We start from the raw sequence: 288358 nt of genomic DNA, 5'->3' as shown, positions 1-288358 counted from the left end.
AGGACCAGTGAGAGAGAGAGAAAGAGAGAGACAGAGACAGAGACAGACAGACAGAGACAGAGAAAAGAAGGGAGGGAAGAGGGAGAGAGGAAGAGAGGGGGAGAGAGATGGAGAGAGAGTATAATCAAGTGTATCTTTCAGATCACAGACATATTATTAAGAAGGCAAAAGCATGTCAGAAGGGAAGTCAGCCTTACTGAGCAGGTGTTACATGCCAGTTATTATGTTAGATGCTTTGTCTGATTGGGGCTTTTAATTAAAGAGTACTTGCATAACCGTGTCCATTGCAGTACTAGTCATAATAATCAAGTTACAGAATCAGCTTAGGTGGTCATCAACAGATGAATGGATGAAGAAAATGTGATATATAGACACCATGGAGTATTATTCAGCCATAAGGAATGGAATTGTGTCTTTTGCAGGAAAAGAATGGATTAGAGTTATCCTGTTAAGTGAAATAGACCAGACTCAGAAAGCCCAACACCATATGATTTCTCTCATCTGCAGAATCTAGAACTAACGAAAAGATAGAGGCCATGACCATAAAAGGGGAGTTATTTGCGGAAGGAGGGAGGAAATCAGCCAGAGTGAAGGGGGAGAGGAGAGGGGCATAGGATCAAGGTATGTGTATATGAAAAGGTCATAATGAAACCCATATAAAATTCACAAGAAAGTCAGAAGGTTAAAGAGGGGGTAAGAAAATGTGGAGGGGGGAATATGATCAGAGTACATGTATGGAAATACCACAATGTATATATTACAATTAACATATGCTTTAAAAAAAAAGAGCCTGATGTGACCCATTTACTTGTTCTCTTGCTTTGTCCCCATGGACTTGGCTAAATCCCAGCATAGCAGGGCCAAGAGCATCTGTAACTGTAACTGTCAACATCTACTGAGGGCCAAGATCAGTCCCTGGGACAGCATCACACATGGACCCGTTTGTTTAGTTCTAACAACATCCCTGTCCCTGAAGAACATCCCCCCTTATAGCTGGGAAAATGGAGGCTGGATAACTGGCCACTGGCCATATAGCTAGAGAAAAGAATATCTGGGATTCAAATCTCAAGTGTATCTGACTTTAGAACTTCTGCTTCAAGTCATTACAGCTGGCTGCCTTTTATTAAATAGTCAGGAGTAATTGGGAGTTGGTGTCTCATGCCTGGTAATTCTAGCTACTCATGAGGCTGAGATCTGAGGATCACAGTTCAAAGCCCAGGCAGGAAAGTTGTGAGACTCATATACAATTAATCACCAGAAACTTGGAAGTAGAGCTATGGCTCAAAGTGGAAAAGCACTAGTCTTGAGCAAAAAAGCTCCAGGCCCCGAGTTCAAGCCCCCTGACTGACCAAATTTTAAAAAAAAAAAGGTATAAAGATGAAATTGTTTTACTAAATGTCCATGGAATGTGGAGACAGGTACAAGCAGTCTCAGGAGCCATAAGGTAGGGGATATAGCCTTAATTGTGGAATCTGGGTGGCTGAAGTTGACCAAGCAGGCCCCACAGCCTGATGGCAAACAAGGTGCTGGGAACCCTTATAGCCAGCACCAGTGTCAGGAAAACAGAAAAACAAACAGCCATGCACGTGAATTAGTCAACGCGAACATTTCATGACTCCCATATTAAAGACAACCTATTTTTAAAAACTCAATCTCTTCAAATAGTTACATAAAGAGGTTTCAACTTAACATGGCCATCTATGTGTATAATACATATATTAGTCACTGTTACCTGTTACCCTCACCCGCCCCGTGCCCGCCCCCCCCCCAGCCCCCCCCCAGCCTCGCTCACATCATTCTACTCTCTAAGGATGATGGAGTAGAAAAACTTCCAGGTACTATTGAATTTGGTTGATTGCCAGAAGGAAACAGGTATTTTAGTTTAGTCAGTGTTATTAGGGAATTTGGTGAATGATTGAACTCATATGCTAGTATATATACATGTGCTAGGTACTTACTGACCAGGACCAAAAACTTAAAAGTGAACTAATTGTTGAAAACATGATAGGGCTGGGCATGATGATGGCTCATGCTTGTAGTCCTAGCTACTCAGGTGACTGAGAATTACAGTTTGAAGCCAGCCCAGGCAGGAAAGTCTATGACTCCTTTATTCCCAATTAAGCACCAAAATAAATAAATAAATAAATAAAGCAAGCCGGAAGTGAAGCTGTGGCTCAAGTGGCAGAATTCCAGCCTTGCGCAATAATGCTCAGGGACAGTACCTAGGCCCCAAGTTTAAGTCCCAGGACTAGCATTGAAAAAACACCACCACAAAAACATGATAGGAGGTAGTCTCTACAGGACATGTCTAAAAATGATTTTCAAGCTGATTTGTGGCATTCTTTAAAAAAAAAAAAGAAGGGTAGAAGGAACGGAAGAAAGGAAGAAGCAATAACTTAGGTAGCTTTGTGATTGCTTTCTAGTCAGTCATCTATTCATTATTCGAAGTATGTCATTGTATTTTATCTTGCTACATTCTCCCCAAATCTCAAGGGAATAATTTCTTAAAAGAGAACATACACAGAGAGGTTAAATGATCTAGAGGCCTAGGATCATACAGCAAACAGGTCAGGGAATGAGCACCACAGTCTATATGGCTGCAAAGTGGGAAATTAACCCTTATGATTCTTGCCCTGTCTTTGTGTTGCTATTCAAGTCACCATATGGAATGATTTAGAGAAAGTTTCTCAACACAGAGGATGGACTTAATGATGCCCAGAGATTCTCTGCCACATGATGGTTTTCTTGTGTTGCTAAAAAAACGCATCGTGGGCCTCTAGGGAAACAGAGTCCCACGTGCAGGAAGTGGGGCTTGGACCCTGTTCCTTGTCATTGATCAGTTGCACATGTTGGAAAAAGGCATAAAAGGGAAGAAACAGATGTTCACTCATGGTCTGTCTTCCTGATAAGAGGAACTTGTTGCTTGGATAAGAGAGAGAGAGAGAGAGAGACAGAGAGAGAGAGAGAGACAGAGACAGACACAGACACAGACACAGAGAGAGAGAGATCCCTGAATTTATGTGGGTGACTAATCTCCTCAATCCTTTATCCTTAGAACTGGCAATGCAGGAAGCTGAGATCTGAGGATTTAGGTTCAAAGCCACCCCAAGCAGCAAAGTTCATGAGACTGTTATCTCCAATTAACCAACTGCGAAAAGAGACAGAAGTAGAGCTGTAGCTTAAGTGGTAGACTGCTAGCCTTGGGTGAAAAAGCTAAAGCACAGTGCCAAGGCCTGAGTTCAGGCCCTATGCACCAGTACCAGCACAAGCAAAACAAACCAAACCAAACCTAACAACCTCTGGAGGAGACTATACCTCGATTCCACAGCAGCAGGGTAAAAGCTCTTTCAGGGGTCTTTGTGTGAATTTCTTCTCTCAGAGATGCAGATCAACTCCTCTATAATACAACAACAACAAACAAAACTAAACAACAACAAAAAACCCTACTACCATTTTGACTCAACAACCATTGAATGTAGTTTGAGTTGCCGTGGCAACGTGATTCTGCATCAAATTGACAGAAATTGATTCTTGCCTGGCTTGAAAAGAAAATTGGACATTCAGTCTCCATCAGAGAATTTACACAATGTAGCAGATAACAGCTATGCATTCTGACTTTATTATTATTGTTATTATCATTATTATTATCTCTTAAACCTTTCTGCATGAGTTGGAACATATAAAAAGTAGAAGTATACCAAGAAGCTTCCCGTTTTCAACAATGACCAGTCTATGGTCTGTCTCCTTTTGTTTGTATACTTCTTTCTTCTCCAGCCTTCACTGACATCATTGTTGTTGTTATGATTATTGTGTCATTGTTGTTGTTGTTATGATTATTTTGGTACTGGGGATTGAACCCAAGGTATGTTTTGTTTTTCTAAATTATTATTTCTTTTAATTTTTTTATTTATGTGGTATTGAGTAATTGAACCCAGGGTCTCGTATATGCTAGGTAAGCACTCTACCCCACTAAGCAGATTCCCAGCCCTAAGTCCAAGGTTTTGCATATACTAAGTACATACTTTCCCACTCATTCATGTTACATTATTCTAAACAAATCTAGTATAGTATATTTCCCCCACAAATGCTTTAGTAGGAATGTTTAAAAGAAAAGGAAGATTTCAGAACACAAATTCTTTCTTTCCAGACAGATTATTTAAACTGCATCTACTCATTGTTTGGTAATACATCTCAGTGTTTATATTTTGGCTTAAAGAGTACAGTAAGTAAGGCAAGCTCTAAATTTACCTGGATTATCTCACAAATCCTGACAACAACTCTATTATTATCTCATATTCTAGATAAGGAAAATTAGGCAACAAGGAAGTTAGTAACGTCTAACATCAAATACTCAGAGTATGTACATGGGAACAGAGCTAACCTCGTATGCACAAATCCCTGGGTTCAAACCCCAGTATCACAAACACAAAAGCAAATAGGCAAACACCTTGTTTAGATCCCTAATTAAATCTAACCTCACCATCAAAGGGGCTGAATATTTAGCTTCCAAGGGACAGCTTGTCAAGCCCTACTACCTGCTTTCCTGTCCTTTGTCTTCTAGTGTCTGTTCTTTAGACTTGTGACTGTATTGCACTGGGCAAAAACATACCTGTATGAGAAACATTAAAGCTGATGTAAGCCTTATACTCAACACATCCCCCAGTGCTCCTTTGCTACTTTTATACATATCCTATTAAGCCATAGAAGTATCCTTCAATGGAAATTTCTGGAAGGTCTGATCCTGAGAGTGAGGTGGATGTCAGGTTGGATCATGTTGCTTAAAACATTTCATTTAATCACCCTCCATGAATTGGCTGCATGACAAGGGTGAACAGCTGGCTGTAGCCATCCAAAACTTGCTGTGTTGTATTGCAATTATCTGTTTCCTTCCAAGCCCTGGGAGACCAGGAGATAATTCCTCATTTTCTGGTTTGTCTTTCCTTTCATTTTTTTATTTTCTGAGTCTGAGCACAGAAACTAGAGCACAGTAAATGTTCAGTAAATAGGTTTCCCTACTTTGACTCACCAACTTCCTTTTTGTTTTCCTTTCAGATCAAACAAATAAGGGTGTATGAAACAGTGACAGAATGGAAAAAGCTACATAATGCAGGGAAAAATAGAGATTTTTAAATCAAGGGGAAATGGGCCTGCTCACACTGGTATTCTGAAATATGCAATTTTTCAATGAACTTACAGACCTAGTTTGATGTTAAAGCTTATCTTGGAAAAGTTAGAGCCTTATTAGTTTAAATTTAATGTTTAATATTTTAATACTTCTCAGGTTGAATTGTCAATATTTGTAGTAACTTTAAGTTGGTAAGAGACAGATACAAAGGATAAGATTTTGAAAGGTAAGCTGGAAACTGGTGGCTTCTGTCTGTAATGGTAGCTATTCAGGAGACTGAGAGCTTAGGATAGTGGGTCAAAGCCAGCCCAGGCAGGAAGGTCCTTGATATTCTTATCACCAATTAACCACCAGAATGCTGAAAGTAGAGCTGTAGCTCAAATGGTAGAAGATCAATCTTGAGCAAAAAAGCTAAAGGATAGTCCCCAGGCCTTGAGTTCAAGCACAGTACCACCACCATGCACGCACGCACGCGCACACACACACACACACACACACACACACACACACACGCACACACACACACGCACACACATACACAACTTAAAAGGCATAATTAAAATCAATATAAATGGAGTGTTTAAATATTGTCAAGCCCTGCTACCTGCTTTCTTGTCCTTTGCCTTCTAGTGTCTGTTCTTTAGACTTGTGACTGTATAGCACTGGGCAAAAACAAACCTGTATGAGAAACATTAAAGCTGATGTAGCTCATTTGTTACTTTTATACATATCCTATTAAGCCATAGAAGTATCCTTCAATGGAAATTTCTGGAAGGTCTGATCCCTCATGCTTGATATAACAATGAATTCATCCAAATTTTTATTTTTGCTTTCTCAATCAAAAATAAAACAAAAATTGTCCTATTTTCCCAAATGTATTTACCATATCTTATGCCAGATTTTGTTTTTAAAAAATATAATTACAGCTGGGACCAGTGGCTCACACCTATAATCCTAGCTACTCAGGATGCTGGGATCTGAGGATCACAATTCAAAGCCAGCCTGGGCAGAGTAGTCTCTGAGACTCTTATCTCCAATTAACCACCAGAAAATCGGAACTGGCGCTGTGGCTCAAGCAGTAGAGCACTAGCCTTGAGCTGAAGAGCTGAGGGACAGCTCCCAGGCCCAGAGTTCAAGCCCTACAACAGAAAAAAAAATAATCACTATATGTAATAAATTAACAACAAAACTAAGTTTGCAGCTAAGCCTTGGTGGCTCATACCTATAACCCTAGCTACTCAGGAGGCTGAGATCTGAGGGTAACAGATCAAAGCCAGCCAGGGCAGGAAAGTTCATAAGTCTCTTATCTCTGCTTAACCACTAGAAAACCAGAAGTGGAGCTGTTGCTCAAAGTGATAGAGCCTTAGCCTTGAGCGAAAAAGCTCAAGGACAGGACCCAGGGCCTGAGTTCAAGCCCATAACAGACAAACTAAAACCAAAGCTGTATCTTCACTTAGCAATTGTTGGTTTTTATTTTATTTTTTTGTTTGTTGGTTATGGGGCTTGAACTCAGGGTCTGGATGCTGTCCCTGAGCTCCTTTGAACTCAAGGCCACTTGAGCCACAGCACCACTTCCAATTAATTGGAGATGAGTCTTATGGGGTCTTGGCTTCCTCAGATCTCAGCCTCCTGAGTAGCTAGGATTACAGATGTGTGCCACTGGTATCAGGGTCAGTTGGTGGTTTTTAAACAAGCATGTCCATCTTTGTATATTTTACACAATAAATACCAAAAGTACCTCATATTATGCATGGCTAGATTATTTTGCACATGTAACCATGTAGCCTGTATAGTTCAAAATATATTTCCTGAGAAGTAAAAAGAATTTAAGGCAAGAAATGTAAAAAAATCAGATCTCTGGTTATTTACTCTATATATCTATGGGCTGTTACCTTCTATTAATCAGCCAATAGAAGATAATTAATCAGTTACCTTCTATTAATTCAGTTAATACTGAATATATTTCAGTTATTCATTATCTACTTTAGGCCATTATAACATGGAAGATTCCACAATGAGGGTTTTGGATCCTGAAAGATATATGCATTGAGTAGCATTCATAATAAAGTATTTGCGTTTCCCATTTTGCTGCCTTCCTTACCACTATTTAGAAACTATTTCATGTGACTTGTCTGAAAGTGTCTTTCCCACATTTGTTAAAGATACAGTGTTACTACGTCCAATGCTTTTGTAATACAGACACAGATCTATGCATTAGTTGAATATTTATTCAACAATTTATTTGATATTTACTCTTTTGCTAAAAAAAATTAGTCATAGGTGTTATTCCATTTTCACAAGCCCTTCACTTCCTAAAATCCACAACCCTAGTGTATCAGATGAATGACATTCATCCTGCCATTCTGTGTTCCCTCAAGGGAACACAGTTTTAAAACTGCTTTTTACAGTAGTTACACACTATAAGCTCAATGAAGGAACCAAATGTACTGAGAAGTACATACATCATTTTAGGATTGAAATTAATGTTAAATTTAGCTCTAAAGTATCTTTCTGCTGAGTAAATATTTTTCCTTGGGTCTTCATGACTGAAGTTATGAGCTTGTTTTCACAAGAAATTATCCAGACCTAAAAGGATTAAATGATCATAGAGGATACCCCAGAAAAACCTTGTGGCAGGCTTTGATCATGCTTTTAAGTCAGATATTTCCCGTCTAACCCCATTTTCTTTGTATAGATTTTCCTTGACTATAGAGATCTATCTTGAGATAGGTTTGTTTCACACAAAATCCTTGGTCCTATTCTTTGGATGGAGTGTATATTGATTGTAACTTTTCAAGCTTGTAATCACATACAACTAGTCTCTTCCAGCTTTTTTGTTGTTTTTGTTGGTACAGGGCTTGAACTCAGGGCCTAGTCGCTGTCCCTGAGCTCTTTCACTCAAGGCTTAGTACTCTACCACTTTGCACTACAGCATCACTTCCAATTTTCTAGTGGCTAATAGGAGATAAGAGTCTCAAGGACTTTCCTCACCAGGCTAGTTTCAAATGGATATTCTCAGATCTCAACCTCCTGAGTAGCTTGGATTATAGGCATGTGCCACTGTTGCCTGGCTATTCCAGCTTCACTTTGGGTACATTTCCCTACTTTCCTAAGGTACAGGGATGGTTTCCTAGTAGTCTTACACATAAATGTTCAGGTCCCTCTCATTTGTGTTCCCACTGTTAGATCCTTATATTCACCCATCTGCCAAATTGAATGCTTAAACATTTACCACACAAAGTTTCTCAGCACCTATTTCTGCATTTCTTGGCTAACATATTCTAAAATAGACATGTTTGAAACAGAGCACGGGATCATCTGCAAGTTTTCTTCTCTTCCCTCCCTAGATATCAACAAGTACTTGACTGTGTGTCAGACACAGGTTGGGGCTGGCAATATACAGATGCATTAAACTTCTTCCTTCCCAACCTTGCTTTTTCTTCAGGATTTCCCCCCTGAGCCATTCATCCAGTTCTTCAACCAGAAACACAAGCAGTCTTTCACCCTTTCCTCTCTCTTCTCTCTCTCCTTCAGTTGATGACTGCGATCTGCTCTTCTACCTCTAGAACCGAATTCCTTCCATAACACACTCATTCCTACTCACCTGTACCAGTGCCATGCTTCTTCCTCAACACCTGTATTAGGGCATCTTCTCCAGGAGGCCTTCCCCTTTTCCTACTGCTTCTCTCTGTGTGGGGAAGATGCCCTTTGTGATGCAGGCATCTTGTCCATATACTTCTTGAATGTTATCGTCCCCAGTGCACTGCAAGCTTCATAAGGCCGGGGTGGAGGGGTGGTGGTGGTGGTGGTGAAGGGGCTGTGTTGTGTCTCTGAATGGCTAGCTTTGAACAGTGTCTGATATGTGATCATTACTCGTTAATGTCTACTGAGGAATTCTAGAGGATAGTTCAGCTTATTCTGTGCTGTGTGTTTTGGGGACAGTCCTGGCCAAGGCCTCAATGATATTCTCATTTCTCCACCTGAGGCCTTGAGTAGCTTGCTTGCAGTCACATTCCCTTTCCATTTGTAACTCTTTTGCAATGATAAATGAGAACACAGACCACATTTAGTATAATACTATAGAATACTGCAGTCCAGAAATCAGAACTTGTTCAATGGACAGGTGAAATAGGCTCAAATGTAGAGATTCAGTTTTTAGGTTCTCTGCCACTTTTCTAAGTTCCTGGAAAAAGCTAGCATAAAATAAACCATCTGCTATAATAAGTATTTAAAGCAATTAGTAAGACAATAAGTTATTACCTGAGTACTTCTTATGCATTAGGTGCTTCCAAAATCAGAGTGTTAGATGACTATCTTATTTAATCCTCACAACTGCATTAAAATTTGTAAAGTTTGTATTAGCATCTCTCTTTCCAAGTGAAAGCACCAAAGCCCAGTGGATACATGTTTAAGGTCACACACAAGTCAGTGTTGGCAGCAAAGGTAGAACTGGCTGTCTTTACTTCAGGGCCTACATTTATCCTCACTGTGGAATAAAAATCTGTGCTATGACTATGACAAAAACCTGTGTCATGTTGAACTCAACCAGTGAGTGATGGTTACTGAAATATGAAATATGACACCTTTGCCTGAAGAGAAAACCCTGAATCTTGTTTCTGACATCTTTTCTGATAGAACTAGCTATCCAAATTCAGGCCAATGAGTTAAATTATCACATGCACTAGGGCGTTTGTCTTTTTACAGCTATAATTAAAGGTAGGCATCATAAAAATATTACTCCAACTTTTTTTTACTTCACCCAAATTCTGGAAGATATTTAGTCATGTTGACTGTGCAAGAACTGTTTTTTTTTTAATGGATGGAAAATGTATTTACTGACAAGCTGCACAGATTTTTGAGCTTTTGTCATACCAAAAGAATGAAAACTGTTTGCTACCTTTGTCTTCTGAACAGTCTCTCTGGTTAGTTTGTGTGTGTGTGTGTGTGTGTGTGTGTGTGTGTGTGTGTGTGTGTGTGTGTGTGTGATGGAAAAGGTTAGTGTAATATGGGTCAAAATTGTGCTGGCATAAACATAACGCCAAAGAGATGATGGGCAAAATCTTACAAAGGGTGGCTCTTAGAATCACTGCAGGAACATATTCAGATTTGACCAGCTTCAACTCAATGTGGCAGTCTCTACGCCACTGAGCAAGTTTACCAGTTTCTTAAAAACAGTTCTGCATGAACAGTGAAAAAGAAATCCAACTTTAATTTTACATTTTCTTTTTTATGGTCACTCTCCATATGTTCCAAACAGAAAAGTGAAATCCACTGAGCTTGCTAGTATAAAATTTCACAGAAAGGAGGAAATTAGATTCAATTAATGTAGTACGTTATTGACCTGTTTAAAGTTCTGGGTTACTGTGTCGATGTTCCCAATGATGCTAAGACCTTTGTTTCCTTTTTTCCTTATAATTAAGCATCTAAGTTCATTAACATCGCATAACATCTTTGGAGGTTATAACGTGTCAATTTCTCAAGGATTTAAGGAACTATACAAGTTTGTACAATTAGGAAAACCAATGACAAATTACCAATGTGGTACTTAAAAATTATTCCCCCGGGAGCTGTGCACAAATGGATATATTAATTATTACTAATACTTTTATTATTAATACTTAATGGTTATTTAAAGATTTAATTAAAAACTATAGAAGCTTTTGTTTCAATTTCCCAGTCATCCTAATAAGCTTTCTAGGCCAACTCATCCTCTGACTTTCAGGAGCAGGTCTGGATTGTGCTCCCTACAAAGGAGAAAATGTTCTAGAATAGGAGAGAACATAGATAGCTTACCTTCTTTTGAAGGTCATTCAAAAGTAAATTATCAACTGATTAAGCTAACATCAGGACTAAGCTGACTGATTAAGCTAACCTTTGGAACTGAGCAATTTTAAATATTAGAATGGAAAGGTTGTATGGAAATATGTGTCTGTGTGGGAGAAACTATACAAACACACCTTCAAAATCTGTGACATCAGGTTAATATCAGAGTTGGTACTGCTATACAAAAATGGATTCTAGCAAATGTATAAAACTCCTACAACAATAATGAACATTTGTATTTCATAATATATTATAATTCAACTAAAATAATCCTGGCTCTCAAGATCATTTTAGAAGAAAGAAAAAGAGAAGTCAGAAACGGTCATAGCCTGTCTATTAACTGTAATATGCTATCCTGGATGGGATCTGAGAATAGCAAATGGAAAGTCAAGGTGAATATAATCCAAATGAAATATGGAGTATAGTGAATATTAACGTGTTAATTAGCTCATTATTTGTAACAAATGTACCACGCAATTATAAGGTACCTACTTATAACTAATAAGGTACCTACTTATAACTATTAATGACAGCCATAGGTAAGACTGGAGGTAGGATAATAGGGACCTTTGCAACTTGTCTGTAACTCTGAAACTATTCTAAAACTTTAAAAAGCTATATTTTAAATTAGAAATGTGTAATGCGAAGCACTGTGAACTGGCCATACGGGTTGGCTTAAAAAAAACCAAAATCTACAGGGCATTAGTACAGAACAGATCATCCTACCACCGTAGATTGTCATTACTGTCTTATTTTTTAAAAAAATGAGCTAATGTCTAAAAGAGTTGAACAGGTGCAAGTGACACTGATCTGAATATAAAAAAAGAGTGTTCGTTTTCTGTGCAAGCATCATCTTCGTTGTAAATAATCTGCCTCCATTCCCTCCTGCTTATTAACTCCACCACCCACGAACCCACACCTTTCACCTGCCCAAGCATTTCCTTCCCAGGCGCGTGTAAAGACGCTTACAATGCCATCCGCATCTCTCTGTTAAATATGCTTTTATGTGAAATAACATCGTCGTCGTTAAACCGTGTGGATCTCCCTTTTGATACACGGAGAGTCTTCCTCATTGGCTGGAGTCGGTGCTAATCAGCTCTAGGAGCGGCTTGGAGGAGCTGGGCAAACCGGTGAAGCGATGCGTGGCCACCTCGGGCCCGGCCGGGGCGCGCGATGCGTGGCCACCTCGGGCCGGGCCGGGCCGGGCGCGCGATGCGTGGCCACCTCGGGCCGGGCCGGGGCGCGCGAGGCGGGGCGGCGGCGGTGCCCCCCACGGGCGGTGGCAGCGTCCTTCCTTTGTGGCGCGCGACTCCATCTGGCACGCTTCCCGGGGACCACGACGAATTCTTCACGACGACGATTAGTATTTAAAAAAACAACAAATCCCCCTCCCCCGCGGCCCCCAGTTAACAGTTCTGGGACAGAGGTTGATGGAGAGGTTTGGAACCAACATAGACGGAGATGAAGAAAAGGAAAACCAACAGTAGGAAGAGGCTGGCGGCCGCGGCGGCCACCGCGAAGAGCTCCATGCGCAGCGCGGCCTCGGGCAAACCCGCACGCGAGCCGGGGCTGGCTACGGCCAAGCGCCGCGTTGCCACGGGAACGGCGCCCGCGGGGCCCCTCCCCCCGCTCCCGCCCCTGCGGAGGAACCCCGCGATTATTACCGGAGAATCGATCGGCACGGGGCGAAGTGTGCGCCTCGGGCCGCGGGTAGCCAGAGAGCAGAGAGGGGTGCGGGACTCCCGCCCCACCCCCACCCGCTCTCCCCACCCCCACCGCCCACCCGCAGCGCCGCCCGCGAGGAGAACTGCGGGAAGCTCAGACTGTAAACCTTTCCTTCTCCGTCCCCGGTGGCCGATCGCGGGCTGCCCTCCCTCCCCACCCCACGACACTCCGCTTTCGGGGGACGCACGGATCATCGGCCCCGCCGATCGTCTGCACGCAGACGCTCCTCATTCCGCGCCCTTCCCGCCCCGAGTCAAGCCTTCTCCCCAGTCTCTGCGAAGCCCCTGGCCTGAGATCCCCAGGCCCCCAGCCTGGGCCTGAAATTCCGCCTCTAGCGAGCGAATGCCCTGCCCCTCCGAGCTATAAATATTAATAACTCGCTCAGCTCCGGGCTTAATGATCTCCCCTTAATTGTAGCTCAAGAAATAAATAAATCCAGCCTCCGGCCACTCGGGCCTCCCTACATCGGGATCGCCGAGTTTCGATGTCAGAGTCCCTCGTCTCAAAATGGTGCTTTGTACTCCGCTGCCCAACTCTGGAGCCAGAAGCTGCTTGCTTGCTTCTCCGGCCCGGTCTGGTCCCCCCTTCGTCTCCCTCATCCTCGCTCCCACTCGCCAGGGCACCCCGCCTCTGCCACCCCATCCCACGCCCCTATCTTACCACAAGCAGTAGTCTAAGGGGTTTGACCAAATAGACAGGGCCCCGGGAGAGGGTGGAATTCCCCTGTGGTGAGACCCAAAGTCACCCGCAGGGCCCCAAGGCAGCCGTGGAGGAGGGGAGAGGGGTCCCAAAAGGACCTGGCCTGTTCTGTGTAAGACATCGGGGAGCCTCAGACTCACCACCCCCAGCGGCCTTTCCCTCCTGCGTCCCCCCTTTCCCTCCTCCCTGCGTCCTCTATGTCCTTCTACAAGGGGCGTCCAGCTGAGAGGGGGGCACAGCAGCGCACTGCGCAGACTTGGGAGGCTGGGGTGGAGGCCTGGCCCTGCTGGGGTCCCCTTCCCGACACTGTCAGTGAATGTAACGCCAAGGCTGAAAGTGGGGTCTCCCTGCGATGTGGGGGTGGGGGGTGGGGGAGGGAGGAAGGTCCAGTGCAGGGGGTTTCCCTGTGGAATGGCCCAGAGGGGGGGGTGTGGGGGCTCCAGCAAAGGCGCTCCCCTGCAGGCTTAGTGTCGCCTTGGGGGGCCGGGGGCGGGGGGAGCTGTAAGAAGAGGTCTTCGGGGACCTAGGACCCCCGCGATGCTGGAGCAAGGAGGGTCCAGGATGGCTCTTCTAGTGAAAGCTGCGCTGGCCAGTGTCTCAGTCCCAGAAAGCCGGCCTTCCACCCCCACAGACCTGGACCTTCAGGTTTCTAGGGGACCAGCAGAGATGATAAGAAGCCCATTAATTATTCTTTGCCTCCTTACTTCGGTTCTAGGCCTCTTGTACCAGGTGCTCAAGGCACAGAGACACTGGCCATTTAAAAAGGATGGTTATTATTAGTTTAAAAAAATAGTAAATAAAAAAAGCTACAAAAAAAAGTTGTTTCATGAGCTGCATCTTTTTGCAGAGGTCTAAATGGATTACAATATCAATAAAATACAATATATTACTACACATCAATAAAATATTGTATCCCTCTAAAACGAAAGCAAATCAATCTGGTGATAGCCTCTAATTTTCAACTGAGGCAGTGAGCTCAAGGCCAGCTTGGGCTAAACAACCACACAAATAAAAAATTTAAAACTGCCCATTTACTTGTTACACGCCCATTACATCTCATCAAGGGAAGTTCAAAACTATATAAAATAAAGATTTAGGTAAAATAACCACAGTAGTTAACACCCTTTTTATTTCAGTTTAAAATGCAGACCTATCATAGAGGCTCAGTTAAAAGAAATTATGTTCCAGTACTAAAAATTAAGAGATTCTTACTTGTGAGCAGACTTCCCAACTTGAAAACCGGGCTCTACTATTGGGTAATTTAGGTTTTAATCAATCCAAAAGATTTCTCCTCCCCTTCACCCCCTCCATGCTATGTAAAGGCTTTTGGGTAAGAGCTCACTTTTGAAATTGAAGTATAATTTTTGAAATGTCTTCATCATTTGAGCTGCCTACTCTTTATTGTTGTTGCTTTTGGCTTGAGTTTGTTGTTATTGTTTTGGTGGTCCTGGGAATAGATCTCATGGCCTCAATCTGTTTATGATACTACACTTCGCCAGCCTAAGCTCCTTACTCTTCAAATTGTTTTTCTCCATCTCCTTTTACTAAAGTTTTAGACCACCGTTTGCCTTGTTCTCAGAAAAGGTTTCTAAGAAGGAAGGCAGGAAGGGAGAAAGGGAGGAAAGGAGGAAGGGAGGGAGGGAAAGAAGAAGGGAGGGAGAGAAGGAGGGGTGGAGGACATGTATGGGAAATGTATGCCCATCCAGTGAAATAACAAAAAGAAATTGACCTCAGAAACTTGAAGACTGTATTGAAACTAGTTTCTTCAGAAGCAAGATCAGCAAATCAAAGTTGTCTATATAATGAACACAGGTTGGACTTGGATCTCCCACAGCAAATAGTGAACCCAGGCTGGGGGTACCATTTCGTAGTCAGGAGTAGGGTCACTACAACTGTCATAGAACAGCTCTGGTGTCACATCTTAAACACTATGATAGTAGGATCTAGCCCTTAGGTCACCATGGTGGGAAGTAGAGCACCAGATAAACTGTAGTCAGGTGTCTAGAAGAGGTCAAAGATGCTAGCCAGCATGAGCTGTAAGACAGAGTGGCAGCAATGGGCATAACCCTGCACCCAGCAGGTTAAAGGGTCCAGAGCTGCAACAAGATAATGGCCCTTCTGTAAAGGAACACTTAGCTTCAGCTGCCTGGTTTCTTATCAGGCCTAAAGATTGCATAGAGTAATTCCTGTTCTGTCCTGCTTTTCTACTATGCTGGGTGGAGGCAAACAGCAGTAGAAACTGGGCAGCCACAAAGAATTTGTCCCTTAAATCTCCTGGTGAGACTGTTCTAAGATCGCCTTAGAAACTATCTCAGCCAAGAAGATGGTATTTGGCAGAGAGAGGTGTTTAGAAATGGCTCTTTGCTAATAGGCTTGGGATCTCTCTCTTTCCCTTTCTCTCCCCCCACCCCTTCTTTTTTTCTTATACTCAGGCATACATACTTACAAATCTGCCCATTTTAAGTTATGTATTAGTATTTATTTGTATGCTTGATAAAGATCAAAGTCACGTACCAACTTGTCTCTCCAAAAGCCAATATACAACTCCTCATCTTCTCTGAAAGCTGTTTATGAATTCTGCCAGCTTGGCCTCAGCCCCGCCCTCCCAGAATGATGCAATTCCAGAGCAGAGACCAGAATGCTGCTGTGCTGTCCCTGATTGGCTGAGTCTGGCCTGGAGATGCCAAGGAAAACCGGACCAGACAAGAGCTCTGTTGAGTGATTGCCCCTCAGCCACTGGCTCTGCCACAGGAATCACAACATTGTGCCTCCATTGTTGTAGGACCAGTTCATACCAACTCTTGCACTTAGAATATGAAGAAGCTGAGGCCCAGAGAGATGCAGGTGATGGGGTTTGGGCCTCATGCAGAGAAATGAGGTTTTAAGACATGATGAACTATAGACAGGATGTGGAGGGATGATTTTGCCTTGAAAATGGCATTGCATCTCTGGAGTTGTATGCAACAGAGCCCTTGACAACCGAAAGACCCCTGGGTCCCTACAGCAAGACCCTGTGCAGTTGAGGCAGCAGTTCAGACAGAGGAGCAGGGTCTTCAATAGGGCCAAGGAATCTGGCTGAAGGATGTTGTATGAGCAAGCATGAAGCTTCTGACCGGATTTTGTTTGTATGCTTGTTTATGGTGTTGGAGATTAAAGCCAGGGCCTTGCATAGGATAAATACGTCGTCTGCTACCAAACTACACTGCAGCCCTAAGCCTCTTAATAGAGAGTCGCAAGATAGTAGTTCTTGCAATGATAAAACCATTCTCGCCTCCCCCATGTTAGCCTTGGATGGCGATATTACTTCAAAAATGACACAACAGGCAAATGTAACATTGTGTCATGGGGTTCTGAATGCCTACTTTTTTTTTCTTAAACAACAAATGGTCTTTTTTCTTTTTAGATGTCTACTAATGTTTGCAAATTATGGTTAATATTGTTAATTGCTCATTGGTCTATTGGTGTCAATTTTTTTTCTTGTGGATTTGAATGATTTCTTTGTAGCATATAGATAATAATACTCATCTTTGTTACCTGATTAAACATAGCATTCTGGTCTGTGGTTGGCCTGGTAATAATTTTGTAGATTAAAAAAATAGTTGCAGGATTTAAATGATGGATTTTGTAGCACTCAGTGGTAATTTGAATATACAACACTATTACCAAATAGTCATTAAGGAGTAAACAATCTGTTCTAAGAAGTCAAATTTAAGCATGATTAGAGCAAGACACTTTATTTTGTATGTGTGCACCATTTTCTAACATGGAAGAGTATTTCAATAGAACCATTAAACTAAAGCAAAGCTTATATAACCTTTCTACTGAAACAGTAACTTCATTTTAATGAGCCAGCATAGACCTCTCTATTTTATTATATTTTTAGATGTAAAAACATTGCGAAGCATAGATCTAATACACCATACAGGTCAACATAGTAACTATAAGGCCACATTTGTTATCATCTCAGATGTAATCTTCACTCCTGTACATCCCCAAATGGAAAATAAAAAAAGAATTTGTAATCTTTTACTGAGTTTTTTTAAAATTGAGACAAGGTCTCATTTATATAGACCAGGCTGGCTTCAAACTCACTTCAGCTCCCCAGCTGCTGGGATTATAGGTATACACTGTCATACCTAGGTTTATTAAATATGTGTGTGTGAGTGTGTGTGCATGTGTGTGCATGCGTGCACGTGTATGTGTGTATATGGATTGGATTTAAGACCTTGTACTTGCTAGGCAAGCACTGTACTCCTTGAGCCAGGTCGGTCCTTTTTGCTTTGTTCTTCAGATAGTTTCCCTTTTTTGTCTAACTTCTACCTGCTGCTTGGCTTATAGGCATGTACCTCCATGTCTGGGCCTTTTTTGTTTGTTTGTTTTGTCACTCGTGGGACTTGAACTCAGGGCCTGGGCACTGTCCTTGTCTCCGAGTTTGTTTTTGTTTCTGTTTTTCCCTAGGGCTAGCATTCTACCACTTTGAGACTCAACTCCACTTCTGGTTTTCTGTTGGTTAATTGGAGATAAGAGTCTTACAGACATTCCAGCCCAAGCTGGCTTTGACCCATGATCTTCAGATCTGAGCCTCCTGAGTAGCTAGGATTACAGGCGTGAGTCACCAGCACTCAGCTGCTTGGGTCCCTTTTGAATCTTGATCACAAATGGGGCTTCAATTTTGTTTGTTTTTGTTTGAAATAGAGAGTTGCTATATAGCCTAGAGTGGCCTTAAACTCATTTCAACTTCCACTTGCTTCAACTTCCTTAATGCCAAGATTACACTGAGATTACAGGAGTGTTCCTTCGTGCCTGGCAATTATGTTTTTGTATCAATCTACCTGTGGGTAACTAGTCACAGGCCTAGGAACACACTCATTAGTTAGGAAAAGTAGAGTGATTGCAAGAGTTTTTCTCATTTATGTAGTTCAACCCTTCCCTCCTACACACCCACACTTTGCTTTGTAAACAGTTAAGCCCAAATTCTTCTCATTTTTCTAGGACTTCTAATAGCAATGTCAGCAGCTGGGCTTTGGCTGGAGGTGACACTTCAAAGCTTTGCCTTGTGCAGAGCTGGACAAGCCCTACCTTTTCCTTTCTAAGTCAGGAAAACGTGTCTTTGGCCATCTGGAAAGTTCAGTCACAAATGTGCTTGAGGTAAATCTAAGTTGGAAGCTGGGCATCAGTGGCTCATGCTTGTTACCTTAGCTACTCACGAGGATCATAATTTGAAGCCAGCCTGGGCAAGAAACTTCGTGAGACTCTTATCTCTATGAAAACTACAACAAAAAAATGGCTGGAAGTAGAACTGTGGCTCAACTTCATAGAACACTAGCCTTGAGCAAAAAAAAGCTCAAGGATTGCACCCAGGCTCTGAGCTTAAGCCCAAGACACACACACACACTCTCTCTCTCTTTCTCTCTCTCTCTCTTCTCTCCTCTCCTCTCCTCTCCCCACCCCTCTCCTCTCCTTCTCTCCCCTCCCCTTCCCTCTTCTCTCTCTCTCTCACACACACACACACACACACACACACATTGGGAAATTAAACATTTACAGAGCAGCTAATATGGGCAAGAAACTTAGCAATGATGGCCTCCTTGTCTTATTGGCCAGTTTGCTTCTGTCATCCCACTCTTCCTGCCCAGGAAGGAGACAGCAAACAGAGGCCCCTCCATTCTTTCAGAGATGATCAACTTCCCCAAAGCTCTGCCACCCCAAATGGATTACATCTGCCGGAACATCTGAGGAACTTCCTGAGTTCCTGAGGACTTTGGAGGCAAAGTGCCAAAGCCGTAATGAATTGGAGCAGGTTATATTTTATTTCCAGTGGAACCACAAAGTTGTTCAAAGTACAGTAGCCTTAGAAAACAGGATATCCTTGTACCGTGGAGTTAATTTAATCCACGTGGTTCTGAGAATCTTGAGAATCATTTCTGAGGCAGGTTCACTGCCAATCTCTCTCTCTCTCTCTCTCCCTCTCCCTCTCTCTCTCTCTCTCTCTCTCTCTCTCTCTCTCTCTCTCTCTCTCTCTCTCAGAGATTCTAATGTGCTATGCTGCACTGTTTATCCTCTGGCCCTTTTTCTGCAATGCTGACATCTTTCCAGTTCCTTCCTGAAATGTGCCAACAAGCTGACCTTATGTCCTGGGCTTAAAATGTCTCTTTTAAACCTCAACATTCATATATTAACCTAGCTCACAAAGCCCTTTTTGGGGAAAGAGAAGTTAGGAAACTGTGTTTTCTACTGGGTGGTAGAGCGCCCTTTCTAAGAAAGCAGATTTATTTTAAACGAAAGTATTGTTTCTATTATTGGAAGGGGTGAGGTGGGAGGGCATCCCTGATCTCAAAGGCCTAGAAAAATCCTTATTTGGAGGTGGGAGGGGAAAGAGGGGCAATTCATAGCTTTTCGAATTCAAATCCAGCAGCCATTGTTTGCTGTATTAAAAATAGTTCTTGTGCTTTCTTGATTCTATTTGAGCCTCACACATTGATGGAAGTGCTGTCAGAAATACTTTGCTTTTTTTTTTTGTCAAATGGTAGAGCTATTTGCTCATCTTCTCTGAGGGCAAGTAGATAAGAGCTCTTTTTCTGTCACAGATTTCCCTCAAAATAATAAAGCTCAAGTGTCACTGGACTATAAAATGAATGCCATATTGATTTCATAGATGGCAGCTTTTAAATGAAGTGAAAAGACCTTGTTTAATTAATTCAGTCATTCATTCAGTAAACATTTATTACGTGCCTGTCTCATGCCCCCACTGGAAGGAACATCTGCCTGTCACTCTGTGCTCACTAAAGCAGAGGAATCAAACCATACGATAATCACCACCATTTATGTGAGCGCATCCCACATGCCAGGCGGTACGCAAAGAACTCTACACACATCATCTTACTTCGTTGCTCAAAGAGTCTGCCTCGGTGAGATTGTCATCTCCAGGTTAGGAAGGCACAGCCTTCCATGGCCAATCTCCCCAGTAACTGGTGTTTACTGGTCCCAGTAACCTAACTGGGAGGGCTGGTCCCAGTTGGCCTAACTCCACATTAGGACCTGGAATCCTATATATAGGTCCTTGACAATTTCTGCTTTGATATACAAGAATAAAAAATAATATTATTAAGAATGCAATAAAGGTAAGAGAATTGGATCTTGGGAAATCATAAAAGGTGCAAGCTAAAGTCACTATACGGCCTTTATTATTGACAGTTTCATTGTGACTGCAGATTTATTGTAAACGTTGATTCTGGCTACCTTGCTGTCACCTCTTCATTTACAAACCATTACTCTTTGTGCTGAAATTACACTAATTTAGTTTCTGTCCCAGGTCTCCAATTGCCAGTCCTTATGGGTCAATATTACCTCGTGGTTACCCAGGGCACACTTACGTGGACTCCTCCACCTCCAGGAAGGCCTCCATGATCACATACGTTATGCTGTCCCCTTCGATTGTGGCTTGTCAGCATAGCCGCTCCCTTCTGCTGTCTGTTCCTCCTCACTGTGTTTCCCTAGATGATAAGGACACAGCCTCTTTGGCACACTTCTTTTGCATTGTGTCTGGTGCCAACCATGGGGTATATTTCTCATAAATCCTTTGCTAACTATAGGAACACAACTTTGCTAACTATTGGAATAGTTGAAGAGGTGAAAATGGCCCCATGCTTTAGAGATGTGTTTAGTTCTCTTGGAAGGGGCAAGATCCCCTCAGGTAGAAAGGCTCTACCAAAAAATCACTGTGAGTTTGTGGGTTCCCTAGTGGGACCAGCCTGAAGGAAACGAAGGCCACAGTTTTTAAGAACCAGATACATGTTTTATATGGGAAATAAATGAGCAAATTCACTGTCAAGTGCCAAATGCCAAGGAAACATGACAAGTCACAGTTTAACTTCCTTAACAAACCTGTCGCTGACACTGCATGGCAGAGCCTGTCAGAGGAACTATGAGTCATTTTGTAAACACTGCGCTCACACAGAATCCAGGCCTAGGCCCAGCTTGCCACACCATAAGAGAAATTGCACAGCGTGAAATCTCAAAGTACCATCAGTCATTTGACTGTACAAAAGTTTATTTTCAGCCAACTGCTGGTGACTCACACCTATAATCTTTGCTACCCAGGAGGCTGAGATCTGAGGATTGCAGTTCAAAACCAGCCCTGGCAAGGAAGTTGATGAGGCTCTCATCTCCAATTAACCACCCGAAAACTGGAAGTGGAGCTGTGGCTCAAAGTGGCAGAGCGCTAGCCTTGAGCAGAAAAGCTCAAGGACAACTCCCAGGCCTTGAGTTCAAGCCCCACAACTGACAGAAAAAAAAAGTTTATCCATTTTGAGGAGGCATTGAAGCTGTGCAGATTTCCACCTGTGAAAAAGGGCTTCTGAGGAAATCTTTCATGGGTAGTAAATTGCACTTAAAGTTGATTCTAATTACATCACTTCATGTAATGTGGGTTTTGCTCATGGTAGATACTTATGAGTCAGGACAGATCCAACTTCTTTCTTTGCCATAAAGACTTCCTAAACTGGGCGTGGTAGCACATGCTTATAATTCCAGTGCTGAAAAGCCTAAGACAGGATGATGAGTTCCAGGCCAGACTGGGCTACACACTGAGACTCTACCTCAAAAACCAAACCAAACCAACGAACCAAAGCAAAAGCCAAAATCCACCTACCAACCAACCGACCCAAAACAAAAAGCTAACTTTCTAAATCTGGACCTGGCAACTAGGCATGCTGCTTTTTGATTAAGGCAATGAGGAAATAAGAATTAGGTGCTAAGTATTTAGGAAAATATGCTTGGAGACTCAGAGAATGATCAGGAGGGAGGAAAGCAGTATGCTTGTGGAAAAAAGATGAATGGAATAAATGGACTCACCGGCAAGATGGAACAAGTATACAGGTGGATTCTCTCTTCTTCTTCTTCTTCTTCTTCTTCTTCTTCTTCTTCTTCTTCTTCTTCTTCTTCTTCTTCTTCTTCTTCTTCTTCTCTTCTTCTTCTTCTTCTTCTTCTTCTTCTTCTTCTTCTTCTTCTTCTTCTTCTTCTTCTTCTTCTTCTTCTTCTTCTTCCTCTTCCTCTTCCTCTTCCTCTTCCTCTTCCTCTTCCTCTTCTTCTTCTTCTTCTTCTTCTTCTTCTTCTTCTTCTTCTTCTTCTTCTTCTTCTTCTTCTTCTTCTTCTTCTTCTTTCTTCTTCTTCTTCTTTTTATTGTGAAAATACTGTACAGAAGGGTTACAATTACATGGGCAAGATAATGAGTACATTTCTTATCAAGCATTGTTGCCTCCTCCTTTGTTTCCCCTTCCCATCCCATCCTCCCCCCCACCCCCTCTCTCTTCTTCTTATAAAGACATGAATGCCATGCTGGAGGCCCTGCCCTCACCACCCTTATGATTTCATGTAGTGTGAATGACCATGCGAAGGCTCCACTTTTAAATACCATGAAGACATGCCTGCAATCCTAAACTACACGGGAGGCTGAGATCTGAGGATCACAGAAGCCAGCTCAGGCAAGAAAGTCCAATTAACCACCAAAATGCCAGAAGTAGAGGTGTGGTTCAAGTTGTAGAACCCTACGATTGAGCAGAGAAAGCTAAGGCACAGCATCCAGGTCCTTAGTTCAAGTCCTAAGACTGGCATAACTGACTAACTAAAGAAATGAGAAAAGATACAGAAAAAGCCATGAGTTTAGGAATTAAAGTTCCAGCACATAAACACTCAGGAGAAACATTCAAACTGGTGAAGAAATTTAATGCAAATTAGTTCCCCGGGGAAACAAATAGAAATATCTTCACCCTCAAATAGTATTGGGAATGCCAGGGTTGGGCAAGGAATGTAGCTTGGTTGGTGGTATAGCAAAGCTTTGGGTTTGAGCCCTAGCACAAGAAAGAAAGATAGAAAGAAAGAAAGAAAGAGAGAGGGGGGAGGGAGGGAGGGAAGAAAGGAAAGAAAGAAAGAAGGAAGAAAAAGAGAAAAGAATGCTTGAGTTAATAAGATCTACAAAAGTCATTGACAGAACAAATAGGCATTTATGAGTCCAGAAGACAAGAAGAACCTGCCAGTGTTATAGGAAGCTCAAGCCTCTCACATAAAAACAATAAAAAACAAAAACAAAAACAAAACCCACAACATTCTAAATAAGGAAGATTACATGAAGTACTATTTGTTAGTAAAATACCCCAGAGCAAGGTCTCTGTAATTAAGTTGTAGTTATAAATTCTGCACAGTTTAGTAGCTTTGGTTACAACATTCTACAATGCCCACTAGGCTTGGTTGCCATTCTGGAAAACCCATTTATTTACAAGACACTGACAATTCATGCATGTGGAAATCACAGTGCATTCTTGCTGGCATTTACAAGCGCAAATCAGCAATGCTTCCCAGGTACCCTCTGTATTGTGGGAAAGTAGGGACTTGAAGATTTATTCAACCAGCAGCAAAAAAAAAAAAGTCTTGTGCAATTGCTCTACCCCAAAACCAACTCACATAAGAACAGTGGCACATGCCTGTGCCTGTGAGCCTAGCTACTTAGGAGGCTGAGACCTGAGGATCCCAGTTCGAAGTCAACCTGGGCAGGAAAGTCCGTGAGATGATTACCTCCAATTAACTAGCAAAAGGATGAAAATCGAGCTGCGGCTAAAGGGGTAGAGTGCAAGTCTTGAGCTAAAAAGCCAAGGAACAGTGTCCAAACTCTGAGTTCAAGGCTCAAAACCAGCACACAACAAAAACAAAAACAAAAACAAAAAAAGTCCACTTGTGGCTCATTGGTGCCATGTTTGCCAGTGTATCTGTAATATGTGCCTGTCAGTTCTCTGCTAAGATTCTCACCAGCAGACAGACCTGTGTTCACTGTCATCACTGCAAATGCCCCAAACTTTTCATCCAATAACAATCATTATCCTGAAAATAAATTTGCCTGAGATATACATATATATTTAGCTGATATATATATCACCTATATATGTGTATACATATATACAGCTATATATGCATATATATCAGCTATAAATGTATATATATGTACATATATAGCTGTAATAGATATGTAGTATACATATATACACATAAACATTTATATATACATATGCATGAATGCATATATACATACATACATGTGTATAAATACAAAAGTCTATGCATAAATACATATATATGTATATACATGTATATATATGTATTTGTATATGTAGTTGATATCTATCTCTCTCTCTATCTGGTGCTGAGGATCAATTCATGTAATTAAGTATTCTACCACTGAGCTACATCTCCAGATGCCTTACTGATGGTGATATTTAGTTGAAATTACCCAGGAAAACACAGGCAGGGGCAGTATTACCTGGTCCCCAAGTAAGGGGAGGCCTGTGTTTCAGTTGTATCCTGGTACAAAGCTTGGACAGAGTTTCTGAAGTCTTGTAACCCACACCATGAGCGAGCGTCTGTGTGCAGCCGGGTGCGCTGGACTTTACCAGAGTCCAAGGAGATGATGGAACAGGGACAGGCCTTGCTTGCATGTTCACCACCCCTGGCTTTCAGAGCTGCTATCTAAACAGACCAGGCCTCAGGCTTAGTCTTGTAGGCCTTTCTGTGGCATTGAGTGAGGAGCTGGAATCTACAGGAGTGTGTGTCCCTGTGTGTCAGGGTTGGATGCCCCAGGCTGGGAGATATCTTGGGCAGGGAGTAGAAGAATGTTAAATAAGCAGCCTCAATTTAGGGAGGAGCTGCATGCAAATCTTCCCTCTGCCCCCTGGAGGTCAGGTTGTCCCAGTCAGAGGCAGGGGCAGATCTATTGAAACTGTCTCTGTTGTTGCCCCTTCCCCCCTTTCCCCTGCCTCTGCTATCACTCCCTCCCCTCTATCCCCCTCTTTGTCCCTCCTAGTGCTGGAGATAAGCCCAGGGCCTTTGCATATGCTAGGCATGCACTCTACCATTGAGCCACTGAGCTACATCCCTATGTCTTCTTCCCCCTCTACAGTTCAGGGGCTTTCTATGAAGCTCAGATTGGACTTTCTCAATCCTCTTGCCTTCCTCCTGCATGCTGGGATTGCAGGCATGCACTACTATGCCTGCTTTGACAGTTTATCTTTTACTCTCACGGCCTCCTACTTACCTCCATGTGCCTCTGGGGTCAAGGGCATCCTTTTTGTAGGCACACAAACCTTCCTTTTCATAATCAGCATTATTGGAGTCGAGTTCATAGGCAAAAATGCACTGAAGTGTTGTATGTAGTTGAATGAATACATTTTGACAAATGTATCCATCCATGTAATATCTACCCTTAGAAACAAGGTATAGAATCATTTGCTCATGTCCCCTTTATATTTATTTTATTGTAAAGGTACTGTACAGAGGGTTACAGTTACATGAGGAAGGTAATGAGTACATTTCCTATGGAGCATTGTTGCCCCCTCCTTTATTTTTCCCCTACCATCCCTTCCCTCCCACCTCCCCAACTCCTCCCCACCCCCAAGTTGTAAAGTTCTTTTTCAACATAGTGTCTTGTACATCTCATTGTTACAATGGGTCAACCTGTATCCTTGTTTCAGCGTTTTGTTATTTCCCTTCCCTTCCCCAAATTAGAAAAAAATGTATATACAAGATGCAGAGCATGGGAATCCAAATCAGTGAAAACAGGGGTTATACCATGGGGGAAGAACATACAAAAGAAACAAAAAAAAATCACGTAGTACATTAAAAACAACTATAAGAAAGATAAAACCTCTTGTGTCCCTATCTTGGGTCTCATTTTGTTTAGCATCATCTTATATGGTCATATGCACATAGCTTTTGACCTTTTTCTGCTTGTCTGGTAAGATTATCCTACATGTATACTAGTTATTGCAAATAAGGGAAATCATGGGACCTATGTTTCTTTGGGCCTGGCTTACTTCACTTAATATAATTTTTTCCAAGTCTTTCCATTTCCTAGCAAATGGGGCAGTGTCATTCTTTCTGATGGAGGCATAGAATTCCATTGTATATAGATACCACATTTTCTTGATCCACTCATCTACTAAGGGGCATCTGGGTTGGTTCCGTAGCTTAGCTATGGTGAATAATGCTGTGATAAACATAGTTGTGCTGGTAGCTTTAGTGTGGTCTTGTTTGTGATCGTTTGGGTAAATGCCAGAAGTGGGATCGCTGGGTCATAGGGATGCTCATGTCCCTTTGATTTCTCCTCCTTTTTGTCTCCAGAACTGGCAGTTCCTGCTCTACTTCCTCTTTTCCTTCTGCTCCTCCTCCTGTTCCTCTTCTTCTTCCTCTTTTTCTTAGGGAATGCCATATAAATGAAAGCATAGAGTGTGTAGTCATGGCCATGTTTCTTTTCACTTATTACAGATTGAAAATATTTATCCATGATATGGCTATCAGAAGTGTCTTCTCCTTTTTGACTGCATAGTATTATATTGTAGGAACATATCTCAATGAATCTTAGCCATTCTCCAGATGGTGGATATTGGTTTATGTCTTCTGAATTTGTTAACCTAAAAAATACATTCTTCTATTTTTTTTACTTCTCTCTATTTTCCATGGTAATTGAATGCCTGAGGCCAGGTAATGTACAAGGAAAAGAAATTTTTTTCTTACGGTTTTGGAGGCTGGGGAATCCAAGAGCATGACACTGCCACCTGGGGTGGACTTTCATGCTGTCAGACATGGCAGAGGGCATCTCATGGAATGAAGGGCAGGGCAAGGGGACCAGAGAGGGTCTCATTACAACAAAGCCCCTCTTGTGGTAATATGCCCAGTGTGTGAGAGGGACATTAATCCCATCCATGAGGCCAGAGCTCTCATTAATGCACAAATCTGTGTGGAGGGCTGAAGAATTAAGTTCTCAACCCATGAGCTTTCTGAGGAACATACTTAAACCAGAGTAGCAGTAGCAGAAGGAACCACGTTTTGCCTCCTTAAAGCTCAGGAACTAGAGGAAAGGAGGAGATTTCATTATGTTTAACGAAGTAGTAAAAGTGATGAGGTCATTATTTTAGGGGAAGAGTTTGATAAGCAGAAGGAGGAAAGGGTAGGGAGCTGAATCACCTCAGAAGCCACTGGAGATGCTTTCCTTTTTGCCCAGAGTTCCAGAGAGTTCCCAGACTTTTAGCCGTGGACTGAGATCTACCCTCCCCCTAGAATGTTTCCTTTGGATGTTCAGAGATAGCATAAATGTATTTCTCCTTCTCTCTCCCTTCCTTCCTCCCTCCCTCTCTCCCTCCCTCCCTCCCTTCCTCTCTCTCTCTCTCTTTCTTTCTTTCTTTCTTTTTCTTCCTTCCTTTCTTTTCTTTCCTTCTTGTGCCAGTCCTGAAGCTCAAACTCAGGGCCTACACACTGTCTCTTTTGTGCTTAATACTAGTGCTCTACCACTTGAACCACACAGCTCCACTTCTAGCATTTTTGCTGATTATTGGAGAGCAGAGTCTCATGCACTTTCCTGACCGGGTTGGCTTTGTACTGTGATCCTCAAATCTCAGCCTCCTGAATAGTTAGGATTAAAGGCCAGGGGCCACTGGCACCTGGTGATTTCTAATGACATGTGTCTTTCAGATCAGATGGCTTTCTTTCTGTCCTGGCCCATTCCCAATGCAGCAAAGCTCTGGTTCAGGTCTAGTTTTATGCAATCATATTGCTTATCCATCAGCTAAAGGAAAAGGAGTATTGGTACAGTGATCTAGAATCCCTCAAATACTGGATAAGTTTCTAGGTCTTTGGCCGTGATGACTTTTCAGTGTGTATCTTGCCATCTTCTGGTTCTGATCACTCCAAACTACCCTCTATCTGCAAAGTTGCACTCAGTGACTCACAAATTTCTTGGAAGAAGTGATGTGACCCTCCCTCCCCAACCAGGGAGGACTAGGCAGGGGCAGGGTGGGTCATTTCAAATGAGAAGACAAATGCAACATTGGATTCTTTAAATTAAATTTTTTTTTTTTTTTAGTACTGGATGTGGGGCTTGAACTTAGGTCTCGGCATGGCTTCTCAGCTTTTGTGCTCAAGGCTAGCACTCTAATACTTGAGCCATAGCTCCACTTCCAGCTTTACTGGTGGTTAATTGGAGATAAGAGTCTCATAGATGGGCTGGGAAGGTGGCTCAGTGATAGAGTGCTTGCCTTGCATGCATGAGGCCCTGGGTTCAATTCCTCAGTACCACATAAGCAGAAAAAGCCAGAAGTGGTACTGTGGCTTAAGTGGTAGAGCACTAGCCTTGAACTGAAGAGTTGAGGGACAGTGCCCAGGCCCAGAGTTTAGGCCCCACTACCGGCAAAAAGAAAAAAGAAAAAAAAGAAAAAAGATTTTTGGGGAAACAAAGGAGGAGGCAATAATGCTTGATAAGAAATGTACTCACTGTCTTGCCCATGTAACTGTAACCCCTCTGTATGGTATTTTCACAATAATAATAATAATAATAAATAATTTGAAAGCAAGCAAACAAAAAGAGTGTCATAGACTTTCCTTTCCAAGGCTGGCTTTGAACCTTGATCCTCAGATCTCAGCTTCCTGAGTAGCTAGGACTACAGGCGTGAGCCACTGGTGCTCAGCTGCGACATTGCATTTTGATCTGTCTTCGAGAGTCACAAGCTTCCTTTTAGAAGCTCCCATATTCCCAGGGAATAATCTTCACATGTCATGGTAGGAGACTTCAACCTGAGAGTCCTCCATGGGAAAATCCTGTGATGACAACCACAAAGACAAGGCTGACTTATTGCTTTGCACACAGCACACAGCTGCCGTGATAGGGACATCAACTTGTAGCTGGGAAGTCCCAAATCTCTCCTGTCTTCGTGCTCATGCTCCTTGTCCTGGGGTTATATACAGTGAGAACAACAACAGAGAAAACAGTGTGAGGTCAAATCATTCAGATAAACTTGCAAGGAGCCATAGTCTGTGAAGGAAGTGCTGCCTACAACCCTGAGCCTTTAGGAGCTTCATTCAGGTCCTTCTGCCTGTGTGTCCCGGTGAGCACAGAGGACAGACTGCTGTCTTGTTTCTCCCTGAATGTCACTACTTTGGTGTATGTCTTTCCCTCCTGGCTTCGCTCCGAATGGAAAACAGCTGTTCAGCCTCTTTCTCTCTAGAAGGTGGTTATTGACTTCTGCCTGTTTTCATTTTCCCTTGGTATGTCTAGCCCTTCGTCACTTACTGGACATCTGAGGCACATGTCAGCATGAAAACTCATTACCCACCACTGCCACTGTGTCCTGCTGGCTCAGCGCCTTCTCGGAGACAGGAGGCCTCTGGGTTATAGGTGATGAATAGATTTAAAGAGGGAGAAGAGAGAGAGTGGGGGTCGGGAGGGATGGGGAGAGCTAGAGTAAAGAGAGAGGTAGAAGGGAAGAAAGAGGGAAGGAAGGAGAGAAAGGAAAAAGGAAGAAAGGGAAAAAAAGGAAGGAAGGGAGGGAAGAAGGGAGGAAGGAAGGACATATGGAAGGGAGGAAGGAAGGACATATGGAAGGGAGGAAGGAAGGAAGGAAGGGAAAGACCGGCTATTATTAGAGACACAGCCATGTTTTCTGAACCACACGAAGATGCTTCATGAGGAGGAACAATATTTCTTTATGAAAAACTCTAAGTTGCTGGGTTAATAAACCAGCCAGCTCAGGAAACTGAGGATGGCTTGTTATGCACATGCAGAGATGTTTCCTCTGCCTCGCACATTAGAAGCCCCGGATGTTGGGACTTGGCTCTGAGGTGGGGGAGCCAGCTGTGGTCTGTGAGGGTGGGCTGACCTGGGGGGGTGAGTGTTGTGGAATGGTGACAGCTTGCTAACTCATGCAGGAGTAATCAGTGACAACTGTCAGGCCTGGCAGAGCTGTCCGGGAAAAATCTGGGAATGAGGAAATATGACTAAATATGTTCCTCACCCTGGACGCTGATGTTTATGCTTGTAGTCTCAACTACTTAGGAGGCCAAGATCCGAGGCTCACCATTTGAAGCCACTCCAAGCTCTTATCTCCAGTAGTCAAATAGATCAAATGGTAAAGTGCCGGCCTTCAGCAAAACAGCTAAGCAAGAGCATGAGGCCCTGCGTGCAAGCTTCAGTACCAGTGTAAAAAGTGTATTCCCACAAATTAATACAAAATTAATTTTAAATGACTTTGGACTAACTGTACTTGAATCCTTCCCAAGTTTTGGACAGAAAGAATATTGAAGGTAAAAGGAGGAGGAGGTGAAGAGAGAGAGAGAGAGAGAAAGAGAGAGAGAGAGAAAGAGAGAGAGAGAGAGAGAGATCACAGGACTCAGACATCATTAAATAAAATAAAATAAACACAAAATAAAGATTACCTGGTGAAATAAAAGCAGGCTAAAACAACCTTTGATGGCCAGGAAAGGCCAATTTATATCAGGTCATTTAAGCTGTTAAAATCCACTGTCACTGTACAGTAAAGAAAGAGCTATTTAAGTTTTGGCAGCCTAATAGACTTTTTTAAAAATCTCTTTTGTAAAGTTGATTTTTAACATAAATCTTGAGCAAGCATAACATATAAGACACCACTCAGGGATGTTATATATGATATGTGTGTGTATATGTATATATATATATATATATATATATATATATATGATAAGATTTCATTTTCTCTTACCAGTGGGCTGGCTGGCTTTCTCTCTCTCTCTCTCTCTCTCTCTCTCTCTCTCTCTCTCTCTCTCTCTCTCTCCCTCCCTCCCTTCTGATATTACATGTGCCTGGCAAGGGAGAGAAGTTTCCAGTGTTAGCAGCCAATTCAGTTCTTTCCCAAGTCTGAAGTTTAACTGAGGATGTGGAGGCTGGTAGGAAATAGATGTCGGAAGAGTTGCTGTGTGAAGACAGCTTGAATGGAAGACAAATGCCCTGGTGTCATGAGGCCTGGCCTTCACTAGGGGGTTGTGGACATTTCCCTTCATTACAGTCACTAATGGAAAGAGGCAAGAGGTTTGTGCAGTTTTCCAATGACATCTGTTTTCTTATCTGCCAGGAATTGTTTAGATCTCTGCTGAAAAGCAAAGCAAAGCAAACAAACAAAAAAAGTCAAGCCAATAGTTTACATCTGTAATCTTAGCTACTCAGGAGGCTGAGATCTGAGGATCATAGTTGAAGCCAGCTAGGGCAGGAAAATCCATGAGGATCTTATCATCAATAAACTACTCAGAAAAAGCCAGAAGTGGTGTCGTGGCTCAAGTGGTAGAGCACTAACCTTGAGCATAAAGAAGTTTAGGGGAAGAGCCCAGGTCCAGAGTTCAAGCCCCAGGACTGGCAAAAGACAAACGAACAAACAAATATCACTTACCCCTACCCCCCAAAACAAAACCTGACCCTCTAGTTCCCAATAATCAATGTATACATTTGTGCTTTTTTTTCACACACTTTTATGCCAACACAAATCATCCTGTCCCTTTTTTCCTTCTTAAAATTAGAAATGACAGGGCCACAGAGGGTGGAATAATAGTAAATGATAGTAAATAACAGTTTTGATTTTACACACACACACACACACACACACACACACACACACACTCCTTCCTGTGGCATTTGAAGTAACACACACTTGTCCTGAGTTGATAGCCATTTTTCTATCCATGACATTGGCCATATATTCAGGACTATAGAGACAGATAAGAATTCTGATGTCCCCATTGACCACACTGCCCAATGACACCTTTGTTTAGCTTGTGGCACTGTCTGCAGGACAATGGACTCCAAGTGATATATGCAAATGTGTCCTTTTCCCATTACTGCAAGTGACCTTTATGACTAAATTGGAAGAGCAATGTCCATCGCTGGTTAATATGACTTGTTGGCCTAAGGAGAGGGAATGTGTTCTCCCAGCAAGAGGTAAAAACTGGCAATAGACAACCAGACTAACCATTTAAGCAGCTAGGCAGAGGATTCTCAGGTGAGGCTGGAGAAATCAATTACCTTTGTGTGTTCCTCTGCTGGAAAATCAGGGAAGCCCCCTCTCCCAGGCGTGTTATAATGAAGCCAGGGGCTGGTGGTTCATACCCCTGATCCTAGCTATTTCAGAGGATGAGATCTGAGGATCAAAGTTCAAAGCCAATATAAGAGCAAAGTATGCAAATCTCTATCTCTAATTAATCAACAAAAAAAAGCCAGAAATAAAGTTTTGGCTCAAGTGGCTAGCCTTTAGTGAAAAGGCAGAGAGACAAAGCCCAGGGTCTGACGTCAATATCAGCAACACACACACACACACACACACACACAGTCTCTCTCTCTCTCTCTCACACACACACACACACACACAGAATTTACTACGGAAGAGATCCTTAAAGCAATAGCACAACATATCAGATTTCCAGACAGGACACTGATTAGTTTAAGTCCCAGAGGCCACATTCAGAGACATGTATGTCAATAAAAATCATTAGGGCACAGGATCAATAATTATTACCAATTGGCAAAACAATTCCATTGCAGCTTATGCAGAAAAGATGAGAACATTATCTTCCTGGAGACTTACCTGCTCACCCAGCACCACAGAGTCAGATGTGGTGAGTCTAATTACAATTCTCTTGCTTTGTCCAAAGCATTGTGGTTATTTATTTTGACCCATTATATTATTCTGACTTTCCCAAACACCTTACAGTAACTTGATCAGCTTTTCCAAGTCAAGGTGCATTAAAAACTCACTCAGGAAAGATAGCATGTAGTGACGAGTTGCTTAGAGTTACTGGCAGGGAGAACAGATCCACATGGACATCTTTCTTAATGAGAGTGGAATTTTCAAGGGGGGGGGAGAGGGATGAGAAAAAATGATGTCATTAAAAGGGAGAAGGCACCAGCTGCTGTAACACAAAGGAGACTCCAGATCCTCTTAGTTAAAAACAAAAATAAAAACACCAGACAAGGTTTGCAGCTGTGTGAACATTGACAGAGGTTACACTGCATGTTTACGAATAAAGACTTGTCTTAAAGCTCATCTTGATGTCCCAGTCCCCATCCAAAAAAGTGAAGACCTCATCTTGTTAAAATATTATTCTATGTGAAAATGGCATTTGGCGGAGTTCCTCAGCTAGGGTTAAAATGGTTAAGTGTTTTAATTGTTTAGGAAGTAATCCTATTATTACAGATTTCATGCATCATGAATTCTTTTTCCTAATTTGAGGAATTATGAAAGGAAAGTGAGATTTTTTTTTCTTGGTAAGTATCGTTTTAAAAGAGCATTTGCTAGGTGTTATAACATTAAACAGGCCTGGGCAAGAAGAGGTTTTAAGTAGCCAGACGAGGATCATGGAGCAGAGGGTGAACATTGAGGTGACAGTCAAATGAGGTGATGTCTGCCTTTGGTTCTGAGCATGAAATCATTATAAAAACACGACATTTGAGAAGCAGAGCATAAAAGGAACACTTTGTTTCATTAAGCCTTCAATATTTTTTTTCCCCCTAGAACATTGTACATGGAGCAAAATGTCTCAGCCCTAAGCATTGAATAGCAAATTTGTGTACTAATGAGAAGTGATTAGAAAGGGGCACCCCCCCACCCCTGGGGGGAAGAAAGGATATTCAGATCAGGGAAGGGATTGGATGAGTAGAGGGATTACAGGTAACCTGGAGTTCCTTGAACCTAGTGCAATCCTCTAAAGGAATATGTTGTTTTGATGTAGGCCTGCGTAGACACAGGCAAAGATTCTGTGATCACCAAGAAGGATCATTGTTTTTCTTGAAGGACACTCTTCAAATGATTGAGAAATGAAGACATCTGATTAAATTGATTAATATGTCCTAAAAGAACCACTCAATTTCTTTTTAAAAAAAGCTCAAAGGACTTAATAATGTTCATACCACACAGATCAAGCCAACTATGATTTATGAGATTCTTTGGTGAGTCATAAAACCCTTTAGGACATTGTAAGGCCTTAGCATCATTTATCAGCTCACAGAAAAAGCCTTCTCAATCTCTTGTTTTCAGATAACCTGGATTCTTGATGAATAGACATTCCTTTCATTTACATTTAAACTCTAAGTTTTAGATTATGAAACAAGCTTTTCTCTAATCTCCACTTGAAGTTTTTGTGTGTTTGTTAGTTTGGTCAGTCATTGGGCTTGAACTCAAGGCCTGGGCGCTGTTGCAGAACTTTTTTGCTCAAGGCTAGAGCTCTATTATTTTGAGCAACAGCACCACTTCTGGTTTTCTGGTGGTTAATTGGAGATAAGAGTCTCACATACTTTTCTGCCTGGGCTGGCTTTGAACCATGATCCTCAGACCTGAGCCTCCTAACTAGTAAGGATTATAGGCATGAACCACAGATGCTCAGCTTTCACTTGAAGAGTTTTTTGTTGTTGTTTGTTTTGTTTTTTGTTTTTGTCGGTCGTGGGGCTTGAACTCTAGGCCAGGGACCTGACCCTCAGCTCTTCAGCTCAAGGTTAGTGCTCTACCACTGGAGCCACAGCACCACTTCCGGTTTTCTGGTGGTTTATTGGAGATAAAAGTTTCACGGACTTTCCTGCCTGGGTTAGCTTTGAACCAAGATCCTCAGATCTCAGCCTCCTGAGTAGCTAGGATTACAGGCATGAGCCACCAGCACCCGGATTCCACTTGAAGTTTTGATGGTAGAAATTTTCAGTGGGGATGTGTGTGTGTGGGAAGATAATCAGCACTGACCTTGGTTGACAGATTTGACCTTTTCTAAGTGGGATTCTCCTCAGTGGCCAGCTGGGACTAAATGAACTGGCATCCTCGGCAAAGGAGAAGGAATGGCTGATTTCACACACACACACACACACACACACACACACACACACCAAAGTTTTGGAATGTTTGTCATTGAGTGTTTCTTTTTTATCTCAACCCTACTTACAATTCAAAGGAATCAATCAACACTTCTTTGTTTCTTAGGTTTTGCTTTTTTTTTTTTTTTTTGCATGTGTGGCATTTTTTTTTTTTATTGTGAAAATACTGTAAAGAGGGGGTTACAATTACATGGGCAAGATAATGAGCACATTTCTTATCAAGCATTGTAGCCTCCTCCTTTGTTTCCCCTTCCCATCCCATCCTCTCCCACTCCCCCAGCCCTCCTTCCCCCCCCCCCGCCCCCCCGCCCCCCGCCCCACCAAAGTTGTAAAGTTCGTTTTCGACATAACGACTTGTACGTCTCATTGTTGCAATGGGTCCACCAGTATCCCTATTTAAACGATTTGTTTTTTTCCCTTCCACTCCACAAATTATACCGACATCAAATACAGTGAAAGCAGGAGTTATACCGTGGAGGAGGGACATACAAAGCAACAAAGAAATAATCTTATAAATGTGTTAGAAACAATTGCATGAAAGAAAAAAACATTTGAATACATGTCTTAGGGTTCATTTCCCTAACATCACCTTATCTGACCTTTTCTGCTTGTGCTTTTTTCTTTTTCTGATTACAAGGTCTCACTATGAAAGCCCAGTCTGGCCTCAAATTTCTGATCCTCCTGCTCCAACCTCTTGAGTGGTAGGATTACAGACAGGTATGCATTGGGTTCTGATGCCCTTTAAACTTCTTCATTGCTATTTCAACAGTATTTTAGAAAGCTTTTCTTTTTTTTAAGCTCTTTTACTTTCATTAAACATCTAAGGATCCCTTAATCACAGCACCCACAAAGTTGAGAGAGAGTCTACATCTCCCTTCCACCTCAGTGTCTCTGTCTTTCTCAAGTCAAAGTCACTAGTTGGTATGTTTTAGGTTCTTATTTAAATATATCTTATTTTAATTAATTAGATAGACATGGTCTGCACACATTTTACCTTTATAGAAAAATGAAGGTGAAGACCATGAGCCAGAAAAGTTTCCAGGAAAATGTTGAACAAGGATGGCTAGATATTAGCTCAATGAGGCAATGTAAAGCGCAAGAGAAATTTGTCTAAGGTGTGTATTGACAAACTTCCAAATGAAATTCCCATCCCATCAAAGCTATGTATATATTAGGTCCTGCAAAGGTGATTTTTAGTGACTGGAGGTGACAGTTTCTGTGTTGTCTACCTAGAAGCAACTTCTCACTGCAAGGCTGATGAAAGGCAAACATGAGTCTACCCACCTTCTCCATCTTGTCCCCACAGAGCTCTAGCCATTTGAGGCTATTCCATTGGATCTAAGATATTATAATTTATCAGTGTGTTTACTGCAACTGCCTGGAAAGACATCTCTCCATGGAGGACACAATCTGAATTCATTTGGTGACTCACTTTTGTTTCTACTTCATCTTGACTACAATCCCACCATCGCCTTCACACATTGATGTCATGCTGACATATTAAAGTTAACATTAACTGACCTTGCTCTGGGACCTCCTAAGAAATATAAGAAAGCATGAAAGGGAAGATGAATAGGAGAAAAAGGTACTTTTCAGATCATGTGGCTCATAAGTAGGAAAGAACAGAAACTAAGCACGAAGACAGAACATTGATATATCTACTCTAACTATACAGCATCTGTGCCCCTGTACCCACGTACCATGTCACAAGACAGTAGGAAAATACTCCGTGATTCTTTCTAATCATGAATGAGGTGAGCACCACAATCCTCAATGTTGTGAGGGAACACTAAGGCCTATGAAGTGCTAAGTCTTAAAACAAGTATATAATTTACATATCTCACTTACTTTTATTTTTTCTTTTGCCAGCCCTGAGGCTTGAACTTGGGGCCTAGGTGGTGTCCCTGAGCTTCTTTTCTTAAATCTAGCACTCTACCACTTAAGCCACAGCACTACTGGAGATAAGAGTTTCATGGACTTTCCTGCCTGGCTTTGAACTGTGATCCTCAGATCTCAACCTTCTGAGTAGCTAGGATTATAGGCATAAGCCACCAGCACCTGGCCCTATCTTACTTCTTTACCACAACTGTTCTGGCTGCATAACATCCCCCTGTAGAGCTGTAGAGGCTGAAGCTGTGAAGGCCACAGAGTCACTGTTCAGAGTTAGGACCCAATTGTAGGCTGAGATGAATTTCAATCTGCTCTCTTACGGGATACGAGACTTGCCAGTTAGGAGGCATGCACTAGGAACACACAAATAGAGCCACGGGCGGCAGGCAGAAGGCAGGCACCGTGAGATTTGGCCAGGTGATGCCCACCAGCCCGCAGCTCTGGCATGCTGGCCTGTGCGCTCTTTCAGTTCACTGCTTTTCACCTTGTCGCTGGCTCACAAGGGCTTAACACATAATAGAAACCCAATAAAAGTTGGTTAAATGAGAGGTTATTATGTATATTCTGTATAATCAAGTCCAGCCCAGGGCTGCCTTTTCCGTCTATGTAGAAATCTCATTCCCTGGTTTTGTAGGTGTCTGGGACCCCCCTCCCCAACATCTAACAGCCCAGATCCAGCCTCCCAGATCGCCATCTCCTTCCTTTGCTGAGTGTTAAAGGTGCAGCCTATAGACATAAGACTGTTTGTTGACATCTGATTCACACATCTCACTTGCTTTTGCCTCTGTGAGAATTACAGTTGAGGAATAATAAATAAATAAATAAATAAGTGAGAAATAAAAATGAGACAGGAGAGGAGGGGAGAAAGCTTCAATATTCCAGTTTTCACAAGTTGGAAGTGCCCAACGGACAGCGACTCCAAGAATAATGAGGCAGCCGATCTACATCTGGCGCCAGCCTCGACTCGTGTGATTCAAGCCAGCTCTGAGAAGGGCCAGCCCATCAACCAGTCATCACCTGCGTGGGACCAGATTTATGAAACCTGCCAGGGGCTGCTGAGAAAGCGAAGTGAGGATTTTAACTCATGACTTTATTACCTCCTTTGTAAGTCCAAGGGCTTGGAAAGCTGTCCTGCATTATTCTCTCAACTGTACCTGTCAGGGTGGTATCTAGGCAGTCAGTACTGTGAGAAAGGGGGGTGATTTTTTGTTCTTTGACTCTGTGTGGATATGTGCATAGGGCCCATGTCCTTCAAATGCCCTTTGAATTGTCAGCACAGAGACACTTTCCATTCCAGTGAAGCGCTGAGAGAATCTACTCAGAATAATTTCATCTTTGATTTTATTTTAAATGTAGCTCAAGCTGACTTGCTATTGTATCTTCTTACTCCATGAGTGCTGGCATTATACTGTGCATCAAGATGCTTTTCCCCCCTCCCTACTATGGGAGTTTGAACTTAGAGCCTTGATCAGTTTGTTTGCTTGGCTGGTAATCTACCACTTGAGCCATGCCTCTAGATAAGATTTTTGTTGGTGAATTGGAGATAGAATCTCACAGACTAGTCTACCTGGGCTGGTTATGAACCTCAGTCCTCCAGAGCTCAGCCTCCTGAGTAGGTAGTGTTACAGATGTGAGCCACCAGTGCCTGGCATCATGCTACTTTGATGGAGGCTGAGTGAGTGGCCCAGGCAATTGCCCAGCTACACTGACCTTTGAGCCTCGTACTGGCTTTTTTTTTGTTGTTAGTCATGGGGCTTGAACTCAAGGCTTGGGCATTGATATATAATTGATACCCCTGACCACTTTTGCTCAAGGCCTAGAGTGCTATCACTTAACCACAGTGCCACTTCCAGTTTTCTGGTGATTAATTGGAGGTAAGAGTCTCATGGACCTACCTGCCCACACTGGCTTTGAACCATGATTCTCAGATTTCAGCCTCCTGTATAGCTAGGATTACAGTCATGAGCCACTAATGCCTCTGGAGTTTTTAATTTAATGCAAATAAATTGCCACAATGCGAGAAATAGAGAGTGTTCTCGGTCCCCAACATCAGTACCATCACTCTTAAAAGAAGAGTCCTGGCTGGTGCTAGTGGCTCATGCTTGTAAATCTAGGTACTCAGGAAGTTGAGATCTGAGGGTCACAGTTTGAAGCCAGCCCAGGCAGGAGTGTCCGTGAGACTTATATCTCCAATTAGCCACCTAAAACCAGAAATCATGCTGTGGTATAAAGTAGTAGAGTGCTAGCCTTGAGCAAATAAGCTCAGGAATAGCTCCCAGACCCTGAGTTCAAGCCCCATGACCAACAAAAACAAAAACAAAAAATAGTCCTGACTTAAGTTCTCTTTGGAAAGATAGATACATGGACAAGTTACAAAAGGAGGCCTAAGGTATAAAAAGTCAAGTCTCCTTCCCCATACCTTTCCCCACTTCTACCCCCACCCCACCCGCCACCCCACTCAATCCCACATTTCCCTCGCCCAGGGCAAACTTGGCACCTGGTATCTTATGCTTGCTGCAGACAGAGACATGTTGCATGTCATGGATGCACTGTGCATCTATTTAAAACACAAATGGAATGATCCTCCCTACACTGTTTGATGCCATGTTCTTGTTGTTATTGTTTGTTCATTTGTCAGTTTGTCTTGAACAGATCATTCCAACATCAGCACCTTGATATTGCCCTTCTTTTCACTAAGGGTGGCATGGTATTTCCTGTGGGGAATCTTTAGTCACTGTACTCCAAATACCGAAGGGATTTTGCCAATACAAAAAGTGCTTTCAATTATTTACCATAGCTAAGACATGGAACCAACCCAGATGCCCCTCAGTAGATGAATGGATCAAGAAGATGTGGTATATATACACAATGGAATTCTATGCCTCCATCAGAAAGAATGACATTTCCCCATTTGTTAGGAAATGGAAAGGCTTGGAAAAAATTATATTAAGTGAAGTAAGCCAGGCCCAAAGAAACATAGGTCCCATGGTTTCCCTTATTTGCAATATCTAGTATAGGTATGAGTCAAGCGGAAAAAGTCAGATAATGTGATGTTAGGAAAACGAAACCTCAAATATGTATTTTAATGTTTTTGTTTCTTTCATGCATGTGTTTCTAACGCATTTATAAGATTATTTCTTTGTTGCTTTGTATGTCCCTCCCCCACAGTGTAACCCCCGCTTTCACTATATTTGATGTCAGTATAACATGTGGAGGAGATGGGGACAAACAAGTCGTTTAAGGATTCAGGTGGACCTGTTGCAACAATGAGAAGTACAAAATGTCATGTCAAAACCAGCTTTACAATGTCGGTGGGGGGGGGGGAGGAGGGGTATGATTGGGTGGGAGGGAGGGGGGAGGCTGGGAAGGGAGGTGAAGGGTAAACAAAGGAGGAGGCTGCAATGCTTGGTAAGAAATGTATGCGTTATCCTGCCCATGTAATTGTAACCCCTCTGTACAGTATGTTCTCAAATAAAATAAAATAAAATTAAAAAAAACAAAAAAACAAAAAGTGCTTTCATGAATGCACAGGTACAATTTCACCCATGTTTGAATTTATACATGGAACAAATTTCTATCAGTGGAATTGCTGGGCCAAAGAATAGGTTCCACATACCGTCCTTTGCAGTAGAGGTGCATGGTGTGTGCCACGTGGTCTTGTATATATAAGGCCTCTGCCTTATATCCAAGGCTTAGGGAGCCACTCTGAAAGTGCTCTGCTTCTCAAACCTCTTAATTAGGATTTTTTTTGTCAAGACAGTCCTTTCTTATTAGCCATCTCACCCCTGCTTTGGCACACAATCCTTCTGATCATGAGCTAGATGACATCACTTCCTTTTTGACTATGCAACATCTGGAGGGATCAACCAGAAAGGCAAAAGCAGGGGGATATGTTAGTTTATTGCCAGTCATTGGCTTTATGATTTGGGAGCTCAGCCCAATTCCAAGTCCATAGAACAGGCTCAACCACACTTGCACAGGGTGAAGCTACTGCCCACCGGGGAGACTTCTAGGAAACTTCAGTTTTGCTCGGAAGGCCTTTCAACTGATTGGATCTGGCCTACCAGATTTCTGACAGTAATCTTTCCTAGTTAAATTGATTAGGCACTTAGAAGACAACCGCAACGTACCTTCAGAGCTACACCTAGACTAGTATTTGGTTGAATAATTTCATCTGGTCTCTGGAGAGGTCATTAGTATGAGGGTCAGAAGCTCACTAGTTGCTATCCAAGCTAGAAACAAGGAAAACAAACTAGAAATATCTAAATCAGATGAGATGCAGACGTAAGGTAGTTCAGTGTGAATCTATGAGTCTTCAATGAGGGAGGGAGCATGGGAAGGAAGGGGCGTGGGAACAAGCGGCATTGAGAGGACTTGCAAGTAGAGATGGCGTGGTGAACACAGCGCCAGGGAGACTGGCTGAAGACATGATTGGGGCTTACCTTCAACTGTGAAAGAGAAATAGTTAAAGCATGAGGCTGTGATTTCAGTGGGAGAATGCGAAGGGCTTTGTAAACTGTGAAGCACAAGTCAGGCATTGGTAGCTCACCTATAATCTTAGCTACTCAGGAGGCTGAGATCTGAGGATCATGGTTTGAAGCTAGCGTGGGTAGGAAAGTCCATGAGACTCTTAACTCCAATTAACTACCAGAAAACCAGAAGTGGTGCTGTGGCTCCAGTGGTAGAGTGCTAACTTTGAGCAAAAATGTTCAGGGACAGCTCCTGAGTGTGGAGATCAAGCCCCAGGGATGGCACACACACACAAATAAAAATGTGAAACACAATCCACAGGTGTGAGTAAATGAAAAGACTTTAGTCAATTGTATGACACAAGTGATAGTTTTAAAAAAAAAACCAAAACATTGGGCCATACCCCATTAGGAATAACCCAAAGACTGAATGAAGCCAGGAACATGTACATATCTTCTATACATCCAAAAATGTGTTTTTGACTTTAAGTATCACTATTCCACAATACTGTGAAATATGTGGAATTTAAATCTCAATTAAAAAAAAAAAGAAAAAAAGAAAAGTGAGAGAAGGAGTGGGTTAGGAGCGATGGTAACAATGTTATCAGACACTTTGTACCCATATAGAGTTTTATAGAATGGGAACTTCTTTGTACAACTGCTTAAAGATAATAAAAATTAAAAAAAAAATGAATGGCTTCACAGGTGAACAGCTAGTGTTTGGTTGAAGCCTTCTTTTTGACAATGGGAAGATACTTCTTCATTCACTGAAATAACCTTTTCTATTTACGGTGTGGCTATTTATTAATAGAAACTTGGAAAGCCTGCCGATTTTTTTCTAAATCAACTCTACAATCTGGAACTTAAAAAAAAATGGAATGGGAAAAGAATGGGTCTGTGCTCAGAAAACTCTCGTCTTCTGTTTGGTCAAACCCTAGTTTTAAAATGTAGAAGTACAGCCAAAGCAGGAAGAAACTGCCTTCTGGAAATATTTTTTGGGAAAACAAAACCAAACAAAACCTCAGACCATCTGGGTCTGAAAGGCATGAATGGACTGGATAGACATTGACTCCCAAATTACTAGGAGGCTCCAAAGGGGAAATGCTAGGTAAACACAGTCCATACAAATTCTCATGCTTTCAGAACAATCATCTTGGCAAAATTAAGTCAAAATGGTTTACATTAGTTATTACAAAAGCCTTAACCAGAACTCCATGAGGCCAAAAGTTTTTCAAAGTGTGTGAGGGTATAATTCAGTGGTAAAGCACTTGCTTGGCAAGCATGCACAAGACCTCAGGACAAAAGAAAAAAGAAAAAAAAAGAGAATAAAAGCACGTATAGAGATATTAAAGTGTTTTTTTTCATGCAAACCAATGAGATGTCACATATGCTGAAGAACTCAACCATCTGTTTTTGTAGGACTTTAACAAAGGGACCGAATGACAAATTTATTACCCTTTAAATGGTTTCCGTGGATAGACAACTCTGTCCAGAACTGCTATGTTAATTTACGATAACCCTAGCAAATTTCCTAAAACACAAATTCCAAAGGAGATATAACTTCCATACACACTCAAAAAAATCATGGAGTTGCAAGGGACAGCTTTCATGAAAGAATGAGAGGAGGCTCGTCTCCAGATGGAAGGTCCACATTCTCTGTGGATGGCAGATGTGACAATGTGGGGACAGCACAGCGATACAGTGCATGACCAGAAAATCATGGAACTTGACAGGAAGATGAGACAAACACTCAATATGGAGTTTTATTATTGCTACTCTGAATATTCTGAAGACAAGGAATCTAATTAGAGTGGACACACAGGCTAGAATCAGAATGAGGGTTAGGAGAGACAAAGAAAGCTGATCTGGTCTCCAGGTTTCCAAACTTCAAGGTTTCTTTTCTTTTTCTCTCTTGAACCCTTCAAGCCTCCAAAATCTCTCAGCCTGATTTAAAAACCAGAGGCCTTCAAAACTAGTGGCTCATCAAAGTCAATTGCATAATGACCCAATCCTAAAACATGCCAAACTTTTATTATAAAATTCTGCTGCCAAGTTTTGATATAATGTTCCTTTAAAGCACATCACAGATAAGTAAAAATATGAAGGAGTTGTAGGCAAAGCTGTTTTGCAGAAACTACTTGGTAATATTAAAAGGAGCTCTACTTTAGCGGTCAGCAAACGTCCTATGAAGGGCTAAAAGTCTCTAAGTCTAAGCCCGTGTAGCCTGAAAGTAGCCATAGAAAGCACTAAATGAATGTGTGTGATGTATGTTCCAACAAAACTTTATTCACAAATGAAAATGCAGTGGCTCATGCCTATAATCCTAGCTGCTCAGGAAGCTGAGATCTGAGGATCGTGATTCAAATACAGCCCTGGCTAGAAAAGTCCATGAGACTCTTTTCTCCAATTAACCACCTGAAAACTGGAAGTGGCATTGTGGCTCAAAGTGGTAGAGTGCTAGCCATGAGTGAAAAAGCTCAGGGACAGTACCAGGCCCTGAGTTCAAGCCCCATGACCACCACCACCAACAACGTGTTTAAAATTAGTGACCAATGAGAAAGATTAGCCATTGAAGACAATGGCTAGCTATTTGTGAGAAGCACTTAGAAAGTATATTTTAAGAATAGATTTCCAAATTTCACATTCAGAGATTACCACTCACTAGGTTTATGAATATTTTTATTTTCCTCAGGGAGACTCCTTGCTTAAACAATAATGATAACAAAACTGGGATGTTGTTAGAAAAAGATAGGTAAATGAAATAACTCTCATTGGGGTGACGGGCAGGTTCTGGAATCCAGGATTCCAGATGTAATTTTTACTTCTGTGGAGACATCTGACCAGACACTGCCTGTTCAGACACAGAACAGCAGAAACTTTGTTATTGATCCTTTCAGTCCACAATAAGTTTTCTAACATAGTGTACAAAAACTTCCTCATTTTACCTTTAAAAACCGTGTCCTTCTTTGCTTACTTGAATGAAGGCATGAATTTGCCACACAGAAATCTTGTGCTCATTTCTAAAGGAAATAATTTGTAAATCTTTGAGAACCAGTCTTGGTGGTTATTTTGTTCAACAGTTTCCTTATCTGTAACACCTCTTTCAGCAACACATGTGGGATTTTACAAGACGTAATCTGTTGCAGCACATTCTGGGAAACTATGATCTTTTGTCCCTTCTCTTGTAGAAAGTATTCAAGAGTGAGAGGAAATTACAGATTATGGATGTTTAACTACCCTTTGGCAGGATTTTCATAGAACTACAAAAATAGAACTAGGATAAACTTCTGAAAGGCATTCCGTTTTGATAAAAATGCACCTACTGTACTCCTCAGTTTCCTTTGATGAAAGAATTTTCAATAATCACTCTAGGTTAAGTCATGAACTCTAATTTCCCCAATCTATGTCAATGGTCAGGCCCACTTTACTATGTGTGTCTCTTCAATATGCTGATACTGTAAAGATACAAGTTCAGGAAAAAGGAAACCAAATGGAAGACTGGCCAGAGGATGAACAAAGTTATATGGGTGTGTTAGTCAGCTTTCCATTCCCTAAGGCTATTAAAAGGGTTCAGAGGTTTCAGTCTAAGGTCATTTGGTCCTGTTGCTTTGGGCTAGTACACCATGGTGTAAGCGTATATCAGAGGATGGTTGCTCACTTTATGGTGGCCAGGATGTTAAAAAAAAAAAAAAAGACAGGAAAGGGCTAGCAATACCTCTTTAACAACATGTGCCCAATGATCTAACTCCCTCCCATTAGGACCTGCCTCCTAAAAGGTTCTATGACTTCGAATAGTAACACCGATTGAAGAACAAGCTGTCAGCCTTGGATGGGTGTTCAAACCATAACAGCAGGTGATTCCTGAGCAAAGGAATTTAAAAAGCATAGCAGTTTCTGCTCTTCAGAGAGAACAAATTTTATGGTTTAACAAAGTAATCTCCACATTTTATGCCTGAGGCTGAATAAAATGCTATTTAAGAAGACAGGAATAAATGAAGACATGGGGGCCAATTATTTTGAGAGCTCAAAGGGTATACATGTGCAATCATCGCTATGATCACTCATTTCATGCCAGTTAAACATTTCTAGAAAGGCTGTGTGAAGTGGTGCTGGTAGGCTCAAGAACCCACTGATATTAAGAGTTTCAGAGTTTAATTCCACGCTTGACCTCTGGGCCCCTTTATAGACACAAACACACTAGCCACCTTAGCACTTTATTTCATATTGCTTCTTATTTCTTGACACTTTTTTTTTTGTCAGTTGTGGGGCCTGAACTCTGGGCCTGGGTGCTGTCCCTCAGCTCTTCAGCTCAAGGCTAGCGCTCTACCACTTGAGCCATAGCATCACTTCCGGCTTTTTCTGCTTATGTGGTGCTGAGGAATCGAACCCAGGGCCTCAAGCATGCAAGGCAAGCACTCTCCCACTGAGTCACCTTCCCAGCCCCTGCCATTCCTTTTTTTAATCTTTATTCTCGAGAGAAAGTCTTGTTATGTTGCCCATGATGGTCTTGAACTCCTAGATTCAGGGATCATACTAACTCAGCCTCCCAAATGCTGAGACTATAGGTAAACACTATTGCACTCAGACACTTAAACTCTTAACCATTGGTTTCCAAAGTGCTACATTAAAAGGTTAACTCTTCATACCAACCTTTGTCTTATTTTGAATTAAAAGAAATTGATTTTCCTGGGATGAGGAAAAATTTCAATCCTAGGAATTAAATAACCCAAATGAAAGGAAAATGCATCCACATTCAAATTATCCATAAAGAATACAGGATTAAAGCTTCCTGCTGACCAGTCAGTTCTGTAATGAGCCATCTATATCTGGAAATCCCAAAAGCATGTAGAAAGAAATCATGGAACTTCTAGTGAAAATGGAACTAGGGTCATAATGTCTCCATGCTTTACCAGTGAAGTAAGCTTTTTTATTTTTTTATTTTTAGGAGTCAATCAAACACTAATACATTTTCCAACATGCTACATGGCTAGAAGAGAGAATGTAAACAATGCAGGTGACCTTGCCAAAGGCCTACTGGTAGCTTTCAGGAGGTTTGCAGCTCTGAGTATCTACAAAGGGGACGAAGGTGATCTGATGTTAGGCAGAAAGCTGTAATTCCACAGATGCTGGTGATGCATTATACTACACTGATCAGAGGTTCTGGTAGGTGTTTGCAGTGTGTGTATGTGTGTAAAAGCATGTGTGTTATCTCCTATGTGGCTCAGTACAACTGAGAACATTTTTCTGTGTTGACCTAAGGTTCTTTGTATACCCAATTGTATACTCCCAACTTGCAATGTGTATTGGTTATTTCCGAACAGATGAATCATATTAGAATACACATTTTCAACTAGGCACTGGTGGCTCATGCCTGTAATCCTAGTTACTCAGGAGGCTGAGATCTGAGGATCATGGTTCAATGCTAGCCCAGGTAGGAAAAGCTGTGAGACTCTTATCTCCAATGAACCACCAGAAAATGAAGTGGAGCTGTGGTTCAAAGTAATAGAACGCTAGCCTTGAGCAGAAAAGCTCAAGGACAGTGCCTAGACTCTGAGTTCAGGCCCCATGATTTACCAAAAAAAAAAAAAAAAAAAACAACAAAACATTTTTCAACAAACAGCAGAACTGTTTGCTCCCTGAGTACCTGTGATGGTGAAATGCCTTCAAGCAATCCTTTCTTTAACACTGGGACCCTGGCACTGAACTAAGGCTGATCACTACATGATTTTTCTTCCCTGCTACCTGTCCATCTTTCACTGAACCCACTGTGGCATAGAAGTCTCAGTAATTTTGATAGTTTGTAGAGAGGGGACAAGGCTGTAGAAACTGAAAAGAGGCCATGTGACTCCCCCCCCCCCCCTTTTATGGACTGCGTAAAGATACTCTCAATGGTAGTGACATTTTGTCTGTAGCAGAAAGAGATGCAATGGAGACAGAGGAGCAAAGAATCGGTCTTGAGAGTCCTCAAAGTGCTTTATTTTGTAAAGCCTGGCTCATGGCTGGAGTGTATTGTTAGCACTAGGAGATACAAGACAAACTTCCTTATCCTGTCCAAACAGCTTCTCACCCGAAATGAACAACAGAGATGGTTACAGACAAAAATAATGCATTTTGTCAAATTCTAAAAGCCAACACGGATTGGCCACAAAGGAAACAAGTTACTCCATTTCGGTATATGTACCTTATCTTTAATTCAGGGCTTCACATTTGTATGTCTTGGGTCAAAAGAACCACAGCAGAACTTCAGAACAACAAAACAGATGTAGGCCAGAATTAACTATTGGTAGGGATGGGGAATCAAATCATAGCACTGATGAACTTAAAATACATAAAATACAGAGGGGTATGACTATGTTACAGGGGAGTTATCTTCCTGGGAGAATGAATTCCCAGTCAGTAGAGAATGGTCGCATGGCATTACTGCTGGCTTCCAAGGCTGCCTGCATATGCTGGGTACAATGAAACTTGTGGAACCCAGAAGTAAAGATGACTGGAAAAGGCAGCCTTACAGGAAGACTCGTTGAGTTTTAAGTCATTATTACAGAGTGAATTATTTTCCCCCGTGTTTTTGGAATTACCTACAAAAATCTTCTTACATTTTAAACAAGGAGTTTTAAAGGCACAGCTTTAACACAGCGTGTAAGTTGAGTACCTACTCTAAGCAAGTCTAATAACCTTATAACTTGATGCCTTCTAGAAAAATGAAGGAAGGTTGGCAGATACATGATCAATGTGGGCAATGTTTAACTTGATTAAACACAATCAGCACAGTTTAGGGCAATGAATTTACAAAACCAGAGTTGGGTTAAATTTGTTTAAAAAATGAGGTTGATAAATGTTCATTTGAAAGAATGGAAGAATCCTTTCTCTCTCTCTCTCTCTCTTTCTTTCTTTCTTTCACCATCTACCATGTACTTTGAACAAAACATTCACTCATGAAACATTACTGAAGGACACATCTGTAAATGTGACAATCATTTTCACCAGCACTGTAAAATGTCTTTACATGTAAACTTCAAAAATCACATGCTGTTTATTAAATTTTTAGATTCAAAAATATCCCTGTTTTCCTAATAATGTAAACAGTTAAACTGAGGGTTTCAGTTAAAGAGATCATAATTGGTAACAAAATACCATCCTTTAAACAATGGCCAAACAGAAACTTTTTGCAACTCAGATTTGCATTCAGTGACAGGAGAAATTGAATATTAATTCTGTTCATCTTCCTACAGGGAGATGTAGCTACTATTGCCCCAAACTATGCACCTTCCAGGTAAGCTTTGTTTTTATTTTGTAGCATGAATACCTACAACATACTGGTGTAACAATGAAGAGTCTCCAGGCAAGAAAGAAAAGCAAGCAGTTTTCCTAGACATCTTTATAGAGGAGGAAATGTGGACAGAGTCCTGTGGTGGAAAAGAGGGTGGTTATTCTGGGGGTACTGGGGGTCCCAATACTACAGGGACAGAACCCATGGCCATGAAGATGCCAGCCAGCATTCTTCCACCCAGGGATGGGGGCTCTGGTGGCAATTATTAAGGAGAGAGAGAAAGAGAGAGAGAGAGAGAGAGAGAGAGAGAGAGAGTCTTTACGTGTTGTGTAGAAGTATTACCTTTGCATTAAAGTGTTTGCTTTTGTTTTCTTTTTTATCAGCATCATTATTATCCTCCTCATTATCCTCCTCATTATTATTATGAATACTGTCTCCCATCTTTCAATTCAAAGATAAACTGATCCACAGTTTATTGCATGATGCCAACAGGTGCTCTGATGTGCATTTCCCTTCCCCTCCCCCCATTGTGTCCATCCATCCATCCATCCATCCATCCACCCACCCACCTACCCACAGCTGGAATTGGAGGGTTTTTCTTGTAACATTCTGATTCAAGCCGATCGGTTTTGATTAATTATTTAAAAAATGTGCACAAGAGCATGTGCGTGTATGCACACGCGCGCCCACACAGAGTGGAAGTAGCTAGAATGAGGCTGGGGAATATCAGGTAGCTGTTAAAGCGAGTAGCCCCCCAAATCGGTCATCTTAGCCTGAAGATGTAAACAAAGGAGGTCTGCTTCCTGCAAGATGAGTGCTTCATTGAGTTTGGTTTTCTTTTGTCCTACACCAAAACCGGTCCTTCCCATGCTCATATCCGTCCAAGGCTGCGCAGGAGGTTACGTCAAGATGTGGCCAATAAAGTCCAAAAAGCGCTTTGAATACTGCTCTGGGTTCACGGTAGAGATCTCTGCACCAGCCTGGGAAATGTCAAAGGAAAGGAATATTGATATAATATTAATGGTTTCCCCAAAATTACTAGTTAGTATCAATTGTAGTAAAAAATAAAGATTTCCTTTTTTTTTTTCTTTCTTTAAGTGGTGGGGACAGAACCCAGGGCCTTGAGCACGCTAGGCAATAGCGTGCCATACCCTAGCCAGGAAGCTAGTAATTAATATTCACTCCTATGCAGCCTCTGCTCTCAAAATACATCAAAGTGGGGCTGGGAAGGTGGCTCAGTGGTAGAGCGCTTGCCTTGCATGCCTGAGGCCCTGGGTTCGATTCCTCAGCACCACATAAGCAAAAAGAAAAAAGCCGGAAGTGGCACTGTGGCTCAAGTGGTAGAGTGCTAGCCTTGAGCTGAAGAGCTGAGGGACAGCACCCAGGCCCAGAGTCAGGTCCCACAACCGGACCCCAAAAAAAACCCAAAAAAACAAAAAACATCAAAGTGCTTACGTCTGAACATCAGGCCAAGACTGGCCACAGCACAATAAGTTCCCATCACTTACCTAGGGCAGTTGCATCTTAAAAAACAAAAACAAAACCCAACAAATCACTTAGGACATTCCCAACACACAGTGGCATCTGTGTGGTTTATATCCAGAGGTGCACAAGTCAAGAAGGCAGGCTTTGAACATGAGAAAAATATAAGCATCTGGAGAAAAGGAGAGCCTTCATGACACAAACATTGCCTTGCGTTTCAAGACTGTCTTATTTAAGACAGAGGGAAATGTTCAATGCTCCAAACCAGGACGGCAGAATTGATGGATCCTGGGATCTGCCCAGGTTTGCCCTGACCTTATAGCCAGTGAAATCTATGTTCCTAGCTGCATCTCCTGCAAGACCTGCACAGACAAGGAAGCTGGGCCCTTGGCAGAAGTCCAATGAGAGATCTTCTATTGTTAGATACCCAGCACTGGCCAACACACACAAGGCAGAGCCTGGCCAGTTTCCTGAGCTGCCTGAAAAGGGCAGGAGCAGAGTTCAACTAAGTCATCAGGACTATTTTTAGAGAGTCAAGTTCATGGGCAAACTTGTAACTTCCTGGCCTGGACTGTTTGGGTTTTCACTGAAGAGGCAAATCTTGAAAACAGAACACGGCTGTCAACAGTAGTAGGCCAGTTCAATACTTCTCTGCTAAAAGTAACATCTGGGTTTTGTAAACTGCCCATGATTTTAGGCCATGTAGTAAGTAAGTAAGTGATAGAAGGAAACGTAACTAAGAGGACTAATGGGGCCACAGTGTACTTCGATTTCATAAGATGCATACTATGGAACACTTATAAAACATCTACCCAGTGGTTGGCTCCAACAGACAAGGCGTCAGGACCGCTTATTTGGTGTTTCATTCAGGTATACAGAGAGAAAGTACAGATTCTGTCCAGTTTTGGCTTTGCAGTGTATGTGTGTTTCCAGCCAGAGCTGTGTATCAGAGAATGGCCAGAGGCGCCTCTGGAGCCCCTCCCTCAGCTTCTGAACTAGACTGAGACTCAAGAGCTACTCAGAAGGCTCGGACGGGAGGGAGCACTGCCCACCTCTCTCCCTGTGCTCTCTGGGCTTGGGACGGGGGAGGCTTTGGTTTGGGTTCCGTTATGGCAGGACCATTGTTGAGGATGGGATTGAAATATTTCTTTGGCAAATGGAATTTGGTTTTAAGCTACTCCCAGTTCTGGGATGACAGCCTTTAGTTGCGTGCTGATTCTGGCATGTCTGAATTGACTCCATGCGTCAATGGGAGGCACCTCCCCGGCCTGTGTGAACAAACAGCCTGACTGATCTGTACTCTTTAGGACCCAGAAGGTCAGATGGGTTCCTACAATACATGCATAAAATAGACACAACACCATATATGCAGTTCAGCCAGACAGGTGGGGATTCTAGTCAAGGACCCAGACCCGAGCACAGTGCTGGCCCAGGCTGGAACCCCATTTCTATCACTGCCTAGTAATGGGCTTTGGCAAGTCACTCCTGATTGAGGCTGTCTTCCTCAGTTTCTCCAGGGGACACACTAGTGTTTTACTCTGGCTTGTCATGGAGATGAAACAAGTTAATATGCCTAGACTAGTGATTCTGAACAAGCACCATAGAAATGAGGAACTAATATCATGAATCGCTGATCTTATACACAAAGGATTTCTCTATTAGGAAAAACCACACTCACTATGAGAAAAGCAGAATTCTGTATGTGAGAATGGACTAGAACAGGACAGAACAGAATTCTGAGAATGCTGCTTCAGTGTGAAACCTTGCAGCACCAAATTGTCTCCAGCACTTCAATCTGTGTTTCTCAACAGAGGAATCTATAGAATATTCTAGAATGCAGGTGGCTATTAATATCCCCTGTGTGGAAATCCCAGTCTAGGTGATTCACACCCGGGTCCAGGAGAGGGGTAAGAGTGGGGACAGGGGATTGGCTGAGAAGCCCCTAACCTCTGCAGAAAAAAAAAAAGCATTATTGGAGGACTCAGAATAGCTTGGTGGAAAGGAGCAGAGAGCAAGAAGGAACACCCCTCCCCCCATAATAGAGAGCCATACTCACGCCATGTTTAACAGTTTTTGCAGCATGGGCAGCTTTCTTTTTTGCATCATAATGAGTAAGAATATCAATAATGGCCATGAAATACACCTCTTTCCTGGGTGAGTCTGTAAAGGGAAGAGAGCACAATCACTTTTGGAAAAGCATGAGGTACCCAGGGAGTGAGGACTGAGGTTCGGGTGAAGGAAAGTCAGCCGTGTCAGGAGTGAGAGAGCTCGAAAGGCTCAACTCCTGCCCAGCCTGCTTGGCTCCTTGTACCCAGTTCTCATCAGTTTAAAAAGTTAAAACCATCCAACCAACCAAAGGAGCATCCTAACAGTGTAAGCGATTGTCAGTGAAGGTCCAAATGAGAATAAGTGTTTTATATTGGGGGGTTGGTCCTGGGCTTGAACTCAGGGCCTCATACAGTTGCTTGACTTTTTGACTCAAGGCTGCTACTCTGCCACTCAAGGCAACTCTCCACTTCTGGCTTTTTGCTGATTCATTGGAGATGAACAGTGTTTCTGAGTTGTCTGCTCAGGCTGGTTTTAAACCTAGATCCTCACTCAGTTTCCTGAGAAGCTAGGATTACAAGCATGAACTACCAATACCAGGTAGGAACAAATGTTTCTGTTTGCCAACTCTTTAATGACAGCTTTCTTTACTGGTAACTGGTGTATACAAAAAAAATACTGTTTCAAAGTGCTTTATAAAACCAGCACAACCATTATGCTATTGATCCTTTCCTACCATAAGATGCACACTTCACAGCTCTATTGCCTCATTGCATATGAAATTAGAACTACATAAAGGCTTTTTATCATCTTCATTACCTACTTTCTACATATTCTCAAAACTGTTTTTCAATTATGGATGGTAAGAAATGGATATCCCGTGATATCTAATTTTCTAAGTTGCAAAAAGCAATGTTGGTGAGTAAAAGAGAGTAAAACTCAACTCAGGCCCACTTCGTTGGTGTGTCATTGGAGATTAAAAAAATTAATGAACCACATGTTTATTTTTTTAGAAAACAAGAGGCTATTTTTATTATACCACTAATTTTTTTTCCTTCATGGATACACAGCTAAGATTGAAGTAATATTTCTTTAGATGCCCAATCACTTAGACTTCCAAGATTATGCTGGGTCCTACTCTAGAAAAGAGGGTCATAGACCTCTTTCCAGGGGAGGATAGTAGAGGACAGATGTGGCAGATCAGATTCTCACTCACACGCAAGTGTGAGTATGCCTGCTCCATTGGACAGCCACCCGAGGGTCACAGTGCATAATGCAGAAATGATTTGTGATACTACTGACTTAGAAAACTGCTAAAGGCTGAGTGCCAGTGGCTTACTCCTAGAAGCCTAGCTATTCTAGAGGCTGAAATCTGAGGATCATGGTGTGAAGCCAGTCTGTACAGAAAAGTCTGGGAGACTCTCATCTCCAATCACAAAAACTCAGTGTAGTTCAAGTAGTACATTGCCAGTCTTGAGTGAAAAAGCTAAGGGACAGTGCCCAGGCCCTGAGTTCAAGCCCCAGTACCAGCTAGCAAGAAAAAAAGAAAAGAAAAGAAAAGAAAAAAGACAAGAAAAAAAAAGAGAGAAAGAAAATAGTTTAAAATAAGACTTAAAGTGTTGTTTTGTTTTGTTTTGCCAGTTCTGGGGCTTGAACTCAGGGCCTGGGCACTGTCCCTGAGCTTCTTTTGCTCAAGGCTAGCACTCTACCACTTGAGCCACAGTGCCATTTCTAGCCTTTTCTGTTTATGAGTTACTAAGGAATCGAACCCAGGGCTTCATGCATGCTAGGCAAGCACTCTACCACTCAGCCAGATTCCCAGCCCATCATTTCTTTTATATGTTATCTATAAACATGGGTAAATGATCATACACGCACATACACACATACAAACACATACACACATAGGTAGATAGGTAGTAGAAGACTGTGTGGCAGTTTCATTTCATCACTTAACATCACAGAATTCAATTACAGAGATTTCCATTCCTTCTTCACACTCCAGTCCCCAAATCAATGCACCTGTACGCTGCAGGACTGGTCCCGCAGAGAAGCATTCTTGTAATTGGGGTTGTGATGGCCGAGAGATCACACTGCAAAGATCAAACCACTCACTGCACATGCAAAAGAATTGCTAGTCACGAAGCTTACTCTCATGGCATTTAATTCCATAGACATCAATACTTGGATCGAACTCGCCGGGAGCCAAGGGTGGGGAGCTGTTGAGAGTGTTTCCAGGACTGTCTGGTGGGGTCCCGATGGGGTGTGTGCCATCGCTCTCCCCCTCCTCCTCGCCTTCGTTCTCCTCACACTCCACCTCTTCTTGCTCCGCTCTTTCCACATCATGAATTCCCACCAGAAGACTGTAATCCATGAGCTTTAACTGGGCGAGAAACTGGGGGTTTAGAGGTGGGGGAGAGGCATCAAGTCAGTCATTTGTACCTTTGTAACCATCCAGATTTAAAGAACTTGAACACAAAGCCCAATGCCAGTGGCTCACACCTGTAATCCTAGCTGTTCCAGAGCCTGAGATCTACGGATTGTGTTCAAAACTAGTTGGGACAGAAAAGTCTGGGAGACTCTTTTTTTTTTGTCGGTTGTGGGGCTTGAACTCTGGGCCTGGGCACTGTCCCTCAGCTCTTCAGCTCAAGGCTAGAGCTCTACCACTTGAGCCACAGCACCACTTCTGGTTTTCTGGTGGTTTATTGGAGATAGGAGTCTCACAGTCTCTCCTGCCTGGGCTGGCTTTGAACCTCGATCCTCAGATCTCAGCCTCCTGAGTAGCTAGGATTACAGGCGTAAGCCACCAGTGCCCGGCTATCTGGGAGACTCTTACTCCACTAACCCACCAAAAATCTGGATGTGGAGCTGTGGATCAAGGGGTTGAGTGCTAGCCTTGAGCAAAACAGCTCAGGGACAGCACCCAGGCGTTAAGTTCAAACCCCAGGCCTGGCACATACACACACACACACACACAAGACCATAAACTTAGTTAACATGCATGGGAGACAACCGTTTAGGGGGAGGTACAAGGGTGTCAGGGAGGTCCCCACCAAGATCCTCTTCCATGATGCTCCCAAAATCCCAGGCAGTTTCTTCCACTAAAACCCAGCCTCACACTTCCAGCTGGTTCTGAACGCAGATTATTTGCCCTGAAATGCAAAGCTGGAGGTGGAGGCTTGCACTAATCACTGAGGCTGGGTTACACTGGAGAGCAGAGAGCATGCCCAGCATGAACAAGCCCAGGAGGGAGGGAAGGGCAAGTTTCTCCCAACAATGAAGCCAGAGATTGGGAAATAGCAGGGGCTTTCCAAGTAGCTCCGGCAGAGCCCCAGAGTAGTTTGGAAAGCACTTTGAAATTCTGTACACTGGCCAGGAAGGGTTCTTGTGCTCCATCACAAATAAGTAAAAGCCCAAATGTTTCAATCATTTGCTTCAGTGAGCAATGAAGCCCCTCTGTCCTTAGCTCACTTCCCTCTGAGGGAAGGGAGGAGGGGACAGAAGATGAAGGTACTCTGCTACCTACGAAGAGTCACACACCAAAGTTCCTCTCATTCTGTGCTGGTCCAGCCACAGCTGGAATGTAAAGCCCTGTGAGTCTGGCTACCCAGGCCTGCCAAGTTCTTAGATTTCTCATGTCATGTTTCTTTGTTTCCTTCCTTCCTTGTTTTCTTCCTTTCTTCCTTCCTTCCTTTCTCCCTCCCTCCCCCTTCTCCTTTCCTTTCCTTTCTTTCTTTCTTTCTTTTTTTTTTAAATTTTAATGTCAGATACCTGACATTGAATGTGATGTTCTGACTCCTGAAGTGTAGAGTGGGAAGAGCTTACACCGTGCACCTGCTGGCTACAGCCGGCTCCTCCCATGGCACCATCCTGTACCCAATTAGGGTTTGGTGTTGGAAAGGGTGCCCTGCCCTGCCTCTCATAGCATTTGGCTGCACTGTCCTTGGTTCGTTGGTGCAGAGCAGCAGATGAGGCCTCTGAACTAGCCTCCAAACACAAAGGGTAAATATAGAAAATTATGGGTCTTGATGTTCTGGTGGAAAATGAACTGAAATCAGTTTGCAAAGACCTGCAGGGCCATTTTGTCTTTGCTCTGAGCCCTGTGGGAAGCAGCTCTGTCTCTGTGAGTTGAGTGAAGAGCAAAGATTCCTTATAGGCAAGCAAAAGGCCTGCTCGCCAACACCAACCCCTTCCTATTGGCCATCCCCTGACCCAATGGCCTTCCTTCCTTCCTTCCTTCTCTCTTTCTTTCTTTCTTTCTTTCTTTCTTTCTTTCTTTCTTTCTTTCTTTCTTTCTTTCTTTCTTTCTTTCTTTCTTTCTTTCTTTCTTTCTTTCTTTCTTTCTTTCTTTCTTTCCTTTCTCTCTCTCCCCCCCCTCCAATTTTGGTGCCAGTACTGGGCTTGAACTCAGGGTCTGGATGCTATCCCTCAGCTTTTATGCTCAAGCACTCTGTCAAGTGAGCCACAACTCCAGTTGAAGCTTTTTGGTGGTTAACTGGAGATAAAAGTTTCACAGAAGCTAAGTGCTGGTGGCTCATGCCTGTAATCCTACAATCCTAGCTACTCAGGAGGCTTAGATCTGAGGATCATGGTTCAAAGCCAGCCCGGGCAGGAAAGTCCGTGAGACTCTTATCACCAATAAACCACCAGAAAACTAGAAGTGGTGCTGTGTGGTTCAAGTGGTACAGCTCTAGCCTTGAGCTGAAGAGCTGAAGGACAGCGTTCAGGCCCAGAGTTCAAGCTCAACGAACAACCAAAAAAAAAAAGAAAAAAGAAAAGAAAAGAAAAGTTTCAATTTCCTGCCTGGCCTGGCTTTGAACTGTAACCTTCAAATCTCAGCTTCCTGAGCAGCTAGGATCACAGGCATGAGTCACCAGCTCTTTGCTTTAGGTTAGGCTTCAGATAGGTCTGGCTTTAGACCTTGATATTCTTACTCACACGTGCTAGGTAGGTGAGATTATAATGTGAACTCTCTTATCTGGCTTCTTCATTGAGATGGGAATCGCACTAGAGTTGTTTTGTTTTTTTTTTTACCTTGATCCTCCTAATCTGTGTTTCTGAGTACCTGTGTGGAAGCCCAATTATTAGGCTTTGAAAGGGGCAGAACAGAGAAACCTTACACAAGTTTGATATTCAGATACTGTAGTAAGGTAGGAAAAATGGGCTTATTTAAAAGCAGAGGCTGGACTCTTGTTTAATCCATGCCTCAGAGGTTGAAGAAGCAGCCACTCTTCCCTGTCCCTTCCTTCTTCTAGTGATGGCAAGAATGGACTTTCTACTGTCTCTACCATCCCCAGGCTCCCTTCTTAGTGCCAGACTGCCATCCTTCCGGGGGGTCCTGACAGTATTAGGTTTCAGGGACATCTGGCTAGGAATATCTGTGGACAGCCATCCTCACGAATCCCCACATCATGGCTGAATGGGCGAGCAAATGTATAAAGTGCTTGAATCTTTTACCAACACAGGACCTGTCTGTTACCCAGTTCAGTGACTTGTTCTGCTTTCCCTGGGGCCTAGGATACGGCTAAGAGCTGAATGCTATGGGCTCTGGAGACAGCTGACCAGTCTCAAGGCCAGGCTCTGGGTGCTCAGTGAGATGGTAGACAGGCTTGGGAAGGTGGGGACAAGTCCACAGACTCCAAGTGAGGGAGTGGGTTCAGGAGTCACGCTACTGCTGGAGGTTTTGTTAAAGCAGCTTTCTCCAAAGCTTATGCTGGAAGAGAAAGAGTTAAAGTCCAGGGTTCCTGAAGACCTGTCCATGTCGATAAGGGATGCTGCTCCCCCTCAGAATACCCAGGGCCTCCTATCTTGGAAGCACATTTGGAAATCATAACCAAGAGCATCTAGTTATATCCGCTGGCCCTCAGGAAGTGTGACTGGCAAAGTGCACACTGTGAGCCATTTCTACCCTATTTGTGGGTCCAAGGCTCCGGAGAGACTGAACTCAGCCTCTGGGCTCCTAGAGAGGCAGGTCAGCCAGGGTCTTTTTTGTCTCCTTCACTGCCCCTGCTCCACCTAGTATGTACCTGGCTTTGAGCCCTGCACTTAGGGCCTCTGACCACCTTCATCCTGAAGGCCTCTCCAGGGGCTGAGGCAGTGCTGGGTGACCAGATGACAAATGTACGCCTCAGAGTGCTGGGCTAGGGGACAGAAAGGGAGGATGGAGACTTTACCTCACTGCCTCAGCTTTGCTGTGTGGCAGGGAAAAGTCCCCTTCTCCTCATCCCTGCTTTCTCTGGGCACTTGCGAGGTTGGAAAAGAACTAGGGGCACCCTGAACTTCCCCTTCTAGCCTCCTGGAAAGGGAAGGTGTTTTCAAGATGCAAATCTGGTTTAGCCCCATTTACCAGAGTAGAAACAATACTCCCACACGGGGACCTTGGCTCTACTGTCCCCTCTCCTATCCTATCATCTGAACACAGGTGCTTCCGTCGGGACCTTCCTTTGGGGTATCCTTCCCCTCCACACCTGGGGCTCAGCTCATTTTGTAGGGGTATCTGAGTTAGTCCTCTCGTCAACCAGGAGCTCTGGCTGTTCTTTCTCCCTTGTATTCCTGACCCCTGGCAGGTGCTGGGCTCCCCACAAGCCAATAAATGAGTGAATGCAATTTCTGCATCTTTTCTATCCATCCACTTCCCCCACTACACTACCAACATCAAACAAAAACAAACAGCAAAGCAGTAACAAAATCCCTTTGCAGCAGCAAGAGGCAACAGCGTTGTGAAGTACAATGAGATTGATCACAGCGCAGCTGGCTTGTCTGCAGTGCACTTTCTACTTAGACCTTCACGTGGTTGACCTCCAAGTAAAATTCTGACCTTCACATGGCTAACCTCCAAATATACTTTGACCTTTACATGGCTTACCAAATACATTTTCAACTTTCCCATGGCTGGCTTTTAAATAACACCGTTAAGCTGCACAGGGCTGACCTTCAAAAACATGTTTCACCTTCACATGGCTGACCTCCAAATACACTTTGAGTGTGCCTTTGGTATAAGAGTCAGGGGCTTGCCTGTGACTAACCTAACAGGACAAGCAAGGATGGTGACAGGGCTGGCTGGACTCATTAAGCCATGTGTGTCTGGGCAGAGTTGTCCTTCCTGAGAGTGGTCTCCCATGTCAGGATGCCCTGAGCAGCCTCCCCGAGTCTCCAACCTGTGGTCAGACCCTGATTTGGCTTCTCTTCCAGTAAGGAAGAAATAAAGGGAGATGAGTTCCTGTGATGATGTCCCTGAAGCCCTGGGTGAATTAAACACAGTGCTTCAGGGAAACGCGTGCCATCTCACCGAGTCGTAGGTTTTCAAGTCTACAGGACTGGGCAGAAATGGAAGAAGACCCAGCATGGGGCCTAGAACTCAGATGTGGGGTCAGTTTCTGGTGAATACTGGCAACTCAAGATATAACCACCTTTATGTTTTATTGCTCATCCTTTTAAAATTCTTATCTATTATTTATTTTTTAAGTTCAGAAGAATTCAAAGTATGAAGACTTAAATTTTAGGCTCCCCTGGTTTTCTTTTCTTTTTCTTTTTTTTTTGGGTCCGGTCGTGGGCCTGAACTCTGGGCCTGGGCGCTGTCTCTCAGCTCTTCAGCTCAAGGCTAGCGCTCTACCACTTGAGCCACAGCGCCACTTCCGGCTTTTTTTTTCTTTTTGCTTATGTGGTGCTGGGGAATCGAACCCAGGGCCTCATGCATGCAAGGCAAGCACTCTACCACTGAGCCACCTTCCCAGCCTCCCCTGGTTTTCTTTGTTTTTAAGGTCTTCATAATTGTCTGTGCCAGGCTGAGGATCTATCTCTTTTATACTTACAGTATCTCATCTAATTGGATCCTTCAATAATTAATTCATCATTAGGCCAATTATGTTTTGTTTCCCCCTTTTGTTCTTTTTGGTGCCAGAGCATCAAGTGAGTTAAATGCACTTTCTACCATTGAGCTATACACCCAGTCTGTGCCAAAGCTGTGAGCCAGTGTCTTCCTCACTATCTTTATGAGCCCTGTCACCACCTCCTCTACCAAACGCTGTGGCCAAGATGCAGTGAATCAACTATTTTCACAACAGATTTCAATGATGTCAACGTGTTAACTTTCTTAACACACTTGTTCTACTAGAACTGCTACCTCCAACACAGCTGGTTATTAAACCAGAATTCCCATCAGCCCTGTGTAGTGTTTGACCACTTGTTTAAACCTACTGCCTTCCTCCTTTGGAGCTTGCTTTCAGAGAGCAAAGTAGCTACTGCGTTATCATTAACATCTTTAACTTGTATAATTTTATGCCAATGTTATGTTTTATGTCAGTGTAGTTAGGAGTATGTCCTCAAGTTCTGGTCTGAATATAGTATTCTCTTCTTCTTCCTCCTCTTCCTCCTCTTCCTCCTCTTTTTCTTCTCCTCTCTCAGAAAGGGTTTATATGTTTATTTTGTGCAAAGCTCTCTGGACAATTCTTTTCTTGAGAAAAAAATCATTTATTGAGCTATAATAAACTCAAATATTCTATTAAGCCTTATGAAAATAACTCCCCCCCCAAAAGCCGCCGCGAACAACAACAACAACAACAAAACCAAAACTGAAAAAACCCCAACATAGTGCAACTTGAACCATTAGACCAGTCAGCTAAATTAGAAAGCCTGGAGCTCATGGAAAAATAAAACTCGATTAAATTCTAGTCTCACTGTCAGGATCAGATGTCAAGCTATTTCACCACAATTACCTGCTTAAAAATTTAATGATGCTCCTCTCCTGCATGAATTTTGAAACTAAAGACACTGTTATCAGCCATTGAGAAAAATTTTTAATGAAAGAACACTTTATGCCCTGCCTACCTCTCAACAAAACAGCCGAGTGTGAGAGCCATGTACGGGGATTAAACTATCCAATCCTTTAATCAACAACATTATTAGAGACAACAAAAGGCTTAAGAGGATCCTCATGCAGTTCAAATGCCAGTTTGAACTGCTTGAATTACATTCTTTCTGGAGGCTACATGTGATTTGTGATACAAAGTCAAAAAGAAGAAAAGAGAAAAAAGATTTTTTTTTTTTGGCAGGGGCAAGTCATAGATAACTGGAAGGGTTATTTACTATAATTTCTAAACCAGTATTACTTCTCAAGACCAACGATTTGTTGATTAATCATCAAAAACTCAAAGGAGAATATTTTTCTTCTGGCACAGTGCTTAATTATCAATTGGGATCAAATTTGACCCCAATGTAAATAGGAAATACTTAACTAATATGCATTTAAATAATCACCCTGACAACTGAGAAAAAAATGCTTATTAATAAGAGACTGAAGAGTAGATGTTACATGGTAAAAAGAAATACTTGTATTTAGTTTTGTTTTAAAACTAGAAATTTGTATTCTCCCCTCCCCCAAATACAATACTAATGTTTAAATCCAAGCATATACATCATGGCAATTAAAATGATGTAGAAAAGTTTATTAAATGATTGAACAATAACTAGGAATAATCAGGGTGCTGATAGCTTATGCCTGTAATCATAGCTACTCAATGAGCTGAGATCTGAGGATCCTAATTCAAAGCCTGCCTGGATAGGAAAGACTTTGAGACTCTTAATCTTCAATCAAACACCAAAAAGCTGGAAGTGGAGCTGTAGCTCAAGTTATAGAGTACAAACCTTGAGGGGAAAAAAAAAAAAACTCAGAGATTGCACCCAGACCCTGAGTTCAAGCCCCAGGATAGGCACCAAAAAGAAAAAAAAAAAAAAAAAAGGAATGAACTCGCTAAGCTCCAGTGTTTTGCAATGAAAAGAGCTGGTAGATGATTAAAAAGTAAATTAAAACACTACTTGTCCCTTGGTGAAGAATCAAATGCATGGCATTCATTCCTTGGCTCTAGTCATTTTAATCGATTTTGTTTAATGACATGGACAAGAAAATCTTTCCACAAAGTTCCCTCTAAGGGGCAGGCCTGACTGTGTGGGAACAGGATTTCAAAGTAAAAATGAAAAAGCACATATCTATAAACAAGTTGTGGGCAAGAGAACCCTAGTTCAGTGATTGCCTGAATTAGAATTCTTTTTGCATTTTAACTCAATAACATCCATATCCGAGTTTAGTTCTCAAAGAATTAAATAAGGAAGCCCAATAGGAAAGCTGCAGTGCCTTTACACTAAGCAAAATGACAGGAAGAGGAGGATTAAAAACAATTCCTAAAACAAAACAGTACTTAAAGAGGAATCTCGTTCATGATACACTAAGCCCTTTAGAACACTGGGTCTTATTTCAAATTACCCTCTCCATAACTCAGTGCCACAGTGCTCCATGCTAAGTCCTGTGGTGGAGCAAGCCTGGCTCTCTGACCCCAGGACCCTGTTTATGATGACTGGTAGGAATATTAAAACATGAGCTGACTGAGGACAGCTTATTAGCCCTGAGTGGTATGCTGGTCCTCTCATACTCTGCATAGATGCTGTGTGCAGGCAGGGGACCCCAAGGATGTCCCCACCCAGCAGATGACAACTGGTGTTTCTGATCTATCATCTGGGACTCTGGCATACTACATTTTAAAACCGATATAACGTAATGTCTATCTGTTTGTATGTGAGCTGCAATGTGTGTGTGTGTGTGTGTGTGTGTGTGTGTGTATGTGTGTATGTGTATGTGTATGGTTTGCTGTGGATTAAAAAGCTCCTAAAAGTGAACAGAGGTGACCTGATGCCATGGAGCTGTCCTTCTTGTTGATTTTTCTTACCTCAACATCCTTTTTCAGTTTTTCCAGGAACACTTTTTTGTTACTGTCATCAATGTAAATCTTTTGGCCTTCGTTAATGAAATCATTATCTTTTAAAGTTGGCAGTTCTTTGGCCTAAAACAAATGAAAAAAAAAAAAAGATTGAGAAAGAAACTTGAATAAAATCTAAAAATCATGTACATACCCGACCCTGGAAATGGAGGTTTGCCCTGTCCAACAGAGGTTTGACCCAAGGCAATAAAGTGTGAGATGGCTCGACACCGCCAGGGGTCATCGGTGAGCTACAGTCACTGGAAGCATACCCACTGGGAATGGGGGTTAAACATGCGCCCTGTTAAAAGGCTCCCCTGTGACACAGTTCAGGTATTTCCCACGAAGGAACCCAATTTCATCCTTACATGAAGCCCTCCAAGTACAGAAGTTGTATTCTTGGTGCTTTATGGAGAACCTTCAATTTTCTTACTGGTTCAACCCAAACTCAACCATTCCCTCCACTTCTGGGTGGGCCTTGCTGGGCTCTGGTTACAAATAATATGTGCTCTCATGGCATAATCACATCTTCATTTTGAATCAGGGGGAACTGCAGCCAGAGGCTAACCATCTGCCCTTCTAAACCCTTCTGTTCTTCACGCCACCAGGGAAGTTCTGTTCTTGCCTGAACAATGGCAAAAAAACCCCACATTTCTTCTCCACACAGTGCTATTGGAATCATGTTTCCTTTTACTCTTTGTAAATAAACAAGAAGTTGAGCTAACAAGGAGAACCACACTCCTACCAACTGATAATGAGCAACTTAAAATGTAGATTATGGAAAAAATACAAAATTAAGACCCAACCACCTTGTGCTGCAGTAAATTGGCATCTGGTTTTACAACAGTGTTTATTTGCTGAAACAAGGACACAGGATGACCCATTGCAACAATGATCCCCATAGGACAGTATATTGGAAACAAACTTTACAACTTTGGGAGGGGGTGGGGTGGAATGGGGTGGGGAGGAGTGTAGAAGGTGGGGGAGGGAATGGGTAGTGGGACAACAAAAAGGGGTAACAATGATCAACAAGTAATGTTCTCATTGCCTTACTCATGTAACTGTAACCCCTCTGTACAGCATCTCTACAATAAAATTAAATTTAAAAAATCAGTGTTTATTATTCAGTTTTACTTAGAACAACCTGCATTCTGGGAGAGCTCAAAAAACAAAACAAAACATGACAATCAAACCTCCATCTTCAACTCCATCCAGTCAACCTTAGCTTATTTTGTTCTCTTTAAAGGAATGCAATGTAATATACTGTCTTTCTTTGGGTAATATGATAATGAAGCCAGAATGGTCCAAGGAAACAATCTATTTTTTCTGGCTCCACATTGCTCCCTGCTTAAGGTAAACTCATGGATATGTCTATTGAACCATCTTTTAGATGCTTGAACTAAACATGTTCCTCCCTCTCATTTTTATAAAGCATACACATATAGGTAAACATAGTCATTGATTTATGTACACAGACAGATGTGTATACATATGCAGTTCTAAGTTGGTCCCTTTGGGTTGCTTTGACTTTGAAACGAAAGTTTTACCTGTTTTGCAGGTTTTGACTTAGAGTTCCTATGAAAACAATTATACTTATAAAAGAGGTGTAGTAAATCTCAGAAATTCACTTCAATAAAATCAAGACTCTAGGGGGAGATGGATCTTTTTAAAAATGTTTGAGTAATAGACACGAAGAACTAAAAATGCAGTATCATTCTTCCTAAAAAAAATTGAGAGTGGACTGTCTAAATCTGTCATTAATAGTTTAAAAATAATGTAATAAATGTAAACCGTAAAAACCCAGAATGTCTTTCTTCAGAAGGTAGCTGTTCATGTTTCATGGTTGTGTCATGCATGTAGGACTTTCTGAAGGTACTAAGAAGATGCGCATTACCCCAAATATGACATTAGGGGCAGCTGAAAGTGAAGGGTGGCAGCCAGACCTACACCCCAAAACAAAGGAGCCACAGACAAGACTGAGATGGTCCAGGCAGACATTTTGGATATTTCTGTATAACTGTTTTGGTACTGGGTGAGTAAGGATTAAAGAGTTGCCTCAGGCTGAGTGTGGTGGTACTAGCCTTGTAATCTCAGCTACTCGACAGAAGGAGATTGGGAGGATTGAAGTTTGTAGCCAGCCGGTTACTGACACTTCATTTCAATCAACAAGCCAGGATGGTTGTTCATGCCTATGGGCCAAGCTACATGTGAGGGATAACTAAGAGAATCACAATCTGAGGTCAGCACCAGGCAAAAACGTGCAACCAAAGTAAAAAAAAAAAAAAAGCTGGGAGTGTGGCTCAAGGGGTAGAGTGCTTGTGTAGCAAGCAGAAGGCCTTGAGTTTAACCCTCAACACTACCACCACTAAATCAACAAATATAAATTCATTTTGTACATGGAAGAAAAGATGAGAGAGAAATTTTTTTGTTGTTATTTTGGGTGAATTTGAGAATCATGAAGACGGAGATGACAGACCACAGACACATTAATAGTGTTTGCAATGAAGGTCACTTTAATGAAGATGAAGATCATTTCAGGTTCGCCCCAGCAGAATCATCTCACATGACAGGAAAAGTCTAATCCACCTCATAAAACTCTGAACACCCCGTACTGTGTTGTAAGCCTACTTGCAAGTTTCATAGGCACTAGGGATGTATTTAGATTGGATCAAGTTCAGAAAAGGGAAAGCGGATTGGTTAAAAGACTTAAGGGCTTATTGAAAGGCTCAAGAGGCAAAGATAGGTCCTTCCCAGGGCAGCTGTGGGAGAGCAATCTGACAAACACCCACCTCCCACATGTTTGCCCTAAGACTGGGCTTACAGCCTCAGAGCTGGGGGCCATGAATCTCCAGTTCCAGCCCTGCATCTACCTCTTACTTGCCAGGGACCTGGGACCAGTTCGAGATCTCTCTCGGCTGTCTCCTAAGTGAAGAACTGGGGAAAATACCCACACCACCGTAGCAGCTGTAGTTCAAGTACTTATAATGTTAAGTACTGCATGAGCCATTTGTACCCATCATTCCCTTAACTCTTCGAAACAATGCTAACCATCACCCTTTCCCACATCTCATAGCACACGGAATGAAAATAATTCAGCCTAACTACAGCCCCACACACTGACAACTGAGGAGCTGAGATGAAAACTCAGGCAGCCAGACTTTTAGTCCTTCTGCCAAAGGGAAATGTACGCTGATAATTCAACCACCACTACGACCACCATCACCACCGTTAATTTATACCATTCAGCACTACCGCAATCACCATCACTGCACGTTATAAATACCACCATCACTATAACTACCACCATTTCCACCACCATTATCACCACCAGTATCACCACCACCACCACCATTACCTGGACACTACCACAATAATCACAGCCACCATTAGTCACTACCACCATCATCATTATCACTAGCATCACCATCAATAAATACCACAAGCTCCATCATCGTTATCGCTGATGTAAGGGTTCCATTGGATTCAAGACTGGTATGGCATCTTGAGAAACTTGACTGCATTCGAAATATTTTCTTAAAAAAACTATTCATTCCCCTTACCCCCCAAGAACTAGATGATCAAGATTAAGTTACATGACACAAATTCATACCCAGGAAAACCTTACTACTTCTAAGTTAATGGCTTTAAACTCTCAATGTAAAACTGCCCACAAAGACCAGGCATGGTGGCTCAAGCCTGTAATCCTAATTACATGGGAGACAGAGACTGAGGACTGAGATTGAAGATTTATGGCCAGGCTGGCCATAAAAGTTCCAGGGAATCGATCTCACTCAATGACTGGGTATGGTGACACACACCTGTCACCCACAGCGATGCAAGGAAACACAAGTAGGAGGATCACAGCTCACGGTTGGCCTGGGCAGAAAGCAAGACCCGACCTTCAAAATAACCAATGCACAGAGGTTTGCGGCAATTAAGAATAAAATATGCGAGCTGGGAAGGTGGCTCAGTGGTAGAGTGCTTGCGTTGCATGCATGAGATCTTGGGTTCGATTCCTCAGTACCACATAAGCAGTAAAAGCCAGAAGTGGTGCTGTGGCTCAAGTGGTAGAGTGCTAGCCTTGAGCTGAAGAGCTGAGGGACAGCACCCAGGCTCAGAGTTCAGGCCCCACGACCGACAAAAAAAAAAAAAAAAAGATGAAAATATGGTTGTATAATAAAAATAGGACATGTAAACTTCTTGCAGTAATAAAGTATGTAAAATTTGGTATTTATTAAATACATGGAATCAAATTTAATGACACACACACACACACACACACACACACACACACACACGCACGCACGCACGCACGCACGCACATATATATATATGGCCGAAATAGAAATTTGTTGACTTTTGTCTTAATTTTCTTAGTTTTTCTCAGTGAGTACATTATAGTAGTGGGTAATTTAGTGTTATTTTGCTGACCTGAAGCAAAAATCTGTGAACTGGAATCTTAGAAAAAATAACTGAGACATAGGAGGAGTCATGAATTCAGTCTCAGTGAGCAGAAAACTCCCTAGCTTTTAACTTACTATGAGCTGTAAGGGAAAACTAATTTTGTTATAAGTGTGTGTGTGTGTGTATGCATGCTGATACTAGGGCTTAAATTCAGGACCTAGGCACTGTCCCTTAATTTTGCTCAAAGCTGATGTTCTACCACTTGAGTCACAGCTCTATTTTCAGATTTTGGGTGCTTAATTGGAGAGAAGAGTCTTAATAGCATTTCCTGCCTAGACCGGCTTTAAACTGTGTGGTCCTCAGGTCTCAGCCTCCTGAATAGTTAGGATTACAGGTGTGAGCCATTGGTGCCTAGTTGTAAATATTTCTGACAAGTTTTTGGCTTCAGTTAAAGAAGACAAAATTCCTTAAAAAATTACAAACTGTCTCTAAGTAAGTATATATTCTTCAGTGCAAGAAACATGCAATATATAACAATATTATTCCTGGTCAGAAAGGTTTATGTATAATGGAAAGACAAACAGCTTGAAGAAACAGCACATGGATAATCCTTTAACTGTGTAAAAGCCCCTGCTTATGCAGTTACTGGTAATTCCCCATGGATCAATAAAAGTTATACATGTTCCCCAAGGACAGATTTGGTCAGCAGTTTAAGATGTACAAATATTCAAAGCAGTGACAAAGGCTAGTGTTCTCATTTTTAGATGCGACCACAGGTCTCCATGGACAGCTCAGTAGACAAAGACCCATGGGAAGGTGATGTACCAGAGAGAAATTTCAGAATCGCATGGAAGCAGACATGAGGCTGCTTGCTGCTCAGAAAAACTGCAAGGAAAGAAGATAAAAAGCCAGAATTCACCAATTTCTGTTTAAATGTTAAAATAGTTACTGCTTTGCCCTTTTGTACTTAGAATTTTCTAGCTACTATACATTTTTTTTGCAATCTCTACCAATAAACAATAAACAAATATGGTTAGTGAAATGGTCTGAATGCATTTCTTTTAAATAGGAGTGTGATTATATGCTTATTTCTGCGATTAGCTATAAAAACAGCTATCATTTGTATGAAATTTAGGGTGCAAGGCTACTTTAGTAATAAAACCTGAAATCATACAGATATCTGGCAAGATTTAAAAATTGAATTATCTTTTAGACCACAAAAAAATTAAAAATCATTTAACAAAGCTTAAATCTGTATCTACAGTCAGAAACATTTACTTTAAATACACAGAACTCAAACCAAAAATGGCACTGAATTTTACTATCATTCTATACACCCAAAGGGACAACTGTGTTCTTCTAAATGACCATTAACTCTGGGAAAGCAAAACAAAAACAAAAACAAAAATAAAACAAAACAAACAACTTCTTTTTCCACATGGAGAGCCCACATGGGTGGAATTCAGAGCCAACTTCTGTTTTTGCAAGGAAGCCTCACTGGGAAGATGAAATGAACCCGGTCACACTTGAGTATTTAATGCAAACAGGATTTTGGCACCAGAAGGTTTCAATGCCAAGGATAATACATATCAGAGCACTCTGTGATTAAAGGACTTACATGGCAGAACTAAATGAATTTTTCTTCGATGTGCTCATTTGGCAACCCCCCCCCCTTTTTTTTTTTAATAAATCTAATTGTAATCCTTGATGTCAAAGACTGCTGTCCAGCATCCCTTTGATGGGCTCTTTCTGTGACACAACAAGTTGAACACACTTGAAAAATAAAGACTATTGTCTTATGGCAGGGACTACCCGGGTCCCCATTTTGTTTGTTAATCCAAGTTGACCTAAATTAAAGGACTTGGTGAGACAGGATAAAATTCCTCTCAGTATGCCTGCCCAAAGAACTTCATAAAAGTCATAGTGGATAAAATTGGAAATCTATACATTAGAAGTATTTCTGGGAGGGAGAGATCCTTAGGTAATCCTTATATATGTGTGTTATCAATTTGGGCGTAATAAGAGACGCTAGAGATTTATAATAGAATCGGTTCTGCTTTCCCAAAGCAGCTAAGCCACAAATTCGATACATGGAAAGGCAAATTAGTGAACGTGGATAAAGTTGACAAAGAAGTAGCATGGGTAACAGGTGTCTGTTGGCAAAAGATCATACAATATATGCGATGACCGTCCCAGTTCTTGGCTTGGGAAATGACCCATTACCAACTTCTAACTTCCACAATAAAAGCCATGAGAATGCAGGCATTTTGGGCCAGCATTGGATCCCAAAGTTGCATCATTTTAATTTCAAGTCTGGCAGAAAGAAAATATTCTACTGAACCTACTACTGAAATAGAGCCACAACACACTGGATAAGCTCTCAGTTTTCCATTTAGAGTTGTTAAGGGTGCTGAGGCCCAGCTGTTAGTTGTTTTCTCTAAAATTCCTTAGCCAGTATGTTAAAAAAAAAAAAAAGAATTTTAGTTTTTTTCCCTAATAGTCATACCTTTATGAGTATAACTCTAAGTGGCTATGTCAAAGAGGACAGTTTGGCCTTCTTCCACAAGCTGTGATGGTCATAGTTTGAGCGTCTGCCAGGCCTACAAAATGGCACCTTCAAAATCGGTTTGTTCCAACCCAATCAGAAGACTCTGCTGCCTGGATGTCTACAGTAATCATCAAAATGGAAAAAGCTGAAAATTCAAGAAGTTTGCTGAGTCCTGTTGTTTTTGGTTTAAGACTTAGCAAACATGATTATTTTACAAGAATTATCTGCCTGCAGAAAGTTGGCTTAAATTCAGGCCATATTCTAAGCTTTAAATGTCTTCTCTTGATCCTATTTTTTTTTTCTAGAATTATATGAGCTCTTAGCTTAAAAAAAACACACAATTTCCCACATGTCTAGTAGCTCTCCTCCCAGCCTCCGGCCACCTCCCAGGTATGCTTGTGAAAGTCTGAGTTCATTTCAGTGGAATAAAAATTAAGGAGATTGAGTTTCTGCATGACTCTGAGGCAGTAAGTTGAAGAAGCTTGAGGACTTTAAGGCTCTCATCTGAGGGAGAATTTGGAAAATAATCACAAGAATCATTGCATGAGATCTTCTCTTTTTCTCTCATGCCAGGCTTACCAGCCAGGAAAAAAATTTCAAAGGGATTAAAGCAAAAGGACAAAATAAAACAAACCCTCCCACTTCTGGGCTGTGTAGCAGAGTGCTTGTGTGCTTATACAGCATGCACGAGACTGGGTTTGATCCCCAGTACCGCCAAAAGCCGAATCATAAACAAAAAGATCACTTCCCAGAATACCCTAGTGGTTTACATATAGCGTTCTTTCCACTTGCTTAGACACTGCTGCCAGAATGGCTCAGGATGCTTTTCTATCAGTAGCAGCACCCCTACCCCACCCTTACCTATCCACAGAACAGATAAAATTTTAATGATTGTCCAGTCCAGGACTTCTCTAAGTGAGGTCAACTTCTGAAAAGAATTTCTGGAGTCCAGGCATGATCGGAACAAGATTCTCACAAACACTAAGGTGTAAGAACCAAGGAAACAAACAAGTCCATTAGCCTTACAAATGATTGAACTCCAGCCCCTTTACTTCCAATAATGGCATTCCCCTTTCTTCTGATTCCTTGACTCCAGTACCTACCTGCCTCCCCCACCCCCTGCCCCCGCGCCCCCAACCTCCTCTCCTTTCATAAAACATCTCTGGACTATAAAACAGGAGTTACTGTTGCTGCCTTTAAGAACTGGGGCTGAAGTTGGGGATGTGGATCAGTGATATAGTTTTTTCAGTGATAACAGCCCTCCCTCCCTCTCTCTCATTTTGGTATTGGGGCTTGAACTTAGGGCCTGGTTCTCCCACATGGCTTCTTGCTCCTAGTCTGATACTTTCTCACTTGAATCACATCTCCACTTCTGGCTCTTTGCTGGTTAATTGGAAAGAAGAATCTTGTGTGCTTTTCTGTCCAGTGGCTTTGAACTGCACTTCTTAGATCCTAACCTCCAGATAGCTACATTACAGGTATGAACCACCACCACCTGGCTTGGAAGGCCCTTTCTAAGGAAGGGCTGAAGAGAGATTTTAGGAAAACATGGATGTGTTTTTGCAATCCAAAGGACCACCTAGAGGTGGTCATTCATTAGAATTCACGACAATTTAAAGATCATGAAATAAATGCAGAAAACTGCTTTAGGAAAGCATTAAAAAAAAAAAAGATACAAAGGTGGTATTAATGATGGATTTTCTCGAACCTTCAGTAATAGGTAAAATGTCTGCAGACAAGCCAGCCTCTTAATTGCCAGTACAATTCACAATGCCTAAGAATCTACAAGACAGCTTTTTGTAGCCCATCGTCAAAGTGTCAATGGTGATTATTGCCAATATAGTTACACAAATGCCAATTGTAGGGCAGCTGTTTTCTTTCATGGGTCCTAGAGAGAACTCATGGCTGTATTCCTTATTTCCTTATTGTGACCCTACGACTCCATTATACAGACTTTCTTTTACCTAATAAAATCAGACATGCGTTTGGAGAAGAACTGTGCAGAATGATGTACAAAATGCATATTTGTGTAAATCCCCAGGACACACACACTCTTTCTCTCTCTCTTTTTTTTAGAGTCAGGTCAAATCCCCCAGAGATCAAGTGAGTGCAGTTATGTTTTCTTTTACTTGCCCTGATTCCCTGCTGAGTAGCTTGCTAGCTGGCGGCATGCTAAGACTGTCATTTGTAAAAAGCAGTCCGCTCAGCTATAATTACTAATTTGATGTCACACTGGAATTGCTGTGCAGCTGTGAAAAGATCGACCACCAGGGAGATTCGCATTTCTCTGTCTCATTTAGAGAAGCCGAAACTGCTGGAGCCATGAATGGAAGATGCCCTTCCATTAAAAAAGCAAAGAATTAAGGAATAAAACAAGTCATAGCAGCTGTCAGCATTTGACAATGGTTTAAAAAAAAAAAAAAAAAGGAAAGCACTCTTCTGCTCTTTTTTTAAAAAAAAAATTTCAAGACATCTGTACATGCATGTTCTGATACTTGTTGCCATGAAAGCGATTCCATTATTGTTAGGATATTATGCTAATGCAAATCATGCTAATTATGTGTCAAGAATGAAATCTGGGGGATGGGACCTGTCTGCACCTATATCACTAAATATTTGAAATGACAGTTTCAAAACTTGTCATCAACAAGTTAAATGTATGGAGAATTAAATAATGGCTCCAATAAAAGAAAATCAAAGAAGAGAAAGCATGGAGGTGAATAGTTAAGCCGTGTCAGTGGCAATTCTTCCTGAAATGTGTCTTACACTGTGATTGAAATGGAAATACTTTTCTTGCACATCACTTGCCTTATTTCTAAAAGGCTAAAATGGAGGAGGATGAGTATTTTTAGTGTTCTCCAAGCATTTCAAAGTAGAGGTAGCAGTCATCCTTCTGATAGCATTTATAGCTTTCTTTGTGGAGACAAAGAATGCTCCGCTCTTTTGGAAGAGTCAAAACTGGTCATGAAAAAGTTGGCAGGAAAAGGAAAGCAAAGAAACCTGGTAGCTTAAAACTCAATGTGTTTCAAGAGCTCTGCTTCATGAATCCAATTTATTTAATCTATTCCAGTTTATAAGTGTTTACAGATGATACACAAGCTCTCCTGCAGGAGAGAGCAGATATTACATCCTCTCTTCATTGACAATCAGTTTTTTTTTTTTTTATTACTTATACATTTCATACCTGATAGTTATTTTCGCCCCCTTCACAGGGGTGGCTTTTAGCTCTTCTAAAAGATGAGCTTTCAAAAATCTCCAAGTCCTCAGGTAAGAACCAAGCCCTCCCTTACGGTAGCAGTGATGACAATTTTAATGTTTTCACAGTGTAATACACAGAGGCAAAGACTGTGTGTACGAAATGTGCCCAAAACATACCCTTGAAATGTAGAAAATGCTCAGACAGCTCAAATGGAAGAAATACAAATGGGTCATTTTGCCCACATGGTATGAAACGAAATAGTTTAATTGCTTTTTAAAAACTCAACACAGCATTTCTGTGACTGTAGTAAATGTTTCCTCATTTTCATGATTAATGAATTGAGATGATTAAAAAAAAAAACTTGTTCTTGTTTTTGAGACAAGATTGTGCTAAGGCCTAGAACCTAGCCTCAAATTCAGGATCTTCCTGTCTCCACCTCCTGAGTGCTGAACTTACAGGAATGTACTACCATCCAAGCCTCAATATGAACTTTTTATATGTCCTTAAAAGAAAGTAGAAAGGGAGTAGGAAAGAAAAGGAGGACGTGGGAGGGAGAAGGAGCACCAAGCATCTGGAAGGCAGTACAGCACAGTGGTTAGAAATGAAGCCTCTGGTGCTGGAGCACCTGGCTTTGACCTTTAGCCCTATCATCTCCTAACTCTGGGACTGTAGACAAGTTACTGATCCATCTGTGAAAGAACTCCATCTACACAAAGGAAGTAACCATTGCCTCCATATCCTCTGATGGTTTTAAGTGCTATGTGTCCACAGTCACAGACAATTGAAGAGTGTCTGGCATATAGTTTGTGCTCAACAAATGTCAGTTATTATTACCTAGCTTGATAGTTCCCAGCACATTCACACTAACGATACATAAAACCCAGGTCAAGGTAAGGTTTTCTCCTCTGCCACCAGCTCTGTGAGGCTTCTGGGAAAACTGCAGCTGAATTCAGTGGGAAGGCAGTCCTGTTAGATGTGGGAGAAAGCAGCTTCACAGACTTCAGGAGAGTGTCCGTTTAAACAAATTCTATACTTGTATCTTACAGAAACCTATATCAAAGTAGAGCATGTACAAGAGCTGAATGTGTTTGGCAAGGACGGCAGTGGAACTATTAAGGGAGGGAGGGGTTAAGAGGGTTTGTTCTAGAAAGCAGGTGATGCTATGGATGGATCACCCATAGGATGAACTGTGCCTACTGCTTCAAAAGACACATCGCAGCTACAGCTTGTCGATGCATTTGTGAGTAGCACTCTTACACATCCTTGTTTGACCATTCAGGCTCTGACAGCCAGCAAGCCAATAGTCACAACTGTCACTGGAGTGTGGATTAAACCTGAAGAAATCCAAACCAAGTGAGGAAAAGGATGTTGCTGGCAGTAGTCCAATGAGAAACAAAGAACAAAACAGCAATCAAGTGGAGTAGGTGCATCTATCTCCCTACTGGGTCTCACTGTAGGACTGTGGAGGAGCGCACATGAGGCTCTTTAAAGATATTTTCTCATGGGAAGAAAAGTTTACTGGAAATGGGCAGTCATTGTCACTGCTTCTCAGGGCTAATGCTGGAATGTCAGGTGGCTTACACAGAGGCTGAAGTGTAAAAATATACATTCGCTACTACACGGTCAAAAAAAAAGGAACTGTTTTGTTCAGTGGCAACTCCTTTGTACAACTGCTTGAAGATAATAATGAAATGTATAGTCCGAAGCTGAAAGACGAAACACACACACACACACACACACACACACACACACACACACACACACACACACACACACACACACACCCCACACACACCCCACACACACCCCACACACACGGTCAGAGAAAGACTTGTGGTTTCTTTTTTCTCCTCTTTCTTTACCCAACCCCATATGGCTTCGGTCCTCCTTGTCCTCAGGGACCAGGTCCCCAGGGATTTCCCTGTTGTTCACTCCACAGGACAATAGTCCTCAGCCTACTTGGCCTTGAGGCAGTACTGGCTCTTGGAAAGCTCTCTTCCTCTGGTGTCTAGCATGGGTGTCCACGAGGCTCTACAGACAGTGTTGGTTTTGTTCCCCAGGTGTTTCCTACAATGCTTGGCAAAATGCTCCCTTTCTGTGGATGTCCCAAGAAGTATTGGAGCAAAGAGTCCAGATTGTCATGCTCAGCACTTAGCTCTGGCTAACCTGCTGCAGGACACTGTCTGACCTCTCCTCCCACAGTGACACTCTTCCGATCTGTGCTGCTGGACATGCTTCTCCGCTTTCTCCCTGGGTCACATCATACACTGCTCTGCCTGCTGATCATCATTCTAGAAGGTGTGTGTGTGTGTGTGTGTGTTGGGGGGTGATGTCTAAACATATTTTTTCCAGAACCCTCTGTGTTCAACAACTGATGTCTCCAGGACACATCTGTCACCACGCTGGTGTGGTCACACCTGCATCCCAAACTACTCTTTCCATTGTTTCCTATGTCACTGAGTGCAATGAACCCCTAGCCAACGGCCCAAGAAATGTAGCTATCATCCAGAACCTTCCATCTACACGCCCTGGCTCTAGTGACTTCCTGATCCCATCTCTGAGTTCTGTCCATTCTCCTCCTCAAGTCTCTTTGTATCTATTCACATTCTCCAGCCATGTCAGCAATCTGAGGCAGGGAACTGAAAGACATTCCTTGGCTCAAAAATGCCCTTCTCACTGGGGCCAGTGATAGAGCAAGGAAAAGTCACCGTACTGTGCCAGCCTAGAGTTCAATGAGGGCATGCCAGGGTGCTTACCTTTTCTTTGTCACTAGCTTCTCTAGCCACTGTCGAGCCCTGAAATGCAAAGAAATCGTAATTTAAAAAAAAATACACACACAAATGCCATTGTTTATCATATGTCTGGTTGAACAGACTGCACTCACTTGTCCTGTCTTTGGCCAATTTCTAGCCATCTGCTAGAAATCAGAAAACTTGGCACCACTTGAGTAATAAGCTTACTAATCCTGAATCAAAATTACATCAGTTGCCAGAACCGGGGTGGGGGGGGGGGGGAAGCGAGTCATAGCTGGCTGTGGGGATCAAATGTCCCTTTCTTCATGTCATCTCTCCAGATGTGAGCCTGCCCCGGTCCTTAGACTGTGCCTTCTCTCTACCCCTGTCTCTCTCCTCCCTGTGAGACGTAGTGAGGGCAGTTTCTCCTCTGATACTCTAGGCAAGTCCCCTGTGAGCACTTTCTGACCCCCTTTACTTCGGAGACTCCTTCAAAGACACGCACGGACCTGCACCTCTTTTGTGCCAAGCCCTATGCTGAGCACAGAGAAAACACAGCCCTTGATCTCAGCAGGGTGCCATCTACTGCAGAGGTTTTCAAAACCAACCTCATTCTGGTTGTGCAAGACAAGTCTACCTCCAATGCTGAAAGGGAGGTAGAGGAGACTCTCGTTTCAAGCAGAGAAAATTTCCTTTGTGGGGAGGATTTTATTTTACTTTTATCAAATGAGCTGTAAGTAGCTGTACAAAGGGGTTTCAATCCCACGCGTCAGTTTATGAGTATAATGCATCTTGATCAACACCTCTATCATTCTCCATCTCTCCCAAGCCCATTCTTCCCCTCAAGTTACCTGGCTCCATTTTCACATATGTACATTGAATATTATGATTATATTTGCCTTACTCTTCCTCTCTCCATTTGTCTGTCTTTCCCTCAACCATCTCCCCCCCTCCTACACCTCGATAACACACCTTCTTGATATTTATTTTGTTAAACTTTAAGTTAGTTATTCAGAAGAGTTACATCATTGGAATCCTCCCCTGCATCTCCCATACTTTAGTTAATATATTTGTGCCTCTATGCAATGAACCTGTGTATGGGTTTTATTTTTTTTTGTCAGTTGTGGGACTTGAATTCAGGGCCTGGGCTTTTCATTCAAGTTTAGCATTCTACCACTTTGAGCCACAGCACCACTTCTGGTTTTCTAGCGGTTAACTGGAGACAAGGGTTTCACAGACTTTCCTGTCTGTGATTCCCAGATCTCAGCCTCCTGAGCAGGTAGGATTACAGGCATGAGCCACCGGAGCTTGGCTCTATATGTTTTCATACATGTTCATAATTTAGATCTAACTTTTTGTGGAAGATTTTAATTCAAAAGAAACAGTGGAAAACAAATTGGTCCAGAAGATTCTGAAATATGTTAATATAACAGTCATTGTTTATTCTTTATGCTCCAGCACAAAGTCATATCCCCAGCAGATCCTTGGTATGTACCAAAGTGCTTGGAAAAGGATCACAGCCCAGTTCCTAGTCCCCCTGCCCCAGCAGAGGGAGGAGGTCTGAGCTACGCTGAAGCCAGTGAAGGTAGGTATTTGTTAACCTGGCCACCTCTCAAAGACACAACTACTTAAATCAGCCAATCCTTAAGGCACTTAAGATTTGACTTGGAAATGAAAATGGAAGTAGATCCTAGCATAGCCAATTGCAGAGAGCCACGTTTTCACACCATTGTCAGTATTCACTAAGCAGCTGTGGTATTAGTAAAGATCCATATGGCTCAACATGCACAGATACCAAAACATCAGCCTCAAGAATCTTCTCATATTAGAGAAACGTACAAGAGAAGGGTAGAATCCCAAAGTTCTCCCCATCCCTTGTGCTTGGGGGTATGGGGAGGGGTATGTGGGGGTCCTGGTGGCCCAGTGAACATGCTCAGAATTTCCTGGGAACAAGCCCAAGGAGCCCAAAGCTGACCCACCATATGAAGATAGCAGCCACTCCAAGGCAAGGGGCCACTTTGCTCCTTTCTGGGATTCCTGAATGTTGACCACGAATGCCTTTCTTTATGCAGTGATTACTAACAATATCCCCAAAGTTAGGAGGGGAAAAAAAGGGTGATGGGACCCATTTGATACATTTGATCACTGTGCTGCTGTTTTGTGTGTTTTCCTTTTTTAATAAAAGCCACCCTATCACTGGTTCTCAGGAACGTTTCAAATCAATGTAAATGTAGATCACTTGCCTAGAGTAAAAACAAAAGAGACTTACCCAAGTTTACATTAATGTAAAATGAAAAAATTACAATAAACATAGAAAAGTAAGATTACTTAAAGCTAGGAATTAGAGCCACGAAATGAGGCCAAGTATATGTCTCAACGAAAGCTTTGGCAAGAACATAGTCAATTATTATTATTTAAACCTACAAGCTAAAAAGGGAGATGAAATTATAAAATGCAAGGCAAATTAAAACAATAACTTCTAATCTGCAAGTACAGTTTACATCTAAATAGTTTTTTGGGGGGTGGTGTTGTACTGGGGCTTAGAATCAGTGTCATCTGCTCTGGCTTAGCTGGTGCTTTACCATTTGAGTCACATCTCCACTTGTGGTTTTTGATAACTGCAGATAAAGAGTTTCTTGGATTGGTCTACCTGGGCTGGCTTTGAACCATGATCCTCAGATCTCAGCCTCCTGAGTAGCTACAGGTGTGAGCCACTAGCATCTGGCTAGATATGTTTATCAGACACCCACTTGTAGACATTCTGAAGGGATAAACAATTAGTAGGATAAAAATGCTTGCCTTTTAGTAAAGAGGATCCCATATGCCTTATGCTAGATGGGACCTGAATTGCTTTCATTGAATCCTTCAGCAATCCTACAAACTCAGGTAAAATGATCCCTGTTTTAACAGACGAGGAAACTGAGACTCACAAAGCGTTAGCAGAATCACACAGCTAACAAGTTCACAAAAGCAGCACATGTCACTCTGGCTCTCTGCTGTGGGACAGTCAGAGCAGACTGTGCCAAAGTACTCCACGGTGTGTGCTGAGAACCGCCACAGAGAGTTCAGGAAAGAGCCGTTGGAGTGGGGCTGGGATTTCCTCAGGGAGAGTTCTAGAACAGGTTGGCTTGATCTATGTTATGGAGGCAGGGAGGTCAAGGCCTGGAGATCAGCCCAGATCACATCATCCCTGAGACCAGCATTTCTCTGAGCTTGATTCAGCATCCTGAGGGCTCTTCCAGAGCTCTGCAGTCAACACTACTTTTATAATAGGACTCCTCTGTCCTTGTCATCTCACTGTGTTGCTATTAACAGCCATATTATAAAAATAATTATGGTAAACCTGCTGGAAGCTCAGCTCTAATTTGTCACTAAAAACAATAACATAAAGTAACTTCTCTAACATGATTTGAGCATATCTTTGAGGAAGCAATTAGAGTTAATTTAATTAAATTTTGACCTTGGAGCATACATCTTCAGTATTCTGTACAGAAAGTATACATGAAACATTTCTGCTTGATTTTATAAAGAAAGAATTTTTTCTTAAGAACCACTTCTGCAGCTGCCATGGTGCTGTTATTCTATTCAGGAGACTAAGGAAGAAGACTGAGCGTTTGAGGTCTGTCTGGCTACATAAAGAGACCCTGTCTCAAATAATAATTATGAAGAATATGATGGTGGCCACCAAAAAGAAAAAGAAGAAGCCAGGTACCAATAGATCCTGTTATTTTAATCCTAGCTATTTGGGAGGCTGAGAACAGGAGGATTGAGGTTCAAAGCCAACCTGAGCAAAACATTTACAAGACCCTCACCTCAACTAACAGCTGAGCATGATGGCATGCACCTCTATTCTAAGCTATGTGGAAGGCTGAGATTGTTCCAGAAGGACCAAAGAGTTCCAGGCCAGCCAGAGCATAAAAATCCACAGGACTCCATCCCAACAGAAAGAAGCTGGGCAGGGCTGGGAAGGTGGCTCAGTGGTAGAGCACTTGCCTTGCAGGCATAAGGCCCTGGGTTCGATTCCTCAGCACCACATAAGCAGAAAAAGCTGGAAGTGGTAGAGCGCTAGCCTTGAGCTGAAGAGCTGAGGCTCAGAGTTCAGGCTCCAGGACCAACAAAAGATGACATGCACCTGTCATCTTAGTTATGCATTAAAACTTTAAAAAGGCAACCCATAGTCCAGGTACAAGCCCAGGCAGGAAACAAGACCTTATCTCAAAAAAAAAAATTAGAAATGGAGGTGTGGCTCAGTGGTAAAGCACCTGCCTAATAATTATGCATAAGGCCCTGAGTTCAAACAGCACTGCCAAAAAGAGAACAAAGAGACAGTTGCAGTTATGAGCCAAAATAGCCATCTTTTTCAAGGACCAACTTTTTTACTTGAAAGAACAACAGACAACTTATAGTTGTTCAGATCTGAGAAATTGGCAAATCCTTCTTCAAGAATGAGCACAGCCACGTGCTTGAGCTCTGTGTGCTGTCATTTCACAAAAGAACCGATAGGATTTGTTGCCAGTGAATGATAAAAAGCTTTTAAGTACAAGCAGAATTGGGAGCTTGTCAGTTTCTCAATCCATAAGAGACTTTCCTGATGAGACTGGTGGTGATACTAATGTGATGTTTTGATACTACATAATGCAATGTGTCAATATCTGGAAGAGTTACAAACCTCAGGAAAGCACTATGCCCCTAATGAGAAGCAGAAGAGTGGAAAATCACACCCTCAGACCAGTGCATCAACAGAGCAACAGACCAATAAAAACACTAAAAGGTAGCTGGGTGCTGGTGGTTCAGACCTGTAATCCTGCCTACTCAGGAGACTAGATTCTGAGGATCATAGTTCAAAGCTAGCCTGGGCAGAAAAGATCACGAGACTCTTATCTCTAATTAACCACCAAAAAGCTGGAAGTGGAGTTGTGGCCAAGGTGGTAGAGTGCTAGCCTTGAGCAAAAAAGCTCAAGGATACCTCCCAGGCTCTGAGTTCAAAGCCCCAAGACTGACATAAAAACAAAAACAAAAACAAAACAGAAACTAACCCCCCTCCACTAAAATGCTGATATAGATTCCACAATGTAACGAACTGAAGTCTGAGAATTACCAATGGTCACATTTTAGTGTAGTCTCAAAGGTAGATATGTACAACAATCTGAAAAAACTATTCAAACACCTTTCTCCCTTTCCAACTACCTCATCTGTGTGAGGTCAGATTTTCAATCAAATGACATCATGACTGACAGCAGAATCAGAACTTTCAACCCTCTCATGTTCATTCAGCCATTACAGAGTTTCAAAAATGTAAAACAGTGTCATTTGTCACTAATTTTTTGCTTTTGACAGTTACTTTTATATAAAAATATGTTGACACATTATGGTTTTTCTTTTTTTTTTCTTTTTCTTTTTGGGTCCAGTCTGGGCGCTGTCCCTCAGCTCTTCAACTCAAGGCTAGCGCTCTACCACTTGAGCCACAGCGCCACTTCCGGCTTTTTTCTTTTTGCTTATGTGGTGCTGAGGAATCGAACCCAGGGCCTCTGGCATGCAAGGCAAGCACTCTACCACTGAGCCACCTTCCCAGCCCCACATTATGGTGTTTCTAGGCAGATAGTTGGCTACTTGAGCCAAGTTCCCTACACAATGGTTTTTTATTATCTTAAATAAAATAAATATTATTTCTAATATCGTAAATATCCATAAGTGTGAGGGAACGCTTTTTAGGGTGCTCTTTTCATTTCTTCTCCCCCTCCCATTTTCCTTTCTTTTTCATGTGATAATCCTGGGTCTTGAACTCAAGATCTAGGTGCTATTCCTGAGCATTTCTGTTCAAGGCTAGCACTCTTATCACTTGAGCCACAGCTCCATTTCAACTTTTTGTTGGCTAATTGGACATAAGAGTCTCACAAACTTTCCTATCCAGGCTGACTTCAAAGTGCAATGCTCAGATCTCAGCCTCCTGAGTAGCTAGGATTATAGGTATGAGCCCCTGGCACCAGGTAAGATCCTGTTTTTACGAGGGTGAAAGAGTTCTGTGAATAAAAAAAACTACACAATGATCTGCCATAGACCAGAGGTGCATCTATTTTTTCAGGGGTCAGAGAATATTTTAAGTATACCAATTTTTGTGCTCCATAAAAAAGTCTCTAAGGTTTCTACTCAACTTGGCCATTTAGTTCAAAAGCAGCACTGGACAATGTAGAAAGAATGACCATATCAGTATTCCAATAGCACTGTAGGTCTTCAATGGATTTGCTTTGGAGGCAGATCATATTGTTTGCAACTCTCTAACTTGGACATTCTGCTCTTGAGTCAGAGATGCTGGAATTCAGAATATGCTGGTTTTCTTTCAGAACTGTCAGAGGTGGATTTTGCACTCCAAAGTCTTTGACATGGATGGTTTGAGGTCTCATGTACTTACTCCTCCTCTGCTCATCACCTTCTTCAAGTCAGGTCTGCTCTAATGTCATCTCAGATAAATATTGCTTGATACCTAAACTATATTTCCCCCTCCCCCTTGTATTTCCATCTATAGGCTATATCATTTCCCTGACTTACTAGAGGACTTATTTATTACCCTATTTACTGTCTGTCTTTACCCAGTGGAATGTCAGCCCCTGTGCAAGTACAGGTTCAGTCAGTCTATTTTGTTCATTACAGTCACCAGCACCCACAACAGAGACCAGTAAAAAGCCAGTGTTGGATAAACAGACACACTATCTCTGATGTATAAAGGTGTCTTGATAAATCCAGCATTGATTGTTTAACCAGAAGAGGTATGCACTAGCTTCCTGGTACTTTTAAGCTCTGGGACCCCCTACTTGAAGCATTTCATACGATCAATTACATCATTTATGTGGATGAGCAAGCTTGAGTCACTTGGTGAAAATTAATAAAACTGATCTCACCTTTAAGTCATATTTCCTATATACAGATAAACGGTGGCTGAACACATTTCTTGTAACAATCACATAAATTTCAACTCCATCGACATTAAGCCGGTACATTCCCAAGAACTGGGGAAGAAGTGTGATCCCATGACATTCCACTATATACTGCATAGAAGAGAAAGAGAAAAAGCATCAATCAAAAGGTGTTCCTTTACATGAAAAACAAACTCATTCCCACTCGTTTACTATATTCACTAAAAACTTCCAGGTATTGGGAGGTTATTTACAGAAAATAACCATATTTGGACTGTTAACCTATCAGATCTGCGTCCACTGTGGATAGATTAGAAAATTCAATTCTATCGCCAGAGCTGTTATCTAACATTTCAAACTTATCTGTAAAAGTAAAAAAATATGTTGGCTTCCATTCAGTTCACTGGACAAATGCCAAGGCTGACATCATTGGCAAAGTCAGTTGCAAAAACACAACATGATCTCAAGTCTTTAATAACCATACTCCACAGTGCCACAAGGGGGAGCTACTTCTCCTTGAAAATTGATCTTTATAAAACAAGGGTTCCCAAACAGGGGTCTTTAAAATGGGAGACTAGAAGACTCCATGACTCTGTTATGTGTGTCAAATCTCCAGAAGAATGATTTCAATAAATGTCGTAATACTGTATTTACAAGAAATGCCGACAATAATACTTACCAAATGGCAATGGTTGCATTTTGGGTCATTTTGACCCTTAAAAAATTACATGGCTTGATTTTTTTTCCCTTTAAAGTATGAACATTTAATAAAAATAACCAGAATGTCCAATTAACCTCTATAGTGATGTCACTATAATAATTAGGTAGGTCGGGCAATATTTAATTATTTTGAATTAGAAAGCCTTTCTTCTTTTCTGTCTTGTTTGAGCCATGAGCACTTTCATTTGTTGGTTAATTTATTTACTTTTAGCATCAATTAGTGTGCAAAAGGTTCATTTTAGCCTGTCCATTCATGGAAACAGTACATTGTCATGGCCCCGTCCATCCTTCTCCCTCCTCTTCTTCCCAAACCAGTCTCATCAAGTGTCCCTATTCTGTTTTGACCCATGTACCTAGCTTATTTTGACCATATTCACTTTCCTTCTGTGTATCCATTGCCTGTCCTTTCCAACTACCTGCCCCACACACCCCAGTTCAGACACTTCTTAATGCTCTTCTTGTTAACTGTCCAAAGAGATTTCACCATGGCACCTCACATCTGCAAATGCCATGTTTTAATTAGTTTTGATCTATGTATGCATATGATCCTGTATGTATACATATATGTTTATATTTTAGGTCTTATATCCACATATGAGAGAGAACATGAAACATGTCCATGTGAACTTGGCTTACTTTGCACAATACGATGTTTTCCAGGCTCATCCCTGGAGAATGACTTAAGAGTGTCATAGTTCCATTCTTTTCTATGGCTGAATAGTATTTTTGTTATGTGTGTGTGTGTGTGTGTGTGTGTGTGTGTGTGTGTGTGTGTATTCACATATATGTCACATTCTTGATCCACTCATTGGTTGTATGGAATCCTGGTTATTTTCATAGCTTAAAGCCTTTAGTTTTTGTTTTGTTTTGTTTTAACCATTACAGAAAAGACCAACAGAATCAATGTCTGAATTTGATTTTAAGAGTTTGGACACATTTGTACATACATATACACATACATACATATATTTGAGTGTGTATGTTAGTACTGAGGCTTGAAATCAGAGCCTGGGCATTGTTCCTTAGCTTTTTCTCTTAAGGCTGATGCACTACCACTTGAGCCACAGCTCCATTTGTTGTTGTTGTTGTTTTGTTTTGTTTTGTTTTTTGCTGGTAATTGGAGCTAAAAGTCTCACAGACTTTCCTATCTGAGTTGGCTTTGTGTGATCCTCAGATCTCAGCCTCCTGGGTAGGTAGGCACCTGGCTATCATTAACAATATTTGAGTTACATTATTTTAATTTCCTCTGTTTTCTCAGCTTGTTATATAAAATCAGATGAGTGGAACACTTTCTAATTTTCAAAGTGTAATACACTGACGAGTTTTGCTAGCACAAAATAGCTGGCTGTTGTCCTTGATGGAAGAGAAAATGTCTCTCCCATGAACTAAGGAATAAAAAAATTTGATGTTTCCCCCTGTGGGGAAAGGTGGCCCAGTGGGTCCTAACACAGGCTCCTGGCATCAGTAGGTAGAGCGGGAGGGGGGGGGAGGGGGGAATGTATGAACCATGACAATATATGCAAGTGTCCTGGGCTGCCATTTACCTGCTATGGAATTTTGGGTAGGTACAAATCACTCTAAAATCTTTCTAAAAACTCAAGCTTCATAATCCCCACCTCAAAGGTGGCTCTGATGATAAAGAAGAGTAAATCAAAATCTCTCATGCAGCGAGTACCATGTTCCCAGCCACACTTCCTCCACCTACACAGCATGAGAATTTCCATTCAAAACTCTGTTGCGACATTGTAATGGTACACCTGTGCCTGTTTTATGCTCCAAACCAGCCCAGAGCCCCATCTTGGGGCCTGCACTGAGGGAGGGTCTCGGAGTGGTAGGTACGTGTTTCTATGTGTATGGAAAATAACTGAGGCCCACAGACAGGCCTCCACTCCAGGCACTGGCTGTTCAACTCCTCTGTGTGATGTTTGACTCAAAGTATTCTCATTTCTAGGAGTTCCTGCCTGTAGAAAATATCTGTTCACAATTTCTACAGAGCCGCACATAACCTGGCTCACTATCGATACTGACCGTGATTATGTTGACAAATGTCTCAGAGTACTGCACAGGAAATCATAGACAAGTGTTTTTCTTTCTTTTTCTTTTTCTCTTCCTTCTCTCTCTTCTCCTCTCCTTCCTTCCTTCCTTTTTCTTTTTGTTTGGGGGGGAGTCAGGAAAACATCTATAATGTAGCACTACAGATGTCCCACCTTTAAGATTAGATAAATCATTAAAAAAATGCTAGGTGCCAATGGCTCACAGCTGTAATCCTAGTTATTCAAGAGGCTGAGTTCTGACCATCAAGGTTTGAAGCCAGCTCAGGCTAGAAAGTTTGTGAGACTCTTATCTCCAAATTAACCACCAACAAGCTGGAATTGGAGCTGTAGCTCAAGTGGTAGAGCGCTAGCCTTGTGTGAAAAAGCTAAGGGAGAATGCCCAGGCCCTTCGTCAAGCTCAAGCACAGACATAAAAAACAAAACAACAAAACAAAACAAGAAAACCAAACCAAAATAAAAACCAAAACCAAAATTGATCTCCATTGATTCCATCAGAACATGTCCACATGCACTTATTTTTGAAGGTTTGGCTCACCTTATGGGTTCTTTATTGAACATTAGAAAAATATACATTAAATCACCTTCAGATTCCTGAATATATAAATCTATACAATACTACAAATCACATCAAAGCATAATTATCAGATTATTTTAGTATTGCCAAGTCACAGTTGGCGTCAAAGGTTTAGAAAGTATTCAGGAGTCACGATTTTTAACAGAAGAGAAACTTCTACCCATTGGCTGGATTTCTGGTTTGGGGCACTGGGAAAAGGACACAGCATTCCTTTTTTGGCAGAGAACGCTGCATTGGGTTGGTGAGTATCACGATTTGGGAGCATTGCGTTTTATTAGCAGGAGATGCTACACTACGCACATACTGAAGCCAAGAGGAAGTTAGATTCTTCCCAGGCTGGCCCAGATAATGCTATACACCAATTCTCAACACCAAGATTGCAAATTGGTGGCGATCACTTTAACTGGGTTCTTGGCATGGCCTAGTCTCATTACGCTGCTGGGAACCCTCTTGGGCTGTCTCTGTTCACTAGTTGCACAATCTTGGGTGAGTTATTCAAGACTTTTGTGTTCTTCTGCATTTTGAAAAGTAGAGGAATAACAATACTGAATGCACAGAGCTTCTATGATGGTTAGATTAATTGTAAGATTCTTAGAGCGTGAACATAAAAAGTATTCTAGAAGTGTTAGATTCATTTAAGAAATGCTTATTGGGCATCTCATTATATACCTAGCACTATGAACAAGGTCAACAAACCAACTTGGAAATTTCCCAACTCCCCTAAGTGGATATAAACTTGCAAAACTGTCAACAATTATTTTATTTTATTTGAATTAATTAGTGTGTGTGTGTGTGTGTGTGTGTGTGTGCACGCGCGTGCGCACACGTGCACTAGTACTGAAGCTTAAACACAGAGCCTATGTGCTGTTCTTTAGCTTTTATGCTCAAGGCTGGTACTCTACCACTTCAGCCATAGTTCCACTTACAACCTTTGGATGATTAAGATAAAAGTCTTAATCTTTCTGGCCTGAGCTGGCTTCCAACCTTGATCCTTAGATCTCAGCCTCCTGAGTAGCTAGAATTACAGGTGTGAACCACTGGTACCTGGTTAATTTTTGCACTTAGAACAAATGTGTGTGTGTGTGTGTGTGTGTGTGTGTGTGTGTGTGTGTGTGTATGCCAGTCCTGGGGCTTGAACTCAGGACTTGGGCTGAGTTCAAGCTGTCCCTGAGCTTTTTGGCTCAAGGCTAGCGTTTTAATCACTGGAGCCACAGGTCCACTTCCGGCTTTTTGGTGGTGATCCTCAGATCTCGGCCTCCTGAGTAAGCTAGGTTTACAGGTGTGAGCTCTGGTGCCTGGCAATTCTTTCTTTCTTTCTTTTTTCTTTCTTTCTCTCTCTCTCTTTCTTTCTTTCTTTGTTAAGCACAGTTCATTCTTGTTTTTCACAGCTGGGCTCCACAGGTCACCTTCCTGGATTATTTATCATGTAGTCACTTCTGTTTTTTTTTTCTGAGTGCTTTCAGAAACATACATGTACTGATAACATCTGATCTGTACCTAGGGTTTCCAACACTAATAGTTGTTACTGTTTTCTGTCTTCTTTTCAAAAAAACAAAAATCTACACACAAATGACACCACAGCAACAATGAAGGCAATTTTTTCTCTTCCTTTGTTTTTCTTTTTCTGGAATAACTACAGGCTTGTTAGAACCATGATGCACTGATAAGGTGACATCCTGGAAACAGACTTATAAAATATAACATCCACAGGCTCTGGGTTCCCTTTGCTCTAAGGCAGTCACCAAGAATAACAAGCATTATGAATCCCCCATTTGTTGTTCTTCTCATGCAAAATGAAATGCCATTAAGAGATTCACAGCTGACTGGAGGGTTAGGCAGTCAGGTTCTAAGTGAGGCACAGCACAGATAAATATTTATATCTCCGCGTGGTAGTGTGAACCTGGGCCTGGCTTTCGGAAATTGCTGTGATTATCATGTTTCACTCATAGTTGGTTTTTTTTTTTTTATAGGCTTGAAGTGACAATTTAATATAGCATCAAATTAATGCTTCCATGTAAAGTCTTGTTTTATTTAATGTTTTTGAAAGGTTAAATTATCTGTAATCTGTATTTTGCCTCGGGCTATGTTTTGAGATCACCTCAGTAACAGACAAAGAAGTGGGGGAGGAGGAAAGGAGGTCAGGATCTTTCAGAAAGAAATCAAGTCAGCCTAAAAGGATGGATTTTTCTTTTCTTTTTTTCCCTCCCTCCCTCCCTCCCTCCCTCCCTCCCTCCCTTCCTCTCTCTTTCTCTCTTTCTTCCTTCCTTCCTTCCTTCCTTTCTTTCTTTCTTTCTTTCTCTTTCTTTCTTTCTTTCTTTCTTTCTTTCTTTCTTTCTTTCTTTCTTTCTTTCTTTCTTTCTTTCTTTCTTTCTTTCTTTCTTTCCCTTCCCTCCCTCCCTCCCTTCCTTTTTTTTTTTTTTTATTCAGTTGTGGGGCTTGAACTCAGGTCCTGGGCACTTTCCCTGAGCTAGCACTCTACCAATTGAGCCACAGCTCCACTTCCAGTTTTTTTGGCAGTTAATTGAAAACAAAAGTCTCACAGGGACTTTTCTGCTAGGGTTAACTTTGAACTGCGATCCTCAGATCTCAGCCTCCTGAGTAGCTAGGATTACAGGCATGAGCCACCAATACCTGCATTGGATTGCTTTTCTTTCTTTTGTTTTTGTCGGTCATGGGGCCTGAACTCTGAGCCTGGGCTCTGTCCTGGGCTCTTCAACTCAAGGCTAGAGACTACCATTTGAGCTACAGCACCACTTCTGGCTTTTTTTCTGCTCATGTGGTGCTGAGGAATTGAACCCAGGGCCTCATGCATGCAAGGCAAGTACTCTACCACTGAGCCACCTTCCCAGCTGCTTTTCTTTTAACCAAATAAATAATCATTTTTTCCTTTCCTGTTGTGGTTATGTTTTAGGATACTGGTCTATGAGTGTCAGTTAATAAAACACTTGTTTTTTTGTATGTGTGCTGACACTGGGGCTTGAACTCAGGGCCTGAGAGCTATCCTTTATCTTTCTCTGTTCAAGGTTGGCCCTCTACCTCTTGAGCTACAGCTCCACTGCTAGCTCTTTTGTGGTTAATTGGAGATAAAGAGTCTCAGAAATTTTCCCACCCAGGCTGGTTTTGAACTATAATCCATAGATCTTAGCCTCCTGAATATCTAGGATTACAGATGTGAGCTAACAGTGTCCAGATTTATAATTTACTTGGATCTAAAATAGCTCTGAAGTAAAAGCAACAACAATAACTAAGAACAACTTAGTAATGACTACATTTATGCAAACAAAAGTGCTTTTTCTTAGTTTCAGAAAATCAGGGTTAAAAGGAACAAACATCCTTCTGTAGTATTTACAGGAATTTCTACACTGAGATAACGCATATACATGCAAACATGGATGTTCTTATTTCCATTTGTTTCCCACTACAGTAAAGATCTGCAAATAACACTGAAAGCAAAATAACTTGGGTTGGGGGTAGATAGCTTGCTTATTAGCACATACAAGGCTCTGGGTTCAATTCTTAGCACCAAACAAAGAAGACAAAAAAGAACCACCTCCCCCCCAACTCTGTATAACACCCATGAAGTACTCTACCTAAATATTGAAGGGCTCTTATTAGGAGCAGAGTGGCCACACTGGCACCTGTATCGGTATGCTAGGTCCAAATTCTTGCTCTTAAGCCGCAAAACACCTAGGGCAATGACTTCTCTGGGCACAAAAATGTTTCCAAAAGAAAATACTATCTAAAGGATGGAGATCTGTATTTAAGGGAACATCTAAAAGAGCCCATCTTTTGTGCCAAGTGATGCTTAGTTATCTGTAGAGTAGACCTTGAAATCTCTGGGCCAAATGGATCACACAATGTAACAGGAAAAATGATTAAATCTATTAGGTGTCCAATCAAAGGGCAGTACTTTCTTTAAGGTAAATTTGGAACAACTGCCCTAATCTACTTTTTACCATGCGGGCCTGTGATATCAGCACTCACAGCCCTGTTACCAGGTGGGCCTGCAAATGGATTATCTGTCTTTCTTTTGCTGTTCTTCAATAATGAACTGTTTTGCTCTCTACCTTGTTGTGTCCTCACATTCTTTTTTGGGCAACAACATCACAAACTCAGTACCCAAGGGCCGGGTGGGGCCTCCTTCCTTTTCCTCCCTGGAGTCTCACTTGTTCCGTTAAGTTTATCAGAAAATTAATCCCAGGAAGAATTTAGTCAAACAGCAAGAACCCTCTCCAGAGGTAAGGCTCCTGGTAGTTTTAGCCCTGCAGAATATAGCTGTAACAGGGAATGCATTTCATTAAAACAAAACAACAACAACAATGACAAACGGAAAGGAAAGAGGGCTGTGGGTTGACAAAGCTGTCGGAAAGCCTATCTACAGAGAAGCATCACAGGAGACCAGCTTTTCTATGGATATGCAATTTCAATAAGGCTTACTACTAGTCCAAAGTTGGGCAATTCAGAAGCAGAGCTAATGGGAAGGTAAATATACAATAGTAGCAACAACAAAACAAAACAAAAAGAAACAGAAGAATTGACCATTAACTGAGAGGAGAGAGAAACTTGTGAGACTAGACACAAATCCTAACGGGAGTGTAAATCTCTATTAAGTAAAAATAAAGACATACTAATTACCCCTAACCATGAGCCTCTGAGCATCTCAGAATAGAATGGGAGGTATTAGATGGGTCTGTGCGCATGGAATTATGTGAGGACATAAAGGCTGAGTTCTCCACCTGTAAAATTTCAGCTCAGCCTGTCTGGAAGTGGTGCATGTACAGGATCAGGTTGGCCAGGGTGTACCTGCCCCTCCCCTTACCTGCACAACTATATTCACTGAATGTAAGATAAAACAGATGAAAAAGAAAATGTAAAAGATGGGAAAAGGGCACAAATTGGAATCGGAAATGAGCCTAAAACTTCCTAATTAATCTTAGCAGCATTTATTTTTGTCAGAGGCTAGGACTTGAACTCAGTATCTGATGCTTTTGCTCCATGGCAGGCATCTACCACCTAAGCCACACCTCTAACCTCCTTAGCAACATTTTATAAGCACACTTGTTACTCTGAGCTTCCTGGCAGCCAAAGTCGAAAGGGCCACCTGAGTAAATTGCATAACTCTTTTGCCTGAAGGTACACTGAATTTATTGTTAAGGAAAACCAAAACTGGTTTGATACAATATTGGACAGGGTCTCTAAGGAATTTCAACCCCCCCCCAAGACTTGGGAGACCCCATAAACAGCAATTTCAACAAGCCGTGGAACACACAAGAACACTGAGTGCTGTAATCCTAGCTCCTCTTGAATCAGGAGGCTGAAATCTGAGGATCACTATTCAAAGCCAACCTGGAGAGTCTATGAGATTCTTATCTTCTCAACCAGCAAAAAGCTGGAAGTGGAGCTGTGGCTCAAATGGGAGAGTGCCAACCTTGAGTAAAAAAGCTAAGAAAGAGGGCCTAGGCCCTGAGTTCAAGCCTCAGTAACTGCTCCCCCCCTCCCCAACACACACACAGTGGATAAATGAACTGCATATCCATTTTATTCGAATGGCATCACAGCCACTTCTCAGAATAGTATGTTCTCAGCTGTGAGAAAACTCTTTTCTTTGGATATTCCGAGACAATCAAGAGGAAATTACAAATATATACACATGGGTACGACATTAAATTCTGGAGAGGGAAGCCAGAAAATGCTAGAGGAGAAGGTGAGGTGTTAAGAGATATAATCTGTGACTCAGTTCACTAAGGTGGGCCCTTCATGTCTTTACACTGGCAGGTATTATCTGGACACTTTAAGATTTCCTTTATAATAGACAATAGAGTAAGCCTGGTAGAACAAATTTCCAAAGCGATAGCTGCTATAAAAGATTTATTAGATTTCAATGAACTTCAAGGCTGACTAATGCTTTTAGAAAACAAATTAGAGGCAGTACCAAGTTTCTGGAAGCAGAATGCAGCACAAAGGTATTTTTATTTTTTGAATAGACTTCGCTATAAGCAAAATGCAAATGATCACATTTGCAAAGATCGTTAGAATAGCAACTGCCAAGCAATAATGTACAATAGTAGAGCCTACAGCCTGACCAAATGTAATGCTTTTAAACAAACACCTCAGAGCATACAAGTACACATGAGAGCTGCCTTCAAAGCAGACATTCTGAGAGGCTGATAATGAATGAGAGTGTTTAAATTCTGAGACTCTTTCTCTTAATGCAATCAGAGCTCACAGTACTTTGAATGCTCTCTGTGATAGCCAGTCTTTCTTTACCTTTGATGAAAATTTGGAGCTAGTGAGGTTACAAGCAAAGTATGACTTTGTAATGGTTTCAGTGTGAATAGTATCCTAAAATTCACTGCTGATATCCTAATCTTTGGGAGGTGATAAGGTCATTGGCTGGGACGGGGGGGGGGGGGGGGGGGGGCAGGGGGGGGGTGTCCTTAGGATGAAAATAGTGCCTTTATTGTAGTAGGTGGCAGAGAGCTCTTGTGTTTTCTCCTTTGCCCAGAGTGAGCACACAGGAGAAAGTGAATGTCTATTCGCAAGCCAGGAAGAAGGCCCTCACGGGAACCCAACCCTGTATTCTCACCTTGATTATGCTGACCTGAAACTTCCAGTGTCCAGAGGATAGTATTGACTCAGTATCAGTGCCCTCAATGTAATGGTTGGAACAATAGTCACACTCATACTCTAAGACTGTAATTTCTCCAGATGACTTATTGCTGTTAGCTACTGTTATATGGTAGACCTTGTTATTATTACTTTGATTTGTGTGTGTGTGTGTGTGTGTGTGTGCACATGCACATGTGCATGCATATGTGCCAGTACTTGGTCTGGGCACTTTCTCTTAGCTATTTGAGCACAACTCCACTTCTGGCTTTTTGCTGGTTAAATGGAGCTAATAATCTCACAGACTTTTTGCCCAGGCTGGTTTTGAACTGTAATCTCGATCTCAGCCTCCTGAGTAGCTAGGGTTTTAGGTTCGAGCCACCAGTGCCCAGTTGGTAGACATTGTTTTAATGGTAACAATACCACCTCTACCACCACCAGGATCATATAATAAGTACCTAGTGTGTGTCAGACACTATGTCAGGAGGACATAGTTAGGTGTTAACTATGATGCTATATTATGATATGTGTTATGTTAACTAGGGGTGGGGAACTTCCTTATCATTTGGTACAAGACAGGATAGACACATATGCGCTTCATGGAATCCTCTTGGTCATCTGCCTGTTCTGATGATTTTGCATGGCTTAAGAATGACGTTATACATTTCCAGATGACTCTTGGCAGAAAAAAAAAAAAGGTTCCCACCCCTGAAGAAATTAAAATTTAAAAGTCTAGACATCACACGGTTAGTGACAGGGTTGGGATTTGAACCCAGGACTGTCTGCTTCTGAACATTCTACGTTTACGGTTCCACACTGAGTGAGGCCTCTTCCAGATCAGTTTGGGACTTGAGAACTTGTGCTCAGCTTGCAGATCTGTTATTCCACAAGAGGGAGAACACTGCCCTCAAGGGTTAGCTAATTGTCCCCACAGGAATTAACAAAGGGATCATCCTTGGGGATAAAAGGGAGGAGAAGTAGACCCATATACCTTCTCAAATCAGTTAATTTTCTCCATTGTAGAATGAGGGTTGAGGATGGGCCTCTCTGGGCCAGGTCAAGAAGGACCAGTAAGAGCAGGATATTTAATGCATAAATGGATAAAGACGTAGGAATTCAACACTTGACTCAGGACATGAGCAGAATCTTCTTAAACAGTGATTTTTAACATCAGGGTGGTAACTCACTGAAGCTATCCCACGTAGAAGGTATTCCAAGTAAGACTACTATGTAAGTAACCAATGACCTTCATAGCATCAGCATTCTTAAATGTTAAGGGCCAGTAATCTTGTTGCAGTAATTTTCAGATAGCAGGCCAGAGGAGATCTTAATGTCAAATATGTTGTGAACATTTCTTAACTCTACATTGAGACCTTTGGTCTACAACTAGACATGATTTTCTGAGATTCAAATAAAGAGAAAGAAAAGTTACCTGGTGATATTTCTTTAGGATGTTGTGCATTTCGGCCACATCCTCACTGGTAATGGTCTTGATGATGTATCTTTTGTCGTAGGATGTGTGAAATCGAGCGCCACTGCGGGCCTGGGAGTCGTTGGGAAGGGGTGCACTTCTGGTCAAGGAATTCTTCCCGGAGGAAGCAGAGGGAAGTAGGGAAGAGAGCTGGTTAGAGGTATGACTTCTGATTCCCAGATAATTTGTTGTTATAGTGCAATTATTTGTGTTTAGCAAAAGTTGCTAAGTGGTTGACAGTGTCTTATGATTTCTCATAACTCAAATTGCAAAGCTTTCAAATGAAATGAAAACAGCTTGGCCAAGTATATGATTCTAGTGTCCTTAAAGTAGGTGAGTATCCAGAATGGTAATCCCACTTGATTTACCTTTTTACTTCTTCACAGAGTTGGGGAAAGGCTCAAAGTTGTGTGTTTATTTTGTTTTGGTGTTACTGATGGTTGAACTCAGGGCCACATGCTGTGGGACAAGTGCTCTTCCACTTGAGCCATACATACCTTTTCTCTTTTTCCTTAAAAAAATTGGTTTTGGTTTAGTTTGTTTTTCAGATAGGGGCTTTTGACTTTGCCAGGTTGTCCTTGCACCAAGGTCATCCTATCTCTGTCTTCTGAGTAACTGGGATTACAGGCCTATACCTCGCATACCTAGTCAAGAGCTGACATTTTCTTCTGAATAAAATTAAGTTCAAGATACAAAAGGAAATGGAACAGCAACTGAATAGTCCCTCAGATGACAGGGAAGGCACGTGCAGTTTACACAGAGTAATTCTCATTCTGATAGGAGCTATCCAATAGTTACCATGACTACCACCAGCTGGGTAGATAAAGAGATAGTAACTGGACAAAGGTCAAACAGCTAGTAAAGGAAAAGCTAAAATCCCAACTCAGGGTACCTGGCTTAGAACCCAAATTCTCAACAAAGTCAACTAGCAAACTACTTAACTAGCATATAGGTGCTGCCCATGGAAGATACAGGGACCTGGGAAAGAATATTCTACAACTGTTCCTCAGAAGATTCTGGCTTGGACCATCTTCTACCTTTCTTTAGCCATTTTTGAGCACTATCAATCCTCTAGAAGGCAGACAGGAAGAGGGGCTCTCATGGAATCCATTCAATTCTAGGGTCTGATGCACACTGGGAAGCTTTAGTTAGGGATGTCTACTTTCTCTTTTGCCTCTTACTTATGAGTCATTAGGAAATCTCACCTGCCTATCACAGGCTTGACCCCTACCCGCCCCCCCTCCTCCACCCCACCCCGGGTCATGAGACTCTTGGGAAGAGCAAACCTCAGGCAAATGAGGGAAGTCTGGCCTTTATTGCTGTTAACTGTGCTTTTGAGCAATGACCTCATCATCTGCCCAGGCCCACAGGCCTGTGCGTACAGAATTCAAAGGCGAAGATGCTTCTCCCTTCAGCTTCTTCTATAAGCAGGGGCATTCAAAGACCTAGTGGATCAAACACGGTCTAGTTTCGGGAACATCAAGGCTTTTGGAGAGGCAGGTACCTCATGGATTTTCCATGAAAGGGTCCCTTTCTGCCTGGCGCTTTGCAATCTTCTTATCCTTTCCTTCCTTTTAAAATGAAATCCAGCAGGACAGAGCCATCCCAGGTAGAGTTGACTTGCAGGGATGTAGAAACTCATGGAAGCCCTGGGCTTGAAAGGGCATGGCCTACAAGCTCATCCTCATTTCTCAGGGTAGACCTGGCATTACTGCAGCAGAAAGATCCATCCTGAGACAGTGCATTTCAGATCCAATGCAAGCCTGCATACCTGCCAAGAGCAGGGCCCAGACTGTCAATTAACTGAATCTGCTTTCCTTTGCTTATTAAAAAAAAAATCAGTGTAACTCCCAATGACTTTAACCAGCAGGACTTGGCAGTGTTAAATTATTCCTAAGCAAACTGAAATTCATTAGATTGGGAATGATGAAAAAGATTTTCAGGATGAAAATAGCTATACTGCAAAAGCTCAAGTTTCATTTATATCACTTTTTTTTTTCCTTAATTTTTTTTCCTTTTCCTTTATACCTCATCCTACTTGGAGGAAAATCAAAACCAATGTTTCCTTTTGTGGATAAAGGCTAACAAAAAAAGAAAAAGAAGGAGGAGGAAGAGGAAGAGGAGGAGGAGAAGGAAGAGGAAGAGAAGAAGGAGGAAGAGGAAAAGGAGAAGGAGAAGAAGAAAGAGAAGGAGAAGAAGAGAGGAGGAAGAAGAGGAGAAGAAAAAGAAGAAGAGGAGGAGGAGGAATAATAATAATAATAATAATAGCTTACTAGTTCTGCTAGACAAGTAGAAAATCAAAAGAGTTAATGGTTTACATCAATTGTTTGTTCCCTGGAATGATTCTAGAGTCCGGCAAAATCCAGCTCATGTTATTTTATTCCCAAAATCCCTGTGGGGAAGGAAAAGCCTGATGTACTTTCCCATATGAAGGTATGAAACTGGTTAACAATGGAGTCAAACCATACATACATATAAGGTTCCTGCCTAAGGCAAATGAAAAGAGCAACTTGCAAAATCAGGGCCAAACTTTGGCAATTATGGAACATCATAACCATAGGTCTTCTTTTTTTTTTTTTTTTGAAGCCTTTAAAATAAGGTTAAGTCATTTGGATATTTTAGACTCAGGATAATGCAATGTCAGGACACTGGTCTAGGATCTAGAATATGCTTTCCTGTCTATTCCATCTGCCATTCATCAGCCTCACATACGTCTTTGAACCCCAATTTCTGGTCTCAAGTGAGGAAGAGCTGAATTAGGAGTTCCACTTGAAACCTTTTATAATAGGAAAACCACAGTGACTCCGAGACATGGCTCACTGATCTAGAGATCACTGGTCTATATAGGCCTTTGAAGGTGACTCGCACTTATTTCCCAAGAAGAGTCTGCTCAGAAGACAGTATGCCAACATCTCAGCAGGAGCAAATGTTGGTTCAGGACTTCTGGGATGAGATTTGAGAGAAGATGACAAGAGCACATGGAGCCCCATGAAAATGACACGTCATGCCAGCTGCATTCAGGACAACTTTATTTACAGAGAAGAAAACAGAGACCTAGAGAACAGAAAGGAGTTGCTCACCTTTCTTGAGAATGTATCTAGTTGGGACAATAGACGTGGTAGACTTAAGCTCTAGAGCGCGACAGGCACTTCCGTGGAATAGTTAATATGGATTTCTCCATGGTGACAAACACCTTCTAATACCAATTTAGAGTGTGAGTCAGCTGGCACAAAAAAATCGAGCTTGTCTGTATGTTTTCAATTTTGCCAAGGAAAGTGCGCAGAAAACACCATCAGAAACAGCTACAGTGCTAATGCAGCCCAGAGCCCTTTATTAACCAGCTTGCAAAAGCTGTCTAGGCTCATACTAAGAGTGTCCATTGCTTGACTATAACTGAAGGGACAGGGGAAGGGGCTGTCTCTCTCCAAGCAAGAAGAAAGCAAGATGTGTGTTTGTGGATCCATTGAGGCTTGAGGACAGGCAGGCTTGGAGTCTGACAATTCACGCAGTGTAAAGAAAGGCTGAAAGATACCTAGCACTCCACATTTTCTACAAGTCCTGCAGACTGCAGTGAACCACATCAACCCCTGAATTCAAGTCCCAGGACCGGCAAAGAAAATAAAAGGGAACTTAAAACATCTGAAGTTTCAAGTTGAAAAGTTGCAGCCAGTGGTTTTCCTTCTCACTTTGGTGTCTGCTTACTGCCTGGCCCCTTCGGCCCAGGCCAGTGGGGAGGGGTAAGGGGATAGCTAGAACTTGATGCCAAAAAATAACAATCTTGCAGTAATGGGTTAAGGTTTGGGGGTTCTGAAGTCCCCTACTAGCTCCTCTCTTCCTATTGCCCTTGCTCTGTCATCTGATGATCTACAGAAGAAACAGCTGGACTGAATGGTCTCTATTAATCTTATTAATCAGTATTAACACTGCTGTCAGTTCAAACACTTAGAAAACAGACAGCAACTTACTTCTAGTTCATAGGGGAGAATACTAATGATAGTTGTAAACAAACCGCAAGAAAGACCACGCTCTACTCATTGGCTACTCCTTTTCCTCTACACACTTGATCATTTCGTATTATAAGCCATATACTTTCTTAAATTCACTTAATTCTCAATGGAAATAGGGTTTTTATAACCTGCCTCAAGAAACTGGCAGTCAAAAATAGGTGTTGGGAAGAGTCTTTTATTGAATCTCAGCTTTGCTGAGTAGGGCATACATATTACATCACTCACCCATTTAAAGTACTCAACACAATAGCATTTGTGTTGTGTCATAAAGTCACACAGCAATCCCCTGCCAAAATTTCTATCACTCTAAAGCGAAGCTCCACACTCCTTGTGGTCATTCCTACTCCTTTCCCCATTCTTCAACCCACGGAGATTAATTTGCTTCTTGCCTTTCTAGATTTGTCTATTCTGGACATTTCATATAATCAGACCATACACAAAGGCATTTGTGACTGACCTGAACATTCTTCTTACATGGCCCCTAAACACACCGAGCAGCCCACAGAGAGGTCTGTAGGCTGCAGACCCAGGCTGACTCTGGGAGAATGGAGGTGGCACTCAATTCAGTGCTTAGATGTGATTGCAGTGGACATGTCATGGTCAGCAATGTTGTCACATCTCAGGTGGTTGCTGGGCGCTGGGCTGCTGGGCAGCTGGCTGGGGAGACTAAGCTAAAATGAGCTATTAAAAGTTCCAGTTCTGATTTTCATTTCCTTTATGGTAGGATGGTGAACATTTCCTCCTGTGTTTCTTTGCCATTCTTCCCTCTTCAGAACTTCTGAAAAGTCTCTCCTTAGCTTCCTTGCTCATTTAGTGATTGGTTTATTAAGTTTGGGGGGGGGGGGTTAGTTTCTTGAGCTTCTTGCATATTTTGGATATTAGGTCTTTGTCTCAAGTTCTGGTTTTATACTGAGTGCAGGAGGTTGAGATCTGAGGATCAGGACAAAGCCAGCCTGGGCAGGAAAAGTTCATGAGATTCATATCCAATTAACCAGCAAAAACCCAAAGGTGGAGCTGTAGCTCAAGTGGTAGAGAGATAGCCTTAAGTAGAAAAGCTAAGGGACAGTACCTAGGCCTTGAGTTCAAGCCTCAGGATGGGACTGGACTGGAACACAACACTCACCACACACACACACACACACACACACACACACACACACACACACACACACACACACACACACACACACACACACACACACACACACACACACACACACACACAGAGTTCTGGTTCTAGGTGATGTGCTGATAAGAATATAAAACACTTGAGTCCATTTTTGCCTGACTATCTTACAATGTGGTGAGCCTATTTTACATAGTCAGATACATTTCTGATTTTATGGTACTGCATATCCTGTCTCTAACTTTCCACAGCTCTGTTTCAAGCTCTGGTACCATGTGGGACCTCAACAGGAAATAAAGCAAGATAAACAACAGCCAAGGTTCCCTCTTCAGTGTTCTTCTTCCATTTATAACTAGACATTTACTGTCTTTTCCCTTAAGAAAAGGATTAGTGGTGCTGCCCCCCCCCCCAATCGTCTGCATTGAAGATGTTTATTTCCACAGCGGGGGTCCAGGATTAGTGGAGCCTCCAGAAGCGTGGAGGAAACATAAAGGTCAATTTAATTAGCTCCTATCTACCACCCGTCTTTTATACCGCTCATAAAAAGGTCCTGATTTAGCCACTGTTACTTTCCTCCATACTTCTCCTTCAAAGTAAGACACTAAGCATTTATTTATACATCTAATTTTCTGGAATGAATCACATAATTGCAGAAAATTTTGTTGCTTTTAAAATTTTTATTCTAGTTTGTACTTTTTGCTAAAATCACACACGAAAAGTTTTCATTGTTCATCAAAGGAAAGCCCACTTAGAATTAATGTGGCCAGGCTCAAAGGTAGAAAAGCTGCCATGTTACCAGGAGAGCATGACCATGTCCACAGCGTATATAAGAACCTCAAACTCCAAGTCCTGAAGACAAAAGACTCAGAGATCCGATAGTTTTATCTTGAGAGAGTTGTAGGGAACAGGATGGTTTTTCCTCCTCATTTTATCGATGAGGAAACTGAACTTCATCAGGGCTGTGAGAATGGCTTATAGCCATTCCATCAGTCACAGAAAATATGAGATCAGGTCAGGCATCCCAGATCCCAGGAAATGTTCTTTGCCTAACTCTAGCGATTGGTTTCACAGACTTGAAACCTGGAAGCAAATCTCTGTCCTGCTGACAACTCAGAATTACGATTACATGCCTCAAGTCACTCGGCCCAGGAGACATAAGCGACAGCCCAGAGACTTGCTTTCTGGGCTAATATGCAACCTATCTGAGTGGACACAGATGGTCTTCTGACCTCGTCAGGGAGTTAAAGCCCAACATGCTAACCTGAACATCATTATCAAGGATTTATTAAAGGCATACGGTGTTCAAAGCCCAATGTTAAGCTCTTGGGGAATTTCAAAGAAAGTCTGAGCTATGATCCCAGGCACAGAATAGCTTTCATTATAGAAGGACGCAAGACACAGTGCAATTTAATGCTTATCAATAATGAAACAACTTACCAGAAAAGTAGGACATAGAAAAGAAAGGTAACAAGCAACAAAGAGAGCGAAAGAGAGCAGCAGAGCTGTAGGAACTCCACAGAGCACCTTTTAAATGTCACAGGCTCTACTTGACTATGGAGATGAAAATACCAGAGACCCGTCCTCAAGGCTCACAAAAAACAAAGATTAGTATTGAGCTTTCTAGAAACACCCAGTGGCAAGGACGGCTGACTGACAGCTTTTGGTAACACATTGTGAGTGAGATACAACCCCAAGCAGGTTCAGGGCAGGAAATACAGGCAGGCAGGAAGCTTGGGCTCAAAGTGGGCGCAGGTTGTGGTGAGGAATAGCCATTTTCTCAGCTTATGAAGAGGAGAAGAAGCACTAGAAAAATCTGCTGCTGAGGGGCTGTGAAGGGCATCCAAGTCTCACATGAGGCTGGTTATCTGAGAAAGAACTCCTTCAGCCCAGGTGAGTCTGGACAGGATGGATCCTTCTTGGACTGAGGGTAAATTAGAGGCAGGGTAGCTAATTTGAGAAGACAAGCTGTGAAAGAATCAAATGAAGCCTGGTGCTGGTGGCTTATTCCTGTAATCCTAGCTACTCAGGAGGCTGAGATCTGAGGATCGCAGTTCCAAGCTATCCCAGACTTGGGGACTCTTAGCTCATTTCTTTGAGCTGTGGCTCAGGGTGGTAGAGCATTAGCCTTGAGTAAAAGAAACCCAGGGACAGCGCCTAGGCCCAGAGTTCAAGTCCCAGGACTAGGGAAAGAAAGAGAGAGAGAGAGAGAGAGAGAGAGGAAGGAAGGAAGGAAGGAAGGAAGAGATTCAAATTAAGAAACATAAGCAATGATAAGGGACTGAAGTACACAGTGCTAGGAGCAAATACACATAAGACAATGACACTATCTGGTGATGACTCTCAGGAGCTGAGATCACAGAGGATTCCCTACAACCAAGTCAGTGCCCATCCCTTCCAGAGCCAGGCCTCTGCTCCTGATCCTATCCAGAGATTTCCCTAGGCTGCCCAGGTGGGCATGGACATCTCACAGTCACCTAGGGGGCCAGAGCTCAAATGCATTCCCCCCGCCTCCCACTTCACTCCATCACTCAGTGGCTCTGGCCCAGAACCTCTTTGGATCCTATCTTTTGCTCCAGTGGGTCTTCAGCCCCCCAACGGGTCATTTATATCCTCGAACCCTTGTGAAGCTGCTCCCTGCTTTAGGGTGTCAGTGATGAGCGTCCTGGCTCAAGCTTCCTCATTTCCATATCTCCTTTTTATATACTCTACGTAGAACCCTACCGTTATCTTCAGAAAACAGACTTTCATGACACTGCTTTTCCCCTCCATAAAATTCCAGGGCTGTCTGTTGGCTGCACGAGGGACTTGAAGTCTTCAGCTCTGTTTCCAGGTTCTCTACTTGTCCCTCGCTATGGGTAACCCTTATACATCTTCTACATGTCAGCCACCATGGTAGATCTCCTGTCTTGCCCTCTTTCTCCCTCCCCTACAAGTTGTTTAAAGATCTGCTTAGGTGCTAACTACTGGGAGATCTACATCTGAAAAAACCCCTCCAGCCAGCTGCCAGTGGCTCCTGCCTGCAATCCTAGCTATTCAGGAGGCTGAAACCTGGAATAAACCTAGCCTGGGCATGGATTTGTCTAAATCCATGAAACTCTTATCTCCAATTAACTAGCAAAAAGATGGAAACAGAGTTGTGGCTCAAGTGGTAGAGTGCTAGCTTTGAGCAAAGCACCCATGCTTTGAGTACTATCAAGGTACTAAGCACAAATAAGTATTTTTTCATTCTATAGCTTTGATATTTCAGCTATACTGACAGAATTGTCTTTCCCCCAACTTAGTATACTCCGTACGTCTTAAGACTTTAGGATTCGAAACTTGAAAGAGAAACATCAAAAGTTTAAAATGTTAGCCTTTAAAATGAATCATTTTAAAATTAGACTTTCCTGTTGTTCCACATACAAAGAAGAAAGGCATCAAATGTGAATAATGAGAGATTCTAATTCAGGAAGCGCAGTAGGGGAAAAGTAAACCTGATATTATCCAACGCAATGAACACGAGGGTTTAGTTTCAAATTATGTAGTGTGTTTAGGTTTCACAGCATTGGCTTCATCCTGTGCAACTTTTTGGTTTCTGGTGCACAATTCTGTCTAGGAGCTCAGAAGCAAACAAAAACCTCCATCTGACTTCCTAAGTCTGTTAAAAGGGCCCCCAACATCTCACAAGACTGGAAATAGAGGTGCAAGCTTCTCTTTAGCATTGTGCTTTTCTACCACATTCTCTAGGATGTATAAATGTTTATTAAAACAGAGCTTGATATGTGGGCAAATAAAGACACACTGAGTTGATAATCTTGAGTGAATTCATGACTGAAAGGACCAAGACTTTAGGTGGCACTCATACAAACAGAAGTTCAGAAGAAGCAGTGCTGAAGGTTGCTAAGGCAACATTCTTTTTAAGGGCATCCAAGAAGAGAGAGGCCATGGGAGTTAAGGGTCAAAACTAATCAGAAGAGCGTGCTCCAGTCTGAGATGATTACAAGCCAATCACGTAATTGAAAAACAAAAGCAAGGCGCCGGCTCACACCTGTAATCCTAGCTACTCAGGAGGCTGAGATCTGAGGATTGTGGTTCAAAGCCAGGCCAGGCAGGAAAGTTCATGAGCCTTTTATCTCCAATTAACTACCAGAAAAGCAGAAGTGGCCGACGTGGCGCTGTGGCTCAAGTGGTAGATAGAGTGCTTGCCTTGAGCTAAAGATCTCAGGGACAGCACTCAGGCCCAGAGTTCAAGCCTCATGACCGACAAAAAGCAAACAAAAAACAAAACACTCATAACATATTGGAGGAAGTTCTAAGTCTTCTAAATCTGGAATTAGTAGGTAGACACACACACATACATACACTCAGGTTTATAGATTTAGGTTAAATGGTGTTGTGGTTTGAATAGGAAGTGTCCCCAGATGGTGGCGCTATTGAGAGGCGAGTGGACCATGAGGACTTTGATCTAAACAGATCGGTTGAATCCACTGAGTTGAGTAATAAATCTGATCACATTACTGTGAGGTGGGTGGACACTAAAGTGGAGACTGGTCAAAGGAAGAAGGTCACTGGGGACGGGCCTTTGAAGAGGGCGTCACATGTAAGACCTTGTTTTCAGTTGAAACTCTAGGATCCTGCCCCTGCTGAGAAATTATTATTGTTGTTGTTGTTGTTGTTGTTATTTTCTTGCTATGGATGGAACCCAGGGGTCTTCTCTCATACATGCTAGGCAAACATCTCCTTACTGAGCCATCCTTCTCAGGCTGTTGAAAAGTTGTTCGTTTGCTTGTTTTTAAAAGCAAGCATAGACCCTGGGAAAGGAATGGAGGGCTGGGAGGGAAGCAAAGCATGTCTCAGGTTTACTGAAGTGACTCTGAACACCCACTTTTTCTTTTTTTCTTTTAAATAGAAATACAGTTGCCAAAGAGAAAGCAGCAATTTAAAATGCCAAAAACACAGGCAGAATGAGAAAAGGAGCGGTGTTCAGATGATTAATTATACTCACGCCGACACTCTAGGGCACTACTGTCTCATGCTCAGAGTCCAACAGACTTGCCAATTACTCATGAATCACACACACCCCCTCCCCCACCTCGTCTACCCTCAGAATTGTGCTTAGCAATTTGCACTTCGATATCAACTTAGATGGTTTTGTTTTTAGGGGGAACATGGTGTTTAAGTCTTTCAGCAACCAAATCGGTCATTTTAGGAAAGTATAAAAACCACTTTTCTCTGCTTTGGGGCAGAGTTCAGAATGTGATAGGATCATCAATGAACTCTTTAAACTGATGAGAAAAAATTAGGGAGCCTTAGAAGATAGAATAGTAGAGCCATAAAGTCAGTTTCTGCCAGACATTGGTGACTCATGCCTGTAATCCTTGCTACTCAGGAGGCTGAAATCTAAAGATCTCTGTTTGAAACCAACACTGGAAGAAAAGCTCCTGAGACTCTTATTTCCATGTAGCCAGTAAGAAGCCAGAAGTGCAGGTGTGGCTCAAGTGGTAGGGAGCCAGCAAGCCAAATTTAAGCAAACAAGCCAAATGAGAGCTCAAGGTCCTGAGTTTAAGCCCCAGTACCAGTGTATGTGTGTGCACATGTGCACCCAAACACACACACACACACACACACACACACACACACACACACCAGCTCTATGAAATGCCAATAGTTATTTTATTAAAATAAAAAAAAACACAAACAAAACAAAACAAAACCGATGACTACGGAGGAGGATCATACTTGTGCTTTGTCCCAGAACTAGGCAGGAGAAGATTTCCTTAAGATGTGAAAGTAATCTGCTAGCATTTTCTTTTCAAGTACCCGCTTGTTTTTCATACCCCTTGCTCAAATCGAGTGCAGGTCTTAAAGGTCTTATCCCTTTAACTTCATACAAATCCTTTTTACTATTCCAATTATTCTTTAAAAGTTACTTTTCCAGTAGTGAATGTCAAGCCCATCATTATGATCTAAGTTCTTTCTTAACTAAGTCCCGCAGTGAATGTTGGCAGATGAAGAATGGAGTGCCCATATCCTACCTGGATCACTCACTAGCGATCAGCCTTCCCTGAGTGCTCAGGACGCTCGGTTCAGAACCCACGACCCTGGTCCACAGCTAGGATGACATTGCCTGGATACCAAGGCCTAGCAATAGCTCATGTGAGAAATTCTTGGAAACTTCTAACATGGGAGTGAGTACAAATACTGACCTTTAGGAAAGCGTACTAACCAAGTGTGTTTTGCCTTGGGGGGGGGGAGGCTGATTATTATTATTTTTAATAAGAAAACATAAGCTGTGCCAATTTGTAAAGTTAACCAGGGTGGCACTATGGTACTGAAGGCAAGATGAATTAGGATTGTAGATTTAGGGCCAATGAGACAAAGTATTTGCTGGATTTGAAAAAGTTTAAAATAAGTCAATCACTACCATGATTTCTGCTTTTAAAAAATATAGAAACTCAGATTACCATGGTCAGACTCTTTCTTAGGAAAATGCTCGTGGATTGGCAGATATTTTAAAAGTTAAAATGTATTTTATGGTAAAAATGGACACTAGGCAAGTATGAGGAAAAGAGTGCTCTGTTTATAGAGGACAGTGTCCCCAGGATTGTGCCTAGTACTGGTGAGCTCTTGGTGACAACAAGGCCATGGTCACTCTACAATCTAGCATTGTGGTACACAAAATGTGGCCTTTGACAAAAATGCTGGGGCAAGCAACCAGCTTGCCAACTTGAAAAGCAGTAAATCAGCAAGATAATGTTTTCTGAGATTCCAAAAGAGCCTTTGCAACAGTAGAAAGGTGACTCCAAACACACACATATACATACCAGTGACACGCGTACCACCAGAAATGAGAGCATTCAAGAAACCTTCAAAGCTTGTCTCCTTCCAGAGGGGCCCAGTTTCTTCACTACCGACTAGTACACCAAAGTCCTACTTCAGTCTCCACACTGGAGCCACAGCTCCTCTTCCAGCTTTTTGGTGATTAATTGGAGATAAGACTTTCATGGGATTTGTCTGTCCTGGCTGGCTTTCAACCTTGATCTCAGATCTCAACCTTCCGAGTAACTAGGATTACAGGTGTGAGTCACTGGTGCCTGGCCTTAAGGGAACTCTTGATTTCACAAAACCTTGGAAAACTTCCTACGTGAAATGGACTTGCAATGATGACCCAAAAACATATTTTAAAGAGAACAAAAGTACAATGAAACCAATTTCCTCTTTGAGGCAAGATACAAAAGTAACTCACCTGGAAATCTTGATCATCAATTCCAAATCGTTCCCGAAGATTCCGGAAAACCATCGGGCAATATTCCTTAAACTTGAAGTGGCTGGGCATGTTTTCTCTGCAACAGTCACATTGGAATAAAGCTCAGGCAGAGCAAGAGCTCAGCAGACTCTGCTCTGCCCCCATTGAGCCCTAGCTGGAGCAGGAAGGGCCTGGTATTCATTGGTCAATGCAGGCTTCAATGACAACCCAGTAACATCCAGAAGGCAGAAGGGGACAGATCAATAATATAATATAGTCTCCCTTGTTACAGGCACACTAGAACTGGGCAGCCCTTTAATACTGGCCACACATGTAGTCATTTCCCCAGTGAGGAGATGGGAGGGGAAGGGGTCAGATGCAGGAAAACAGGAAGGAAAAGTGAAGAAGCTGGAGAAGGGCTGATGATGAGGGAAAGGACAGCAGAGCAAGCCCAGCAGTGGGCCTGTGTTCTTCTGTCATTGTGCAGCGGAGCTGAGAAAACAGGGTGGTACCCTCATGTCCCCAGTGACTGGTTTTATACAAATGCCGCATTCTAAATTCGCACTGAGAAAAGGCCTGTGAAGAGTCAGCCTCTACACAGTGGGGGTGTAGTTCAGAGGTAGAGCCCTTGTTTGGCATGTACGATGAGGCCATGTGGTCACTCTCTGGCAGAGAGAGACCGTGAGAGAGCTGGGAGGCACAGTAAGAGAGACAGAGGCGGAGAGAGAGGGAGAGAGACCGAGACAGGGACATAGAGACACATGCCTAGACACAAAGGGGCAGAAACAGAGAGAAAGAGAACAAGCTTCATCCTTGATCTTTACATGGCAAGGACATCTTAGAGGCTCATCATCCCACTCACACAGAACTGGCCCCTCCTTTGTGTTCCCACAGAACCACATATATAAATTATGCACATTCTAGACCCCTCTGTCATCATGATTCATACCTGAATTACAGTAATTTGTGTGCCTGTGTGTTAGTTTCTAACACAGCCTGACTGTGAGTTCCAGCTCTCTCAATGGACTAATCTCATATCTAACAGGTGCCTCATCATGACATCTAAAATGACATTCAAGGAATAGTCTTCATGTCCAATGTGGCATCCAATTATGTTTTAGAAAAATGTACCTTAATTCTTTATTGTTCTACAACATAGTCATTTCGGTTCCTAAAGTCATTTCAAAGCTCGGTATAAGAGAGCAGAGGTATATAACTGCTCAAAAATTCATGCAATGTACAGTTTCAAGAGTTTGAATTGTTCTGAGAACGCCTCTGCTAATGTATAAGATATTCATAGAGAACAATATGCCATATGGCAAAAGGATATTATCCCAGAGGGCCTGCTGTTACTTCTCTGAATATGACAGATGGTTATGTTTATCACAGGATTAACTTCATCAGCAAAACTTTACTCCCACCCATTGAAAAATTATGTGATTACAGAAATTCACAACAGTACTTTCAACAGCCACCACAGTCCTCTGAAAAGTTGGACTTGTACTTACTTGTTAAAAAGGTGATTGTCCACCTTTATCTTTGAATAGGCTTTGAAGTCATCTGGCATCAACATGACAGGGATTTGAACATGGCTCAGTTCATTGATCTAGGAAGATAGAAAATAAATAGCACCAGTTATTACCATTTGGTAGGAAGGACTTGACTTGAATGTGTGCTTGCCAAAAAAAACCTGGTGGACACAGAAACTTCCTTGCCTGCTGATTCTCTTCACTCCTTCCCAATATCTATTGTAAGCCCTCTCTGTTTTCCTCACTCCCTCATCAGACTTTACCATGGTTTCCTAGCTCTCTCCTCGCCCCTTCTGTTTGATGGCCTCTGGATGGCAGTGGCAAGGGTAGAACATCGGAGGAGGCCAGTCCTCAGGGCCACTTGTCCCAGTTCCTCCTGCTTCTTACCTTTACACTTCCCCTCCAGACCTTCAACCTGGCATCTTAGATGATTACATCTCCAGACAATATCTGTCTATAAAGAAAATTGAGTCAGGTGCAAGGGTTCACACCTTTAATTCTGGCTGCTTGGGAAGATCAAGGTTTGAGGCCAGCCAGGGCAAAAAAATTGTGAGAACCCCATCTCAACCAATAAAAGCTGGGCATGTGGTACTTGTGCCATCCTAGCTATGGAGCAAGTATAAATAGGAGATCCAGGTCCAGGCTGGCAGAATCAAGTTTAAAAATAAATACTAGAGTGGGGCATGAATTTGCCAACAGAGGAATCTTTCCTGAGGGAAAGAGAATGGGTTATGAACAAAACCTGAGCTAGGTGTGGTATACCCCAACACTTGGGAGGTGAAGGCAGGAAGATATATAGAGTTCAAGGCCAGCCTGAGCTGCACAGTAGGACCCTGTCTCAAAACAAAACAGAAAAAAATTTCCCAATACAAAAAAGGCAAAGATGGTATTCCAAAGGACAAAAGGTGGAGTCCAGTTCCATTTACATGCTGGTGAGCAGCAGGTAGGCTTCTGACATATGAGTTTGAAAACCTGTCTGGGTTAGTTGTTTTTGCATTTTGGGTCCCAAGCTATATTGCTTGCTTGTTGCTAGCAATGAAAATCACTTCAAAGGTTTATACCTCCAGCAGAATGAAAGACATTCTGAAATACACTCGATTCCAAAAAACAAGAACAAGACCAGCAAAAAATAATTTCCCAAACAAAAACGAGTTCCTCGAAAGAGCCCAGTTTTCAACACATTGCTATGTTCACAGTAAGCAAAGGAAATCTCCAGGACACTTTCCTTCCCTGCTGATTCAAATCCACAGTGATTAAATCATGCTAGGGTGATTCTTAAGCAAGTCTGAAGACAAATGCCAATTTTAACATTTTCTTGGGTCAAAGCTGGAAGTAGAGGAGAGAGATTTAAAGGGAACACAAGGAGAGAAATGGGATTGGTCTTTCCAGAGAAAAATAATCCACTTGTAGTTTAGTGATAGTTATGGGGAACAGCAAACCTATAGAACTCACAAGAGCTGGGATTCTTCAGAAGTTAAGTATTTTGCTGTCGAAGTGTGATATGAAGATAAAGGAGCAAAGGAGTTCCAGGATCATTCCTTGGAAAGGGAAAATTAGTACTAAAAACAATCCAATAAACTTTGTTTATTGGCTTGGCATTCTACCCAGACCTATCATTCCAGATGGCCCACCCCCAAACTGATTTATTATTACCAGTGTTTGTTTGTTTTGTGGTGCCAAGGATAGACCTCAGGCATATATTAGTCAAGAGTTCTGCCAGGTTTTTTTTTTCTGTTGTTGTTGTTTTTGGTGTGTGTGTGTGTGTGTGTGTGTGTGTGTGTGTGTGTGCACGTGTGTGTGTGTGTGTGTGTGTGTGTGTGTGTGTGTGACTCCTAGGGCTTGAACTTGGGGCCTGGGTGCTGTCCCTGAGCTTTTTTGCTCAAGACTAGTGCTCTATGACTTGAGCTGTTTTTGGTGTGTGTGTGTGTGTGTGTGTGTGTGTGTGTGTGTGTGTGTGTGTGTGTGTGTGTGTGTGTGTGTGTGTGTGTGTGTCTCTCCTAGGGCTTGAACTTGGGGCCTGTGTGTGTGTGTGTGTGTGTGTGTGTGTGTGTGTGTGTGTGTGCGTGTGTGTGTGTGTATGTGTGTGTGTGTGTCTCCTAGGGCTTGAACTTGGGGCCTGGGTGCTGTCCCTGAGCTTTTTTGCTCAAGACTAGTGCTCTCTGACTTGAGCCCCAGCTTTACTTCTGGATTTTTTTAGTGGTGAATTGGAGATAAGAGTCTCAAAGAGTTTTCTATCCAGGCTGGCTTTAAACAGTGATCCTCAGATTGCAGCCTTCTGAATGGTAAGGAATAACAGGCATGAGATACAGGCTCCTGGGTTTTTGTTTTGTTTTGTTTTTTAGACAAAAGCGTTTACTTTCTGATTGTCTTGTAGATACTTAAATTGGATGCACGTATATATTTATGTAAGTTATATAATATTCATGAAAGGACACAAAAAGATTTGCATTAACCATTGATACTATGAAGGAATGAATAATATACCTCTATGCCTTTGGAATAAGTATATATTATAAAATCCAAATTGTTTTTAATTTATGAAGATAAGAATGGTTTCACAGTTTATTAAACTTTTATTAGGTTAGCAAAATAAATGGAAATCACTAGTTATATTATTCAGGGCACATTTATAGTTCTTTCAGGTTGCAAATATTTAATGAACTTTTACAAGGAAAGGGCAATATGACTTTACACTTGTAAAGCAGTTAATGGTTGTCAAACTAAAACATTTTAATCCTGTTTGTGCTGACAGGCATATTTATGATCATACTTTTGTACGTGTATTAGAAATACTTCCATGCAGAGGAACCACAAACTAGATCTCCTTGGATCACAACTACCTTTTGGCCTAGCTGCTGACCATACTGCTGACAATAAAGAAGCCCTTGTGGTCAACATCAATAGAAACAAGGTCTAGAGTTCAAGCACCAGTACTAGAGCTTATACACACACATACAGACAAGAAAACAAAACAAAAGAACACCAACAAAAAAACCACAACCCTATTCTGGAAAAAATGTCTTTCCTGATAGCCAATGGGATTAGATACTACCATTCCCCTTATTTTTAAGATAAGGAAATCAAGAGTAGGTAAGATACGAGCAACTCAATGGTACCTGGAATCCAGCCTAAGCTTTTTTCCTTAGTCAAGGCAGCTCATTAGCATTATCTCAGATTAAAAAATTCAGGGAGTCTGACAGGCTGAGCCTCAGATTCCTTCAAATGCCTGCTTTCCCAGAGGGTTACGGTTCTCAGCAAGTTCATAAAACGATCTGAAATTTATGTCCTCATTTTGCTAAAAATTCCTAAAGGATTTCTTTTTGTAGGTAGTGACTGACTAGCATAAACACATGCTTAATGGGATATGCACTGTGGCCTACAGTTACATGAGCTGTCATTTCAATGGTACAATTCAAACCTAGGAAGGCCTGTGTCATGACTAGTTAACATTCCTTAGCATGTTTTGTCACTTCCATAAAGGGGAAATAAATATTCCTCAATGCTATTTAGATCTGTATCAATCAAAAAGATTAACCTTAAAAATCCAACATCGAGTTCCAAAACAAATTATTTATTAGAGATCCTTCCTTTATTCAAGTTATGATTAACATAAAGGAGAGCAAGTTTTTGAGAGCACTTCCTTTAAAAATACTACACAGACCACAAGACACTCAAATTTATCTTATATACAAGTTATGTCCAACACTGTAAAACATAGATTTGTTTTTATTGGGGGTTAGATCTGTTGATTAAAGTGAATTATCACTCCTCTAGATGTAAGACTGAAGCAGGATTGTGGGATCAAAGCTAGCCCGAGTTAAATATTGAGACCCTGTCTCAAAATAAATTCGAAAATTTAACTTACAAGGCTTTTCAGGTCAAGGAAAAGAATATGTTCATAAAAACGGAGGCATTGTTAAGGACAGTTAATTCAGCTGCATTGACTCTACATGGCAAGTTCTTAGATTAATACATAATTAGCAATTGATTTTCATTCAATCAAGAATGCATAAAAAAGCTCCCACCCAAAAATATTTTTAAAATCCTCATACCAAAAAAAAAAAAACCCTCCTCACATATAGGAGACACTGACATACTTAATCCAATTATAGTAAAGACAGTTCCCCACAAATTATGAGAAAATATGAGCAGGGAGAGTCTGGTGTGGGCAGCTGGAGGTTACACCGCTGGGTATAGACTATCAGAGGGCAGGGCAGGGCTGTTTCTGGGCAGTGAGTCTACCTGAGATTGAGACAAGAAGGGAGGTGGAAACAAAGGAGGAAGGATGATCTTCTAAGACCATCCTCCCATCTAAAACACACTTTGAAGCTGCATGCATGGGATAGCACATGCATGAAACAGAGATGAGGAGTCTGATCAAGAGACAGAGCTTTGAGGCCAGGCAGGCAAACGTTTAGCAAAAGCCTGTCTCAATAAACAAGCTGGGTAGTTCTGTCATATGCATGAGAGGTATGCATGAAAGGAAGATGCTCCAGGCCAATCTTGGTAAATATAAGAAACCTTACAGGGAAAGGAACAAAGCAAAAAGTTAGAGGGGTATAGTTTGGCAGTAGAGTACCTATCTAGCCTGAGTTTAAACCTTAGAACCACCAAAAAGTTACACATACACAAACATGCCAAAATACCAAAGTGGGCTTACTTTATCTCCCAAACTACATTCCTGCTGCTGACAAATGACAGCAAATTTTGAAATACAACTCAATAGTAAAAATAACTGATCATCAGAACAGAAGAAACACCAAGGATTCAAGATGAGCAAGGACACAGTGGGAAAGAGAAAAATGCAATGAAGAACTTAACATTATTATGTGGTTTAAATATTAATGAATTTCTTAGGGAAATCAAATAATAAATGTGCCATACCAGATACCATATACTTTGCCAGATTTTTTTCCATTGCTTCTGGCATCTTCATGTAAAAACAAAAACAAAATCAAAAACAAAAAACAAAACACACATGCACAAAACAAATTCACCATTTCTGTTAAAATTCTTTTCCTCCTTCCAAAATTTCTCCGTATCAATATTTGAAAATATTGCAGATACTCTCCACTGGCCTCAACTATAAACAAACAAACAAACAAACTCCTCTGTAGCTCTTCAGATGCTAAGAGTATACAAGGATTCTTCCATCCACATCATTTACTTGAAGCATTTTCTGCCCTGGCATTCACTGACTTTCAGAAGTGAATGAGCAGAAAATGAGAATTAGGAGTATTAGAAGGTTACAGACAAGAATCGTCACTGAGTCTGAGAATGAATCACAGCAGACTTCTGACTTGTTCTGAGCAGCTCCCGCCCCTGCTCCACCCCCACCCCCAGGAAAATCAGGTATATGTGATGGGAACTTTCACTCACACTCTTCTAAGTTAAATTATACAAAATGACTTCAGCATGACTTACAAACACCATCAAAATTGCATACCTCCACTGCACTCTTCCCCAGAGCCTCCTATGGGGTTGGCAGGGGTGGGTAAGGAAAGCAGAGGAGCCAAGAACCATGAGAACTTTTTGAGTTATCCTAAGAAATAGCTGCAGAGTAGTCAGGCTTCCTAGCTAACATAGAATTCCCTATGACTTACTCCTTAATTCAGATTTAAAAAAAATTCTGTGGCCATTTGGTAAAATAGAGACACCACCATTATTATGTGTTGGATATGTAGGGGCAATAATTATGACAAGCCTTAGTATCATAGAGCATCATAAAGCAGGCTTTCCCTTGTTTGATCCCAGGAGTTCATGACTATGTTGGATAAAATAGGATAGGAAAGAGAAGGGGAAGGAGAGAAGGAAAAGGAAAGGAAAAAATCCAAAATTGTTTTTTTTTGCCAGTCATGGGGCTTAAACTTGGGGCACTGTCCCTGAACCTCTTTGTGCTCAAGGTTAGCACTCAACCACTTTGAGCCAGAGTGCCACTTCCACCTTTTGCTGAATAGTTTATTGGAGATAAGAGTCTCATAGACTTCTCTGCCTGGGCTGGATTTGAACCACAACCCTTAGATCTCAGCCTCCTGAGTAGCTAGAATTATAGGCATGAGCCACCAGCACCTAGCTTAAGTCTTAGCTTTTTCTATTAGCATTCTTAATAAGTTTTAGGGGTAGTACCAAAGTGGCAATTTTTTTTCAACTGATTTTTACTGTTTGGTGCCTTATTTGTACTCTGTAGGGGGGGGGGTGCTCGCACACATGTGCATGGGTACTAGGGTTTGAACTCAGGTCCTAGGCACTGTCCCTTAGGTTTTGTTTTGTTCAGCATTGGCACTCTACTACTTAAGCCACAGTTCCATTTCTAACTTTTTGCTAGTTAATTGGAGATGAGAGTCTCGTGGACTTTTTTTGCTCCAGCTAGAAATCTCAATTCTTAGATCTCAGGCTCTGGAGTAGTTAGGATTACAGGCATGAGCCATAAGCTCTCATTTGGAATGTCTAATTCCATATAAGGGAAAAAATCCCTCTACTAATTTAAACATCATTTGGAAATAACTTGTATAATCTTGTAATGAATATAGGTTGAATACTAAAAGGATGCTTTAAAAAAAAAAAAAAGGTCCATATATGACTCAGACCTGTGCCTGCACTTGGGTAGTGTGGCTTATTATAACTTACTGCAAATTGAAGGGCAATTTGAAAGTTCTGAGGTTTCAGAGGGACAGGCAGAGCAAATTAGAGTCAATTACAGAGGTAGGAAAAACAGGCAGTTGAAAATGTTTGTGAAATGTATTTTTATTTCTCTTAGGGCAAGAGGTCAAGTTTCCACAGCTGTTCCATTAATATTCAGTTTCTAAAACTATTTTGGAACAGTTAGTAGCTTTGGCAGATAACACAGAATAAAAGATCTGAGTATATTTTAATTAAAATCTTCTTCTGAAACGTGAGCTACCTTCCAATAGCTAAGATATAAACACTTTATTTTGACAAGGTGAATTTGAAACAATTCTGATGGCAAAGCTGAGTAGAAATATGAACGACACAAAGGCCTCCCCCCCACTACTCAAAAAGCTAAATTAATACTTAAGGGGGATTTTTTTCTGCTGAACAAGAGCCATTAAGTCAATCTTCTGATTAATGGATACTTGACTAAAATTAAAATGTCATCAGAGATATTTAAACTCTGGTTTAGAATCTAACTTTAATTTACAACATAGACACAAACTCTCCTACCAGGAAAAGAGATGTCTGCAGGTTACATCAGAAACTTGTGATGAACAGACGTGGGTGTGGCTGACAGACAGGCCTAGTACAAATTTCATAGAAGAGAACAGTCATGCCAGGTGCCTGTGGCTCATACCTGTAATCCGGCTACTCAGGTGGCTAAAATCTGAAGATTGTAGTTCAGAGCCAGCCCAGTTAGGAAAATCTAGGAGACTCTTATCTCTAATTGACCACCAAAAAGCTAGAGGTGGAGCTGTGGCTCAAGTGTTAAAGTCCCCAGCCTTGAGCATAAAACCTAAGTAACAGCTCCCAGTCCCTGAATTCAAGCCTCAAATGGAGTCATGTTAAAATTTTACCTCCCTTAAATCACAGAATCTGACATGAAACTACCCAAGCAAGACTCAAAACTCACTGCGGTAAGATTGGCTTTAAGAACAAAATCAGTTAGATGATGGTGGCTCATGCTTGAAATCAGATTAGAGCTCCTCAGGAGGCTGAAATCTGGGCAGCCTGGGCAGACAAGTCCTTGAGACTCTTATTTCCCATTAGTCAGTAAAAAGTCAGAAGTAGAGATATGACTCACGTGGTAGAGTGCTAACCTTGAGGGAAAAAAGCCAAACAAGAGGTTAGGAATGTAGTTTAGGGGTAGAGTGTTTGCCTAGCATGCATAAATAAAATTCACTTAAAAAAAAAAGCCAAGTAACATTGTGAGGCCTGGAGCCCAAGCCACACACACGTCCCCCAAATCCAAGAAAGACTTGGCCAGTGAAAAGAAGTGCTTACAATGTGGCCCAATCCTTGATATCCTTGGAGATCTATGACTAAGAGTTGGCCCTGTCACTTCTCCAGGACTCTGGCTGGCTTTCTGGATCTCACTTGATACTTTTAGAAATGAGTTTGGGAAGAGATCTCAAATAAGGTGCTTTTTGTCCAGGACAGTGATTTAAAACATGATTAATTACCAGTCCTTTCAGGCTTGAGAAAATTTGCGACAAATTTGGATTTCTAGCTTCATTTAAACTCAAGAAGGTGCTGATCTGGCATTGGTGGGGCACCACTCCTCTGCCTCAGATTGGCTTCAGAGATGCACAGGTGGGCACAGTTCCCATCACTTTCTAGACTCCAGTCTGACTTGGCTCATTTCAGGGTTGCAGCCAGCCCAGATTCTGGTGCCTGGCTTGGCGAGGCAGTCCCACAAGCATAAATGAGTCACGACATGACATCTCAGAATTCGCCTAATTCCTTGAAGACACAAATGACCTCTTTAAAAGGCTCCTTGATATGGGTTTGGCTATGTTGGGCCAAAGGTAAGAGAAAAGCCACAGCTCACACATTCTAATTAAGACATGCATGCCTCTGGTACTTCTTTGAAATAAATACAAAGACATGAGAGGGATGATCATAACCATGAAGACTTGAAGAGCAAATCTGATTTTAGAAGGGCTTCTGATGGACATATCCAGAAAAGATAGAGGCAAGAGCTACATGGAGATGTCACTTAAATTCTTGTGCCTAGTGGATCTCCAGGCCGGCTTATCTCCATCTTCTTTCCCAGATAGAGAAGTCAAACAACCTCTTAAGGTCTGAAAGTTTGGTTTCTGCCACTTGTGACTAAAGACAACACTAAAACAAGTAGTGGATGTCAAGTGAACAGGAATTCCATTCACTGAATTCTAGTAATGATACAGTCACATGAAGAAACCGGATCTTGAAAGTTTCAAGTCAGGAGGCTAACTAATCAGGAGGCCAAGAGCTGAAGATTGAGGTTCTAAGCCACTTGAACAGGAAAGTCTGTGAGAATCTTACATCCAAGTAACCAGACGTGGAGACTCCTATTTCCACGGGCTGAAGTAGAGCTGTGGCTCAAGTGATAGAGTACTACCCTTGAATGAAAAAGCTAGAGGACAGAACTTATAGGCTATGAGTTTGAGCTCCAGCACAAGCATGCATGTACGTACACACACACACACACACACACACACACACACACACACACACGCGTTGCAAAGGGACATATTTTACTTTATAATGCCAAAAGATTTTCCCATATCCTGAATATATATCCTATAATGATAAACTCATTGATCAGTCACTGGACAATGGCGTATGGACAGCTGTTATGGTCAGACCCTCTCTCTCCTACCTCCCTGGTACTGGGGTCCAGTGGCTGTGCAGAAATGGGGTGGTTTGGCATATGACACTACAGCAATGTCTGCTGGAAAAGTGTCTGCTATAAAAGTAAGCCATGAAAGATGGCTTTTAGAAAACCAAATCCCTCACACATCACTAATAAAGCCTGTCAGATGATGGAGGCGAATATAGGCACACCCAGTTTTTTTGTTTGTTTGTTACTTCACCCAACTTCATAGCTATATAAAGATTCCAGAAGGAAATCATGGAATTTTTCTCTTTTGTTAGATCTGGGCTTCTGTTTTCCTTTCTGTGTGTTCATGGAAAGGCAGAAGGTGGGCCAGTCAGACTGCCCAATCCCTGATCCAAGAGAACAATATGAAGAAGGCTAGCATTTTGTGGGTTTTGTAGTTTCCAAGATTCCTGCTTTAGGTGATGAATTGCCTGTGTCTTTTTATCTCTTTCTCTTCCAGAAACTCTCTTAAATGACTATGGAGGAAGTGTGGGGTGGGACGAAGTAGAAAAACACACCAAAAATTCTTCCCCAAACTATGATGAGGGTAGAAAATAACAACAGAAATAACTTCTATCCTAGCCTCCAGCAGCCCCTTGGGTGGTCATAGAGGTTGAGTCCAGGTTGGGGACAGCAGGTGCATTGCCTGTTGCTAAACCACCTTATCCCTTCCCAGGAAACAGGAAGGGGTGGGGGGGATGGGGAGGTTGATTCCTTGAGACTCAGTCCCTAGAAGCTTCGGGCTCCATCGGGCAGGCACAGAGCAGGCTGGGCTGAACACTGCAGAGCCCAGAAGTGTACTGGTTTTGAGCCTCCATCTTCTGCTCTGCTGTGTAGCAGTCACACCTGTGGTGCCAGCTACTGCCTCAGGGATCCAGGGGGACTCAGGTCTGGAGAAAAAGCCCCAGGGAAAACTCCACCCATAGGCAACAACACAAAAGTTGTCTGTTCCCCAGACACCAACCAGCCAACATGTACCCTCTTCTAGGTACTCAGACCTTGCCAGCTTCTAGTGTCTCAGTCTGAAGTCTGAACAGATAAGCAGCAAGCTATCAGACGCCTAAAAAATCTCAGACATCTGTAATATTTTCTGTGAGATCTAACATGGTGAGAGGTTCAATCACAACATTTATGATTTCACCAAATACTATCATAATAAGGTAACCACCATCATCTTAATTCAAAGATCTATATTCTTTAAACCAAAAAGAAGGATGAGAGGAGAAAAAAAGAGGTTCCGGAGAGCTCTAGTATTGTCTGTCATGCAGAAAGCCATAGATAATGCTGACAATTGAAAAATCCATAAATATTAGCAGAATAGGTATATCCCCAAGAACTACAGAGGAAAATACCAGAGCAAAACAGGATGTGCATCTTTGTGACTTAATATGAAAAATTCTCCAAGTTACTGTAAAATGAAACAAAGCAAAATGTAGATGTTTTTAATTTGCTCTCTTTTCTTGGGTTCTGAGGATAGAACCCAGGGCCTTATACGTACATGCTCTATTATGTGTCTATACATATCATATATAATAATATATACAATGTACATGTATGCATATATCATATAATACAAAACATATATACACATATTTGCAAATCTTATATATTAAATAACAGTCATTCAAAATTCTTGCATTTGTCTATGAATCTTACTAAGGAGAACAGCGTAAGTGAAAAAGGAGATTTGGGGATCTGGGATGGAAGTGAAGCTCTTCTGTAACTGGCTACTTCTGTACTATCTTAATTCTTTATCATAAGTTATTTTTCTTTCTCTCTCTCTCTCTCTCTCTCTCTCTCTCTCTCTCTCTGTGTCTGTGTGTGTCTGTTCAGGTACTGGGGTTTGAACTCAAAGCTGGTACTTTACCCTTTCAGCCATAGCTCCATTTCTTTTCTGGTTAATTGGGAATAAGAGTTTGCAGACTTTTCCTGCTCAGGCTGGCTTTGAACCTTAGTCAGATCTCAGTTTCTTACATAGCTGCAATTATAGGTATGAGTTACCAGTGTCCGGCCAAATTATTCTCACAATAATGAATGACCAGAAAGTCAAAGTATCTTTGTAACATCCTATGTAGAGATATAATGTAACTCTAAGGAAAAGGTTTTCAAATAGGGTTGCATGCTTCCTGGGAAAAGATAGTAGGATTTCCCTGTCTCTTTCTGTTGTTCTAATAAGAATAACTTTTGTTACTGATCACAAGGTTGACATGTGCCTCATGGCTCCCTGTGTGCAACAGTTGATCATGAGCTGTGCAAGGTGTCACCTAGGGGGTGGGAGGTGAGGGGGGAGGATGGCAAGAATTCACACCTCGGTGGAATGGGCCCATGTCCTATGAGCCGTTCAATGGACTGCAAACGACTCTGTGTGCTCGGTTAAGTGGATGCACAGATCATACCATTTGGTTTTAACTAAGCTAAATTAACCTTCACAAAACAAGCAAATGCTTAAAAAGGATGCCTGCAAAAAACCCGCAGACTGAAGTATATATTAAAAACACAAGCAGCAGTTAATAAAGGCCTGCCCAGAGCTAACGCCCAGTGGAGCAGAGCAGAGCGCTGAGTGAGGTCTCTCCACCAGTTACATGAGGAGAAAGGGCTGCTGATTTTACTCGCTTACAAATAATGAAACAATAAGGAAAACTTTATTTAAAATATGGGTATCCATCCACTTTTGTTCATGATAAACTTTGCCTGAGTATACAATGCCTTGTGGTTTTAGCAGAGAAAGGCATGTGGCTATTAAAACACTGTAGTCATTTAGAAACAGCTCTCAGAGCTTGAAAACAAACACTAAGTATTACTAAAGTATTACTAAGGTATAAAGAGTATTAGTAAACCACCAGATTCAGTGGTTCATAAACTTTCATTAATTTCATGATTAATGTAGAGAAGTTAATCTGGGCATGGGTGTCTCTCATATGCAATCCTAGGCACTCAGGAGACTGAGATCTGAGGATCATGGTTCCAAGCCAGCCCTGGGCAGGAAAGTCTGTGAAACCCTTATCTCCACAATTAACCACCAAAAAGCCAGATGTGGAAGTGTGACTCAAAAGAAAAAAATCCTGACATGGTTCCCTTAGTAACAAAAATCAACAACTATACATTGCTGGAAAAAATGCTTCTTATTTCTACCGAGGCAAAAATGACTAAAGATTTGTGAAAACTTACATGGTATCCAATTCAAATGAATATCTTTGTCAGCGAATACTGACAGAAGCACAGAAAACACGGTTAATATTTCTGGACTCAAAAATAGGATAAATCTCACAGCTTGAGAGGTTTGTTTTATAGCTATATCAAAGTAAACAATTCTAACACTTCTCTAGGCTGGCTTTGATAAATTATTTGCTACATTTTAAGAATGACTATATGTAGTTGAGAGGAAAGCAGGGAACATGCCCTTTTGAAAGTTGTCCAATGTAAGAGATCAGTTATACACATTTTCTTTAGAAATGGGTGAACCTTGCCAGGGGTCAGAGATATCTCTCAACAGCAGCTACCTAGCAGCAAAAACTATAAACATACCTTGAGCTTCCTTTCAGAGTAAAGGTGAGACTCCTCCCACCACAGAAAAAAAATGAATTGCTTCCAAGAGAAACCAAATATTTGAAAAAAGAGTTTTAAAAAAAGCCCCCAGAGGTTTGTGATCTTGTTGCCCAAAACAATTCCAATACCATTTATGTGACCTCTGAAGAACTTAATAGAATATTCTAATTGATTAGATATATGGGCAGGTTTTTGTTCACTTGTAAAGCAATTTTAAACACTACATAAAAAAATGCAAAAATATCCCAACCAGATATTTAAAATTTTTTGTTATTATAAAGAGGGGTTATTATACAGAGGGGTTACAGTTAGGTAAGTCAGGTAATAAGTACATTTCTTTGTGGACAATGTCACCTCTTCCCTCATTCTTCCCCATTCTTTCCCTCCTGTCCCCACCCACAAGTTGTATAGTTCATTTTCAACATAGTGTCTAGTGAGAATCACTGCTGCATTTTATTTACCCTTTGTCACTCCATTTCCTTACCCTCCAAAAGACAGATAAATGAGAAAAAAACAACAAAAGACAACAAAAACAACAACAAAGAAAACCACCTCTTGTTTCCATTTCCTGGAGTTCATTTCAATATATAGTATTTTATAGGATTGGAGGCACACTTACACGTCCAGCTTTTTGGTGGTTACTTAGAGATAAGAATTATAGACTTTCCTGCCATGGCTGGCCTTGAACTGCAATCCTCAGATCTTGGATTATAGGTATGAGCCACTAGTGTCTGGCAATGTCACCATTTTAGACATGGCATAACAACTTTCCCATAGGCCTGGATTTTCCCCTCATAACAAGGAACACATTAAAAAAATGAGAAACTCTTCAGAAGGGGGAAAATGACCTTTCTCAGGTCATGAGAAGAAAAAGCAGTTAATGCCAGGCACAGATGTATCACATCTGTAATTGAGCTACTCAGAAGGCTGAGATCTGGAGGATCAAAGTTTGAAACCAGGCAGAGTAGAAAAATCTCCTGTCAAAAAGCAAGATGTGAAGCTATGGCTCAAGTGGTAGAATGTTAGCCATGGGCAAGCATTAGAGCCAGCTCAAGACCCCAAGTTCACAGTACCAGCACACACAAAAGAAGAAAGGGAGGGTTTGACTTTGTTTTGATATAGCCCCAGGCTATATCAACCTCACATCCACAGGGAACTCTATAGACTCTCAAGTCCGTAGCCCGTGTGTCCTGAAGTGGGTACAACACCAGCAGAAGTAAGATCACAATCACCTCGGTGACTTGGTCATTGCTATGGCATTTTACCAGGGAGCAGGGCTCCAGCTGAGTTTGGTGGGTATCTTGGGCAGTGCTTTCAAAGAGCTTGCAAAGATTTTGAAAGTTTGGGATAACATTGATATCACAAGGCTGGAACACAGCTCAGTAGGAGAGCATTGGCTTAGCAGGTATGAGATCTGGGATTCAATCCCCAGGACCAAACAAAAAATGAAGTACAAGATCAACAGCACTCCCCCTCCCCACCCATCCCCACCTCCACCCCCACCCCTTCCTCCAGATCCAATCATATGTTGGGCCCTTTAATTTCTAAAACATGCTCCTTCAAAAATTTCAGAGGTCACAGTTTTCTGGCTGATGTGCTGAATTTGTCATGTCTCCCTGGTGAAGTCAGTTCTTTAGCCTAAAGGACTATTTCAAGCATCTGTAGAAGCATTAAAAAGGGAGGGAAGATGTAAGTAAGCCAAGAAACAACACATGTTTTGCTCCAAAAAAAGGAGTAATTGTTTAGCAAACAATATTCTGAAGCTATTGTATTCGGAACAAGAGGATAGTGTTTTTAAGGCATACCAGATTACATTTCTTACATAATTTTCTTTTCTCACTGAAAATGTTCCTGAAAGTTGAGGATAAGCCACCCTTTCAACAAGCAGTTATAAAATGTTTTTGTAGTTGAGGTTTTTAGCACACCTACACTTACATAATAATGTAACTGAAGAAAATCGCATTTTCATAAAGATACAAATTTATTTTATGGGTTTTATTTGTTTGCTTTTTTTTTTTTTTTGTACTGTTCTTGGGGCTTGAACTCAGGGCTTGAGATCTGTCCCTGAGCTATTTTGCTACACTTTTTTTTTTGATAGTTAATTAAAGATCAGAATAGCAGACTTTTTGGCTCCTGTTGGCTTCAGACTACACTCCTCAGATCTCAGCCTCCTGAATAGCTAGGATTACAGGCACAGGCTACTGGTATCCAACTTTATTTTATGTTTTGATGCAAAGTACAGGTGTGTGATTCAAAAACATAATCATTAGCTTTTCAAAATTCTTTCTTAGATAGATGAATACCCACAAGTAAAGGTACTTTAAGTGCCTTACAAATGACAAAAATAACAAGCAAAAAACCCTGTCAAGAGTTTCACGATTCATTAATTTTCAAAAACATGTCATGGCAATTAACATATATTTCCTATCCACAAATTCTCCTATTCACAAACTGTCAAAAACACACAAATGCTGTTTTTATTTATTATTCTGGGAAAAAGAGCACTTGCCATGGTGTAAGTTTTGCATAAATACTTCTCTCTCCACCTCCTCTCACACCATTCTATGCATTCTATCAACTATAAAAATAGATGAGCAAAACAAACCAGAGAATTCCGTGACAGAGAATCCTAACTCTTAATTAGATTGAAGGACACTAATTCTTCATTCACCATATGTTATAACATGAATTCATCCAGAATGAATCCAATCATGTCCCCTAGATTGCAAACTTGGAAACTTCTGTAAGTTTGAACAAGAAATTGTACTCATAACTCTTACAAAATAGCCAGTGTTTTCTTTTATAACCAGAGCTCAACCATCATTTTTTACCTTTCCAGAATCATTTTCAACAAGATATAAGGTCAGACTGAGATCATTCCTTAAACAGCCCATTATTGCCCTAAGTGAATTAGGAGATAAATGATACAGATTTTAACTAGTCATATGTCTTCTTACTATGTTGGCGTACTATATTTCTTTTTTTTTTTTTTTTGTCGGTCGTGGGGCTTGAACTCTGGGCCTGGGCACTGTCCCTCAGCTCTTCAGCTCAAGGCGAGTGCTCTACCACTTGATTCACAGCACCACTTCCGGTTTTCTGGTGGTTTATTGGAGATAAGAGTCTCACAGTCTCTCCTGCCCGGGCTGGCTTTGAACTGCGATCCTCAGATCTCAGCCGCCTGAGTAGCTAGGATTACAGGCGTGAGCCACCAGCACCCGGCTATATTTCTTACTAAAAAGTCATTAGGTTTTCTCATGATCATCTGTCTCTTTTCCATCCATTCTAGGTATCCCAGAGTCATAGTAATGCCTTTCCCTGCTCACCCAGAATGCAGCATCTAGTTCAAGCCCCATAATGGACCAAAAAAAAAAAAAAAAAAAGAGTCATCAGGAAAGCCACTTGCTGTGGCTTTGTATCCCAGCCACTTGCTGGGATACTGGACAAACTATTCATTCAAATAACTTCTAACTCTAACATCGGAGTCATCATATGTCCAAGAACTCCCAAGGTGCAGTCAGGGAACAAACTCTCTTTACATTGCTGTTGTTTTCTTCCCCCACTGGTGGTACTGAGGAATTAATTTAGGGCTTTGCATTTGATAAGTAGGTGCTCTACTACTTGGCCCATGCCTTCAATCACCTTATGTATTGGTCAGTTCTGAGGTAGGGTCACACTTTATGCCTAGGCTGGCTTGGGCAGCCATCCTCCTACTGTGTCCATCCTTGGATTGAGGAGTCTCTGAAACATTTCTGCCCAAACTGGCATCAAACCACACCTACAATTTTCCTACCTCTGCCTATGAGAACAAGGATGATAGTTTTGAGCCACTGCACCAAGCTAACTTACGCTTTTCATTCTTGCCATCTCACTATGCAAAAGCTTTGCCTGTGTGAATTTAAAGTAAGAATTCCTATGATTCGGTGACTGCTATTATTTCAGGGCTTTAATGGGTCCCAGGTAAAGATTATATAAGGAGAATGTAAGACTAGAAGCAGTATTCATTGTAATAACAGGGTAAGACAAACATTCTTCATAATAAGAGAAAAGTTAAGTCTATGGATATCTTCTCTACAAGATTATAAGCACCTTAAAGATGGAGATTAGATCTATTTATCTTTGTATACTCCTGCCCCTCCTAGGGACAAACCACAAAGAAGTTGTGAAACAAAATGTTAACTAGTTCCTCAACTTATAAGCTATAAAAGTGATTTTATTATTACAACTAGAAAATACCAATGTTGATCTTCATACTGATTCTCTCAGAAAACCAAAAGCTTCCTAGCCCTGGTGGCTCATGTCTGTAATGATACTTAGTCAGGAGGCTGAGATCTGGAAGATCATGCTTTAAAGCTGCCCTGGACAGAAAAGTCTTTGGGACTCTATCCCCAATTAACCAGCAAAAAAGAGGATTAAAGGCATGGCTCAAGTGGTATAGGGCTAGCCTCATAAGCATGAGGCCCCGAGTTTAAACTCTAATGGAAGTAGAGGGGAAGAAAGAAAATCAAAATAAAAGCAACCATGCCAATGATTAAATTCTATTTACCAAGGAAACAAAATTTGGTCTCACTAAATGCAAAAACTTAAAAGTGAAATAGTCACCAATATGAATTCTACTAGCAGAGTAATTGCTAAGGAATTTTGTACATTTGCACAGTAATTTTTTTTAAAAAAAGAATTCATTATTTAAATCATCTTTATAATATTATCATCCTTTGTCATCAGCCACAGGCCCAGAAAAATGGCTATAGTTTAGGGAATAAGTCACATTTAAGAGCCATTAACATTAGTGTGCCTCTTCCTCTTCAGTGCGAGCCCCAAACCTTTTAAGTTTGGGTCAGGGGAGGGTGGTCAGCAGCAATCATCAATCAATGGGCTCTACTTAGTGGTATAGTTTGATTGGCCACTGACCTGACCACTCCACAGCATGGCCACTTGGGTCCTATGGAGATGGCCTCAGTTCCCACGCTCATCCCCTCAAAGTTCCACTTCCTGTCCTGTTGAGAGGAGGGTCCGAGGCTCCTGGTTGGAGCCATCAAGCTCTGATCCCAACAGTGTGTGGAGACAGACAAGGTGTGGTGCGGGGGCAGGAAGCCCCTGGGACAGCTGTTGCGGTTTGGAAACCCCTGCCTCCTATAGGGCCAGCCCTAATGTTTTGCTGACATCCTCCTAAGTACAGCCCCCCCCTCCCCCCCCCCACAAAGTGGGTATCAGAGCTAATACTGTGATGAGACAAAATAATGAGAATAGTTTTACCTACCATTCACATAATGTTTGCATTTCATTGTTTATTTGGTTCATCCTTAGAAAACTGAATGTTAACATTTTTCTTTTGGAAAGTGTATGCTAACAATTCTATGAATTTTTTATACAAGTACTGTTTCATGAGTTATATAAAATATTATAAAAATAGAAAAACAAAAACCACAAAATATGGTACACTACAGGAATTCTCCACACCAACCAACAGAAGAATATCAAGCAACTTCCTGTTGAATTCCCGTACAGCCTGCTGACAGCCAATCTGATAGAACAGATATTTTTCAAACTTGGGTTACTACTGCTTAAGAATGCACTCCACTGTAAGACACATGCACCTTTAAATTCACCACTTCCAAATAGACACTACTGAATTCTTTTTGTTGTTGTTGTTGTTGGTCATGGGGCTTGAACTCTGGGCCTGGGTGCTGTCCCTCAGCTCTTAAGCTCAAGGCTAGCACTCTACCACTTGAGCCATGGCACGCACCACTTTGGTTTTATCTTATCTCTTATTGGAGATAAGAATCTCATGGACTTTCCTGCCTGAGCTGTCTTTGAACTGTGGTCCTCAGATCTCAGCCTCCTGAGTAGCTAGGATTACAGGCATGAGCTATTGGCACCCAGCACTACTGAATTCTTAACAATGAAAGAGACAGCGGCTATTTTTGACATGCTCTCTTTAATATTCAATATATTAAATGCATGTGGCTAAATGCTTACAAACTTGAACATTCTTAAAAAACACAGATACATCAAGAGCATCCTAGACCTTTGATTATTCTAAGGAGACTATAGTAATATCTCTAATGGTGCCAGGTGCTAGTATTGGATGTCTTATTTCAAGGAATGTTATCTACCAACACAGTTAATTAGGAAACAGCTGATATAATTTTTGTTTCCAACAAAACAAAATTCTACATCATATTCCAACAACAAATGATGACTTGTAAATAGCATAAAAATAACACTTGGAAGTAATTCAAAACACAAATAATAACATCCTCACAGTAGAATTTCAGGTGTTTGGTTAACCACTTTCACTGAAGAGACAGAAAAACTTTAGGAAATGTCATTTTTTAAACCTGTTGCTTAGTTATATCAATCTCCCTAGTTTTATTCTTTTTGAATACTCTAGGGAGTGTCAATTCTATTTAGAAACAGCCAAAGACAACAGGGCCAGTAGTGACTTATGATAACATGTTCAATTCTAAGGAGGAGAGGAGTTTTTTCTAAAAGATTTCATTCAAAAGGACTAAACAACCTATATTTAACCTTCAGTAGACAGTGGAAGAAGGGAAGAAATCTTAGATATTCTTCACAAAGGTCTGACCCCCTCAGTTGGCTGGACTATTTGAATGATGCTCTGTTTGGTCAGCAGGCTGCATCTGATTACTATAAATGCCCACAAACAGGCACCATCACTGGTGCCACGCTTTTTCCTCTACCCAATTTCTAATTTTAACTTGGACTTACCGTGGCCCTGATGAGCCAAGGAGGTTTCATTATGTGGTTTGCATTCTCTCCTCTAACCCTAGGGCAAAGGAAGCCAAAATTGAGTCTTGCCATGGTTATTACATGTGGGGATGTAATCAATATTACTTCAAATGCTATACCTCGTAGCTCTTCAAAACATATTTAAGAAGCTTCTTCGATATTAAGACACTCCATTAATAAATGACTTATGACTGCAATGACTACAGTCATTTTATATATATAAATATATATATGCATATAAATACATGTGTATTTATATATAAATATATGTATAAATATACTATATAAATATATGTATATACTATATAAATATATGTTCATAACTATATGTATAAATATATTATGTGTGTATAAATTTATGTATTCATATAATTTATTATATATAAAATTATTTATATTTTAGTATGACTGCAAAAGGCAGTCATACAATGCAATATCCATATGTGAGAGTGGAATTAGGAAAATGGAGGGGATGGGTGGGGTTGGGAGAGGTGGGGAAGAATGATGGAAGAGGTGGCATAGATCACGATGCATTGACTCATAAACTGGCCTGTTTTATGGAACCCCCTTATACAACTACTTAAAGGTAATAAAAATGAATGAATGAAATAAATGACCAGACAGAAAAGATCCTTATAACATGCGATGGAGATTTGGCAGTGAAAACTGCTTGTTCTTGTGGATGTGAAGCCACCATGTCAGCAGTTTCTGGAACTGTTCTGTTTGCTTTGTTAGCAACGATCCTACTGTTCTGTTTTTGCAATTAGCAAATATATGATTATCAGTAAAACACTAGAATGAGCCACAGAGAGTACAAAAAAAGAAAGCCTGAAAACCATCACAAAAAGGTCATGCCTTATAAATCCTGATTTCTGGAACCCCAACACCCCTGGTAAGCTCGGAATAGTTATGCTAATTTGAGGTAGAGCTCATCATCTATCATTAATGAACATATCTAGGATCTGAGTCTTTTCACCTGCCACTGCCATCTATCCTAATTAAGCCAGCAGACTCAGGCAAGACTGGACACATCGATTCTCTAAGTTTTCTTACAAGAATAAGTGCTATTGGTTAGCAGTGTGGAAATGGAGGCTGAAAGAGATGGTCAGGAACTAAAATGGCAGTTCCTCACAGATCAGGAAAGCAGCACAGTAAGACAAGAGTGCACTAACACACCAGATGTTCACTTTACTCTGTACTGAGGCTCAACAGAAAGTTCCTTTGCTTTAGCAGTAATCATATATATATATTTTTTTCTTCTTTCTTTCTTTCTTTTTGTACTAGTACTGGGCTTGAACTCAGAGCCTGGATGATGTCCCTTTTCATTTCATTCAAGACTAGTACTCTACCATTTGAACCACAGGTCCACTTCTACCTTTTTGGTGACTTAGAGATAAGAATCTCATAGATTTTCCTTTCCAGGATGGCACTGAACCCCATTCTTCAGGTCTCAGCGTCCAGAGTAGCTAGGATTACAGGCATGAGCCACTGGTACTCAGCCTCTGAATATGTCTTTTAAAACAGGCTTAAAAAATAATAATGATAATAGTGAGCTGTAGTTGTTATGGGCCTAATTTATCATTTGTGTATGTCCTCTCCCCTGCGCCATACTCCATCATGGTTGAAGCCCTATATTTGGAGATGGAACTTTCAGGAGATAATTAAGGTTAAATTAAATCATAAAGGAGTGGACCTTATCCCATGGGATTAGTGTCCTTCTAATAGGAGACACCAGAAAACCTATCTTCCTGCCCCATTTACACCTTCACACCTGTATAAGGACCAGCCCTGTGAAAGGCTGTGTGAGCACATAGCCAGAAGGTATGTACTGAAAGTGAGGAAGGGAACCTATACCAGGAACCCAACCCTCCTAGAGCCTGGATATTGGGCTCTCTAGACCCCAGTGTGGCAAGAGAATAAATATGTCTTTAAGCCATTCTGTCTACAGTATTGTTATGTCAGCTCAAGCTGCCTAGTTCAGTAACCTATAGAATAACAATCTGAGTTCACATTGACTTTTAAAAAGCAACAAGCACCAGCTGATGCTGGGCATCGGTGGCTCATACTGTAGTCCCACATACTTGACAGGTAGAGAGCCAAAGGATTAGTCTGAGGACAGCTTGAGTAAAAAACTGGAGAGACACTCCCCTTCCTCAACAATCAGTAACTGCATGTGGTATAGTCCTTCTGTCACCCCAACCTTAGAGAAGTATAAAGTCAGTCCAGGCAAGCCCAGCATGTATGTGAGACCCTATCACAAAAGTAAAACAAAAGAGCTGGGTGGGGGAGGGTGTAGTGCAAGAGATAGGACACCTACCTAGCAAGTACAAGGCCCGGAGTTCCAACAACAACGAGAGTAAATAAGGAAAAGGAAGGAAGTTCTTTCTTTACAGGAGAATCCCAACTAATAAACGTAGAAGGAATGATGAAAATAAGTCAGCAGTTTTCAACTACTGTAGTAATAATTGTTTCAGGTTAAGAATCTGCAGTGGAGTGGGGGAAGAATGGAAAGAAGGAATGATGTGTCAATACAATCGTCTGTTTCCTGTACAAATATGAAAACGGAACGAGGATATCCTGTAAGACAAGTTGGGGAAAGACTGATGGAAGAGGTAACACTGATCAAGATGCATTAGACACATAGATGGACATGTGAAATTGAAACTCCCTTGTACAACTATTTGAAGGTATCAACACATTAATTAAAAAATAATCAACAACAGATACCAAAATTAGGAAGCAAAAGTATGAGGAGAAACAGGATGTCCACACAATCTCCACATATCTCTCTATAATATACTTCAGAACAAATGGGAAAATACTGAACTTTATAAGCTGACATCATCAATAAACAAGCCCTGCCCATTATGGAAGAACTACATGAAAGGCTATTGGGATATTTCATGTTATTTGTGCAACATTTTTATATGCCTGAAACCATTTCCAAATAGAAATCAAACACTAATATTTGAACGAAGCTTTTAGTATAGGACACACATGATTGTTTCTAATCATTGGCACCATGCGTACTAAAGTTAGCAACTTGGCCTTAGATCAATTTGCAGTTTTCACATCATATATCTTACATACAAATAATGGTCATGTTCTAGATCCTATTGGAATATGTAATATCTTCCTGTTCCACAAGCAGGAAGGCGGTAACTCAAGTGTAAAAAACACATTCCTAGCATGTGGCCCAGTCTGACCTCAGTGTTGAGCAAATAAAGAAAATTAAATCTTAGGATTTATTTTGAAATAAAAATAGGCAGGGTAAATTGTGTGTGTAAGCATGTGCGTGTGTGTGTGTGTGTGTATGTGCACACCCTACTACTAAGGCTTGAACTCAAGGCCTGGGCTCTTTTAACTTTTTTTTTTTGGGGGGGGTGGGGGGGGAGCCAGGCATGGGGCCTGAACTCTGGGCCTGGGCACTGTCCCTCAGCTCTTCAGCTCAAGGCTAGCGCTCTACCACTTGAGCCACAGCGCCACTTCCAGCTTTTTTCTTTTTTCTTATGTGGTGCTGAGGAATCGAACCCAGGGCTTCATGCATGCAAGGCAAGCGCTCTACCACTGAGCCACTTCCCAGCCTCTCTTTTAACTTTTTTTTTTTTTTTTTTTTTTTGCTCAAGGCTGACACTTTACAATTTGAGCTACACCTCCACTTCCTGTTTGTTTGTGTGTGTATGTGGTTAATTGGAGATAGGAGTTTCATGGACTTTCCTGCTTAGGTTGGCTTTGAACCATGATCCTTAGATCTCTGCCTCCTGAATAGCTAGTTCAAAATACTCCTGACTCTGCACATGATCAAGTTTTATGAATAATTCCCAATCAGGAGATTATACAATGTAATATATATACAATGTAAAATATACATTTTACATTGGGAAAGTAGTTAAGCTTTATGCTTTTTGTACTCTTTAGTTTTTTATTTGTGTAGCACCTTTTCACCCATCATTTAAAAGAATCAACAATATCAACATATCACAAGTTCTACATTAATTAGGGCTGAAAATACATCAGGTGTCTTGTTAATTGTTTTATAGTCTGTGAAAAAAATGGCTCAACTAATATACATTTCCACACATACACATACAGATAAGAAAACCAGGCCAAGAGTAGAAAGCTTATGGCTCAAGGGCATGAAGACCTCTGTACTCAGGAAAAAGCAGATCCAGATCTGGTTCCAGCCACTCCCAAATCTGTGCTCTCAGCCCAGGCTCCCAACAACCTCTTACCTGTATACATATAAATAAATGAAAAGGAAATGAATTTTAAAAAAAGAGAGCTGGGCATTGGTGGCTCACACCTATAAGCCTAGCTATTCAGAAGGCTGAGATCTAAGGATCATGGTTTGAAACCAGCCTGGGCAGAAAAGTCCCCCTGAGACTCATCTCCAAAACCATAATGTAGCTGTAACTCAAAGTGATAGAGTGCTAGCCCTGAGCAAAAAAAAAAAAAAAAAAAAAAAAAAAAAATGCTCAGAGAGCTCCCAGGCCCTGAGATCAAGCCCCATGACTTGAAGAAACCTGCTCAACTATTTAAAGTAGCCAGAGGAAAACTGCTTACAAGATAGATGATAGCACAAAACCTCCACATGAAATGTAATTGCCCACTCCCCTCACCCCTATTGGGAACTGAATGTAGAGCCTCAGGAATGCTAGGAAAAAGCCCTATCACTAAAGTCACATTCCTAGTCCTTTCTGGTTTTTATTCTGTTTTTGAGACAGGGAGGGGTTGGAGACTTGGTGGATGCTGAGTCCTCAACTGGACTGTCATCTTAGATGTCACATTCAACAGCTGTCCTGGATGTGCTATAACAACTCTCCCCACAACTAGGAACTCCAAGAGCAGGGCAAGAAATACACTTTAGTGTCTTATTGTTTTTTCAGATCTGTGCTTCCGTACAGTCACAATTGGGTACAAGCAAATGAGGGACAGAAGCACGTGAGGCCCCGTGTCAACAAGCTAGAAGATGTCTTCAAAGCCCTGCCAGATGTGGTCTCTAGAACATGGTGTTTCCAGTTCACGTGTCTGGGTTGCTGTGTGGACCCACTGACTCTACAACAAGGCTGTCATACGTGAACACCTTTACCTGTCACTGTCCTATGTGTACCCATCTGCTACTTTGGAGTAGACACTTAATAGATCCTGCTGATTCTGATGCAAACAGAATGTTAACCAGTGACCCTCCCTGGAGAAGTGCAGCTGCCAGTCCATAGACCAGATGTGGTACTACTGAGACCAGTGCACCAGGAGTATCTCTGAAACATCTGGCCACAAACAACAGTAGCACAGGGCTCAGCCAAACCCAGTATCAAGAAGCAAAATGTTCTAGAATTCTATTTCTCTTCATACCACCAGCAAACCTAAAACTAACAGGCGTCACACCTTTTGCTTTCCGGTGTTATAATGCTTTACTCTGGCATGTCCCCTTTCTTTCCTGCTTCTTGCTTACCTTTCAAGTTCATTTCCTTCAAGGCTGCAGATTTTGGGGGAGCCTTTTGATGCTTGCTGACAAGGCTGTTGGAACATTAGAGCTTGGTATCCTTTTTTGTTGTTGTTGTTTACATCTTTGCAGCAAAGTTACACCATGTTCTGCATACCTCACTGCTAACTTGTTTGGCATTTACTTGCTTGTTTGTTATAATTAAATAGCATCTTTTGAAAGTCCAAATTTGGAAAGTCAATTAAGGGCTGATTATTCACATTATAAAAGGAGATGACTTTAAAAAAGGATTCACTGAGGGTTCTTTTCCAAAGTCCAATCACCTCTCCCTCTCTGCCTCCCTCCCTCCATCCCTCCCTTTCTCTCTCTCTCTGTCTCTCTCTCTCTCTCTCTCTTCTCTCTCAAAACGCATTTTTAGGGGACTTTGATTTCTAATCTATGGAGAAACCATCTAAAAGGGAACATACCCAAAATCACCTAAAGCAAAAATCATCTCAAAATTTACTGAATATCTATGGTCTTTTACTACACTGGAAAATGTCTTCCTTAACTGTCAACTATCTTCTTTCTAAAAATAGCCTCAAACACTTGGTAGTTTGTGTCCCCAGACCAGAATAAAGGGGTTGCAACGAAGTGCCAGAAACAGATAACTGTGTGAAGGTCAAGACAGAGCATAGGAGATGTGTGTGTGTGTATGAGAGAGAGAGAGAGAGAGAGAGAGAGAGAGAGAGAGAGATACATGCATGCGATACCAGGGCTTGAACTCAGGGCCTTGGGCTCTTGCTTAGCTTTTATGCTCAAGGCTGGTACTCTACCATTTGAGCCACACTTCCAGCTCTAATGTACAGAGCTTTTTTGTTTTTTGCCTTTTTAAGGACATTGAAAGTACTCTGTACGACATTACACGGGTGGTACCAGTCATCAAACATTAGTCAAAAACCCACAAGAGTATGTAACAGAGAGAACCTCAGTTTAAATCATGGGTTCAGACTGGTGAAGGAAGGTGTCTCAAGCCAGGGAGGCTGAGTGTATATGTTTAGAAGGAGTATATGAAAACTATTTATTTCCCACAAGTTCTTGGTGAATTTTCAACTTTTCTAAATAATGTTCATCTAAAGCTGGGTATCAGGTCTGTAATTCCAGGTACTCAGGAAGATAAAATCTGACTCAAGGTTTAAAGCCAGCCCATTCAGTAAAGTTTGTGAGACTCCTATCTTCAAGTAATCACCAAAAAGCCAGCAGTGGAGCCGTGACTCAAGTGCTAGTACCAACCTTGAGCAAAAATAATAAGGAGCAGTACCTAAGCCCTGAGTTCAAGCCCCAGTACTGGTGTATGTGTGTCTGTGTGTGTGTATATGTGTGTGTGCACGTACCCACACATACACAATCCTCAAGTATACTAATAAGAAAGTATTAGGTGTATGAAGTGCTGTAATAGTATTGAGAGGGAGTAGATGTGTTCAATGAGTTTGTCTGAGAAGGGGATGCTGGAGGGAGATAGGGAAGGAGGGAAGGGACAGAGGAAAGGAGGGTTTGGATAGAAGAAGAGACAGTTAAGGGCTTCAAGGAGCTGAACAGATGAGGTCTGATTGCCAGGCTGGTTTCTGTGCAAAGTCAAAGAAGGTTTGGAGCCGGAGGAATGCATGAGGTTATAAGATGGGACCTTTAAGAACAACTCCACAATGGCAATCAGAGGAAGGATGGAGACTGCAGCTAAATATTATAGTAGAGGCCTGAGCATCAGGTAGCCAGACACAGGATGGAGGGCAGGGGAGACAGGAGAGGGAAGAGGAAAGGAAGGAAGGGGCTAAGAATGCCTAGAACATCCTGAACCTTGATACAATCACAGTGAAGCCTTTGCCTAAAGTAGGAACTACAAAAAGTGTGTAGAGGTATGCAGGGAACGGAAAATACAGGGAGGGTAAGAAGGTGTATTATTTTAGGGAGTGGATGGATGCACGCAGAAATGTCTAATGTGAAGTTACAAATGTGATTCAGCGCCTCAAAGTATTTGGAAGTCATCAGCAAACCAATTTTAATTTAGCTTTAGGAAGACGTGTGACTATAGGAACTCACAAACACACACACACAAAAAACACAAAAACAAATGGCTGGAGAACACTACGAAGGAGAAGGATTCACAGAGAAATAAGAACCGGAAGAACATTCTCTCTAGGAACAGGCACATCTCTCTGATGTTACAAATCATGTGTTATGTATTCTCTCTGTTCCCCAGACAAAAGTTATACTGTTTCTCTCTAGAAGTCTAGGAGTCAGAACGGGGCATATGGACCTGCACTTTAAGCTTGAAGTACATATTTCCAGAACCTGTAGTTCAGTTGGCTGTACCTTCATATTCTGCAAGCATCATACCCTTTACCAGTACCCTCATGCTTAGTTGTCTTTCTTGTGACGTTTGCTGTGGTCACTGGGACATCATACAAGTGACCAGGTACGAACTTTACGAGTGTTTGATTCCTGGATCTGTCACCTCGTTCCTGTGCAAGGTTGCTTCTCCAACCACCTAGGTGACAGACCATCAGATGCGTGAGTGGGGCCAAGCTGGACCATCCAGCCCCAGTATGCCTCAGGTGACCACAGCCACTTGAGTGGGACCAGAGAACTGTCACCTAACAGAATGATAGTTGGAGGCCATTAAAGTTTAGGATGCTTCCTTCCTTCTTTTCTTCCTTCCTTCTTTCCTCCCTCACTTCTTTCTTTCTTCCTTCCTTCTTTCTTTCCTTTCTTTTTCTCCCTCCCTCCTTCCATCTCTCCCTCCCTCCCTTCCTTCCTTCGTTCCTTCTTTCCTACTTCTCTCTTGCCTCCTTCCTTCCTTCCTTTCTTCCTTCCTCTACTTTTCTTTTCTTTCCTTTTTGTGTTGATACTGGGACTTGAACTCAGGGGCTAGGCACTGTTCCTTAGCCTTTTTACTCAAGATGGGTGCTCTAGCACTAGAGCAACAGTTCTACTTCTGGCTTCTTTTTTTTCCTGGTTAATTGGCAATAAGAGTCTGAAAAACATTCCTACCTACACTCACTTTGAACCATGATCCTCATATTTCAGCTTCCTGAGTAGCTATGATTATTACAGGTATGAACCACCTGCATCCTGCTTCAGATGCATTCTTATGTAACAACCAATACTTGCAACAAAGCATTGTATAGGTAAGGTATAAAGTATTAATCTGTAGTGAGGCAAGAAAGTAAATGTGGAAGAAGTTCTAGGTTGGAAACAAACAAGTATTTCTGAAACCCAACAGAAGATTGAAAATAGCCCCATGATTTCAAACCTGGGTTGGTCCCTCTGGCTCTAAGCAGATTTATATCCTCACCTATTAATCCTATCCAAAATCATTGAGAGATATGGATTCAAGATTTTAAGAGCAGAAGGAACCCAGAGATGACCAAAAGAAGAAATTAAAATAAAAAAATCGGACTCATTCCTAAAGTACCATGATAAAATACTTTCCATGTCAAGGCCTGAATCTAGACCTGTTAAGTATTTAACATAGAGTGCTTTGGACGAGGAAATGATACGCATCACTTAGGCTGTATGAACAATATTCATAGATTGGCTATTGTCAAGAAAGCCAGCCTTTCTCATGCTCTAGTGTGCATTAAACATTTATTTGGTCTTTTTGCAATGGGGCTTGACGGCTGGATGGAATCACCCAGGTAGGAAAGTATGGAGTTCACTGACTGACAGGTTACAGAAGCCACACTATGAAGAAAAACCAGAAGTCTGCCTCCTGACCACTAAGTTAGCTCAGACACCAAGAGTACACTGCCATAAAATTATACAAATCATACTTACCCAATACCTGATAGGCATCAACTTGTGGGATGCACTGAACTTAGACACTAAAAGATGACCCGTGTCCTTTGAGACTGACACTTCCTGATTTACACAATGAATCAGAATGAGTAATTTGAAAGCAAAGGTGAAAGACAGTTCTTCAGTGGCTCTAATAAGTGAATACCATCTCTGAAAAATCTGCCTCTGGGAGATCCTGCCTTTGCAATCTGATCAGCTTATTCCCATCACCCCTCTTCCGAAGCATCCTCTGGGATCTCTGACTACAGTGGAATTCGTACTAATGATTCCCAGTAGGGCTCCAGGAGGTCTGTGTTTTGGGGTAATAACTTGCATTTTGAAGCAGGTTTTCATCTTCCTGGTTGACTATAGTTGCTTAGAATGAATGAATATAATTAAAAAGCATTTGATTTTGATTAAAAAAACATCTCATGTAATATAAAATTAGAGTTAGGGACATTAAATGCACATCATATTAAATGAACTCCACTTGTCTCTAGCACACTGTGCCTTTTCTTTGAACAGTTTCTTCATTATTAACGTTCTATCTACGTATGGTTATATTCTCTGGTTAATCTGACCTAAGCTTATAAGCTCTCTTAGTAATTCTTGGCCTTTTCTCTCCATAAAATCAGTTTTCCTGTTTTCTTGTGTTCAATGACTCTTAAAGTATGTCTTAAAGTATTCCTGAAGTTTTCTTTATTTATTTGGTGCTTGTACTGGAACTTAACCTCAGGGTCTGGGCACCGTCCTTTAGCTTTTTCACTCAAGAATGCCACTCTACCACTTAAGCCACAACTCTATTTCTGGCCTTTTGGTGGTTCATTGGAGAAAAAAGCCTCATGGGCTTTCCTGCCCAGGCTGGCTTTGAGCTGCAATCCTCAGATCTCAGCCTTTTGAGATGCCAGTATTACAGGCTTCCTACTTTCCCTACTGATCATTTGATCAATGATCTTATTGAATATTTTTCAAAATAAACATTTCAAATGGAAATTGTCTCTTACTGTTCCCCTACTTAGCTAGGAGCAATTCTTTTTTAAAAATTTTTTATTATCTTTAAGTGGTTGTACAAAGAAGCTCCCATTCTACAAAACAGTATATGAATACAAAGTGTCTGACAACATTGTCACCCGTCTAGGAGCAGTTCTTTTAAAGGCAGGAAAGAAAACACTTTTTAATTGCTAGTCTGTTAAAAGCAATCCTTCAGTGCTTCATTGGCTTTTGTTTTACAAGAAGTATGTCCAACCTTGAATGTTTATTATAGTTATTCAGAAAGACTCAACATTTTACACCCATGTTAGACTCTTTCTAGTAACTGGCACTTTTTTTCTAGTAACTAATTTTTTCATTCTTGTAGATCTCCAGCGTTTGTTTAAAAAAAATATTATTTTTGTTAATACTACCCTGAGAGTATGTTTGGCTAAGAAGGCCACTGGGGTGTAGCTGGAAGGCATCACTGTGGAGGCCACAGCCAAAAGCACTAGCAAATACCTTCACATTTGGTTATACTGAAAACAATTACTCATGGCCAGATTACTGTGGTCACGCGGTATGAGGTAAAACAAAGAATCTTCAATATAGAGACTTCTCCAAAGAAAAATAGCAGAGAAAAGCTTGAAGTGCACTACTAGGTGATACAAGACAAACAAAGACTAGAAGTAATCCAAGAACTGCAAGGATACCAAAAGGCATTCAGATACTAGTCAGCCTTTATATGCAGATTTTTAGAAAAGCAAAACAATGTGCAGAGCATAACTAGCTGAGATTGCTAAAACTATATTTACTTTATACTTCAGAGAAGTCAAAGGCAGTTTAAAAAGCAATTATTTTAATTAATTTAAGGACACAAAAATGTCTTTTCTCCTATTTTCTCCATTCAAGATTTAGGATTGAGTTTCTTTCTCTCTCTCTTTCTTTCTTTCTTTCTTTCTTTCTTTCTTTCTTTCTTTCTTTCTTTCTTTCTTTCTTTCCTTCTTTCTTTTTCTTTTGAAAGATGTGTGTGTATGCCCAGGTACTTTTTTTTCAGGTCTGAACTGATTAGTAAATGAACAGGAAAAAAAAGTGAATACACCAATAATGCAAATTGGTTAAAAACACACACGGAGCATTCACTATTTACAGAATATCCAATTCTAAAATTTCCTTAAAATTAGAACACAGTTTTTCACAATACAAAGTCTCTGAATTTCCCAATCAAAGCCCTCAAATAAAGTAACATTAGCAGTACAAAGACAATTAAGAGAAATAAATTACAGTGTTCTATTGCCCAGTGAGATGACCAGGGTAAATAATAATGTATATTTCAAAACAGCAGAAAGAGGATTTTAAATGTTCTCAACACAAAAATAAACATTTGAGATCATGCAAATTAGCCTATTTGATCATTCCACAATGTATACATCTTTTGAACTGTAACACTGCATCACATAAACACATGCAATCAATTAGAAATAAAATCAAAACTTAAAGAAAATCCCCAAAGACTATTTATCACTAATAAAAAGTAACCAGAGCTTAAAACATTATTGATTCTCCTCTAATTAGCATAAAAATATTTCTTAATGAACACCAACAAAACTAAAATGTCACATTTAATTTATAGAAAGAGGCACAATTAATGTAATGCCTTCATCTTTACAAATTCACAGACCCTGCTTCAGAATACATGAAGGAAATTACTTTGCTGAATTTCATGCAATATCCAGCCATATTTCAATCTTCAAACTTAATTACAACTGGCAGTTTTTCTGAGAAGAATCGAATTTCAATCAAATTGGTATGTGGTGTTCTTTTTTGTTTTATTTTGTTTTTTCCTTTTTCAAGAAAAAGAAAAAGGAGAATGTCCCAAGGAAAGGATTAACAGAGCTTTGATTAGAATTGAAGGTCGAGCTGAATGTGTTTCAAATTATCATTTTTATTAAAACACAGTCCTTTACAAGAATCTCACTGTATTATTATAATTATTTCTTTTGTGTGTGTGTGTGTTTGTGTGTGTGTGTGTATGCGTGCCAGGAATGTGTGTGTGCTAGTCCTGGGTATTGAACTCGGGGCCTGGGCACTATCCCTGAACTCTTTTGCTCACAACTAGTGCTCTACTTCTTGAGCCATAGCTCCATTTCTGGCTTTTTGGTGGTTAATTAGAGATAAAAGTCTGTTCATAGACTTCTCTGCCCAGACTGGCCTTGAACTGAGATCCTCAGACCTCAGCCTCCAAAGTAACTAGGATTATAGGCGTGAGTCACCAGAACCAGAATTGACTGGATTTTGTTTTCAAATTAATTCTACAATATTGAACAAAAACGTTTGTTTGGCTTAACAGGGACTCACAAATCATCGAAGAATGAGGATGGCATTTCATCCTGGGAAATTTCCTCCTTCAATATCTCCCTGGGTAGCACCAGGTATTTCAGTATCCAAGAGTCCTTGGTAACAAATCAAGTGCTCGTTCTACAGCAGAGTAGAGGCTAATGCAAAAGGAGACACTTCTGGCATAGGGTTAGCTTGTTCACAGATGAGCTTGATCAGGTCTTGTTCATGGGAACAAGGCAAAGAGTCTAAGGAGTGGGAAAATGGGCTGTCAGGGTGGCAGAGGGAGCAGGAAAACAGTCTAGCCAAGACTCACTGCCCCACAAAGAAGCTGAGGAGGGGATTATGCTGATGTGTACTAAGGCAGTGCACCCAGTGACCCGTGCAGGGCCTTGGAGATTGCCTGCCTTCTTCATGGAGTTGTGCTGAAAGAGACAATGATGGCCACATCCTAATAATATCCAAGCTTCTCACTAGATCCAATTTATTTACCTGCTCGTTGGCCTGGGAAAATGGATTCTACTCAGTGATTGACACTAAGTTGCTTAAACAGGACTCCGTTTTGTATTCCCTAATGCAAAGTGGAAATCAAGTACAGCGGCAATAGAGCAGGAGCAGTGGCCATTAAATAAAGGGAATGAGCTTTAATATTCTTTATAAACACATAGCAAGGATGTAGAGCTGAATAAGATCTAGGGAATACTTTTCAAGCCAAAAAGTAATCAACAGAATTAAGAGCCCTGAGAAAGATTTGAAGAAAACATTGTCCCATTTGGACAAAAAAAAAAAAATTAATCTTGTAAACACATAATCAAGCCTCATCAACAAGGCAGATGACAAGATATGCTTGTAAGCAGCAGTGTTTTAAAATTTATCAGCATCGGCTGGGAAGGTGGCTCAGTGGTAGAGCACTTGCCTTGCATGCCTGAGGCCCTGGGTTCAATACCTCAGCACCACATAAGCAAAAAGAAAAAAGCCAGAAGTAGCGCTGTGGCTCAAGTGGTAGAGCGCTCGCCTTGAGCTGAAGAGCTGAGGGACAGCGCCCAGACCCAGAGTTCCTACCCTACAACTGACAAAAAAAATAAATAAAAATAAAAAGATCGATGCTGATATATATATATATATATATATATATATATATATATATATATATATACTTGGGGGGGGGGTCTGGTTGTGGGGCCTGAACTCTGGGCCTGGGCACTGTCTCTCAGCTCTTCAGCTCAAGGCGAGCGCTCTACCACTTGAGCCACAGCACCACTTCCAGCTTTTTCTGTTTATGTGGTGCTGAGGAATTGGACCCAGGGCCTCAGGCATGCAAGGCAAGCGCTCTACCACTGAGCCACCTTCCCAGCCTCTTTTTATTTTTTGATTTAGTGCCAGATGTGGGTCCTTGAACTCGGGGCCTGGGCACTGTCCCTGAGCTCTTTTTACTCAAGGTTAGTGCTCTACCACAGCTCGACTTCTAGTTTTCTGGTGGGTTTTTTTTTTTGGAGTTAAGAGTCTCACAGACTTCTGCCCAGCTTGGCTTTGAACTGTGATCCTCAGATGGCAGCCACCAGAGAAGCTAAAATTACAGTTGTGAGCCACCAGTACCTAAGCTCTGTTCTTTTATGGCAGGTAAAATCACTTATCACAGCTCTAGTACATCCTTTTTTATTTTGTTCCTAGTTACCTACTCTTCATCTAATTAGTGGTGATGATTTTCGGTACACAGATTTTTTTTTTTTTTGCAAACAGCCTTGAGCTCTGGGAGATACAAAATCAAGACCTCTCTCATCTCTGCAGAGAACAATTGTTTGGATTACACTTTTATCAGAGAGGAAAAGCTTGAGTACTGACAGGCGTTTCTAGGTGGTGAGGAGGTCTTCCTTACCCCTTTGTTCTAGGCAATGGTGGGGAGCCAAGTCGACCTCCCCAGAATGGCCAGGGCAGGGTAGGCTCTATGCACACTCGCCTAAAGGGCATGACAGCTGGAAATGATCCTAAGTTGTAACCACCCTTAGGTGCCTAGCTAGATCATTTTTATTTTTATATTTTTAATTTTTATTTCTTTGCTGGTCCTGAGGCTTGAACTCTGGGCCTGGGAGGTGTCCCTGAGCTCCTTTTGCTCAAGGCTTGCAGTCTACCACTTGAGCCTTGGCTCCACTTCTGCTAGATCAGTTTTAGATACCTAAGTGCTATTTTCTTCAGTCACTGCCTTTGAAAATTAAAAATGCAAACTTCGTTACAGAAAAGCATCAGTAGGAAAAATAAACCAGGATGCCAAAGTTGGCAAGGTTGGCAGCCTCACTGAACTCCGGGGCAATTCCTCTCAGAAAAATAAACCGAATGTGCTGTTAACATACACTACAAAGCTTTCTCAAACAAGGGTCCTGAACTGCCTTCTAAAAGCAGCTTTATTGTTCTCTGGTATAAGCAGGATAGGAAATACTAGGCATCATAACTATTACTATTGTTATAGGCTCTAAGAAGGAGAGACAGAGAAACAGAAAAAGATAGAGACAAATAGATTGAGGAGAAAGAGATTGCGAGACACACAGAGAGACAGAAACAGAGAAATTGAGACAGGGAGAGTCCATTTTGAGAAGAATCAAATTTTGTCTTTCCTGATCATTTGTCATCTAAATGTGTGTGTGTGTGTGTGTGTGTGTGTGTGTGTGTGTGCGCGCGTGCGCGCGCGTTTCCTGCTCAGTCTTATACTAAACTTTGTGAAAGGCTTTAGGGATAGAGAGGGAAGCAGGGACACAGTAACAAATTAGAAGTAACTTGAAGAGATAGGAGGTAGAGATAAACAAGCTCCCCAGGGATGGGATGGGGAGGGTTCTGCCTCCCACCTTGAACTTTGAGAGTCATATAATCAAGCCAATCTGGAAGTCAGTAACACAGAAGAAACAAAAGCATGGTTAGCCAAGTGTGGTGTCACACACCTATAATCCTAGCTACTCAGGAGGCTGAGATCTGAGGAGCTTGGTTCAAAGCCAGACTGTGCAGGAAAGTCCATGGGACTCTTATCTCCAATTAATCACAAAAAAGTCAGAAGTGGAGCTGTGGCTCAAGTGGTAGAGTGCTAGTCTTGAGCAAAATAACTCAGGGACAGGGTCCGGGCCCTGAGTTCAAGACCCTAAACCAGCCAAAACTACAAAAAAAAAAAAAATTGTTAGCCACAGACAACACGATGTTGGTCTGATGGTTGGCCTGGACATTTCTTCCCATGTCTGACTATCTCATCTACTTTCCAAACATCAAGGGAAAAAAATACCACTCTTGATCTCAGGGGACAGGAAGGACAGTGTGACTTTCTGCATATCAGGTTCATTCGGAGAGTTCCCAAATTAAGCCATAGTAAATGACCCAAGGATACTGACAAGGTTGTGTAAAAGATGTTCTCTGAGTTTTGACCTAGCAAAATCTCCAGTGAGATCTGAAGATTTCAGTGTTAGCCTTGAAAACAGCAGATGGAGAGAAACAAACCATATATGAAAAGAAATAGGAAGAATACTCTGAGTAAAGTAGGTCAGAGATACAAATAAAATACCAAGGAGAACAGTTCAGCCCTATGCTTACGTGATGGACCACCCTTATCTGAACGTCTTCCTTAATGCTTCCCTAGATCTACACGTCCCAACTGATTTCATTCCTCTTCCAAGTCTTCCTGGAAAATTCTAGCCCTCACTGATTTTCTTATCTGGCTCTTATGAAAACCCAAAGTTCGGTGTATTTCTATGTTATTTTCACTATCCTTTTCTGAAAAGGTTCTGAAATAACTGAAAATGTAGAGGAAATAGCACCAAGTCATTTATCTGCAAGTATAGTCACACTTTTGTTTTTGTTTTGCTAGTGTGGGGCTTGAACTCAGGGCCTGGACTTTGCTTGTCTTACTTGCTCAGCTGGCACTCTACCACTTACGGTATACCTCAAACTTGGCATTTTGCTGGTTAATTGGAGATGGAGACTATAGCTTTCTCTATGGGGGCCAGCTTCAAATCATGTCGTTTAGGATCTCAGCTTCCTAAGTAGCTAGGATTACAGACATGAGAGACCAGTGCCTGGCTCAACGTTTTGTTACCACCCTATCAGCTGACATTAAACAGCCCCTCAGGTTATTAGCACATGAAGGAAGAGAAAAGGTTGTGCAGAAATGCTTCTTCCACAGGATAGCTTCTTTTCATTATTCTTCTTGTTCAAATTTCCATGAATGTCTTTGAAAGCATGTAACTACTTTCTCCAGAGGAACAGTTTGCCTTTTCCAAGTAATGTCCATCAGACTGAAAACTCTTCCTTAATATCCACTAGTTTGCTATGACTTCACACATATCTCTGATGATTACATTGGAGACCCACATACATGACTCTTTATTTACTTTTCCTACGCAGTTTCTCTCCAGGAAGAACAGAAAACAGATTAACCACAATCAAACATAAAAAGCTTCCCTTGCTTTTGTGGTTTGAAACAGGCACATTTCCTTCACATGCTTCAAGGGAACAAACATAATTGAATGTAACTATTTAAAACATAACTCCAAGCTTAATGAGCAAAAAGCAGCTCTGCCAGACCACAATGTCTTTTGAGTGATCAATTTGGCCAATAAAGGCTGTAAGATGACATGCATTCCCCACACACACAGGAAGGAAGCAACTTCACCAGGCAGGGTTTGCCATGATCATAGAGCAAAGACAGACCTCTCTAGCTTGGGGCTACTAAGTCGATTCTATACAACACTATCTTACAAAATTTCAGGAGTGCATCCTCCTATTTCTCACCAAATATCATTTTTATTGGTCAAAAGGCATTACTAAAAAAGCGCACTATAATTACAATGCTGTAATACTTTCATTCATAATTTTTTTTCTTTTGGCTTAGCAATCTGTTATTCAATTCATCAAAATATAATTTCTCCAAATTATTTTGCTGTTATGTGATACGTGTGTTTAACGATTCTCTGGAAAGTCTTGCCAAATTTTAAAAAGTTTCTTCCTGCATGCACTTAAAAGTTGTTGGGCAACTTATAAATAATTTAACATTTTCCACCATTCCTCTATTAGATGAGTCTGTAATGTCCCTAAGATTCTTTCTTCTACTATACTTTTTCCATTTAAAAAAAAAAAGTTTCTTAAGTCTGGAACCAGTGACTCATGCCTGTAATCCTACCTACTCAGGAGGCTGAGATGGGAAGATTACAGTTCAAAACCAGCCCAGGCAGAGAAGGTCATGAGACTCTTATCTCCAGGAAAAGAAAAAAAAAAAAAGCTAGAAATGGAGCGATGATTCAAGTGTTAGAGTACCTGACTTGTGTGAAAAAGTTAAGGGACAATACCTTGGGCCTTGAGAACAAGCCTCAGTATCCCCCCACCCCCACACCCCCACACAAACACAAACACACAAAAGTTTATTGTTTCAGGTTCACTTATTTAAGCTATGAACTTGCTGCTACTGAATGACTCATCTTTCACACGAAAAGCAGTGTGATTGGAGTCACTTGAATTTCAGAAAACACTGCAGGCCAAAACACATGCTGAATTGTCATTTCCCTGGTGGAAATTTCATGGTGCATCAGACACAGCACTGTAAAGAAGCATGCTACTTGTCCTCCAGGAGTTAGTTATTAGAATGACCAGAGAGATGACCTGCACACACAGGAAGCAAGAGGTCTGAAGGAATGTACCGGGCTAACTGTTAACCTGAGCATATCAATCCAGCCTCCTCCTGGACTGTGATGCTTACATTAGGGCAGGGAGCATCAAACCAAAACCTGCTATTGTCCAAACTAGAGTGGCTGGGATAGTTTAAAGACACTATTGCCTGCTGTCACTCCTGAACACAAAAGATGACTTCTGATAAAAATTAGGAAACATCTGTGTGTCTGTGCGTGCGTGCGTGTGTGCGTGCGTGCATGTGTGTGTGTGTGTGTGTGTGTGTGTGTGTGTGTGTGTGTGTGAGTACTGGAGCTTGAACTCAGGGCCGGGATACTATGTCTTAGCTTTTTTGCTCAAAGATGGTGTTCTTCTACGTGTGCCTAAGCTCCACTTCCAGCTTTTTGTTTGTTTTTCTTCTAGTTAATTGGAGATAAGAGTCTCACAAATTTTCCTGCCTGGGCTGGCTTTGAACTTCAATTTTCAGATCTCTGCCTGTTGTGTAGTTAGGACTACAGGTATGAGCTACCAAGCACCCCGTAGAAACATCTTTCTGGTGACACAAATCTGCGCTTGAACCGCCTACCCTGAACTTTGTGGCCTCTCACTCAGATCATTGCCACCAGCTCCTTCCTCCTAAGAACCACATGTTTTTCTCTGCCTGGAATTCTTGGGCCCACCCCATATCTGCTTTCCCTGTCAAATCCAGCCCAATTCTCACACCTCCACCCAAAGGCCTCTTTCTCAGTGGCTTTCCCAATATTCCTCCTTCTTCCAGTTAGCACAAGGCTCCCTCTTTATTTATTCCCAGGCCAGGTTTATCTGTCCTTTGCAGCCTTGCTCCACAGCCACTGTTGTTCCACACAAAACCACAGGTCCTTGAGATCCACTCATGGAAAGTATTTCAGAATGTTTCACAAAAAAGAGGACAGGCTCACAAGGTAAGGATTAAAAAAAAAAGTTTTAGTTAAGAATTTATTTTAGTAAAATAGAGTTAAAGTAGGGGAAAATGGAGAAGAAAGAGAAACATTTCCTGTTCCCTATGCAAGAAATGGGAGTTAAAGACCCAAAATGGCGGCTCCTATCCAGAGCTGGGCAAATACCAGTGGTCTAACAACTCCTAGGCCATTTAGACAATGATTTCAGGACTTCCCTTTGCCAGAAATGCCTTTCATTCTTTGTCTCTGCTCATCCATGAAGTGGACCAGATTTCTATCATTTCAAAGGATAAGACAGATTTAGATGACCCCTCCTGTATTTAAAAGGAGAAGGCAGATATAGATAGCCCCACGAAGGCCTCCAAATCTTGTAATTTAACATTAAAATAGAAGTTTGGCAGGAGTGCATGTCTGCTTTTCAGTTTACTTCCTGCTTATAACTTCTGAGTCGGGTCCTTTTAGTATCCATTAAAAAAATAATATAATTTCTCTGTCTCTTCATGTTTTTATCTTGCCTCTCCTATGCTCAGCTTATTGGTTGAGATGGGGACTTGGTTGAAATGGCCAACCAGGTTGGCTTTTAACCGTGATGCAACCACTCTTTACCTTTAAATCGCTGAGATTACAGGCAGGAGCCATCATGACTGACTCTGGATTCTGTTTTTTATAACTGTGTTATGGAAATGGTGTTCAATACCTATTCAGTCATGTAACCATTAATTAATTCTCCTGAGTTTATAAACTATACACTGACATTTCATATTATCTTTTTTTTCCTGTTGCAGATTTAATCTGCAACAGAAATTTAATTTGCAACTCAAGGCCTTTGCTTGACAGATAAGTGTTCAGTTGAGCTACTCACCAAGCCCTTTGCCTTTTAGTTTCTTCTACAGATAGTATTTAGCAACTGACTTTGCCCTGGCTGGCCTGGGACTATGATCCTCCTATATTCATATTCTGAGTAGCCGAGATTACAGGTATGCAACCACACATAACCATGCACTTTAATAGCTATCTTTTAAAAATTTGTGTCTTTAAGTAGTTGTACAAAGTGGTTCCTATTCAATGTGTTACTTTATGAGTACAATACAACTTGATCACGATGTCATCCCTTCAATCATTCTCCCCATCTCTCCCAAACCTACCCATCCCTCAAGTGGCAATTGTCTTAAGAGTAAGCACTGAGCTGTTCTTTTACCTCTGCAAAGCAAAGCCTATAATGGGCTTCAACAGGTTCTAGTCAATCTAAAAAATAATTCAAATTGCAAAGTTAAAAAAAAAAATCATCAAAGCCAGGCGCTGGTGGCTCATGCCTGTATTCCTAGCTACTCAGGAGGCTGAGATCTGAGGATTGAGTTTCAAAGCCAGCCCAGGAAGGAATGTCCCGAGACTCTTATCTCCAATAAACCACCAGAAAACTGGAAGTGGTGCCATGGCTCAAGAAGTAGAGTGCTTGCCTTGAGCTGAAGAGTGCAGGGACAGCACCCAGGCCCAGAGTTCAAATGCCACAACCACCACCAACAACAACAAAAACAGTCATCAAGCATATTATTTCACTGAGGGTAACACTTGCTTTTAAAATAGTCAAATGTGCAACTGAACCATGAGGAAGTCTATTACTACAAGTGTTAAATCCATAGCTGAGGCTGCAGCTACAGGGAGCAGCATAGATAAAGTGGGAAATGACTCGCCCAATTAATACTACTTAAAAAATCCCAATTGAAAATGCTGTTTCTTCTTCTACTTCAATACAGCTTTAAAACTCTTTTCAGAAAGGGCTGTCTTTTCCTCCAGGGATGAATCATGCTGTAAATTAAGCTCTAGGCCATTCCAAGGACACAATTCTGAGGAGGAGAATCACTTTTCAGAGCAGATAAGGAAGAATATATAGGAAAGGAGGAAAAGTCCTCCCAGAGCCTCAGATACGGGGTATGTGGGAGATAAGGAAGTAAAGGAGCAGAACAAGTTCCATCTCAGGGCGAAGTCATTTCCTTCCCATTCTCCCAGCCTTTCTTCTACCTAGTCACCCAGACCCAAGGCCCTAGGCCTTAGCGATGAACACATTTCCTCTGAAACATCTAAGTCCTTTCCTCTCCCCTACATAGGCCAGTCAACTCTTAGAAACAACTGGCACTCTACACACCTTCTTTGTCTTCTGTTTCAAGGTTCAATTGAGCAATTACACCCTAGGAATGCTGCAGAGCAAGAAAAGGAAGAGTAAAGTTGCCTTTGTTCTTCCCAGAGAGCTTGGTAAGTTAAGAATTATCCCATGCTCAGGTGGCTCATCCTAGCTACTCAGAAGGATGAGATCTGAGGATTGTGATTCAAAGCTAGCCTGGCAGCAAAGTCCTCTCTCTTATCTCCAATTAACCACCAGAAAGCCAGAAGAGTGCTGTAGCTCAAAGTGGCAGAGTGCTAGCCTTGAGCAAAAAACTCAGGGATAGCACCCAGGCTCTAAGTTCAAGCTCCATGGCAAAAAAGAAAAGAAAAAAATAAAGAAGAAAAAAAAAAAAGAAATTGTGCCAGGCTCAGATGGCTCACACCTGTAATCTTAGCTACTCAGGAGGCTGAGATCTGAGACTCATTCCAAATCAGCCTGGGTAGAGCAGTCTATGAGACACTTATCTCTAATTAACCAGCCAAAAAACTCAGAAGCAGAGCTCTGGCTCAAGTGGTAGAGTGCCAGACTTGAGCAGAAGAAGGCTGAGGGACAGGGCCCTGTCCCTGAATTCAACCCTCAGTACTAACCCCTCCAAAAAAAAAAAAAATCACTGTAAGGCAATCGTGTCCTAGGACAGTGCCTTGAGATGATCATTTTCATTTTTGTTTGTGATACAGTCTTGCTTTGTTGCCTAGGTTGGTCTTAAGTTTGTACTGTTTTAGCCTCCTGAGTGCTAGAATTATAGGTGTGGGCTACTGTCCCTGGATCATCTAGACTCTGACAGTTAACTAAAGACTTTGGAAAAGATCTGAAAAATTGGCAAACTGCAGTTCAGTATTCACATCAAGAAGAAAGTCACCAGGCATTTTTGTAAGTAGTTTGTTTTGTTTTGGGGAGTGGAGTGTCTCTGCTTGTGATGTAAACCGCAGATGTAATCATAAGGAGGAAGGAAAGCCCCACAGCGAGGGTTCTGGGAATGGTAAATGATTCTGCTGGGTACAGATGTCTAAGGCCATTAATACTTTCAATTTAATTTGTGAAAAACAGATGTTTTAGTAAATTTTTCAGGAAAAATTAATCTCATAATTAGTTCCAGAAATGCTATGAAATGTTCCTTAAGGATGAATGGTTTTATTTCCTCAGGGTTGGTAAGTTACTCGGCACTTACTTAACTTCTCCTAGGAGAAAAACACGCATGTTAATATATATATATGTGTATATATATATATGTGTGTATATATATATATGTGTGTGTGTGTGTGTGTGTGTGTGTGTGGTGTGTATATAACACAATTCTCGCTTTCCAAGAATTAACTGTGTGAGGAGAAAAAAAAATGTGCCAAAATAGATACTGAGAGCCAACAAATGATCCACATCAAAAAGTATATTAAAAAAAAAAAACCTGGAAAACTAGAGAATCCTACTAGGAATGACATCTGTGAAGACATTCTGAAATGCCTTCAAATTTAAAAAGATGGTAGAAGGAACAGCAGTTACCTAGTCCCTTGTCTTTGACAACAGGTAAGGAATGACACAGGGTAGCTGTGCATCTATTCCCAGTGAACCATGTTCTTCCTGCTTCCTGGTTCTGGCCAGCATTCCCATCGGTGTGAGCTAACTCAGGCTTTACACACAGGCCAGCAAACTGGATCTGGCATGGGCAGTTCTGGATTGGGGGATTCTGGGTTCCCTCATCCTACTTGAAAACAAGGATGATAATATCATCTGCTTATGTTGCAAGGTAGCAAGTGAGATCCTGAGAGAATGCGTTCACAATTGTGAAAGGCAATGACCTCAAAACTCAAATGAGAGAAAATCCACATGGAAAGGTGTGGCAAAAGTGAACTTGAGGCTCTGCCAGACAAAACTACAGGGGACAGAAAAGAGTGAAGAGAAGAGCTGGTACCTCAATGGAGGGAGCAAAGTTGGGTGTTGTTTGGGAGGGAAGAGGGGGATATACACAGAGAAGCTGAAAGGAGGTACCTGGTAGAAAGCAGCGGTGACCCAACACAAACTTGTTTTCCTCTTTTGGAGGCTGGAAGTGCTAGAGATGAACCCATTACCTGTGCATTGTAGGCAAGCACTATGCCCCTGAGCTACACCCTTAGCCCAACTTCTGAAGACTTTTAAAGGCAGGTAAGTTCTTAAGCTCCCTGTATGTGCAGACATGGACGGAAGCTGGGTTGGAGTCCATTGTTTATGACAGACCTGTACAATTTCTGTTTTTTTTCTGTCCCTATAGAAGTTCAATGGTCATGTTTCCAGTATTGTCTCCTCCTCTTCCTCCTCCTCTTCCTACTTTTCCTACTTCTCCTCCTCCTCCCCTTCTTTCTCCAGTTCTTCCTCCTTTTCCTCCTACTCTTTGTTCTCTTCCTCTACCTCCTCATGTGTGTGTCAGTACTAGGGCTTGGATTCAGGGCCTTTCACTCTTGCTTGGCATTTTCTCTCAAGGCTGGCACTCTACCACTTGAGCCATACCTCTACTTCCTCTAATGCTGTCTCTTGATTTTACCACTTCATAACTGTGCACTGTTTCATTGTGAAAATACAAGTAATGGTAAGAAACAGAGACAAGCACATCTTCTTTGATGTATTTCCTTCTGGACTTTCGTGTTTTAAGCAGTCTACAGATGACTGGGCTCATAAGCAAATTCTATAGCCTTGTTTATTATTTCATTTTAAATTTTCTAAGACTTTTCATTAGAAGGTGCTCAATAACTATTTATTGAAATGTAAACATGACAAGATGGATAACAAAATATTTCACCATATATCTGTACCAAAACACACATATTTATATATTCTTGTTGGACACCCCAGCCTTCCAGAAGGTTCCACTTCACACACAAACAAAAAGTCAAGAATTATATCTCTCTACTTTGTACTGGCCTTAAGGGCTGGGTCAGTTACGCCATGTTAGATGCAACACTGGTGGGGGGGGGGGGGGGGGGATTGGCACTGAAGGGTCACAAAGGGTCTGGAGTATACATCCCAAAGGCCACGTTCACATCCATTGGCTCAAATGCTTTCATGCTTCAATGACTTCAGCCCTCACGTTCCCTTAACTCCTCTAGCACTTGAAGGAAATAATAAATACAAATGTTGAGTACTGTTTTTGTTTTTTCTCTGAGATTAATCCTGCCTTGCTGTGAGGGACCCAGGCTATGCTCAGCATCTACTTGGTTGAGTCATGATTTCTTTCTCATGTTGTTACCTGGACTATGAGTTCCTCTCTGAGTCACAGCCCAGTTTCAGAAGTGGAACTTGAATTGTGCCCAGGAAATCAGCACTTTTTGTTGGCCGGGCGTATGCTTCCAGAACAGACACAAAAGCCAATCTGTGCCAGTCAGGCCTGAAAGGTTTATTCACACTGTTGGGGAAAGAGACACTGCGCTGCTAGATTCAATGATGGCAAAGCTAAGGCTGGACTGTGAAGGTTCTCATGCTACCACAATGCTGAGGGTAAACACAAAGGGCAAAGTCAGCAGCAGGCAAAGGCAAACTGTGAGTCTCTAGATGCAACTACTCCTGGATTTCTAAACACACAAATGGTTAAGCTCCCTTCCTGACAAAGCCACTTTATTTTTTTACCACTTTCAAAACTGAGGTCAAATGATTGGCTTAATTAGATTTTAAACTCCCCAAACCTGATTGTTTCCTAGCTGTCAAGGGTACCAAGAATAGTGTTCAGCATTTAACATGCACCTCATGTCCAGGGCTATGTATTATTTTGCTCTATATCCCTCCAAATATTTAATACTGTGACACATCAAACAGCTGTCTGTTACTTGCAGAGACCAGGCTTTTAGCTGGAATAAAACACTCTCCTAAGCATCAGCTAAACCACAGCCCACTGGTGGAGACCATTTGGTTGGCAACACAGCACTTCCTGTCCTCAGTAACAGGAAGCTTTTACCTCCATACATCTTCAGAGAATAGCCAGGAACTATCCCAATTCACTGAGGGCAATGGATGGCTTTTAGGAACAAATCATCAGTGTTTCCATACTTCAAGGGACTCATAGTTGTCTTTGTAAACCTTTAACTTTGGGGGCTCTGTGAACAATTCCAAATTAGGGATCTTTCAAAGCATGCCCTTTAATCCTCCCAGTCTAAAATCAAGAGCTGGATGCCGGTGGCTCATGCCTGTAATCCTAGCTACTCAGGAGATTGAGAGATGAGGATCAAGCCAGACTACATGGGAGAGTCAGTGAGATTCTTATCTCCAATTAACCACCAAGATGTCAGAAGTAGACCTATGGCTCAAGTGGCAGACCACCAGCCTTGAGTGGAAAAGCTAAAGGACAGCACCCAGGTCCTAAGTTCAAGCCTCAGTGTTGGTACAAAAATATCATAAAGCCAGGAAAAAGATAAATTGTTTCACCCATAAAAGCTTTGCTGTATCCTAATTTTGGTTATACACTGGTAAGCACCAGTGTTGTTAATCTTTAATATAAATATTTTCTAAAAGAAAATGCCTAGTCAGACACGATGGTATGTCCCTCTGGTTCTAGTTACTGGGAGGCTGAGGTAGGAAGAACACTTGAGTCAAAAGAGTTTTAAGACTAGCCTGTGCAATACAACAAGATCAATTTCTAAACAAACAAGAGACAGACAGAGAGACAGAGAGAGACAGAGAGAGAAAGAAAGAAAGAAAGAGAGAAAGAAAGAAAGAAAGAAAGAAAGAAAGAAAGAAAGAAAGAAAGAAAGAAAGAAAGAAAGAAAGCAAGAAAGAAAGAAAGCAAGAAAGAAAGAAAGCAAGAAAGAAAGAAAGAAAGAAAAGACGGTAAGAAAAGGAAGACTATCCTCCACTAACGAAAAACAAGGACCTGATGACCTAGCTTGAATTTGGGGAAATGTGTTCTCTTATTGCATTCAAGACTCTTGGAAAGGCAGTACAGCTGGCAGGCTCACTTGGAAATCAAAAGCCCATCTTCCCAGACAGGAGTGAGAGACCATAAATGGGAAGAGTGTTACTAGGTCTATCAATATTTTAAATGTACCCATTCGTGCTGCATTTCAGACTCAGTAATATGCTTTTGTATGGATAGGTAAATTACTACTATTGCAAAATATCATTTCTCAGCTGGACATAGAATGGAACCTACCTATTTTGGGGAGGAGGGTTTACAACCTTTGCTAAGGCTACTACTACAGAAATGTGTCACCAGAAATACAGACAGGAAAGGCAACATGTACTTTTTTCCCCTAAGCAATCAGCTATGAATAAAATGCGCAAGTACTTTTACTCACCCTACAGGAAAATTATTTTCTAAAAAACTTTCTTTGTTGGTCTTCTCAGAATTACATGTTTGAAGGTTCACTCTAGTTTGAATATGTGGCAGCAAAATTTCCTGCCACAACAGAAATCATTTGGGAAAAAATATTGCTAATTAGAAAATATAGAAGCTACCCCAAAGCATCTAAAAGTGTTGAATGTGACAAAAATTAAGATAGAAGAGGCAGGATTGAAACAGATCACAAAAAAAACCAGGATCATCTGTAATATTTGAACCTCATGTCTTGGTGGAGAATGTATCATAGTATATTAAACTTTTTTGTACTTATAGTAATCTGAAACTTAAAAAAAGTATGTTAGACTGATTTAAAAAATCCAAAGGAAAATAGATTTAAATTACCAAAAGGCCAAAAATACAAGGAGATGGTATATTAAAAAATTAATGAAATTCCACATCTTTTCTTTTCTTAAAACTTCAGGATATGATAAGCTGTTTAACCAGAGCTCACCAAATCTCCTGGGATTATACAAAGGCTGAGATTATTCCCATGGGAATAAGGTGAATCCCTTCTTTTGAACAAATGCTAAGTAGTTATCGTAAACCCAGTAATACCCTAAGCATTTTATGTAACATTATCCCATAAAGTTTGCAGAACAATCCAGAAGATATGGATCTTCATCTCCACTTGAAAGAAGCCTAAATTGAATTCAGCAAAGTTAAATAAATTACCCAAGGTTAAAAAGGTCATATTTAATCCCAGGTCTATTGGAGCTTTGCACATTCTCTTACAAAGCATTTCATAGCATTCATAAGAGCAAGTATATAGGTTTCTCTACAAGCTTCCTGGATCTGCCCGCCAATCTGAGTCTAAGAAATCTAGAGACTGCCCTGAGCCCCACTGTCCAATATGGAAAGGGTAGAATGGATGAATCCTTTCTTCTTCTTGCTAGAACAGTTGGATTCCATGGAGAAAAAAACAATCTAGCTTCCTCTAGTCTCCAGTGATTTTTCTCTTTATCTAAGCACATACCACTCCATATACTCATCTGTCCTTTTAGCCACAGGATGATTCACGCATACCAAGGACTGAGTAGAGAACAGACTTATTTAACAGATATGAAGAACTGATTATTAAAGATATCTTCTTAGAGGAGGTTTAGTGGGTGTTCTGATTGTAACAGAGAATGTGCAATGCTCCAATAGACCTGGGATTAAATATGACCTTTTTAACTTTGGGTAATTTATTTAACTTTGCTGAATTCAATTTAGTCTTCTTTAAAATGGAGATGAAAATCCATATCTACTGGATTGTTCTGCAAACTTTAAGGGATAATGTTACATAAAATGCTTAGGGTATTACTGGGTTTAGGATAACTACTTAGCATTTGTTCAAAAGAAAGGATTCACCTTATTCCCATGGGAATAATCTCAGCCTTTGTTGAATATATTTAGTTTAGCTTGAATTGTACACCTTGTGAAGCTTTTCTGGCTAGCCCACACGTCTTCCTTTCAATGGCTAAACTCTCAGTCACTTCTGGCTGAGACACAGACACTATGTCCTTAAACTCCTTAATAACTGTTTCTTGGACATCCTGCCTGGCTAGATATGAGTTTCTGGGAACAAAAGCACATCTCAGGCAGCCCCAAACCTCTAGTATGTACCTTGTGCTGCAATGCTTGGTACATAATGAGTGTTCCAAAAAGTGTTTGCTAGGTCCTGAAATTCCTTTTCTTTTTCTTCTTCTTTTTTTTTTTTTTGGGTCGATCATGGGTTTTGAACTCTGGGTTATTCAGTTCAAGGCCAAGACTCTACCACTTGAGCCACAGTGCCACTTCTACGAACTTCATTTTGTGTGTGTGTGTGTGTGTGTGTGTGTGTGTGTGTGTGTGTGTGTGTGTGTGTGTGTGTGTGTGTGTGTGAGTTGTAGGACCTGAACTCTGGGCCTGGGCGCTGTCCCTGAGCACTTCTGCTCAAAGCGAACACTCTACCACTTGAGCCACAGCATCACTTCCTCTTTTCTTTCTCCCTTCCTTCCTCTTCCTTCTCTTCCTTGCTTCCCCCTCCCCTCTCTCCTCCCTATCTTCCTCTTGGCAGGCAGAGTATTAGAAGACGGAAAGATCCTGGTGATCTAAGTTTCTTATAACTTTCAGAATCCCCTTAAGTACCAAGTAGTGGCCTAATCTATTTTGTGGTCCTGAAATGTAAGGCAATTATAAACTGATTCAATCTTGCTAATAATTTCCAAGATCCTTACTTTAATTGTAGCATTTCATTGCATTTTTCTTTAATTATGTGTATACTCCTCACCTACTGACATCAATAAATACTTCAATACAGTATAGTTTTGTAACTCAAGAAAAGGTATTTTTTTAAAAAATGTGAGCATGAGGGCTGGGAAGGTGGCTCAGTGGTAGAGCACTTGCCTTGCATGCCTGAGGCCCTGGGTTCGATTCCTCAGCACCACATAAGCAAAAAGAAAAAAGCCAGAAGTGGCGCTGTGGCTCAGGTGGTAGAGTGCTAGCCTTGAGCTGAAGAGCTGAGGGATAGTGCCCAGGCCCAGAGTTCAGGCCCCACGACTGGACTCAAAAACAAAACAAAAAAAAAAAAATGTGAGCATGACACTCCAGTGGCTGATGCCCTGAATTACACATTTACACACGTGGGTATCTGTCATGATATACTTGTCCAATCTCATAGAATATACAACGTTGAGGGTGACCTTAATGCAAACTATAAATTCTGGGTGACAACTAAGTGTTCATTAACTGCAAGAAACATACTCCTGTGGTATGGGATGTTGACGGTGATGGAGGCTGTATGTGTGTGGTGTAGGGTCAGGATGTATGTGGAAACTATTCCTCTGATCAGTTTTGTTATGACCTTAAAATGCTACGAACTGAAAACCTGCAAATGAATTTTGCTATGATCTTTAAAATCACACTGTTTACAAAACAAATGTGCCATGGAATGTTTTCTGTTAACCTGCCTTGTCAGAATGGCTATTATATTTTTTTCTTTTTTTTATTGTGAAAATACTGTACAGAGGGGTTACAATTACATGGGCAAGATAATGAGTACATTTCTTATCAAGCATTGTAGAATGGCTATTATATTTAAACCACTTTCTTACAGATACAAACCACAACCTAATAAACCATGATCACCTGCAAATCAATCACATGCAATTCTCCCATGGAGATACATATTTAGCCTTTAAATCCATCTTGTTTTAAATTTAGGCACTATTTTTGGCAACATTTACCCATCCAAATGCTTTTTTCTGTAGAACAAAAACAGGAAGTGGCCAACTGCTCTGAAATCAAGGCATGGAACCAAAAGGAAGAATCAATCAAAAAGGCTTCAAAAGAGGGGGCCCATGTTAAACCCAGTTTGAAGGAGAAAGGGGAGCAGACTTGGGGAGGGATGGTTCCTAATGATGGATAGAAAATAAAAAATAGGGCTGAGGAAGTAGAAGGAGTGTGTGTGTGTGTGTGTGTGTGTGTGTGTGTGTGTGTGTGTGTGTGTGTGTGTGTGTGTGTGTGTGTGTGTGTGTGTGTGTGTGTGTGTGTGTGTGTGTGTGTGTGTGTGTGTGAAAAGCTCCAGAACTGCTCATGACAATCCTTCCTCCCTGGTCATGAGATGACTGTAGACAACAGCCACAGGCTCACAGACCACCCTCTCCTACCACACTTGTTCCCTCTACCAATGCTCCCTTGCAGGCAAAGACCCCGCTCTCTAGATCCCACTAGCTCTCCACATTCAGCAGCACTTTCTTCATACTTCATTCCAACAGTGTGAAGTAAGCACGTATATATTTTCAAGTTAAACTACTATAAAGTCCTTGAGGACAACAGACTTATAATTGCTTTATATCTTCCTGATTTATGACATGGTATATAGGGTGTACCCAATAAAATGACTTCTATTACTGTGTGAATTCTTTAATTTCTACATGAGAACACATTATATTATTTGTAATGACCTAGAACTCAATTGTATAACTATTCATTTAATGCAGCATATATAAAACTTTTCTCTCCTTTCACTCTTTAAAAATAGTTTGGTTAAAAAGTCTGTAAATTCATTTTTTGTGTGTGTGCCCCTCATGGGGTTTGAACTCAGTGTCTAGACAATGTCCCTCAGCTTTTCTGCTCAAGGCTAGCACTCAACCATTTGAGCCATAGCTCCACTTTCAGCTTTTTGGCTGTTATTTGGAAATAAAAGTCCCACAGACTTTCCTGCCCAGGCTGGCTCCATCTCCTGGGTAGCAAGGATTAGAGGTGTGAGACATCAGTGCCTGGCTGCAAATACATTTGAAAAAATAAGAAGAAATTCTTAATTAGATAAGTCATGATAAATTCCCAGAAAAAAAAGAATCAGTGGGGGCTGGGAAGTTGGCTCAGTGGTAGAGCGCTTGCCTTGCATGCCTGAGGCCCTGGGTTCGATTCCTCAGCACCACATAAGCAAAAAGAAAAAACCCAGAAGTGGTGCTGTGACTCAAGTGGTAGAGCACTAGCCTTGAGCTGAAGAGTTGAAGGACAGCGCCCAGGCCCAGAGGTCAGGCCCCACGACCGGACCCAAAAAAGAATCTCTGGAACCATAGATGTATGTGTAAATATATGTATGTACAGACATGTCTTTATCTGTACCTATGTATGAAATACATATTTAGCTTCTGTTCAGATATTTTCAACTAGGTGTAACTATTATTTTAATTTATATGAATTCCAACATAGTTTATTGGTTATATTTCTTTGTACGTTTTCCTATTCTTGCATTCTTCCCATTTTCTACAGAAATGATTTTTTTCTTGTGATTATATGCACAGTAGTATCTATTCTGCAAAATTTTCTCCATTTCCATGTTATTTGTCTTCAGTATTGATTAGGTTTCACTTTTATGATTAAATTTATGTCTTTCTTCTCTATATTTTCAGTATGATATTTTTATACTTATAAACAAAAAGTTTTACAATTCTGAAGTATCTTATTTTTGAAACTAATAAATAATATTTTAGAGTTAACACAAAATAAATATTTACTTTATAAATTTTAAACAAATTTCTACTGTTTAGCCACAAATATTTTCCAGGTCTTAAAAGACTCCATTTGTAAACTCAGAACTGTATTTGTGTGTGCTTAGCGTCCTTCATTAAAACTTTCAGGTTTACATCGGAATGCTACTATTGCAAACTTGAAAGTTAAACATAATTATTCCTTTGTCCTCTATGAAGTTTTATTTTCCTCTCACATTTTATAAATATAGGGTTTTGAGAAAAGGTCAAATAAAGAAAAATGAGGGGGAAAACCATAAAATCATTCTTACAATCCTATACCTAAAATAGTCATCATTAATATTCTGATCACCAGTGTATGTGTGTGTATGTGTGTGTGTGTGTGTGTGTGTAGTTATACCTCTATTTAATACATTCATATATGAACACAAACTTTTACATAAACAGCTGGCTCTAAGATATCTGTCTTTATCACTTACTTCACAGCCAATGCTGGCAGCTTGGTTGGTATAAGTGAAGATAAAAACAACATAAAGAGTGGATGTTTTTAAAATATGAAATCCAATGGCATATACTTCTCTGAGTCTTCTTTTTCCTATACTACATTATACAACCCCTCCTAGTTACCTACACTGACAAATTTAATTATTCTAGTACACAAATGTACCATATTTATTCATTCACTTCATGCCTGAAGGTTATTTACTTTATATACAATTAAGTGTATCCTTCTTAGTAACTAGTGTTTCTATTACTCTGAAATGGATGATTTGCGTAGAACTATGGGATCAAAGGGCTATATTTTAAAACTTCATAGCTATTTGCAGATGGCTTTCCAGAAAGACTACCTAAACATACAGCCATCCTCTCCAATGTTTAAGAGAGGTTTCTAATAAATTTGACAAGTAAACCATTAGTCAAGTATCTTGAGGAAAAAGAAAAAACAGTAACCTACTAAACACATTTTACTTATTTTCCCTAGATTCCAATGATCAGGTTTTATGTTATAGTCATGAATTACTTTCCCTGTTTCCTACTCACAATTTATATATTTACTAATTTACATAGGGAAGTGCACAAAAAAGAATATATTACTCAAAATTTTCACCAAGAATTTCAACATAAATATCCGAGAAATGTTGAAAGCCATAATAATGGCTTTAAAATAGAACTTCCTAATTACCAACCATGTTTTTCATGCAGCCCATCTAAACACAAGGAAGCGGTAGTTGTTGCTTCATCTGAAAGTCAGAAGTGAAACCTTGGACTTTAAAAGCCTCTTTTCCCTACTAAAAGAAAAGACAACTTAAAAAAAAAAAAAAAAAGGCAGGAAGACATTCCCACTGCTTTGGGAACTGATCAATCCAAAAAGATATAATCAAATACTTGAGGAAAAGCAGTGGGCTACTCAGAAGGCAACTGCAGACAGGCAGGGAGGGCACACAGCCATTTAGTAACGTCTTGCAGCTGGCTTGTCTTCAAACGCTGTCTTCAGTGAGCACAAAGCAACTGCGGTTGTTCTCAAATTCTGCAAATGCACACTATTCCGGGCACCTACCTTCCTCCTCTTTCCTCCCCAAGAGAAACAGAGCTCTTCAAATAGTCACTTGCACTTGATAAGCTCTACCTCCTTTGTTCCATTATTGTTATATGGACCTCAGTATTAGTGCATATTATTCCTGTGGTATATCCCAGCATAGCTCAGAATAGCCAACATTTGAGTCTCTGTATGAAACTCAGTCCTTGAGGGAAATACATAAAAGAAGGGTAAAAGGGCTGGGATGCAGCTCAGTGGCAGAGAACCTGCCCAGCAGGTACCAGGCTCTTGGTACCATCCCCAGCACCTCACGAATGCAGGGAAAGAACAGGTGAATCTATTCACTACTTGCTCCACATACTTCCTTTTGAAGTAAATATTCATGTTTCTAACCCACTGGCTGTAACTCTATAACAATAATAATGTATTCACAGGCACAGAAATCCTTCATAAGGTCCACAATAGTATCTTCCACAATCACATAAAGTACGTTAATTTACTGGGGAAACGTGGGAACTAATGGTTCTATGTGATACTTAAAATAACAGCAAGATCTTGATTTAGTAGAAAGGAAATGAAAATAACTAGTTTCAATTACATTCCATTAGCTAGCCTTAAGTTAATTTCTCGTGTGGGAAAAGAAAGAAGCTAGCAAGTTTTAGTGTGTGTATTCAAAACTAGCACACTATTCTTGAAATATGACACAATTATTTCCAGAGACAACCAAACTATAATTATGGCAGCAGACACTTGAAGATTCTACTTTAAGCCTCCTGGCCTTAAATGTATTGCTTTTATCCAAAAGATAGGAGTGGGAAGGTCACGTCTTTGAGGTTTTACTTGTTCTTCAAGAAACTTAAGATCATTTATAAAACCAGAAGTCAGAAAAACACTTCATTGATATCTAACAAATGAAATAATATTTCTGTCACAATCCATGGGACACACACTTTTCACACCTAACCTAACCGAAATTATAAAACAAAATCTTTTAGAAAGTGAATCTTTTGTCTTTATTTCATTTTAACTAGAAAATTGGTCTTCCAAAGAAATTTGTTCAGAGACTAATACCTACATATATATATATATATATATATATATATATATATATATGCATATATATATATATATGAGAAAAACTTTGAACAGCAGCTTAAAGCTGCTCCAAAAACTGCTCAGAAGTAGGTCATACTTTCAGAACTAATAATGATTATCCCTGGAAAAACCTGAGGTTTTCTGTGGACGTCTATGTAATATTTTTAAATTGCCCTTTAAAATCTCAGCACCAAAAATTGTAAATACCTAGAAAAGTTTCTAAATAGGCTTTTTTATCCCAGACTCTCACCAACTAAGAAAACATTGGGTTGACTTCAAAGCAAAACTAAGACCTTTCTGGGGTAATTAGCAAAGAGTTATGCTGGATGAACTAGATACTTCTGGACTACATTTAACAGGGATCAAGTAATAGTAATTGGCTTACAAAAAGGTAGTCCCAACACACAGACGGGTTGTGTTTCAAAAGTGAATATCTTCATTATTTGGAATTCAGGATGCATTCTCCTGAAATTTCAAGTTAACTTAACTTCAAAATAACTTTCTTGAAGTTACTTTCTAAACTTGTCCACCAAATACTTTATGGCCTATAAAATGAAATACTATGTATGTGTATCAATATGAAAAATATTAAGACATAATTTCCTTTTCAATAAATATTTTATCAAAAACACTGAATGTTAAACAAAACAAAACACTAAAAGAAATTACATAAGAAAAATTTACTACTCTTGAAGCCTGGTGATTGAAGGAAAACATAGTTTGGGCTGACACTGTTAAACATAGAATAATTTAATAGTAAATGTTGAGGATACAACTTTATTAACTCTATTATTTGTTTTATGTTTCACTTTGAATAGGATACTTCTGGTTTTATCTGCTAGCAGATAATTACATACCATAATTATGCAGAGAATTAATTTAAATTTGTTGAAGAACGACCATGTGAGCCTGTCTATGAAGCTTCAAGAGCCCCAGAGACTAAGAACACTGCACTTAAGTCTCACTTTACTTCGGAACTTATGATTCTGAAATTCTTTGGTAGGCAAGTGTCCCAAGTACTGACCGAGTAGTTTTCAACTATTGTCAGAGGTAATTAGAGTAAAAACGGAAATAGGAAAGGCTTAAGACCAAAAAAGGCCAGCTATGGATGTATGTGTAAATGGAAGGAGAAACAAAAAGCAACAATCGATGTCTGATTAAAGCCAACCTCTGAAATGAAGGGCAGTAAAAAGCGTCATTCCCTCTAACCTACTGGGCATGAAATGAAGACAGCAAGGGTGACGGACCAAAGATGACAACTTCGGCATTTATACCCAGTACAGAGGAAGCTCACATTCACAGACAGCAGGTGATTTCCAATTTGCCGAGTACTTTGAGGCAGTGTAAGTTTGGAGGACCCAGCATGTTCACTTAAAAAAAAAATTACCAGGGCTGGGAAGGTGGCTCAGTGGTAGAGCGCTTGCCTTGCGTGCCTGAGGCCCTGGGTTCGATTCCTCAGCACCACATAAGCAAAAAGAAAAAAAGCCGGAAGTGGCGCTGTGGCTCAGGTGGTAGAGCACTAGCCTTGAGCTAAAGAGCTGAGGGACAGCGCCCAGGCCCAGAGTTCAGGCCCCACAACTGGACCCCCCCCCAAAAAAAATTACCAAATAACCTATACTTGCAAGAAGTAAGTATTGATGGCTTGCTGAATTCTAATCTGCACATTTAGAGAAATGCAGTGAAAAATCAATAAATGAAGTTGACATACTGACCACCAGTGCAAAAAGGAAAGCAGCCTAACAACTAAAAGCAGAGTACTTTATCTCCATATTATGTGTATGTGTTATTTTGTTTTGGGCAGAATTGGGGTTTGAACACAAGGTCTCCAGCATGCTAGCTAAGTGCTCTACTACTGAGCCATTTCTTCAGCCTTCAGTGCTATGTTTAATGGAGTCTCAGTAAGTATCAAGATATAGAGTATCCAATATCAAAATATTATCCAGATTACAATGACTTACTATGTTATTTAATGGAATAATAAGAATACAAATTTGCAGGTGTCAGTGGCTCATGCTTTAATTCTAGCTACTAGAGAGGCTGAGAAGTGAGGATAGAGATTCAAAGCCAGTTTTGGCAGGAAAGTCTGTGAGACTATCTCCAATTAGCTAGCAAAACTCCAGAAGTGGAGGTCTGGTTCAAATGATAAACTGCCATCCTGGAACAAAAAAGCTGAAGGATAACACCTCTACCTTGAGTTCAAGCCTTAGTATCAGGAGGGAAAAGTAATTTTAAAAATCATGTTGCTAACTAAAAAGTACACTTGTATATACACTGTTCCATATTCCACCTAGTTATCCTTTCTTCCTTGGGGTATTCTTGACAAAGCCTATGAGCTCATCTGTCCACTTTCCCACTGAATAATAATTTATTGTACATACTCTTTATCAAGATCTATTCCAGGAGCTAAATTGTACAATTCATAATGGCTATAATAAAAGTTTTTCATCCATATTTTCATCCATATTTTTTGGCATTTGCCATAATGAGAACATACTGCATGCAATTTAAAAAAAAAATTTTATCAGTCATGGGGCTTGAACTCTGGGCCTCAGCGGACAGTTGTCCTTCAGCTCTTCAGCTCAAGGCTAGCGCTCTACCACTTGAGCTACAGCCTCACTTCTTGCATATAATTTTATAGCTGAATTATTTTTTTAAAAAACTCATCACTTTTATATTTTTCTAATATTTTATATCTAAAAGTTAGCACACTGTACATCACGGGAACCTTTAAAAGACAAAACTACTGTTTAAATAAAATTTGATCATTATTAACCCTAAAACTCTTGGTTAAGTTTTCCATTAAAAATTATGGCTAAGAGCTGGGTGCCCACACCCACAATCCTAGCTACTCAGGAGGCTGAGATCTGAAGATCTCAAAGCCAGTCTAGGCAGGAAAGTCCATGAGACTCTTACTTCCAGTTAATCAGCAAGAAGTCAGAAGTGGAGCTGTGGCTCAAGTGCTAAAGCACTAGCCTTGAGCAAAACCACTCAGGGACAGTACCCTGGCCCTGAGTTCAAATTCCAGGAGTGGCACAAAGACACACACACACACACACACACACACACACACACAGAAATTATGGCTAAGGACAGTACAATAGTAAGTTTTAATGAAAAAACAAAGCACAAAATGAATGAGGTCCATCCATCGATTGCAATTACAGTTAGTATTGCCGTGAATACAGTTCCTGAATGATACCAGCATTGACCCATTGTCCCTTGAGATATTCCCTAAGGGCTGTTACAAAATGCCTCTCTCCTTCCTGCACACCCTAAGTGAGGGCCGGCAGTCATTTCTTAATGTGGATCTGTTGAAAACACACTCTCACACTTATTTTTATATATGGATACATTCACATAGAGATAATAAGATAGAAAACTTAATCTAAAATAACACTAAAACTACTAATAAAACTACTGAATGCTCTTGGCAATGAACAATTATAGAAGGAAATATGAATGGATAGAACATAAAGAAAGGAAGAAGAAAGAGTTAATGAACTTTAACTACTGGTCTCTTCAGGATGGAGGCAGCATACCTATGAATTTTTAATAAGAGTTGGTATTGGATAATTGTTCATCTGGTTGATCATCATTCTGACAGGTTTACCTAGACCATCCCACTGAATCTTATAACCACACTGTGGGTGAATATCTGGACGAGGACCTGACCATAGACAGCAGCAATAGTAAAATGGCCTGGGTCCTCCATGGAGTCTGTGTATATTACAGCTTGCTGGGTGTTACTGAAAGAACGCAGATATGCCAGTGTATACAACAGAGGGGATGCTGATTGCAAATAAATCTACAGGGTCAGATCATGCCTTCTTGGAAAAAGGCTACTGAAAAAAGATACTTCTTGATTTTTAAGAAGTTGCCTGAATTAATTTCTGAATTTAGATGGATTACACACACACACACACACACACACACACAAACAGTCTAGGACTTGCCTCTGAGAATATTTTTTTCCAATTAAATGTAGTGAAACTGTTATTCTCTCAGGAAGTAGGACCACTAAAAACATTTTTTTTTAAAGTTTGAGTTAGCACTGGAAGGAATAAATGATCAAATAACTAGTGACATAACATTTGTTAATGTGTGATTGTTTCTTCGGGTAGCTGATGTTTCCATGTAAGTCAAAATTATTGAAGAAATATGCAGCTATATTATTACCTCTACTCACTCTCTAAAAACCACGTAGGTCATATCTCACCCTAAAGCAAAGGTTTCAAAAAGATTCTCTGTAATTCTTATTGTAATAAAGACCAATCAACAGTATGAGGCTATTGTTAACAGATAAAAGAGCTCATCACTTAACACATTTAATGCTGCTAGGTCATGAATAATGTACTAGACCAGCACTCTGGAACCAGAGCTCCCCTGCTACTCAGCATCTGAGGAAGGGGGTGAGGGGAGGATGAAGAGACTAAAACCCAGCAGGACTCCAACACACACACTGCTCTGTACAGCGAACTATTTACTTCTCCACATCTAAACACAGAGAACTACCAAATGTATGAACAGATTCCTTATCCATAGCGACGCAACTGGAAAGTGATGTACATTTCAGTTTCTTGTAGATGTAGGGTTTTTTGTTGTTGTTTTTTTTTTAAACAAATGTCAACTTTTGAAAACACACAGCATGTCTGTGAAAGGGTACCTGAGAAAATGTGAGGTGGGTACAACTCAGCCAAACCTGCGGGACCTCTACTCATTAAGGGAGGGAATGAGGAAGGGCTAGGAGAAATAATGATCAATGTTTTAGGTCTAGAGATGGATGAAGAAATAAACTCCATCCAGAGGGGGCAGGAAGACACAAAGAGATTTAGACAAGTTAGAATGGTAAAGGGACCAACATGTACAGAAAAGAGAAACCTAAACGTCTGAGAGCTCAAGCCTTACTCACACATCAGCCTTGATTTAGGATGCCCTTCTCCAAAATGCTGCCAAAATGAGATAGTTTATCCTCAGCCTTCAACTTCTCAAAAAGGTGCATTATTCATCAGATGCAGCAGGATGAAAAGCGTTTGAGAAAAGCAGTGAATTCCTTAGAAGCCTTTTGGTGTTACTAACAACTGCTGGGACCCAGGACCCAACTGAAGCATTCGCATCTGGATACCATTTGCCTTGCTGGGGGGTTATCTCTGGCCCCTTGAAATGACCTGCTAATCTCCTGATCCCTCCCCCCCTCCTAGTCCACATTTCAGTCTTTCTACTGCTCCCCACCACAGATGGCTTCCATTCCTTCCCATAGATCACAAAGGGCACATACACATCTCCATCCATGATGCATCATCACTGGCATTGCAGTCCCCCAACTACACTGATTCCAACAGTCACTGGATTTCACCTGTTCCCCCCCCCCCCCCCCCCGCTCTGGATCAATGCTTTATAATATTGCTTACTTTTATTTCTCTAAATTAAAGGTTTGCAGAAATGGTCAAGAACAAGGCTTCTGTAAATATTTACTACAGGGAAGATGGGGGGAAAACCAACAGCAACCAAAGGTAAGTGGCCAACAAAGAAGAGAAGTGGAGGATAGGGAAGACTAATTGCAGAAAGGAATTGATAAGCTATGATGAAGGGGGCAACTAGATCAACATGTAAGTGAGAAACAAAAGGAGAGAGTTGGAGAGAAGGGAGAAGAGAGGAAAAGAGGAAGAGAAAGGCAGGAGAGCAAAGCAACAAACCAACAAGGCCTAGAAGGTAAATAAGTTAAATTACTAACAAATTATTAGTCAATGATACTATGTTTAGGGAAGGTAAGACTAAATTTAGGATTGTGACTGATCTTAATTATAATTACTATATGGAACCAAATTCATGATGTAGTATAGCCTAATTAGCCTAATTCCTACCTAGGAATGGGCTTTATGTGGCCTTGTGAAGAAAGTTCATTTTTCTGGTCCTATCTCTTGTCCAGGGGATCTTGTTTCAAAGCCCAGAGCACATGGACTTCAAGTAGCATGTGACGACTAGCAAGAAATTGTAACAGGTGAGAAATGTATTCTACCACAGTATATAAATGTGTATCAAATACAATTCCCAAATAATCTTTTTGAGAAGGGGAAAAAATCCTACTGCTCATGGTAATATGCACTATTATGTAATAAGGACATAGAAGGCCCTGTTCCCAACCCAGCCAATAACAAGCTAGACCCGTAAGCAGGATGATTGACAGTCCTTGTAATTTTATACCAGGGAGAACAATAACAGAGACTATTTTTACTCATACCAGTATTTAACCCTCTTTCCTTAGTAATTATTAGATGGCACTAATTTCTATGGGTTAATTATATATTCCCACAAACAGAATAGGTTATTCTTTAGTTTTGTTTTATTGAATTCATGGAGCCATCCTGGCAGAATATAACAGCCGAATGAAAAGTTATCTCACTGACTGAAATAATTTCTCTTCAGAAATCTGCGGTACAGGAACACCTCTTCACCCCACCCTCTTAGTGGTACACAGGACCTTTGCCTTCGCTGCTGCTATTTCCTGTTTCTAATTTGGTGTCATAGCTATTGCATGTATGCTCAAAACCAACCAGTTAACTATGGAGATACAGACCTATACTTTCCTTAATATCTGAGGCACAGGAGCAAACAATACACACTGTCTTGAATACAGTGGGTACTTGGAAAGCACTAACTAGTCTTCATAAGCTCTTCCAATAATCCTTCTCATTTTATGTCTTTCATTTTTATCACACACACTTCCATTCCTAAATAGCATGCCACAGAGATCACAGAGAGGAAAAAAGAGACTTGAGAAACTAAAAGCGACTAGCTGTTTTCACTAATTCAAGTTCATTCCTTCAGCTGTCCAGCACATATTCAGCAAGTGTTAACTGTGCAAGTATTTTATGCCAATCATCACAATAGGTTTATTATTGACTTCAGATGATAATAGAGGCGGACATATTTTCTGAAAATGAGTTTTAATAATTATGAGTTCATTACGCCATGAAAATATATTCAGACTATTGCCCAATTTTACTAAGAAATCTCCTACTATACTTTTTATGACTAGCAACAAAGATAGCTAAAGTAGACATGAAAGAGAACTTACTTAATTGCTTTAAAAGAACATAGCTCAGAACAGTCACTGTTGGCATATAATAGCTTTCTGGCCCCTCATTTTTATAATTAACATTATTATCTATAAAAACATTGATTTGGTACACTGAGTATCGGAAACATCTGTGCTAATACAAGCACAGAGATAGTGGTGAGCAAATGAAGTTTTCTTATGATGGTTGCTGATACAATGAACTTGTACCTGAGGCCTTGGCTTTAACTCTTCACTGTGGAGGAAAAAACAAACCCAGGAAATAAGAAATGTCAAGCCAAGCATCAGTGGCTGATGCCTGTAATCCTAGCTACTCAGGAGGCTGAGATCTGAGGATCATGGTTCAAAGCCAGCCTGGGAAGGAAAGTCTGCCAGTCTCTTATCTCCAAATAATTACTAAAAAGCTAAAAGTGTAGCTGTGGCTCAAGTGGTAGAGCCTTGAGCAAAAAAGGTAAAGGACAGTGCCTAGGCCCTGATATCAAACCTCAGTACCAGCACAAAGAAGCAAAGAAAGGGAAGAAAGAAAGGGAGGGAGGGAGGGAAGGAGGGAGGGAAAGAAAAAGACAAAGAGAGAGAGGGAGAGAAGAAAGAAAGAACTAAAGAAAAGGAAACGTCAACAAATAAGCCATTAACAGTAATGTCCAGATTCAATGTTAGACATTTGTTATAATCCGAATCTACACTATACAAAGTATAGTATACACTCACTACAGAAAGTACAGAGGAGACAGGAACAATGTCAGAAGTATCAAGGTCTTCTAGCTCTTGGTTGTCTTTTGACAGCATTTCTTTGTCACTTCCTGACTGGAAGAAGGAAATGAATTTACATTTGATAAAAATGAGTATTGTACGTTATATCTGAAACATCTGGGGATGCTAATGAGTGTTTCCAACCATTATCAACAGGGAAATGGCAAAACTATTGCTACTTTGTGGCCTCTACTCCATTACCAGGCTTTATGCAGTCCATCTTGTCTTTTCATCTTGAGCTAAGGTTCCAAGTAAAGCATTTTGTTCCCAAATGTTTTGGTTGAACACTCAAAAACTATGTTTTTATTGAAAACATGGGCTTAAAACCTATAGTTAGCCTGGTGTGGTGGTACACTTGTAGGTCCAGGAGGACTACAGCAGTCCCTCAGGAGGCTGAGGCTGGAGGATCACTTGAACCCAGGAGTTCAAGGCCAGTGTGGACAACTTAATGAGACCTTCTTTCAAAAAAAAAAATATGTGGGGCTGGGAAGGTGGCTCAGTGTAGAGTGCTTGCCTTGCATGCACAAGGCTCTAGGTTCGATTCCTCAGCACCACATAAGCAGAAAAAGCCGGAAGTGGTGCTGTGGCTCAAGTAGTAGAGTGCTAGCCTTGAGCTGAAGAGCTGAGGGACAGTGCCCAGGCCCAGAGTTCAAGCCCCATAGCCCCCCACCCACACACACACACAAATGTACTTTTGTTAAGTAGTAGTAGTAATAATGACAAAAGTCACAACTGCGTGTAAGTCACTCAAAATGTACTTCCTTCTTTGAAGAATTAGCATCAACAGAACTTGAAAATTATGATTCATTTACTAAATAGCAGTTCTCCTACGCCTTCACATACCAGTCAGTTCTCCACAAGAATCTTTCATTCAGCCTTCAAACTGATCACCTGTCAGCTTTCTACCTCTCTACTTAAACAACATGGCATTTGATACACACATTGCCAGAAGATGAGAGATGGTCTCTGGCCACAGGTGAATCATCTCTTCATGTATGTCAGCTCACTTTGTTCCCAATATAGAGGGAAAAGGGCAAGAGAACAACCAGAGGAATGTTTGGCCTCTGGGATGAGATGATAAGAGTGACATTTCTTTGACAGTTGTCCACAGCCCAGCTGTTCAGAGGCCCCTTTTACTAAAGGGGCATCTCATAGCATCTCAGTCAGTCAGTCACTAAGGCCCATCTCATAGCATCTCAGTCAGTCAGTCAGTCACCAAGGCCCTGAAGTAGCCATCTGGCTAAAGTCTAAGTAGCAACTTGAAGGTTTATTTAAAAGGTTAAGTATGCTCTAGTGAGCAGTCCATATGATAGGCTATGAAGAAATCTAAAAATACCAAACACTCACCTGCTACTCTGCTTCTCCTATATGAAAAACAGATCCTTTGTTATATTTTATAGGGTAACAGCTGAATGACTGTAAGTCTGTAACTTTCCTGAAACTATTACAAGGAAATGACTACTTGGGAAACTGAGGCAGAAGAATCACCTGAGCTCATGGGTTTGAAACTGGCCTGGGCAACAAATGAAACGCTCATTTAGAAATATATAAACAAACAAATAATAAATAAATAGGTAGAGACATTTAGAAATATATAAACAAACAAATAATAAATAAATAGGTAGAGACATTTAGAAATATATAAACAAACAAACAATAAATAGGTAGAGAGAGAGAGAGAGGCAGACAGATAGCAGATAGATATAGTAGATATGCAATTTGAATTGTTGGGACTTGTTTATTTGGCAATACTGGGGATTGACTTCAGGGTCTTACACTTGCTTGCAACCCTAAATTTTTAGTTGTTGTTGTTGGTTTATTTTCCCTGTTGGAACAGTCTCCTAACTGTTCCACTAAAGTGCCAATGTTCCCTTTCATTAAACTTTTCTCGCTCATCAACTATTATCTTTTTTACCTGCTTTGTCATTGCTTATTTTCATTGACAGGGGACAATGAAAAGTCCTCACACTTTCCTCTGCTGACTAGAAAATGTGCGCAACCTGACAGGAGATTATTCTTTTCTGATCAATTTATTTCTAATAAACTGTGGCCGTCTATATTATTAACAGTATCTACAAAACTTAAAAGGGGTGTGGGGGGATGCTGGCAACAACTTATACTTCCCAATTTGGCTAACAGCACATGCTACTGGAAGTGGAGATGGCAGAAACAGGAAGGAGTTGAGAAAAGCAGAGCAAGTACTTCAAGACCTGCGAATTCTCGGGACACGAACTTGGCTCTTAGAGTGTGTGTAGTAAGAGGGACAAGTCTAAGCTGCCATGAGCTATGGTTCACATGGCACATTAACCCTTGGCAGGAACACTGGGTATTTTCACCAGGCATCTGAAGACACACAGATGGTCCAATAATCCTTACATGTTCATCACTGGTGTCTGAAAATTCTGGCATCACACACAACTGAGAAAATGTACATGTGATCACCTACCTACCACATCACCTTCGGTCCTTTTTGCATGATACTGATCTTTTGGATCTCCTTGCTTTTTGCCTGATAATGACTATCTCTGATACAAAATAAACAACCAAAAAACAAACAAATAGCTTCTTAGACATTACAGTCTGGGACACAGACAAATGAAGGGAGTTAATATTGAAACAAGTAAATCAATTTATTCTAATCATGCATCCCAGGTCACTAACAAGGAGAGCTAAGAAATGACAGACTTTACTTTCTGACTTCAAGTTAGTACCTCAAAGAATCAAGACTTTTAAGGTCTTAATACTATTTATTATTTTTACATTTTACTTTAGTTCATCTCCTAGATCTTGATACCAAAGACAGATAGAACACATAAGGGATTTAAAAAAAAATTCTTGGGTCTGCATCCCATGGTGTAAGATCCAAGTTTGGGTAGCACAATAGGAAAGGTGCAGGGGCCCTGAGCCCACCAATCCCACCCTTGCTGTGTTGACTCAGCCAAATCGCCAACTCACTGGGAGTCATTTTCTCACCCATCAGGTATGAACAGTAACACACCTCTCTGAGTTGTTTAAGGTCAGGATGAGAAAGGGAAATCATCTTGCAAACCATTAAAGCAAACTTCACCTCTTGCTCAGTTGCTTTCTCCCTCAAGCATCAACAGCTCCCTGCTCAGTTCTGCAGCATTTGATGAAGTCTGTTTTCCCTAGGCTTTGTTTTGTTTCTGAATCACAATTTCATCTTTCAAGACTGAAGGATCGCTGTTTTATTTGACAGCAGTGGGGAAAGCTCCCAGGGCCAGGGACATGCAGGGTAAACAAGTACTCTACCACTGAGCCACTTCCTTGGCCCTTCTCAAGGATTCCTTCTGACTGTAACCTTCTTCTAATTTCTGCTCATGGTTTCATAGTTTGGTGTTGATGTTCTTCGGATTGTTCCTCTCTACCTTTCCCAGCACTCTTGTAGTTTTCCTACCAAATAGTGAATATGTGAATATGCTCTCTCTCTCTCTCTCTCTCTCTCTCTCTCTCTCATGCTTAAGATCCTACAAGATTTTAATACCTGGAACTGCTGAGCATTTCCTCACTGTAAGGCTTTGTGTAAGTGGTACATCAGTCAAATAGAATCTGCCTGAATGACCCTTATCTAACAAGAAGCTTGGAGTCTGACGTTTTGTATATATAATATATATTGTAGTCTCTCCTTCCAAATGCCTTACTTCACATTTTCTGTACGCATCTAGCACATTATTAACTTCAATTTCATAGTTTCAGTCTGAGGCCAATCATCTTTCAGTCTATTTTCCACATTGGTTTTCTGTTTCACTAGCTATAAATACTTAATATCAAAACATAAATTTAAGCAATCTCAAAGTTATCACTGACTGGGTCTTTTATTCAACACCAGTTTCATTATCTGCAGTATGGATGGTATAGTTAATCAAGAGTAAGTACCCTCTGCCTAAATCCTCTGGTTTTTCTCTTATACCCAGTCTCTCTCTTTTGCCAAGGAAAATTATTTATAAAATGTTTAAGCTAATCTGCCCATCCCCCCAAAACTCCCATCTACTATATTTTACCATTATTTTCCAACCTATACTTGTTCCATTGCTTGCTCTCCCCATTCCCACCCCTTGCACAGGTGCACACACCTAGCTTAAACAATTGTTTTGTTGAGAATATTTTAAACAATTGCTTTGTTAAGAATATTTCAAACTACTAAAGCTGGAGGCATGGCTCCATACCTAGCAAGTACAGGCTCTGAGTTCAAAAGGAGGAATATTTCTAACCTTAAATTTAAAAAAAAAAATATATATATATATATATGTTAGTAAAGCATGATATATGTCTATCAGAGACTGGGAACTCCTTCTTAATATGCTGTTTCAGCTTCAGCCAATTGTTAGTAAAGGAAACCCTGGTATATAGGATAACAAGACTCCTCAGGCGTCTTGCCTAACAACTGTGCAATGTCTCAGGCATATGGTGAAGGGATTGTCTACAAAGTACTCTTGAGGTCTTTGAAAACTTGTGGGAAAATGCCAGTCCCTCACTGCTGTTCATGTGTGCTGGTATGTGCTCACAACACGGGTCACGCCATCGTATCTACAGCTGTCCGCTCTGGCATGCCAGGCACAGTTGTCTGACCTCTGCATTGTTGGCAATTACAGCAAGCATTCAGCCTTGTAGGAAAACTATGGGTCAGTAAGGAATATGTTTACCCTTGTAAAACAGATGCAATTGTTTAAAAAAAAAAAAAAAAAAGGCCCTCATTACCAGTGGCAATCATTTTATTTCAACTTTTGCACAGCTGTCATGCATATTTTTTTCCTCAGGAATTCTGATGTGTACATTTTCAAACTTTGATTCTGAAAGTGTTCTGCTTTCAGAATGTTTAAAGTTCTGCATGGAAACAACAACTTATAATTAATAGTATAATATATGCATATAATTTTAAAGAGTTTAACAAGGTCTTCAAGTTTTTAACATTTTTAGCTAATGAAACCTTCAAATCTCATTTGTTTAGCCAATGGTTTTATAATAACAATAATAATAATAATGTGTGTTTGTGTGCACGTGCATATGTGTGTGTCAAGACTGGGCTTGAACTTGGCTACATATTATCCCTTAGCCTTTTCACTCAAGACTAGCACTCTGCCACTTGAATCACGGCTCCACTTGTGGCTTTTTTTAGTGGTTGAGGTAAGAGTCTCGTGGATTTTTCCTGCCTGGGCTGACTTCAAAGTGTGGTCCTCAGATCTCAGCTTCTTGAGTAGCTGGGATTACAGATGTAAGCTACTGGTGCCAGGCTCAACCAATGTTTTTTACATCTAGAATTGGGTCAAGTACCTCCTGAAGATTAGGCAGTGTGGGTTAGGACCTAAGAATAAAAGACTTGGAGCTGGGAATATGGCCTAGTGGTAGAGTGCTTGCCTAGCATGCATAAAGCCCTGGGTTTGATTCCTCAGTACCACATAAACCGAAAAAGCTGGAAGTGGCACTGTGGCTCAAGTGGTAGAGTACAAAGTTTAAGAAAAAAAGAAACTCAGGGTCAGTGGCCAGGCCCTGAGTTCAAGCCCTAGGACTGGCTAAAAAAAAAAAAAAAAAAAAAAAAAGAATCAAAGACTCTTATTTGTTTGAATCACAATATCAATGGTAATACATTTCAGAAGAAAGTTCAATAATTTAAAAGAAAAATTTACCTTGTGAAATTTTGGTATGACAGACTCAAAACCCTAGGATTCAAAAAAAAAAAATGAAAAGCTACCTAATCCTGCCATCCACCTAGTACTGAAGTTCCTCATTAATGGGCAGGACTATGACAGTAATAAATGGCATTAATGCCAAACCCAGTCACACACAACGGTGGCCATGGAATTCTCAGTTATCTCCTTTGTGGGTGGTATAGGTTAACCATCCCTAATGAAAATCCCAAATTCAGAATGCACTAACATGACATCACAATTTGAAAATTCCACACTTAGTCTCATGTAACAGGTATCACATTAAAAATACCATATAAATTGTTTTTAGGTTGTATTGTGAATCTGAAGCATATGTGAATTCCATGCATCTTCATATGTCATGTATCTGCAAATATTCCAAAATCTGAAAAAAAAAAATCCAATTCCCAATGCTTCTGGTCCCAAGTATTTCAAGTAAGGGATACTCAACATGTAGTTTGATACCAATAATATCATTTTCTAATCACTTTTATATAGGAATATAAGTAGATTTCAATACCTTCATAATCTTTTTCCTTTCACTCAATATTAAGTTCACTCATTCTTTTGTTTGTTGTGGGGGGTTTTTTGTGCCTAGATATGGGGTTTTGAACTCAGGATTTTGTGCTCTTGTTTAGTTTTTTTCTCAAGGCTGTGCCATGCCTCTACTTCTAGCTTTTTACTAGTTAGTGGGAGATGAGTCATTTGTTTGCTTGGGTTGGCTTCAAACCACAATCTACAGATCTCAGCCTCCTGAGTAGCTAGGATTCTAGGCATGGGCAACTCATGCCCCGCCTGATAGTCATTCTTCAGTGAGGACAGGGATGAAGCTGTAGCTAGAGCATCAAGCATGTGGCACAAACCCAACTCTGCCCGTGCAAGTCACTCTGCCTGTGAATGTTTAAACAACTCATCTATCACTGCGGAAAACAACTTGGAAATGTGCTGACCCAGCACATACTTGGATAACTTTGGGAACAGGAAACTCATTATTCCCAAAGGCTGTTCATTGACTACGTCCTAACACAACTTGAACTCTTACAAAGTTGTTCTTATCTACTGATGGAAATCAAATCTCCAAAGAGATTGCATCTTAATTAAACTCCACCAATGAGTTGAGGAGTGGACTTGAAGTCCCTGGATTGCTTTCAGAGTTCCGAAAAGTGGTATCAGTATTTTTTTTTTAAGTGGGGAGGGTTATTTTCTAGTCCAGATAATTCTAGATTGAGGAGGCATTTGAAGGAAGCAAGGCCTAGTTTGTGCCTTTATCTGTGAATATAGTACAGTAGGATGAAAAAATAGGTTAGCATTTCAGTATCTGAGGTTTCTCACAGTGCAGTTCAGCCAGTCCCTTTGGAGTTTACATGTCTTGAGACCACAGAACGACCCTTAGGGCTTCTCTGGCAAAAGGGATCCACTCCAACCAAAGAAGGTACAAATCTCCTCTCTATCCTGAAGCACTTAGCCTAGCACGCACACCCACAACACACAACCCACACACACACTCATGACTTATACCAAGATGGGTGAAGAAGTCATCTGTGTTTTACCAATAAGGTCTTAGAAACTACAAACAAAATGTGACATTCTGATATGCTGCAGATGTGGCACTCTTTGTGACAGAACTCACTGGCAACTGAAGTAAGGTAGTACAAGTCAGATTTTTTTTTTTTTTGGGGTCCGGTCGTGGGGCCTGAACTCTGGGCCTGGGCGCTGTCCCTCAGCTCTTCAGCTCAAGGCTAGTGCTCTACCACTTGAGCCACAGTGCCACTTCCGGCTTTTTTTTTCTTTTTGCTTATGTGGTGCTGAGGAATCGAACCCAGGGCCTCAGGCATGCAAGGCAAGCGCTCTACCACTGAGCCACCTTCCCAACCCCCAGATTTTTTTTTTAAAGGTAGAAGAAAAACCTACTTCAGACTCAACAAAACTAAAACTTCAGAAGCGATTCCTGAGATTGTGACATTTGCCACAGCCGTGGATGGACTCAGAGGTCACTGCCCTGTGTGAAAGATACCAGACACAGGGGACAAGCACTGCATGATCTTACTTACACACAGAAACTCAGACAATCAACCTGTGAGGACTGGGAGCGTAGCTGAGTGGGACAGTGTATGCAAAGTTCCAGGGTTTAGACCCAGCAGAAAGCAAGAACGCAAGAGATAAAACAGGACTGGAGGGGACAAAGGGGAAGGGAAAGAGAAGGGAGAAGGGAGGGGAGGGAAGGGAAGAGTGTGGGTGTGAAGGAGATGGACTGATACAGGTGAGATAGTCTAGAAGAGCTATGTAAACATTGTATTAATTTCATGGCACTTAGCATTTTTAGTAAATTTCAACTGCCCTCTCTCTCTCTCTCTCTCTCTCTCTCTCACACACACACACACACACACACACACACACACACACACACACACACACACGGGACATGGAAGGAGGAAGAGGAGGGGCGCCAGAAGAAGGGAGTAGTAGTGGCAGCACCCTCAAGGTTCAAACACTTCTGCATTGTGCACTTGGTTCCTAGGGAGTAACTGTCATATAACCCATGACTCCATTTTGCTCTGGTAAGTTTGAGGATAGTGGCCAGATTTGGATGACCAGAGTTGTTCTCCTGGCCATTTCCCATCAGTGTGGTCAGCGCTGGCTGGGCCCTCCTCTTCCGTCATAGCTATCCTATTTTCTGAGCACCTACCTGCAACATCTTCCAGGATCATACAGAGCCTGGAGGCCACTGACTTTCAGTTCTCACATCTGTATGTCAGAGCCCCAGAATGATTGATTGATTGCACTGGTTCTGGAGCCTGAACTAAGAGCCTGAGGGTGGTTCCTGAGCTTCTTTTGCTCAAGGAGAGTGCTCTATCACTGGAGCCATACCTCCACTTGCAGCATTAGTGCCTGTGGCCTTCCCCTAGAGAGATGAAAAAGACCCACAAGCCAGATCCTTGTAAGACAGTCTTCAGTGCTGACACAGCACAGTACCTACAGTATATAGAGAGATCGCCTTTCAGTCAACAATTCAGAAGACATGTCCTTTTACCACTGAAGAATTACCTCCATTTGTCACCAAGCCAGACAAGGAAACTTGCTCTTGAAGGAATCATTTATTAAAGCTTGATTTTTGTAGAAAGACATACTGGACACCTGGTCTGTGTCACTGATACCCAGGGTCATGTTTTGTCCTTGGGTTTCACAGACCTCAATAATAAATGGTTCTGCAACAGCAATAACGTGGTCTTCTTTTCTTCTACTAGGTTCATTCATTCTGTTGTTTAATCCCCCTCATACCAGGGAATGAAAATGCATCAGCTTGCTCACAGCTTGGTTATGAAAGCTAGGAAACTGAGACCTACAATTCCATTTTTCCAGTAAAACTATATTTCCAGTTCAAATGTCTGGTTCCTTCACAAGGACTGTGCAAAGGTTATCGTAAACAGATACTTTCCTCTCTATCTTTAGAAGTTTTTACTATACATTTATTTTGCTCAACACCGCCACCCCCCATTTAAACATATGTGCAGATTGTTGAAAGTCTTAAGGCTTTTGGAGAGTGGATCCATTATAAGGATTTCACCTTCATCACTAAGAAGAGTAATTCTACATGGCATCTTGAGCCACTTAGAAGACTACTTCTCAGGAAATGAGAATCTATGAGTATGCTTCATGTCACAAGTCATAGCTAGACAAAGCATGTACCTCTGGAAAGCAAAAAGAGAACTCTATAGATGATTTCAAAGCCATATGTCAGGGACTCAACGCAACAGAGCCTAGAGATTTGGGAAGGAAATTCATCTCCAGGAAGTCACATATCAACAGAGCTTCTGGTCAGCTACAGACATTCCACAGAAGAACTTATCCACACAAAGAATCTGACACGCAGTAAGGGAACATAATTCTAGTCCTAGCTCAACTTCCTAGCACTGTTTATTTCTGTCTCAGCTTTCTCATGTATAAAACCAGTGGGTTACAAGGGGGAAATCCCAAGTACCATCTACTTACATCGTTTTACAACTTCCGAAATGAAATCCAAGAAATGAAGAGAACCTGATGAAAACAGAGGTAAATCTGGTTCCCTGAAAATCTCTGAAGAGGTGTTTGGGGAAGAAGAATAAACAGGACAATCTACTGGGTACAAGAAGAAATATCAGAACATCTAGAACACCTGTTTGTAGTTAAGGGTACCTTAAAGGTAAGATATGTAGTTTCTATCAATATAGGCAAGACCCACTTATATTTATTTTTGATGGTGCTGTGTCACTTACCTAGCTCATGACAATCAGCGGACCACTCTGCCAGAGGTGGTCATATGAGGTGGGGAGGGACCACAAGAATATTTTGTCCTATACGTGTTTTGTCTTAGTTCCCTCAAAGCAAAACACACAGAAACCTTGAAGAATTATTAACACAGTTTCCTTCTATGTAAACATAACTTGTTCCAAATTTCTTGAACTACTCTATAATCAAAAGTTGTTGCTGCTAACAAACTTACTTGGAAGATTTTTAATGAGCTTACGTAATCAAGTGCAAGAAAATAACCGCTCTGTGGATAGGAATATTTACTATGGCAAAAACATTTGATGCGTGTTTGTGCTTACATTTTTCTAACCTAATTTTAAGCTTTTCAATGAATGCCAAAAAATGTTTTTTCAGTGGTCTCTGTCCTTATTAATATAAACTGCTAACATTTTGTGAGAACTTAATGATGTCAAGGACAAGAGAAATGTGCCAAATTTCAACCAAAATTTATGCACAAGTCACTGGTAAATGATTTGAAAATCAGATTCACAAGTTACTAAGAATGGTCCAGAACAGGCTTCACCCATATGGATCAGTCTATGTTTGTGAGGCAGTTTTTCTTAGAAACTATAGCTCTGTGTGTGTGTGCACACGCACGCATACTCATGTCCATGCCAGTTCTGGGGCTTGGACTCAGGGCCTCAGTGCTGTCTCTGAGCTTTTTTGCTCAAGGCTCACACTCTACCACTTGAACCACACCTCCACTTCTGGCTTTTTTGGTAGTTAATTGGAGTCTCGCAAACTTTCTTGTCTAGGCTAGCTTTAAACCACAATCCTCAGATCTCAGCCTCCTGAGTAGCTAGGATTAGGCTAGGATTATAAGCATGAGCCATTCATGCCCAGGTTAGGACTAGGAATGTAGCACTATGGTACAGCACTTACAAATCAGGCGAGGAGACACTGCAGTAGATCCCCAGAAATACAAACAGCCAAGGAGATGGAATATAAGACCAGACCACAAGATTGCTTTATTGCATGAGATTCACCAACATTTTTAAAAAACAATGATACAAATTCATTCACAATGCCTCCAATTGGGTAAAACAAAAAAAAACAATAACCAACTCATTATGTTTTAATGATCTCAATAAATTGTTTTAAGCAGATAAAAGTTTTTAGTGGTTGATATTTATCTTTAGTGCATCTTTTAAAGACATCTGTGAGGAATAAAACAAACAAAATAAGGCAGTAGTATATGCAAAAAACTTATAAATAAAAATTCACACAGTCAGCATATGTTCACATTTGCTTTCAGGGATGAAATACACAATTAAAAAGTCTGATATCTGTTAGGTAAATTTATTTGCCTCTTATCATTGTACCAGTTTAATCTTTATTTTTCCCAAGCTCAGAAAAAGTGAAAACTTTTGGAAAAAATCATTTGTTACTTAATTGCTTCTTCTAATGCAATCAATGCTACCTTTTTATTTTGGGGGAGCAGTACCAGGGCTTGAACTCAGACCCTTGAACTCTCATTTAGCCTCTTTTGCTCATGGCTGGCACTGTACCATTTGAGCTATAAATTTTAGTCAAAGAGGTCTAAGAGATAGCTACTTATAAAAGGGGAAAAGATTCTTGATATAAAGTATATACATGTATTTTACAAACTGAAATGAAAGCTCAATTTTAAGAAGATTTCTTTCTCACTACCCTAATTATATTACTTTCTCTAATTACAAAAGTACTGCATACTCAACAATTTTTATTGTTTATTTTAATTTTTTGGGGGGGTGCTGGTCTTGGAACTTGAATTCAGGGACTGGGTACTGTCCCTGACCTTATTTACTCAAGATTAGCACTCTACCACTTGAGCCAAAAGTCCACTTTTGGCTTTTTTAGTGGCTAATTGGAGATAAGAGTCTCATGAACTTTCTTGCCCTGACTGGCTTTGAACGGTGATCCTCAGATCTCAGCCTCTTGAGCTACTAGGAGTACAGGCATGAGCCACTGGTGCCTGGACAAATTGTTTTTTAACTAATCAACCTATATATTTTAATAGTTAATGAACAGTTATCTATAATTCCTTTTCTTACCAAGACGTGGTATTTTAAACACACACTAGTTATGTTCACTCAAAAATCATCACTAGGTAAGAGAACATTGACATCCATTAATATGTATAAGAACAACAGGGTGTTTCAGTATACAAATATTCGTATTATTTATAAGATTTTATTATTTTTGTTTTGGTTACTGAAGGAAAAATAGGTTATGAGAACCTCTTCTCAACAATTCTCAGTAGCTTTTTACCTTCACTCATCACTTACGACTATTGCAAAGGTACTCAGAATTGTTTTTTCTTATAAACAGCCAAATTTAAAGTGAATTTTTAAATGGTCTTTTGGTTTAGAGGTTCAGAAATGGGAATAAATTTATTTTAAAGTAGTGTTTAGGTCATTCTGATTAAGGGGAAAACAATTCCACTCAAAATACTGCTCTATACTGAAGATCCTTACAACTCAAGCAGAGACTTTTAACACAAAGAAGTAAGGGTTCTTGTTTGAATTTTCTCAAAATAGAAAGATTTGCACCCATAATTAAAAATTTTTTTACTTTAAAACAAATGAAAAATTATTCATAGTTCCTTCATACTGAAAAGTCATCTATTCTCCCAAACTTATGAAGCATAGTATGTTTTTGTGCTGCTATATTTTAAATAATAAAAACAAGAAATAATTTTTCTATTTGGTTATCAGCCAAGTTAAATATTTAGTATCATCCTAATTTTCTACTTAATTCAAGCTTTAAAAGTAAGAATCACTTCAGGTGCAGTTTTACTAGGAATGATTATCCAAGGGCTAATTTTAAAGCCTTTATTAGCTAATAAAGTAGCCAGTAATTTAAATTTCCTGAAACTGGCAAATATAGTCACCAATGTCACAATAAAACACATCCCCCAGACAGTGGAACTAACAATTGCTCTGGGTGGCTTGGGTTCCTTTCTTTCTAGAAGAGCTCTGTTTTCTGTTCCTCTCATTTTTTTTTCTCTTTTTCAATGTTCTCAGGAGGGACATCTTAAGATAAAAAGAAAGGGTTATTACTTACTTTCTATATCACAAGAGACTAAATTACCAAAAGCATATATTCTCTTCTCCTTTCCAACTACCTTTTATAAGGAAGGGGGCCTATGCCCTCTGGTACCTGGTAAGACACCCCTCCCCTACCTGGCTGTGATAAGCTTCACAGAGGTGAATGACATAATTACACCAGATAGACAATTCAGAACAACAGGGTGGATACACACAGAACCAGGGCAAACAACAAGACCACAGAAAAGTGATAGCATCCAACCTTCAAAAATCCAAACACAAGCTGGGCACCGGTGGCTCATGCCTCAGGAGGCTACGAGGATCCTGGTTTGAAGCCAGCTAGGGCAGGAAAGTCTGTGAGACTATTATTACCAATAAACTACCAAAAAGCCAGAAGCGGAAGTGTGGCTCAAGCGCTAAAGCAGTAGCTTTCAGCAGGGACAGTGCCCAAGGCCCTGAGTTCAAGCCCCAGGATGGTCACAAAAAACAAACAAGACAAAACAAGCACATATGGACCCGAGGGTTACAAATTCCATCTTCTAAAGAGTTTGGTTTGAATCATCCATAGATCAAGTCTAACATTAGGTAGTCAGTCTGAAATACAACTACAATCTCCTTACTAGCAGCGCATACTTGTATTTTTGAAAGCTTTTGACTGTCATCAAATTCTTTAGACCAGGTACACAGTCACACAGGCTATGGCTAGGTGTAAACAGTGGAATCCCATCTAATTCTGGGGTGCAGATACCCTCTGCCTGACAAGTCACCAAATCCCAGCTGACCACACCCGCATTGTCCTGTTCCATCTCTAGGTAACTGGCAGACCCTGATATCTAGAAAAGTGTATGGTTAGTCGTTTTGCTTTTATCTAAGCAACTAAACAACTGAAATGCGCTTGATGTTTCAAAGAATCTGAATGAAGCAGCGGGCCAGGTAGATGCCACTACCCATGAAAGACTTACTCTGCAGCAGATGGCCTATTAGAAATGGAACTCCCTCAGACCTCCACTCATATATGTACCATTTGCAGTATTGGCAAACCCCTCATGAATGCATTTTGTCATTACTTTGACAAAACACCTTACAGAGTCAACTTAAAAGGAGGAAGTGTTGCTGGGCACCGGTGGCTCATGCCTGTAATCCTAGCTACTCAAGAGGCTGAGATCTGAGGATCGTGGTTTGAAGCCAGCTGGGGCGGGAAAGTCTGTGAGACATTTATCTCCAATTAACCACCAGGAAACCAGAAGTGGTGCTGTAGCTCAAAGTGGTGGAGTGCTAGCCTTGAGTAAAAAGGAACTCAGGGACAGCATCCAAGATCATATTTCAAGCCCCAGGACCAGCAAAAAAAAAAAAAAAAGGAAGTATTTCAAGTCCATGGGTACTTGGCCTTCTTAATTTGGGGTTTTGGTGGCACATCATAGCAGGAATAGCTGGTAAAGAAGTCTCATTGATAAAGGAAATATTAGAAACTTGACCCCAATAACTGGGTCCCAATATCTTCTAGGCTATTCCCCACCCTCCCCCCGCACCCCATGACCTAACTAACTTCCTTCCACTAGACTTAAATCTCCTAAAGGTTCCACCCCCTCCCACTAACACCACAGACTGGGGACCAAGGCCTTGGGGGACATTTTAAAGCTCAAACTACAGCAGAAAGCATACATAAAGAAGGTATCATTTAACTCCATTCCGATATTTTGCTGTTTAAATTAGAAATGCTCAAAGTAGAAGATTAGGTGAAAAAGTGATCATCACATTACTGGGACTGCAAACTGGTGTAACCTTTTCTGAAAGGAATTTGGCAGTGTATAGCAAGAGTCTTAAAATATTCATACTCTGTGACCAACTAATTCCCCAAAAGAGGAATCTGTTCTTAGGAAATCATCTAAACCAAGAAAAAGTTTTATACAGGGGGATGCTGACATCAGCATTATTTATGGTAGCAAAAAGTAAGACTCAATGTTTGGACTATTAGAACTTCATTAGAATACTAGGCACTCATTCAAAGTTAAAAAATTGTCATGATGACTGGTGCTAGTGGCTCACATTTATAATCTTAGCTACTCAGGAGGTGACAATTATGAGAATGGCAGTTTGAGGGCAGCTGAAGCATAAATGAAGACCCCATCTCAATCCACAGCTGAGTACAGTGGTACACACCTGGTATCCTAGTTATTTGGTAACCATAAATAGGTAGATAGCTCCCCAGGGCAACCCAGGCATGAGACACTGCTTGAAAAAAAATGATACACACCCAAAAAAGGCAAAAAAAAAAAAAAATGTGGTAAGGGAGTGGCTCAAGTGGTAGAATTTCCTAGTATTACCAAAAGGAGAAAAGAAAACAAAAAACAAAAAACAACTTACCATTGAGAAGAATGCATTAAAAGATTAGGACATATACAGACAGTATTATTTGGATAAGATTTGTTTTTTTAAAGAAGACATTGTTGAATCAGGTGCTGGTGGCTCACGCCTATAATCCTAGCTACTCAGTAGGCTGAGATCTGAGGATCATAGTTCAAAGTCAGCCCAAGTGGGAACATCTGTGAGACTCTTATATCCAATTAGCCACCAAAAAACCATAAGTGGAGCTGTGTCTCAAAGCAATAGAGCACTAGCCTGAGCAAAAGAGCCCATGCCCTGAGTTCAAGTCCTACTATGGACAAAAAAGAAAAAAGATATTGTTCAAATAAACAGCAAAACATGAATATCTGTTGTTTCTGGTAGAATAGTTATGGAATTTTTTCCTCTATATTTATGTTTTTCAAGTTTTTTTAGAAAATATCCTATAGATCTATACTTATTAAATTCTACTGAAGCCATAGATATTTACAGTTCACTTAAATATATAAGAAAGTAGGTTTTAAGACATACAATATGCCAGGTGTTAGTGGTGCACACCTGCTCAGGAGGCTGAGATCTGAGGATCCCAGTTCAAAGCCAACCCATGCAGGAATGTCCATGAGACTCTTCTCTCCAGTTAACCAGCAGGAAGCTGAAGTGGAGCTGTGGCTCAAGTGGTAGAGTGCCAGTCTTGATGGAAAAAAAAACGAGAGATAACACCTAGGCCCAGAGTTCAAGCCCCAATACTCACACACACACACACACACACACACACACACACACACACACACACACACACACACACACACACACACACACACACACACACACACACCCCAGAAAAAAAGTCCATAATAAAACACATTCACTACAAACTCTTTACTGAATCAAATATCCATGGACATGGTTTAAATTTCTGAGATTTAAAATTGATGCTAAAATTGCAAGGGAAAACACAAAAGGATTATTAGCTTCTCGAGACTAATGTATTTTTTCCTTTCAAAACGTCACTTAAATTTTCTATTGTTCTCCTACTTTGGCTCAAGACATCATCAACAACAACGAAACTATCTCACAGGTTTCTCATAATCGTTGCTGAACAGGCCTTCCTATGCCAAAGCATTTGAACTTCTCGCCTGGCTGGAAGCAGGATCTAATTTATAAATGGGTTGTGTTCCAGACAAGCACTTGGAGGTTGGCAGGAAATGTACTTCTTTCTGCAGGAAACGTATTCCAGGTCTGAGGGCTGCAGCAAAGCCTGAGTGAGGACTTGGTTCTAGAAGGGTAGGGCCAGAGAAAAGTTTTTTCTCATGATCCTGAGCACGGAAGCAAGCCAGGGTCAAATTGAAGAGAATGCAGCTGTTGCCTAGCACAGTTTAATTCTGAAGCCCAGGTCAGGCCACACCTGTGAAAGACCTGAACCCACCTTGAGAACCTGAGAACCTAGGGGAGCAGTGTGGTCAACCAGAAGAAGCATAGTACTACAGAAATTCAAAGGGTCCCATACAGAAGACAATTTGGGGCTAGAGGTGTAACTCAGTAGCAGAGCATTTGCTAGCATATGTGGGGTCCGCAGGTCAACACCCAGCACTGAAAAAATAAAAAATAAAAATAAATCAATTTACTGTTTTTTCCAACAGTGTCTCCAAACTTTTTCTTAGGAGCTGGAATACTCACTCAACAAGGCTGTGCCTGGCTATTCCTAAACAAAAGTCAACACTAATTGCTTGATGGGGAGGATTCATCCTAGAAATATGAGTGTTCAAAATAAACCTTACACACAAAGTTGTTGTTTCAACTCAACAGACATATGAAATCCAAAAAAAAAAAAGCTTTAAGTTCTTCAGTTAAAAAAAAAAAAGTTTTGGAAGTGGCGCTGTGGCTCAAGTGGTAGAGCACTAGCCTTGAGCTGAAGAGCTGAGGGACAGTGCCCAGGCCCAGAGTTCAAGCCCCACAACCGGCAAAAAAAAAAAAAAAAAAGGTTTTAGGCAAACCACTGAAACCTGACAACTCTATGGCCCAAAAGCTTATTATTTTTACAGGGGCTGGGAAGGTGGCTCAATGGTAGAGTGTTTGCCTTGCATGCATGAGGCCCTGGGTTCGATTCCTCAGCACCACATAAGCAAAAAGAAAAAAAGCCGGAAGTGGCGCTGTGGCTCAAGTGGTAGAGCGCTAGCCTTGGGCTGAAGAGCTGAGGGACAGCACCCAGGCCCAGAGTTCAGGCCCCACGACCAGACGAAAAAAAAAAATTATTTTTACAACCATAAAAAGACACATATGAATTTCCAAAATCATTTGATTTCTAGTAACCATAAAGTAGGCTATAAAAATTCAGAGGTTAATAGAAATTGGAAGGAATGTGAAGAATAACTGAGAGGCCAGGCACCAGTGACTCATACCTACAATCCTAGCTACTCAGAAGGCTGAGATCTGAGGATCATAATTCAAAACCAGGCCAGACAGGAAAGTCTATAAGACTTTTATCTCAAAATGAATCACCAAAAAGCCATAAGTAGAGCTGTGGCTCAAGTGTACAGCACTAACCTTGAGAAAAGAAGAAAAGAAAAAGCTTAGGAACAGCACTCATGCCCTGAGTTAAAACTCCATGGTCATGCCCTGAGTTAAAACTCCATGGCAAGGGGCTGCACTAGCCACACACACACACACACACACACACACACACACACACACATACACACACACACACACACACACACACACACACACACACACACACACACACACACACACACACACACACACACACACAGCTTCTATGTAATACAGATGGGACAAAATGTCCAAAGACTAGCAAGAACCCTGGAATTAGTACTTCTGAAACTCAGCACAGGGCCCTGATGAAGGGGACAAACATGGATGAATGAGCAAGGTCTGGTTTTCAGTCTAATTAGCTGCCTCGAGCTATTAGCATACTTTGCATCCGGATGATGTTGCTTGAAGGTGTGAAGCATGAAGTGCTCAAAGAAAACTAAGTGTGTGAATTGATTCCTGCATCACATAATCTGTTTACCCACCTTGTTTAAACTTGTATAGAATAGGCAGAATATAGAGACAGGTAAAATAACAGAAAAGGACTGAGTACTTTCTAAAACAGAGTCAAATATGCAAGGGAACTTTATAAATCCACTACCCTTGCTTCTTTCCTGCCCAAATAAACACTTCCTGAAAGATATCTTAAGAAGCCCAATACCTGGGTATCTAAATGAGAAATGTGGGATGCACAACCAGAGAGGAACAGAAGGACACAAAGAAGCAGGGCAGCTGTGGGCACACTGAGCACCCCTGTGCACATTCCCAGTGAGCCTCCTCTGTACAGTAAGTTTCTGCCTTGGCTAGTGCAGCCCCTTACCAGGAATGTACATGGCAATTGTGATTCCATGACCCATGCCTTCGTGTAGGCAGAGGGAATGGTATGGAGGTCATCTCTTGGGTTGACTTGTATAAAACATCTCTCAAAGTCCAGTTTGCAAAAAAGGCATGGAAAAGCCCAAACTGCCTGGAACAAGTCAGTACCAACACAGCAGCGCAAAGCTTCCACATAGGAATACCCCAGACTGCGTACAAAGGCGCCCAGTCTTTTTGCTCAGTTCCCTCAGGGGCCCCTAAGCATTCTGCTACTGTTTGAGGAAGCTGAATCTTCTCTGCTCTGCTCATGAGGCAAAGTTCCTGTATGCATGCTCTGTAAACAGGAGCTCTCTTTTTGGCATGGGCTGGTGGTTACCCCACACCTCTTATCACCCACTTGCAGCCAGTTTTCTCCCACTCTAACGCACTGCGCAGCCCGCTCAGCAAAATGTTCTAAATGTTGTGTTCAATCCTAACAAAAATAACCTTACACAGTGATGAAATGTTAATGTGGTATGCTCATGGTGGTACTGCTTTCGGTGTAGGGGTAGTGCCAGTTGCTGTAGAACTTACCAGTCTAGATGAGAGAACATACATGTCAACAACTCAGTCTCAGACAGTGGTGTCAGAGAAAAATAAAAAGAGTATTTGATGGTGGAGGATTAGGTGGTCAGAGAGGTCATTTGAGAAGGCAGCTGAGAGAAAACAAATGCAGAGGCTCTGGGCTTTGCTTTGACCTTGTGCTGTTTAAGGACCTGAAAGAGAGAGTAGTGTGGTCACTCCAGCATGGCTGGGAAGTACAGGCAATGAAGAGAGCATCAATGAAGGCAGAGGAATGGAGCCAGCACAGCCAGACAAGCCATAGAACAGAGTCCAAATTTTACCCTAAATGCATTAGAGGCTTTGGAAAGCCCAACTGAAGAAGCAAGAGGACCTTGTGCCTTTGCTATAGTGAATTTGGATTGGAAGAGGCGCATCGGTATTGTACCTTGGTAGTCAAGAGAAGAAGACTGAAGCAGTGTGTAGATGAAGTCTCAGACACAGTTGTGAGCAGGGAGTGGTAAGGAACAGAATCTATGTAAGGGCCTAGGTTGCTGGCTTGAGCTTTGGGTAGACAGATGATGATGATGATGATGATGATGATGATGATGATGATGATGATGATGATGATGATGATGATGACGATGACAGTCCATTTACAAAGAGGAGGACGTCACAGGTTGAAGACATGAGACACAGGATGTGGGGTAAAATAAGGAAAGGAAATCCAGAGTCCAGCTTGGGTCATCTGAGGTACCCATGAAAGATTCACGTGGACTATTGGGTAAGGATCTAAACAGGAGGCCCCAAGGTGTAGTTGTAACTAAAGATGTAAATCTCTCAGTCATCACCACAAAATGTGATCAAAAACCCTGACACTAAATAAGACAAGGCAAGTAAAATATACGCTGCTCAAGAAGCCTTTGACAGCTGGATACTGGGAGCTCATGCGTATAATCCTAGCTACTCAGGAGGCTGAGCTCTGAGGATCATAGTTCAAAGCCAGACCAGGTAGGAAAGTCTGTGAGACTCTTATCTCTAATTAGCAGCCCCACACACACACCAAAAAAAAAAAAAAAAAACAAAGAAAGAGAAAAGAAAAAGCCAGAAGTGAAGTTGTGACTCAAGGGGCTAAGTGCTAGCTTTAAGCTAAAAAGTTCAAAGACAGTGCCCAGCTCATGAATTCAAGGCCCAGGACACACACACACACACACACACACACACACACACACACACACACACACACACACACACACACACACACACACACACACACACACTCGCCACTGACGGCAGTCCAACATTTAGAGTCTGAAGAAAGGTGAGACCAGAGAGGGAGGAGGAAATCCAAAAGAAGGAGCCCCCAGGATTTGAGAACCCGGGTGTCCTGGGAGATGCTGGAAAAGCAGTCTCCTGAGCGAGCTGGGGTAGCAAGATTAGAGTGAGTTCAGGGGAAGAGGACAGGTGAAGGAGGAGAGGGCTGGAGCAGCCCTCTTAGTCATGGCTCTCCAACTCGGGCTGTGACAGGACAGAGAAAGTGAGTAGATATTACCATGAGAGGTGTGGGGTAGTCTGTGGATCCAGTGCACAGTTTTCCAGATGGTAGGTCCCACAGCAGTGAGCTCTGCCCACTGGGAGGTGCCATGGTGACAAGTGACCACAGAGCACTCCCTATGAGAACTGGAAACTGAAGGCTTATTAATTCAAATCCAAGTCACCACCTGTGGCCAGCGCCTACCAAAGTAGACAGATGGTGAGGCCCAAGTCTTGGCATGTTTATAGACTCAGGCATTCAGTCATCTACAAGTTGGCAAATTATAGGGTGGCAGCTAAGAGCTTGATGGTTTCTCTTTGCTCAACGCTTTCTAACTGAGGGGGGAAGGAAGATGAAGGGATAAGATACAAGGTAGCGGGGAGAAGGGAAAAGAGAAGAAATGATTTTAGAGAGTATAAAACAGTAAGGAACAGTAAAAAAAAAAAAATGCCAGGGTGGAATGCCATTCGAGGTTTACCGTACATTATAAAGTGATCTTTGTCAAAAATGGTTGGGTTCTCACTAGCAAACATCAACTCCTCAGTCCTTCAGACCTGACCCCAAGCTATGTTTCCAATCACAACAACCGTGCTGCACCGTTTACCTCTGTGGTTTTTCAGTCTTGGTTAGAAAACATATTATTCTCAAGTGTCTGAATTTCCTAAGGAAGATAACAGCAAGGGTAAACACAAGCTGCTCTGGATGGAGGGACCAATTTCCTGCCACAGCTAGGCCCCTCCCACTACTCTCTGGGGCGCAGCCAAGGAGCTCAGGGAGCTTGAAAGCCTAGATGACGGAACTAGTCTGTGGGTTCAAATGCCCACTCTGATCCAGGACTGTAGGGAGGCCCAGGTGTCTGCATTCCTCACAACTTCCTAGGTGATGATAGATGTCATGGTTCAGTCAATGACCCTGTATGTGACAAGGTCCTAGGCCACAGCCAAAGCAGACTCCTCAATTCACTCTGCTGGCTTTTGCCAATCATGGACCTATAGTCCCCGTATGGGTTCCCCATCTTCTGCATCTCCAAGGTCAACATCACAGTCTTCTCCAAGTCTCCCAAGCAGAAGTGGTCATGATCTAGCCTTATTACCACCTTGGTCTCCATTTCCTATCACTTTATCCCCTCTCTCACACATGCTTCCTTGCAGTTTCCTGAACAGATCAAGCAAGTGCCAGACTCAGGGCCTTTATACCAGCTGATGCTACCGACCAAACTGCTCTTCCTCATGCCTAAGGCTCTTCACTTTCTTCATGACTTTGCACAAAGTCTTCTTAATGAAGCTTCCAACATGTCCAGTTAGTAGATAATAGCTAATTACCCTCTATTAGCGTTCTTGGTACTCTAGTTACTTAGGCAAATATCTATCATATGTGTTTCATTGCCAGTGTGAGCAACTGGAGGGCTGGATTTACTGTATATCAAAGTTGCGGCAGCTGCAAATTTAAAGTGAAATATCAATTCAATATCTGATAACTTGCTTTTTAAATGTGAGTTCGATTTTTGCCACCACAAACAACCTATTTATTAGTGGTGGGGGAGTGGTACAGGTTCAAGAAAGAATGTAACAAAACAGATACAGAAAGCAAGTAAGGACAAAAGAATAGTTCTAAAATGACAAATCACAAAACTCAAAAGAGACACAAAAATGCAAAGTACAATGCTGGCTTTTTGCTGAAAATCAAAAAACAATTTAACACACAATCAAATCTGCTATGTCCAAAATAAAATATCAAAGCCAAGTATGCTGGTACACACCTGTAATCCTAGTACTCAGGAGGCTCAGGCAGAACAAGCATGAGTTCAAAGACAGCCTGAGCTACAGAAGCAAGAATCCATAACAATAATAATAATAATAGTAATACCAACAACAACACAAACAACAATGAAACCCAAAACAAACCAAAAAGACAGTTAACATTTGTAGAGTATGTACTTTGTGCCACCATCTATTTAAGAATTTTCAAGGAAAGCAAGTGTAATCAGCCTCCAAAATACTTATGATGGCTCTACTTAAATTTTTCAACTTTAGAATTTATAAGAACTTGTCTATTCATTGTTTTCACTTTCGGTACAGTATTTGTATATGATAATCAAATATGACAGTCAAATCTTTAATACAAAATACACTTTGTCACAGATGTTTTTGCCCAAATGTAGGCTAACATTAAGTGTTCTAAAACACATTTAAGTGCTCACTTCGGCAGCACATATACTAAAATTGGAACGATACAGAGAAGATTAACACAGCACCTGAGCAAGGATGAGATGCAAATTCATGAAGCGTTCCATATTTTTGCAATTCCATTCATAATAGCCCCACAAAAAAAAAAATAAAATACCTAGGAATTAACTGAACCAAAGAAGTGAGGATCTCTATGATGAAAACTTTAAAAACCTGAAAAAGGAAATCAAAACAGAACTCAGAAAGTGGAAAAGCCTCCCATGCTCCTGGATTGGAAGGATCAACATCGTAAAAAAGGCAATACTTCCCAAGGCTATCTACAAATTCAATGCAATACCTATCAATATTCCAACCTCATTCTTCAAGGAAATAGAAGAGGCAATCCAAAAATTCATATGGAACAATAAAAGACCCTGAATAGCAAAAACCATCCTTAACAGAAAGAACAGTGCTGGAAGAATATCAATACCAAATTTCAAACTCTACAATAAAGCCATAGTAATCAAAACAGCTTGGTACTGGCACAAGAACAGACCTCAGGACCAACAGAATAGAATTGAAAACCCAGAAATGAACCCACAGACCTATAGCCATCTAATTTTCGATAAGGAAGCTAAAAAAATAGAATGGAAGAAAGACAGCCTCTTCAGTAAATGGTGTTGGCAAAATTGGAAAACTAAAGCTAGAGCCTTATATATCACCCTGCACCAGAATCAACTACAATGGATCAAAGACCTTGGAGTCAAAGCAGACACCCTGAAAACATTACAGGAAGGAATAGGAGAAACCCTAGGTCTCTTTGGCACAGGCCTAAATTTTCTTAATAGAGACCCAGACACACAACAAATCAAAGAAAGGTTGGACAAATGGGATTGCATGAAATTGCAGAGATTCTGCCCAGCAAAGGATATAGCTAGCAAGATCAATAGAAAGCCCATGGGCTGAGAGAAGATCTTCATTAGCCATACAATGGACAAGGGTCTCATATCTAAAATATACTTGGAACTCAAAAAATTAAATCCCCCAAAAACAAATCCTCAAAGAAACAACTGCCCAATAAGTAAGCGGGCTAAAGACTTAAAGAGAAACTTCTCTGAAGAGGAAAGAAGGATGGCCAATAGAAACATGAAAAAATGCTCAACCTCTCTAGCAATAAAAGAAATGCAAATCAAAACAACATTGAGATACTGCCTCACCCCAGTTAGAATGGCTATAATCAAGAACTCTAATAACAACAAATGCTGGAGGGGATGTGGACAAAAGGGAACCTTACTTCATTGTTGGTGGGAGTGTAAACTTGTTCAACCACTTTGGAAAGCAGTATGGAGGTTCCTCAAAAGACTCCACATAGAGTTCCCCTATGACCCAGCAATCTCACTTTTGGGCATTTACCCAAATGTTCACAAACAAGACCATACTAAAGCTACCAGCACAACTATGTTTATTGCAGCATTATTTACCATAGCTAAGATATGGAATCAACTCAGATGCCCCTCAGTAGATGAGTGGATCAAGAAAATGTGGTATATATACACAGTGGAATTCTATGCCTCCATCAGAAAGAATGACATTGCCCCATTTGTTAGGAAATGGAAAGGCTTGGAAAAAATTATATTAAGTGAAGTAAGCCAGGCCCAAAGAAACATAGGTCCCTTATTTGCAATATCTAGTATATGTCTGAGTCAAGCAGAAACGGTCAGTTAAGTTAATGTTAGGCAAAATGAACCCGTAAGGACTTAAATTTTTTACTTTCTTGCTATTTTTTCTAACATATTTATAAGATGATTTCTTTGTTGCTTTTTATGTCCCTCTCCCACGGTATAACCCCTGTTTTCACTGTATTTGATGTTGGTATAATCTGTGGAGGGGAAGGGAAAAAACAAATTGTTTAAAAAGGGATACAGGTGGACCCATTGCAACAATGAGATGTACAAGCCGGTATGTCGAAAAAGGAACTTTACAACTTTGGTGCTGGGGGCTTGGGGAGGGGGGGGGGAGAGATGGGAAGGGATGGGAAGGGGAAACAAAGGTAGATAAGAAATGTACTCATTACCTTGCTCATGTAATTTTAACCCCTCTGTACAGTATCTTCACAATAAAAAACAAAAAAACATACATTTAAGGTAAGCTGGCCTAAGCTGATGTGTAGGCTATGTGTATTAGATGAACTTAGGATATTTTTAATTTATTGTGGGTTTATCAGAACATAACCTTATTGTAAGTTGAGGCACATCTGTCCTGATGCATTTAATCCACATAACAAATCTTTGTAGTTGGTACTATTTTTATATCCTTTTATAAATAAGTAGCCAAAAGGCTAAACAACCTGTTCAAGTTATATGGTCAGTCAGTAAATAATGGCTCTGGAGCCCAAGTCTTACAAACTACTAAAGTGAAAAGCTATGATCAGAACCTACAGGCTTATCTTTACATAAGAATGAGGGTTAATGGGTTTTTTGAATGAGGGTTAATGGTTTTTTTTTTATGATTAAGCTTGATTGTCAAGTTGGTTGGACTGAGTCACCCTGGAAGCTACTAATGAGGGCCCAGAACTAATCAATAGCTTAATCTACTGATGGATTCAAATTGTGAACAGACTATCGGGAGGTGGTGGAACTGTGGAAGGTGAGTGTACTAGGAAAAAGTGGGCCACATTGTTCCTTGTTCTTAAGTGAATACTTGGTCTTGGCCCCTTCCTATTCCTCCTCTCTTCTTCCTGTCCACCAAGGGATGAACCAGCTTCTGCCAGGTGCTTCATCACCACAGCATGCTATTTTTCCCTAAGTGCAAAGCAACAGAGCCAGTCAACCTTAGACTGAAACCTCAGAAACCCTGAGCCTAAATAAACCTTTCCTCCTTTCAAACTGTTTCTCTAAGGTGTCTGTCCCAGCAACAAAACAAGAATCTAACATAGCAAGTTACTACTTTGAAACTCTCAATACTCTATGAGGAGATTTTCCATTAAGCCTCAGCTACATGTTTTTTTGTAAAGGAAAAATTGTGTTTCAGGTTTTTGTTTTCCCCTGTATTAATAGCTAATAATCCATTCCTCCAATAAAGTAAGCAAAAAAATAGTAAATAAAAGCCCTGAAAGAAACTATGAAGGCCCAGACAGCATGGCTCATGGGTAGAGTGTGTTTCTGAATATACAATATTGTAAGCTCTGTGAGCCCAGCCGTTTTATACCTCCCACCACCCACATTTAATTCTTATGCAGGGTCTTAACTGGGTTCTACAACTGCCCCACCCCCAATGGTCCAGGGATATAATCCAAGGCACCTATGAACTTGATGAGATATATCCTCTATATTTTTTATTCATTAGTTTGAAAGCATTATTCTGAGAATGGATTCCTAGGCTTCATGTGACCTCCATAAGGCTCTCTGGTACAAGTAAAAAAAAAGAAACATGGATAAAAGTAGATAGATTCCCCCCCCCCCCCTCAACTGGGAGGTATAGGAAAGAGGAAAATAAACCTAGTTAGAATAAGTTGAGAGGAGAAAAGATAAAGAAGAGATGGAATCAAGAAAAATATTTAGATTCTCCTAAATGACATCTTTCACTTTCTTCTCAAAGTTTCTATAAAGAGAACCTGCTTCTACTTCACTCATTCACTTCTTAAATCTTTTAACTTTTATGCACACGTCTGAATTAACTGCTCTCAAAAAAAGAAGTGTACCCATCAATGTCAAGTTCTTGTTTCCTCTGGCTTCCTGTTTCTTCTTCCTCTGCCTTCTCAAAGCCAAAAGCCTTGCTCCCCCCACCCCCCCAGCTCCAACCAACTCCTCCCTCAAAGATCTATATTACAAACTCCATTCTCTGTTCCAATCATAACCTGGTTCCTGGGCTCCAATCCCACCTTTACAGCATCCCATAGCATAAAGCAACTGGATGGTCCCCTCACCATCCACCTGCAAGTCAACACTTCTTAAATCAAAATAACAATTACAGTCCTCTGCAACACACAATTCCTTCTCCTACTTTTAATAATCACAATATGAAGTCACCATGCATCATCCAAGGACTACTAACATAAAGTCAAGGGACAAATTCTGAACATTTCTCCTCTTAAAGCTGTCCTTTCTGCTGGCCTGCCTCTCAAAGTGCAGCCCATGACTAGTGGCTCGTCAGTGCCTAAAAAAAAGGTGAAATGCAGTGCTGAATCAGGTTTGCAATTTAATAGTCTATTAGTACCCATGTGGTATTAACTCATGCCTATTACCCTGGTATCTGTAACCCTAGCTACTCTGGAAGCAGAGATCTGAGATCACAGTTTGAAGTCAGTTTGGGCAAGAAAATCTATGAGATTTTTCTCCAATTAGTCACACACACACACACACACACACACACACACAAAGAAGTGGATCTGTGGCTCAAGTGGTAGATCACCAGCCTTGAGGAAAAAAGCTAAGGGATGGAGCCCAGACTCTGAATTCAAGCCTCAGGACTGGTGCACATGCCCACCCATGTGTGTGTATATGTGTGTGTGTACGCGCGTGCGCGCACACACGCGCACACACACACACACACACACACACACACACAGAGTCCCCTAGTAATTTATATACATATTAAGTTTGAACAAGCACTAATATGCTAACATGCTAATATACTAATATGCTCCTGGGCTAACTGCATTTGAACTTTAACATATTTAGGCATCATTTACTGAAGCCTTATTAGATGCCAATTACAGTACTAGGCTTTAAATACACTATCTCATTTGACCCTCAAAATAACTCTGGCAGGTAATCATCATTATCTCCATTTTAAGTATAAACTGAGACTCCAGTGCCTAAATCACCTGCTCAAAGAACCCATAAATACTGAAGGCAGCATTTGAACCTAATCTGTCTGACCACAAACCATCCTGCCAGACTATACCAATCCTGTCTATTTCAAATTTGGTTTTACAAGTATATGCTGGCAGAATTAATTACTCTGGTCGATTGCATTTTCTATCAACTTAACACGGATTTTGCTGGTTTATGACAATTCGTGTGAACAATCTTTCTAAAGGCACAGCAGATCATCCTGCCTTGGGCTGCCTTCTGAATACTAAAGTTCATACTCAGATGTTTGATAAACGGAAAAGAAAATATATTCTGTTCTCAGGGTATAATCCCATGTTTTAAGGAGCCTTGTTATTAAGGAAGTATCTCTTCATAATAAACGTTTTGTATGTTTGCTTGGCATGCTTCTTTACTCCAAAAAGTAAAACACTTAGTATGAGGAAACATGATCATGACTACTAGCCAAGAATTTCATTTAATATCTAGCTACTTATTTTAATTACCTCATTGTGATATTCATATATAATTTCATATAATTCACACATATATAATTGTATATCATGCACATTATTTTTAATTTTCATTGTTTTCCTTCTTGTATCTTCTTTCAGGGCCTAAATATTTCAGGGCTTCAATATAATATAATGAATCTAAAAGAAATCCATTTTCTCAATTCAATATTTAGCTATTTCAAATGGCCATCCTTGCTGAGAATACAATACAAGCTTCAGATGCTGTGCTCACAAAAATGCCCACTGGTCAATCCACACTGTTGTCAGGCAGGCCCTCACAGATCTCCACAGTCAGGACCCACAGACACTATAAAAGATAAACATCTGCTGCGCCAGTGGCTCATACTCATAATCCTAGCTGGTGAGGAGGCTGAGAACTGAGGATCACCGTTCTGAAGCCAGTCCAAGCAGAAAAGTCCCTGTGAGACTCTTATCTCCAATTAACCACTCAAAAACCCTAAAGTGGCAGAGCACTAGCCTTGAGCAAAAGAGCTGAGGGACAGCGCCCAGGCCCTGAGTTCAAGCCCCATGACCAAACATCACCAGTTCTATTATTGGGGAGATAACTGACACTGCCAGCCCAGGCCCTTGCTTTTCTTTGGGGGCCTCTGCCCTTGGGGATCTGCCATGTTACCAACAAAGCCTTCAAGTGACCAAAGTCAGACCGTTCATAAACCTTCTACGGCATTTTTATAACTGAGTTGGAGACAGAAAGTCTTTCAGGGGAAGAGAAATGGCAAAATGTGAAGTTTAGAACCATTAAGTTCCCTGTCCTGTGCAGAAAACCAGTCAGCTACAAAGAAAAACAAAGTAAAAATGAACGAGGAGTCCCTATGGTTTGGTTACCCATCTTCCCTTCCATTCTTAAGTCCTCCTACCCATCTTCCCTTCCATTCTTAAATCCTCCTAACAGACACTTTTTTTTTTTTGGCTGAAGCCTTTTTGAATTGTATAGCTTGATACTAAAAAAGTCTAGCATTAATCACTTGGCTATTTCTAAGTACTATTTGCTTTTGTGTTTCTTTGCTTGTTTGTGCCAATCTTGGGGCTTGAACTCAGGGCTTGGGCCCTGCCTCTGAACTTTTGTGCTCAAGGCTAGTGCTCTACCATTTGAGCCACAGCTCTACTTCTGGCTTTTTGGTGGTTAATTGGAGGTAAGAGACTGACAGACTTTCCTTCCCAGGCTGACTCAGTTCTCAGCCTCCTGATTAGCTAGGATTACTGGCACGAGCTACTAGCACCCGTCTTAAATACTGTTTACTGAGCTACTAGCACCCGTCTTAAATACTGTTTACTGAGCAACTAGCACCCATCTTAAATACTGTTTACTTTAGCTGGGCACCATTGGCTCAGGCCTGTAATCCTAGCTCTCAGGAGGCTGAGATCTGAGGATCTCGGTTCAAAGCCAGCCCGGGCAGAAAAGTCCGTGAAACTCTTATCTCCAATAAACCACTAGAAAACCGGAAGTGGAGCTGTAGCTCAAGTGGTAGAGCGCTCGACTTGAGCTGAAGAGCTGAGGGACAGCGCCCAAACCCAGAGTTCAAGCCCCATGACCAAAAATAAAAATAAAAAATACTGTTTACTTTAAACAAGATGTATGCCCCTTATAATTTCTCTATACAGAAAATGAAATGTCTTCCTTTGGACATTTAAACAGAGTTTTAAATGCTAATTTCCAACCAGCTCACACTTCACAGTGTACAAGGATCTAATAGAATAAGTATTTAAAACAAGTCCTGGCTCATATCATTCAATATGTTCCCTACACTATTAAGATATCATTTTAAGAAGCTAACTGCCTGATCATTTTTAGTTTAATTCCAAACATAACAAGATAAAACTGCCTTCTTAAGTCATCTCCTCCTTTATGTGTTCAATTATATTCCCTGCTTAAAATACTTAAAATAAAAATTGGCGCGGATCCATTCACTGATGGGTATTTTAAGTTAGAAAGCAGTGAGATATCAAATCAACCACACAAAGGCAGGCTTATTCTCCACTTTGAACATTGCCGGAATCCAGACTTTCATTACCACTAACAATGGACTTGAACATTTTTACCTTAATTGCAAGTTTTTACATCTCAATCAAATATACTTTGACTTAATAGACTACAATGCAGTTCAGCTACAATCAATCTGGCAAACTCTAGATTTCCTTCTCTTCTTGTCAAGGCTTTGAAAATTCATTGAATATTGCTGTACTTGGGAGGTTATAATAGCAATGAAACATATATTATACCCCACTGTTTATTTTTATGGCTTTTAATATAATGCCAGCATCCAGTAAACTGGAAAAACAATTGAATCCTGAAGTTAAAAAAAAAAACTCAAAACTTGGAAATCATCCAGTTCAACAACCTCACTTCACACATATAAACATGGGTGCAAAACCTGGCTCATATTCCAAAGTGAGTAGCTAGCATTAAAGAAAGAATTAGAGCACAGACCCCTCGAGCTTTTTAACCATAGCATGGAAAAGATGCCCATGTGCTCACAGAGTCTTTCCCCATTAATCCTGATGACAATAGTAGGGAATAGATTGATTAGAATTACCTTCTCTGCTCTGCTCCCCCAAATGTCTCCATTCATATGCTTACTCATTCTTAATACTGCAGACATATTTATTCTCACATTATACTATAAAGTGTGGCATACAGAAGGTCACAATAGAACATCTGCTTGTTACCAGATGTTGCTTCCTAAAATAAAGCCAAGTAGAAATACGTGGTATCCACGTGCTTGGATTCCATCTTCATATATACCTCTACCTTCCTTCAATAACAATAATCATAATAATAGATCAAAATTTTATACATCTTGAAAATGAAGTCGGTGAAATAGAACTTTCCTGATCAAACCAGAGCCTGGAAATAAAGATACCTGGACAAAAATATGAGAGCAGTTTAGCAATCTTCTTTCTCACAGTGACTGGCACTGTATGTGTCCCATCTGCTGAGCAAACAACACATTTACCTTATACACCATGGAAATTTCACACCTCTAGCTGCTGCTACTTAGAACTGTTAACTTTTCTTACTAGGGAAAGAAAGTAACACTAAATGTACGTTTTTTTAATAAGCCTTAAGTAGTTTCAAATATTTTCAATTACAAAGAAACTCAAAAACACAAATGTAGCAGCCCAGTACTGATGGACTCATGATTGTAATCCTAGAAAATCAGGAGGCTGACATCCAGAGGATCTACGTTCAAAGCCAGCATGGTGAAATAAAGACAATCTCTGATTAACCAGTAGAAAATAAGACTGGAAACTCAAGTGGCAGAGCACCAGCCATGAGCAAGAAAGTAAACCCTGAATTAAGGACTGGGCAAAAAAATGGGGAAAAAAAAGAAAGATAAGAAAAGTAGCAACTCAAATATACGGTAGCAACATAAACTGCTACAGCAAAGCACAGTTCAATTATAAGAATTTTCTAAAGTAAACTGGAACTCACACTAATTTTCTGAAAGCAAGGTTGTTGTGGTTTTTTTTTCTTTTCCAGCAACATGTTGTTGACATTACTTTCTTAAACTCCAAGACACAAACACTCACGACCTAAACAGAACACCAAAGGAGATGGAGATAAAAGATTCACGAATATGGACAACGCAGGAGTCCTGCTTTTATCATAAGATCTTTTTCTAGTACTAGTACTTTTTCTAGTACTTGCAACTAGCAACTTAAACAACACAAGCACACAACAAAATTAGATATTTTAATTAGACTGATTATGTAAGGAAAAAAATTCATTTCATTCTAGGGTAGAATACAATCACTTGAGCTATTTTAATTGTGCTCATTCCTAATAGCTAAACAAAGTGTCAGGAAGGTAAACGAACTCCGGACATTAAACTGACAGAAAACAATCATTTATCAGCTCTTATTTTTAATGTCACTCTATGCAAACCCACTCTAGCAAACTCTGCTATCCATCGTTTCACCCTTTTCCCAACTCTGAGAGTTGGGGGGGAGGGGTGGCAACATGGTTTTCAAACAAATTTCCAAAGTGTAGAAAATGATACACTCCCCCAGGCCCCCCCAAAAAAAATTAGAAGCAAGGAACGCAGGCTTACAGTCTTTGTCCGATGTGAACCCACTGCAGTGGGTAAGGTCAACCTTCCCTAAGCTCATTGAAACTTTCCTGGCTCAGCCAACAGCTCGGCTCAGGTTTCTCTACCCTATCTAAATGAGATGAACGCTGCAGGAGTTTGCTGTACCAGCAAGAGGCTATTTCAGCCCCTCGCACCGCAGTCCGCATAGCCCGCAGCGGCGCATCCTCCATCACTCCTGGCGGTGCGTGGAGTTAACCTTTCCAAAGCATCCTCCCCTGCCTAGCCTTCCAAACAACCCCCAGAACCGATGCAACCAACTCCGGACCACATTCCCGCCGGGACCCCCTCCAGCCCGTGCCCGCCCCAGCCGCCCAACTGCAGTGGACGACTTCGGCCCGGCTCCCCGAGGAAGGAGGGGGAGGAGGAGGTGTGGAGAAGGAAGACTCCCCGCCAAGCGCTCTTCAGCCCCGCACCGCAGCTGGGCGATGCGGGAGAGGCGCAGACAAGATACTCAACACCACTGCCATATTTACATCGGCTTCTTTGGGCCCCAAACCCCTTCTATATCCGACAATATTGCCTTTAAAGGAAGGAAGAAATGGGGAGGGGGGGGAACCTTAGCGCTAAAGCTGAGGGCTGTCCAGTAGCCTTACCTCTGTCCTCCCAGCCGGGGACAGGTACCCCTACCCTGGGACTGAGGACTCGGGGAAGTCCACCTTTCCCCCACCCCCACAGAGGTGAGGCGATCGTCTAGAGGCGACCCCCAAACAGCCCCTCGCTAGGAGGACTGACAGCTGAGGACGGCGCCGCGCCCCACACACAAACTTCCCACTTCCCCGGGCGAGCACCGTGGACGGGTGGAGGACGCCACGGGCCCCGATCTCAGTGCTCAGATGCAAAGGGAACCCCCTCATCCGCACCCGGCTCTCCGTTCCAAAGGGGGTGCAAGTGGCCCCGGGTGGCCCGGAGGGGTGAGGGGCGCACATCGTCGGGCTTGAAGGGTACCGCGGCGGGCGGGCAACCGCGGAGGGCCCGGGACCCGCCGAGCCAGCCCTTTTGGCTCCCCGCGCCGCAACAGCTGCAGCCAGAGGAGGGGAGCAAAGAAGACCAAGAGGAAGGAGAGGAAGATGAAGAGGCGGTGGAGGAGGAGGAAGGGGACCGCGCGCCGCAGCCGAGCCCTTACCGAGTGGTTGACCCCCCACATCAGGACGCTGAGCAGCGGGTCGCTGGCCCGAAACAGCTTCACTTTCTGCGCTACGAAGTGCTTCTTCTTGGTCTTGGTCTTGCTCGCTAGGACAGACCCCAGGTTCCCAGGGGTCGCCATGGCCGCCGCCTCCGTGCCCTCCACCGCCGCGCTCCCGAGGCCCGGGACCCGCCCTCCCTACACACCGGCCGGGGGAAGCAGCCGCATCCCCTCCCCGGCAGCAGCCTGGGCGCACCGTGCCCCGCTCCGCTCCGCCCGCCGCCGCCGCCCGCGCGCTCGGCCCCGCTGCGCTCGCTCCGCCCGATCCGTCCGGCTGGGGCTGGAGGCTGCGCTCGGCTCGCGCTCGGCTCGCGCCCGGCCCGGCTCTCCGCGTTCCAGCCCCGCGGCTCCTCGCTCAGCCCGCGGCTGGACCAGGCGCGCCGCCAGCGGCTTCCGCGTTGGGGCGCCGGCGTCATGACGCAGGGGGCGGACGGGAAGCAGCGGCGGCGCCACCGGGCGGGGCGCGGGACCGTTAGGCTGCGCCCTCGGGCTCGGGTCCCCGCGTCTCCCCCGCCCCGGGCCGCTCCTGGCGCACCGCCCAGCTCCAAGCGGCCTCTCCCTGCCAGGCAAGGCGGGCCACGGGGTGGGCGCGCCGGACTGGGAGCGCGATCGCTCCGGCGGCGGCGAGCATCCCTTTCCGCTGGCCGGAGAGAAGAAAGGATGGAGAGAGGAGAGAGGTCAAAAGAGGGGAGCTCCCAGATGCATGGGAAAAGACCAGGGGAACCCCACTTACAAATGCCAAGAGCCAGGAGATCTGGGCTTTCCTGACACCGAGGGGAAAGACGTCCCAGCTCACCCCTGGATTCCTCACTGAGAGAACCTGGGTTTGTCCAGGTGGGTCGTGCCACAACTTATACCTTCTTCGAATCCATCCCTGTGTCCCTTTTCTGTTCCCGCGTGCACTCCTCACCTTGTAACACGGAAAATCTACCAATGTGCAATTAAATTTAGCTTTGTGCCTTCTGGGAATGCCAGGTCCACCTCAAAGTGAACGTTCCAAATATCTCCTACAACCTATGTGGTTCTATCAGGGAAGCAAAGGATGACATTGGCTCACTTCCTCCTCTTCCCCCTTTAAACACATGGCTTATCTCAATGTCCGTTTGCTCTTTCCAGCTTGCTTCATGCTATGGAATAAATAAGAAGCCAGGAGCTGGTGGCTCACGCCTGTAATCCTAGCTACTCAGGAGGCTGAGACCTGAGAATAGCAGTTCAAAGCCAGCCCTAACAGGAAAGTCGTGAGACTCTTATCTCCGATGAACCACCTGAAAACTCCAAGTGGCCCAGTGGCTCAAATTGGTAGTCTTGAGCAAAAGAACTCAGGGACAGCACCCAGGCCCCATGACTGAGAAATGTTAGCAATTAGAAGAATAAGAAGAAGGCCTAGGGGCTGGGGGTTTAGCCCAGCGGAAGGGCGCCTGCCTGGCGCATGCAAGGCCCTGGGTTTGGTCCTCAGCCCTGGGGGGGGAGGGAGGGGGTGGAGGGGAAGAAGAAGAAGAAGGCCTAAATTTGTAGTGAAAAAAACATGAGCTTGACCTAAAGCTCTCCTGTTGAGTTGATCAAATCATTAAGCTTGAGCCTCAGCTTCTTTGGGTTCATAGGTATAATAATTTATAGTCCCTGAAAAGTACTTTAGGAATTACTCTAGACTTGTTACAATCAAAGTCAACAGTAATGACCACATGAGATAGCCAGTTGGTAGTAGCCCATGCCTGTAATCCTAATTATTCAGGAGGCTGAGATCATGGGGGTTCAAATTAGAAGCCACCTAGGACAGAAAGTCTCTATTAACCAGCAAAAAGCTGGACTGGCAGCATGTCTCCAGTGGTATAGTGCCAGTCTTGAGCAAGCAAGCAGAGAGGAAACATGAGACAGTGGGTTTAAGCCCTAGTACCAGGAGAGGGATGTGTGTGTGTGTGTGTGTGTGTGTGAGAGAGAGAGAGAGAGAGAGAGAGAGAGAGAATATGAGAATGTAGGGTACTTATGTCTAACCCATAAACTTTCCACTGACCTCAGAGAACTGCCTGGCTTGTCTACATTATTTGTCCACAGGCACCTTTTAATAAAAATATCAACATCTTTTGTGTCCCGCTCAGATTATACATGGCAATCATATCACTGTTAAACCAGAAGTCTGTTTATTTAACCAATTTTCATTGATCTAGGCTTGAAAGCCCAACATTATCATTGATTTTCCCTATTCATCACTACATCACACAAAACCCTTACCCTATCCTGCCCTTTGCCCAAAATTATCTTCCCTCTTGCTTTCCTGATCATCCTAAATGAAATAAATCCATCCACTTCAGTACTTCTGTAGCACTTTTTTTACTCCCTAATAGCTTTATGACACTTAATTGTATATTAATAATGCAAGACAATGAACTTGCTGCAAATGCTGGGGAAAAAAATCTGAATTCTGTGATGATAAAGTGCTGAAGGAGCTCACAGGAAAAGGGCATTGTCGGGTCTCACCCAAGAGAGAGGCAAACTGAAGATGAAAACAGAAGCCAATGTTATCCTCATGAGAAGCAGATGGGCACAGTAATGAAGATGGAAATAGAAGTGATAACTGTAGATGCTCAGGAGGAGACTCAGCTTTTAAAACATTTATTGTGTGTGTGTGTGTGTGTGTGTGTGTGTGTGTGTGTGTGTGTGTGTGTTGGTCCAGGAGCTTGAACTCAGGGCCAGGGTGCTGTCACTGAGCTTTGTTACTCAAAGCTAGCACTCTACCACTTGAGCCACAGCTCCACTTCTAGCTTCTTTGATGCTTAATTGGACATAAAAGTCTCACAGACTTTTCTGCCCAGACTGGCTTTGAACCACAATCCTCAGGTTTCACCCTCTTGAGTAGTTAGGATTGCAGGTGTGATCTACTGGCACCCAAGTTAAAAGACATTTTTAGGAGGTAACTTATTTTGAGTGACGTTTAGCATAGTAGCACAGACATAACATTAAATTATTTTGCAGGTAACATTTCATGTTATGCTTGAACTCTGTAGAAGGTGTGTGAAATGTAGTAGTTTTCAAATCAGAAAAATCACCTTAGAAAGTACCTTAGACAGACAACTGAGTTGTAGAGAAATATCAGGGATTTCCTGACTTGGGAGACAAGTGTGTGGCTCATAAATGTTAAGCAAGTGCTCTAGCACTGAGCTATATACCTCTGGCTCATGAAACTCTAAGGGCAAGGTCTAGGCTGAACCCTCTTTTTTTTGAGTCACGCCATGTACTCCCTTTCCCAGAGTTCTCTGAGCAAACTTTTAGTGAAGGAATGTAAAACTAATTTTCTTCTCCCTCAATATACCTTACAAGTAAAATTTTCATAATCAGGAAGTATTTATGAAATGTTCCACTGATAAATATATCATTGGGAAATTTGAGTTAGACATCATGTTTAAAGTGTGGCTCTAAATACAACTTGAATTCAGCAATGAGTATTACTACTTACTAGTACAACTAGGACTATAGGCAATTAACAAGTACTAATTCCATCACTGTTTTCTTTTAGGAAAGGCACCATCATGAAACTATGGCTGTGTCCTACTTGTTTGAGGGCTTAACATCTAATTCAAGTTGTGTACATTGTCGGTGATTGGGGGAGCCAGAGCATCCGCATTCACCAAAGTTCTTGAAGAGATCCATGACTAGAGAAGGAAAAGCAAGGTGGTAGCGCTTTCTTGGAGTTATGCTCCAGAGAAAGCTGCTCCCCCTTGTCTCTCTGCCTTCCAAACAGCCACCCACCTTTGCACTAGAACTGTTCTGAGTTCTTCACCCAGATTCTCAGTGCAGCCACAGCTGTTAGCAGTTCTCCTGGGGCCACGTTTACCAGAAGAAAGGAGGAAAGTTTAGCTGGGCACCAGCGGCTCACGTTGGTAAAATCCTCGCTACTCAGTCTAGGCAGGAAAATTCATGAGACTTTTACCTCCAACGAACCAGCAAAACATTGCAAAGTGGAGTTGTGGCTCAAGAGGTAGAGCCCAAGAAAGCCTAAAAGCCAAGCAAGGATGTGAGGCCCCGAGTCCAAGCCCCAGGGCCAGCACATAAACAAATAATCTCCCAGCAACACCACCACAACAAATTATACCCTGAATTACACTGAAATAGGATAGATGCTCTAATTTTTTTAATTGTACGACCTACCCTTTCCATCAACCAATACTTTTTCCATTGAGTAATTCCAATCAGGTTTCTTCACCGATAGAGGAAATTAGCAGCTTCCCTGTGTGAGCATTAATGTTTGGGAGGCTTTGTGTTTTCATTGCTTTGTGTAGAAATCAGAGCAAGATGTGGGATGAGTTCATTCAAGTCTGGTGGTGACATCCAGAGCCTTGCCATTCACAATTATCATTATTTTTTGAGCTCCATGATTCAATTACATATACTGTCCAACTTAGCTAAAAGACAATGAGTGGGATCCAAATGTAATAAGTGGCCTTCAAAGTTGCAGTTGTGACCCATGAGTCACTCTTGAGGAGGTTCTGATGTGAGGCTGCAGAGCTTACTCTCTCAGAGTCCCCAGGGTCTTGCTGTGCTATCCTGGGCTTGCTGGGGTTTGGCATCAGCTGGTTGGGGTTTTCCACTCCAATTTAAAAATTGATGGCGATTCTTCTGGCTTCTATAACTGGTGGGGACTTCCTGGACAGAATCAACAGTTCCAGGAATCTACCAGTTTAGTTTGTGCCAAATTGATTGGCATGATGTGAAAAGATTGTACTCAGAGAAAATGCAGTCAAGAGGGGCTGGTGTGAGGGCAAATCATGTTCTCCATGCAGAGCAGAAGACTGTAGCTCTTCCTCTGGAAGAGAGATAGCTGTGTAGAGGGCAGGAGTCAATCTCTAGTGCATTGTTGTTGTTTTTATCATGTGTACCTTTATAAATGGAAACAGAACTTTCCAACTTTAAGATCTTAGGTGAACCCCAGTAGACTAGAGGAATACAATGGGACAATACAGTGGAAGAATACAATGCATCCAACAAAAATGGCGGGGGGGAGTGTACATGGCTCAAAAAGAAAGGCCCTGAATTTCAATTTCCAGGATCAGAGAGAGAGAGAGGGAGAGAGACAGAGACACAGAAAGAGACAGTGACAGAGACACAGAGATACAGAGACAGAGACACAGGGTGGGGGGGACAAAGAAACAGAAACAGAAAGAAAGAGACTGAGAGAGAGATAGAGACAGAAAAGAAGAAGAAATATGGGAGCATAATCATTAATCATTATTATTAATAATCAATATTAATCTGAGTGAAAAATAGGTGTTAGTTGTATGTGTTTAGCATGGTTTTGACATCTATGTATACATATACATGTAAAAACACTGAAAGAAGATAAATACCAATGTTTACTGCATTGTTGGGAGTACAGTTGGATTATAGGTTTTCCCCATGTATTTCTGCATTTTCCAGATTTCATAACAGGCATGTGTCATTTCTTATGATAATTTTTCATTGTAGCCATCTTTCCTGACTAAATTAAGTCACATAATAATATCATTGAATTATAAAACCATTATCTGTAGTGCAGACTTCCCAGTTTCTTTTTTGCTATTTATTATAGTTATTGTATGGTTGAGGCAATGCTGAATGTAATCTGTAGTGAACAGGTCACTTTCCTATATGCAGGAGGGAGGAGAATCTTCGCTGAGCTTTCCAAGAGTCTTAATGAAAAGGAAGTTCATGACTACAATGAATCAGCATTGTTTTCTTGGTACCTAAAAAGGGTTTGAAATTGGAATAAAATGTTTTTCTCCAAAAGAGCTCTGCAAGATTGACAAAGATCATAAACACTTAATAGGCTAACTACAAAGAATAGTATGTTAAATGTTTTAAATTTAGGTTAAGATTTCTAAAATATTACCCATACAAGTAATTTGTGGGTAAGCTTTTCTTACTGTACATGTGTGTGTAGTGATTGATAAAAGAAATTCAAAAAAGTCTATCAAAAATTAAACATTGACCATAACTAAAAATTCTATGGGCAAAATAATGAAAAATTTCTTTTCAAGAACTTGAATTCAAGGCTTGGCTTTGCTAGGCAAAATAATGATCTTTGCTAATGTATTTGAAAGCAAAAGTGCTATATTTAAATATGTTTCAACTAATGAAGTATAGCTCCCAAATATTAAAACACCAAGCAACTTATGGTCGTTTTTTAAAATGCCCTGAAAATAAAGGAGGTGCTATAGTTTACATGTGCCTCCCAAATTTCCTGTGTGAAAACTTAGCCCCCAAGTTACATGTGAATAGCACTTGATACATCAAGCCTTTGGGGACCTCTGCTCTCATGAGCAGATCAATCTGTTAACAGAATAGAGTGGTCATGGAGAGTCTTTGTAATGAAAGTGGCCTTTCAGCAGGGCACTGGTGGCTCATGCCTGTAATCTTAGCCACTCAGGAGACTGAGATCTGAGAATCAAGGTTCAAAACTAGCCCTGGCAGGAAAATGTATGAGACTCTTATCTCTAATTAACCATCAAGAGTCTGGAAATGAAGTTATGGCTCAAATGGTAGAGCACTAGCCTTGAGCAAAAAAAAAAAAAAAAATCTTAGGGACAGTGCCCAAACCCTGACTCCAAGCCCAAGGACCAGCACCCCCCCAAAAAAATTTTTTTAGTAGCTTTTCTACAGACTGTCTCATGTGAAACCCTTCATCATGTTTGGTTGTAGCTTATTCTTCATAAGATGCTGAGCAAATGTATGCACCATGATCCTGGACTTCGCACCATGAGTCAAATAGATGTCTTTTCTTTATAAGTGATTTGTATTATTTTGTTACAGTACCAAGAAACAGACTAAGACAGGAAGTGCTATTCTCTGTTGGCCAATAATGTCCATACAAATTTGTACACCTTCATACCAGAATCCAGCAGAGAATGAGAAGACCAGAGAACTAGATTTTAGTCTGAGCCTTTTGTCCTGACAAAGGGAAAAGTCCATGATGTCTAAGAAGCAGGAACAAGGAGATCCTAGCTTTGTGGAAACTGCCGGGAACCTACCAGGAACAGAGGAATGCCTTCAGCATGCCCATCAATTCGCTCAAGTTCATCATGACTGTGGCAGGAATTAAGCCTGGATATTGTTAAGCTGGTTGGTACTTTCCGCTCTCATAATACACTGACCTTTCAGCAAAATGTACTTGTGCTTTTCATAGTTATATAGACAATATGCTAGGTACCGCGCACACGCTCTCCTGGAGTTTTTGCTCTGAGAAAACAATTATTCTATACAATCATGGAACTAAATTGTGATAAAGATTCTGGAAATAGTGGAAGAAAATAGAATGTTCAGGATCAACCACTCAAGGAAGACTTATGTGAAGACTGATAGAAAAGGAGTCAGCATGTAAAGAGTAAGTGAAGACTAGCTGGACAGAGGGACCATCCATCATGAACACTCCTGCCAGGACCTGATAGATGCATTTAGGGTCAGGCCGCCGACAGCGTGGCAAGGAATCTGAATTTTATTCCAAGTGCAACAGGAGCTCTTGGGAAGCTGAAAATTTATTTATAAAATGATCTCAGTGGCTCCTGTGTGAAGGATAAGTTGAAGAGGCCTAAAAGTCAAAGTAGAGAGACAAGGGGAAAAAAAAGTATGAATCGGGGAAAACATGATGGCAACTTAGAGGAAAGTCTTGGCACAAAAGAGAAGGCAAATTTGTCTATAGGATTTTGGTCATTTGTGTGTGTGTACACACCAGCACTAAAGCTTAAACTTGGGGCCTGAGCATGGTTCCTTAGCTTTTTCTCACAAAGTAGGCTCTCTAGCACTTAAACTCAGCTCCATTTCTGGCTTTTTGGTGGCTCTATGAACCTAAGAGCCTCATGGACTTTCTTGCCCAGAATAGCCTTGAACCCTGATTCTCAGATCTCAGCCTTCTGAGTAAGTAGGCATGCACCACCAACACTGGTTTGGTCATGATTTAATATGGTTAGGGGTAGCAAAAATGCAATCATGTTAGTCCTTCTTCAAGCTTTTAGCCTGCCTGGCAGCAAGGGCCAGCCCGATATCCAAGCTTACTGCTCATGATGAAAAGTCTCCTGACATGAAATCTCACCTAGAGTCTGTTTTAATGGAGATACTGTAAATTCTGAAAGACATTACACCTCAAACACTGATGCTACACTAAAGAGTATCTGGAGAAATAACTGATTGTGTAAATTTGGAATACATCCAAGAAAGGTATCTTGAGATCAACATAAGGAAAATAATCTCAATTTTATGTTCCTGAATACAAGTCAGAGATGGGCTGGTCTTTATGGTTCTGGCTGCCTTTGAGGACCAGAAGGAAGATAGAAAGCAATAGTGTAGAGACCAAGGCCTTTGTTTTACAGTAGTACCAATGGCCTAAGTTTGTTAGCCTCATGCAGTTCCTGGTGACCATCAACTCAGAAAGAAGAATTGAAGTAGGTAAGAGGAAACAGGAATGCCAGAGAGACTCTGACTGCTACCCAGGCTGTTTCTACTTCCTCCTATTGCTCTCAGTTCCTGAAATGCATTGTAGTAGCCTTCTGCAGAAGCAGAAGCAGAAACTTCCCCTAGACCTTCTGCTGGAGAGTGCACTGTCATGACACCCAAACCTATCTGAGTTCCTCCCTAATCTGGATATCTTATGAGCTTTGTCTTTGGTCAGAGAATACAACTCTGTGGGAACTTCCCTTTCACCTTCTAAAATGATCTCAAAATTCTCATTGTCTTAGATTTGGGTATCCAGCGTGAAATGCTGGCCACTTTATTTATTTATTTATATTTTTATTTGTTGGTTGGGGGGCTTGAAGTCAAAGTCTGGGCACTGTTCCTGAGCTTTTATGCAAAAGGCTAGCACTCAACCCACTTTGAGTCACAGCTCCACTTCTAGTTTTTTAGGTGGTTAATTGGAGAGAAGAGTCTCATAGACTTTCCTGCTGGGACTGGCTTTGAACCACAATCTCAGATCTCAGCCTCCTAATTAGGATTACAGGTGTGAGCCACCAGTGCCCGACTCTTTATTTATTCATTTATTTATTTAGTGGGGCTTGAAGTCAGGACCTGGCCCCTGTGCTGAACAGAAATGCTGGCTACTTTAAATTAATAATCTGATATCCCTCTTTCAGACTTGCCCTGGTCACTTTCTCAAGTCTTAAAAAAAATATCAGGAGAAGTAGAGCTGGACTTTATAGGTTTTATAGACTCCAAACAATCTTCTACCTTTTAATTCCCTAACATATTTTTAGTATCAGCTGATGTTCAAGTGCTGTACTAAAAGGAAGCTATAGATGAAATCATTGTTACATAAAATTCTAGGTCTGAATTTTAAAGATATGGGACTGTTGATTATTCATAATATTCATGTCCTTGGTGTTTTCATCTCAAATACAGTATGGTTCTTCCCTGGAGAGTTACTAGATGTCAAAACTAGCTTTCAATGGAAGAATCTAGTGTATTTTTTTCTTTATTCATGGAGGTCTTTTTCTGTTTTAGCTTTTAAAATCAAATTTTAAGTAGGTCATCAGTCAGTTTTGGTATTTTAAAACTTGGTAAAATGGAACTCAGGGACTAGCTGAAGACAGACATGGGTTTATTCTTGTTTTTGCATCATTTATTCAGCCCAGGTATATGGCAATCCTAGAAGATTCTGAACACAATGATGGTAAAGACATATTTCCTGCTTTCGAAGGGCTCGTTGTTTGATGGAAAGATAATTTCAAGAACAGCCATTTTAATGCTATATGGTGTTAAAAAATACTGCAAGACTGGCGGGGGGTGTTGCTCATGGGGCACACACATGAAGAGAGGAAGGAAGAGCCACTTTATCATCTGTCGGGAGGGGAGGCCAGAGAAAGTGGAGCAGTCAGAACCAAATAAGGAGATCCTGAAATGACTGTGCTTGAGGGGGAAAAATATTCATGCAGCTTAACAGCATCTGTTTATTTCATTGTATTTACACAAAATTAAAACACATGCCTCTGAAAAGTGCAAATGGTACAGAAGTACATAGACTAATAAGGGAAAGTTCCTCTCCCTCTGCTCCATCCCTACTTCCCAAGCTCTGGCCTCTCCTCTGTCCCTTCCACTCCCTTGCCCTTGGCTTAGACTCTGAATGGGTCTTCCAAGGTTGTTTCTATGCATATATATGTATGGGCATGATTATGCATTTGTTTTTTGCATCCATACTATACATACTGTTCCATGAGTAATACTTCCTTTCTATTTAACCCTGCGCCTTGGAGACCTTTCCACATTGGAGTAACAAGTTCTAATCTCATGGTCACAAATGTCATGGGTATAAAACATGTAATTTCGTTCATCCACCCTATACTTTATTAAATACTTAGCTCAGCTGCCAGCTGAAGAGTAGAAGATTTGATTGAGGTTCTTCTAGACTAAACACATTTCCTGTGTTTTCCTTAACCTCCATTAATGGAGTTCTCAGGGAAACTCAATCCTCTCTTTCTGTTAGGAGTGATAGAAAATGTAGATAATAGCTTTGGTATGTTGACCACTGATGGACTGTTGGCATGTCCATCTCTGCGGTCTACTGAGATGACCTCTGTTCCAACATGGTCTCTTCTCCTCAAAACTAACACTAGAAACTTCTCAGCCCAACTCTAGTTCCCCTTCAAGCCTCCCTTCCCCCTCAGCCACCTTGTCTCCCAGAGAGGACCATGCATTTAACAATAAGGAACAGAGAAGAAAGAAGTTTAGATAGCATGGCAGGCACAGCCTCTCTGAGAAGGAGAGATTACAATAATGGCTTGTGGCCATTCAAGTCCCTATGGGAAGAGAATTCCAAGCTGCCTATAAGAATGAAGAAAGCTTAGAAGAGCATACAGAGAATGAAAAGCTATGGATGCATGCATCCAACTATTATTTCAGGGCTGTGAGTATGGCTCAAGTGGTTGAGTGCTTGCCTAGGAAGCACAAGGCCCTGAATTCAAACACCTGTGCCACTAAAAACAAAAGAAAAACCCACATATTACTCCACTGCATCAGCATCTATAGGATGACATCATTTCTTAACTGCCTCATGGGTCTATGGTATATCAGGGGCAGCCAAATCTGGCTTACTACCTGGTTTTGTAAAGCAAGATTCATGAGAACTGGCCACACTCATTCAGTTATTATGCTTTCAGAGCATTGCAGCATTGCACATAGTTGTGATATAGACCATATGACCTATGAAGCCTACAATAATAACAGATCGAGTCACTATAGGTAAATGCCTGCCGCTCCTGTTCTCCAGGTGTGATTTATGAAAGTTGTCCTCTGATGTCCAACAGATTGGGTTAGTATTTCTTTCAGTAGCAAAGTTTAGACATATTGTTTTTGAGGTGCTGGGGATGGAACCTAAGGGCTCATGCATACTAATGGAGAGCACTTCATCATTCAGATATATCCCTCAGCCCTAGACATTTGCTTTAAACTATTTTTTTCCTAAATATTAGTATAAATTGTACAAAGGTGTTTCATCATGGTACTTAAAACATGCATATAATATACTTTGATCAAATTCACCCCCTCTATGTTAACCCCCTTTTGCCATCTTTTTTTTAAAAGTTTTTGGTGGTTTTCATTGTGCTACATATATATTGTTTTTACCATATTTACCCTCCCTGTTATCCTCTTCTTTTCCCCTTCCCCTACCCATTGGTCGCCCCTTTATTAATCTGCCTTTTATAAATATCTTATAGGTCCAAATTTCATATGTGAGCAGAAACAGGCAACATTTGTCTTATTTTGAACTTGGCTTATCTTGTTTAATATGATAGTCTCTGGGAGGGTAAAAACTGGGAGAAAATGAGGGAAGAGGTGACACTGTTCAAAAAGAAATGCACTCAGTACCTGAATTCTGAACTATAACCTTTCTGAACATTTTTTAAAATGATAGTCTCCAGTTCCATTCTTTTTTGTTTTTTGTTTTTGTTTTTGTTTTTGCAAGTGATAAAATGTCATTCTTCTTTAGGGCTGAATAATATTTGATTGTATATATGTACCACAGTTTCTTTATATAATCATTGGTTGTTGGCACCTAGCACAGTTCTCTTTATTTTATGTTGATTTACTTTCCTTTTGGTATGTGCCCAAGAATGGCATAGCAGGACCATATGGTAATTCTATTTTTAGCTTTTTGAGGAACCTCCATGCTGATTTCCATAGTGCCTGAACTACTTTACATTTCCACCAGCTGTGTAAAAGACTTGTATATCTTCTCCAGCATTTGTTGTTTGTTCTCTTGATGTTGGCCATTTTGTCTGGAGTGAGATGGAATCTCACTGTTTGATTTGCATTTCCTTTGTGGCTAGGGTTTTAGTGAATTGGGAATGTTAACTGGCTTAGTGGGGTGGAAGTCAGGCCTAGCTGAATATATATGCAGGCTGGATGATTGCTCCCAAGATCAATATTTTCAGCTCTCCATCTGCTTGTGTGTGTGTGTGTGTGTGTGTGTGTGTGTGGTACATCCCAGACATGTGAAGACAAGATGGCCACTGAGAGGCCCTAGCTTACCAACTACTGTGGTATATAGATAGAGATGTAAGATTGGCTGTCTTGGCTTGGGATCAGGTACATCATCTTGTCATTATCGTTGTATCTAGAAAAATGAGATGCTGTGATTGGCCAGGTTGGAGCTATTGTAATGGACAGCTCTACCATGTCATTTCTAAATGAGATAGAAAGGGTTGGATACCCTAGGAGACATGCAGATGTCTTCTGAGCAGAGGACAAAGCATTTACACCTGCTTCCAGGTTTTTTACCATTAAAAAAAATAAAGTTTCAAAGTACTGTTTTAATACGTCTTTTTATTCAGATATACTAGATTTCTCTAAGATAAGTACCTAGAAGTGAAATAATTTGGTTATGAAATACGTGTTTTGACAGTGCATGAAAATGTTTATTTTTGCAGACCCTTGCTAACTCTTGTTAGGAGTCTTTTGAAATATTGCCAAATCTAATAAACAAAACCTTTTTTGTTTTGTTTTGTTTTTGTCGGTTATAGGGCTTCAACTTGAGGCCTGGTGCTGTCTTTGAACTCTTTTGCTCAAGGCTAGTACTCTACCACTTTGAGCCACAGTGCCACTTCTGATTTTCTAGTGGTTAATTGGAGCTAAGAGTCTCACAGACTTTCTTGCTCAGGCTGGCCTTGAACCACAGACAATTCTCTGATCTCCGCCTCCTGGATAGCTGAGCCACCAGCTCCTGGTGTGTGTGTGTGTGTGTGTGTGTGTGTGTGTGTGTGTGTGTGTGTGCGTGTGTGTGCACGTGTGCACTAGTACTGGGGCTTCAACTCAGGGCTTCCCACTCTCATTTGGTTTTTTTTGTTCAAGGCTGGCTCTCTACCAACTGAGCCACACTGCTACTTAGAAATATTTTGCTATTACCTCAGGACCAATGGAATAGAATTGAAAATCCAGAAATGAACGCACAGACCTATAGCCATCTAATCTTCGATAAGGGAGCTAAAACAATAGAATGGAACAAAGACAGCCTCTTTAGTAAATGGTGCTGGAAAAATTGGTTAACTACTTGTAGAAAACTAAAGCTAGATCCTTATATATCACCCTGCACCAGAATCAACTCCAAATGGATCAACGACCTCGAAGTCAAAGCAGACACTCTGAAAACATTACAGGATGGAATAGGAGAAACCCTAGGTCTCCTTGGCTCCGGCCGAAATTTTCTGAATAGAGACCCGGAAACACAACAAATCAAAGAAAGGTTGGACAAATGGGATTGCATGAAGTTGCAGAGCTTCTGCATGGCAAAGGACATAGCTAGCAAGATCAATAGAAAGCCCACAGATTGGGAGAAGATCTTCACTAGCCATACAACGGACAAGGGTCTCATATCTAAAATATACTTGGAACTCAAAAAATTAAATCCCCCAACAACAAATCTTCAAAGAAACAACTGCCCAATAAATAAGTGGGCTAAAGACTTGAAGAGAAACTTCTCTGAAGAAGAAAGAAGGATGGCCAATAGACACATGAAGAAATGCTCAACCTCCCTAGCCATAAAAGAAATGCAAATTAAAACAACATTGAGATACCACTTCACCCCAGTTAGAATGGCTATAATCAAGAACTCTAACAACAGATGCTGGAGGGGATGTGGACAGAAGGGAACCTTACTTCATTGTTGGTGGGAGTGTAAACTTGTTCAACCACTTTGGAAAGCAGTATGGAGGTTCCTGAAAAGACTTCACATAGAGCTCCCCTATGACCCAGCAATCCCACTTTTGGGCATTTACCCAAATGATCACAAACAAGGCCACACTAAAGCTACCAGCACAACTATGTTTATTGCAGCCTTATTTACCATAGCTAAGATATGGAACCAACCCAGATGCCCCTCAGTAGATAAATGGATCAAGAAAATGTGGTATATATACACAATGGAATTCTATGCCTCCATCAGAAAGAATGACATTTCCCCATTTGTTAGGAAATGGAAAAACTTGGAAAAAATTATATTAAGTGAAGTAAGCCAGGCCCAAAGAAACATTGGTCCCATGGTTTCCCTTATTTGCAATATCTAGTATATGTATGAGTCAGATATATATGCAAAAGGTCAGATAATGTGATGTTAGGAAAATGAACCTTTAGATATGTATTTTAATGCTTTTTTATTTCATGCATTTGTTTCTAACACATTTATAAGATTATCTCTTTGTTGCTTTGTATGTCCCTCCCCCACAGTATAACCCCTGCTTTCACTATATTTGATGTCAGTATAACTTGTGGAGAAGATGGGGAAAAACAAGTCGTTTAAGGATGCAGGTGGACCTGTTGCAAGGTCATGTCAAAAACGAGCTTTACAACGTTGGGGGGGAGAGGATTGGGTGGTGGGGGGGTAGGGGGGAGGTAGGGAAGGGATGTGAAGGGTAAACAAAGGAGGAGGCTGCAATGCTTGATAAGAAATGTACGCATTATCCTGCCCATGTAATTGTAACCCCTCTGTACAGTACGTTCACAAAAAAAAATTAAATTAAATTTAAAAAATTAAAAAAAAATATTTTGCTGTTGGGGTGGGAAGATGGCTCAATGGTAGAGCGCTTGCCTTGCATGCATGAGGCCCTGGGTTCGGTTCCTCAGCATCACATAAGCAAAAACAAAACAAAACAAAAGAGCCAGAAGTGGCGCTGTGGCTCAAGTGGTAGAGTGCTAGCCTTGAGCTGAAGAGCTGAGGGACAGCGCCCAGGCCCAGAGTTCAGGCCCCACGACTGGACCCCTCAAGAAATATTTTGCTGGTTAATTGGAGAAAAGAGTCTCACAGACTTTCTTGCCCCATGGCTTTGGACTGTGATCCTCATATTTTACTCTCTTGAGTAGCTAGGATTACAGTCATGAGCCAATAAATAGTTAGCCATTCTTGAAAAAGGGCTGACACCCCTGCTCCCAACCCCTACCACTCCTACTCCCCCCACCCTCCCCCACTGCAACACTCTCAGCAGCTGGGAAACAAAATCCTTAGAACCAGGGCAGAGCATAGTATGCTACTATATTCATTAACTGATAAATGCTTGTTCACTGTCTTTCTGTTTTGTTATTGCTTTGTAGTAGAGCTTTATCCTGGGTGCTAATGCTTAGTATGGTTTCTGTGTTGCAAATATTGTATTATAGTCAGTAGCTGGCTTTTAAGTGGATGGATCATTTACTCTGAAGACCTGTTACATTTCTAAATAGTCTCCATCTTTCCTCCCTGAGCTTATAAAATAATTTTGTATTTTCTTTGAACACTTTTATGCTTTAAAAATTGTTTAGCTCTTTAATTCCTCAAGTTAATCTTTTATTTATGGTATGAAGTAATGTCCCACAACTTATATTTAATAGGCTACTCTCTACAGACAGGTGTGAAAGCATGTTCTTATAAGAATTTAAATTTTCATTTGAAAGAGAATGCTTTCTAAGTCTATTTAGTTTTTCTTTAATGCTGTTTATTAAATCATTGTATCTTTTTATCTTGTTATCTAGTTAGACAAATCTTCTATTTTTTCAATTCTTTTGTTATTGGCTATAAACATTTTCTCTTTTTATGAACCTGATAATTAATTTTTCATTGGGATTGAATTAAAAATTAATTGAGACAGGCATCAGCACATCATATATGTAATTTTAGCTCCTCAAAAGACGGAGGTTTGAGAATCCAGGTCCAAAGCCAGCCCTGACAGACAAATCGGAGTGACTCTATTTCTAATTAACTAGCCAAAAGCCAGAAGTGCAGCTGTGGGTTAAGTGGTAGAGCACCAGCCATGAGAGAAAAAACTGAGAGTGCCTGAGTTTCAAGTCCTGATCCCAGCAAGAAAAAGACTAAGTTGAGCTAAACTTACAATCTTAAGATTTTCTATCTAAGAAGATGATATAATTGTCTATTTTTAAGGATTTTCTTCAACAAATCTTTATTTTATCCTTCATGTACACCTTACACATTTCTTATTAGGTTTAATTCCAATTATTTTACTCCTCTGCCCTATTTGTCAAGGGAATCTCCCCCACCCCCGACCCCACAGTGATATATTACACAGTTAACCATCTGCTAGGTTTGATTGCTTGCATTTTAGTGTGTCTATACTCATAAGTGAGATTGGTTTATAACAACATTCTATCAATGTATGGTTTGGCAACAAGAAAATTGGAGTTTTTATCTGGTTGATATCAGGTGATTTTGAAATATTGAATAGCCTTTTACAGCCAGAAACAATCCTCCTCTGGTTGTGGTGGATGATTCTTATACATCGTTGGAATTTACTCTCTAATGGCTATTATTATTATTGATACTAGATTTCAACTCAGAGCTTCAAGCTCATTAGGCCAGATTCTACCATTGAGTCATACCCTATCTTTATATTTAGAAGATGACATATAATTGGGTCTCACTTTGCTCTTTGACTTTTACTTTTTTACTTTGTACTTTATTAATTTTTCCTCTTTATTGAGGTAAACCGGGCAAATACATATTATTTTTTAAATAATTAGCATATATTTAAGTGTATGTTGTGTTTTGATAAATGTAAACATTGTGAAATGATTACTGCAATCAAGCTAATTAGTAATTAACATAGCAACCTATTATTGCTTTGCATGTGGTGGAAACATTAGGATTGACTCTGTGCAAATTTTAAGCATCCAATACAGTATTAAAAACAATTATCTTTAAGTAATTGTACCCAGGGGGGGTCAATTCAACAAATCAGTTTCTAAGTACAATGCATCTTGATCAATGTCACCCTTTCCAACGTTCTCTCCCATCTCTCCCCAAACCATCCATACTCTCAAATTACATGGTGCCATTTTCACATTGAATATAATGACTGTACTTGTTCACCCTTCTTCTCCCCATTCATCTGCTTGCTTTCCCTTAACACTGTTGACAAAACATATTTTAGAGCTGGGTACTGGTGGCTCATGCCTGTAATACTAGCTACTTAAGAGGTTGAGATCTGAGAATCACACAGTTCGAAGCCAATGTGGACAGGAAAGTTTGTGAGACTCATATCTCCAATTAAACTTCAAAAAGCCAGAAATGGAGCTGTGGCTCAAGTAGTGGAGCCTTGAGCAGAAAAACTCATGGACAGCATCCAGGCCCTGAGTTCAAGCAACAGGAATGGTGCAAAAAGCAAATCAAAAACAAACCATTTTTCAGTTTTCTGGTCTTCAATTTGTTAAACTATTCTTTAGTTGTTCTGAGGAGTTACGGTGTTGGAATCCTCCCTTACAAATACCATACATTAGTCAAGTTGTATATGAATGTTTATGACCCTGTGAGCTGTGTATGTTTTCATATCTGTTTATAGTTTGGATCTAACTTCCACATGAGGAAAAAACACAACCCATTTACTTCACTTAACATATTTTCCCCCCACGTCTATCCATGTCCCTGCAAATGACTTAATATTATTACTTCTTATAGATTATTAAAATTCTACTATGTAATACAGTATTGTTAACTATTTTCCCATGCTATAATTCAGCCTCCAGAACTGAAGCATTCCGCATCAACGAAGCTTTGTACCCTTTGACAAAATGACCCCCTTTTCCTATCCTTCCACTTTAGCCCCTGAAACTGTCCTTTTATTCTCTGCTTTTGTGACTGACTCTTTTACATTTCAAATATAGGTGAGATCATTAAGTATTTGTGTTTCTGTGCGTGACCTTTTCACTTTGTATAACATCCTTCTGACTCATTTGACTCATCCACACTGTCCTGTCTTCTTTTTTTAAGACTGAATAATATTCCTGTGTGTGTGTACATATCATATTTTCATTATCCATTTGTCCATTATTGGATATTTAAAAATGCAGACACTGGCACTTCTTTAAGATGCTAATTTCCTTTCCTTTGGGCCTCTATAATTACTGGATTATATGTGCTTTTTATGTTTAATTTTTTGAGGAACTTCTGTTTTTCATAATGGCTTTACCAATTTTCAATCCATTCATAGTGTACAAGGTTCCTCTATTTCCCCCACAGTTTCTACATTGTTTATCTTTCATAACAGCCATTGCTGTTAATATATAGAAAGGCAACTGAGTTTTGTATTTTGACGTTGTTTTATTCTGTAACTTTGCTGAATTCATTTATTCGTTCTAATAAGTGTTTTGGTGCGAGTTTTAGAGTTTCCTCTAAGTAAGATCAAATCATAAACAATGATGCTTCCTTTTCTCTGATTTTTATTTCCTTTATTACTTTAATTGCTCTGACTACATCATCCAGTGCTGTTAAATAGGTAATAGCAAGTGTGGCCTTTCTGTCTTATTCTTTTTGTGTGTGGAGGTTGTGGAGCTTGAACTTGGAGCTTAGGTGCTGTCTCTGAGCTCTTTTGCTCAGGGCTAGTACTCTACCACTTAGAGCCACAGCACCACTTGCAGTTTTTGAGTGGTTAACTGAAGATAAGAGTCTCACAGGGACTTCTTTGCCCATGCTGGCTTTGAACCACAATCCTCAGATCTCAACCTCCTGAGTAGCTTGGATTACAGATGTGAGCCACTGGTGTCCAGCTTTTGTCTTATTCTTGATCTTAGCAGTAAAGCTCTTAACTTTTCATAACTGAATATGGGATCCCTATATATGGTCTTTATAGTGGCGGGGTATGTTGCTTCTATGCTTAATTTGCTGAGAGTTCCTTTTTGATTGTGAAAGAATATTGATTTTTTCCAACACTTTTTATGTATTCGTTAAGATGATTGTATATTTTTTGACTGTCATATGCTTTATGTTTTTTTCTTCCATACCATTACTGTGGTTTATTATATTTATTTGTTTGTACATTCTAACCATGATCATGTATAACAATCACTGTACATGATCCTATTAATGTGTTCTGGAATTTGATCCGCAAGTATTTTGTTGAGGGTTTTGCATTTATGCACATCTGTGATGGATGCTTCTTTATTCTACTATGAACACTATGGGTTTAGAAGCACTTATCACATAGTGCCATAATTTAGCCTGTAGTTTCTCTGGTTGTTAGGTCCTTGTCTGACTTTTGCATGAGAGTCTCATCAAATGAATTTGGAAGTATTCCCTTCTCTTCAATTTGTTGGAGAGTGTTTGAGAAAGACAGAGTTTAATCTACCTTTACATATTTGATGGAATTCACCAGTGAAGCCTCTTTTTGCAGGAAGGTTATTTTTTTTTTTGTTTTTTAATTGCTGATTCCTCTGGTTTAAATGTGGCTTGTTCTCTCTGAAACTCAGGCTTGACTTTGACTTCTATTTCAGCAGTGTTGAGAGGTGGCATCTTTAGGTGATGATTAGTTATCAATGACTTTCTCAAAGTACCAGGTTCATTCTCACTGGACTGGATTCCTTACAGATGAGTTTGCTTCATCTTTGCTTCTCATGACTTCTGCTATGTTGTGAAGCATGAAAGCTCTGACCAGATAGAGCTACTTGCCTGGCCTTCAGCCTCCCAACCACCGCAACCCTAAGCTAAAATGGCTTATAAGTACCCTCATTTTCTTAATAAGTTAGAAAGAGGGGAGATGGTTCAAGTGGCAGAGCATTTGTGTACAAGCACAAAGACTCAAACCTCCTCCCAGTCCTGATTTGATTAATGCACTATATATAATATATATATATATATATATATATATATATATCACAATATATTCCACGAAGATGTGCAAATTTTAAAAATAATTTTTAAAGGAAAAGAAACTCAAGGAGGTCTAAAGTCATGGGATTTAAATTTTCACTTATTTATGACAATATTTGTTTAAGGATATAAAAACATTGTTATTAAGATACAAGAATTTAGCTGGGTGCCGGTGGCTCATGCCTATAATCCTAGCTACTCAGGAGGCTGAAATCTGAGGATTGTGGTTCAAAGCCAGCCTGGGCAGGAATGTCTGTGAGATTCATCTCCAATTAACTACCAGAAAACTGGAAGTGGCCCTGTGGCTCAAGTAAAAAGCTGAGGGACAGTACCCAGGCCCAGAGTTCAAGCTCCATGACCAATTCCCTCCCCCTCCCAAAAAAACACAAGAATTTGTTTGGTGTCGTTGTCCACTTTTGATTTAATTAAAACATTTAATTTTAAAACATCAGCTTGAGATGCTAAAAGAAGACTCTTTCTTAAGGCTGGAATGTGACTCAAATGGTAGATGCCTGCCTTGAGTTCAAACCCCAATGTCACCAAAAAAAACACACAAAAAAGAAAGAAAAGCAGAATGACAGAAAGAAAGAAAGAAAGAAAGAAAGAAAGAAAGAAAGAAAGAAAGAAAGAAAGAAAGAAAGAAAGAAAGAAAGAAGGAAGGAAGGAAGACTCCTTTTTAAAAAGAAAATTCTTATAGCTTTGAAATTGTAAGCCAGGCTTGGTGATACACGCATCTCATCTTCTCCAGAGGCAAAGGCAAAAGAACCAGCCTAGGTAACATAGCAAGATGCTATTTTTAACAAGTTTTAAGTTATAGAAGAAAAAATACTTATGATTGCAATATTAAGGCATTTCAAATACTAATAAGGCATAAGAAAGAAATGTATACCCCACTTTACAATTTACATGGTTTTCCTGTCCCTCTATAAACAGCTACTAATAGTTTTAATTTCCTATGTGTACCATACTAGCAGGGAGTTCAAAATTGGGAAAAGGGCATCAAAAATAAAGCTATTACTATCTAAAGTAAAATGAGAGAAAATAAATGTGACTCCCATTGAACAATTTTCTACTAAAAATCCACTATGTGCCTTGTTTTTCTTATATTAAAGTCAAAGTCTTATTTGAGGCAGGGTTTTCCCTATGTAGTCCAATCTGCCCACAAGTGCACAATTCTTCTGCCTCAGCTTCCTGAGTACTGGAAGTTACTGCAAGTCAATGGAAGAGATTAAGTGTGGTAGTACTTATCTATCATTTTAACCATGGCAGAAAGTGCAAAATAGGATCACAGTACAGACAAGAAGTGAGACCTGAGAGAGAGAAATAGAGAGGGGGGGGACAGACAGAGACACAGACAGAGACACAGACAGAGAGAGGAGAGAGGAAAATGAGGAAGAGGAGGAAGAGAAAAACAAGAAGGAAAGAGACATCTTTATACTTTAGAATTCTTTGAGTCCTGAAGTTGTTCTTCTAGAGAATTTTCAACTTGGACCTCTTTACAAGGATTGTGATTTTGGCTCCCCAACCTGAGTGAGTATCTACTTCCATTTACATGTGCTCAAGAGATTCTTTCCCCTCTATTCACCCAGAACAGATGTTAAAGCAGGCTAATTGCCTTTTTCAGTGTGTACCTTTTCTAGTTTAGCCACTGCGAATGTCATCATTAGTGGAAGTTCCTGGCTTTTGTGGGCAGAGTCCATCTGACCATTTGCTCTACTTGGCATTCAGATTCTGGGCCATCCAGTATGGGTCACTGCCTTTGGGTTAAATACTGGCTTACATGTATGTGACTCATACTTTCTAGTGTTCCTCAGCCTTTGGTTGTTTTCTTTTACATTGGGGAAAATAGAAATATATTTAGAAATAATTCTATATAGGAGATCAAAGATAGGAAGTAGTATCTTTAAATTATAAAAGCTCTAATTTCAGAAGAATATTCTTGAATAAATTAAAGTTTTAAAAAATCCATATCTAAACATGTTATAATTAACTGTCTAATGTCAGTGACAAAGAAATAGATATTCAAAACAGGGGAATCAGTTGCTACAAAAGAATGATAATTAGACTATTAGTCTAATCATCAATAGTTAGTCTGTATTTCTCACTTGCCAGACAACAATGGAGTAGCAACTGTCAACCTAGGATTACATTCCGAACTAAAGCCTACCACCACACTCCCAAAAGATTGGCCCAGTTAAAAGGTTAGACACTACAAAGTAGTGGTTATGGCAAGGGCAAGTCAGAGCTCTCAGCCAGTGATGATGAGGAGTAAGTTGGATCGGCAATATCTGGTGTGGGTGAAGATGTGGAGGACCCAGCAGTCCCACTTCCTAGGAAATGCACTCATGTATATCCACGAAAGTATCTACTAAGGTGCGCACAGAAGAGTAGCTATAATGGCAAAAAACAAAAACAAAAACAAAAAAAAAAAAACCCAGAAGCAACCTATGCTTATGGGTAGGAGAATGGATCAGAGGGTTGAATACTTCACAGGTGCTTGATTATATGTATTTAAATGGTGATAGCTCAGCTATTTTAATCCGAATTAAAAACTATTGCAAGACAATATGTGTTTATGCCAATTTTTATGTTGCAAGCAATCAGATATGCCAACCCAAACACCACACTTTGGCATAGGGCTACTTACATTTATTACGTGTCTCAGTTGCAGGAGGAGGTGAACAAGTATTAATCACCAGGATTTCTAGTCATTAACAATGACTCTGAGCTCAGTCTTGGCAAAAATCTGCACACTAGCTATAGGAAGGCGTGCTTAGCATCTATTAATTTCCTCATATATTTTCCCTTCCAGTTTGCCTCCCATAAGAACTCAGTTTGGTCTTTGATCTTTTCAGTTCTTTTCCATTATCACTTCTCTTTAATTCACTTTGAAATGATACCACATAATCCTCAAATTCTTACCAGCCCTTTGAGTTGCTTATCATTGACTTTCTTCCATGTCTGCATGTTATATGTGTTATATATACACAATGAGGTATTATGCAGCCATAAAGAAGAATGAAATTGTGATGTTTGAATAAAAATGAATAGAGCTAGAGATCATCATGTTAGGCAAAAGAAGCCAGATTCAAATATCAAATTCAAATATCACAGGTTTTTTGCAAGCTATATCTTTAAAAAAAGATACAAATGTGAAAGGGAGGCCATTTGGAAGGGAGAAGCCAGTAAAGGAGAGGAAGATAAAAGAGAGGGTGATAGGAAAGGTGTAAATACAAAATCTATACATACATTAAATTAGATGAAACCCATGAAAAGTTATTTTAAAAAGTGGGAAGGGAAGACGAAACAATGGAAGTAATAAAGATGATTAATTTGATCAAAACACATATGTAAGGAAATACCACAACAAAACCCTTTTGTACTATTAATGTATACTATTAAAAATAATTGCCAGGCTCCAGTGGCTCACCACTGTAATCCTAGCTACTCAGGAGGCTGAAATCTGAGGATCATTGAGCCTCTTGTCTCCAATTAATCACTAGAAAACCAGAAGTGATACTGTGATTCAAAGTGTAGAGTGCTAGCCTTGAGCCAAAAAGCTCAAGGACAGTGCCCAGGCCCTGAGTTCAAGCCCCAGGTCTAACCAAAAAAATTATTTTTTCTTTTATTAATCTGTCCTTGGTTAGTTTAATTTTCTGAACTCCACATAACAAACCTAAGTAAGTGTAAATCTTAAAGTATGCATTAAAAAAACATATTATTCATGGGAAGAAAGGGCTATTGTATCATTCTTTTCTTTACAACCAAAGGAAATCTAAACAAATATGCAAAGAAATTAGCCTTTAGAAAATCTCAGTGGGAGGTATATGCTGTCACATTATTCTCTGTATTTTATGTTGGAAATAATGCATAAAAATTAAGCTCAGTAAGAATATTCAATAAATTTCTCCATATGTTCTGTACAGACTTTGTTCAGATACAGTTCTTTTGTTAGATTTATTAATCATGCAAGTTTAATTCTTTGTTTTTGCTTATTTTTAAATTACTCACCTCTAAGTTTTTTTATTCAAATTTCATTTTATATTAGAAGTTTGTAATTTACGGAGTTAGAAATTACACCACAAGTTCATAACTTCCATATATTTCTGATAAAAATGTTTGTTCTTATCCATCTTTATTTTTAAAACACTCTTACTTTTTCAATTTTTTCTATTCATAGTATTAACTTTTACTTCTTGAAACTATTATTTTGCCTTTTCTTTGTGTGTGTGCTCCAACACTGGGGCTTGGAATCAGGTCTTCTTGCTTGGCTTTTTTTGCTCACATTTGGTGCTCTACCCCTGGAGCCATGTCACTAGTTCTGGGGGGGAGGGGAGTTTGCTGGTCAATTGGACACAAAAGTCTCTTGGTTTTGTCTGTCCTGGCTGGCTTTTTTATTTATTTTTATTTTTATTGTAAAGATACTATACAGAGGGTTACAGTTACATGAGTAAGGTAATGAGTACACTTCCTATTGAGCATTGTTACCCCCTCCATTGTTTTCCCCCTACCATCCCTTCCCTCCCTACCTTCCCCGAGGTTCTTTTTTTTTTTTAATTGTGATTAAGTGATTATATAATTTCCCAAATTTCACAATATTGTGGAATAATGATGCTCATTTAAAGTCACAAGCTCATTCTAACTTTCCTGGAGCAAATTGTCTATCACGGTCTATAACATATAACGGTGTACACATATACACCATACATGTGTTCAGCAGCATGGGGATATTTAGTAGTGGTTCGACCAGATGAGTAGAAGTTCTTTGTTTCTTAAGTCCTGTTAATTTTGTCGTATCACTTAACATTTTGGATTTAACATCCACTTATCAGGGAGATCATGTACAGTTTGTCTCTTTGCTCTTGGCTTATCTCGCTCAACATGATTTCTTCTAGCTCCATCCATTTCCCTGCAAATGCCATTATTTTGTCATTTCTAATGGCTGCATACTATTCCATTGTGTATAGATACCACAATTTTTGGATCCATTCATCTGTGGTGGGGCATCTGGGTTGTTTCCATATCCTAGCTATTGTAAACAGTGCTGCAATAAACATGGAAGTGCATGTGTCCTTGTATATTGGTTCCTGTGGTTCAGGGTAAATAGGGTAGATGCCTAGAAGTGGTATGACTGGGTCATAAGGGAGGTCAATATTTAGCTTTCTGAGGACCGTGCAGACTGCTTTCCAAAGTAGTTGTATAAGTGTACATTCCCACCAGCAGTGTAATAGGGTCCCTCTTTCTCCACATCCCCTCCAGCATTTGTCGTTGGCTGATTTGTGGATGTGGGACATTCTGACTGGGGTAAGGTGGTATCTCAGGGTTGTCTTTATTTGCATTTCCTTCACCACCAGGGATGATGAACATTTCCTCATGTGTTTCTTTCTGGCTGGCTTTTTTAATGTGATCCTAAGGTCTCAGCCTTCTGAGTAGCTTTTGTTAAAACTCTTGGAAACAGCAACAGTGGATTTGTTTTCAGCTTGCCACTCAAATGTACTTTTGTTTTATTCATTACTTATGTATGGCTGCATATAACCTCAGTGACTTATAATAACCATACTTTTATTGCTTAATATTTCAGTGGGTCAACACTTTAGTTAGGCTGGCTCAGCGGTGTTTTCTTACTTTGGTCCTATCTGGGACCATTCATGCAGGTACAGTCATCTGGCATCTCACCTGGGCTCTGTGTCCTAGTCTGTGTCTGGCTTCTGGGTGCTGGCTCTGAACTGGGCCTCTTTCCATATGACCTCTTTTGATCATGTGGTCCCATCACCTATAGCAGATCCCAAGAGCATGATGGGAAGATCTTCACGGGATCCCCAGCCTACACTTGAGCAGGACCACAGCATCGCGTGGGCTGCAACATTCTGTTGGCCAAAGCAAACCATGAACCAATCAGGAAGTGAGGGGAGAGAAGAAAACTTCCCTCTCAATGGTAGGAGTGCAGAATATGATGATAAAGGGTTGTACGTACAGGGATGTAGGGAATATTTCACAATCAGCAAGACAATCATAATGTTGGCTTGATCCAGTGTGTGCTTGGTTCTATTTGTTGTTATTATTCAAGTAGCTTAGAAATTATCTCTATCCTTCAACATATGTTGTGATTTAAGTTTTTGTAATAATAGTCAATGTATATATGTGAAAATGGAACCGGGTAAGTTGAGGGGATAAGTGGCGTTGGGAGGGATAGGGAAGAACATGGCAGGGGTGACATTGATCCGGATGTCTTGTACTCATAAACTGTCATATCAAATTGGAACATCTTGGTATAACTACTTAAAGGTAACTAAGAAATAAAAAGTTTAGCTGTGCAATGGTGACTCAAATCTGTAATCAAGCTACTCAGGAGACTGAGATCTGAGAATAGAAGTTTGAAGCCAGCCTGTAGGAGGGTCTGTAAGACTCCTATCTCCAATTAACCACCAGAAAGTCAGAAGTGAGGCTGTGGCTTAAGTGGTAGTACTCTAGCCTTGAGCAAAGAAAGCTCAGGGACAGCACTAAGACCCTAAGTTCAAGCCCTTGGCCTTTCTCTCTCTCTCTCTCACTCTCTCTCTCTCTCACACACACACACACACACATAAATTAAATTAATAAGGAACTTAAATTGTTGATTTTTTTTACTTCACACAGTACATTAAAAAATAACAATTAAAAAACTCTTGTTTCCATATCTTGGATTTCATTTCAATTAACATCATTTTATATGGTCATGTGTATGGAGACATTGTGATCCTCTGTTAGGACTATTCTGGACACATATGAATTATTACAAATGAGGGAAACCATGAGCCTATGTTTTTAAATTGGTGTGTGTGTGTGTGTGTGTGTGTTAAAAACATTGATATAGTTGATCTAGATAGCTTTGGAGGTTGCTCTATCCACCCATATCTGTGCTTTATCTGTATCCACTAGTCTTTTTGGAAAAGTTGATCTAGTAGGATCCCATCTATGGGCTTTCTTGCTCTCTGACTTACTACTCTTCAGATAAGTGGGAGTTTTCTCAAGAGAGAGAGAGGGAAGGAAGACAAGAAGTTGGAGTGTGGATTTGCCCCCATTCATTCCCTTTGTAACTGATTACTCAGCTTCTCCATAGATGGGACTTCCAGAGTGGTTATGGGAAGGGACAGTATGATGTTAGGTGAAGGATATGGCTTGCCACATGGTGTGGGGTTTCCCTGCTCCTCTGACTTTAACCATGGATTGTGAATACTACTTTTCTCTTAAGCCAAGTGCACACATTCTCTGCTCTAATCTGAGTTTAAAGATAATGTTGCCTGTGGTTTAAATAAATAAATAAATGCAAGAGGACAAGGGAGGAGGTTAGTTGTGAGGACTATTGCTAAAGCAATTCCTCACTAAAGCAAGTCATCACCCTCGCAGTCAACTCAAGACTTCATGCATTTGGGTTTTGTGTTTATTTCCTCTGAACTTGAGCCATACAGGGGTGGGGAACATTTCTTTTTCTGCCATGGGCCATTTAGATATTTATAACATCATTATAGACCGTCCAAAATTATCAATACAGGCAGACTAGCCAAGCTTACTAAAAGCATATAAGAAATGTATGTGCCTGCCCTAATCACGTACTAAATTATTTTGAAGTCTTACATGGCCTGGGATCTGGAAGTTGTTCATCTCTGTGCAAATTCTCACTTTGAAAGGTTTCAGCCTTGAACTGCAGCACTGTATTATACTCCTGTAGGGAAAGAAATCAACCCAGCCTCAAAGCTTATATTCACCCAGTGCTGTTTGCCTACACTCAGACATTTTATTGCTAAGTTGAACATTTTTGGAAATTATACAGGCTTAAACATTTTGTTATGAAAGTGGATGTTTTCCACAATTCGGAGAATGTAATATCATGCAAACTGCTTGTCCAGATAAGTGATGAGTCTGGATAAGAATTAAATGATTGTTCAATTTAGTTGCAAGAGGTATTCAGGAATTTTGCATTTATTATGTATGGGCTTCTGTAATAAATAGAGGGTGTATAAAATCCAGCCAAATAGAAGATGTGATTGTGGCAGATAGATACCCAACATTTAAATTCTTGATAATTTACATCTTTCATTGACCTGATAATATTAATTCTATTTAAACAAATGAAAACCAGTGACATTTAGATTTCCACAGGTTTCTGGCAGGGGTGGAGAAAATATCCAGGTTGCCCTAGAAATCATTTGCATTTGACAGATATGATACTTGGCCCTCAAATGATGTCTTAAAAATCAAATGGCCCTTTGTGCTAAAAAGATTTCCTATCTCTGTCCTTGAAGATAAATAGCACATGCTAAGGCTCCTTTATTTATGACAATAGAGTTGTGTCCCAATAAGCTCCTTGTAAGTGGAAGCAAAACCAACCATACACTGTTAAGTACTTTTTTTTTCTCTTACAGTCATTTAGCTACTGCTACTGCTACCTAGAATGGAGAGAGACACATATATACCACTGACCCAGGAAAAGATCAGAATTCAAAATGGATTGCAAGTCTGGCTTCTACTAAATGCATATGGGTTCCCCACCATTTTAGAGTAAAACAAAAATCCTAAGTCTAACCATTGTAGTCTGGGGCCATCTGTGCAGAGCTTCTAGAATACTCAAAAGAACAGTCAAGAAAATTCTCTACTGATGTTAGAGCAATAAAACCTAAAATGTATCACTCTAAATGTAGTAACATTTCCTTTCTCAAGTAAGGAAGTATCCCTCTGAAGGCTTCACAACTCAGCTAGGCTAGAGCTGGATTGTTAGGACTTTTCGTGATAGTGGCAATCAGCTATCACAACCCATACCAGCTTGTAAGAATGGACTAGAATAAAGTATTTCAGGTATCTAAAGCCGTTACAGAGTAGCAATTACTGCACAGCTGCTAATTAGCTATGCAGATTTTTTGTGTGTCCAAACTCTTTATTATTTTAACAATGTAACCTTTGAGAAAGTTGTGGGACTTGTCTATGCTTCGGTTCCATGTATTAGATAAGAAAGATAATACTCTTTTATTTCCAATTTTACGTTATTTACCAGATAGAAATAATATCTGTAGAGTTTTTTTCTGCTTAGCTCTATCAGTTAGCTTTTGCTGTGTAACAAATTACCCCATAACTTTGTAGCTTCTTAAAGCAATTAAGTCTATGGATTGGCAGGTTGACCTGAGTTCATGAGAGTAGTTCCTCTGGTCTTGACTGGGTTCATTTCAGCTGCTCTGTGGCCAGCTACTGGGAACTCGTTCATACTGGAAGGTTCTCCTGGGCTATTTCATCTTTGTGATGTAACATCACCCAGCCTCTCATTTTCCAGTAGACTATTGCAGTGTTTCCCACCTGGTGATGGAAATTTCCAGGAGTTGTAGTAAGAGAGAAGGTTGTTAATGTTCAGATGACTTTCAAATTTCTATTTGTGTAATACTTGCTATTGTCTTATTGGCCAAACCAAGTCACATAACTAAGCCTAGAGGAAGAGTGAAACTTGACCTCCAGTGGGAGAAGCTTCAAGGCTATATCCCAAGGCTGTGGATCCAGGGAGGTGGTGAATTTATGGCTATTTTTTAAATCCATTGTTTAAAAGATAGACATTTCATTGGCTAGAGTATTATTTATCATAACATAGCAGTAAATCTCATTTGTGTCAACATCTGGTTGAACACAGATATTGAATTATTTTATAATAAGACCTATGAAATCCAAATACTTCTCCAATACCTCTCTTACTAATGTGCCTACTTAAAACAAATGAGCAACATAACCTCAAAACAACATGCAAAAAGTGTTAGTACTATGCAAGTTCTTTGTTTAAAAAGCTATTCTTGCTGAATGTATTAGCTCATTTCTTTAACTATTCAGGAGGCAGAGATTGAGAGGTTAATGCTTTGAGGTAAAAAATTTTATGAGACCCTATCTGCACATTAGTATTGTGTTGTGTACTTGTCATTCTGACTATGGTAGGAAGGCAAACAGGTCAGGCAAAAAGAGAAGCTGGAGGCACAGCTCAACTTGTAGAGTGCCTGCCTATGATAAAGTTCCCTATTAGATTAAAATAATTCACAGTTTATTTATTTTGTGTTGGTTCTGGAGCTTGAACTCAGAGCCTTGAAGTACACTTGTTTGCTCAGGGCTGGTACCAAGCCACTTGAACTCACTTCCACTTCTAACCTTTTGCTAGCTGGAGATAAGAGTCTTTGGATTTGCCTGTCCGGGTTGGCTCCCAAACTTGGTTCTCAGATCTCAGCCTTCTGAGTGGTTAGGATTATAGGCCAAAGCCACAGCACCTGGCTATAATGTTCAATTTATTAACTTTCACTTACATACTACTAAATACACACATGTATGTAGAAAACAAGGTCCAAGAAACTTAATTTCCAATGTTCATCCTTTAATCCTTTGTAATTTTAGACACATTATTTAACCTTTTCAAAGCTCAGTTTCTTTGTACAATAGATGATCTTCAGAAAGATCTCTATATTGTATTTTAGCATTAAAATGATAGATTCTCTTTACAGAAACATATCTGATGCAAAAAAAAAAAAAAAAAGCCAGATAGCCTTAAGAGCAGAAATCCAAAAGTCTTAGCTAGAGTCCCAATTACTTGAAAAAATACTGATGGGAAATTATTACAAAAATTGTTTATATAGCTAACTGGCTGTAGGTAGATGTCAGTCTATTTCTCTTTCAAGGTATAGCCTGTATTGACATAGTTAAATTCTATCTAAAAACATAATAAAATAAGGGCTGGGCCTGGTAGCATACTCCTAAAATTTCAGTTACTTTGGGGGTGGGGGTAGGAAACTTCTGGTCAGAGGCTGGCCTACGCCGTAGTGTAAGATTCTATCTAAAAAAAACAAAGAACAAAAAACAACTAAAAGGACTGGGTGTGACTAGGTGGTAGAGCATTGTCTAGCAAGCTCAAGTCATGAATTATCCCCAATACCACCAAAAATGCTAGATTCCACATATGCATATTTATATATATATAATATCACATGTAATAAAATAGTAGGGCAGAAAAACTTTAATAAAATAATCTTTTAAAAGACTTTTAAAAACTAACTGCCAAGCACTCATGCTTGTGATTAGCTTACCATCACAAGTGATGGTATCTGTACCTTTGGCACATTCTGTACTTCTTGCTTCATTTTCCTTCCCTTTTGATGCTTTGAATGTACTCTAATTCTCTGATAAGACAGAATCCAGAGAAGATGTGAGCGTTTGAATTGATCAGCCAAATTGTCAACACTTAGTTAACAAATGAGTGATTTTGTGCCAGGCTTTGTAGTAGAATTCTCCTTGGTGGTAGGGATCTACAATGTTCTATTTGCTGTATTAGGAAAAATAGCTGTTCTTAGAGATATATTGACACAATGTTTTATTAAAGGTGGCTGGAATGTGAGAATAAATTTTACTTAAGCTCTACTGGTTCTTTTGTTAAGCTGCTGGGGATAGGACGCAATACATTGCACATCCTGGGCCAGTACTCACTTGCAAAAGATGCTTGGAAATGAGGCTTTGGGGGGGGGGGGGGTCTTATCTTCCTACCTCTCAGCTGCTCTGCCGCCACTTCCTTCTTTATGAAACCCTTTCCCCCTTTAACTTCTGTGAGTGGCTGTTCTTACTTCTGCTTTCATTTCTCTGAGTATTCCCTTCTGCTCTGAACCTCACAGGTTCCCTTCTTAAACAACATTGTCCTCTGATTCCATCTTCAGTCATCTCTTTTTCTCTTTCCTCATCTCATCTACCTCTATGGCTGAAATTACTCCCACCACATCTGCTGGTTATGCCCCAAGCCAGGCCTCAAATTTCAAGTGCTGTCCCACACTCAAGTTCTTTAGGTACAGTACCTGAAATTCAACAAATTTATGATGCAACCTATAACCATTATTCTGATAACTTGCTGCTGTGGCTGGTGCTGGTAGAGAGGGTGATGGCGTATGTAGGTAGATGTGGATGCCTTGGTCCCTGTCCCTGACCAGGCCTGCACGGATCACTGTTTTGAGTTCTGAGTCACTTTCTAGCCCCTGGTTACCACTTTTACAAAACAAAAGAGGATTTGGGATTGAACCCAGGGCTTCCTGGCCTGCCAGGCAAGTGCTCCACCCCTAAGACACACTCTAAGCCACAAAGGTCACTTCTTTAAAAATTAGGTCACTTCTTAAAAAGGTCTCCTCTTAGGAGACAGAGTATCTTATAAAAATAACACAATGGGAATCAAGCACTGCTAGCGCAGACAGGTAATCCTAGCTACTCTGGAGGCTGAGATAGAGGATTGCAGTGGTTAACCTCCAAACTGCGACCAAAACGCCAGAAGTAGAGGTGTGGTGCAAGTAGCAGAACACTAGCCTTGAGCAAAATAAAAAAGCTCAGGAACCTAAGCCCTGAGTTCAAGCTTCAATACTGGTACATGAGCATACACATGCGAGCATGCCCTCCCACACACATTTGTGCACACTAACCACAAATAACACATGGGGGAATGAAATTATTTACCAAACAAATATTTATGGAAGAGCTACCCTGTGACAGAGGCTGGGAATACCGCAGTGAACACAAAGGGATATTGTCTTTTTCTTGACCTCTAAGTCTTAGGGCAAGAGTGAGGAGGTACAGACTTGAAGTAAATAATCACACAAAGGTGTGAGATATTCTGATTATTACAATTGCTTAGAAGAAGTGGTTTAAGGAGGTAACTACTGTTGTGTGATTTGATCTCCTCATGGACGTGAGCTTGTGAAAGGCTTTCCTGTGGAAACTTATCTAGAGGCAAAATAAAAGATAATGTAGTAGATTGCACAAATTGTCCTAACCGTCTCTGCCTTCTGGGAGGAGGGGGAGGGGTGTCACGTGGCAACTCCTCCCATCAGGAGAATCCGTGTCTTGCTGAATAGATGACTTAGTTAAGCCTATAGATTGTGGAAGGAATAATGTGGAATCAGTGATGAATTTAGTCTTAATAGGCTTTTGTATATGTTCATTCTCTCCCAGAAACTTGACACTACCATGTCAACCAGCTGGGCTAGGCAGCTGGATGATAAGAGACACCTTAACTAATAGCCGCATAAATACCAGATATAAGTGAGGCCATCTAGCACCAGCCAGGCCACAGCTGCCTGCTAAGGGAGCAGCCCATCCAAGATCAGCCAAGCCTGGCCCACAGCAACTGAACCAACTGGCTGACGTGTAAACTTTAATCTGCCACGTTGACTGCCCACAAAAGCTCACTGGTGTAGAGGAAAAGGGGTCAACCAGGCATGCGCAGGTCTTTGAGGGAATGTAGGAACATAATGGGTAGATTCCTAAATCTGAAAAACTTATACAGATGGGTCATAAGTGCTCGGGGAAATGATGAGAAAATAGAGACAGGAACACACAGAGTCTGTGAGAACATGTTAATGACTTAAGTCTTTTTTTTAAAATATTTGTGGTGCTGGAAATAAAACCCAAGATTTTTGTGCATGCTAGGTGAGTACTCTATCTACCCCCAGGCCAGGCTTAAGTCTTTGTTTTTCAGAGCTGTGGGAGACCACACAAGAATCTCAGGTAGGAAGAAGGCAAAATCTCACAAAAATCAAAGCCAAGTCAAGTGAATCAATCAATCAATTAGATTCAGAGAGACAAAGGCTGAGTATTTTCTCTCCTATATGTAAGTTAAAGATAAATTATAAATATATATGAAAACAGCCAGGGGCTAGTGTCTTGTGCCTGCAATTCTAGCAAGTCAAGAGGCTGAGATCTGATGGTCCTGGTTTGAAGCTAGCCCTGGTAAAGTCCTTAAGACGTTTGTCTCCCATTAACCAGCTAAAAGCCAGAAGTAGAGGTGTGGCTTAATGAGCAGAAAAAGCTCAGAGATGGTGCCCAGGCCTTGAGTTCAAGTCCCAGTACCAGGGGGAAAAAAAATCAAAGAAAAGGTGGGGGGTGATGGGAGGGCAGGGATGGTAAGGGGGAAACAAAGGAGGAGGTAACAATGCTTGATAAGAAATGTACTCATAGCCCGGCGCTGGTGGCTCACGCCTGTAATCCTAGCTACTCAGGAGGCTGAGATCTGAGGATCACGGTTCAAAGCCAGCCCGGGCAGGAGACACAGTGAGACTCCTATCTCCAATAAACCACCAGAAAACTGGAAGTGGCGCTGTAGCTCAAGTGGTAGAGTGCTAGCCTTGAGCTGAAGAGCTGAGGGACAGCGCCCAGGCCCAGAGTTCAAGCCCCACGACCGACAAAAAAAAAAAAAAGAAATGTACTCATTACCTTGCTCATGTAATTGTAACCCCTCTTTATGGTATTTTCACAATTAAAAAAACTTATTAATAAAAACAATTTTAAAAATCAAAGAAAAGCAAACAAACAACTCACGATATATGAAAAAGTATACAGGGCCATCTACAGATATATATGACTGAACTGTCCAAGGTATGTTAATACTATACCAATGATGGAATAGAGCCACTAAATGAGCCACTAATTAGCAAAATGAATAGAAGAAACTGGGGCATGTGGGGGATAGGGGAGGTGAGCGCAGATGGAGGAGAGAGAAATAGTGGGCAAATACAGCCATAATATTCAGTGTACATTTGTGAACATGGAACCAGACAACTTGAGGGGATGGGTGGGGTTTGGAGAGATGGGGGAGAGCAATGGAAGTGGTGATATTGATCAAGATACATGATACTCATAAGTTGAGTGTTGAAACCCCTTTGTACAACTACTTAAAGATACTAAGATAAACAAATGACTAGAAAAGGCATGTGGGTTTTTGGGGGGTGATTGTAAAGTACATCAAAGCCATCATTTTTGTGCCTTTTCTCTGCAGTAATACAGAAATAAAACCCAGAAACCATCTATTCCTCAGCTTATGTCTCCAATCCAATGTGTAATAGACCCTTACTGTCGTTCCTTTCTTAAGTACCTCTTCCTCATCTATTCCTAAGTCTGTTTCTAAAGCCCTCTCACTGGCCTTTTTGCCTCAGTTTTATTTGTCCATGACATATCCCTCAGAGAGCTGCCAACGTGCTTTTCTTAAAATGCCAGTATGACCATGGCACTGCCTTAAAGTGGTCTCTGGATTGAAATGGAGCTCCAGATGATAGCTTTCAAACCCCTTCTGACTGAGAACAACCAACTTTTCCAGCTTCCTGTCTTGCTGTCCAGCCAAAATATGCACACCAAAATATGCACAGTGTTGTACCCACTCTAGCCTTAGAGAACTGCTTTTAACTCCTTGACTTCACTGTGATGCTTTCAAGCAGGTTTTTAGGCAGGAAAGCATACAGAACAGCCTGCACTGGCTTTACTGATTGGCTGGCTCAGGGCAGTAAGTGATAGGTTTGTACAAGAATAAAAAGCACTGGAAGAATCGTGTTCAACAATAGCAACTGTAGTTGTATTGATGCAATGATAGGAGAGGGAACTGAGGTTTTAGTAACTGACACTCTGGGCTCAGCTTCCCCTTGAGCCTGGCACATATGTTTGGTGTTGGCTGTTTTTAGTGGCTCATGCCATTTACATAGCAAATTCAGGATCTATTTCATAATTGCCCTATCTCATGTTACTTATATATATATATATACATATACATCTAAATGTGTATATATACATACACATAGCTATCTAGTTAGCTAGCTATCTAGATATATCTTTTGGATAAAGAGTCCATAAACAAGTAGACGTGATATTTGAGTCCACAAATGAGCAGAAATGTAACATTTGGCTCTGTGTGTGTGTGTGTGTGTGTGTGTGTGTGTGTGTGTGTGTGTGTATGCCAGTCTTAGGGCTTGAACTCACAACCTGAGTGCTATCCCTGAGTTTTTTTGCTCAAGACTAGCGCTCTACCACTTGAGCCACAGCTCCACTTCCAGCTTTTTGGTGGTTAATTGGAGATAAGATTCTCACAAATTTTCCTGGCTGGACTGGCTTCAACCCATGATCTTCAGATCTCAGCCTGTTGAGTAGCTAGGATTGTAGGCATGGGCTAAGGCACCTGGTTATCTGGCTTTTTGAACTTGCTGTGTTTTACTTAAATGATGACTTCCAGTTCCATTCATTTCCATGTAAATTATATAAAAATAAAAATGGAAAAAATCTATCCCATGGATCTATTAATATAGCTAGTCAAATCAATATTATCTCATTCTTCTTATGAAATAAGGAAAATTTTACACAAATAGCCATTATCTATTTTTTTCTTGCAATTGTTCTTCTCCTTTGAGAGTAAGGATTTTTTGGTCTTACTTTGAAAATTAAAAGAAGTAATTTTGGCATTATTCATCTGTTCTGTTTCAAATGGTTTAAAAATAATCATTACTCAGATGGTGACCCACAAAATACTGCTTTTAGGCTAAGAAGACCAGGAAAAATGTCTTCAGTCTCACTTTGGAGATCTTTAGGAAAAAAAAAATCTGTAACATTTAGTACATAATAAAATTTTGGAAGGAAAGAATAATTCCAAACCTGGAAGATACTTACCAGCAATTTGCTCATTTCTGGTCTATCTGCCTGAAGAATAACTTGATAGAATTTCCAGTATTTCAATAGTTTTCAGAAACTTCAATCATGTTTAATAAAACACAGGGCTGTATAAGGCCCAGTATTGTTTTACCAAATCATGTATTTATACTTCATTCCATATACATTTACTTTGAAAATGGGGCAATCTTTTTTTTTTTTTTTTTTTGCAAATAGGTGAATATTGTTTAATGGCATTTGTAGTACAGAAAGGAGTCCCCCCTCCCCTCAGTGCTGGGGTTTGAACTCATCCTGGGCTTTGCACTTATATGGCAGGTGGCTTACCATTTGTGCCATAGCCTTTTTGCTATGGTTATTTTTGAGATAGGCTCCCACTTTTGCCTGCTATCCTATTTATACTTTCAGCTATAGCAGGATGACAGGTGTACACTACCACACCTAGCTTTTTCTCTTGAGATGGGAGGGTCTAGTGATTTTTTTTTTTTTGCCCTAGGCTAGCTGCCCCAAACTCTACTCACACATAGCTAGGATTACAGGCATGAACCATCATGCCCAGCTTGAGAAAAGCATTTTAAGTTTTAAAATACCCTCACAAATCCATCATTAGATCCAAAATATGTGCTTGACAATGTTCATTCAAATTCCTTGGCTCTCTTCCTGATGCTTAACCTTGAGATGTTCCCTCCTATCAGCATTGACTTCTTTAGGCTAGCCACCTGTTGTAATTCAAATCCAGTCTGATTTTCTGTCCAAGACTTAAATCCACACACGCCGGTCACATTGTGACGTACATAATGGCTGCACTTTATTGCAAATGTGGCTTGGAATATTTTCTGGGTGTGGATGACACAGATCAACAGCTGTTCCCCCATTCCCAATAGTATCTCAGGATACTTTTCTGAATAAGCGTGGAGACAGAGTACATTGGTGATGCTCCATAATAATTCTGTCTCTATTATTTTTAAGGTTTCATTTCAAAACTTCAACCATTTCAATATGTGTGTTCAGACATTCCTCATCTTACAGTGATTTGTCCCATCATTTTTCAATTTTGAGACTGTGTGTGTGATTTACATTGAGGAGACAGCACAGAGTGGATTTGGAGTTTTGCTTTTCTGGGCTATTGATATGCATATGAAGCTCTCACGAGAAGCTGTACAATTGCAGCAAACTGCCTTTTCCCCATCAGCCTCACCATTATGACAGAAACCACTGACAGTCTACCATGTCCTGTCGCTGGAGATTTTGTGATCCACGTTTCATTGAATTATATGGAACATTCTACGCTCTGTTATAAGATAGGTTATATGCTACATAATTTCACGCAACCATGGGCGACTGTAAATGTTTTAAGCATATTTAAAGCAGGCTAGACTAGCTAGGCACCAGCAGCTCAGGCCTGTAACCCTAGCTACTCAGGAGGCTGAGATCTGAGGACTGCAGTTCATAGCCAACCCAGGCAAGAAAGTCCATGAAATTCTTTTTTCTTTTTTATTTTTTTTATTGTGAAAATACTGTACAGAGGGGTTACAATTACATGGGCAAGATAATGAGTACATTTCTTGTCAAGCATTGTAGCCTCCTCCTTTGTTTCCCCTTCCTATCCCTTCCCATTCTCCCCCAACCCTCCCATCTTCCCTGACCCCTCCCTCCCCCCCCCACCAAAGTTGTAAAGTTCGTTTTCCACATAACGACTTGTACTTCTCATTGTTGCAATGGGTCCACCTGTATCCCTATTTAAACGATTTGTTTTTCCCCTTCCCCTCCACAAATTATACCTACATCAAATACAGTGAAAGCAGGGGTTATACTGTGGGGGAGGGACATATAAAGCAACAAAGAAATAATCTTATAAATGTGTTAGAAACAATCTCATGAAAGAAAAAAAATTGAATACATATCTTAGGGTTCATTTCCCTAACATCACCTTATCTGACCTTTTCTGCTTGACATATACTAGATATTGCAAATAAGGGAAACCATGGGACCTATGTTTCTTTGGGCCTGGCTTACTTCACTTAATATAACTTTTTCCAAGCCTTTCCATTTCCTAACAAATGGGGCAATGTCATTCTTTCTGATGGAGGCATAGAATTCCATTGTGTATATATACCACATTTTCTTGATCCATTCATCTACTGAGGGGCATGTGGGTTGGTTCCATATCTTAGCTATAGTAAATAATGCTGCAATAAACATTGTTGTGCTGGTAGCTTTACTGTGGTCTTGTTTGTAAGCATTTGGGTAAATGCCCAAAAGTGGGATTGCTGGGTCAATGGGGAGCTCTATGTGGAGTTTTTTTTTTGTTTTGTTTTTTGTTTTTTTTTTGGGTCCGGTCATGGGGCCTGACTCTGGGCCTGAGCGCTTTCCCTCAGCTCTTCAGCTCAAGGCTAGCACTCTACCACTTGAGCCACAGTGCCACTTCCGGCTTTTTTCTTTTTGCTTATATGGTGCTGAGGAATCAAACCCAGGGCCTCAGGCATGCAAGGCAAGCGCTCTACCACTGAGCCACCTTCCCAGCCCTATGTGGAGTCTTTTGAGGAACCTCCATACTGCTTTCCAAAGTGGTTGAACAAGTTTACATTCCTACCAACAATGCAGTAAGGTTCCCTTTTGGCCACATCCCCTCCAGTATCTGTTGTTATTAGCGTTCTTGATTATAGCCATTCTAACTGGAGTGAGGTGGTATCTCAATGTTGTTTTGATTTGCATTTCTTTTATGGCTAGGGAGGTTGAGCATTTCTTCATGTGTCTATTGACCATCCTTCTTTCCTCTTCAGAGAAGTTTCTCTTTAAGGCTTTAGCCCACTTGTTTATTGGGCAGTTGTTTCTTTGAGGATTTGTTTTTGGGGGATTTAATTTTTTGAGTTCAAGGTATATTTTAGATATGAGACCCTTGTCCATTGTACGGCTAGTGAAGATCTTTTCTCAATCTGTTGGCTTTCTATTGATCTTTCTAGCTATGTCCTTTGCCATGCAGAAGCTCTGCAATTTCATGCAATCCCATTTGTCCAACCTTTCTTTGATTTGTTGTGTTTCTGGGTCTCTATTAAGAAAATTTTGGCCTGTGCCAAGGAGACCTAAGATTTCTCCTATTCCATCCTGTAATGTTTTCAGAGTGTCTGCTTTGACTCCGAGGTCTTTAATCCATTTCGAGTTGATTCTGGTGCAGGGTGATATATAAGGATCTAGCTTTAGTTTTCTACAGATGATTAACCAATTTTTCCAGCACCATTTACTTAAGAGGCTATCTTTCTTCCATTCTATTTTTTTATCTTCCTTATCGAACATTAGATGGCTATAGGTCTGTGGGTTCATTTCTGGGTTTTCAATTCTATTCCATTGGTCCTGAGGTCTGTTCTTGTGCCAGTACCAAGCTGTTTTGATTACTATGGCTTTATAGTAGAGTTTGAAATTTGGTATTGATATTCCTTCAGCCTATTCTTTCTGTTGAGGATCATTTTTGCTATTCGGGGTCTTTTATTGTTCCATATGAATTTTTGGATTGCCTTTTCTATTTCCTTGAAGAATGAGGTTGGAATTTTGATGGTGTAGCATTGAATTTGTAGATAGCCTTGGGAAGTATTGCCATTTTAACGATGTTGATCTTTCCAATCCAGGAGCATGGGAGTTTTTGCCACTTTCTAAGTTCTGTTTTGATTTCCTTTTTCAAGTTTTTAAAGTTTTCATCATAGAGATCCTTCACTTCTTTGGTTAATTCCTAGGTATTTTATTTTTTGTGGGGCTATTACAAATGGAGTTGCTTTCCTAATTTCAGTCACACTTTTCTCATTGTTGGCATACAGAAAAGCCATTGATTTTGGGGGGTTAATTTTATACCCTGCTACTTTGCCAAAGTTTTGAATCAGCTTGAGTAATTTGGGAGTTGAGTCTATGGGATTCTTTAAATACAAGATCATGTCATCTGCAAAGAGGGAGAGTTTTACTTCTTCTTTCCCTATTTGGATCCCCTTTATATTTGCATATTGTCTTATTGCTGTAGTTAGGCATTCTAATACTAGATTGAAGAGAAGTGGAGAGAGTGGACATCCTTGTCTTGTTCCTGAGTTAAGAGGAAATGGCTTTAGTTTTTCACCATTAAGTATAATGCTGGCTGTAGGTTTGTCATATACAACCTTTATTGTATTGAGGAATGTTCCATAGATTCCTAATTTTTCCAGAACCTTCATCATAACGGGGTGTTGGATCTTGTCAAATGCTTTTTCTGCATCTATTGAGATAACCATGTGGTTCTTATCCTTGCTCCTGTTGATGTGATGAATTATATTAATTGATTTGTGTATATTGAACCAGCTTTGCATCCTTGAAATGAATCCTGTTTGATTGTGGTGTATGATTTTTTGGATGAATTGTTGAAGTCGATTGGCCAAAATTTTGTTGAGAAGTTTTGCATCAATGTTCATCAAAGAAATGGGTCTATAGTTCTCTTTCTTTGATGAGTCCCTGCCTGGTTTTGGGATGAGGGTTATGATGGCTTCATAGAATGTGTTCGGTAGTGAACTTTCTCTTTCAATTTCAATGAAGTTCTTATCTTCAATTAACCACTCAAAAGCTAGAAGTGAACTGTGGCTCAAACGGTAAAGTGCCAACTTTGAGTGAAAAGGCCAAGTAAAAGGGTAAAGCACCCAGTACAGGCAAACCAACCAACCAAACAACCAACCAGTCAATTAACAGTGACCCTCAGTGACAATTGTGATGTTCTCTGTAACTTAGAGGTCTTAAATGCAATTTTTTGCTTGCAATATTTTCCATTTATGAGGGCAGTATTTTTTTTCCCAGATGCAATTCTTTTACAAATTAAGGGGTATCTTCCTTCTACCCCTCACTTTCTTGATTCTTTTCAAATCTCCAACCTGCACTTTTATTTACAGCACTATGATCTGAATGTGTCCCCTTCACCATTCAAGAGTGGAAACTTAACAGCCAAAACGAGAGTATTCAGGGGTGAAGCTTTCAAGAGGCGATGGGGGTTCCCATCCTGGTCGTGAATTGCGGCCCGTGTAAGCATGGCTTCCTGGAGCACGTTGGGATGGTCGAGGGTCAAAGGCACGAGTCTCAAGCACCTCTCCCGCAGGGTTTGTCAGGCTTGCTGTCTTGCCTTCTGCCCTGTGAGCGCGAAGGGCCCTGGTCCCTAGTGCAGACACAGCAACCTTTAAGGCCCTTGCTATAGTCTGGCCTTGGAATGGTAGCCAAAGGCGCACGTGTTAAAGGCGTGGTCCCCAGCTTTGGAAACTAAAAGAAGGGGTCGAGTAAGACTTTGGGTCACCGGATATGAGTCTTCAAAGGGGGCTGGGGCATCAGCTAAGTTTCATGCCGGTGGGGTGGGCAGGTTTGCTCTGCTCTGAGCGTCTACCATGACGCTGCATTACACAGGGCCATGAACGCAAACTTCCAAAATCTTGGGCCTAATTAATTCACTTTTTGGTGTTCCTATGTTAGTGATTATATGAGACAATTGTTATAATAATGGAAAGCAAACTAAAACCATTTTAGAAGCAGCTAGTAGCTCTGACCTCACAATCTAGTCTGCTATCTTGGACTTGCTAGCCTTTAGAGCAGTGTAGAAATGGTTTATGTGCTTCATAAAAATTCTTGTCTCAGGTATTTTGTTATAGCAGTACAAAATGAGCTAAGACACCCAAGGAAACACTACTGTAAAATATTTTCAGCTCTGGTGTCAGTGACCCTCATTTTCAAAAATACTAATGCGCTTTCATAGTTTACCGATCTTCAGCCAATATGGCAATTATTTAAAATAAAATTCATTATTCTCATGGTCCCTGCTATTCAGCAAAATGGCTACATACATGGTTTAATAAACCAAAGTTGTGGGATTTGAGCCTCAGTCTTCTGCTTATTGGCTTTGTGCCTCCAGCCATTTGTGCTTCCATTTGCTAATTTGTAAAATGAGAGATAATAGTAGCTCATGAGTCTTAGTATTCTTTTTATTCATCTTGACAATCAAGTGAGAAAAGGCTTTAGAACAGTTCCAGGCACACAGAAAGCACCACTAAAATGTTGGCTTTGTGTATAGGATTGTATTTCAAACATAAACATGAAATAACCAAGGCTTAGTCAACCTCTTCTAATGGTTGAGGCTCTTTTGTAGTTGAAAGGTAAGATTTGTTTGATATTCTCTACCACTTATTTTTAACACATTTCAAATCATGAGTAAGATCTATGCATAAGTTGCATTCTTTAACTTGCATAATTCTCTAATATATATAATACATTATTTTTTGACGTACCATGACTAGTTAAAGGCAATGAAATGTTAGATTATTTTGTGCTACTACGGTTTGGGATTTCAATGGATAGGAAGTAGCTGGGGCAGGGGAAAAGTTTAGAATATATAACTTGCTTAAAAAATAAAAATTGGTGAGAATGCCTTGTTTTTCCAATAATTTCCAAAAATTAAAAGTTAGCTGGAATCAAATAAATAGCTGAAGAAGAGTAAGAAATCTGTGAATCAGATAGTACCAGCAGGAATGAATCAACAGGTTTATGCTCATGTTTGGCAGGACACCCACTGGGCAGAGCTGAAGTCACAACAAAGGAACTAGGGTTTTCCCTCACTTGCGTTTTCTATCTTGATAATTCAGAATGAATGATGCAAATTGTCCCAGGAAATATAGAAACTTGACTCATTTTTCACACAATAGTTTTTCCCCATGTATCTTTGTAAACTCTTTCTGCTTCTGATAATCATTTATTTCTTCCATTTGGGAGGGTGCAGTGTCTCATGCTTTGCTCACTAAAGTTTCCAATTGAAAGGATCAATGAAAGGATCCATCACAGGATCTGTCACATCCACGCCAGGGGACCATGCAGAGGCAGGAGAAAGATTATAAGAAGGTTTATTAGAGGAGCAATATTACTCCTGTAGAGAGAGCACATGGTGGCCTCCGCTGTAGGAAGCAGCAGAGTCTGTGGAGAGAGGGAGGGGCCAGCTGTAAGGTGGGAACTCCAGGGTGCGGAGGAGTGCAGGTCTGGGTGGGGCTAAGGACCAAAGGTGGGCATAACGCTTACACCAATTCTGTGTGTGTGTGTGTGTGTGTGTGTGTGTGTGTGTGTGTATGAACATATTATTTAAGAAGGACATAAAAGCAATATTTAAATAGAAGTAATATTACAATAAAATATTAGATCTCTTAGGGAATCATCAAAAATTTTAAGGGATGTATAGTAATTAGACTTATTCAATAAGCTTTGAAACTGTTGTTTTCTTTCTTTCTTTTTTTGACATGCCTCAACATGAAAAATGCCAGATGATAGGAAAATCATGATAAGAAACAAGACAAAATCTGTGTCCCCAAGAGGGTCAGTCTGGTACAGACACAGGCATGACCAAAGCTTAGGTGTATCACCAGAGGCTCAATTGACACAGGACAAGACAAGCCGAGGACCAGTTGTATTTGTGTGTGAGTGTGTATGTGTGTGTGTGTGTGTGTGTGTGTGTGTGAGAGAGAGAGAGAGAGAGAGAGAGAGAGAGAGAGAGAGAGAGAGAGTAAAGCGCACATGCATCCGGCCTGGGGCTTGAACTCAGGGCCTAGGTACTATCCCTGAGCTATTATGCTCAAGGCTAGTGTTCTACCAAGGGAGCCAGAGCTCAGTTAATTGGAGATATGAATCTCACGGACTTTCCTGCCTGGACTAGCTTTGAATGGTGATCCTCAGATCTCAGTCTCCTGAGTAGTTAGGATTGCAAGAGTGAGCCACCAGCACCTGGCTATGTATTATTTCTAATGATAAAAATAAGACTTCTTTTAGCATGAACCAATTAGGGTCTAAACATATTGTGGACGTATTTTTTTTTAAGCAACAGCTATCATTTTAATAATGCAGGCATTCTAGCAAAGCCAAGAAAAATTCTCAAGGATGAAGAGCAAGGCTGGTGTTGCTCTGCTTCCCTATTCAAGTTCATGATGAAGTTACAATAATTTTCTCAGCATGGCAATGGTTCATTACTACCTAGAAAGCTCAACTAAATAGAATAAGATTGCATGAAAAGTCCAGGGAACACTAAGAACTTTCTACCAAGAGTGAATGAAAGGATAATTTTTTAAGCATCAATGCATTATAAAAATTGGTTAGCTATTTGGGGGAAGGGGGTGGGGAAGGATTGTCAGCTGCAGACTAGATGCAAAATTGATTCCAGGTGGCTTAAGGAGCCAAATATGAAAAGAAAATTTACAAAGAAGAATGTTGGAAGTCCTTTCCAAGTATGTCACTAAAGGTGACAGTTTTACAGGATAAATTTGAGCAATGAAAATAAAAATGAAACATGCATCAAAATGTATTATGAGCAAAATTAAAGAATAAAAAATATAGGAGGGCTGGAGCTATAGCTCAATGGTAGAGACCTTACCTAGCTAACAAATTCAAGGCCCTGAGTTCAATCCCTAGCACCACAAATAAATAAATGAGTAAAAATATGGGGAAAATTTACCATGTGCATTTCATAAAATGACCTCTTCAAAGTAATCATGCAAACATAGCAAAAACTACATACATATATACATTAGAATAGTATAAATATTTCTAAAAGCTATAAAAACTCAAAGTATTTAATGATCAATCATGTAGCAAAGATTATGGAATTTTTAATTGTTTTTTCCTGTTTGCTTATGCTTTTTAAGTATTCTTCAAGAATACATACTAGGACAATAAAATAATAGAGGAAATAATACTCTAATAACATCACCTGGAATATTATCTGAAGGGAATTTTAGCAAGACTTACTAGAAACCTTCTTCATTTAATCTGAATGATGCACAACTTATTCTAAGGAAATGGTCAAGGGTTTATAGATAGATCAAAACAGAGGGAAAGACAGACAATCCACCTTGTAGGACAACTAACTAATGGGATGCAAGTTCAGTGGAACGTTAGAAAGTCATTAAAAATGTTATCTTGATGACTTGGAAAGAATTAAGATAAAAACTCATGAAATAAGTTTACAAAACACTTTTATAAAATTTATAGCTGAGCATGTATCTCTATGTTGCATTTTTATTTATTTATTTTTTACTTTTTGTGCCTGTCATGGGGCTTGAACTCTGGATCTGGGAGCTGTACCTGAGCTTCCTTTTGCTCAAGGCGAGCGCTCTACCACTTGAGCCACAGCACCACCTCTGGCTTTTTGTTGTTGTTGTTGGTTATGGGGCCTGAAATCTGGGCCTGGGCTGTCCCTCAGCTCTTCAGCTCAAGGTGAGCGCTCTGCCATTTGAGCCCCAGCACCACTTCCGGCTTTTTCTACTTATGTGGTGCTGAAGAATTGAACCCAGGGCCTCATGCATTCAAGGCAAGCACTCTACCACCGAATCACAGCACCACTTCTGGCTTTTTTTATTTGAATAATTTATTGGAAATAAGAGTTTCATGGAGTTTCCTGTCCAGGCTCACTTCAAACCATGATCTTGAGATCTCAGCCTCCTGAGTAGCTAGAATTAAAGGTGTGAGCCACCCATTCCTGGCACATTTTTAAAAGGAAAGAAAGTTGTAACCTAAAATATGAGTAATTGTTACCTCTGAATAATAAAGTTCACAGATGTTTTCTGTTGTTGTTTATAATAGGGTTTGAACTTAGGGTTGGCTGGCTGTCTACCATTTGAGCCATACCTCTGGCTCATTAAATGATGATAGAGTGTCTTAGACTTCTGCTTGGGCTGGGTTTGAACCTCATTTCTCTGGATGTCAGTCTCCTGAGTAGCTAGCAGTACAAGCATGAGCCACTGGTGCCTGTCTCACATACTCTTTTAAAATAATCAAAACAGCATTTTTAAAAAGGCAGTCATTTTAACCAACTTTCTATCCAGTGTGAGTTCATTATTAATTCTTTTTCATGTATAAATACAAGAAAATATTTCTGTCACATCATAGCGTGGTAAACATGAGAGCTGGCAGCCCCTCTGAACAGTGGTCCCAGGCCTTAAAATCAGGTTATCATGAGATAGTTCATCATGTAAATTCTCTTTGATGAACTCTGAGATGGATGTGCCTTCTACAAAATTTACTGATAAGGGAGTATGATGATAGCAAGATCAGATCATCATTGCTTAATGTCTATTTAACTTTTGTAATGAGTGCAATCATATTTGTGTAGAACTGTACAGTTTAGACAACTCTTTTATATACATTATCTTTTGCTTTTTTGCTCAAAGCTAGTGCTCTACCACTTTGAGCCACTGCTTTACTTCTGGTTTTTGAGTGATTAACTGGAGTTAAGAGTCTCACAGGGACTTTTCTGACCAGGCTGGCTTCAAACGGTAAACCTCAGATCTCAGCCTCCTGAGAAGCTAAGATTATAGGCCTGAGCCACTGGCACCCAGCCATTATCTTATTTTAATGTCAAAGCCCTGAAAGATGAGTAAGTTATTTTCATCATATGAGAAAGATGAAGTTTCAAAATATAAATGAACTTGTTTTTGAACTGGGCTCATTTTATGTTTTAATAACAGAATGCCACTCACTGGGTGATTTATCTAAGACAAATTTCATATAGTTTTATATATTATTAAGGGTTGGCACCTTTAAGAGATGATTAGGTCATGAGGACCTCAGATATCTCAATATCAATGTGTTGGTATGTGGTAAGGCCTCTCTTGCTATAAAATAGCATGGCAGAAAGTATCCCATGGGAAAGGCGAGAAAAATACTTTTAGAATGCAGTCACTCCAATGATAACTAACCCATTTCTGTGAGTGTGACATGAATCCATCCATGAAGCTCTCATGACTTAATCATCTCTTAAAGGTCCCACCCCTTCATAATATCATGATAGCATTGAAGTTTCAACATGTATTTGGGGGGTTTTGTAACCTAGCAGTCCTGCATTAAGTAACTGAAACTACTGGAGCTTTTTCTGGCCTTACACATTGGTCTTCCAGCAGGAAGACCAATCAAAATCAAGAGGGAACAGATTTCATACTCCTTGCCATACCATTTTGCTCACAGTTTAAAATGTCAACTTATTAAGTAAAAATTCCAACTCCATACTACATTTTACCCATTGCTTTTCAGAATATTACTTCTCTGAAGATCCCTAATGAAAACACTCCAACGATTACATCTCCTGACACCTCATCCAAAAGAACACTTTTAGGCACAAAACCATGAAGTCATCTCCAATTAGAGAGGGTAGACAAGGGTAGACTGGATTCCTTCTACCCTTGTAGCAGTAGGTCCCAGTAGGACCCCAGCCACCTTACTGCCTTACTGCTACACTCCAGGCATCACACGTAAATGACACACAGCAGCCAAGGAGAAGAAAAGACAAAGGCTCAGAAATTGGTCCTTGGTTGCATAGCTAAGAAATGGCAAAAGCAAAATTCATCTCTGACTGTGGACTTTCTCCACAACTCAACTCTTCTTCCATGAATCAATCTGTGGTTGAATTTTGCAGATCTAACCCATCTCCTGTGCTACTGGTGAGTTTCTGAGCATGTGTTCATGTGTCTCCACTGGAGAGAATGAACTGGCTTAATTCCAGGGAAAGGTCGAACCATTAGAGAACTATATCTTCCTGGCAAAAGGAAGCATTGGAACATTCTCTACTTTCCTTTTTCCTTGTGTCTATATTTCCTCTACTATTAATTTCTAAAAAATCGTCTTAATATGACATCCATCATTGAGAATAAGACCCTATTTGCCCTGCCCCAACAAATAGAGCAACAGGAAAAATCTACATAGTCTTTTGAATTTGTGGTGAGGTCTTCACCACTCAAAAAGCTTTCTGTCTAAAAAGTTGACCTTTTGCTCATTCAGTAGAGAAGGACCCTTTAAAAGTTCAGATGCAAATGACTCTAGATATTTGCTAGATATTTGCAAGGATATGTTAGATATTTTGGTTATTGTTGCTATGGTCTTTTATGGAATAACCTTTATTAAATTACACAATGAATTAGGTCTGACATCAGGACATGAGAAATAGGAATTGTATCTGTTTCTTTTTTTGATGGTTAAAAAGTTTTAAAGGTTGTGGTGTTAATAGCACCATAAGGCACTGATAAAAGCTATGACTTTTCCTTTCAACACATATTTGTTGTTTTTGGTCATTGTAGCCATGATCTTACCAATTAACGTGAGTGCATACCTTGAATGATAAAGTATATAGATTTAGAACCAAATTCAACTCTGTATGTATATGTGTATCGATATATGTGGCTTTATAAATATATGTATTGAGAGATATTTATATAAATATATAGATATATATATAGTTCTATATATTTATATAAAGACACACATATAAATACATATATACACATATTTATATATATATACATTTATCTATATGTTTAGATTTGCATATTATACATTGGCATATTACACATGTGTTTATATATAGATTCATATATCTACAAATGTATATTTATATATAGATACGTATATACAATATTTGTATATATCTGTCTTTAGTTTTGCATACCACACACATAATCAAATGTATATACATATATACATAATCATTTCCATGTTGAATGATGTTTAGAAAATTACAAATCTTTATTTTATTACTTCCCAAACACCATTAATGAAGCTAAAGGGCTGTAATACAATTTCAGTGTGGGTCTCTCCCAAGTCACATAGCCACCAATCTATCACTAAGCAGGGAGTAAGAATCTTTTTCATTGTTTTTCTTCCTCATTGTTCAAGGTTTCCCAGAGGAACAAAAAATGTTAAAGAGCAAAATAGCTAAAAAAAAGATGGGTTCCATTTCTGATTCAATTTTTTAAGCACTAACTTGATATGTGAGTTATTTGCCATAACTTTAGTGGTGGAATTTTAGAAATCTTACCAATATAAACAGTTCCTGACTTATAAATAACAGACAATTACAAATGTTTATTTCTTATCTCAGTTGCTGAGTCTCAGCTATTCCCAAGGAAGCTCTCATGCTGGCGTGGAGGACGCCTGGAAGGAACATTTAGAGTTTTTCTAACTCTGGGTTCATAAAAGGAGGAAAAGAAGAAACTGCAAAACACGGGTACAGGGATCTGACTTCCACAGACTGATCTGTGTGTACAAATTGTCTTGTAAACTAAAAGCTTGTTTGTTTTTCAATTTCATTTTGTTTTCTCCAATTTCTCACTAGTTCAAATGTGCTGGTATACTTTCTGTCTGTCTCTGTTTCTCCCCCTCTCCCCTGCCTCCGTCTCTCTCTCCAAATGTGATTAAAAAGCTTGTCTGTAACCCTAGCTACTCAGGAGGCTGAGATCTGAGGATCACAGTTCAAAGCCAGCCTGGGCAGGAAAGTACATGAGACTCTTACCTCCAATAAACTACCAAAAGGCAGAGCTGTGGCTCAAGAGATAGAGCATTAGCCTTGATCAAAAGAAGAAAAGAAGCTCAATGCCCAGGCCCTGAGTTCCAACCCCAGGACTGGCACACACACACACACAAACACAAATACAAATGACTTTTTTTTTTTTTTTTTTGGGTCGGTCGTGGGGCTTGAACTCTGGGCCTAGGCGCTGTCCCTCAGCTCTTCAGCTCAAGGCCAGCGCTCTACCACTTGAGCTACAGCGCCACTTCCGGTTTTCTGGTGGTTTATTGGAGATAGGAGTCTCACGGTGTCTCCTGCCCGGGCTGGCTTTGAACCGCGATCCTCAGATCTCAGCCTCCTGAGTAGCTAGGATTACAGGCGTGAGCCACCAGCGCCCAGCTACAAATGACTTTTTAAGAGGTGCAAGAATTATTAGTCATTAAGTATAAATTGGCCCAATAAGATTTCTTTTCTTAAAGCACCTAAGAGTGTATATGTATATATTTTTTGTGCTGGGGATTGAACCCAGAGCCTCCCTCATCTAAGCTCATGTTGTACCACTGAGCTATATGGATTATGGAGCAATTTTCAGTTGTGAAACAATTCAAAGGTTTAGTCTGCTGAGCCTGCAAAGCAGCAGACATGTTTTGGTAGGGGACAGAGAGAATAGGAGAAAAGTATGGCCATAGCACACAAGACTCCACAGCTGGGCCTGAATTGCAGAGAGCCTGGGTGGTGTCAGGAAGCATCTTGCCTAGTTCAGTCATTGTCTTATAGCCATGTCACAGGCTTTGAATTTTAGTTTAGAAAAGAATAAAGTTTAGCTATTCAAACTTCCAATTTTTCTCCCTGTGCAGACTAAACTACTGATCCTCTTACTTCATACCAGGAGTCACACTTTAATTCATGCAATACTTTCCTTTTTCCTGTTTCTGTTGTTGTCATGGACCATTTTCTACACATATCTTCAGGATATTACAGAGCCTCAGATTTTTTTTTTTAGAAGAATTAGAAGAGACCCAGTGGGTCACTTTTGCTATGATTCATGTTCCCAAAGAAGTTCTTGAATTTTCAGAGTAAATTTATAAAAGATCCCACATGAGTAATCTGCACCGGGTCTGTAACCTTAATGAATAAACACTCTATACAAAATATGTAAAATAAGTAATAACAATGTGATGGTCAGAGTAAGTGAATTTGTCTCCCGTGTCACCATCTTGAAGTGATCTTGTGTGTGTGTGTGTCTGTGTGTGTGTCTGTGTGTGTGTGTCTGTGCTGGTCCTGGGGCTTGAACTCAAGGCCTACTTGCTGTTTCTGAGTTTCTTACTTAGGGCTATCACAGCTCCACTTATAGCATTTTGGGTGCTTCATTGGAGTTGAGAATCTCATGGACTTTCCTAACTGGACTGGCTTTGAACTTTGATCCTTAGATCTCAGCCTCCTGAGTAGCTAGGATTACAGGTGTGAGCTATGAGAGTCATGCTCTGAAGTATTGTGTTTTTGTGACAATTTGTGTAGAGATTTTCTACCCTCCATGTGTATCCTTTCTACTAAGCTAGTTAAAGTGCTCTACCTCATTCACAGTCACGCCATGCTCTGTTGCTTCGCTTTCCTCCTACGCTTCTCTCACAGCTTCTGGAAAGAGGTTTTGTGGTAGGTGGTGAGGTTCCTATTCCTCTTACAATTTCCTTCTGCTTTGGAAGAAAGCTGATGAGCGCATGTAGGTTCCGGTTCTGTCTGACTGTGGACCCTGAGGCATGTTGAAAACTAATTTACATGAAATAATTAGGACATACTTGCATCAGAAGGTTGAAAATTAAGAATTAAAGTTGTATCACTCTAAGTTCTATACCCCCAGAACAACATTGAAGGATGGGATGTCAATGGTTTTATATAAATGTGTATCTTCGTTCTAATGTGATTTACTCATCATGAGTAGATTTTTGATTGATATTCCCAGATAATCCTTGATTTTCTTCGAGGTGTCTAAAGTTATGTCATTACAGTGATCAAACAGGCAATTTCTATTCATAGATTACACAGAGGCATCGTAAAATGCTTTTATTTGGGCTGGGAAGGTGGCTCAGTGGTAGAGCGCTTGCCTTGCATGCATGAGGCCCTGGGTTCGATTCCTTAGCACCACATAAACAGAAAAAAAAAGCCAGAAGTGGTGCTGTGGCTCAAGTGGTAGAGCGCTAACCTTGAGCTGAAGAGCTGAGGGACAGCGCCCAGGCCCAGAGTTCAGGCCCCACAACGGGAGGCCCCCCTCCCGCCCCCCCCCAAATGCTTTTATTTAAGCCAGGCATCAGTGGCTCGTTCCTGTAATCCTAGCTACTTGGGAGGCTGTGACAGAGGATTGCAGTTCCAGGCCAGCTTGGACACTAAAAGCTCTTGAGACTCCTTCTGAACTCATAGGCTAATATAGTAGCAAGTGTCTATCATCCCAACTTTGTGTGGAGCAAGTATTCAAGATCCTGAGTTTAAGTCCCAATATCAACAAAAGCCCTTTATGTATATACATTTATTTATATTTGAGAGTTTATATATTGAGAATTGAATGTTGCAAAGTAGTTGTAATAATCAAATAAACCCTTAACTGGAGGTCCTTCAGTCCTTGGAAAGGTTCTGTGAATCTTCAGCCAAAACCTGTCCTTAACATCTCAGAAGATCCCATAAGCCAAAGGTAAAGAACCATGAATTCAGATGATCGATTCTCATTTAAACCATCTCACTGAGGGCCCCTCCCCCATGTCCACTTATTTTTTTTTTTTTTTGTCTCTGTCCAATTTGGATGCATTTCCTCATTGATTTCCTTTAATTTATGGCTTAAAAGACTTCAATTGACAGGATCTCTTTACATTAAGTTCTTTATATGGTGCTATCGACTTGGGACCCTAATTGGGTAAAAAGCAGGCTGTGGAGAGAATAAAACTATGTTAGAGCAAGACCACTTCCGATGTGGAAGAAGTATAAACATTAGCACGGACAGGTTGGCATTCAGCTGAGCCAAGAGTAACTTAACATGTCATTCATAATTCCTTCAAGTCTCAGGCTCCCGATCTGCATATTTGGAGTTTCCTGATCTGTATCTTCCTGGAATTACAATGTACATGACCTGAGATTAAATATGGAAAGATCCACTTTGCCACAGCTCATGTCACCACAGAAACATCCAGTAAGAAAACTTTTCTTGTGTGTGGAACAGATGATTAACTGGACTGCCGCGGACCGGGTTCTGTCGGGGCGACGGAAGACACCTAAGGGAGGAACCTGGAATAGGATGGGGAGATGGCAAACAGACAACTCACACACAAGAGGAGTGGATGCTGAGTGCTGAGTGCTGAGTGCTGAGTGCTGAGTGCGATTTAATGCAGAGGATAACAAACTTTTATAACAGAAGTCTTCATAAGAAAGGGGCAAAAGGTTACACAATCTTGCTGCAAGGCTTCGTTCTTGGATGGTCACCAGCTGGTCACCTGAAAGGCACTTGTTTCCGGCTTATTTCTAAGAAATATAATGGGTTTCGACGTTTGTCACCAACTAACCATTACCTTATTTCTATAGAGACCTTAATTATCCCATAAGATTTTTCCTGTTCCTTCTTTAATAGTAAGGTCACGGAGGCCTAGATCTAGCAAGTCTCAGTAAATGAGAGTACCAGGAAGTTCTTTCTCCTAAGTAGTTATCTCAGCAATTGCCATACATTCCTTCTGTTCTAGCCGCGCCTACAGCTTCTTGTAAATTTCTTACAATTCCTTCTGCTGGAGTGACTTTGTGAAACCCCCAATACTTTTATATTTGCTTATAACTTGTCTACTAGCCTTCATAAGAGGGGTTGCAGGGTAGCACTTAACTCTGGTGAGTTAGTCATATTTTTGAGACATTCATCAGATATTGGAGTCGTCAACACTCTTAAGAAAGAGCTTTGAATAAGGGAACGTTGACAATGAGTAAGCACAATGAGCAGCAGAAACAGTAAAAGATTAATAGGCACTCTTATACCGTGAGGAAAAGAAAGGCAGAAACACATCTTTCCCAGGGGCTTGCCAGCCTTTTTCCAGGAGTAGGCCTCTTAGAAGCCCTATTCTCCAAGGTAGACTTCGGTGAAGTCCCAATACTTGGAGATAGGTTTCTGTTAAGCCCCATTCTCTGAGGTAGACTTCGGTGAAGTCCCAGAACTCAGAGATAGGTCTCTGAAGCCCCTATCTTGGTCTGATAGATGTTTTCCCATGCTAAGCAGACTCCACTGGAGTCGGCGTGGCACTGGACTTGGTGTGATTGGCTGAAGCCACAAAGATATTTGTAAGATTTTATTTTGAATGATTTATATTTATATTGAATGATTAATGAATATTAAATATTGGATATTTAAATATTGGATAATATTTAATATACAAATAGGGTTGATCTTCTGTTTTTGTGTTCAGAACTTGCAAACCAGCAAAGTATTTGTTCTGCATCTCTGCCTTCTTTCTTCCTCCATCCTGTCTCTTCCTTTGCACTCCTGCTAGCAGCTCACTTTCTATCGTCCAAAGGAAAGGTCATCTCACAGTGATCTCACTATTTCCAAGGATCTAAGAGGAAAGAAAGCTATCAAAGGAAAGAACCCATATAATACATTTAAAGCATGACAATAAATTACACAACTTCATCTCAAATCTTGCTTTGGGGAAAGGTTGACATGAAGCGTTTGAAGAAACATGAAACAGATCCTAAAGACAGACGATTTTTCACAGTGAGAAGCAATTTTTCCCCCAAGCTTCAAAGCAAGAGTTCCTTTTGTCATCTGCTTGATAGGATATTTTTGACAGGATTTAACTCATTAAATTCTTTCACAGCCCTTTAGAAGGGTCTGGGTACATGGCTGTGCTAGTGGAAATGATGAATGTTAGTTCTTAATTGAAGTTTTAAGATATCCATGGGGCATAAGGAGTATTATAAATACATTTGCACTTTTGTAAAAGTTAAAAAAAAATAAATACATTCTATAGTACCACAATTATACTCAATAAGCAGCAATAAGGTGGTCTGAGAGGATAAATAAGGGAAAAATATACTTTCTGGGTCATGGTTTTGAATGTCTCTGCAACAGAGTCATCAGACTCTTCAAAGATTCTCTAATTTAAATCCAGGCACCAATGGTTCATGCCTGTAATTCAAGCTACTCAAGAAGCTGAGTTCTGAGGATTGTGGTTTGAAGCCAGCCTGGGAAGGAAAGTTTATGAGACTCTTATCTCCAATTATCTTCAAAAAGCCGGAAGTGGAGTTGTGGTTTAAGTGGTAGAGTGTTAGCCTTGAGCAAAAGAAGCTCAGGGACAGTGCCCACACTGTGAGTTCAAATCCCAATCCCCAACACAAAAACAAAGAGAGAACCCCTAATTTAGACATCATTCTACGTTAATTCATTAAGGAGCTGTGCACCTTCTATTTATAAAAAGACTGATTCCTGTGGAAGTTATTAACAAGTATTTATATCTTGTTATTTCTGTTTATAAAAAGTACTGCTGAATTTTTAAGCATTATTGATAATCTATAGAACAATGTAAGGGTAACAGAATTTATTAAAAATTTAATTGCTGAGCAACTTTTATAACCACTGTGTCAAATGACCATTTTTTATTCTAACTGTATCTCAATATTTCTGAAAAGCCTTCTTTAAGTTTTATTGCTATCAATTGAATCACATGATTACAATACAGAAATTTGTTCCTTTTAAGATTTCATAGATACTCATTTGATAAAATGTGAAATCTATAACCAAATTATCATTTAAAAATTCTAAATTTGTGAAAAAGGAGAGAGAAATGGAAGGGAAGGAACCAATATTGATTGAATACCTTTTTAGGGTGGAAGATATCATATAACTCATGGAAAAGATGAAGATTAGCTATTCTCACCTCATTTGATAGGAAAGCAAATTACTCAAAGTGATCCACACAGGTACATAATGAGGAAAACATGGGATATTTAATGACAATATATGAATATGACATATGATTATATATTTACATCATGGAAAATTCAAGTCACTCAAAAATAGCACATCTACCTCTATAACCCAGATTAATCAGTTAATATCAAGACAAATACTAATGGTTCATGCTTGTAATCCTCACTACCTAGGAAGCTGAGTTTTAGAGGATCACTGTTTGAAGCCAGCCTAGGAAGAGAAGTCCAGGAGATCAACCCTTCGTCTATTAAGCAGTGAAAAAAGCAGTCTGGAGGTATGGCTCTACTAGTAAAGTACCAAACTAGCAAGTGCAAGCCCTGAGTTCAAAACCACCCCTCCCCCCCAAAAATTAAAAGACTAATATGTTTAAGTTCTCACTTTCTCTTTTATACTTTTTGAAATTTTCTGAACTATATTAAAGCAAATGCCAGATGTGTCATTTAATTTCAACTTATGTTAGTATCTTATTTAATTAATTAATTCTATGGTTATTAGTTAATTATTATGTGACTGAGAATTCCTCTAATTGCCATAGAAATACCTTATTTTTTTTTCATTTTGTTTTAGTCCTGTTATGATTAAACAAGAGGACTAACTCAGTCTTCACAGAGCAATAGAGGAGAGATGAGGTCTTCAATTTCAGTTGTGTTACATGATGCAATGTCTTTCTATGCATGAATTCCATAGTTCAGCAATTAAAAGAAAACAATGGACAAGATCCATAAAAGGTCCTTTTTTAAAAAAAAAAATTTTGGTGCCTTCCTTGGGGTTTGAACACAGGACCTGGACACTGTCCCTGAGCTATTTTGCTCAAAGCTAGTGCTCTACCATTTAAGCCATTGCTCTACTTCCAGCTTTTTGGTCATTAATTTAAGTAAGAGTTTTACAGCACTTCCTGCTTGGGCAGGATTTGAACCATGATCCACAGGTGTCACCCTCCTGAGTAGCTAGGATTACAAGCATGAGTCATTAATGCCTGGCTATAAAAGAGTCTTTTTACTCTACTCTGAAAAGAAAGGCATCATGACATCTACCAATACCACCATTTCATTTCTCAGAAGTATATTTTAATCCTTCAAAACAGAAAAAGAAAAAAGTCATCTCATAATAGTAGGCTATTTTCCTCCTGGAAAGGATATTTAGTAAAACTGGAAGCATTTTTAAAAATAGATTTGACAAATGAGAAATACTTTCAAAATTAGTAATATCAGCTGCTACAGGTATAGGGCAAACCCCAACATTATTTGATATATCTATGATCAAAATAGGCAGCACAATGCAGAAAGAAGGTAAAGCAGAGGAGTTTGGAGTCACAGACTTAACCAATGCTGCACCCCTTGACCATCAGCCTTCAGCCTTCTCCTTCATAAAATAATAGGTATATAAGGTTCTTATCCAGAGGGATATAGTATTCTTCCTTACCTTCCTTCCTTCCTTCCTTTCTTGTCTGAGTCTAGGACTCAGTACCTGACACTTTCACTCACTGGCTAACACTCTACCAACTAAGTCAGCCTCGGACCCCTAGATGTAGTATTCTTTTTTTTTTTTGGTCGGTCTTGTGGCCTGAACTCTGGGCCTGGGCACTGTCCCTCAGCTCTTCAGCTCAAGGCTAGCGCCCTACTACTTGAGCCACAGCACCACTTCCGGCTTTTTTTTCTGCTTATGTGGTGCTGAGGAATCAAACCCAGGGCCTCATGCATGCGAGGCAAGCACTTTACTACTGAGCCAACTTCCTAGCCCACTAGATGTAGTATTCTTAACACATTACTTGGTCTAGAATATGTACTTAACAAATTCTGGCTAGATATTAACTTACAAATTTATAGCCAGCAGTACCTTGAGAGAATAAAGAGACTCAAGAAGTTGATTCTGATGTATCTTGGCATCTTGGCAGGTTGGTGAGGAAGTTTTGTTCCTAACTCCTTCAGTCTGGTAGGTTTTTCTCTCTGCATATTAATGGGTTAGACAGAGCTAATGGTTTGTCTAGGGGGATACCATGGACACAAGTGCCATGTGAGCAGATAAGGTTATTTCTTATTTGAAAAAGCTTTGGTGACTATGAGGTTTTTCTCAGTATGTCTCACAGGTTGGCATGCTAGTTGTAGTTTCTTTCTTTCTTTCTGTCTTTCAATGTTATTATAATAATATCAGGGTACATCAGGTAATGTAATTCAGGAAATAAGTACATTTCTCTTTGGACAATGTCACCCTGTTCCCTTGCTTTCTCCCAGTTTCTCTCTCTTGTTCCCACCCACAAGTTGTATAGTTCATTTTCCACATAGTGCCCAGTGAGTACTATTGCTGTATTTGTGTATCCTTTGTCCCATCATTTCGGTGCCTCCCCTTACCTTCCTAAAGACATATAAATGAATGAACAAACAAGCAAAAAGAAAATGCTAGTTGTATTTTCTGACCTTTTCCATTGTATCTTCCTATTTTATTTTATTTTTTTGTCGGTCGTGGGGCTTGAACTCTGGGCCTGGGCGCTGTCCCTCAGCTCTTCAGCTCAGGGCTAGTGCTCTACCACTTGAGCCACAGCACCACTTCCAGCTTTTTCTGCTTATGTGGTGCTGAGGAATCGAACCCAAGGCCTCGTGCGTGCAAGGCAAGCACTCTACCACTGAGCCACCTTCCCGGCCCTTTCCTATTTTATTTTAAAGACTATATTGCCAGTAAAAATAAATTCAGTTTTATAGATCAATAAACCAAAATGTAGGCTAGTTAAGCACTTTAACATAATAACAGCAAATATCAAGACTGAACTCTTCTTGTGAGGATTAGTGACACTCCCCTTTAACTGTAAGAATTCTTCACTGAGTATTCTTGACTTCAATCGCAGAATAAGAATTTCTGGACAAGTCACAATGGTAAAAAATAAAACAAAACAAAACAAAACTTGGCAGAGCTTTATTAAGTAAACAAGCAAGGAAACAGACAGACAAAAATGCAAACAAACAGAAGGGCAGGGGCACACTCTAGCAGAGTGTGGGTGCTCTCATAGGGACGGACACAAAGACACAGACACAGACAAGGAGACACCCAGGGAGACACTCAGCTTCTTGGGCGGTTGGGTAAAGGCAGGGGGTCTGGCTTTAAGTTATGCAAAAGCTAGGTGCTTTGTCTTTGTTTTAACTACCCCTGGTGTTCCAGGTATGAATGTATCCTGCCATAAAACAGATCCTTATCCTTGAAACAAGGAGACACTCTGCTATCTGCATTTTGGGGCATCTTGTCAGGCAGTTGTGAATTCTTGGGTGAGAAATGTATCCCTTAGGAAAGAATGCATTCAGTTGCCTTTGTTTGAAGCAAAGATAGCATTTCTAAGTTTCTAGATACCATATTTCTGAGTTGCCTACACCAGGACTCAGTTTCCATAAGTTTTCCTGCTTCATTCTGAGTTATGTTATGTTTATTTTAATTCCTGTGACCCTCAGAAGAAATTCTGGGAGGTTGGTGTGAGTTTAGTGTGATTTCACTCTTATTCTAAGGACAAGAAACTAAAGAACTGTAAAATAGGAAACCCACCTGGAATCACAGAAATGGTAGTTAGGGTGGGATGCCAGGTCTATCTGGCTTCAGAATGTTTTTGTTTGGTGCCAGGAAGGGTGCTTGAACTCAGGGCCTGGGCACTCTCCCTTAGCTCATGGCTGGCACTCTACTACTTGAGCTACATCTCTGGTTCCAGCTTTTTGCTGGTTTATTGACAATAAGCCTTTCAGATTTGCCTTCCCAGGCTGGCTTTAAAAAGTGGTTCCTCAGATCTCAGCCTCTTGAGTGAATAAATTATAAGCACGAACAACTGGCATCTGGCTAGAGTGTGTGATTCTTAATCTTCCTGAATGTGGGTTTGCACATGGCTGGGTTTTCCTTTCTCTTTATGGAGGTACCTTTTCCATTATGGCAGTATTTCTTTATTTGCATCTATCTCACTCTTATTTATTAATTAATTTATTTTTGTTTTTTGAGACAAGGAAAGTCTCACTATGTTGTTGACCAAAGTGGTCTTAAAACTCCAAGGCTCAAGTGATCCTCTGGCCTTCCAATTAGCTGGGACTAAAGGCAGGGACCATTATTCCTGGCTCACCTCTAATTTTTCAGAGAAAATAAGCCACCCGCTCTTTTTTTTTTTTTTTTTTGTTGGTCGTGGGGCTTGAACTCTGGATGTGGGCACTGTCCCTCAGCTCTTAAGCTCAAGGCGAGCCACTTCCAACACCTGCTCTTTTTCATGCTAAACCATCCCCCCCCCCCTCATTTCCTCCTTCCCAAAGTGTCACCACAGTGGCAGTAGTAAACAGAAGATTCTTAAAGGGAAACTTTTTACATTCAAAGAGCAGTTTATCTCCTGGAATCAGAGGACAGGAAGGGGAGGTAGTAGCCCTCATATAACACCTGTGAACTGCCAACATCAGATCTTCCCCTCCCTTCCTTCACTCCCCAGACCCAGGAATGCAACACAGAGGCAATCTCTGCCACACACCCCACCCCCGCCCCCTGGACCTCGCTGTGCCCCTTTGTTGTTCCACAAAGATCTACTTGTTTGATCTTTCCATCTCCTCATTGTTTCCATCTAAACTGAGAGACAGGAGGTTAGGGCAAAAGAGAATTTGCAACCAAGTCCTCTGGACTGCAAGAGAAGAAAATGCCCAGGGTGGGGCTGGGAAGGTGGCTCAGTGGTAGAGCGCTTGCCTTGCATGCAATAGGCCCTGGGTTCAATTCCTCAGCACCACATAAGCAAAAAGAAAAAAGCCGGAAGTGGCGCTGTGGCTCAAGTGGTAGAGCACTAGCCTTGAGCTGAAGAGCTGAGGGACAGCGCCCAGGCCTAAAGTTCAGACCCCACAACTGGACCCCCCCCCCCCAAAAAAAAGAAAATGCCCAGGGTATCTAGTTGGCCTGGGCAGGTTCATCAAATACTCATTTCCTCCCTGTCTGCTAACTTCACACTTTCTCTGCTTGTGTGTGTGTGTGTGTGTGTGTGTGTGTGTGTGTGTGTGTGTGTGTGTGTGTGTGTGTGTGTGCTTTCTTCTGATTGATTGTGTGGCTGTCAATTGCTTCTATGGACAGAGGGAAAGGTCTGTCTGTTCAGGAATTCATTGCAGCTAGTGGGTCTCTGGTGGCTTACACTTATAAACCTAGCTATTCAGGAGGCTGAGATCTGAGATTCATGGTTAAAAACCAGGCCAGGCAGGAATGGTCTTGGGACTCCTATCTCTTATTAAACACCTAAAACTGGAAGTGGAGTTGTGGCTCAAAGTGGTAGAGTCTTGAACAAAAAAGTTCAGGGACAGCGCCCAAGCCTTGAGTTCAAGCCCCAGGACTACCACCACCACCATCAACAACAATAAAAAGCTGTAATTAAGACTTAGTCATACACATGAAACCCAGAAAAAAATATTCCTACACCCTCTTATTTTGTGTGTGTGGGTTACTTAGGAACTTAGAGGGGTGAGGAATAGACATGCCGGAGAGACATTATGGAAATGTTCATCTGAACAAAAAGTATTTTTGAGACTAGAATTTCAATCAATTTTCCTATTCTGTGAGAAAAAATAACTTATTTTACTGGCTTTAAACAATATAATGTCATGCAGATTTTTTTCTGCCATCTTGGGGCTTGAATTCAGGGTCTAGACACTGTTCCTGACTTTTTGCTCAAGACTAGTGCTCTACCACTTAAACCACAGCTTCACTTCCAGCTTTTTAGTGGTTAACTGGAGATAAGAGTCTCACAGACTTTCCTGCCCTGGCTAGCTTCGAATCAAGATCCTCAGATTTCAGCCTCTTTAGCTAGGAGTACAGGTATGAGCCACTGGCACTTGGCTCAGATTAAACTTTGATGGTGACATGGTCATTTTCCTTTGAATTTCAAACAGTGACACCAGCTATGCACATACCCTAAGTTTTACCAAAATTTTTTTTTTGTTACTTGAAGTATATATGTGTTTTCTTCATGCTATGGTGCCTGGAGAAAGACCTAAATTAGCTTCTCTAAGGAAGCTGGTTTACTGAGAGAAGGGGAAAACCATCAAAGGATCACCTTCTCCAAAAGCATGTGTGTACTAAGAAGAGAAAGCCCAGAGACAGGGGATCAGTATGGCCAAGATGTCAGGTGGAGGGAGCCTGTGCTACTTCGCTTGGAAGAGGGAGAGCAGAGACAGGCCTTTTGTAAGCATCCTGCAAGTCGCTGGAAGCCAGGGAAAGCTTCTGTTCTCCATCCATGTGTAGGAGCTATACACCCCTACTCTTGTTTAACTGGACTCCCTTGATCTTTTAGGGAGGAAAGCTGGAAGGGAACAAACCTGGAGAAGGTCAAGGAAGCTCCACAGCAGTATCAAGAAATCCAAGGCCAGGGATTTAATCAAAGATGCTGGAATCTGGTTCTGAGGTTTGGGGATCAAGGAAAACAATGAAAGCATCAGGAACAGGACTAGTCTTACAACTCTGGAGAAAGAGCTGGCTAGTTTGCCAACACTGCCTGCTTTGGCCAGGTCTGTTTTTACATTCACGCATGTAAAAGTCCTTTGTGTGTTTAAGGTACTTCCAAAGTCTGCTCTCAGGCAACAGCCTCTGAGAGATGACAAGGAATTGGTGGCAGTTCTATGGGGAAGAGAATTACCTCCTTTAATCTTACTAAATGGTCAGCCATGTGCACATAAGACACACACACACATACATACACATACAGAATATATCCATTTGAAGTTAAGTACCATGAAACAAATGAACATCACTGTGTACTAGACATTCCTACTCTCACAGCCAGGGCCTTTTGATGCACAAGGATTGTATTTATGTGTGTCTGTGTCTGTGTGTGTGTTCCCCGGGCATGCATATGAGCACCTGCATGTGCATACACACTGCTCAGGTCCTCATACTTGCACTTGCCTTTTTTTTTTTCTTGCTCAAGGCTGGTGCTTTACCACTGGAGCCAGAGTCTTCTACTTCCAGCCTTTTGCTGGTTAACTGGAGATAAGAGGCTCATGAATTTGTCTGCTTGGACTGGCTTTGAACTGCAATCCTCAGATCTCAGCCTTCTAAGCAGCTAGGATTACAGGTGTGAGTCATTGCAAGTGGTACACAGGGATCTTCCTGACACAAGCATGTCAGTTATATCATGCTTGTTAGGAGTGGAAGTCTAAGACATTTTCCAAAAGAGAATTTTGGTTCTGAACTCCTAGTTTCCCTTCTGATTCAGTTTAGTGGAGAGACAGTATATGCCCACTTAGCAGTCTCCAGACACCATCTTGCTTTTAGTTCAATTGTTCAACTAGATTAATCAAATAAAGACATGATGTATGTCTCAGTTTCTTCTATACAGCTATTTAAGTGAACTGGCTAAACTTGCTCAATAGATAAGTTTATAAAAATAAAGCTGAAAATCCCCATGTCACTTGCGTGATGTATTTTAAATGCAAATGTCTTCCAGACCAAAATTACTAGTGTCTCTAGGGCAATGATATAAATAACCTGCACTTACTTCCCAACTTTTAAAAGAGAAAGCAAGAGTAATGAGTTTTTAATAGTTTCATAAATACTGTGTCTGAAAATAGTTGATGAATATTTGGGGCTTCTATGTGAAATGCTTGTATGTTGGTTCAGTTGAGTATAATCTTTTGTTATAAAGAATATAATCCATGCTAAGATGAAAGAGAAGTGTATTATCTGCACGAATGTAACTTGAAGTATTAGAGAATATTTTGGTACAGGAGCTTAAACTCAAGACCTTGTGCTCTTGCTTGGCTTTTTTTTTTTTTTTTTTGCTCAAGGCTAGCATTCTACCACCTGAGCCACATCTGCTATCTTTGAATCATAATCCTCAGCTTCCTAAATAGTAAGGATTGATTATAGGCATTAGCCAATAGCACCCGGTCGAGAAAATTCTTCTATATTCTTTTTGGTTGTTGTTTGTTTTTGCCAGTCATGGGGTTTGAACTCAGGGCCTAGGTACTGTCCCTGAGATTTTTTTGCTCAAGGCTACCACTCTAGCACTTGAGCCACAGTGCCATTCAGGCTTTTTCTCTGTACATGGTACTGAGGAATTGAACCCAGGGCTTCATGCATGCTAAGCAAGCACTCTACCACTAAGCCATATTCCCAGCCTGAGAAAATTCTTCTGAGCTGTAAAAATGCCTGCTCTTAGTATATTTACATGAAGGTAAATGAGAACCAAGAAAAAAGCAAAAGGCCTTAGACTGTTCCTTACAAGATGTCTCAAATGATCATTTTGGTTGTACGCTGCTCTTTGCCACATCTGAGGATGATGTTCTCTTTACTTTCTTTTCTTATGTTCCAATTTTGTCCTCTGAAGTCAGGCCAAATGTGTACCCAAAGAAAAAGCTGACATTTGCAGCCCAGGCAATTGTGCTCTGTGTTAAAAGTGTTTCCCTCCCTCCCTTCCTCCCTCCTTCCATTCCTTCCTTTCCCTTTTCCTTTAGGCAGTATTGGGATTTGAACTTAGGGCTAGGCTGGTACTTTTACAACTGTACTATATCTCCAGTCCTTAAATACTTCTTTTGCGTTGGCCAGCGGTACTGGAATTAAGTTCGCTATTTCTGTGTGAGGCCAAGGAAGAGGTAATAACACATTTTCATAGTTCAATTCTCTCCTTTGAAGTTAATATCAGTGTGGGGTGAGGTGCTTTGTGGCTATTGAAATGTATCTATCACATTAAGACATTTAATTTCAGCTCCTATGAAAATCTATCTTTTCTTCCCTCTTTGTTATTTATTGTTCTCAATTCTGATTCTAGGCAGCTGCTGTCTTGCTAAAATAAGTAGAACCAACGTTTAAATAATTTTAGGTTGTATTTATAGTACACTGGATGATTTAAGTTCGCCCACAATGTTACTAGGACTTCTAAATTTTTAGTCTAACTTAATATTTCCTGAAAGGTCTGCCAAAAGCCACAGGAGGCAGGGCAATTTTAAGTGGAGGGGGCTGGAGTGGAATGGGGGAAGACTTGCCCTGCTTTCTATTCAAGATTGGAGCATTTGGAGCTATAATCCTAGCTACTCAGGAGGCTGAGATCTGAGGATCAAGATTTAAAGCCAGTCTGGCAGTAAAATCCATAGACTCTTATCTCCAATAAGCAACCAAAAAGTCAAAAGTGGAACTGTGGCTCAAGAGGTAGAATACTACCCTTGAGCAAAAAAGCTAAGACACAAAGTCCAGCCCTAGTACTGGCACACTCAAATACATCACACATACACACACACACACACACACACACACACATACACACACGCCACCGCCACACACACACAGAGCAAAAAGAAAAACCAACAAAAAGTCAAAACTCACACCACTACTCTATGGTTATGTATTATTCCTTAACATGCTGTTTTAGTAAGGAATATACTTTTACTTATTAAGAGCAGAGTATCAGCTGGCTTTTGTTGGCTCATGCCTGTTATCCTAGCTACTCAAGAGGCTGAGGATCACAGTTTGAAGCCAGCCCTGGACAGAAAAGTCTATGAGACTCTTATCTCCAATAAACTACTCAGAAAAAACCAGAAGTGGTGCTGTGTCTCAAGTGGTAGAGTGCTACCCTTGAGCACAAAGAGGCTCAGGGACAGTACCCTGGTCCTGAGTTCAAGCCCCAGTACTGGCAAAAAAGAAAAAAAAAGCAGACTATCTGTAAAATCATATTAAACCATGTATCTGACCATCTTTACTCATTCTGGTGACTTAAGTTGCTAGAACCTTTGGGATGTGGTAGCAGCGTGAGGGAAAAGTTTTGTCCCCTTTTTCTATACAGGGAGCAGAGAATAAGAAGTGTGGTCCAGGGCCGAAGAAAACGAGGTTGAGCTTTGTTTCCCACTTAAACATTAGGCATACACATATATATCATGACTTCCAGAATGCCCAGTGATAGCTCCCTTAATAAATGAACATGAGGGATTTTTTTTTTTTAATCTTAGGCAAGGCTTTGCAAATCTACCTCAGAAGAAAAAGCCAAATAACTCCTATTTTTTGACCTGATGCTTTGGAAAAAGGGACAAAGATGTTTGTTTCTAGAAGCTACCAATTTCCCGCCCCCCCCCCTCCCATTTTTTTTAAGGAAAGGAGATTAAACAACTTTCTTTTTTGAGAAAAAGAGATTTAAAAACTTTAACAAAAAGGAAAAGATATCATTTTAAAAGGAAACAGCAGGAAGTCATGGCTCAAGTCTATAATCCTAGCTACTTGGGTAGTGGAGATTAGAGGATCTCAGTTCGAGGTAGCCTGGGCAAAAGAAAAAGAAAAAGAAAAGAAAAGCAAAGCAAAAGGAAAAAAGAAAAGAAAAAGGGAAAGGTTCAGGAGATTCCTTCTCACCAATGGCTGGGCGTAGTGGCACAGGCCTGTCCTCTCTCAGGAAGCATAATAGGCACAGGCTTGTCCTTGTAACTTACAGAGAAGCACCACCAGCAGGATGGCAGTTTAGGATGGCTGGTTCCATCTCAAACCATAACTAGCACCAACAACGGCTTGTGGAGTGGTTCAAATGGTGGATCCCTTGCTTCACAAGCGTGAGATCCTGACTTCAAGTTCCAGGACCACCAAAATCCGGCTAACAGCTTGGAAGGTTCTCCAGTATCTCCTGACTCATGTCCTCATTTTTTTTTTTAACATCCCTCTCTTAATTCTAGTTTATCACTAAGGATATAAGAAACACCAAGTGCCAGCAGGAGGGCCCCAAACTTCATTTGTCTTTTCTGCCCTTGTTGGCAGTGGGGTGGGGTTGAGGGTGTGGAGGGAAGACGGCAGCTCTGACTCCCTCAGCAGTTCTAGGGATGTGTCTTCATCCATGGGCAGCGAGGTCAGACGAGGCTGAGCCAGGCTGGACTGAGGGGAGAAGTTAAGCCTTTGTTTGGAGTAACCAAGTATGCTTGTGGACCTCTGTTTCACAGCCTAGCTTCTTTTGATCCTGTCTTGTATGTTTTGTTTTTCTTTTCTGCAGTGCAGGGGAGTAAACCAAGAGGAGCTTCTCCCATGCTAGACAAGCATTCTACCACCAACCCCAACCTGTGCCCTCCTCAAACCCTTTACTGGTCAAGCTGATGCCTTGCTTTGGGCTTTGCCAAGATGGCACTGGGGCTTCTTAGATCCTGCTCCTCATCTCCCCATCCCCACCCCAAGCTAGGCTTTTGTCACAGGCTGTTTTTCAGTCTTGCCTAATCTTCCCCTTCCCTCCATCTTTTATCTCTTTTCTGTTAAAAGTTCCTAATTTCTAGCTTGCCCCTACTGAAGTTTGTGGTTTTTTTTTCATTCTCAGGAGGTCTTCAATTTCTCCCAAAGTGGCAATCTTCATTTCTCTTTTGCTTCTGCTGCAACTCACCACGTCCCCTTCCCTCTGGAGTTCTGTTTGGAGAGCTCTTGAGTTAGGATTTCTAGAGTCACACAGGAAAAGAAGTAGGGGCTTTGTTGATTAAAACAGACAAACTCTTCCCCTAAAGATGTCAACAAACAGTCACATTCACCAAATCATGAAGAACCAACACCCTCTTTGTTTGTTTGTTTGTTTTAAAATATCAAATACCATTCCAAGAATCTTATCAAGTGCCGGAAGAACTCAGACATAAAAGCATTCCATTAAGCGGTCACAGCAAAGACTTCATAAAGGAAAAAAATCTTGCAACCAAATACATGGCAATATATCCTCTAATGGAGATAATCTTGTGGTCTTTCATTTAACAATCTGAATTATCTCATATTAATGTTCTTTTTTTTTTTTTGTCAGTCATGGGGCTTGAACTCTGGGCCTGGGCGCTATCCCTCAGCTCTTCAGCTCAAGGCTAGTGCTCTACCACATGAGCCACAGTGCCACTGCTGGTTTTCTGAGTGGTTTATTGGAGATAAGAATCTCACAGACTTTTGTGCCTGTGCTGGCTTTGAACCGAGATCCTCAGATCTCAGCCTCCTGAGTAGCTAGGATTACAGGCTTGAGCCACCGGTGCCCTGCTATATTAATGTTTTTTTTTTTTTCAGGAAAACTTATCTACATATAGAATAATCATGTAGCATCTCATTAAAGGGTAATCTTTGGAATAAGACTAAATTGAGGTTTAAATTTTGCTCTAGCTTCTTTATTTACTTCATAAATTTGAACAACCTACAGTCTTTCCAAGAGTTTTCTTTAGGATATCTTCATCCTAAACAAGTACCATTCTACTCACCAGTAGCTCAAGCCTGTAATCCTTGATCTAATTCAGAAGGCTGAGATCTGAGGATCCTGGTTCAAGGCTGTGAGACCTTTATCTCCAATTAACCACCAAAATGTCAGAAGTGGAGTTGTGGCTCAAGTAATCATAGACTAGCCTTGAACAAAAAATTTAAGGGGCAGTGCTCAAGCCTCAGTTCTGGCACACACACACACACATACACACTCTCTCTCTCTCTCTCTCTCTCTCTCTCTCTCTCTCTCTCTCTTTGAGTACTAATTCAGGTGACAATTAAAGAAGAAACTACATGCAAAACATGTAGTAGAGTGTCAGTCACACAGAATGAACTAAAAACAAAAATCCTCCTATTTGCTATGTGCTGATGATATACTCATCACTGGCCAGGCATGAGGACACAGCAGACAAAACCTTTGTTCTTATAGTGGTTATAGATGAAAAATTAGCCCAGCAAAGCACAGTTTACTGAGAGCATCTTCCTCTGGCTTCTGTGTGTGTGTGTGTGTGTGTGTGTGCGTGCGTGCGTGCGTGCGTGCGTGCGTGCGTGTGTGTGTGTGTGTGTGCTAGTCCTAGGGCTTGATCTAAGGGGCTGGGTAATGTTTCTGAGCTTATTTTTCTCAAGGCTACTAGCACTCTACCACTTGAGGCTCAGTTCCACTTCTGGCTTTCTTGGTGGTTAAGTGGAGAAAAGAGTCTCATGGACTTTTCTGCGCAGGCTGGATTTGAACTGTGATCCTCAGAACCCAGTCTCCTGAATAGCTAGGATTATAGGTGTGAGCCAATTGGCACCCAGATTTCCTTTTGACTCTTACAAAGCAGACAGTCTATGCAGCACAAATCAAAACAAAATGAAAGATGAGTAGTTATCTAGTAAGGTAATTGAAGGACAGGCCAACTCCCTTATACTGGCTGACAAGTGCCCAGGAGTTATGTTCCTTTTTCTCTGCCCCATAACTAACCAGCCTATTATTTTTGAGTTCAGTTTCTTTTTTCTTCAAAGGGTTTTCTGGTTCATCTTACCATCTATTTGGCCTGATTTACTCAAGTATCCTCTAATCTGGTTTACTCAATTTTTCATATAAAAATTATCCAACATCTGTTTTATAGTACTTGCTTAGTACATAAAATTGAAAGAGAAGTGGTGAGTGTGTGTGTGTGTGTGTGTGTGTGTGTGATAGTGGTCTACCTAGGAAAACACAAAGGAGTATTGATTGTTTGGATGTTGTGCTCTGGTGAAAGTCTATGCTCGAAAAAGACTTGGGAATGGGATAGGTCTTCCTGGGGAACACACACACACACACACACACACACACACACACACGGAAAAGAATGTTTAAAATAGAACTGGGGGGGAGGGAAGGAAGGGATGGAACAGTCTTAAAAACGTAAGAGTAGGCAGCAGAAGAACCTAGGAAAACTGAAGGAGCAGCCTACCATGCAGAAAGAGAAACAGAAATCAGAGGAGTCAAGATCAAGGGGGAAATAATTTCCAGGAAAGAGAGAAGTCCAATAACTTTGATGTCATGGTGGCCATTATGAATGTTGCTTCATTGTTGTGATGAGGGCAGAAGCGAGGCCCTTCCTAAAAGGTACAGAAATGAGTGGGAGATGACAAAACGGAGAAGGCTAGGGTGCACATCCCTTCCTTTGGAAGAAGGGCAAGAGATAAAAAACAGAAACCAAATACAGCAGATGTCAGATGATCGGTGGTGGTGTACGCTTGCAGGAAGTGACCCTTCCTTACAGAAAGCACTGAACATGCGCAGACCACAGGGGATCGTCTAGAGCCAGATCAGCAGGCTTTGAAAGCTGATTCTGTCCCTTGCTCTAGATGTTGGACAAGGGCCTTTAACCTTCAGCGCCCCAATTCCTTCATTTGTAAAATGAGGATAGATTTTCTTCCCTATGCAGTTGTAAAGATTATAGTTCATGTGCCTACTGTACAGTAAGTGTTTGACACGTGCCAGCCTTTATTACTTTATTTCAAAGTGCTAGGGAAACAGGTTGTATATCTTGATTCATTATGTTAGATGAGCAGAGACAGAGAAACATTTGTACAGGGGGTCCTGGAGCCTGGATCATAAGGTATAAACATTTTGGGACATTAGAGAGAAAAGATAAAAAAAGGTATGGGTGAAAAAAAAGTGAACACAAATTATACAGACAAGAAAATGTGAAAGAAGAGGTGTTTGCTCAAAAAACACTCCAGGAGTTTCAACAGATCCAAGACTGAGATATAAACTAGGTACAAGTTTATATTTCATCTCTTTTTTTGCTTCTTGAAAAAATATCATCCATAGGTCTTGACTACAGAAAAAAAAATATGTTATCTTTCGTGAGGGGAAACCATGTGATGAATTTATTATTTGATTCTGGCTTTGCTTTCCATTTCCAAGCCATTTTGTTGGGTTTCATTAGCATCTCTGGTTTTGTTCATGGCCCTTTATATCTGGCATGCCTCTGTGGCATCCTATAGTATTGCCTTTATTGAATTGTGCTTCAGTATGACTTTAACTAGATTGTGCTATTTGCCTATGTCGGCAGAGGAGTAAGAAACAGTCCGACACAATTCATCATCACATTTGCTATTTCATCAGACACTATTTGAAATGGGCTTCATTATACACTATAGTGTTTTGTGTATGGAGGTCCTTATGAGATTGCTACTTCCCAGTCTTAATATAAGAGAACAATGGCACACTTCACTTGACCAAATGGCTCCATTTTATAACATCAGTACCATGTTATTGTTGGGTCCTTGCAGAGACTGCTGGAAGGCTTAGAGTGAATTCATAGCTCAATCAAGCAACTACTGTACATTAAATATACCGGGCTAGTACTGGCCTTATTTACATCCACATTTCCTATTCTCTTTCATACGCGCTCCTTATTTATGTTCTTTTGATACATAGCATGCATCATTCAAAACCACGTTGATTTCTTTTTGATGTAGAATAAATAGAACAGGAACATGAGATTGGGAATGGAAAGGTTTCCTTTCAAATCTGTGTTTCATGACTTCCTGACTGAAGAGCCTCGGTGAATGCTAGAATATACATCTGGAATGTCTCTGAAAGAAAGGGCTGTTGGGTGAAGGCTTGGTCCTAAGCCTTTGGCACAAATGGGACGTAGTCGAATCTTCAGGAGGAGGAGCCTAGCAGAAGGGCCAGACCTGCCTATCATTGGGAAAGTGCCCTTGAAAGGGATATTGAGACCTCTCTCTCTCTCTCTCTCTCTTTCTCTCTCTCTCTCTCTCTGCTTCTTGGCCACCACAAGGTGAGTAGTTTCTTCTGATATGAGCTCCCTAACAGGACATGTGGCCTTGCCACAGGGCAAGTAAAACCACTCTGGACAGAAACCTCTGAAAGTGCAAGCCACAAAAAAAACCAAACCAAACGGAAGCAAAACTCTATCCTCCTTATATTGATTTCTCTCAGGTATTTCTCACAACAATGGAAAGTTAACTAACACAGTAAGCTATTTAAAGGCACCATGATTTAGTTTCCTCATCTGCAAAGTGAGTACCTATATCAAGTTTTACTTCAGAATTTCATAAGGATTATGTCAAGTACCAAACACAAGTCCTGGAACAGAGGGGGCATGCAGCACATTCATGTCTTTGTAATGAGCATTATTTTATGTTCCTTTTTGCCAATGTGATATGAAAATACACATAATAGGGTGACAGGGGCTCATGATTATAGTCCTAGCTACTTGAGATACTAAGAGTGGGAGGACTGTAGTTCTAAGCTAGCCTGGGTTGGAAAGTCTGTGAGATTCCATTTAAGGGAAAGAAGCTGGGTATAGTGGTACATGCCTATCATCCCAGCTATGATAGTAAAAAAAAAAAAAAAAGTAGGTAGATTATAGTCTAGCCATGCACCTTGGCAGGAAGTGTGATCCTATCTCAGAAATAACCAGCATAAAAAGTATTGGAAAGCTGGGTGCCAGGGGCTCACACCTGTAATCCTAGCTACTCAGGAGGCTGAGATCTGAGGAGCATGATTCAAAGCCAGCCCGGGCAGGAAAGTCCATGATATTCTTACCTCCAACAAACCACCAGAAAACCCGAAATGGCTCTGTGATTCAAGTGGTAGAAATCTTGCCTTGAGCTGAAGAACTGAGGGACAATGCCTGGGCCCAGAGTTCAAGCCCCACAACTGACAAAAAAAAGTATTATAAGCATGACTCAGTGGTAGAAAACCTACCCAACAAATTCCAATATGGCAACAACAAAAAGTAAATTAAAAAATCACATACATTAAAAATCTTGGAAAATTAAAGTAATTGCTTGTCATAGTACTCGCTTGTTTACCTGGCACTTGAGAGACTGAGGCAGGGAGATCAGAAGTTTGAGGCCTGCCTGGCTGAACCTGTCTCAAAAAATCTCAGAAAAAGAGTTCTGTTTCCCCCAAGTTTACTTGAAATTCCCATGCCTTGATATTCATGATGACAAGGATTCAATTTCAGGAAATAGATTTTCAAATGTTAACAACTCAACTCAGGCAAAAGATTATACTTGAAAATTAGCATCAGTGATAGTTAAGGAGAAAGATAGAGCTTTTTCTATTTGTATCTCTCTTGCTGCACTATAAGCTGTGTTCTCTCTTAACTCTGATGGGCCTATTTACATAGTAGTTCTAGAAATGTTAATGAAATGTAGATGATTTTATCTTGCAATTTCAATGAAATATTGCACAGATAATTTCAGAAAAGAACTTTCCAGACAGCAAGAGATAGCTCTTAGCAGCATGAACATCCGGAAACAGTGCTAGATGTACTTCCGCATGAGCCTGGCCCTGGCCGAATGCCCCATGCCATTTTTAAGGACATAGATTTAATTTCATGTGACAATCTGGTATCAAAGGTTTTCTCCGACCCTTTGTGTTTTCTTTTTCAAAATAATCCAGTAGATATGAAAATAGCATTTAACTGTAAAAGGTGACCTTTGTCAGACTGTACTTGCAAGACACCATGATGATTACGAAGGCAGCAAATGAACAAAAGAGATGAGGGAAATGCCACCAATACTTATATGATACAAATACAGTTCCCACTTAACTAAGGAGAATACTATGTGAACAGTGAAATGTCACTCTATCTAGCTTATTGTTTTCTATACAGTTTCCATCTATTATTTTAAATTGTTAATATTAAGTAGTTGTACAAAGGCATTACAATTCCATGTCAAGTTGTAATACAATGCTTCTTAGACAATGTTATCCCTTCCTTCCTTCTCCTCTATTTTCCCCCTCTCCTCTTTTTATCAAAGCAATATATTAATAACTCTGCAGGCTTTTAAAGTAATTTATGTATTATTTTGTTCTTTAGCACAGAAAGACAGGGAACATTTTTTGCATTACTAAAAGAGTTTAATATTATCTAACAAATCCTTTGAAATGTTCCTTTATTTAAAATCGTTAAAGTTAGCAAATTTACTTCAAGATGACTCTAGCTACAAAACACTTAGTACCTATAACTATAATATTTAAAAATCTTTTGTAAGATAAGGATCACAAATTGCAATTTATGACACAAAAATCAACTTGAAAGTTTTATTTGTATTCCTAATGTATTCTTTTATTTGTATTACATAACTTATTTTAGCCATCATTATGACATCTCCCAAATAGAATAAATGTTAATCTGCCTTCAGAGCGTGCAATCAGTGAATTGCCATTTAAATTTCATTTGTTGATATAGGATTCCAAATTGTGATTATAAATATGTTACAGACTTGAGGTCTAAAGGCATTGACTCCTTTCCTGTATTCAATATTCACAGAGAATCAGAAAAAGAAAAGCTCTGGGAGGTTACACTCAGGTCTCACATGATTGCCTCAACACTGGGCTACCTTGACAAGTTTACAAATGGGTTGCAATCTGCCATGAGTGATGTTGGGGACATTGATATTCTCCTGTTGGCCTGCGTAGTGATTACCATGTCACCTTGCCCCCATGAACTCCTAGGAGATGAGAAATTCCCATACTATCAAAAATATGCTCACCAAACTTCTCAAATGGATTTGGAAAACATGGTTAAGGATAGCACACTGTCCAATCATTAATGTGGTGCTTTCAGTGTCTTTTTAAAAATCTTGACATGTTTTCATGTACTACTATTCTAACTTTGGACCAAAAGACCGTAGATAAGATAGCAAGAATTAATGCTTTTTCTAAAGTCAATAAGGGTGCTCCAGAGTTCTAATCACTTATTGCAAACTCTCAAAGGTTTTTGGTTTGCTTTGGCTTTGTATTTTGGAATGCTGCAGAAGAACTGCTATGTGCTATGCAAGCCATCTACCACTAAGCTACATCTCCATTACTTAAACTCTCAGCTAATTCAATGAAAAATTGTATTTTTCTTTGTTGTCATTTGCATTGTTTTGTTTTGTCTTTGTGCCAGTCCTGGGTCTTGATATCAGAACCTGGGTAATTTTTTTTTTTGCTCAAGGCTAGGGCTCTACTGCTTGAGCCAGACTCCACTTTTAGCTTTTTGGTTAATTGGAGATAAAAGTCTCACAGACTTCTCCTGCCTGGGCTGGCTCTGAACTGAAAATTTCAGATCTCAGCCTCCTGAGGAGCTAAGATAATAGGCATGAACCTCAGATATCTGGCTTGAAGAATTCTGTTTTGATTTGGAAGATTGTGTTCCTGTGGCATTTGCCTAAATTGCAAATTTTCACATAGACTACTAATGCTCAGTACTTAATATCCATTAATTCAATGTAGTCCTTATAACATCCCTCAATGGAAAATGTTGCTGTCCCCAATTTATAGATTTAAAAAACAAATAAACAAACACAGAAGAAATTCAAAGAGATCTAGGATGAGTTTCAAGTTTTGGTTATTGTTAAGTGTGATGGAGCACTTTCAAATTTTACTATGAATTTTACATACCACATGTGGTTTTATTTACTAATTTTTTAAAAAAGACAATAGGTAATAATAGAGAGAAAAGTTCCTCCTCTGGGGTATGTAGCCTGATTGTTTTCCTGGAGTTTTAATTACACGAAGATTTGGAGTTAAAGTACTATTTGCAAATTAAAATATTCTCTGACAGGTTATACAAGCAATGTGCCACTCACAGCATACTTTAAAAGAAAATATGAAATTCCTAGGAACTGATAATGAAACCCCACTTTCTTTGGGGAATGACTTTGCTTTCTATGTCACCGTAGTACTTAATGAAGAGTTGGACAGCAATGAAATGCTCACTTTAAATCCTCCTTTCTTGTACTCTCACCAACGGTATTTCTTTATACCTTTATAGTTGTCCCATAGGATATTCTGTTCTATTTGTGTGTGTGTGTGTGTGTGTGTGTGTGTGTGTGTGTGTGTGTGTGTGTGAATTTAGTATTGTTTCTCGTTACTTTTCCATTTGGGTAGTTTGTGTTGAGATATCCTCAAATTGACAGTCTTTGCTTAGCCGTGCTAGCCTACACATAAGCTCATCAGCTGAGTTCTGGTGGCTCACGCCTGTAATCCTAGCTACTAGGAAGCTGAGATCTGAGGACTGCAGTTCAAAGCCAGCCCAGGCAGGAAAGTCTGTGAGACTCTTATCTCCAGTTAACCATCAGAAAACCAGAAGTGGTGCTGTGGCTCAAGTGGTAGAGCACTGGCCTTGAGCTGAAGAGCTGAGGGACAACTCGAAGGCCCAGAGTTCAAGCCTTACAACTGACCAAAAAGAAAAAAAACATTGTCCATTTCTCTTACAGTTTATTTTTAGCATTTCTTCTCAGGATTTCTATCTCTCCAGTCCAGTAATGTTGCACACTGCCTTTACACACTGCCTTTATTTATGAGAACTCTTGGCATGTTAATTATAGTTGTTTTTAAATTCCCTACTTGCTAGTTCCAGTCTTCCTGCTAGTCTAGTTCTGATAGCTCTGCATCTCCAAACCATGTTGTCTTTTAGTATACTTACAATTCTTCTTGATAGATGGACATTCTGTACTGGGTTAAAAAACAACAACAAAAAACCCCCCAAAACATCCAAACTTTCAAATACAATGTTAAGGTGTGGGCTGGGGAAGCATTCATAGCCCTATCCACAGGTCTTTAAGTGAGCATGTGTCTCCGGACTATGGACTGTGCAGAAGGGACAGCAATCCTGCAGGGCCTAGCCCTGGTTCTGTTCCTTCTCTTAGGCTAATCAGGCACTAATATAATCAAATAGGTTAGATCCTGGTTAAATTGCTTCTCCTGAGGTCAGATTTTGTTAACAACAATGGAATGTTTTGACACAATTTCAAAATTGTCCCTTTTCCTCTCCCTTTGCCAAAGCACAGAGGGGTTCCTCCCCTGTCCCCATATCCATTGTGGGAACTCAGGAGGTAAAATTCAGCAATGTGAGGTTAAAATCCCCGTAAGTCTGGAACCCATGGGGTTTTTAACTCTCCGACTAGTTCACACTTGGTCTCTGGCAATTCCTTTTCTTCTTTCTTCATACATCTACTCCTTCCCCTTGACCTCTCCCCACCCTTTTCAGGTAACTGCTTCTCGGTGTTCTATTTTGCTGAACTTTGATTTTGTTCTATTTGAAACCTCCCTTGACGCTCCTGTTTTTCGGCCAATCTATTTGTATTGACTTGCATACCACTCAACGTATTTACTTATGAGTTAGTAAGTTAGATATAGCTTCCACACAGAAGGGAAAACATGCATCCTTTGTCTCTCTAGGCCTGACTTAATCCATGTAACATAATTTTTCCAAGTCTTCCCATTTCATTACTATTTTCTTTTTCTGTAATAATACCATTTGTTTGTGATTTATTAGACTGAGTATTTCAGTGTGCTCTCCCATTTTATTTCTTGCATACCATTTAACTTAATTAATTTTGGGGTGTGTGGAAAGTCATATCCCAAAGAGTAGTATACAGAAGGGCATAGGGCAGAGGTGTCTCTTCTTCCCCAACCCATACTGCCACATTCTTCCCAGGTATTCTTCAACTGCGTGCTTTTCTGATTTACCTTTACTGTGATTATTTCTTGAAAATGTTAGCATATATTTGTGCTTTCTTACTTCCCCTTCTACTTATATTAAAAGTAGAATACTTTATGAGCTTTTTTAAAAAAAAAAAAAAAAAGGAGAAGAAGCTAGCCAGGCACTGGTAGCTTGTGCATGTAATCCTGGCTTCAGGAGGCTGAGATCCAAAGGACTGTCATTCAGAAAAGTCTGTGAGACTTTCTCCAAAAACAAATAAACAAACAACAAAACAGCAAAGACTGTGTTGTAGTTGTGGCTCAAGCAGCTGAGCAGACATAAAGCCCTGAGTTTAAACTGTGGTACAAGAGGAAAGAGAGAAAGAAGGAGAGGGGAAAGAAAGAAAAGAAAGAAAAAGAGAGAAAGAAAGAAAGAAAGAGAAAAGAAAAAAGAAAGAAAGAGAAAGAGGAAAGGAAGAAAGAACAGACAAAAGGAGGGAAGAAAAATAAAGGAAAAGGAAAGTAAGAAAAGTAAAAGAGAAAGAAAGAAAATGGGTGGCATAATTGGGCATGAAATTTACCCACTTAAAACATTTATCTAGACATGTTTAATAAATTTACACACTTGGGCAAATTGTCCTCAAAAAAACCAACTATTGAAATTCCATTGCCATTGTGGTAATACCTGGAGGCATTAAGAGTGGTTAAAGCAGCACCTAAAGGGCTGCATTAGCTGCTACAAGGCATAAAGCAAGGCTCTTCCTAGTGTTAGATGTCCACTTGTTCTGCTGGCTGTCCATGGTATATGACACAGCAAAAGGCCGGTGCAGGATATGACCCCTCAATCTTGGACTTTAGTGTCCAAATCTGCAAGTTATGTAATTTTATTTCTTTATAAATTACCCAGTGCTGGATATTCTGTTATAGCAGCAGACAATAGGCTAAGACAGTAAACATCACCATAATATGATAGAGTCTAGGCCACTTTTACAATCTAACAGCTTTCTTCATGCTGTTTTGCAAACAGTCCCTGATTCCAATTCCAGCCTCAGGCAGCCACTGACCTGTGCTCTGTCTGTGTAGTTTTTCCTTTCTAGATATGTCATATAAATAGGAGGCATTAATGTATCCTGCTCTTTCATTTAGTATAATGCTTTTGAGGTTTATTTACGTTGCTGGATGCAGAAGAAGGTCGTTCCATTTTATCCTTGAATATATGAGTATACTACCATTTATTTATCATTTTACCAGCCAATAGACTCTTGGATTGTTTCCAGGTTTTTCATTATCTTGAATAACGCTGCTATGAACATTTGTGTGCAAATCTTACGTAGACATATGTTTTCATTTCTCTTCACCTAGAATTCACCTAGAAGTAGAATTGTTGGGTCATATGGTAAGCATATGTTTACTTTTTTAGGAACTTGCCAAATTGTTCTCCAAAGTGACTGTATCATTTTACATTCCCATGAGCAATGCATTTATATTTCTATATTACTTGTGAGCAAGCATAGCCTTATAAAGTTGCTGCAGATTCTTAGGTTTTATAAGCCAGGTATCTTACTTGACACCTTGCCCATTGTTTTACTTAAACATCCCTTCTCTTCACAAGTAGTTCAATGAAAAAATAAAATTTTATTCTGGATAAATGTGATTTTTTTAGAAGACCTAGAAAATTATTTCACCTCCTTTTTTAGGTACTAGAAAGATGTAGATGGCATACACTGTTAATGGAAAGATTTAACTTCAGTCTTTCAAAGTAAAAGTCAAATGACATTCTTTAGAGAAATAGAAAAACCAATCTTAAAATTCACATAGAAGCACAAAAGACCCAGAATAACTGAAGTTATCTGGACTAAAAAGAGCAAGGCTGGAGATACCTCACTACAAGACCTCAAGTTATGTTACAGGGCCATAGTAACAAAAACAGCATGGTATTACCACAAAGACAGATGTGAAGACCAATGAATAGAATAGAAGCACAAATAACTACATACAGCCACAGCCATTTGGCCTTTGACAAAGGAGTCTAAAACTTTTTTTGGAGAAAAGATAGCCTCTTCTACAAGTGATGCTGGGAAAACTGGTTATCTACAGGCAAAAGGCTGAGACTAGACTTCTATCTCTCACCCTGTACAAGAAACAATTCAGGTTAGAACAAAAATCTTAATGTAAGATTTGAAACATTGAAAATACTAAAGGAAAACAGGGGAAACTCTTGAAGATACAGTCATAAAGCAAGTACTTTCTGAATGGGACTCCAATTGCCCAGGAAATTCAAACAAGAATTGACAAAGAGAACTGCATCAAATTAAATAGCTTCTGCACATCCAAGAAAACAATTACCAGAATGAAGAAACAACTCACAGGATGGAAGAAATTCTTTGCCAGCTATTTACCTGATAAAAGTTGAATATCTAGAATATATATAAAGAAAGCTCAAGAAATTGAACATCAAAAGAACAAATTCTCCAATTACTAAATGAGCAAATGCATTAAACACATAGTTCTTCAAAGATAAATGGTTAATAAACACATGAAGTACTATGTAACACCTTAGTTATAAAAGAAATGCAAATCAAAATTACACTTAGATTCCTTCTCACCCTAGTCAGAATGCCAATTATCAAAAAACAAACAACAGAAATGCTAGCGTGAGTGGCAGTACGTGTGTGTGTATGTGTGTGTATATGTAACTTTCATACACTGCTAGTGGCAATGTAAACTAGTAATATAACCAATATGGAACTCAGTGTAGAGATTCATGAAAAAGCTAAAAATAGCCCTACCTTATGACTTTGACTTTGACTCCTTCAGATATACATGCGCAAGAAGTGTAAGCCACAAACATGCTTATTGCAACATTATTCCTAATAGCTAAGTGGTGTGGAATCAGCGTAGGTGTTCAACAACTGTTAAATGTACAAAGAACCTCCCCCTCCACATTATATAAGAGTATATACACATATTCCATGTCTATGAATATGTATGACCTTTATGACTACATATGAAGATCTTGGCTTATCTCACTCAACATGATGGTCTCCAATTCCATCCACTTTCCTGTAGATGATGTGATTTTATTTTTCTTTATGACTGTGTAATATTTTATGGTATATATGTACCAATTCTTTATATGTGGTTGATCATCTTGGCTATCATTTAGGGTATTAGCCACATGGAACACTGGAGATACTATATGAGTCAAGGTATTCCCAGGAAAATTCCTATCAGGAAACAGACTATTAGTCAATTTAAATTGACTTGATATTCCTTCCTTCATTGAAACTGCCTAACTCTTGGGAGAAGATCTTCATTAACTATACAAAAAACAAGGGCCTCATATTGAAAATATACCTAGAGCTTAAAAAATTAAAATTCCCAATAACAAATCCTCAAAGAAACAAGCACTCCATTAATAAGTGGGCTAAGAATTAAAAAGAGACTTCTCTGGAGAGGAAATAAGAATAGCCAATAGACACTTGGAGAAATGTTCAACATCTCTGGCCATAAAAGAAATGCAATTTCCACCTCACCTCAGTTAGAATGGTCATTATTATCAAGAAAACAAATAATAACAGATGCTGGCAGGGATGTGGCCAAAAGGGAATGCTACTACACTGTTGGTGGGAATGTAAACTGGCTCAACCACTCTGAAAAGCAGTATGGAGTTTCCTCAAAAGACTAAACATAGAGCTCCTCCAGCATTTTCACTCTTGGGCATTTACCCAAATGATCACAAACAAAGCCACATTAAAGTTGCCAGAACAACTTTGTTCACTGCAGCATTATTTACCATAACTAAGATATGGAACCAATCCAGATGCCCTTTAGTAGATGAATGGATCAAGTAAATGTGGTATCCTGCTTTCACTGTATTTGATGTTGGTAAATTTGTGGAGGGGAAGGGGAAAAACAAATTGTTTAAATAGGGATACAGGTGGACCCATTGCAACAATGAGATGTACAAGTCGTTATGTTGAAAACGAACTTTACAACTTTGGTGGGGGTGGGGAGGAGGATTGGGTGGGGTGGCCAGGGGAGGATGGGAAGGGATGGGAAGGGGAAACAAAGGAGAAGGCTACAATGCTTGATAAGAAATGTACTCATTATCTTGCCCATGTAATTGTAACCCCTCTGTACAGTATTTTCACAATAAAAAGAATAATAAATACTTATATAACCCAAAAAAAGGAAAATGTGGTATATATACATAATGGAATTTTATGCTCCAACAGAAAGAATGACATCACCCCATTCATAAGGAAATGGAAAGACTAGGAATAAAATCATATTAAGTGAAGTAAGCCATACTCAAAGAAACATAGGGTCCATGTTTTCCCTCATTTGTAATAATTAGTATATGTCTAGGATAGTCCTAGCAGAGGATCACAATAGCTCAATAGCTATGTACATATGATCATATAAAATATTGCTAATCGAAATGACCTCCAAGACAGGGAAACAAGAGGTTTTTTTAAAAAATGTAATGTGTAAAGTTATTTCTTGTTTCTTTCATTATTTTTTTTTCCTTTGGTTTATTCCTTGTTGTCACTGTTTTTTGAATTTGGTACCCTGTGCCTTATACATATATTTATCTGATTTGGGGAGGGGAAGAGGAATCACAAAATGGTGAGGCAAAGGACAAACAGTGAACCAATGCAACAGTGATACACACAATACACTATGTTGGAAATGAACTTTAAAACTTGAGGGGGAGGAGAGTGGGGAGAAGAGGGAAAGTATGAGAAAATGAGGGAGGGGTAACACTGTTTGACAAGCAATGTACTTATTACCTTACTTATGTAAGTGCAACCCCTCTGTACATCACCTTTACAATTAAATTAAACTTAATAAAAAGAAAGTACCTGACTAATGTATTATTTCTTGGGGGTATGTACTCAAAGTAAACATTAAGGATAGATTATATGCTTCAGGGAAGTGAAGACATATTTGGGAAGTTAAGTATCTCCTGGGCCTCTCATATAAGCAAGAAGTTGCTTTCTGTAGGACCAGCCCTTGTAAAGTTAATGTGTTCATGAAGTATAGTGGCTCCGAGTTTCAAATGTTTTATTTTCTTTAAGAAGAAAAGAGTTCCTGAAAAGTTATACTCTATTAGGATAAACTGAATGAAACCAGGAAAACTGTCTATCATCTATCTGGCTGTGGCTTTCAAGAACTATAATTAAGTGCCCAAATATTAAGAAAGGAGAAAAATGGAAAGATAAGAAGAGCAATATTTAGGAGAAAAGGGAGAATATAGGTAACTGTCAAAATGTGCCTAGTTACCCTGCAGTATCCATTTAAAATCAGGACTCTACGCAATTCCTTTATTTTTATATATCATCACTGCCAAATCATGCATACGCGCATATGCACATCACAGTGATTTTTTTTCTTTTTTATTTAATGGATCATGGAGCTTGGATTCAGGGCCTGGTTGCTGTCCCTGAGGTTTTATGCTAAAGGCTAGTATTCTACCACTTTGAGCCACAGCATCACTTCTGGTTTTCTGGTAATTAATTAGAGACAAGAGTCTCATGGACTTTCCTTCTTGGACTGGCTTTGAATCACAATCCTCAGATCTCAGCCTCATGAGTAGCTACTGGTGCCCAGCATCACAGTGATTTTTTTTTAATTCAAATTTTTTTATTGTGATTAAGTGGTTACATAATTTCCCAAATTTGACAGTATTATGGGGTAGTGATGCTCAGTTAAAGTCACAAGCACATTCTAACTTTCCTGGAGCAAGTTGTCTATCACAGTCTATAACATTTATGAGTTCTATGAGCTTTGTGATACAGTTATTTCTTCCACATTGGGTGGTATGTACATTTCTTTTGTTTTGCATAGCATCAGCTGTTCCCTCTTTCCCACTTGTTCCCTCCCTCCCATCGCTGCCATTGAGTTGCTTAGTTCATTTTGGTCAATGTCCAGTGCAGCTGATGGGTCCCACTGTTATATGTTTTTCCCTGATTCCCTCTAGTTCTGTGCCGTCTTCCTGGTTCCCCTCCGGTGTGCACATATATACCATACATGTGATCAGCAGCATGGGGTTATTTAGTAGTGATTTGACCAGATGAGTGGAAATCCTTTGTTTCTTAAGTCCTGCTAATTTTGTCATATCACCTAACATTTTGGAGTTAACATCCACTTATCAGGGAGACCATGTACCATTTGTCTCTTTTCTCTTGGCTTACCTTGCTCAACATGATTTCTTCTAGCTCCATCCATTTCCCTGCAAATGCCATTATTTTGTCATTTCTAATGGCTGCATAATATTCTATTGTGTATAGATACCACAGTTTTTGGATCCATTCATCTGTGGTGGGACATCTGGGTTGTTTCCATATCTTGGCTATTGTGAACAGTGCTGCAATGAACATGGAGGTGCACGTGTCCTTGTATACTGGTTCCTGTTGTTCAGGGTAGATGCCTAGAAGTGGCATGACTGGGTCATAAGGGAAGTCAATATTTAGCTTTCTGAGGACCGTGCAGACTGCTTTCCAAAGTGGTTGTATAAGTGTACATTCCCACCAGCAGTGTAATAGGGTTCCTCTTTCTCCACATCCGCTCTAGCATTTGTCGTTGACTGATTGACTGACTTGAGGATGTGGGCCATTCTGACTGGGGTAAGGTGGTATCTCAAGGTTGTCTTTATTTGCATTTCCTTCACCACCAGGGATGATGAACATTTCCTCATGTGTTTCTTTGCCATTTTTATCTCTTCTTCTGAGAAGTCTCTCTTTAGTTCCCTTGCCCATTTAGTAATTGGTTTGTTAGGTTTGGGAGGGATTAGTTTCTTGAGTTCCCTGTATATACTGGATATTAGCCCCTTGTCTGATATATTGCTGGTGAGTATTTTTTCCCAATTAGTTAGTTGTCTTTCTAGCTTGGTTGCGATAGCTTTAGTTGTGCAGAAGCTTTTTATTTTAAGGTAGTCCCATTTGTCCAGTCTCTCTTCAATTTGTTGTGACTCTGGGACTCTGTTCAGGAAGTTTCTGCCTGTGCCTATAAGTTCAAGTGTTTCTCTGTTTCAGAGATTCAGGTTTAATGTTAAGGTCTTTAATCCATTTTGAGTTGATGTTGGTGCATGGTGATAGGCTGGGGTCCACTTTTAGTTTTCTGCATGTCGCCGCCCAGTTTTCCCAGCATCAGTGGTTGAAGAAGCTGTGTTTCTTCCATTGTATGTCGTTGGCTCCTTTGTCAAATATCAGCTGACTGTAGGCATGTGGATTTATTTCTGGATCTTCTATTCTATTCCATTGGTCTTCAGTCTGTTTTTGTGCCAGTACCATGCTGTCTTTGTTATTATGGCTCTATAGTAGAGTTTGAAGTTCTGCATGGGTATCCCTCCCATGTTGTCTTTATTTCCTAGAATTGTTTTGGCTATTCTAGGTCTTTTGTTGTTCCATATGAATTTTCGGACTGTTTTCTGTATTTCAGAGACGTAGATCATTGGGCTTTTTATAGGAGTTGCATTGAATTTTGTATTAATTTTGGCAGTATTGCCATTTTCACTATATTAAGTCTGCCTATCCAAGAGCATGGGAGGTCTTTCTTCTGTGATTTCTTTCTTTAACTTTTTATAGTTTTCATTAAATAGTTCTTTTACATCTTCATCATAGTGATTTTTAATCATTGTTTTCTTTTCTAAAAAAACTCACAGGAAGGAAGGTATTTGAGAAAGTACCAGGATTATGATGCTAATACTTCTGGCATGGCAGGCCATATGCTGATTTCAGGATTTATGCCAAGCTGTTACCAACAACCTGTATGCACCCTAGGCTGGCTTTGTGATTTGCTCTGACCAAGGGAAGCTAACAAATGTGGCAAATGGGAAAAACTATTAATGCCCCTAGGATATGAGTAATTCTCAGGAAATGTTAAATATTGACTATGCCTTTAATCATTCCATTCCATTCCCCTTCATGGATAGAAAACTTTTTTCTGAGAAATCTGGCAATAGTGGTTGCTTGTCCCCTCTATCTGGTAGTCTATTGGTAAATGTATAAATGTTTGTGTTCTGGGAGATGAAAATGTGTTATTTCACTTAGCTTACTGCATTACTAATTTTGATGGTATAAATATCTTATATTTAGAAGTTACTATTGTATAGTATTTCCACTGAAAAGATACAATAAATGGAAATAACTACAAGAGCACATATAGTCAAAGATAGGAAATAACCTAAAAAGTGATGAGTTCTCCGTATTTATATAATTCTTGGTATTAACATAATTTTTTAAATTGTATATGCCCACAATTTACTTCTTAATAATAGTGT

At 40.6% G+C, this 288358-nt stretch overlaps 1 protein-coding gene, 1 long non-coding RNA gene and 1 other non-coding gene across 3 annotated transcripts; 1 reads left to right on the top strand and 2 right to left on the bottom strand.

The window, feature by feature from the left end:
* Nucleotides 1-47373: 47373 nt before the first annotated feature.
* On the bottom strand, nucleotides 47374-203464 carry Pip4k2a (phosphatidylinositol-5-phosphate 4-kinase type 2 alpha). The gene is made up of 10 exons (XM_042686003.1): nucleotides 203178-203464; nucleotides 108051-108148; nucleotides 106543-106639; nucleotides 94146-94298; nucleotides 82745-82891; nucleotides 75873-75911; nucleotides 62936-63049; nucleotides 54369-54612; nucleotides 52228-52331; nucleotides 47374-49669 (listed from the first exon to the last, which is right to left on the bottom strand). The coding sequence occupies exons 1-10, from the start codon at nucleotides 203316-203318 to the stop codon at nucleotides 49589-49591; spliced, it is 1218 nt and encodes a 405-aa protein (XP_042541937.1). The 5' UTR covers nucleotides 203319-203464; the 3' UTR covers nucleotides 47374-49588.
* On the bottom strand, nucleotides 52684-54055 carry LOC122113082. Its single transcript, XR_006148372.1, has 3 exons — nucleotides 53974-54055; nucleotides 52869-52874; nucleotides 52684-52700 (listed from the first exon to the last, which is right to left on the bottom strand). It is a non-coding gene; the product is annotated as an uncharacterized LOC122113082 (long non-coding RNA).
* On the top strand, nucleotides 192644-192750 carry LOC122113329. The gene has a single exon (XR_006148413.1). It is a non-coding gene; the product is annotated as a U6 spliceosomal RNA (small nuclear RNA).
* Nucleotides 203465-288358: the final 84894 nt, after the last annotated feature.

This window comes from Dipodomys spectabilis, unplaced genomic scaffold (assembly GCF_019054845.1).
Source record: "Dipodomys spectabilis isolate Male_0828 unplaced genomic scaffold, ASM1905484v1 ptg000096l, whole genome shotgun sequence".
NCBI classification, from domain to species: Eukaryota; Metazoa; Chordata; class Mammalia; order Rodentia; family Heteromyidae; genus Dipodomys; species Dipodomys spectabilis.
The sequence above is the reverse complement of the archived record's forward strand: the minus strand, read 5'-3'. Positions and strand labels throughout refer to the sequence as shown.

Coding starts and splice junctions, on each gene's coding strand:
- Pip4k2a (XM_042686003.1), bottom strand. CDS start 203,318: ATGGCGACCCCTGGGAACCTGGGGTCTGTCCTAGCGAGCAAGACCAAG. Junction 94,299..106,542: donor TTGATGATCAAGATTTCCAG/GTGAGTTACTTT, acceptor TCCTCCGGGAAG/AATTCCTTGACCAGAAGTGC. Junction 82,892..94,145: donor TCCTAAAGAAATATCACCAG/GTAACTTTTCTT, acceptor TCTTCTATGCAG/TATATAGTGGAATGTCATGG.